Source organism: Pleurodeles waltl, chromosome 6, assembly GCF_031143425.1.
Source record: "Pleurodeles waltl isolate 20211129_DDA chromosome 6, aPleWal1.hap1.20221129, whole genome shotgun sequence".
NCBI lineage: Eukaryota > Metazoa > Chordata > Amphibia > Caudata > Salamandridae > Pleurodeles > Pleurodeles waltl.
In genome coordinates, this window is record NC_090445.1 from 621,458,935 (window position 1) to 621,747,292 (window position 288,358).

Sequence of the window (288,358 nt, forward strand, 5' to 3'; positions counted from 1 at the left end):
CAGGGCTTTGTACATGTTGCATACGGGGGGTGTGGCACCCTGGGGACCACCATCTCCCTGGGCAAAATGCCTTAACTAATATTGTGGGGGGGGGGGAGGGAGAGAAGGGAGTCCTGTGGACCCCCCCCCCTCCAGGCCCTGGAGACCGCTACAACAGCGGGGCTTTGCAGAAGTACAGTGCGGGTGGGCCGTGCCCTCCCCCTGCAGCCCCAGGGACCACCACCTCCCCGACTAAAATAGAAGGAAAGGGGTTCTGTTACAGACCCCTGGCCCCAGGTACCACTGCCTACCGGGGGTAAATTCCTAGGTGGAAGGTAGTTATGCAGCCCCTCTTGAGGAGCCATTGATGACCCTGGAGACCGCCATCCCTCAGGGCAGCTCCTGCTATGTCCTGGAGTGCCCACCCCGGGACATAGCTGTTTGCTTTTCGTTGGTGGGAGCTCACGGCCCCCACTAGGCAAAAGCAAACAAAGTCCACTTTCTGATAGCAGGAGCTGTCTAACAGCTCCAACTGTCAGAAAGTGAAGTTTTCATCTGTTTGTGTGCATGCAAATATGCGTGCAGGGAAACAGATGAAAACATTGCTCCCACAAGCAGGGAGCTGCTATTCAAAGCAGCTGCAAGCTTCTGGGAGCAATGCCGGCTCCTGCAGGACACAGGGAGCGGGCTAGGACCTCAGGAGCCTTCAGGCTCCCTCCACAGTCCTGTCACTTTCTCTCTCTCTCTCTTCTATTCCATAATGGGATGAAAGAGAGATTATCATTGCAATGGTCTCTCCATGCAATGACTTCAAAGAGTAAGACTAGCAAAATGTTTGGTATAAATGTAATCTTCTGTTTGGATGCAGAGTGGAACAGTGTCACTCATGGCCCAATGGTCAAGGTTTTGTGCTATCAATCAGTAGGCTGAATGTTCAAATCCTAGTATCACTTGGCAGTGAGTTTGTTTATTTACTAGTATCTTGACTTATACCTTCCTAGTGATGGAACATTCATGTTTCTTTCCAATCAAATGTGTGGGTTGACTATCATGAGTAAGCCTGAAAGCATCACAGTAAGGAGTCACTTATGGCCTAAAGGTTAAGGTCACAGGCCCTCACACTGAAAGTTGAGGGTTCTACTCCAGGTGTGCCTGAAAGGTGATCTCACTTTTTTTTAACTGACAAATACATTTTTCTTTTCAATGTGTCCATCAAAGCCTAAAACCTCTATCTCTCACCCTCTCACTCTATCTCAATCTCTTTCTCCTACTCACACACCGACTCAGACCCTCTCGCACCCATTCACAGACCCACTCAGACCCTTGTGAACCGACTCACAGCCGCACTCAGACACGGACGCACCCACTAAGACACTAACACACTGACTCTCACACCCAGACAGACACTCTCACAGCCATTCACACCCAGATACAACCTGCCACACCTATTCTCGCACCCAGAGTGACAGGCCACGGGCAACTCCTGCTGTTCCAAAGGCCATGTGCAGTGTTGGGTGGGTGGTTATGGAGGTTGGATGCAGCATCTGGCACCAGGCTACAGCCAACCCCTGCTACGCACGGCCAAAGGTCACACACAGTGTGGGGTTGGGTTGTTATAGGGGTTAACTACAGGGCCAACCGGCTGTGCATGGCAAGCAGTGGTTGGATTAACATATAGTAATGAAAATTGCTTTATGTTAAAAAAACATAGAACTCCACTGAAAGAATCAAAGGTTACAGGGATGGTATCGTTAGGAAATAGAATTAAAGACAACATAAAAATTCACATAAAAAACAAAGGTCAGAGGAACGTTATGGTTTGGCTCACATTTTAAACGTACAAAACAAACTATAACCTCCCTGTAACCTTTGTTTTTTCCAGTGAAACATATATATTAATATATTTAATATATAAATAACAAAAGTGGCTTTGGTTACTGCTGCAAGCTGTCAGCGCACCTGAAACAGCATTTGTATCAAATAATGTTTTTTATTTCATGTTGCGCAGACTGCCCTTTTCAGTTTAAAAAGATAACGCGTTTTACTCAGTTCAAACTTAGTTGAACCGAAGGGCAGTGTGATTAGTGAACTAAAAATAGATAACGTCTCCCATAATCTGTACAGATATAAAAGAGTTCCTTTTGATTCAAGGGATACATGATCTCATCCTACTTCTCAAAGTCAATCAATGTTGATATTTACACTCTAAATTACTTCCTGCATTATAATAAGAAGTGTACCGCATAGTTGAACCTTATTCAAATCACAGACATAGAAAATTTATTTTCTATTCCTGACTTTCTGGCTCCGAACAGTAAATGATATGAAGTCATTTTTCTACTCATATATTCATTAAATCCAGACTAACTGGACTACATCATTCTTACATTTATTGGCTATATTTGTTCTATTTACTATATTGCTGACCTTTAATTATTAAATCATTTGCTTCCACTTGTTCTGTAGACTAATCCTGTTCACATACAAAGTGACTTCTCACATAAACACTACAACGTATTGTGTATATTAACTATGACTCTGCCTGCTTATAATGAATGCTATATTGAAAAACATACGCAACAATGAGTTATTCCTTCTTTCTTGACAGGAGGCATGTTCTTTGATCATTTACAGATCAGGCATTTCATAATTTCCTTACTTGTCATGTTTCTCACATTCTTTGTATATCAATGGTTTGGAATACAAATGTAATCACATCACTTCCTTATTTAACACTGTTATCCATAATATTTTCAAATATGTCATGTAAAGCTTGCAATTTGATGTTTGTGATTTGAAAACTTATCCTTAATTTTTTAATTCTGATAGCTACTCAGTTCTTCCTATTAAGCCCCTTTGGGTGTTTCGCCTCCAATGATACTATGTATTTTGACTCAAATTTCCTCAAGAGTGAGGCCTCCTCTGGCCTTTTCTTTCACAGTATCAATGCCAAAGTATTTTAGTTCTTCTGCATTGCTTTGATGTCTTAATGCTAAATGTCTTGTCAAAAAATACATGTTGATGTGTGTTCCTGGATTTCCATTCATCTTCGAGCTGAGGGTTTTTGAAGGTTGAACAAAGAGTTCAGAATGTTCCAAAGACTCAATGCCCTCTCCATGGGCAGGATAATTTTACCTGCATCCTTTTTCAACCTTTCTCCAATGAAGATCAGATCTGTAGAAGGACTCAAAAGGCATTTAAAGGTATTCAAAAGGAATCAATGTTGGTTTAAACAGTCATATCTAAGTGCTGCGTCAATTGGTCCTTCAATATGGATATAAACAGCCATTCATGTGGATAAAGGAAGATTTGAGCGCCCTATAAACTGAGATGAGCGGTAAAAGTGGCTGCCACCTTTGTAAGCATCAATGGGGCAGAAATAGATACGAAGGGAGGACCTTGAATTGCTAATGGCAATCATGAATGCAAACCAAGACACCTTTGATGTCCCTTCCACATTGGAACAAGCAGCTATACATCCAATAAATTGATTGTTGCCATGAATTGGTACTTCTGACTTAGTAGAATAATCCATTGGAGGGTCTTGATTTTGAAAGGAATGCTTTTCACACACTGGTTCAGGCTCTTTAAATTGCTGTACAATCGGTTAACTTTTTTTCGTCTTAGGAACGTGGAATACAGTTGAGTAAAGATTGTTGTCCCTCACACTAGAATGCTTGATCTTTTCCTCAATAGTCTGTACTCCTCTTTCCAAGGCTGATATCTTCTGTTGGCACCTAAAGTAGGATGTAGGAATGAACCCAGATATATTAGAAAGGAGATGACCTCAAGCTGATAACCCTTCTTTAAAATGTTTAGTGCCCACACATCTGAGGTAGGCTATTCCTAGATGTCGAGGAAGTAATGAATCCTCACACTGACCTGAAATTCCTTATCACTGACTACCTAAGACTGCAGACAGTGAGAAGTGTTGCTCGTTATTTCCAGCATCTTGTTTCTGTTTCTTTGGAGCTTCCCAGAAATAGATTTTGAGAACCTCCTGGACAAATTATCCCACTTTTGTTGCTTCCCAGAATATTGTATGAAAGTAGACTTTTGCCTGAAGGTATTAGATGATTTTGACTGTTTGTTCCATGTCCTTAACCCCTTCGCTGCCAGGCCTTTCCCCTCCTGTGCCGAGCCTTTTTTTGGCTATTTGGGGCAGTTTGCGCTTAGGCCCTCATAACTTTTTGTCCACATACCCTATCCGCTCCAAATTTGCGCCCTTTTTTTCCCCCAACATCCTAGGCATTCTAGCGGTACCCAGAGTTTGGGGGTTCCCCTGGAGGAGACCAAATTAGCCAAAACACAGCAAAAATGTCATTAAAAAAAAATATATATATTGGAAACAAGGGCTGCAGAAGGCTTGTGGTTTTCCCCCTGAAAATTGCATCAACAAAGGGTTTGTGGTGCTAAAATCACGATCTTCCCTGCTTTCAGGAACAGGCAGACTTGAATCAGAAAACCTAATTTTTCAACACAATGTGGCATTTTACTGGGACATTTACGCCACTTTTACTATTTTTTGTGCTTTCAGCCTCCTTCCAGTTAGTGACAGAAATGGGTGTGAAACCAATGCTGGATCCCAGAAAGCTAAACATTTCTGAAAAGTAGACAAAATTCTGAATTCAGCGAGGGGTCATTTGTGTAGATCCTACAAGTGTTTCCTACAGAAAATAACAGCTGAAATAAAGAAATATTGAAATTGAGGTGAAAAAAAGAGACATTTTTCTCCACGTTTTACTCTAACTTTTGCCTGCGATGTCAGATTTTCAAAAGCAATATACCGTTACGTGTGCTAGACTCTTCTGGTTGTGGGGATATATAGGGCCAGAGCCAATAAAGGAGATGTACCTTGCAATGGGTTTTCATTGTATGCTAGGCAAACAGCAATTTAGTCGGTGAAATATAAAAAGTGAGAAATAGGTATCAAGAAAATCTTTGTATTTCCAAAATGGGCACAAAATAAGGTGTTGAGAAGCAGTGGTTATCTGCACATCTCTGAATTTCAGGGTGCCCATACTAGCATGTGAATTACAGGGCATTTCTCAAATAGAAGTCTTTTTTACACACGGACTCACATTTGGAAGGAAACTATGTAGAGAAAGACAAGGGGCAATAACACTTGTTCTGCTGTTCTGTGTTCCCCTAAGTCTCCTGATAAAAATGGTACCTCACTTGCGTGGGTAGGCCTAATGCTCGCGACAGGAAACACAACATGGACACGTCACATTTTTACATTCAAATCTGAAATGTTTTTTGCAAAGTGCCTAGCTGTAGATTTTGGCCTCTAGCTCACTTGGCACCTAGGAAAACCTAGAAAACCTTCGCATTTTTAAAACTAGACACCTTGGGGAATCTAAGATGGGGTGACTTGTGGGGCTCTCACAAGGTTCTGTTACCCAGAATCCTTTGCAAACCTCAAAATATGGCCCCAAAACACTTTTTCAGCACATTTCAGTGACAGAAAGTTCTGGAATCTGAGAGGAGCCCCAAATTTCTGTCCACCCAGCGTTCCCCCAAGTCTCCCGATAAAAATGGTACCTCACCTTTGTGGGTAGGCCTACTGCCCGCGAAAGGAAATGTCCCAAAACACTATCTGGACACATCAAAATTGTCAAATACAAAACTACCTGTTTTTGTGGGGGGAACCTGCGTTTTATGTCCTGGGCTCAACAGCCATCTAGGGAAACCTACCAAACCCAGACATTTCTGAAAACGAGACAACCGAGGGAGTCCAGGGAGGTGTGACTTGCGTGGATCCCCAATGTTTTCTTACCCAGAATCCACAGCAAACCTCAAATTTAGCTAAAACAAATATCACATTTTTCCCACATTTCTGTGTGTGATCACCGCACTGGGACAAATATCATACCACCCAATGTTCCCCTCAGACTCCCAGCAAAAATGATCCTCACTTGTGCAGGTGGGCCAAGTGCTTGTGAAAGGGAAGAGACAAAAACATGTTGAAATTGAAGGGGAACCAAAGTGGGTCCAAAAGGGCAGTTTGAAAAAAAACAAACATTTTTAGGCTGACAAGTGCAGCAGAATTTTTATCGGTATAGATGAGACAATGCTGGGTGGTAAGAATTTTGTGGATTCCTGCAGATTCTGGAAGGTTTCATCACAAAAATGTGGAAAAAATGTGTGATTTCCAGCAAAGTTAGAGGTTTGCAGTGCATTGTGGGTAAGAAAATGGTGTGGGATGCATGTGTAAAACACACCACCCTGGAATCACCCAGATGTTTAGTTTTCAGATGTGTCTAGGTCTTGTCGATTTTTCTACATGGCAGCGTGCCAAAGTCCATAAAGTTCAGCCCTCACCATTCCAAGTGGGTCGTTTTTGAGACTTAGCCAAGCTCTCATGGCCCAAATGTAAAACCAAAACCCCAAATAATCAAATGTCCTCTTGCTTGCCGTGGGATAAGATGTTTTAGTGTCCGAGGGAGAGCTGAAAGACTGTTACCCCCTTCAGGTGGGAAGGGGGCAAAACCAGGCCTGTACTGGTTAGTAGCCACCACCCCACTATTTTTTGTTTTTTTTAATTCCCTGGCATCTAGTAGACTTTCTGCCCCCCCCCTCCCCGGGATGTGGATCAGGGGTAATTGCCCCATCTGCCCCCCTAAAGAAAACACTCACCAATCCCTGGTGCCTAATATAAATTTGCCCTCCCTCTAAGGGGAACAACCCTTGCCTAAGGGGTCGCTCCCCTTGCGTGAAATTGACACAAAAAAATAAAGATCCCTGGTGTCTAGTGGTTTCTGCCACCCTTGGGGGCACATTGGCGTAAAAAAATCAGCCGATCTGCCCCCAAGGGGGCAGAAATGGTCTAAATACAATTTGTCCCCCAGGGGAGCGACCCTTGCCTAAGGGATCACTCCCCATATATAAAAAACAAAAGTAAACAAAAATATATCCCTGGTGTGTAGGGGTTTCTGCCCCACCTGGGGGGGATTGGCCTAATTATAATGGGGGGGGGGGGGGGGGCAGACACGGCCTAAAAATATTTTGCCTCCCTGCTGTGCGGCCCTTGCCCAGGGGGCCGCTTCCCTTATGCGCAAGTATATATATAAAAAGAAAATCCCTGGTGTCTAGTAGTGCCTAATAATAATAATAATAGGCTGATCTGCCTCCAAGGGGGGAAGAAATGGCCTAAAATAAATTTGCCCTTGCCCTCCAACCCCCCCCCCCCTGCAGGGAGCGACCCTTGCCTAAGGGGTCGCTCCCCTTGCGTGAATTCACCTTAAAAAAAAAAAAAACATCCCTGGTGTCTAGTGGTTTCTCACAAAATAGGCCGATCTGCCCCCCTAGGGGGGGCAGAAATGGCCTAAACATAATTTGACCCCTGGGGAGCAACCCTTGCCTGAGTGGTCGCTCCCCACCTCTAAAAAAAAAAAATGAAAACAAAAATTGCCCTGGTGCCTAGAGGTTTCTTCCCCCCCGGGGGCAGATCAGCCTAATAACAATAGGCAGATCTTCCCCCAGGGGGGGAGAGAAAAGGCCTTGAAAAAATTGCCCCCCTGGGGAGCGACCCTTGCCCAAGGGGTTACTCCCCTTATGCCAATTTCCTTATTTTAAAAAATCCCTTGTGTCTAGTGGGCATTTCAGCAGCCGGATCACTTCACGATCCGCCTTCTGAAATGCTCTGAGAGACGTCAAAGGGAAGGAAATTCCTTTCCTTCCCTTTGAAGCCTCTCAGGCCCCCATTACATGATTGGAAGAGAAATGCTTTACATTTCTCTTCCGATCCCACTGGGGAGGTGACCTCTGATGAGGTCAGATCAGACATCATGCGGTGGGCGGGGTCAGGGGTTGGAAGGGGAAGGGCACTCCCTCCGAGCTCATGTGCGAAGACGTAATGGTTACGTCCTAGGCACAGGAGCACTGTGCTGGTGGATGTAACTATTACGTCCCACGGCACAGAAGGGGTTAAATAGCTTGTGCAGCTTGTCCTCTAGTTCAGATACAAACATTGTCATTCCATAAATAGCATTCTGACCCGTTTGATATATTTGCAGTCCATTCCTAAGGAAAAAGGTTATGTTGTGCAGAGGCACCACAGACGCATGCTGAAGCTCTAACAACATCAAAACAGATGTCAGAAAGTAATGTTGTGTGGTGGTCCATGATTTACAGCGACTGTGAATATTCTTGGCTTTAAGCCTCTTGAACAGATTTCTTAAAGTCAGTCAAACTTTTTGGGAAATATGAGCCCCGTTAACAGCTGCCCTTAGAGCCAAAATAACCTTTTGTAAGGGCTGTATCTACTTTTTTCACAGCTTAGTTTTATAGAATTTATCATGTACCATAAAACACCTCCCAACCAGGAAGGCAACCGCAGAATCCACATGAAAAGAATCTGGTACTTTATCTTCCAGTTCATCAAAAGGATACCACCTAGACCTAACTCAGTGGGGATTTGTCCAATCCGAGCTTTTTCATTAGTTTAAAATCACATCCATCACAAATGATGAATCCCCATTCATCATTTGTAATGGACGTGATTTTAAATTAATGAAACAACATTGAAAGATTTATTAATGGTCTCAATATAGGATTCCTTGATGGAACAATGAGCCTATTGTGGCAGAAACTCCACAGTGTCCTTGACAAGATTACATAAATCCAGTAACAGGTCCTTAGAAATATACTTGTCTTTCTGATGAGGCAGAGGAAAAGAACATTCACAGTACTTCAAGCCTGACAAATCAAAATACTGATTACTTTGATCCATTGAGTGTTTACCCACTCCTTTCTTCCTTATTAGGGATGTTAGACTGTGCAAAATAATCCTTTTGATTCTGTCTACTTAGATTGTTCTACCCCTCTTGCTGATTTTGTTTTAGAAAGGGGAAGGAGACCTTGAGGGGGTAGGAGGCAACCCTCTTGCTAGAATGCTTGCCCGTTATGATCAATATTCTCCACCATCAAACTCCAATTACAATAAAATGCCCTCAAAAACCCTCACAATAAATAACAGGAAAAAGGCTCAAATGCAAGAAAAAAGGTCTACTTGAGCACATCAGAAAACTGACAGAATATGCCTTTAATTGTACATCCCCGTGTACAGAGAAAATGCACATGGCTGATCTGGAGGACACTACAACTGGCGACGAGTAGGGGATCTGTGCTCCGAAGAAACCCAGCTGCTATCCCTGAGAGTATGCAAAGATAAAGCAAACTCCTTGTGCGTGCCGTGTGCACCGCCAAAGCGATGCAAAGAGGTCTGCAGTTGCCGTATGTGGAGTACAAGTCCTACTCCAGCCCATACACAGCCGTTGAAGAAGCTGAAGACCCTCCAGGGGGGCACATTCGAAAATATGAAGCAAACACTAGTTTATATAAGATTCATCAATGTGCATGACAACAAGACTCTTTTAAATATGAAAGATATATTTTCATACACAAGTGGCATCACCCCTGTTGGATTCCCCTATCATGAACTCTCTATCAACCCCAGCACGTAGGTATATGGTCAGGCAGGCTCTGTGACCCAGGCCTGAAGGTTAATGACTGACAGGTCACAGGTGGGGTAACACTTAGCCCACAGTCAAAAACACAAGCTTACATCAGATCCCACAGATAGGCATCATAAACACAATGGTCCCTGGAGATTGGCACCAATATAGCACAAATGGCCAGAAGGACGCATGCATTCCCAAAGCACTATAACGTTAGATGCCACATTTAGTTAGGCACACTTAGCCAATCGGGACACAGCATGCACAGCACACACAGTGACCACGCGCCCCTCAGCCTGGACATCTGGACACGTACTCGCTGGCCCCCACAGTGTCCACATCAGGTCGGGGCCCACCTGCATTTCCTATCTGTAAATTGTATCTATGTCAGCTCCTACCAAGAAAAAGCAAAGTCTGGTTTCCATAACAGAGAGCTGTCAAAAAGCAAAGTTTTAATTTGAGAGAGAGAGAGAGAGAGAGATTGATTTTGTTATTCCAATGGTCATTCCATAAAATGACTCCAAGGTTTCAGACTATTAAGATGTTTGGTTCGAATGTTATAGTTGCTTCTGGATACAGTGCAGAACAGAGTCACTTCTAACTTACTGGTCAAGGTCTTGGACTGTCACTCAGTAGGCTGAAGGTTGACATCCTAGTATCGCATGGCAGTGTGTTTGTTTATTTACTAGTTTTTAATTGTTAAACCTTCCTAATGATGGACCATTCACATGTGTGCTATAAAAATCCTTGGGTTGAATGTCTGAGGTGTGTCTGGACATACAGCACTGAGCAGTCACCTAGTTACGGTCCCAGGCCCTTAACCTGAAAATTGAGGGTTGTATTCCAGCTGTGCCCATGGCTGTTTTCTTTCTTTAACCCCTCGGGTGCCGTGGACAAGCTGGGCTCAGCCACGGTTGCCGTGTGCCGAGGAGGCGCCTAGCTAGTTCTGCACCTGGCCCACACCCCCATCAGGGATGGAAGGGGAATCGCTTCCCCTTCTACCCGCGAAAATCTCCCCCGTGACGTCTGATGGGGTCAGCACCCGATCGCGTGCTGAACTCATCAGAGGTCACCTCCCATCGAGCTGGAAGCATGCATCCAGCGCGATGTGAAAATGCTCAGCATTTATCTTCCGCCCGGGAGGAAGGGGCAGGCAGAGGCATGAAAGGAAAGGCCTTTCCTTTCATGTCTCTGCAACCATTTCTGCTGCCCGATCGCAATGTGATCGGGCAGAAGAAATGCCCACTAGACACCAGGGAATCATTTTTGTCATAATTACATATAAGGGTAGCGGCCCGCTGGGCAAGGACTGCTCTCCAGGCGGACAAAATATTTTTAGGCCTTTTCTGCACCCCCGGGAGCAGATCAACCTATTATAATTAGGCTGATCTGCCCTGGGTTAGGGGGAGGGGGCAGAAACCCCTAGACACCAGGGATATATATATATTTTTTTATTGACTATGTTTTTATGTATGGGGAGCAACCCCTTAGGCAAGGGTCCTTCCTCTGGGGGGCAAATTGTATTTAGGCCATTTCTGCCCCCCTCAGCCTATTTTTATTAGGCTGATCTGCCCCCAAGAACGGCAGAAACCACTAGACCCCAGGGATTTTTTTTTTTTTATACTTGCGCATAAGGGGAACAGCCCCTTGGGCAGGGGCTGCTCCCCAGGGGGGCAAAGTATGTTTAGGCCTTTTCTACCCCCCCTGGGGGCAGAAACCCCTAGACAACAGGGATATGGAAAATGTCACTTACCAGTGTACATCTGTTTGTGGCATGTTCCGGTGCAGATTCTCATGCTATGCATATTCTGCCATCTAGTGTTGGCCTCGGAGTGTTACAAGTTGTTTTTCTTCAAATAAGTATTTTTGAGTCATGGGATCGAGTGACTCCTCCTCTTCAACTCCATTGCGCATGGGCATCAACTCCATGTTAGATTGCTTTCCAGCAGAGGGTAAGGTAGGAGTGATAGAGTATAAAGAAAAGAGATGTCCATACAAATGGAATAAATATATATATATATATATATATATATATATATATATCTACACACGTATGTACAAGCGAATGTTGAACGTAAACGGCTACAGGCTCCCGAGGAGGTGGGAGGGTGCATGTGAATCTGCAGCGGAACATGCCACGAACAGATGTACTGGGTAAGTGCCATTTTCCGTTCGATGGCATGTGTAGCTGCAGATACACATGCTATGCATAGATTACAAAGCAGTTTTACCTCCCATAAGCGGTGGTCAGCATGTAGGAGTTGAAGTTGTTTGAAATAATGTTCTTAGTACAGCCTGTCCTACTGTGGCCTGCTGTGTTGCTAACACACCTACACAGTAATGCTTGGTAAATGTATGCGGTATTGACCAATTGGCTGCTTTACAAATTTCGGCCATTGGAATGTTTCCTAAGAAAGCCATTGTAGCACCTTTTTTCCGTGTAGAATGTGCTTTAGGTGTAACTAAAATCTTCCTTTTAGCTTTTAGGTAGCATGTTTGGATACATTTTGGATACATTTTACTATCCATCCAGCTAACCCTTGCTTTGAAATCGGGTTACCAGTATGTGGTTTTTGGAACACCACAAATAACTGTTTGGTTTTCCTAAATGATTTAGTTCTATCTATGTAATACATTAGAGCTCTTTTAATATTTAATGTATGCAGGGCTCTTTCTGCTACAGAGTCTGGTTGTGGGAAGAAGACTTGTATTTCCATTGTTTGATTGATATGAAACGGTGATATAACTTTTGGGAGAAATTTTGGGTTTGTTCGAAGTACAACTTAATGAAGTAATTGCAACTAGGAAGGCAACTTTCCATGTTAGGTATTGAATCTGACATGAGTGCATAGGTTCAAATGGTGGACCCATGAGTCGTGTGAGCACTATGTTTAGATTCCACAAAGGCACTGGAGGTGTTCTAGGTGGAATGATGCGTTTTAATCCTTCCATGAAGGCTTTGATAACAGGGACTCTAAATAAAGAGCTGTGTTGTATATTTTGCAAATACGCAGAGATTGCAGTGAGATGTATTTTAATGGACGAAAAGGCTAAATTTGCCTTTTGTAAATGAAGCAAATAACTTAATGTCTTGTACTGACGCTGAAAGAGGGGTAATTTATTTAGATTGACAGCAATACACAAACCTTTTCCATTTGTTTGCATAACACTGCCTGGTAGTGGGTTTTCTTGCTTGTTTAATTACTTCCATACACTCAGTTGGTGTTGTAGATATCCAAACTCTGACTTCAGGAGCCAAATCGCTAGATTGAGTATTTTGGGATCTGGATGCCTGATCAGTTGTTTGTTTCGTGTTAACAGATCTGGTCTGTTGGGGAGTTTGATATGTGATACAACTGACAGATCTAAGTGTTGTGTACCAGGGTTGATGTGCCCACGTTGGTGCTATAAGTATGAGTTTGAGTTTGTTTTGACACAGTTTGTTGACTAGAAATGAGTGGGAGAGGGGGGGGGAAAAGCGTAAGCAAATATCCCTGACCAATTTATCCATAGAGCATTGCCTTTGGATAGAGGATGTGGGTACCTGGATGCGAAGTTTTGGCATTTTGCGTTTTCGCAGGTGGCGAATAGGTCTATGTCTGGTGTTCTCCAGTGGTGAAAGCACGTTTGAAGCACTTGGGGATGAATTTCCCACTCGTGTGTTTGTTGATGATCTCGGCTGAGAACATCTGCCAATTGGTTGTGTATCCCTGGAATGTATTGTGCTACCAGGTGAATGTTGTTGAGGATTGCCCAATGCCAAATCATTTGGGTTAGGAGGGACAGTTGAGATGAATGGGTCCCTCCTTGTTTGTTTAGGTAATACATTGCTGCCATGTTGTCTGTTTTGGTAATATGTTCTTGAGAGTGAGAAGAAGCTGAAAAGCTCTGAGTGCTAGGAAAGCGGCTAGCAATTCTAGGTGATTTATGTGAAACTGTTTGTGTTGGCATTCCCATTGTCCTTGAATGTTGTGATTGTTGAGGTGTGCCCCCCCATCCAATCATTGATGCATCCGTTGTAAGTACGGTGTGAGGCACAGGGTCTTGGAAAGGCCGCCCTTTGTTTAGATTTGTGGAATTCCACCACTGAAGTGATATGCGTGTTTGGCGGTCTATCAACACTAGATTGTGAAGTTGACCCTGTGACCATTGCTGCGCAAGTCACTGTTATAAAGGCTGTATGTTTAGTCTTGCATGTGGGACAATGGCAATGCATGATGCCGTCATGCACAACAGTTTTATTACGAATTTGACAGTGGGCCGTTGGCCTGGCTAAATTTGTGCCAATACTTTGTGAAATGCTTGTACTCTTTGTGGACTTGGGCTTGCAAGTGTTGTTTGTGTATTTAGTACGGCTCCTAATATACTGTTGAATTTGCACAGGTTGTAGGTGGGATTTTTGGTAGTTTATGGAAAACCCTAGGGTGTGTAGGGTTTGTATTACATAATGTGTATGGTTTTGACACTGTGTATGACTGTTGGATTTTATTAGCCAATCGTCAAGATATGGGAAGACATGAATGTGTTGTTTTCTTAGGTGGACAGCTACTACTGTCAGGCATTTTGTGAATACTCTGTGAGCTGTTGTTATCCCGAAGTGTAACACTTTGAACTGGTAATGTTTTCCCTGAATTACAAACCTGAGGTATTTTCTGTGCGCTGGATGGATGTGTATGTGAAAATATGCATCCTTGAGGTCTAATGTTCCCATGAAATCTTGCTGCTGTAGGAGTGAGACTACATGTTGTAGTGTTACCATGTGAAAGTGTTCTGACAGGATGTAAAGATTGAGAGTTCTGAGATCTAATATTGGTCTTAAGTTTCCGTCTTTCTTGGGAATAAGGAAGTACAGTGAGTAAACCCCTGCTCCTATTTGATCTTGTGGCACAAGCTCTATAGCTTGTTTGAGTAATAGAGATTGTGTGGTTTGGTGGAATATTTGGGGGAATTTGTGCCAATTCTATGCAATAGCCATTGTGGATAATAAATAATACCCAGTTGTCTGTTGTAATGGGTAGCCAATTGTTGTGGAACATTTGCAGTCTCCCCCCCACAGGTGGAGATGTGAGTTGGGAAGAGAGGAAGTAAGTCACTGTTTTGGCTGCTGTGGGACTTGTTTGGTTGATTGGTATTTTCCCCTACCTCTGGGGTATTGTCCTTTGTAATTACCTTTAAACCCACCTCGTTGGAATTGAGGTTGGTAGGTGGACTTTGATTCTGAGGTGGATGCCTCAGGTGTTTGTGTTCTAAATCCTCCTCTGTATTGAGGTTTCCGAAAGGACCCCCTATATTGTGTTGTATACAAAGCACCCATGGCTTTAGTGGTGTCTTAGTCTTTTTTTTATTTTCTCAAAAGCCTGGTCTTCTTCAGGGCCAAAAAGCTGTTTTTGATTAAACGGCATATTAAGGACTGCCTGTTGAATTTCAGGCTTAAACCCTGAAGACCTAAGCCAGGCGTGTCTCTGTATAGTAACAGCAGTATTAATTGTTCTAGCTGCTGTGTCTGCAGAATCTAGGGCTGACCTGATTTGGTTATTGGTAATAACCTGCCCTTCCTCGCTATTTGTTGTGCCCTTTCTTGTTGGTCTTTGGGGAGATGTTGTATGATATCCTTATCTCATCCCAGTGGGCCCTATCATATCTAGCCAATAGTGCTTGTGAGTTGGCTATCCTCCATTGGTTGGCGGCTTGTGATGCTACCCTTTTGCCCGCAGCATCACATTTTCTGCTCTCCTTGTCTGGTGGGGGTGCATCCCCAGAAGACTGGGAGTTGGCTCTCTTTCTGGCTGTGCTTACAACTGCAGAATCAGGAGGCAGTTGTTGTGTAATGAATGTTGGATCAGAGGGAGGTGGTTTATACTTTTTCTCCACTCTGGGAGTAATTATCCAGGCCTTGACTGGCTCTTGAAATATCTGGTGTGCATGCTTTAACTTGCCTGTAAGCATGGGAAGGGACTGATAGGTAGCGTGTGTAGAGGATAATGTGTTAAAAAGAAAATCATCCTCTAAGGGCTCAGTGTGCATGGCGACATTGTGGTAGGATGCCACCCTAGCTAAAACCTGAGTATATCCGGTGCTATCCTCCGGTGGTGATGGTATGGAGGGATAGCAGTCTGGGCTGTTTTCGGGAATGGGATCTGGATCATACAGATACCATGGATCCACATTGTCTTCTTGTGAACAAAAGAATGCACAGGAGATTGTACAGGTGTGGGAGTACTAGGTGGAGAGACAAGCAGGTGAGGAGAATGAGGAAGAGACTGAGGAGGAGAAAATTGTGTAAGTGAAGATTTTTGTTTAGTCTTTGGCACTTTAGCTGGTGGCTGAGAAGTGTCCAATTGTTCTTGAAAGGCCAGCTTCCTCTTAGGCTTCAGAGAAGGTGCAGTTATTATTTTGCCACTGTCCTTGTGAATATGAATTTGGGCTTGCCTTTCATCTATATCCTCCATCTGTGTGTGTTCCTCCAAAATTCTATGGCTTTAAGTACTTTTGAAAGTCCATGTTCCTCCGTATAAACTGGCTTTTTCAGCTCCGAAGCTGTTTTTTTCGGGATCGAAAGGCTGGGAGTGGATGTTGGCCTCAGCTCTGAAAGCGAATTTTGAGGTTTCAACTCAAAGGATCGATGTTTGATAGTTACGGAGCCAGTGCTTCGGCTCGAGTCCGAAGGCTTTGGTGGCGTGGCTTTTTTCAGTCCCGAAGTTATTGGTTGGTCACCGAAGGTCTTTTTACAGGTAAAGCCATGGCCTTCCAGCAGTTGCGTTCCCAAGGACTTATGTTTAGGCTTGGCTGGGACAGGGGCAGGCGTACTCACGTGCTGTCCTGCCATGACCGGTCTTGTCCTCCTCAGAATCCTGCTCAGAGTCAGACCCTCGGACGGAGACTGAGGTGTGCATAATCTCCTCTTCCTCAACGCCATCTCCAGTCTTTGTGCTCTTCTGTCTCGGAGAGTTTTCTTCAAACGGAAGGATCTGCAGGCCTCGCAATTTTCCTCTTGATGGTCTGGGGAGAGACAGAGATTTCAGACGAGATGTTGGTCTGTGTAGGGAAATTTGCCATGGCACTGAGGACAAAAGCGGAATGGGGTCCGATCCATGAGGTTTCCACGCGGTCGGCCCGACCAGGCCAGAGTTGGGCGCGGGCGCCCCAAAGGGCGAGTAAGATGTTTGACCTGACGGTACCAAAGTGTCGATGAGAGATGGTATGCGATCGAAACAATGCAGACGAGAACTCACGAGTTATAGAACTTCTCCGACTCGAACTATCGGAGCGAAAAGAAACACGTCTGAACCCGATGGCGGAAAGAAAACAATCTAACATGGAGTCGATGCCCAATGCGCAATGGAGCCGTAGAGGAGGAGTCACTCGATCCCGTGACTCGAAAATACTTCTTCGAAGAAAAACAACCTGTAACACTCAGAGCCCAACACTAGATGGCAGAATATGCATAGCATGTGCATCTGCAGCTACACATGCCATTGAACATATATGTATATATTTGTATTTACTTTAAGTTTTTATGTATGGGAGCGACCCCTTAGGCAAGGGCCGCTCCCCTGGGGGGCAAATTGTATATAGGCCATTTCTGCCCCCCCCGGGGGCAGATCAGCCTATTTTTATTAGGCCAATCTGCCCCCAAGGGGGGCAGAAACCACTAGACACCAGGGATTTTTATTTTTTGGCGTTCATTTCACCAAGGGGGGGGGGGGGGATTTATTTTAGGCCATTTCTGCTCCCCTTGGGAGCAGATCAGCCTATTTCTATTAGGCCGATCTGCCCCCGGGGGGCAGAAACCACTTAGGCACCAGGGATTGGTGTGTGTGTTTGTTTTGTTTGGGGTGCCAGTCCCTTGGGCAAGGGTCGTTCCGCATAGGGGCACATTACTTTTGGCGATATCGGCCTATTTGTGGAAGGAAAGCCACCCAAAGACCAGGGAAGATTTATTTTGTTTTTCAAAATAAGAGGGTGGGGGTATGGCCATACCCCCACCCCAAATAAATGGGGCCAAAGTTGTTCTGTCCACCAGTGGGCAGATGAGGGAATTACCCCCGATCCACACCCTGGGGGTGGGGGGATAGAAAGTCTACTAGATGCCAGGGAATTAAAAAAAAAAAAAAAAAAGAAAGTGTGGCGGTGGCTACCAACCAGTATGGTTATGCCCCCACCCCAACTGAAGGGGGTAACAGTCTTTCAGCTCTCCCCCGGCCCACTAAAACATCTTATCCCACTGCAAGCAGGAAGACATTTGATTATTTTAGGTTTTGGTTTTACATTTGGGCCATGAGAGCTTGGCTAACTCTCAAAATCGTGCCACTTGGAATGGTGAGGGCTGCACTTTTTGGACTTTGGGACACGGGCAAGTAGAAAAATCCACAAGACCTAGACACATCTGAAAACTAAACATCTGGGTAAGTCCAGGTTGGTGTGCTTCACATGCACCTCACACCGTTTTCTTACCCACAATGCCCTGCAAACCTCCAACTTTGCTGGAAATCACACATTTTCTCCACATTTTTGTGATGGAACCTTCCGGAATCTGCAGAAATTTACAAAATTCCTACCGCCCAGCACTGTCTCATCTATACAGATAAAAAATGTGCCCCACTTGTCAGCCTAAAAATGTTTTTTTTTCCCCAAACTGCCCCTTTGGCTCCCCCTTAATTTTGACATGTTTTTGGCTCTTCCCTGTCACAGGCACTTGGCCCACCTACACAAGTCAGGTATCATTGTTACTGGGAGACTGCGGGGAACATTGGGTGGTAGGAAATTTGACCCAGTGCGGTGATCCCACACAGAAATGTGGGACACATTTGATTTTTTAGCTATATTTGAGGTTTGCTGAGGATTCTGGGTAAGAAAACATTGGGGGATCCACCCAAGTAACACCTCCCTGGATTCCCTCAGGTGTCCAGTTTTCAGAAATGTTTGGGATTGGTAGGTTTCCCTATAGGGCTGCTGAGCCCAGGATCAAAAATGCAGGCCCCTCCCCCGCTGAAACAGGTAGTTTAGCATTTGATAATTTTGAAGTGTCCACTTACTGTTTTGGTGCATTTCCTTTCGCGGGCACTAGGCCTACCCAAACAAATGAGGTACTATTTTTATTGGGAGACTTGGGGGAATGCTGGGTGGAAGGAAATTTATGGCTCCTCTCAGATTCCAGAACTTTCTGCCACCGAAATGTGAGGGAAAAAGTGTTTTTTGGCCAAATGTTGAGGTTTGCAAAGGATTCTGGGTAACAGACCCTGGTGAGATCCCTAGGAGTCACCCAATCTTGGATTCCCCTAGGTGTCTAGTTTAAAAAAATGCACAGGTTTGGTAGGTTTCCCTAAGTGCTGGCTGAGCTAGAGGCCAAAATCCACAGCTAGGCACTTTGCAAAAAACAGCTTTGTTTTCTTTGGGAACATGTGATGTGCCCACATTGTGCTTTGGGTCATTTCCTGTCACTGGAGCTAGGCCTACCCACAAAAGTGAGGTACCATTTTTATCGGGAGACTTGGGGGAACGATGGGTGGGAGGACATTTGTGGCTCCTCTCAGATTCCAAAACTTTCTGACACCAAAAAGTGAGGAAAAGGTGCGTTTGTGGCCAACATTTGAGGTTTGCAAAGGATTCTGGGTAACAGAACATGGTGAGAGCCCCATAAGTCACCGCATCTTGGATTCCCCTTAGGTGTCTAGTTTTAAAAAATGCACAGGTTTGGTAGGGTCCCCTGGTGCCGGCTGAGCTAAAGGCCAAAATCTACAGCTTGGCACTTCGCAAAAAACACATCAGATTTCTATGTAAAAATGTGATGTGTCCATGTTTCGTTTCCTGTCGCGAGCATTAGGCCTACACACGCAAGTAAGGTACCGTTTATATCGGGAGACTTGGGGGAACACAGAATAGCAAAACAAGTGTTATTGCCCCTTGTCTTTCTCTACATTTTTTCCTTCCAAATATAAGACATTGTGTAAAAAAAGAAGTCTATTTGAGAAATTCCCTGTAATTCACATGCTAGTAAGAGCACCACGGAATTCAGAGATGTGCAATAACCACTGCTTCTCAATACCTTATCTTGTGCCCATTTTGGAAATACAAAGGTTTTCGTGATACCTATTTTTGACTCTTCATATTTCAGCAAATACATTGCTGTATACCTGGTACAGAATGAAAACCCACTGCAAGGTGCAGCTCATTTATTGGCTCTGGGTACCTTGGGTTCTTGATGAACCTACAAGCCCTATGTATCCCTGCAAACAGAAGAGTCTAGCAGAGGTAACAGTATATTGCTTTCAAACATCTGACATCGCAGGAAAAAATTACAGAGTAAAACGTGAAGGAAAATGGCTGTTTTTTTCACCTCAATTTCAATATTTATTTATTTCAGCTGTTGTTTTCTGCAGGAAAACCTTGTATGATCTACACAAATTACCCCTTGCTGAATCCAGAACTTTGTCTACGTTTCAGAAATGTTTAGCTTTCTGGGATCCAGCACTGGTTTCACACCCATTTCTGTCTCTAACTGGAAGGAGGTTGAAAGCACAAAAAATAGTAAAAATGGGGTATGTCCCAGTAAAATGCCAAAATTGTGTTGAAAAATTGGGTTTTCTGATTCAAGTCTGCCTGTTCCTGAAAGCTGGTAAAATGGTGATTTAGCATCGCAAACCCTTTGTTGATGCCATGTTCAGGGAAAACACCACAAGCCTTCTTCTGCGGCCCTTTTTTACCATTTTATTGAGAAAAAAACCCAAACGTTTTGCATTATTTTGGCTAATTTCTTGGTCTCCTTCAGGGGAACCCACAAACTCTCTGTACCTCTAGAATCCCTAGGATGTTGGGAAAAAAAGGACGCAAATTTAGCGTGGGTAACTTATGTGGACAAAAAGTTATGAGGTCCTAAGCGCGAACTGACTCAAATAGCCAAAAATAGGCCTGGCACCTAAGGGGGAAAAGGCTTGGCAGCGAAGGGGTACATTTTTCATTAACCTTCAAAGGTTCAAGGTTCATACTGAAAGGTGATTTAACTATTTTTAATTAACAAATACATTTTTCTTTTCAATGTATCCAGAAATGTCTCATTCTAAGTTTATCATCCATCAAAGCGTAAAAAGCTCTCTATCGCTCCCCCTCTCACTATGTTTCTCTCTCTCAATTTCTCTTTTTCAATCTTTCTCCCACTCACGCACCCACTCAGACCCTTATGCACCAACTCAGAAATGTACCCAATCACAGACTGAGACCCTAGTGCACCCACTCAGACCCACCCACACACACACACACACACACACACACTCAGAGACCCCCTTAGACACTGGTGTACCCACTCACAGATGCACTGAAACCCTTGTGCATCCACTCACAAACCCGCACACACACTAATGCACCCAATAAAACACTGACATGTGCACTCTGAAACCCAGACACTCTTACAGCTACATTGAGCCCCAAATACACCTTCCCACACCTAGAGACAGGCTGGGGCCAACCCCCGCTGCGCACTGCTAATGGGCCGTGTGTATTGTTGGGTTGGGTGGGTTGGCTGCAGGGTCTGGCTGCAGGCCAGGCCTGTGCGGGCAACCTATGCTGTTCATTGGCAAAGGCCATGCACAGTGCAAGGATAGGTATATATAGGGGGCTGGCCTCGACGTAGGCCAGGCCCTATGGCCAAAGGCTGTGCACGGTGGTGGTTAGATTAATGTGTAGTAATAAAAATACCATATATTACAAAAACACAGAAATGCACTGAAAAAAAACAAAGGTTACAGGGACTTTACAGTTAAAAAATAGCATTACAAAAATAAAATAAATTAATTTTAAAAACCATAGATTGCAGGAACATTATAGCTAGGCTCACATTTTAAACGTACAAAACCATAGAAATTCACCTGTTATATCTGGAGTTAACTCAAGTAACAATAACTCGTGCCCTAAGGTAACTATAACTCGCGCACTCGCCATGCACTGCTAATAACACCACAAATTACAGCACACAACATCTTTGATAGCATTGTTGATAATATCAATGTAATATTTGCAGTAACATTTTTGACAAAATATCAGTGCGCAAGTTTTAGTTATCTTAGGGCACGAGTTATAGTTACTTGAGTTAACTCGAACTGTAACAGGTAAATTTCCATTCTTTTGTATGTTTAAAAAAAAAAAAAAGACAAAAACAAAGAGGAAGAAGGAGGTTGTGGAGCTGGGTCTGTCCTCCTTATTGCCTATATAACATTACAAAAGAGGCCCAGCTAAAAGAACTACCACAGGATGGACAAGGGGGATGGGGTACGCAGGGCCTAATAAGACTTGGGGATCAGGACCACTTGGTCCCCGCCCCTTGAACATACATTGAGCCCTGGTGGATGGGGCCCCAAGAGACTAATAGGGCTCTAGGAGGAAGGATACTTGCCCCCCCCCCCCATCCTTTAAATAAACACAGCCGTGGGGTTGAGGTCCCCAAGGCTTTTTAAAGGCTCAGGGGTGGGGATCACGTGGCCCCCTTACCCTTAGAAAAAACAGCCCTGGGGAGATGGGGTTTCACTCCCCTTTAAAAAGTGCCCTAGGAAATGGGGTCCCCAGGCAAATATAAGGCTTGTCAAGGGAGGCTGCTTGGTCCCCTCCCTCCCTTTTAAAAAAAACAAACAAAAAAAACCTGAGGGAATGGGCCCTCAGGGCCTAATATGTTTAAAATAAATAAATAAATAAGGTCCTGGGATCCCCAAGGCCTAATGATCTTAATGAGGCTTGGGGAGGAGGCCACTTGGCCATTCACCTCTAAAAAAAAAAACCTTAAGGTCCTGTGGGGTGGTGGAGGAGGAGGGGGGTTGGCTTTATGTATGGTAGTCAAATATCACGTTATGTTAAAAAAAAATGTAGAAATTCCCAGAAAAAAACAAAGGTTAAAGTATCTGCAGCCCTCATACTGTCATGAAAACTGCTCCTGTCTCATCTCCCTCCCTCACTCGCCTCCCCCTCTCTATCACCCCTATCTACCCCGTTCACTATCTGCCTCCCTCACTCCTCCTATCTACCTATCTCTCTATCTCACTATCTATCTCCCTCACTCACCACCTCCTCCTATCTACCTATTTCTCTATCTCTCCCCCCTTCCCGCCACCCCGTTACCTATTTTCCTATCCTCTCACTCTACCTCTCACCCTCACCCACCTCTACAACCCCCCTCCCCTATCTTCCCAACCCTACTCCTATCTCTCTCCCTAATCTCCTAAACTTCCTAACACTCACCCCCCTCCACCCTTAAACCCCCCTCCCCCAGCTCTTCTCACTCTACCTGTCCCCCCTCCCTCCCGCTTTCCCGCCGCGACCTCCTGCACGCCCCCGCCCCCAGCTCCCATTCGCCCCCAGCTGACCCCTTCCCCCCCCCCCTCCTCCCTCTTATGGCGGCCGCTGCGCGACAGTGGTTGCGACCCTTGACCCAAGGGTAGGTCGCTCCCCCTGCCGCTGCAGCTCCTCCAGGTTCCTGAGACCTACCTCGCAGTAAGTACCCCCCACCTCCCAGCCCCTCGCCCTTCCCCGCGCTACTCACCCTCTCTCCTGCTTCTTTTCTTCCTCTCTGTTCTTCCTCCTCGCTCCTCTTCTGTAATCTTCTGTACTCTTCTTTTCCCCGTCTTCTCTCTTCATCTGTGTGCTTCTCAGCCTCTCCTGTCGCGTCTCTTCTCCTTCATCTTCTTCTGTGATCTTCTGCTTCTTCGTCCTCTGTCTTCTGTTCTTCTGCTTTCTTCGTCCTCCGTCTTCTGTTCTTCCCGCGCCTGCCCTCCTGCTCCCGTCTCATCTCCCTCCCTCACTCGCCTCCCCCTCTCTATCACCCCTATCTACCCCGTTCGCTATATGCCTCCCTCACTCCTCCTATCTACCTATCTCTCTATCTCACTATCTATCTCCCTCACTCACCACCTCCTCCTATCTACCTATTTCTCTATCTCGCCACCTATTTCTCTATCTCTCCCCCCTTCCCGCCACCCCCTCTGTTACCTATCTTCCTATCCTCTCACTCTACCTCTCACCCTCACCCACCTCTACAACCCCCCTCCCCTATCTTCCCAACCCTACTCCTATCTCTCTCCCTAATCTCCTAAACTTCCTAACACTCACCCCCCTCCACCCTTAAACCCCCCTCCAACCAGCTCTTCTCACTCTACATGTCCCCCCCTCCCTCCCGCTTTCCCGCCGCGACCTCTTGCACGCCCCGCCCCCCAGCTCCCATTCGTCCCCAGCTGACCCCTCCCCCCCCTCCCTCTTATGGCGACCACGCAGCGGGCGCGCCGGTGGCGCGCCAGAGGCAAGCCTGTCTGCGCCCGTCCGCGCCTGGCACGCGCCCAGCGCCACGACCCCTGGTCCCCAGCTCTCCCAAACCCCGCTGCTCTGCTACGACCCCACCACCCTCCACGCCCTCAACCCAGGGCGCTCCAACACCTGCTTCCGAGCTCACCCCAAACGCACCCATGGACCCTTCACCTGCAACTCCTGCAAACACATCTTCCACCACGCAACTACCACGACAACCAGCCCACGCGCCATTAACCACCTCAAGTGCATCCTGGTCAACGCTCGATCTGTCCACAAGCACGCCGTTGAACTCTGGGACCTCCTGGACTCCACAGCACCGGATGTCGCCTTCATCACGGAGACCTGGATGAACACCTCTTCGGCCCCAGACATCGCCACTGCCATCCCCGAAGGCTACAAGATTTCCAGAAAAGACTGCACCAACCAAGTAGGAGGAGGTATCGCCATCGTCTTCAAAGACTCTATCAGCGTCACCACCTCCACCGAAGACACCCCCCTCGCCGCTGAACACCTGCATTTCCAGATTCGCACCGACCCCAGGACCACCCTCAGAGGATCCCTCGTCTACCGTCCCCCCGGACCGCGCACCCCTTTCAGCGACTCCATCGCCGACTTCGTCTCCCCGCACGCCCTCGCCTCACCGGACTACATCCTCCTAGGCGACCTCAACTTCCATCTGGAACAAAACAACGACCCCAACACCACCGCCCTGCTCGACAACCTCGGCCTCAAACAACTGGTGAACACCGCCACCCACATCGCCGGACACACGCTTGACCCTATCTTCTCCGCCAGCAAACACGTCTTCTTCAGCCACACCTCCGCTCTACACTGGACCGACCACAGCTGTGTACATTTCACATTCCGACGCGAGACCCGCCACCTCCGCACTCAACCCATCCCTCGTCGACAGTGGAACAAAATCCCTGAAGAGCAACTCTTCTCCGCACTCGCCGTCAACCAACCTACCCTCACCATCGACCCCAACATCGCAGCCCTCAGCCTCTCGAACTGGATCTCCAACTGCGCAGACAACCTTGCTCCCCTCAGACGCACGCATCAACAGGCCACCACCAAAAAACCTCTCTGGTTCTCTGACACCCTCAAAGAATCGAAGAAAACATGTTGCGCCCTCGAGGAGGCCTGGCGCAAGGACCACACCGCCGACAACATGACCGCCCTCAAAAACGCAACCCGCGAACACCACCACCTGATCCGCGCAGCCAAAAGGAACTTTTTCACCGACAGACTGGACAAAAACAGCCACAACAGCAGAGAACTTTTCAGCATCGTCAAAGAGATCTCCAACCCCAACACGCCCTCACAAGACTTGTGCAACTCACTCGCCACCTTCTTCCATCGCAAGATCAGCGACCTCCACGACAGCTTCGGACACCAGACTCAACCAAGCATCACCGAACCCACACCCCCGGCCATCACCCTCAACGACTGGGTCCACATCAACACTGAAGAAATCAAAACCACCATGAACTCTATCCACTCCGGCGCCCCATCGGACCCCTGCCCTCACTTCATCTTCAATAAAGCCGACTACATCATCGCCCCGCACCTCCAGGCCGTCATCAACTCTTCTTTTTCTTCTGCTACCTTCCCCGAAAGCTGGAAACACGCCGAAGTCAACGCCCTACTAAAGAAACCTACGGCTGACCCTAGCGACCTGAAAAACTTCCGCCCCATCTCGCTCCTCCCCTTCCCTGCCAAGGTAATAGAGAAGACAGTCAACAAACAGCTTACCACCTTCCTGGAAGACAACAACCTGCTCGACCCTTCACAAACCGGATTCCGAACCAACCACAGCACTGAAACCGCCCTCATCTCAGTCACAGACGACATCAGAACCCTGATGGACAACGGTGAAACAGTCGCCCTCATCCTCCTCGACCTCTCAGCTGCCTTTGACACCGTCTGTCACCTCACCCTAATAACCCGCCTCCGTTCCACTGGGATCCAAGGCCATGCCCTGGACTGGATTGCCTCCTTCCTCTCAAACCGATCTCAAAGAGTTTACCTCCCACCGTTTCGCTCAGACCCCACCGAGATCATCTGCGGCGTACCTCAAGGCTCATCGCTCAGCCCGACACTCTTCAATGTCTACATGAGCCCCCTCGCCGACATCGTACGCAAGCACGACATCATCATCACCTCCTACGCCGACGACACCCAACTTATACTCTCCCTCACCAAGGACCCCGACAGCGCCAAGACCAACCTACAAGAGGGCATGAAGGACGTCGCAGATTGGATGAGGCTCAGCCGCCTAAAGCTGAACTCGGACATTACGGTAGTCCTCATCTTTGGCAACACCCCGTCCGCTTGGGACGACTCCTGGTGGCCCACGGCCCTTGGCACCGCACCGACCCCCTCAGACCACGCCCGCAACCTCGGCTTCATATTGGACCCTCTTCTCACCATGACCAAGCAAGTCAACGCCGTGTCCTCCGCCTGCTTGCTCACCCTCCGCAAGATCTTCCGCTGGATCCCCGCCGACACTAGAAAAACCGTGACCCAAGCCCTCGTCACGAGCCGCCTGGACTACGGCAACACCCTCTATGCTGGGACCACCGCTAAACTCCAAAAACACCTGCAACGTATTCAAAACGCCTCGGCCCGCCTCATCCTCGACGTACCCCGCAACAGCCACATCTCCGCACACCTGAGACACCTGCATTGGCTCCCAGTCAGCAAAAGGATCACCTTCCGACTTCTCACCCACGCACACAAAGCCCTCCACAACAAGGGACCGGAATACCTCAACCGTTGCCTCAGCTTCTACGCCCCCACCCGTCTCCTCCGTTCCTCTGGCCTCGCGCTCGCTGCCGTCCCTCGCATCCGCCGCTCCACGGCGGGTGGGAGGTCCTTCTCCTTCCTGGCAGCCAAGACCCGGAACACCCTCCCCACCAGCCTCAGGACCACCCAGGACCACTCCGCATTCCGGAGACTCCTCAAAACCTGGCTTTTCGAGCAGCAGTAACCCCCCCTTCCCCCTAGCGCCTTGAGACCCGCATGGGTGAGTAGCACGCTTTATAAATGTTAATGATTTGATTTGACAGGTAAACCATCTTCTGAAGCAAAATAAGCACATGTATTTAGCATATTACCTTGTGCACAGTCTCCTTTGTTGCACAGAAATTGTCATCCTGAGACGGTTCTGTATAATAACTCAAGGTTGCTTACAATACTTAGTATGTTTTATGTAGAATCTTTACCCAGTTGTAAACTATGTCTACAGAGCCTAGAGTGTTTCGAACACGCTGAACATAAGCGGTCATCAGTCACTTGTACACAAGGTTACTCTTCAATCATATATAATGTGTTCAATATCTGTACACAGTTATGATGGAATCGGAACACATTCGTTTATAAACACTTACACCGATTCAATTAACACAGGCTGTACAAAATTAGATACAGAAGTACTATAGAAGGAACATAACAAACACTAAGTAAACCATAAACACACTTACTGAAAGATCTACTCAATGATGTCATTTGAGATGTCAAGTGTTTTCATAAATTATACCACAGGACGTCATGAGTGATGTTATACTTGAGGTCATAAGCAGTGCATGACGAGTTATAGTTAGCTCTGCTAACTATAAGAACAAGTTACTTACCTTCAGCCTTGCCTTACTGGTAGAGACAATATCTAGCCACAGATTCCTTACCTTTGAATTTCCCAGGCGTCAAAGTGGATCCAGAAGATTTTTCATGAACAGTACCCCTGTGCGCAAGTAAGTGGCGTCGAGCAGCTCTGCACGCCATAGTCTGCATCGGATGTGACATCCGCTTCTCCTATCTAAACACCACCTCGGCGAGCTGACGTCAGTTACTTTTTCACGACTTTCCATGCCAGGACAGCAGAGCCATAAAGTGCACTGACACTGGTGTGTCCTAACTAGGGCCCTGAAAGGCAATATCCCTAACTCTAGAAATCTGTTCACAAAGCAGGGAGGATAGGTGGGTTGGAAAGGAATCTGCAGCTTGATATTGTCTCTACCAGAAAAGGCATTGCCGAAGATAAGTAAATTGTTCATCTGATAACGACTTCTAGCCGCAGATTCCTTCTCCTTGAATAGATACCCAACCAATACCATTCCCAGTGGCGGGCTGCAGACAAATTAGTTAACATAGGAAGCCCTGCAGGACTGAATGGGTGAAATGCCCATCCCGCGCACCTGGCTGTCCAGGCAGTAGTGTTTAGTAAACAAATGCAGGGATGTCCATGCTGCTGCTTGGGAGATGTCCACGACTGGGACTCCATGTGCTAATGCAGTGGTCACAGCTTGCGCTTTCTCACTAGACTTCAAGTTGTTGAAAGGGACTGAGTCCTGCTTGGATTTCTTGCACTTCTGACTAGACATACTGAAAGGCTTTGACCAGTTAGTGCACTTTTCGCGGAAGCACCCTAGACATCGGGACCATTGACAAGATCTGCAGCTTTGAGCTAGATCTATGCTTCAACTGTGACCACTTCTTGAGCTCGGCAACAAAGTTTTACCTTCCAGTCCAGAATCTCCTTGGGATGCATGAGGGTGTGTCTCTGAAGCCCAATCCCAAGCACATGGAGTCCCAGAAGTGGTATTTGATCCCTATCAGTTACCAGCTGCCAAGCCCCTCTACATCTATGCTGCACTGCAATAACAATGTCTTTGTTACCCACTTGATCAGTTCAACCTTCCATGTTGATATTTGTGCTGCATGATTAGATTTCCAGTTCTTTGCTATTAGGCAGAGAGATGAGTATGGTCTATCATTCTATATGTCAGTGTAGTCTTTTTGGATCTTTTAATCCAACCACCCTCTTTCCTGCTAAGTGTTTTGTATAATTAGGATTCCCCTCCCAGAAGGGACACACCCAAAACATAAGCATACATTCGGCCTCGCCTGCTTGACAACTGGGTATGAGTCTGGCAAGGGTGGTAAAATTTTATGAACGCAAAACGGACGTAACATTTCTAGAGATCACACGAGGGTATCCCATCACTTGCAACCACTCACTAGAACGCATATCCTCACTCAGGTCAGCAACCCACCTCTTGCACAGAGTTACTACCGAGATCCTAGTCAATCCTAACAGGACATTATCCCTTTGTATGACTGCTTTCTAAAGGCTTCACAATGTTATTATGGTCCGTAGGGCAACATGTGTTTGTGGCATATTCCCACTAGTCCCCAAAACGAGTAGTCCACCAAACAGTAGGAACTGACCTTCTGGTATGCCTCTTTATAATCTCAGTGTTAATGTGTGTAGCTGATCTCCATTTGGTAAGTCTCCAAACATACTGACCCCTTATCCTGCCCAGATGTTTAAGTCCACTAACTCAACCAGGTTGACTCCTTTTCAGGCTTTAGTGGCTAACCATACAAGAAAACTCAGTTTGGAAATAAGGGGAAATTAGTCCCAAAGCAACTATCACACAACTGGAGAGTTTGATAATTCGTACCCAAGGACATTTCAAATACATAAGTCATACATTTTTTAATCTACTACGTATTAATTCTTATGAACTGCATACCTCAGACCAAAGGCCAAGCCTTTGATGTGCATTTTAATAATAAACATGTTATTTAAAAATACAATGACATAAACATAAATTGTAGCAGTTTATTGATGTAATAAATACCAAAATTCTGGTGAAATGCAAAGCAGCAAGATGTAAGAATATATCTTAGTCATCAAAAAAGTAAACCTGTTTCCATCATATGTAAAAGAAGAAGAAATCGATTTACAAAATGATTGGTTTTAAAAATCAATTGCTTGCAGATGGCAGTCCAGCCCTGGTAGTTATAATTCCAATACCATAGCAAAACCTCTTTCCCACAAACAGATGGGAGATTCCACTGTGCCTGCAACCTTGGGCACCGTTACTCAAGATTCGGGCGCTAATATCTTCTTGACATACTTTTGCACGTTTTCATGTAACTGAGAACAAGTGGCCGAAAAGGTTTCCACTGCAAGTCCCTTCGCCGCTTCCGAGCCATTCTTCATAGCACGATAGATGGGCAGAGTGTACTTCTGTTTTCCCTGCAATATTTAAACACAGGTCTATACTCATGAATACACAACATACATGAAAATACGATGAAAGGTTGGGAGGTGAAATACTGTCGTTTCATAGGAGATTACAATTTCACTTCCATTGACGAAGAACACATGAACCTACATTTTCATGTTCTATGTCCCACCAAAAATGAATAGCAATTGGCGTTCAAACTGATAGACTTGGGTATGTATTTTGGCATCAGTAAACTCTGCCACCTACAAATACCTCGCAACATTTGAAACACAAGTCAAGTTGGCAACATAGGAATTACAGGGAAATTGTTGTTTGGTTAATGGGGTGACTTCATGGGTCTCGACTTCAAATTTTGAAGAGTAAAATGAGGTCAAATGACTTCAGAAATTTCTAAAAGAAAATAACTGAAGATAAATAGCCCATGATATTTTAAACTCAAATTCACTTGTACTGACTTCCTAATACTAATGGGTGGCTATCTGTATTACCTCAATTCAGTATTTCATGCCCACAACATAGTTAGTGGTTAAGTATTTTAGACAGGAAGGTCAAATGGAATGCCCATAGGTTAAAGTTGATGGTAAACGGGTTATTAAGATATATCCATTGAAAGTGCGGTTAAAGTATACAACGATGCAAAAAGGATAATTGTCTCTTGATGTTTCATAAGGAGTGCAGCCTGAATATCCATCAGTTTGTAAAACTGCATCACTTTTTCATCAAAGCCCGGTGTAAGGCCAACTGATTTAATTAATGGCACATGGAATGCTGCCTTAAATGACTATTTTGACTACGTGTCTCTTCTGTAATAAAATCTGCTTAGGTGCTTGAGGGTTTTGCATTGCATAAAGGGAAATATAATAAGTAACCACAATAAGAAGAGATTACAAAACAAGCTACGCCTCATAACCTCACGTCACAAACATTAGCATAATAGTTTCGAAAATATAACTGCATTGCTTTTTGTAGCCTAGTAAGTTCGCTGGCAAAAAACAAAAAGCCATTCATTCACTAATCATTTCAAGACTAGATTTCGGAAACTCCGTAGTAGCAGGTTGCCTGTCAAACATCTACTGGTCCTGTAAAAGTTGTGCTACGCTTGGCAGCCAGGAAGGATCAGCTGCAAGCAAATGTGGTTGTATCACACCCGTTCACTGTGACATCCACTGGCTCCCCATCTTGGTCAGAATCCAATTCAAAATGTGTAGTATTGGTCCTAATGCCACCCATAGCTAGCTCACATATCTCGGGTGGCTCAAGGAGTGTCAGAAGTCATACTACCCTTCTGCTTCAAATACGAAATTCTGAACTTCCAGTGCACGAACTCATTCGTCTGGGACAGTAATCTCAACCTAGAACTCTTTGCCCAGCATTTTCGAACCTTGCCCTCAATAACTTCACCCACTAGTTCACAGAAATAACTCATGCCTACCTGCTCAGACAATTCCTCCGCTACGTTAGCAAATTATCTTTGGTTGTCCAGCAAGTATGTAACTTCTGAAATGTCTCGTTTTAATTTTACCCACCTTCCTAAAAATGATGCGGTGCTGTCTGAAATATCTCAATTTAAAGTACTCTCACAATGATAGGTCCAGGCATGCTCACACCTATAGATCCAGGAACGCCAAATAAATTGTTAAAATAAATACATTAAATGTATACATGTCAGCCATCAACACCAGCACGCCTGCTTCTCTTGCAGACAAGCTTACCATCTCTAGGGGCTCCCTTCACACTCGCAGCCAGGTCACCATCAGGCTGCAGACTAAGAAGGGTACAGAAGGCCTTTTCTATTTATGCATCCAGGACTCGGAAGAAGAAGCATGAATCAATCAGGGATAACCAAACACGGTTTCAATTTAGGAAAGAGATGATGACTAACATTTTAAAGAACTTTACATCACAATACATTAACAGTCAAACCAGCTACCTCTTCTATCACTCACTGAATTAAAGCGTGTTTTTGACCCTGTACATCGGTCAGCTGCCTTTTTAGTTAGATTTGTGCTATAGAAATAATGCATGCATACATACATATTTATGTTACCGATACAACTCAGGCTAAATTCGTAATTCAGGCGACCAATACAGTTATTTTAAACTCCCTCAAAGGAAGAGAGGGACTAGAGGAGCTTGGGATTCAGTAGAGGCTGGGTTTAAAGCGTCTGGCTTGCATGGTAGAAAAGGAATTCATTAGCAAAAGAACCTCGGAGTCAAATGGAAGGAAACAGTGTTTAACAGATCGAAGTTTTATGTGGTGTAGCTAAAGCCTAAGTTTGTGATGTAGAACGATGCATACCTCTTCTGGTAGGCATCTGAAGGTAACCCAAATGATATAGAACTTTTTATCGGGACAGCTGGCAGAAGCCTTTCCGTTGAGGACCTTTTTCAGACATAGTTCAGCTTAACCCTGCATTTGGCGCCCACTAAAGGCAGCCGAAAAGGTATTTAGGGATGCCAGAGTACAAATTAATATAATGCAGCTCGTTCTTAACCATGGCACGGACTACAACAAAGTGTAAACGGCGTAGGATACAAGAAAGAACTCAACAGTCTTATTTGGAGCAAGAAAACGTATTTTATATAGTAAGTCACAGTTAAACCGTACTCAAAAACAATCCAGGGTTTTGCAAATATTTTTAACGTAATAGGTGAGAAAAGTGAAACTGAGGGTTGGGGGTTGACCATGTAAAGGTTGACATATAAGCATAACACCTAAGCCCAAAAAACCTCTTCTGCTTTGGAGGTATACCATGCCCAATTGTAGAACTCATTCAGACGTCTCAAGCTTCTGAACCATTCAGAGAAAGTTCAGAAATACCCTGGAAGGTCTGGGTGTTGTAAACATGGTCAACATCGTAGCAGATGGAAGTCAAGGACCTGTATCCATCCAATGAGACAGCATGTATGTGGTACAGTGGCAGATGAGAAGGCCAAACATGTCTATTGTGGCCCCAGGCCAAAAGGTCTTAAGCCTGGCTTGTGAAAGCATACAGCAAGATGCAGTACAAAACTTATGTAAAGGTACAGTTCTTCTCTCCAAAAGTTCAATCAGTCAATCAATCAATCAGGATTTATAAATCACGGCTAATCACCCAATAGGGTATCATGGCACTTGCAGGTCGTAGAGTCCTATTCAAACAACCAGGTCTTAAGGGCCATTCAGAATTCCTGAAGTGAGGTGATGGTCCAGTGGTGCATGGGGAGGCTGCTCCAGGTTTTTGCTGTGATGTGAGAGAAGCGTCCTCCACTTCTGCTTTAGTAGATGTGGGTCGTATGGACAAGGGAAAGGGAGTCAGAGCGTAGTCTTCTCAACGGCTGGTGGAACTTCAGGTGGTAGTTAATGTACACAGGTCCTTTGTTGTGTAGAGCCTTGTGTGCGAGGGTCAGCGGCTTGAACTGGCATCTCTTCCTTATGGAGAGTCAGTAGAGTTGCCTGAGGTGGAGTGTGATGTGGGTTCATCAGGGAAGGCAGAGGAGGAGTCTGGCTGCAGCGTTCTGTATGGTCTGAAGTCTCTGTAGGAGGTGTGTGGTGATTCGTAGGTAGAGGACATTGCCGTAATCCAGTCGGCTGGTGATGAGGGCCTGTGTCACAGTGCATCTCGTGTGTAGGGGTAGCCACTAGAAGAAGTTACTTGGCATGTGCAAAGTGAGGAAACGGGCATAGAAGACGCTGGTGAGCTTGTTGTCAATGATGATTCCTAAGTTTCTGACAAGGTCAGAGGGAGTGAGTGCGGGTCCTAGGCCTGGGGGCCACCATATGTTGCCACTTTTGCCAAACATCAATACTTCCATCTTGTTAGTGTTCAGCAGCAGGGAGTTGTTCTTTATCCAGTCAGCGATGCTTGTCATGCATCTGTAGAATTTGGTTCTGGTGGTGGAGGGATTGTTGGTGAGTGAGAGGATGAGTTGGGTGTCTTCTGTATAGGAAATTATGTTGAGACCGTGACATCTGACGATGTTGGCCTGCGGGGTCATATATCCGTTGAAGAGCGTGGGGCTGAGGGATGAGCCCTGGGGGACACCGCAGGTGATCTCCTTGGGTTCAGAGGTGAAAGGTGGGCGGTGTATCCTTTGGGTTCTTCCGGTGAGGAAGGAGGTGATCCATCTCTGCGCATTCCCTTGGATGCTGATGTGGTGGAGTCTTTCGATCAGCATGTGGTGGAATACGGTGTTGAAGACTGCTGAGAGGTCGAGGAGGATCAAGGGTTCGGTTTCTCCTCAGTCGAGGAGGGTTCGGACGTTATCAGTGGCTGTGATCAGGGCAGTTTCGGTGCTGTGATTGGTATGGAAGCCGGACTGGGAGGCGTTGAGTAGCTCCAGCTATGTCATGAGTTGCTTGTTGATGATCTTTTTTTTTGTACCTTTGCTGGGAATGGGAGCAGGGAGATTGGCTGGTAGTTTTTGGGTTTGCTGGGGTCGGAAAGGTTTTTTGAGTAGTGGTCTGACTTCAGCATATTTACAGGTGTCAGGAAATGTTGCAGTGGTGAGTTCCTGGCCAATCCTTTGGTTTCCAGTGTTGAAGATATGGTGCCGGCATGGGTCTGTGGGAGCTCCCGAGTGGATGGATTGCATGGTGGAGGTGATGGCCTGGTTGGGGAGGATGTTCCAGGTGGTCAGTGTGTGGTTTGTGTCGGTTACGGTGATGGTGTATCTATCAAGGAAGTACATAGCTGTGGGTTGGATTTCAAAGTTGCTGTATATGGTGGCGATATTGTTGTGGAAGAAGTGGGAGAGGGTGTCGAACAGCTCCTGTGAGGGTGTGATGTTGTTTTCACTGGCAGCAGGGTTAGAGAATTCCTTAACGATGTTGAAGAGTTCACTGGTGTTGTTGGTGCTGGTTTCTATGCATGCAGCAAGGGCTGTCTTCTTTGTTCCCCTCAGTAGGGGTGGTAGAGATTGAGGAAGGTCTTGAAAGCTGCTCTGTCGGAGGCTTTCTTGCTGGTGCACTTTCTCCTTTCCAGATGCAGTTTACTGTTAAATGTGTCTTGTCCAGAATGAAAAAAAAAAATTACGCTTTTAGGGTGTGCTTGACTTCAATAGGGTGTGTTACTGATGCAGGAAAGCCATAATATTCAACAATTTTGAACCACCCAAAGTAGCAAGCAAAATCAGGTTTAACAACTAGGTAATAGTGCAGTGGTGTATAAAGGTTGCCAAGGGCCCATACACAAGCAGGGAAAACTGGCCCCATATCCCTAGATTTGGTAGTACAACAGTTAAACCTGAGGCGCCATGCACCCCTTGCACCATTGGGACCTGCTGCACTATTGATATCCACTATCCTGATCGAGGGAATTTCTTTAGAAGGTGTCAGCACATGTAATGGCTTGCATCAAGGCCCAAGGAGAGTGAATTGTTAATGATAAAAGCAATAGGTCTGCCAAACAATGTATGCACAGTCTTTTTTTCAGTTTGAGGCCAGCTCTGTATGCAGCAGAGGACTAGGTGAAACAGACCAATCCTTGGAACAAGTAGTGCTTGTTAAATTCCAGGAACTATAACTACTGTGAGTGTAGAGATACCAGAACCGGCACCTTGGATTTTGTGCTCCTTTCAAGCCCGGGTGTAGCTTTAGAAACGTACGTACAGTAAATACGCAAATAACACAATAAATGATGAGTGTAATCAGTGCAGTTACTTAATAAGAAGAATAGCAGGTCTTTTAAACACTGAAAGTTTCAATAGTCTAGTAAAATGTGATAGGTATCATTTAAATGAGGCTTCTTTGTTGAAACTATAGGGCAGGGGGCGAAGAGTGAGAGTCATGCCAGGGGTAGTGTACCCACTGCAGTCAAGATGGAGTTCACTGTTTGGCATCAGGGCAAGATGGGAATGCTTGTGTACACGTTAGGTGAAGACCAGAACATAAAGGTCGGTGGCAATCTTTGGGACCACTTGCACTGCTTACACAATCCTTACTGAGGGAGGACTAAAGAAACGTGTGGTATTTGGGCCAGCCAATAAAATTAGAGCAGTTTACGTTTTATTAGTTTTTTTTTTATTTGTATTCCTATTTTTCCAATTTGTAAATATTAACTGAATGCATGACCAATGAATGTCTTGGTCTGTATGTGCAATTTCAGAACACCTCAGTCTGCACCATACACAGCCAAGTGGATTTGACAAAAGCCTTGGTGATGTTCCAGCATGGTTCTCGCAATGCAATCTACAAGGGGCTCCAAAAAACTAACCAATACATTTTAAGAGTACAGAAATAAGCTTCCAGAATACATTTAAACTTACAGAAAAGAGATCGTGTAAACCCAGCTTTAGAGGCAATCTTCTGGCTCCTAGTGGATTCTAATGGTAAGGTACTGTGGTACTGGCCACTATTCAGGGTGGAAAGACTGACCCAGACAGGATACAAGCAAGATGCCTTAAAGTAATCCTGCACTAATCCATACTTAACCTTTGTCATTGGACACAAAAGATAAATACCAATGGAATACTTGTTTACTTGGAAACAAGATAAAATATGCCAATTTTTTACTCTTTTTTTTTTACCTGATGAAGTGGATGTGAAAAGCGTTAGCATATGTGGCCTTCACAAAAAGGATGGTAATATTTACAATCTGCACTTAATGTACTGTACACTTCGATTTTTATTGGAACATACTAATAAAAAGAAGTTTATACACAGCCATCTGAGGTGTAAGTGGTTTAGGCCTGGGTGTAGGACCCTACCCTTCTATTGAGACAGAAGGCCCTCCCAAAGAAGCAGCCTGACTGGAGAACAGACGCTCAAGGTCACAAGTTGAAAGTACCACACTCTCTGGCTGAACACGGCAGCAGTAGGATGACCTGAGCCAAGTAGTTCTTGATCTTCTTCAGAACTTTGGGCAGCAGATGTAGGAAGGGAAGGCATAAAGGAGTTCTGAGGTCAAGTCGCACCAAAAGACATCTGAGTGAGAAAAAGTTTGGACATGGTACATTCTCTACAGTGGCAAAAAGCTCAAGCCAGGGTTCTCCCCACTGCTGGAAGACACCCTGCGCCGCCTCTGAGCATAGCCACTATTCGTGATCTGCTAGGCAATGCCGGCTGAGTTCATCCACCCTGGAGTTCAAAGGTCTTGCCATGTTGTACAACTAGGAAGATGCCCTGTCGACTCAACCAGCTCAGAGGCACAGACCCTCTTTGCACAGGGCCAATTACCCTATTTAGCCCTGCTTTGTTGCAGTACCACGTTCGATGGAGGTGTCCATGACAACCTGTACCCGCTTGTCCTTGATGAATAGGACTGCCTTTAGTGCCAACAGAATCACTCAGAACGCCAACAGATTGATGTGGAAGGAGGTTTCTGCTGGAAACGAATCATCTGATCACAACCTCTCCCAGATTACTTCCTCAACCCAGCAATGTTGCATGTGTCACAATAGTTAGCTCTGCGTAAGATACTGGGCTGTCTACCAATGGACGATTGCAGTCCAGTAGTCAACACTGCAGGTCTTTTGCCGTCTCCTCTGGCATAAGGATGAAATCTGAAAGATTTCCTTGGTGTTGCTACCACTGAGACTTCAGATCTCACAGTACGGGCTGCAACTGCCATCTAGCACGGTCCACAAGCAGGATTCACGGGGCCAAGTACATCTACCTTGAAAGACTTAGGTGGTCTGCTGTTGCAGAGGTAGGGCCTGGTGTAGCAACTGCTGGATACCCCTTTCAAAAGCTTTGAAGGAAGCAATACAGTTGGGGAACCTGCAGTATGGGAGGTACGAGGTCTAGAGTGTACCCTGTTGCCTTGCTTTTTTTAAGCACTCTAGTGTGAGTCTGCCTGGTCTCCGAAGCGACGGGTGATGTCAAATGACATGTCCATCAATGGTGTCTGGGCATCCTTTCAGAAGCCCTTAAATCATATCCATGCTGGGCACTGAAGCACAACACTGGTACCAGCTGCTCTTAAACAGTCTCTAATGTCCAGGCCCGATTGTATCAAGTACTGTGCCCTGTCCTAGCTATTCTGAATTACCTGTAACTGCGGGCACAATATTGCTTAAAATGTCCTACAAAGCATGTGACTGTGGTGCATAGGTGTATTCAAAAGGTGAGGAATCTACGGTTAGAACTACCCACCAGAACTTGCTAATTCTCACCTGCATGTCTTGCCACAGAATGTAAAATTTCCTAGCTACTGTTAGTGAAAGATTCAATTCTATAAATGTTACGGAGGCGAGGATTACCCCACCCTGTGATTTTATTGCAGTCATCCCACCAAAGGTCAAGGACTTCACTGTATGCTTAAATTAATGAGTCATTTGGAACTGAGATATGTTGACTTAAATATTTTTAATGATGGCCTCAGTCAATCACTGTGGGTCTTGTTGGTCGTTTCGTTAGATGATGCAATAGTGCATCTGACTAGAATGACACCCGATTTATTTTTATCAGATGGGGAAAAGAAACAAGAGAAAAGAACGGGACTTTCTAATTAGGGGCTAAGGCTTCACACAAATGAAGAGATCTTTCTTTTTCTGAGGGTTTATGTAGAGGAAGTTCAATGTTTGATTTCACACTGTATCTACATGGGTATGTAATGGTTCTTTAGATTTTCCTGATGACACTGTAAAGCTGTAAAGGTTCAGTAAAGTTCTATTTTGGTGGTTAATGTTTATTTAGCTGCTGATGAAAATAAAAGAAGAACATTTAATCTTCGCCTTCGTGCCCTTAAAAGAACTGAAAAGTTCCTTCACAGTAGATTGGAAATTTTAAATAGAGCTTTACTATATCAAAAGAAAGGAGAGAGAGTAGAAAAACTACAATCTCCAGGGTGATGCCACAAAACAGCACTACATTTGAAAAGCTGATTCCATGAATCCAGAAAATCAAGTTAAAGATTATCAATAGTATTAAAGAAGAAAAGGAAATAAATGTATGAAAAAAAAAATGAAAAAAATATATCAGAACAACAACAGAATGAATGTTACATAAAAAAGGATTTGTGTTACAAAACTGACTTGTGTCCAGACAAACTGCTCTCACCGTCACACTCCAAACATGGACAGAAAACAGTTTTATTTTCCATCGTTTTAGGTGACTAGAACTGGACTATAACTTCTGATTCAGCCACAAGTTTGTTATTCCCTTGCAACCAGAATCCTTTCCTATTATTTTCTTGCCAGTAGCTGTAAAAAACCTTCACAAACCTGGCTGTGCAGAAAGTCCTTCACTTGGCCGAAATGTGGCTCGTGGTTGTTCTTCAGGACGAGCTGGCACCATCTGAGACGAAGTTCAGCATTCTTGGCTTTTGAAATCATTGGGTACTCTTCACCTAGTTGCACTATATTACCTTTAAATAAAAAAACAACAGTTTTGCTGACATTCATTCACTTTAATTTTGAAACAATTTTCTTTATCCCCTCTAGTACCTAGGTCGACCCGCTTACATCATCCAGACAACATCTGCAATGTAGAGGCCCTCAACGGGTCGTCGTGGGAGGGGCTGATCCCACACATCCCACCAGAGTGCACTAAGAGTAATAGAAGAGTCAGTTCTACACATGTCCATCCTCAGAGGGCATCACCAAGTTTGAGGGAGGCACTGCTGTAAGATACAGGTAAATTATCAAATTATCAGCAAGGTATGTGCAGCAATAAAAAGTAGTGATGATGAAAACGGGATCGGTCAGCTTGCCACATCCCACTGAGGCAAAGTATTTCATGACTTGGGGAAACAAGAGATAAAGGGGTAGGTGAGAGGTAACTAGGATGGTCTAGTACTAGGTCTTGACATAAGATCCCCATATATTCTTAGAGGTCGATGCTTGGTGGTTCAACTTGTAGATTAGGCCAATGTGCCATTTGTATTGGGTTCTTCTGAACATTCCACAAAAGTCAGGGTAGCAAATGATTACCAGTCTAAAAATAAATATTTTACCCACTGCGAAAGCTGAATCTAGCCGACACTCTTTGTGATCCCAAATATGCCACCAGTATTGGGCAAGAGGGCCAGCTCTGGGGAAGGAAGGAATTGTAGTTGCTTGATGAGCGTAGCGTGGCCCAAATAAAGTCCCAGAAAGGCTGCAGTGATGAGCAGGTCCAAAGAATAGGGACCATGCCCGTGTTCTGATATCTCCTGCATGAGGATGTGTGAGATAATTTTGCTCCGTACAGTTTCTCAGGCCACCACTGCCAGTCATGTATGACTTTAATGTAGCTAAACTTCAGAATAAATTCTCTGAGGATCCTGTCATGGTCATACAGACATTTTACCCAGTCGTCTTTCGAATACTGATTTGCGTGTTTTCTATTCCATTTGTATGCTAGGGATTTGCCAGTGAGCTTAGAGTAGAGGCTGTCTATTAATGTTTCATATAAGCCAGAAATTAGCTTCCTGTAGTAACCTCACTTGTGGAGATATCAATGCAGAGTAGATGCTTGTAGATCAAATATTTCCAGGCCAAGGCGTTGGTCAGGTGAGAACACAAGTGTATGCAAGACCACTGCTAGTCCCTATGTCTGGGTAGTCAAGAACGATTTTAGGGCGGTTCCAGAGTATCTACACCTATTTTTTAACATTTAGTAAATCTGAATGACTGGCGGTCTGGGTTTTCAAGTCTGGGGCTGAAATGATGTAGTGTATGACTAAGTGCTGAGCAATTCTGTAGATTTCAATTTTTGGTAAGCGAAGACCACCCAACATGGTGGAAGTATTAGCTAAGAAAGAGTCTTGGGGGTTGCCCTTGGCAGACGAAAGTTTTGATTCTATTGTCGAGGGATCTTAGAGAGGAGAGGAGAGAGGGAGCATACCCAGAACAAAGCTATAAATCGAAGTGACTACCATTTTGATGATTTGCATTCTGTCCCAAAGGGAAAGTTGAAGCTTGTCACATCATTGGAAGTCACTGTATTTGATCTGCAAGGTCGAGTTCACTGACAGAACATTTTGGATTACGAGGATTACTCTTTCCCCTAGAAGCTGTCCTCTCTGGTGCTGTCAAATGAAGCTTCCAATGTTTAGAGGGAGACGAAGCACTCTGCAAATTCCATTGCTATGTCCGGGGCAGTGTTAGTTGGGCTTTGTCACGGCTGTTGATCTCATGAATGACCAAGAGAACCTCCCTCTGAGTAGGAATGACAAGAGCCCACCAGCTTGTTCTCCATGTTTGAATTGTCTACACCTCAGATATTGAAAAGCCTTTTCCACTAGGAATGTAAAAGGTTTATTAAGTTTGTATTTCTTGGAGAGTACATGTTGGAGAGCAGCACTGCTCAAAGAAGCACGATTGATGCTGCAGTCTCGTGATCTCTGCCTCAAAGTATGTTCACTGTATTGTCATTTGTTTGTATGCAGTAGACGTATCTTTAAACATGCCAATTTTGAGGCCTTATAGTGGAAGGAGTTATATCCCTCGGACACCACTAAAGTGTATTTAGACATTTGGAAGTGCCTCGTTTTATTCCAGTTTTATATCCTGATAATACCGAGGAGGCCATCTTAAGACATAGGGGCAGGGATAGACTACCTCAGTCAAGAGTAGGAGGTCTTCATATAGCATCAACTTCAGTTGGCCTGCAAATGTGGCAGTGCCTTGTATCTCAGGTGTTTAATGTACATCTATTGTGATAGGTTCCAACGCAATTAAAAATGGTAATGGGGAGACGGGGGAAGCCTTGGTGGGTGCCCCTGAAGGTATTTATTGTGTTGAATAGAAAGTCATTAGATACGTTCGACAATGGGGCTTTTGTAGAGCCACTTTGTCATCATTATGAATTTAGGGACAATGCCTATGCAAGACATAGTCTAAATGTTTACCCCAACACTTGACCGAAGGCCTTCTTGGCGTCAAGGGAGAGGGCCACTTTCTCCTCTTTACATTCCTCGAATGCCATAGGAGATGCATAAGAGTAAAAGGTGGTTGCAGGAGGAATGTCCATGCACAAAGCCTACTTGGTTCCTGTGAATCGGCATGGGAATTACTTTGGTGAGACGCAACATGAAGGGACCAATATTTTCACATCATTGTCAAGCTATATAGGGTAGGAATTCCTGAATTCTAGGGACTCTTTCCCCAGTTTGGCGATGAAGAAGATCACTGCTCTGTTAAGATCTGTTGGCAGAACACCTAGCTCCATTGCATCTCTGAATACCCTACAAAGTAGAAGGATCGAGAAAAGAGCCATGAATTTTAAAAAATGAAGGCAAATTAGTCTTCCTTTTGGGCTTTACTGGCTGGCATCGTTTTGATGGTTTCTGCAATAGGAGCTAATTGCGCACAGAAGTACAGAATCTAGCAACTGGGAGGTGCATATAAAAGCTGTCTTTCTGATGCTGTCAAATGAAGTTTTCAATGTTTTGAGGGAGGCGAAGAACTCAGCAAAGTCCATTGTTATGTCAGTATTAGTAGGGATTTGTCACGGCTGTTGATCTCATGAATGACCAAGTGAGCCTCCCTCTGAGTTGTAATGAGAAGAACTCACCGACTTGTACTCCATGTCTGTTGTGACGCGCGAACACCGGCAGCTGACATCCAGGGACTTCGAGTTCCAGCAGGAGCAGGAGAAGAAGAGGGGGTGGAGCCTAGCCCCAGTGAGCACTATTAAGCGCCAGACAGCTTTCCGTTGCGTGAACACCAGCAGCTGACATCCGGCTGACATCCAGGGACTTCAAATCCCAGCAGAAGGAGAAGGAGCAGGAGCGGAGCCTAGTCCCAGTGAGCGCTATTAAGCGTCAGACAGCTTTCCGTCGCGTGGAAAGGAGGCTTTCCTTGGAGATGGGTGATTGGCGCCAAGTTTGTGTAGTAAATGATGCCTTGGGGGCTTTGGAAGTTGAGGTGGTTCATACAGGAAGAGAGCAAAGTGCTGCTTTAGAAACCCCTCCACCTGTAGAAATGGGAGCTTATGGTGGGCCTGGACCCTCGAGGAAAAGTAAGAGGCTCCTGATGGCCTCTTCCACGGCCTGTTCTTTGGTAGCTGTATTCGCCCCCCCTCGCCAAAAGAAAAAGGCTCTGAAGAAAGCCGGGAATAAAGTGAAATCATTTTTACCTGAAAGTACTATGGGCCTGATAGATGGCTTTGATTTCTGCCAGCCCTTGGGATGTGGAGTAAATAACCTATTGACAAAATTCAAGGAGATAATGGAGATCCGTTTGTCTCCAGTTCTGGCGAAATTATTGACCTTTGAGAAAGCAGTTCTCCGGCTGTGTGAGCGGGAGAGGCATAGTCAACCCACAGGTGGACCTTTGGATTTCAGCTGTTACCACCAATCAAGGGCATTTGAAGGTTCTCCTAGGGCACTGGAGAGAGTAACACAGCAACCAGCTAACTTTGCAAAGCCAGGGGCATTGGGCTCCTGTGTAGAGACTGTTTTGGCCCCACTAACTGCTCCATCAACAGGTGTGAGGGTGTATAATAGCCCTAGTGATGGTAGGCAACTGGACTGTGGTGAATGGGGGGTTGGAGGGGAATCTCAACAAAGCAGCAGGAAACAAAATCGGCATCTATTGAAGAAAAGTTCTCCACTGGCCTGTTTGGAGCTTCCTCCGGCTTGTGCCCCTTATGTGGTGGTGCTGACAAATGTCCCTGTTCTCGCCCCAGGCTTTAGTGAATCCACAGACCAATTTAAAAATAAGACTGGCCACTGGCTGAGGAAAAACTGTGACTTTGCATGCAAGGAGCTTAGGGATATTCTGTTTGTTAGAAGAATTGACTGGGTGGGGCCCCAAGAAAAAGAGGGAATCAGGGATTGTATTTTCATAAACTGTCGATATCCCAGCCTGGCACAACGGCTCCTTTCCACACAAAGTATGGGTTCTCTGAGAGAGGGAAAGATTAGGATGGTCCCTTTGGGCTATTTTTTTGATCGTATGCGGCAGGGTGTTGAGTTTCTAGCTGGTTCGGGCAGGAGTTTCCATTGAGATCAGAGTGCTCGGCAGTTAACTAGCAGGAGATTTGATATTATTAAAACCCCTCATTTGGAGGGGGTGGATTGGCACTGTGAAAAGAGAGATACAGCAAGCCTGGTAGTTCCCCCCCAACGCTGATATGCCAAGGGAGGTCCAGTGCAGGAAGATTACTAAGTGTTGCCTTATCTCATGGAATGTTGCAGGGTATGATTCAAACTTTCTGATTGGGCATGGGTCAGGTGTCTGGCTCATTATGACTTTATTATGCTCCAAGAAACTTGGTCGTATGGGCAGGTAGCTTGGGATGGTTATTATAGGTTTGCAGTCCCGGTATTTCAGTCCCACAGAGGTCGCCCCAAAGGTGGTTTGGTTACCCTAATCCGATTTTACAAAATAGTGAGATCATTTCAAATTAACTGTAACCATCAGGGCATATTGATTGTTTGGGTAATTCTCCCTGACAACTCTAATGTTCTCTTGGTCAATTTCTATAATGCTGTCTGGGATGTGGGGTGCCAAAGGAGGGTCCTTTTCTCAGTTCTTTAGGTATTGAAGTGTAGAATGGAGGAGGTGGGGATGGAATTCCGTGCTGTTGTGTCAGGAGATTTTAATGCCAAGATAGGACGATATAGCACAGTGGTAAACCCATTTGAGTGCGAAGATTACTCAGCTGAGGGTGCTCTGGATCCTAGGGGCATGGCCTTGATTAAAGGTTTAAGGAACATGGGCCTCTTGAATATTTGTGATTTTAAAATGGTGGGCTCTGATCAGCTCCCTACTTTTGTAGGTAGAGGGGCTGGTTCTACTATTGATTATATTTTTGTGTCCCCATCATTAAAAGATCTGGTGTTAGGAGGAGAAGTGTTAGAGAATCACCTTAGTGATCATAACCCCCTCGCAGTCTGTTTCAATTTCTCAGAGACCCTATGCAAACTAGGATGGGGTGGGCCTGCGCTGGTGAGGATAAAAGACCAGGGCAGGAGAGCTGGGTGGGAACAAGCAAACATCCAGCAAGTAGTAGTAAGGGTAGTGGGTGACCATTTAAATCTGATCACTGGTACACTTCTGGCAGAGACTTCCAGTCCGAAGGAAGTAAAGGCTACAATGTTGAGAGTGAACAAAGCTTTTAAGGACTGTTTGTTGTCAGCTGTCCAGTCCCCCAGTAAGTATGTGGGTGGTTGGTTCAGAAAAGCCTGCTACGATGCCAAATAAATCCTGAAAAAGACTCTTAAAGCCCACCCCAGAGATATGGACTATATTAGAGATGCAAGAGCTAAGTAAAAAAGTGTTCTGAGGGCAAGAAAGCTCAAGCTCAAGGAAATAGCCTGGGAGAAATTGGAACATGCACTAGAGCACAAGGATCCTGGCCTGTTTTGGAAGGTTGTAAACAGGGGTCTCTTTGAAACTAAAACTTCAGAGAGTCTGGGCTGTAATATCGCCTCTGATGTTTGGGTGAATCATTTTTGAGGGGAGTCCCTTAAGAGACAATTGGGATAGACAATTTTATGATTCACCCAATTTAGCGATCAGGCTCACACTCCATGAGGTTAGGGAGGCGCTCTGTGGTAGCGCTAGCAACAAAGCCCGGGGCCCAGACTAAAAAAAGCCCATTGATCTTTATAAATCTTGTCCCCAGTTATGGGCACCTATTCTGTTGAATGTTCTTAATGCAGCAGTTACTGTGGGAATTCCTGCCACTTAGAGATCGGCCTGCATTATTACTGTGTTCAAAAAGGGGGATCGAAATGACCCCAAGTCCTATCATCCCATTACCCTTCTTGATTTCTCTGCTAAAATCTTGCGACGGATTATCCTCAGGCTCATTGAGGCTTGGATGGCTGAAATGAAATTTTGTGCTCGGCACAGTATGGCTTTAGGGAAGGGCTTGGTACCCAGGAACAGTGCCTAACCTGTTGATGGGGATTGGAAAATATACACTAGCCAGGAAAGGGACTTTATATTTTGCCTTTATGGATCTTAGCTGTGCCTTTGATAAGGTAAATCGGGCTAAGCTGTGGGAGAGGCTAAACCAGTTAGGCATGGATCCCCATGTTGTGGAGTTGCTTCAGTACCTCCACTTAGGAACAAATGCTAATGTAAAGGTGGGGGATAAATGGGGAATGTTCGGATACTTTTGAGTTAAATAGGGGGGGTGCGCCAAGGTTGTGTCCTGGCTCCTACTCTTTTCCTTCTGTATACCAATGGATTGTTTGACTTTTTAGTGGAACGTTGTAGGGATGCTCCTAAAATCAATGGCAATAGTGTCCCTGCATTGATCTATGCGGACGATGCGGTGCTTATGGCCCACACTATGAATGGCCAACGAGAAGCAGTTGGAGCCTATGATTCTTTTATGTCAGCCCCTGATCTAGAGATTAATTGTAAAACATCACATTTTATGGTCTTTGGGAAGCCTCTTAGCAGGGTGGGGGTGCTGAAGATTAAAGGACAAGTAATCAGCAAGGTTCAGGATTCCCCCTATTTGGGGGTTGTTTTTGATGACAAAGGTACCTGGAAACCCTGTCTTTCTAGAAGAGGGGTTCTCCTTAATGCTACAGTTAGTGTCACGTTTGACATTGCTGCAAGGGTGGGGAATAAACCTATCAATCCCCTCCTCGAAGTCTATAGGCGTAAATGCCTTCCAGTCCTCCTGTATGGCGCTGCTCTCTTGGGGTATGCGGACATCAGGGCCGCTGCAGTAGAGAAAAAACGTTTTTGCAGATGGCTATAGGGAGTTGGCCAAAACACTTCTGTTTTTTGCTTGCACACTGAATTAGCTCTTGAGTTTGTACAAGACATCATCCAGCTTGCTCCCTTCTTGTTATGGATCTCTATTTGGACTAATGAATGTGCCTCATTTAACAGAGAGATCCTGCGGGACTGCTTGGCCTGTGATCATGTGAAGGATATTCCTTGGCTGATGTACATAAGAAAGGTAGCCTATCTGTTGGGGCGTCCGGATATGTTTGAGGCTCCTGAGGGTCTGACCAGTCGTGGTAAACATTGGGCTAAGGTAAATTTCCTGAAAATCCTGGGGGGCCAAAAGAGAGGAGGAAGACCTAAGGAAAAAATCTGTAAGGGATTTTATTACGTTAAAGATGGGGGTGGACCCTGAGCCCTATCTCTTAGAGATAAGAAATGTGAGGGAAAGGTATCTCATCACACAATTCCGTCTGGGGCTGTCAGAAGTAACCTATGCCCTCCGCTAGGTCAGTATGATGAAAAATCTATCAGACTTTGCCCCTGTGATGGTGTGTTTTAGCAGACTTTGATTCATTTGACTTTGTACTGTGATTCCTATGCGCCTTTTAGGCGCAGTTTTTTACTCCCCTGCTGAGGCCTAAGGGTTTTGTGCAATATCGCCCAGATTTTTTGTGGCTGTGTATGGCTCCTGATGCATTGGTGTGGCGTGGGCTGGGGTCTCTTCTGAAGGGTGCTATTACCTGGCGGAATAATTTTGAGTATTTTTTTTAAAGTTCCTACATTTTTTAACTTGATTGTTCTATTATTTTAACGAATTCCATGGTATTTATATACTGGTTTAATTAAATCAGGTTTTATGTCTTGTATTGCTTATTTATCTTTATGGTTGATTATTTCATACCGAATAAAGTGTTTTGACGATGATGTCTGTATTGTCTACACCTTAGATATTGAAAAACATTTTCCTCTAGTAATGTAAAAGGTTTATTAAGTTTGTACTTCTTGGACAGAACATGTTGGAGGGCAGCACTACTCAGAGGCCTGATATTGGTGCTGGAGTCTCCTGATCTCTGCCTCAAATTATGTTCTCTGTATTGTCATTTGTTCACATGGAGTAGACGTTATCTTTAAACATGCCATTTTTGATGACTGAAGCTGTAGGTCTAGTTGGAGCAGGACCTGTGCAAGGTATGAAATTCCAGCTGTTTCCATGTTCCGTGAAAGAACAGAGGAGAGCAAGTTAAAGTTGACAGAAAATAATCAATCAGAGTTCAGTGGTGTGCAGGCATGACAGGAAGATGCTCTCTTGTCAGCAAGATAGAGGTGCCTCCATGGTTCAGTTAAGGAGTGATTTTGCAGTAAGTCTTTGGGAAGGCATCTGTCCAAGTTATTTCAGAGGTCTGGGGGCTCAGAGCAATAAATCATCTGGTCAGGTGCCAGATTCCAGTATCCTTCTATTACAACTTGATGGAGGCCAAACTCTGACATCAATCAGGTCTACAGAAAAAGGAAGATTTGGCATCGTTGAGGGCATATACTGTGCCAATTATAACGTGGCAATCAGGGATCCTTACCTAGGCAAATGTGTATCTACCAAAAGGGTCTGCTCAGCTCGTTCTTATCTTCACAGGGAGTGGCTTATGACAAAGGATTGCAACTCTGCATTTCCTATGCAGTTTGGACGGTGAGAGAGTTGTACGTGTATATTATTGAGAATGTAAGGCTGACAATACCTTGCAACCCAGTCCAGTTGAAATTTATCAAGCGTCAGATATAGTAGGTCATGCTATTGGGAGTTTTAAAATCAGATAGACGGCGGTTTAGTTGCGGGCATGATGTCAAGTAAGTTAAAGTGATGGTGATCAGAAATCAGAGTAAGGTGATGAGATGCAAAGATCGAGTACAAGGCCCTATGGAGGGAACTGACAAGTTGGAACAAGAGAGTACTCAAGCCAGTACACTATAGTTAGCAAGAAAATTTGCATAAGCGGGCTGTCTGTTTTAGGTGGCTTAGCAGAGGCCTTAGATCATACCTTAATGTGTAAGGTCCAAAGTTCCGTTATTTGGGTATCATAAGCTCCCAGCAAGGTGATTAGAATGTAATCTGATGCAAGGCTTAAAGGGGGGGATCTCGATTTATCTCTGCCTCTTGCCGCAGTTTCAGCCTGGGTCAATTGTCTACCATGTGATCAGTGTTTCAAACATGGCGTATTATTGGACACGCCAGCTGGTGCTGTTCTTACCAGCGAGTAAGTTTGCGGTGGCACTGGGGCAGGGCTAGGTATTAGCTTGGTATCATTAGCGCGTGGTTCAGGGTTTCGAGGAAAGTTTCTAGTTCTTGGGGATCTGAGAGTTCCATTAGTCTGCACTTTCAGTTGCAAGCATCTGGGATGGGCTGAGCAGACTACATCTCAGATTATCATGTCCCAGTATTTGCAAGGCATGGAATTTACTTTGGACTATGCTGCTTTCGAATTAATATTCTGCTGCCACTAGGACAGTGTGTCCTTTGAAGGTGCATGGGCCATGCCACTTGATGAATGATCTGAAATATCTACTGGTGTCTAAGTAGGCAGAGTATAACGGGTCTGGGTAAATACTTTTTAGCGTTACACGATATGCATAGACAGCGGGCCCTCTGTAATTCCAATGGGGGTAGAACTCAATATCCCCGCTGAGGGAGTAAGGTGGGCAGGAAACACTGCATACTGTCTTTTTGCTCTGTTTCTGGAACTTCGAACAGTCTGATATTGCTGCGCCTACTCCTGTCCTCCCATTCTGTGACCAGTTTGTGAAAGCTCCCCTTTCAATCTCCCTCCAACCCACCAATTGCATTTTCAGCTCTTTTTGGACTATAATAGAGTATGTTAAGGGGGTCGTCCAGGTCATGGTTCAGATCTACACCATTCAACAAAATCTTCAGATGTGCAAACCATGGAACTTTATCTCGATACTCGAGGACTAAACAATCTCTTATAATATCTTTAGTGAACCCTAGTCCTGATCTAGACCAAAATCCATGGCAGGTTAATAATGCCCTTATGTGAATCGAATCTTCAATGAAAGGGAATACTACTTCCTTGTCTACAATATATGATGATGTCGAACCAGGAACAGCAAGTAATCTACATAAAAATGTATTCCCATTACTTGCAAAAGGTGGATATTGATTACCATAGTGCAGAGCCATACCAAACTTTACTAATTGTTTTACTTTTATAAATTTGTAACATTTCGCTAATAGGTTTGTTACCAATTTTGGATGAGAACCTAAAGATGGCCTCTTTAGATCTTACAAATTTTGTCATCATAATTTCCAAGTGACTGTTCATGGAACCAAATTAGAGAAATGTAAACCCAAATAGGTGAAGCTATTTGCCTCTACAATTTTTTGGCCTTTGGCTTTATAAATTTTCTTCTTGGCCTTACCTATTCCACAGGTTATTTCAAAAGTTTTGTACAAATTTCGATGCATGTCTCTTTCCTCCATAGATTCTACAAAACCATCAATCAACCGTTGAAGGCCATTAGGGGTTCGGGATACCAGACATGTGATTCCCTGCTGAATTCAATTTTTTTTATTGTGCATGCTTATCATAATCAGTAACCCAGCATAACGGGTGGATTCATTAACCAGACATTTTCACAGCAAAAGGATCGACAGAGCTCAGGTGCAATATAATTTAGTACAGAAGAAACTTTTCAACTTGAAGCTAAAAGTGCTAAGTGCTATGGTACTTTCCAGATAATGGACCCATTTATCACTATAATATGGTGCATTAGACCAGATCCTACAACTTAGCTAAGGTGCATACATTCTAGAGTGCTTTTGTGCCTTGCCATAAGCACCTTTTAAAATAAATAAATAAATAAATAAAAAAGACTGATTCTTTATGCATTTCAATTCAATACTAAAAATTGCTTAACCCCTTCGCTGCCAGGCCTTTTCCCCCTCAGGTGGCAAGCCTTTTTTTTGGCTATTTGGGGCAGTTCACGCTTAGGCCCTCATAACTTTTTGTTCACATAAGCTACCCACACCAAATTTGAGTCCCTTTTTTCCAAAATCCTAGGGATTCTAGAGCTACCCAGACTTTGTGGGTTCCCCAGAAGGAGGCCAAGAAATTAGCCAAAATACAGTGAAAATTTCGTTTTTAAAAAAAAAAAAAAAATGGGAAAAAGGGGCTGCAGAAGAAGGCTTGTGGTTTTTTCCCCTGAAAATGGCATCAACAAAGGGGTTGCGGTGCTAAAATCACCAGCTTCCTAACTTTCAGGAACAGGCAGACTTGAATCAGAAAACCCAATTTTTCAACACAATTTTGGCATTTTACTGGGACATACCCCATTTTTACGATTTATTGTGCTTTCAGCCTCCTTCCAGTCAGTGACTGAAATGGGCATGAAACCAATGCTGGGTCCCAGACACCGCAACATTTCTGAAAAGTAGACAAAATTCTGAATTCAGCAAGGGGTAATTTGTGTAGATCCTACAAGGGTTACCTACAAAAAATAACAACTGAAAAGAAGAAAAAAAATATTGAAATTGAGGTGAAAAAAATCTGCAATTTTTCTCTACGTTGTACTCTAACTTTTTCCTGCAATGTCAGATTTTTTAAAGCAATATACCGTTACGTCTGCTGGACTCTTCTGGTTGCGGGGATATATAGGGCGTGTAGGTTCATCAAGAACCCTAGGTACCCAGAGCCAATAAATGAGCTGCACCCTGCAGTGGGTTTTCATTCTATATTGGGTATACAGCAATTCATTTGCTGAAATATAAAGAGTGAAAAATAGCTATCAAGAAAACCTTTGTATTTCCAAAAAGGGCACAAGATAAGGTGTTGAGGATCAGTGGTTATTTGCACATCTCTGAATTCCGGGGTGACCATACTAGCATGTGAATTACAGGGCATTTCTCAAATAGATGTCTTTTTTACACACTCTCTTATATTTGGAAGGAAAAAATGTAGAGAAAGACAAGGGGCAATAACACTTGTTTTGCTAATCTATGTTCCCCCAAGTCTCCTGATAAAAATGATACCTCACTTGTGTGGGTAGGCCTAGCGCCCGTGACAGGAAATGCCCCAAAACACAACGTGGACACATCACATTTTTTGAAAGAAAACAGAGGTGTTTTTTGCAAAGTGCCTACCTGTAGATTTTGGCCTCTAGCTCAGCCAGCACCTAGGGAAACCTACCAAACCTGTGCATTGTTGAAAACTAGAGACCTAGGGGAATCCAAGATGGGGTGACTTGTGGGGCTCTGACCAGGTTCTGTTACCCAGAATCCTTTGCAAACCTCCAATTTTGGCAAAAAAGAAAAACCATATTTTCCTCACATTTCGGTGACAGAAAGTTCTGGAATCAGAGGAGACACAAATTTCCTTCCACCCAGCGTTCCCCCAAGTCTCCTGGTAAAAATGATACCTCACTTGTGTGGGTAGGCCTAGCGCCCGCGACAGGAGATGGCCAAAAACACAACGTGGACACATCACATTTTTTCATAGAAAACAGTGCCTACCTGTGGATTTTGGTCTCTAGCTCAGCCGGCACCTGGGGAAACCTAGCAAACCAGCGCATTTTTGAAAACTAGAAACCCAGGGGAATCCAAGATGGGGTGACTTGTGGGGCTCTGACCAGGTTCTGTTACCCAGAATCCTTCGCAAACCTCAAAATTTGGTTAAAAAAAACAAGTTTTCCTCACATTTCGGTGACAGAACGTTCTGGAATCAGAGGAGCCACAAATTTCCTTCCACCCAGCATTCCCCCAAGTCTCCCGATACAAATGATACCTCACTTGTGTGGGTAGGCCTAGCGCCCGCGACAGGAGATGGCCAAAAACACAACGTGGACACATCACATTTTTTCATAGAAAACAGTGCCTACCTGTGGATTTTGGTCTCTAGCTCAGCCGGCACCTGGGGAAACCTAGCAAACCAGCGCATTTTTGAAAACTAGAAACCCAGGGGAATCCAAGATGGGGTGACTTGTGGGGCTCTGACCAGGTTCTGTTACCCAGAATCCTTTGCAAACCTCAAATTTTGGCTAAAAAAAACACATTTTCCTCACATTTCGGTGAAAGTTCTGGAATCAGAGGAGCCACAAATTTCCTTCCACCCAGCGTTCCCCCAAGTCTCCCGATACAATGATACCTCACTTACCTCCCCCCCCCCAGGGAGCGACCCTTGCCTAATGGGTCGCTCCCCATCTCTAAAAAAAAATAAAAAAAAAAAAAAAAAAAAAAAACACAAAATAACATTTGCCCTGGCGCCTAGAGGTTTCTGCCTAATAACAATAGACCGATCTGCCCCCAGGGGAGGGCAGAAATGGCCTAAAATAAATTTCCCCCCCCCCCTACACCCCCCCCCCACTCCCCCAGAGCGACCCTTGCGTGGCATTGGCGGCAAAAAAAATAAATCCCCGGTGCCAATCTGCCCCAGTCTAAATACAATTTGCCCCCCTGGGGAGCGACCCTTGCCTAATGGGTCGCACCCATCTCTAAAAAAAAACAAACAAACAAACAAACAAAAAACACACAAAAAAAACATTGCTGAGCATTTCTCTTTCGATCGTGCTGGAAGTGGGGGAGGCTCTGTGATTGTCAGCGCGCACAGACATCACAGTGGGGAGGTTGGGGGGGGTGGGGGTCGGGGTTTGAAGGGGAAGGGATTCCCCTTTCAGCCCTGACCTGGTGGGTGGGGCGGCCCTCGGAGGGAGCGCTAGCGTTTCTCCCGAGGGCAGTATGCAGGACGTAATGGTTATGTCCATGGCGCCACACGGGCGCTGCCATGGACGTAACCATTACGTCCATGGCGGGGAAGGGGTTAAAGTGCCAAATACTATCAACATAACAAGACTTCTTAACACTGCAATAGAGTGCGATAAGCCAAGACATACAGTTAACTTTAAAGTGCATACATTCAAAGTGCTTTTGTGCTTCACAGTACTACGGTTTTAAAATGGAAATGCTGGACCTGGCCCTTTTCTGCAGGGTCATCCCCAAACTTTTTGCCTCCTCCTTATTTTTTCTGACCAGTTTTTGTTGGCTTTAGGACTCTGGGCATTTTACCACTGTTAAACAGTGTTAAAGTGCACATGCTCTCTGTGTAAATATATAAATGGCATGTGAAATTGGCTTTCCCATGATTGGCATATTTGATTTACTAGTAAGTCCCTAGTAAAGTGCACCAGAGGTGCCCAGGGACTGTAAATCAAATGCTACCAGTGGGCCTACAGCATTAGTTGTGTGCCCCCCCCCCCCACCCTGTGCTTTGTTGGGCTATCCTGCTGTTGCTGCTTCTGCCTGAAAGAGGACAAAGACTGGACTTTGTGGAATATTCCTGCTTGTGAAGTGTCTCAAAGGACTGAGCTTGCCTCATGTTTTGAAGTCTCAGGGCTATCAACAACTTCCTCTGCCAGCACCCGGACTCTCTGCTGAGACTCCTGCCCTGCCAAGAGGTGACCTATACAGTCGCTGGGCACTTGAGAGGTGAAGCTGGTCGAAAAAGGACTGAAATCCATGCACACAAAGCTGTGCGTGGGAAATTTTGACACACACCTGCAATGAGGGTGTCAAAACGACGCGCCACCGGCCTCGTGACTGAAATCATAACACCACCTGCATTGCAGCTGGGAAATCAAAGCATCACCTGCCTCGCGGCTGGAGAGTGACGCAATACCCACTGGCAGCTGCTGAAAACTACGCAAATCCCACGCAGCGCAGTCTTTCCATCACTGTGCGGCCTAATTTCTCATGCATCATTGCTGGGTGTCAAAAATCAACACAAATCTGCGCGGACCCAAGGTGCCTCATCTGGAAAATGACGCACGGCCTTTGAGAAAACAACGCATTGCTGACTTTTTTGAAGCACGTTCGCCCGGGCAGCTTTATTTTTTACGCAAACCAGGTACTTTGTGTATCAACAACGTTTCCATAGTTTCCATTGTTTTCTATGGAGTAAGACTCTATTTTTAAAATTCATATCTTGACTTGTGTATGTTGGACTTGTGTCATTTTGGTCTTGTTTGGTTTAGATGAATATTGCCTATTTTTCTAAACTGGTGTGGTGTCCATTTTGTAGTGTTTCCACTGTATTACTGTGTGTTTTGGTACAAATACTTTACACATTGCCTTTGAGGTAAGCCTGACTGCTTGTTCTAAGCTTCCAAGGGGGTGAGAAGGGGTTATCTTAAGTGAGTATCTCCCTTGCCCCGACAAGAATGAGGGTCCCCTGCTTGGACCGAGTGCACACTGAATGCCAACCAGAGACCCCATTTCTAACATTGGTGATCAGCGGCTGGGATTGAACTTGTATTTGTACTTGACCTACAGTGATTAATTGTACAGTACTATTTTCAGTGCAGACCATTACATGACCACATACCACTTGATTTTTCTTTTTCTCTTTTTAGACTTTTTCTCCTTCCATGTTTTTATGATTTTGAAGTTCTTGTGGGAACTCTCTGAACCACTTTGGAACTTTGCATTTTTTTGAGTGCTCACCAACATGTCTCAATCTGGGGATGCAGCAGCTGTGGCTGCAAAAGCTGTTTTTAAGTTGGAGAAGATGGAGGAATATACAGTGGCCTAACTGAAACAGTTTTGAAAGGATCTTGCCTGCTCCATCAGGAGCATTGCCAGGAAGGAGGAGATGCAAAAGGCATCAAGGGACTGGGCGGCAGTCAAGGAGGCTAGGGGGCACATTGAGGAGGAGAGTGAGGGTGAGGAGGTGCAGAGTAAGCCGGGTGGTGTACCTGTTCTGCCTGGAGGGAGGGTCTCCAGGACAGGTAGTAGTGTATCATCTAAGGACTGACTCCTGTGGAGTTGCAGGACAGACAGGCAGAGAGAGTGCACCAGTTTGAGCTAGAGAAGCTTAGGATGAAGATGGAGGAGAGAAAGCTGGCCTTAGAGGAGAAAAAGATGCTCTTGAATCACGAGCAAAGATTGCGTAGGCTGGAAGCCAATGAGGACTGAGTCCAGTTCAGATGGTGGCAGCAAAAGTCTTATTTCCAGTATGGAAGAAGAGACTTGGTGCCCAACGTGAAGGAGGGGGCTAACATACACCAGGAGGTTCAGGGGTATGAGGCAGCTCCAGTGGTGCACAGGGTCCCTGAGCTGGATTGGGGAACTTGCATGGGGAGTCATATTCCTTGTGGTGGGAGGGACACTCTACTGGGTCTGGGTGAAAGTGACGGGGAGAGGGGTCAACCTACCCAAAGGGAGGAGGTCCTGGCTGTGAGCTATGGAGACACCCCAGAAGAGTGTGGGGTGAGTTTTGGGGACAGTCAGGTACTGTCTCACCTGTCTCAGGAGGGTGATGTGGAGTACTTGTTCAAGGATGAGGCACTGGATGGTTGGGTGAAGGGTAGTTTGGTTTACTCATGTAAGTGGCTGTGTAATGTGATTGCTGGAGAGGATATGTCCAGTCCTTGTTTTCCAGAGCTACACCAACACCAGATGGAGGGTGAGTTCTTTGACCCCAGGGAACTTGGTCTGGAGGCAGACCTCTGGGTGAGTACCAGAGGGTCAGAAGAGGCTTTTGGGGTTCCTCCTGAAGGGAGTTGCTTAGGAATTTCCCAACCAGGTGGGGTGGGGAAGGCTTGCAGTGTCCCAGGTAGGTCCCAGTGTAGTGGGATGGGTGAGGGATTTCATGTCCAGTCTCTGAGGAGAGGGAAAGGGGGAGGGCTGAGGAACATCTTAACCAAACATGCCTTCTAATCACCACACTAGCGTTGATCCCTTTTGCTGCTATATCAGCTGCGTCTGTAGCACATCTAATTACATTATTAGATATAGCTTGTCCCTCTGTTACTATTTGTTGCCCTCTTATTTTATGTTCAGTTGGAAGATGCTGTAAAAGCTCTTCCATCTCGTCCCAGTGGGCCTTATCATACCGTGCTAGGAGTGCTTCGGAATTTGCAATCCCCCAGTGGTTTGCAGCCTGGGAAGCCACCCTTTTGCCTGCTGCATATCATTTTTTGCTTTCTTTGTCTGGAGGAGGAGCATCTCCTGTAGACTGACTATTAGCCCATTTTCTTGCCATACTGAACCCAAGAGTCACGTGGTAACTGAGTCCTGATAAAGAATGCATCAGAGGGTGCAGGTTTGTACTTTTTATCCATCCTAGGTGTAATGATCCTAGACTTAACTGAGGCTTAAAAAATGTCAGACATATGTCTAAGCTTGCCTGGAAGCATAGGGCGGCATTGTTACTCTGTTTAGATGTTAATGTATTGAACAAGAAATCCTCTTCAATAGGATCTGTGTGCAGCTGAACATTATGGTACGCAGCTTCCCTAGCTATCACCTGGTTATAGGCAGTGGCATCTTCAGGCGAATATGTTCTGCCTGGGTATAGGTCTTATCATTGGAAAAAATAGGATAAAGATCATACAGATCCCATAGACCTGTATCTTACTAAACATCACTTAGGTCATCCCTATGAGGTGATGCTGACGATGTCTGTGGAGAAAACTGTGTAGAATATGTAGGTGAGGGTGGTGGTGGTGGGTTAGAAAGAAGGAGAGGAGAATGTGGTGGCGAAGGCTGAGGTTGTTGTGTAGCCTACTCCTTCTCCTTTTCTTTTGAGACTTTCTTTAGTGGAGGCCCAGCATCCAAACTCTGCTGAAAAGGCAGTTTTCTTTTAATGTTTTAATGTTTCCTTCTGTACATGAAGTTTGTAATGTTTAGCTTACATAACCTCTAAAATAGGCTCTAAAGTAGATGACTCCCCCGTAGCTGTGTTATGCTTGCTACTGATGGTTTTCGATTCCGAAGGTTTCACTACAGAATGTTTGACTCAGACTCAAAGATTTGGCTCCGAAAATGAAAACTTTTTTTTCAGCTCCGAAATGGAAATTTCCGTTTTACAGTTCGATACGTAACAGATGTAGTAGTCCGTTTGGTCAATGACAAATGCACATTGGTCTTGGATGTTCTCGGTGACAAACCCGAAGGTTGGTCATCCATTCAGCTCCGACCATGGCCCGAAGGTAGTGTAGGATCGATGCCCAGTACAGGAGTCTTTTTAACTGTCTTTGGTTGGTGTGATGGGGCTGATGTACTCACATACTGCTCCAGTGGTATGGACTGGCTGTCTACGTCGGAATCTCAATTTGAGTCCGAAACTCTAATGGACATGGCTGTGCGCTGCCCCCCTCTTCCTGCGTGTGCTCCTCTCCAAAGAGTTCGGGGTGTTGCCTGTAGAGTTGGATGCCATCTCTAACCGACACACTCTTCGGTCCCAGAGAGTCTCTTGGATCGAAACAATCTACAGGGGTCGCAGGTCTCTTCTGTCATCTGGACACGGGCAGACTGCACACCAAATGCTGGTTGGTGTATGGAAAATTGGCATGACACCGAGGACAGAATCAAAACTGAGTTTGTTCCATCAGCCTGACATCAAAGTAGTCCCATGAAGGGCTAGGTCGCCTCTAAGGGCATAAAACTGGCCCAGACGATTTAAATTGGATCAACTATAAGAGTAGAAATGCGATCGAAACTATACCGACGTTTATAGAAAAGGTAGAATAAAGTTCAGAAGTACCAAACCAAGATCCACCGGAGCGAGAGGAAACACGCCTGAACCCGACGATGGAGAAAAAACATTCTAACAAAAGGACTCGATGCCCATGAGCAGTATCACTGAGAAGAGTCACTCTATCTCATGTAACACTCCGAGCCCAACACTAGATGGTGGACTTTTGCAAAGCATGTGTCTCTACAGCTACATATGCCATAGAACAATATGTACCCAATCCCCTTCTTCCTCTTGAAGACACCTAAAGCATGTATTAATAACAACTGTATATATACTATGAATAGCTTTAGGTGTATAATATGCATACCAGCGAGATAAAAATCTCAATCTCTTAAAATTAGCTGCCCAAAGGTCTCTAATAGTCAGAGTACATCCTGTCTCCTGCTCTATCTTACTTAGATGTCTTTCTATTAATAACGAATCTGAATATTTCCGTAGAGACCTGTACCAATTTCCCATTCCCACTAATTGACTTTTATACCACAGTTTGATAATTACTTCTTAAAGATGTTGCATCCCTTGAAGACTGCTATTTAACATTTGAATTGGAAGAAGCTACACCAAAGCTTGGCCACCTCAGCCCTGACTCGAAATTTTATCTCTGCCTGATTAGCAAGTTGTGTACCTAGAACAAAATCGGCCAATGACAAATACCCTTCAGATTTCCAGATCCTACAAACAGTTTCGGTGATTGCCAGATCAAACCCTTGGCAATCCTGCAACCTTACCAGCCGATTACAAGGCAGAATATGCCTTGCCCTGAAAATGTTTGTACAAACCAAAGAATATCACCTAGCACCTTATATCTTGCTCTTTTTGGCAGTTTCACCATTTTTAGAAAAACGGGCAAGCTGCCTCCACTCTCCTGTACCATTTTCCTTATAAAAAGAAAAACAAAAAAAAATACCCCCCACTTGAGCCCCTTTCCACCATGCTCATTTTAACCATTATATCCAACCATGCAGCCTGGTAATATAAAAATAAATCCAGTAGAGCCAATCCTCCCTATTCTTTATCTAACTGCAGATTGGAATATTTCACTCTGGGATGTTTTCCTTTCCATAAAAACTTGATTATAAGAGTCTATTTCTTTAAAAAAGCCTTTATGAGGAGACTTCCAAAAAGAAATAAAAACAATGTTAACACTGACATTTTGATTAATGACACTTTACCTATTAACGTGAGTGGCAGCAAGAACCATTTTTCAAGCAGTCCTTTCACCTTAATCATTTGTTTCTCTTAATTTAGTCTAAATAAATCCATATCATTACTGGTCAGCATGATCCTGAGATATCGTATGGGTCGGTTGTTACAAAAATTCTGAATTAGTGTTGGGGGTAACACTGAGGGACAGGCGTTAAAGAGCAATATCTCTGTCTTATCTTGATTAACATTATACCTGCAGATTAGTATAATCTTGGATAATGTCAAGTGCTCCCTCTATATTACGCCGGTCGACCTTCAAGTAAAGTACCAAGTTGTCCACAAATATCTTGAGTTTGGACATTCCTTGCAGGGGGTGAAAACATTACAGGTACTACGTATGCGTTCTGCTCATGTCTTAAACAGTGTGAAAAGTAGAGGAGACATTGAGGACCCCTGTCGTGTACTGCATTGAATCTTCACAGGTCTGGCTAGCTTTTTATTAATCATAACACGTGCTTCTGCCCCTTGATCTAGTCATTTCAGCATTGAAATCATTTGATTTGGAAAACCAAATTTCTCTAAGGCGAAAAGAAGGGGCATCTTACTTCACAAGGTCAAACACCTTCTCAGCATCATTGCAATAACAGCCCCATCTCGGGTACGGGAAAAACAGTCAACAGCCTAAACCAGATACTGCGTATTAGCACCCAATGTTTGCTTCGCTAAAAACACACATTGATCTTTAGAAACCAGGGATTGCCCAAACTCAATTATAGGGGATGCCCATATCTTAGCTAATAGTTTATAGTTGCCACTGAGTAAGCTAATTGGACGATACAAATTTACACTAAGAGGCTTTCTGCTTTTTTCCAAAAGCTTACAGCTACTAACTCTTTAAATGTCGAAGAAACGTTCATACCATCACTAATTTGGTTAACTAAACGTACAAGCTGTGGCAATAGCTCTTTCTGAAATATCTTGTACACTTCGGTTAGAATACCACTTATACTAGTCGCTTTAGCATTGAGCATCCGTTGATGCACGCTAACCGCCTCCTCCAATGTAATATCTGCTAGCATAAACTCTACCTGCTCCCCCACTAGAATCGGAAGCCTAAATAGGCTACAAAACTCTTTAAGGCTAGATCAATAAATAGCCTTATTATAGCCATAGATGTTGCTATAATGATGCAGGAAAATCTGAGCAATTTTAATATCATCTTTTTGATTTAAATTGGAACCAGGATATTTAGTCTCCCTAATAGGCAGTGCCTCCTGTTTCACGCGCACAGACAAGGCTAACAATTAGCACACAAGCTGACTCCTCATACTTTGTTGAAGAATGTTTTTAACTATCAATTCCTTCACAAACATAGAAATCATGCAGCCCCTGTCTGGCCTGATCGTTCTTATGTTTGCAATCTATTCTGCACCCAAACTCACTCAACTTCTTCTGGAGCTTGCCAAGCTTGATGTCCCATACCAAGGAGTGGTCTTCCACATCCAATACTCCCTGTTGAAGTTCCTGGAAACACAGTGGAATCTGCCCCATTGCTTCCTCAATTGTATCTAACCTTTGATTAATCACAGATGTCTCCTTTCATTACATATCCTTGAGCTCTTGTAATTCCTTCAAAATAGTTTTAAGCAGAATACGTGAATGCACCTGGGCTTGTTCTACTTTATCCTTCCCATGCCCATTCTTTAATTGCTCAGTTTGGCAGCTTGGCGTCACAGTCTGCGTGGAAATCTGGTCAACACTGCTCTCTTGACAGCTGGCTTGATGCCTGGTACCCCTCTGCTGGCAGATCTCCTGATGATTGGTCCTGACTTATTGCCTGGTTTGGTTGTTCATGATTCAGTCCCTCTAATGCCAAGTCCGTTATTAACTGAGATACTTGCGCTTGGTCTGACCCACAGCTCCCCTCTTGAACCACATTGCCTTCTACCACTGATGGCGTGGCATTTACTGGATACTGAAAGTTGGTAGTCTTACTATAGAGAGTAGTGTTGCCTGCCATCAGAAACACCAGCGCTCTCCCCTAAAATTGCGACAGTCATCGGCACAAGTGCCTGGGAGGCTCATTAGAGGGGAGTGGCAATACCTGCCCGTTATCCTGTATCGCAGCCCCTTAATTATTTTCCCCAATCAAAGTTCTCCGTACGTCTGTCCGTGGGGACCTCCGAGTTAGGGTCCGCTGACACTTGGGCAGCTACCCCCAGCGGAAGTGCAGCTTTGGCCATTGCCATCGCGCAGGTTTTGCCAGATAATTTACCCTTACATACAGCTGGAGGGGGAATAAGAAGATTTCTGCCCCTTTTTATATGCAAAGGTGAATCAGTAATCACAGGGCTGGACTCAGAACCCCTGTTAAACGGATGCTGAATCTCTTAATAGTCAGTCAAAAATCAGATCTTAGCAAATTATCTGCAGTTCTGTTAAGAAATCAAATTGCCCACCACCATGCTGTCATTGTTCTTGTTTTTTAGGGCCAGAGCAGAGCATTGCATTTGCCCAAAATAAATAAAGGGGGTAGTTTTAATAGATTTTCCCCAGCTTCCGAGGCGGTTTCTTTGAGCAGTAAATTATTTGCTGTGTTGTGTGCCTGGATGGCCAGGAGCCGTCTGATGCACACAAGCACCGCGATGTCCGGCGGATCCAGGTCATCTGACGCACCTAAGGGGGTAAAAAAAAAAAAAAAAAAAAAAAAAAAAGATCACATGACCAGACCAATGCCATCACTCCCAGGCAAAGAGAGCCAACAGCAAAAGTGGGCTGACCCTTCACCCCTTACTGTGTACTACTCTGGTGGATACAGGGATGTTGTTCCATATCTTCTGTGCATAAATCAAGGCTGGTTGCCTTGTTTTTTCTTTTTTTGAACTTTGTCTCCACTCTGATCATGCCACGGCTGCAGGTGTGCTGAGATCTATCGCAGGTGGTGCAGTGCCATAAGTGAGGTGGGGCTGCTGGTTGTGACAGCTTTATAGATAATGTGGTTGGTTTTGAAGATTGTGTGGTCTGGAAAAAGGAGCCAGTGGAGTTTCATAAGTTTTGGAGTGATGTGGTCAAGTTTCTTTGGGTTTTTGATGAGGCATGTAAGACACTCTTAAAAGGTGTGGGCATTGAGTCTTTGAACCCGCGAAGCAGGGCCTTGCCACCATCCACATGCATGAGTCCAAGAGATAGGACAACAATTCTTAAGTCACTTTCTGGAATGAATGGTTTCACTTTCTTTAGTGGAGGGAGCTGGTAACAGCCATCGTCTTTTTCTTGGCAATGTGTTCCTTGAAGGTGACTTTAGGGTCCAAGTGATTGGCATTTGATGAAAGTTGGGTTTCTAATTTGTCCGCTTTCATATCATTGTACCAGATCTGGCTTGTTGTTGCTTGCTGTTCTTGGAGAACTGTAGGAATTATTTACTGGTGTGGCTGAGCTTCAGGAAGGTGCAGGGGAGGTCAAGCTCTGGATGAGGTTCAGGCAGTGTTTGAGGCATTAGGTGTCTAAAGTGGAGGAGACTATCAAGCAGGGTTGTGTGTCATCAGCGTACTGGTGAATTTCGATGCTGTTGTTGGTAACCATAAACATGAATCATACTATAGCCATCCTGCAGACTGATATGAAGCTGGATTGGTAGCCATGCAGGACATGATTGGCCCTAATGTTATCTTGGAGTTCTGTATAGAGTTTTTTTTTTCAATAAGCCTGCTGATGAATGTTAGGTGAGTGACAATCCAGTAGTTGGCAAGGTCTTCTAGGTCTAACGTGAGTTCCTCCAGGAGAGGGTTACATTGGAGGTTCATGAGAGCTTCTGGGGACATGCCTTGATTAATAGAATCAATAGAATAGTAGGGGTGATAGAGCGTCTCTTACTAGGACTTTGATGAATGACAAGGGTAAGACATCTTCATAGTAGGTGACTTTAATGAAGTAAATGATGTTGGTGACAGAAGCATCTGAAGGATTCAGAATGGAGAGAAGGTTGTCAGAGGATAAGGAGACAATGCTGTCACTATGCTTTCGGTTCTGTATTTTCAATGAAGAAGAGGATGATGGCACTCCACTTTAAGATGGAATTTGGGACAGAAAGGTCAGGCAGAGACCGAATTCAGTGCTCTATTATCTTGAAGAAAATTCAGCTTTTGTTGATGGTTTTATTGATGGTGTCGGTATAGTATTTGGCTTTTGTAGACATGATGTGATATGCTGTCTGTGGGTTACAAGAAAATACTTCATTAGTGTGGTCATCAGAGGCCCTGCCTTCCTTCCATTTGGATTCTTGTCTGCTGAAGGAGAATTTGTTGTCCGCTAATACTTTGAAGTAATTGTGGCGATACAACAGGAGGAGACTCCCCTGGAGTGTTACTTATATTTGACACCAATCTCCCTTTTCCCATCAATTACACGCACAAAAAATGAACAAGTCTGGCGCTACACAAGCATCACTGGCATACCCTAAGATTGGTCTGAAGTGTTATTTTTGTAGTACTCATCCAGCCCAGGTGAACAGAGCAGAAAATGTCTTTGTACATAAAATTAAGATCAACAGCCCTCTGCCCATACCAATGTATATTAAAGTTGCCCAAAAACAAAGACTGGTGGAGTCAAAGGCCTGAGTAAAGTCTAAAAAGGAGAATTTGCCTTCTCTGATTTGCCTGAAGTATCTTTCAATCAAGATTTTCAAAGTCAGTCAGTCGATATTCCACGCTTTCAAAACTGTTCTAAATATCTGGTTGGTTCAAAATATTCTTTACAAAACACTGTTTACAAAATCAACAGGTAAATGCTTTCACTTCTCGGTCAAACTGATAGGAACACGTATCTACAATTTCTACTCAATTTAAAATTTTCCCAGCAATCAGTTTCAACAAATGAAATCACAAAGCTAAAACTAAGAGAGAACTTTTTAACAGTGCATAGAAGCCATGTAATGTTTTAAAAACCATTTTACTATTATTTTAACTCACTCATTCTGTGCAAATATTTCTTTTCTCACTTCCTCTTCTTCTACTGGGAGAAACATGTCCAGCAAAGGAGAAATTAAAAACTATACTGATAACCACTGTATTACTCTGCAAAAAAAAGCTCAGATTTGGCATACCCTTGAGGCCCAACTGTACACGGTATGTACAGCTTTCTCGAGGAAGTGCACATGTGGTTGTATACACCAATCATGTGGTGATATACACTACTTATGCTATGAACAAGTTCACCGGATTACTAATTTTGCAATGTCTGGAATGGGCATGGGTGCATTGCATTTTGGTTGAAATGTAGATCTGTATGCAGTAAATTGGGGTTACCTGCAGGAAGTGGGGATTTCTCCAGTACTCTGTCCAGGAAGTAGACAAGTTGATAGGTTTTCCAAGTGGATATATCTACTGATTTGATGGCTTCCATGTTCAGAGTGGATGCAGCCCAAAGCACTGTCAGCTCATCTGCGGGTTTCATGAGTGAGTCACCAGCGGAAAGGTCTGGAACAAAGGGAGGCCAGCCAGGTGTATTCAACCACCTATCAAATTCAAGCCCTGAACAAAGAGGAATTCTGTCAGTAAAGTTAATTTATTTCCATTTTTCATGCCCCTATATATTAATTGTATCCAGCCTAAAGCAGCTTACACACTTACCGTCATGAAAATTCCAAAGCTGTGATACAAACATTTAAAACACAGTATATCACATAACTGAACACAAAGAAGTTGTGGTTTTTCAAATACAAATTCATCATTTCTCTTACTGTGCCTGCTGATCAGAAGTAAATATGCAGCTAGTACTCCTGCTAAGTGCCACACAGTTTATCTCTTTTAAGTAGCTTTACAACAAAAACAACACTTATAATCAGAGCAGCAGAGACGGCTGTTTGGAACTGGATTACTTCCTTTCTCCTTTATCAGGAATCAGAAGTGCGCACACGATCAACGGATCAAGGATAGAGGATGTGTGATGGCAATAGGACAAGCAAGGACAACAGAGGTTTCTTACTCTATTCCCCTACTCTTTTCCGATAACCAACCGGGGGGAGTGAGGTATTTCAAAGCAACAAAGTCAGTAAGAAACATGTACTGGCATAGCCAAGAGGTCTTATCTATAGTATGCAGTTGAAGACGAACTGGCTTTGTCAGTACGTGATTAGAACAGAAATGCCCACGTCCAGCCGCACTCTTGCAGTTATTTTTGTTATAGACAAAAACGATTTCAGAGTGGTGCCATATTGTGGCTACATGCACGCACGCACACAGACAGGAAGAATTCTTGTCCAACATAATTTCTTAAAACTAGACTGTAAGCTACATTATTAAGTATGTGTGGGATGATACACAAACGAGCAGGGCTAGCGCCCTAAATAGCTAAATGAAAAATAAAATATTAAAAAAATAAGAAAGCCAGTACCAGGATACGGTAGCAAGGTCAGAAATAAAATGAAGAGAAGCAGGGGAAAAAATATGACTAAAAACACAGGGTTTGAGATTACAGGAGTAGTGGGCCTCGAGATGGTTGCAAGCAGAAATATACGCACCTAAGCGAGAGAGCAAAAGTGATACAATCAATGGAGCGCTAAAAAACAAAGGGAGGGTAAAACTTATCAAATCACAGACTGTGTAAAGAAAAACATGGGAGGGATGGACAACCACGAGCATCGGAAGGAAAGCACTCAAATAAAGAGCAGGCAACTGAGTTAGCATGGAAAGCCATCTAATCAAACACAGCGGTGACCTGCAGCCTCATCTATGTAGGCTGCATTGTAAACGGAGGGTAATTTGCAAGATATAGCCACAGTCTTTACAACGGGTTTAAAATGAACGAAGTTCTAGATATTCTTAATCAAATGTTAGATCAGAAGATCATTCTGGAAGAATTCCCTCGACTCCTCACATGAGTTGTTCACAGATTCATACCCAGCACCTGTGTACCCTTCATTTTTTTCGGTTACCTTTGAGCCTGTGTTCATAAAAAAAAAAAAAAAATTGGACAAACTTCTCTCAATTTCACAGTTTCAGACATTTTTCTGGATTATAAGAGGTTATTCTTCATTTCCTCTCATTAACAAACTTTAAAAGGGTCTTCCAAATTATACAGTAAAAAAAAAAAAATTGCCACTATAGTCGCTCAGGTGCTTGTCCGTACACTCTTTTTGTAATATCTGCTTTATTTTAACCATCAATTTTTTTAATGCTAATGATCTGTATTTGCACACTGATTCTCTCTTCCCCAGGTCCACCACTGTTCTATAGAGCCGACTGTTGTGGGCGGAAAGGTTCTGTTGCCGCCCACTTGCTGGGCAAATTGAGTGGGCCATCTTGAGAAGTCAGTGCTCTAGTTTGGACTAAGAGACGTTATTCAAGGGGAATGAGAGCACGGACAAGCTAATAGTCGCTCTGGTGCTGGTTTGTATACTCATTTTTAAATACCTGCTTTATTTTAACTGTCATTAGGTAGAGTGTAGCATGTATTGTATACTTTTAAGTATACTTATACTATGGGTTCAGGCAATTTTATTTGTTGGTTCTAGTGTCCTTTAAAAATCCTTGCCTGCTAGTGGTCAGCTCTGCCTCTTTGTCCTTTTTCTCTTTGGGATCCGCACCAACTGCTATATAATTACGCTATATCCTGTTTATCTCTTTTGGAGGGGACTTTTTTGTTTGTCTTAGTATTTGCCTGTTAGTCTTATACCGTGGGTGTGTGTTCAGTCCCTCCTCCACAACAGCTCCCTCTGCAAACGTAAAACCAACATCAGAGGGAGACTTTTCCAGTTCCCCTCGTTTATCTTAGCACCCAGTTTGGCTTGGAATGGAGAGTTTTAATTTCCTCGTTGCCTATGACATAGCAATAAAAGACCAGCTGCTGTGCTCCGATCGGAGCTGCTTCAAGAGTGTGCACTGCTGATTAGTGACTGAAAGCGCAATGCTTGTATGGACATGATCCCACAAGCCTGCATTTAAATACAGCGAAAATGCAACTTACAATTTATTACACAAACTAAGTACACTGTAAAAAATGAGAAACAGGCACAAGAACGTACAGAAAACACTGCAAGGGCATCTCTGGGCCCCACAAGGCTATAACTGGCATGGCCTTTTTAAGGGATCCCCTGAAACAGCTCTTGCTCTCTACGTGTTGTTCTTTCTGCCCTCTCTTCCCTGCATCAATAATTTCTGTCACCTTTTAGCTTGTTTGTCAACTTTTTTAATCCTAGGCAGCAGTCGAACGCTGTGCATGACCCTGTTACATGGATAATTGCACTTTTGCCAATATGTTTCAGTACAGGTGAACTTCTGTTTCCCTTTCTGAAATTGCATTTTTTTCTGCAATTCTGAAGGAGTACTGAATGAGAAACGTTTTAACAAAAAGCACGCGTAAACAAATGAAAACTTGTGAGCAGTGTCACAGAACGGTGCCTCGAAGTACATCACATCGAACCGTACTAGCGCTAATGAAAGAAAGGCTGCAAGGAGTCTCCAAAGCCCACAAGAGAAAATTCCTCTTTATCCTTTGAATGGGCTACACAGATTTTGTTGACTAATTGAGTTCAATCCCAGCTGTAAATGGTTGAGCCATCCAGCAGCTTTAATTAGGCTACCAGAGGGAGCTGGTTATCAATTAACACTTGTTTTTTCAGTTGATTTCACTACATCAAAGTATCCAACCATGAAAGTGCTTGATGTATATTTTTCTATGGTATTACTTAGCTGTGTTGATTCTTTAAACATTCACACCTAATTAGTTCTCATTCCATTCAAATGTCGAAATAACAAATGTGCCAATGACATCCGTATTCATCTGTGAATTAATAATGTGAATCACACTCGAACCTTTTCAGAGGAAAGTTCCATCCCAATTTCTAAACAGATGCTTTTGCCGGAAAATTAAATAAAACAAAGAAACAAATAAGATGAGCACTTGTATCCTCAAATACACACTTTGTGATATGCGGTGGCTTTGGTAACTCCTTACTTAAGACAGGCGTGCTCGCCACAGGGCCTGTTACACTTGCACTACAACGATATCACGTGGGCATGTGTGCCACCACTTCTGACGTGCGCTGGACAGTGCTGATTTTTAATCCCAAACATTATTGAATTTTCACTTTTTTCACCCCTAACAACATCTACTTCAAAGCAAGTTATGGTAAAATATTGTTCTGTTTCATTTTGATTGTCCCTATGCTGCAACACATATGCTGAGTACATTTCACGTAGCTAACTCCAAGAGTATAGCTGGAATAAATGGCGCCCATTTTCATTAGCTAAAAAGTGGCTTCCTTTCACATTACTTCCGGCAGTGACATGCTGCATGATGTCAATGTTTCGTGAGCGTTTCGAGAGAAACTGTGACAATTTATATGTGTGACAAACACAGATTCAGAACAACTGCTCATCTCTACTGACCCTGTACATGCACTACGTTGTTGTAGTTTTTTCCAAAACATCTACCCCTTTTACATAAATGTTGTGTTATAACATTACGACCACATGTCAATAAAAATGTCCCACGTTGCTTTTAACATGGAGCATGACTTCTTCATGTCATGCTTTTGTATATGGGCATGTTCACAATATGAGACAACCCTTTCTGGATCTATCGCATACCACTTTCAGGTAAGAAAGCTATGTGGAATGAAGTGGTCAATAAACTGAATGCAGAGGGAGCAGCAAAATGAGATGGAAAAGACTGTAGGAGACAATCACTGGCAAAGGCATCACATCTGTCAAAAAGTGCTATGACGTGGCTGCATTACAGGGTTTTTAGGTCAAGCATAGCAACACGCAAATGCAGCTTTTCCAACGTGTTGGTATGTATCTGGGTTTTTAACCACGCCCACCTCCGGCCCATCACTACCACTTGCTCCTGGGCTTGCCCTTCAAAAATCCTTTGATGACACTGGTAAATGGTAAACTTTTGTCCCTCCTTAGGGAGGTTTTGTTACCGCCTTGGCCATCGCCCATGTTACATGGTTAATTGCACTTCTGCCGATAAGTTTGACAGCAAAGGAACTTCTTTTTGCTTTTGTGAGTCTTTACGCTGATGCTCATGGCGGCCAGGGCGCGGAGCATCAGCTCACTTATGTGAAACTGTTTTACTTTTAATTTTAAATTTATGGGGCAAGAAAAGTTGGATTAGGAGTTTACAACGCTAATAGCTCTAACTCGAGCAAATGCAAGACCCACTGCATTACAAATGTTTGTTCTGGTATGTGGTGTGATCAAAGACTAGTCATAACACATGGAAATGATGTGAGTCCTTAAAATCCAGGGCACATTCTTTTGCAGACAATGCCATATTTATTTATAAATGCATCATGTTAAAGGCAGCCCAAAAATATTGAGAAAAAAAAGACCATGGGAAGCCAAGAGATATGTAGCTTTTGGCCAGCACTGTTTTTATTGTTTATAAGGTAATCATGACTCAGAACCCAGTGTGTTTGGCTCCACTTGGCCCGGAATGTCCAGCAGATTTTATTGATCCTCCACCTGCAGCCCTTTGTAGCGCTTCTCTGTAAAGTGAGAAATAAGAAAACATTTGCAAGCATGATACAACATCTCTATCTTGCACTGTGAAATCGTCTTGAAAATGCGTTCAAGGCAGAGTTTTGTTCTTAGGGTTCATTAAAAATATGCTAAAAATTAACGCTTAGCCAACCAGTATGTATCTGCTCAAGGTGACTCACTGAGTTAATTGCTTGCTGCTGGCATCCGATATGATCTGCATATCTCAAGATTTGTTTCCACTAATGGCAGCTCCACCTTCCCACCTTTTAAGGTTGGTTCATCGAGTTCAATTAAACTGGTTAACTCTACCACCTGTAATTTACAGTGCATAGGAATGGCCATATGAAACACTATATTAAAGCAAGTTATTGTATTAAACCTTAATTTTCATTTCATGTCGATATGACAGCTGGCAAGTATGATATACGATATGATTATGCAAGTATGATATATGACATGATTAAGTTGTCTAAATTTGTCCTGTTTCATAGTCATGACATGACCAAAGGCACTCTTCATGTCTGGCAAAGCTTCATGTATCCCCTCTCACCGAAGTAATTAAAGAATGTCAGCTTCCTTTCACTACTAACCTGCAGGTCAAGTCAAGATTATTGATGCATTGGGTAGGTGTGGTTTCGCCTGCTACTTTTAGAGATCCCAGCCTGTCTTGTGCTTCAGCGCATCGCAGATGCAGCAGATTCCCTGAAGGCACACAAATGTTGATCAGTTTCCATGCATGTTTGGCCAGTTCTGATTCATTTTTTTTTTTTTCTCAGAAAAACCGCTGTGATGCACAGGTAATTCTCTCCATCTGGGCCACCTTTTTAGGTCAAGCCTAGACAGCGCGCATGCGCTGTCTGGAAGATCTGCTGGATGGAATATAGGCATTTGTTCCCACCTGCCACTTCCAATAGGTTGAAGGCAGTGTCGCTCTTGTTGTTCTGTCACTTCCTGTACTTGGCTGAGGAGCACCGGCCAAGTACAGTTTACATACGCCTGGAATGTTTTTCTGTTGTTTAGACAGACTATTCTGCTTTGTTTCCGATCTCTCGTGTTTGTCAGTGAGCACTCGTGTTCATGCACGCAGTTCGTTTTCCACGTTTGCCCCTCACTTGGTCCTTATTTTACATAATCAGTAATTACAAGTAGTTGTGTCGTGCGTGTGTTTTGCACATTTTATTTTGATGCAATATATAGCATGAAATCGACCCAGGAATGAATCCTCAACAGAGGCTCTCCCGGCACAGCGGGAGAGCCGTTACTACAATATTCACTGCACTTGGAGAAACTCACCCCATAATGCTTTGCAGGCAGTCCTTTTACAACACATTTTTGCCCATAATTCAGCCTGTGGTGGCCCTAGGGCAATGGAACCATCACTGGAACATAAAGAATGATGTACTCTTTCTGTTCAGGCCATGGCTTAACGCCACCTTGTAAATATGGCCCCTTCACATGCAGCCCTTTGCGTGGAAGGGGCGTGCAATGGGTGTTGCTGTGGGCATACCACAGCAACACTCATTGCATTTTGATGCTGTCTCAGATTTACGAGTTTTGGTTATTTCAGCTAAGTATGGGCCTTAACGTGCTGCATGGCTAAATATTTATAAGGTCCAAAATGCAAGGTTGTCATTATCATTTAGAACGCCAACAGCTCTAACTCTCACTAATGTTAGACCTACTGCATTGCAAATGATTGTTTTTGTTTTCTGATAATCTGTACTTACTCTTTGATTCTACCTTTTCCCTGGTCCGCACAGTTCTATAGAACCGATTGTTACAGAGGGAAAGTCTCTGTTGCTGCCCACTTTCTTGTTGAACTGAGGGGAGGCCACCTTGGGAAGTTAGCGCTCTAGTCGTTTGGACTTGGAAATTCTATTTAAGGGGAATGAGAGTGTGGATGTGCACAGCGGGTGCACCGCTGCTGAGCTGATGGCGTGCCAAAGGCAAGTTCATCTGCACCCGTTTTCGTTTGCGAATGTGCCCGGGCATTTGGTCAGCTTGGCCCAGAAAAGCCTCTACCTGTGGTATATTCCGGAGAACAGCTACTGAATTTGTGGTAAGAGGGTAAGCCTAACCCATGGACATCATTTGGCTTAGATGAAATGTATGACTCTAGGTCCAGCTTGTGCAACATCTGTAGTTTTAATGCATCTCACCTGCTTACTGGCCCACCTGGGAATTTCTAGAACACCATAAAATTAGCTATGCTATCTGAAGAAACAGAGAGGTCGGTATGTAAACTTAAAGGGCTCCTTATTAATGCTAGGTCTATGTTAAACATGAAGTAGAATTAGGAGGCTTGTTGTCGGCACACAATCCTGACTGTGTGTGTATATTACAGAATCCTGGGCCAACAAAGCTTCGGCCCCTATTTAGTGGATATTATTTCTCCAAACTTCCTAATCCTCAGACTGGCTAGAGTAGGTAGCCCAGGAGGAGGTCTGCTGGTGAATTACAAAGCACAATACCAATGCCACTTAGAGACTAATGTCTGTAGCAACTCCTGTGAATTTCTTTGCTTTAAGAATAAAACCTCTTCTACAAGCTCCTCATCTGGCATGCTAATTTACAGACCTCCTGGACCTAGGACATCTTTCCTGATTGGAATGGCCAACCTCATAGAACCCCAAATAGGAAAGGGCAATATATCCATTTTGGAAGACTTTAACTTTCATCTTGAAGAAAGTGCTAATAGAGATACCATAGCTCTTAATGAGATCTTGGCCTGCCTTAGGCTGCCATAGTTGGTCACTGTCTCCACCCACGTGGCCGGACATACTCTTGATGGTATATTTTCTATTGACTCCGAGTGTCATTTCAGTCTGTGTTTCCCCTTAGCTGGTCAGACCATTCAGCAGTCTCCTTTTCACTTGAACTGCCTCTTTTCTATGTGAGGGACACCCCTTTGCACTCCAAGACCGGCAGCATAGATTAGTAGGGGGTATCAGCCAAATGCTTCATAAATGCGCTGGGTGGCATGCCCTTTGTTATTTACGAAGATGCGGACAAGGGGGCGGTGCATCTCTACCCAACTTTGTGAGGAAGCAGATAAGGTAGATTCCACACAGGAAATCGAACTGGGGTAAAAAGTACCCTCGGCTCCCTGGTTCACAGACAGACTGAGGGTGCACAGGCAGGTCTGCCGTCACCAGGAAAGTGTCTGGAGAAAGAATTAAGGGACGCAGGAAAGGTTTGCTTATAAAAGACTATTATCAGAGAATAAAAAAAAAATATTCTAAAGAACTCTTTAAAATAGTTGAGCAACTATCCACATCTCTGGTCCCTGCATTACCTGCAGGCTCACAAGAGCTATGCTTGCAGAGTTCTTTCAATCAATACAGAACTAACTGCAACGAGGCCCACAGCATTCCTTCCCTAACACCAGAACTTGTGGAACAGCACCTTCTCAAAACTAAGGAAGTCTCTCCTCTTGAACCATGTGATCCTAAACTCCTCCACATGGTGGCTAGTTTGATAGTGCACCCCCTTTCATCCATAATGAATTAAGCTATCTCTTCTGGGTATTACCCTTGGTCTTGGAAGGAAGCAGTAATGAAGCCTCTTCCCAAGAAGCCTAACCTGGACCCCAACAACCTGAAAATAAAAACATCCAACCTATCTCTCTACTCCCAGTTCCAGCTAAGATCTTGGAAGAACATATCTATAGCCACTTGATGGTGGATGGGGAAGAGCAGAGCTGGTTGGATATGTCACAGCATTGGTTACGGAAAGATCACAGAACCGAAAGAACACCAACAGTGTTAGACAGCTTGTGGATGCAGGGTGCCTGCAGCCTTTGACATTATTTCCTCAGCCCTGCTGGCTGACCGCTGCAGGAATTGGGTGTCTCTGGCAGAGCTTTGAAACTATGGTCTTCTTTTGTTATTTACATATCTCAGAGGGTGGCTGTGAACCAGTGAACTTCTTTCTACTGAACCCGTTCTCTTTGCCATGTGGGGTGCTGAGGTAGTCCTCCTATGCCTATACAGAAGGCTAAAAATCTGGGGTGATGCTGGACTGTAAGCTATCTCTAGATCTTCAGGTCAATCGCATTGTGTCAACGTGTTTCTGGGTGATCAGGATGTTGGGGAAAATCTTTCCTTTCCTTCCCCTCTCGGACTGGAAACAAGTGGCCCTGGCATTAGTTATGTCAAGAGAGTTGACTACTGTAATGCCTTTTATTTGGACAACAGCAATAGCACATCCGTCAAACTGGAGTGCAGAATGCGATGGCCAGGCTTACCCTGGACATTCCTGAAAGGCAGTCGGTGACCAAGGGACTACATGAGCTTCACTGACTCTCAATAAGAAAAAGTATTATGTTCAAGACTATCTGTATAGTGCAAAGGGCCCTTTACCAGATCTACCCGGCGGGAATTAAGGCAATGTTTCAGATTAATACCCCTGGGAGAAATCTGCATTGAGCCCACCTTATTCGGGTGGCAGTGCCTAGATTTCAGAACAAGAAATTGGGAGGTAGAGCTTGCTCGGTCACAGCACCAAGACTGTAGAACTTGCTGCAAGTCACATGACTAGTATCAGATTACACTCTCCCTATAGAAAAGCTTGAAAGATCTGGTTTTTCGCAATATAGGGCAATTCTTATGCTACTGTTTGTTTTAATCCATGCTCGCAGACTCACACCACTGAAACTATAGGACATTGATGCCTTCAGGCATTTGCTGTGCTTTATAAATTTCCCTCAATTTCAATTTCACTTTGTAGCTGCAACTCATGATCAAGGACCAGAAAAAATAATCAATATTGTGCTCTAGTAAACCGTATTCACAAGTCATTTTGGGGTTTTAATGATGAAAAACCAAGATCATTAACTAAAGGAATATCCGTGGCCTGAAGGAGCAACTAAGAACATAAAAGAACAAGTTACTTACCTTCATTAACATCTTATAGCTGCACATTTCTTACCTAATTATCCCCAGACGTCACACTGGATCTGGAAAATTATTGTGAGCAGTACGCCTGTTCGCCGGTAAGTGGCACTGTTTGGCTTCACGTGGCGTCATCAGCGACAAAAGTGATGTGCATAATGCCTATATAGGCTCCACACCAGTGTGCAGACATCAGTTTCTTTTCACAACTTTCCAAGCCAGGAGCGCGTAGCCATGAAGAACATTGACCACTGGTGTGGAAAACTATTGCCCTTGAAGGGAAGCAGTCTTGACAGTACAAACTTGTTCACAGAACGAAGAGGATAGGTGGGTCAGTAAGAAATCTGCAACTAAACGAGTGTCCCTACCAGGTAAGGCATTACTGAAAGTAATAACCTGTGTACCTGATAGAAACATCTAGCCACAGATTCCTTACCTTAGGATAGATACCCAAACAATACCTCTCTGGAGGTGGGTCTGCAAAACCGCTTCACACTAAAACGTCCTGGAGAACCAAACAGGGAATGTGCCCCTCCTTATGGACCTGCCTGTCAAGGGAGTAGTGCTTTATGACCATGTGCAGGGAAGCCACGTTGCTGCTTGGCAGATGTCTAGGTCCGGAACATCGCATGCTAATGCAGTAGTGGCAGCCTTAACTCTGGTGAAATGAGCACACAAACCCTCAGGAGGTTGCTTCTTGGCCAGCGCACAGCAAATATTAATGCAGATAATGATCCATCAGGAGATGGTCCATTTCTGCAGATCCTTTCTCTTCTTGGATCCAACACACCACAAGAGGAGTTGGTCATCCACCCGGAACTCTTTCGAGCAGTCAAGGTAGGATTACAGCCCTCTTTTTGGGTCTAATCAATGGGGTCACTGCTCTTTCTTAGAGGGATGCGGCAGAGCATAAAAGGTAGGTTGGGTGAAGGACTGGCCTACATAAACGGGAGTGACCACTTTCAGCAGAAAGGAATCTCTGGTGCAAAGTACCAGTATGTATAGGAAGATGGTGAGATACGCAGGCTTAGATACCTTTAGACCGCATGGGTAATAAGCCACGATTTATAAATGTTGATTGATTGATTGACTGAGATGACAAAGCCTGGAGCTCAATAACCCTCTCCAGGCAGATGTTATCACCACCAGGAATTCCCCACTGATGGTAAGGAGCCTAGGAGCGCAGTGATGTAGAGGCTCAAAGGAAGCACACCTCAGAAATGTGAGTACGGGACTGAGGTCCCACTGTGGCATGACAAGGGTAAAGGCAGAAACATACGATGGAGACCTTTCAACCTGTTTACAAGAGGGATGGCTCATCTGGCAACCACAGTAAGGCTGAGTTGGCAGAAGGAAAGCCCTTTAAGGTGCCCAAAGCAGAGCCTTGCTGGGCAAGAGACAGAATGAATAGGACTTGAGAAAAGGGGGAGAGAAAGAGGGTCAACATTTTTCTGTACACCATGCCACAAACTTGCCCCAATGGCAGGCGTTTACTGCCTTAGTGGAGGGATGACTGGCTGCTAAGGTAACACTGCAAACTTTGGGCAGAAGGTCAAAAGCTGTCAATTGCTGTAACCCAATCTCCAAGCATCAAGGTGGAGCCGGCTGCTGTGACAAAAGGTCCTTCCATAGGGGCAGCCTAATCACAGGACTCATGGCCATGCTCAACAGCTCAGGATCCCAAACTCTTCAAACCCAGTCTGGCGCCACAAGGATGGCTTGGGCCCGGTCGTTCCTGAGCTTCTTGAGAACTCTGGGCAGGAGTAGCATGGACGGAAAGGTATACAGGAGGCCTGAGCTTCAGTTGAGATGAAAAGCATCTTCGAGAGGGAGCTGCCTTGGAATCTCCAGACCACAGAGGTGCTGACATTGCAGTTCTCGGTGGTGGTGAACAGAACTAACCAATACTCTCACCACCGCTGAAAGAGGCCCTGCACCACTTCCAAATGAAGACTCCAATCGTGATACACTAGGCATCTTTGGCTGAGTTTCTCCACCTTCCCGTTCCAAGAGCTTGCCAAGTGTTGAACCACCAGGTATATGCCCTGCCATTCCATGCATGTCCAGAGATGCAGGGAGTCTTGAGAAAGGGTCTACGAGCCCACCCCATGGGCAGTTTGTTGCAGTAACACATGGCGGTGGTGTTATCCGTGAACACCTACACTAGTCTTCAATGGCAAACGATCGCCTGGAGCACCAGTAGGTTGATGTGGAGTCCGGATTCTGCCAGAGACCAGAGGCCTCTGATCTCCACCTCCCCCAGATGGCTGACCCATCCCAGGAGTGACGTATCTGTCATTACTGTGATATGTGGTTGGGTACAGGAGAGGGGTCTGTTACTGACACAATCACAGTTCATTAAAATACACTGCAGATCGTTTGCAGTCCCCGTCAAGATCTAGACTATATGGGAGAGATTACCCTGATGCTGCGCCCACTGGAAATTCAGGTCACACTGCAGAGCCCGTATATGGCAGTAGGCATGTGTTGCAAGCAAAATGCAAGAGGACATGAGGCAAAACAAACACTGAGTCAGTTTCACTGAAACCCAGGATAGAGGCTGAAACATCGGTATTGCAAACTGAATATACTTTGACTCGCCATTCTGGAGAATAGGCCAAAAATGGCACTCTGTCCAGAACAATTCTGATGAAAGGAAGCATCTAAATGGGTGACAGGTGTGACTTTGGCACAACGATAGTTAACCTTAGCGATCGCAAGTGTTCTGCCATAGCCTGGTGGCAGGATATGACAGCCTGGGAGGAAGCCGCCTTCAGCAGCCACTTGCTGAGGCAGAGGAAAACTGGTACCCCTGATCTCTGATAAACTGCAACCACATCCACGACCTGTGTAAACCCCCCCAGGGGCACTGGTAAGGCCAAACGGGAACATTGTGAACTGAAAGTGCTCGTGGCCCACCATGAAGTGCAGGTAACACCTGGGGGCAGGCAAGATGGGAATGTGGAAATATGCGTCCTGCAAATTGGGCGCGTTGACCCTGCAAAACCAACCCGACCAACCAGTCTCCCAGGTCGAGGGCAGACAAAACTTAAGCGAGGGTAAGCATTCTGAATGTCTTGTTTTTCAGGAAGAAATTGAGAGAGCGCACATCTAGGATAGGACGAAGGCCTCTTTTTAGGCACCATAAAGTTTCAGGAATAACAACCACAACCTACTTCTGCCATCTGGACCCTCTCTATGGATCCCTTGGCCAAGAGATCCTTCACTATTTGGCAGAGTCAGGAGAGATGGCCCTCCATCAGGGAGGCATGGATGGAGGATTAGTCAGGAAGGGGCAGGCGTAGCCCCTTTGGACAATCTGGAGAGCCTAGTGGTCTGATGTTATCAACCTCCAGTTGTGCAGGTGATGGTGTATCCTGCCTCCCTACTGGTTTCCCATGATGGTTGGAGGGTGAACTAAAGACATTTGAGGCTGTGAGGGGATGGTGGACTGGCCTGGCCTCTGGCAATCTGACCCAAGGGGTCTGGAGGTACTGCATCATCAGTCACACAGAGGACAGAGATCATGCGTGCCATGATGACTGGGCAGTTAAAGACATGGTTGGAAGCTCCTTACATGGCCACAAAAGAAACGGAAGGCAGACTAGTGCTGGCGAGGGATATGGAAAGGCCCAAGAATCCGAGCACTCTAGCGCCGAGCCTGGCTTGTCTTTGAAGAGACAGGAACCATTAAAAGGCAAGTCTATAAATGAAGTTTGGACATCCCCTGAAAAGACAGTTGTCCTCAGCCAGGCGTGGTTCTGTAAGGCCACATCTGATCGTGACATGGCTGCATCTCTCCAGTCTGCCATACCTTGGGAGAGAATGGCCCAGACCTCCTTCGGGACCATGGGTAGCAACTGCGCAACCGAATCCTACAGTGCACAGCAGTAACAGCCCAAAAGGGATGCAGTGTTCACAGACCTCAGTGCCAGACTGGGGTGAAAAAACATTTTCTTACCTAAGGTGCCGAGTCTCTTGGTTTCTCTATAAGGTTGGGTGGTAGGGAATGCTTCAGGATTTATATGGGAAGCAGAGGCTTGGACCAACAAGCTCTCCAGCGTAGAGTGTTATGTGAGAGCTTCGTAAAATGGGAAAAGTGGTTCTGCGGATGTAGCACCTCTGTCAAGACATTAGTCTGGACTCCCACTGAGCGTAGGCTAAGTTCTAGGACCTTTGCCACCCCTCTTGCCATCACAGCAAGAGAGGCTTCCTTCTCTGTAACTACAGAAGGATGAGAGACCATGTCAGCATCCGGTGTGGTGTCTAATCCTCTGGCATCCGCCAATTCCTTAAACCAGTCCATGCAGGGCTCCAGGAGCTGGCATTCTTCAGGGTACACTGGCTTCTTCAAAGTCCTAGCCCTTAAGACTAGGGCCAAGGCTCCAATCTGGAGGGCAAGGCTCAAGTCAGTGCCGGAATAGGTGTTGGGTGAAGCCACTTTGGCTCTGTTTCAGAGATGAGGATGAAAAAAGGGATGACCCTGGCAGCGCCTGGAGGGTCGGCGTCGGGACCAGCACCAGGGAAGGCCGAGGTGGTACAACCAGTGACTGTCCGCATCCATCCATGGATACAAGCAACCTGACTGGACCTGCCGGTCGGGAACCAGTTGGGGCCACTACCAAACCCACAGGGCTCCTAGATGTGCCACCTAAGTATGAGGTGAATTTGTGGAGTTGGGCAGGGGTCGCTCCGGCTCCCGGAAACTCAGGGAGGCGAAGAGCTGGCCCAGGCTAAACTACAGAGCCAGGCCTTGAATGACAACGATCCCTTGTCTCGTTTGATGGCTTTGACAGACATGGCGAATTCCAAGACCTCTTCAATTTCTTACTCTTTATCTTCTTCTTCTTGTGGGACAGACCTGCACGCCTGGACAACTTCGACGTAATCGGTGGCTCCGCGACCAATCTAAGGACCTTACACTCGACAGGGATAAAGACAGTGGCAGAGTTGGATGCTGAGCAGCAAGGAGCTTGAGGAACAAATCTCTCAAGGACTTGGGCTGCATGGCCTGGCAGTCAATGCAGGTCTTTGCATCGTGGTCGAGCTCAAGACACTAGGGGCACACAAGATGTGAGTCTGTCACCAACATCTGTCGAGGAAATGCGCTGCAGGTCATGAAGCCAACTTGCCTAGTGGCAATCCTTGCCACATCAGGAGAAAGATCTAAAAAAAAAAAACTAAAAAAAAATAAAAAATTTATACAAATTCGAAAAAGTTCAGTCAAAATAATGACTGGGAGTAGCTCTTTCTATCTGCATTGACTGGAAAAGAACTGACGTCAGCATACTGGGGAGGAGCCGATATAGGCACCGTGCACGTCACTTTGGGCGCGGACAATGCCACAAAGAGCCGAATGACACCACCTACCAGAGTGCAAGTGTGCAGCTCCCTAAATATTCCTGGATCCAATCTGACACATGGAGATAATCCTAAAGTAAGGATTCTGTGGCTAGAAGTCTTTATCAGATCAGAGATTGGACAACCCTTTACAACCAGTGGCTACTAAGGTTCAGCTGGCTTTAATCACAATATTTCACAGATGTGGATTGCTTAAAAAATAGTAGTAGCCTTTTAAAACTCCCACCAAACAGGCACAAACACAAGTATGCTCCCAGCGGGCAGGAGCTTTGAGACGCTGCTGCCAGCTGTTAGCAGACTTTTGATCTGTTAAACGGATCAACAGATCACTACAACCCACATGGAGCAGTATAAATAGTTACTTCCTGCAGGTGGGAACAACGCTGACTCCTGTGGTATGCAGGGACCCGGCTGGTGCCGAGCAGGCCCTGGGGCTCACACTGCAGCCCCCAGTGTGTGTATGGTGGGAGTCCTAGGTAGGTACCAGGTCACCCACTAATCTAAAATAGAAATCCCGGGAGATGGGGCCTACAGGGCCGAAATAGGCTCAGGAAGGGGGCTTCATGGACCCTTTCCAAAAATAATAATAAGCTCCACCTGTCTGGCCTCACCCCTTCCACATATATAGCATGCAAGCACATTGTACATCAGCCTGGAAAATGGGTCTTCCTGCCATTTTCCAGGCTGATGTACAATGTGTTGTCTCTACAACTGCACAGTGGAAAAGAATCTGAAATCCTTGATGGAGGTAAATGTACTGTTGATTTTTTGGAATGCAATCTCTTCTGTAGTGACTGTCCAAGATGTGTGGGTTCCTTCTAGTCCTCACCTGGTCTGAGGGCACAGTCCACAATTCTCCCTTTTAATTACTGCTGAGTATGCAAAGGAGCCCTATGTGCTCTACCTGTCTGACCCCACCTCTTCTATGTTAGTAGCATGCAACAGTGCTGATCTCAAGTGGCTTGGTCACATGGCTGGCCTGGCCCTGCTGCCAACTACCTGTTGTGCACAGCCAAAGGCTGTGCACTGTGTGGTGTTGGCTGCCTGTGGGAGCAACCCCCGCAGCACAGTGGCGAGTTGTTGTTTATATGTATGGTAATAAAATTACTTTACATTGAAAAAAAACTAGAAATTCACTGAAAAAAAATGATGTTAAAGTAACGTTATAGTTAGATGAAAATTTATGTTATTGTTTTGAACTTAAAATACTAAACAAAACAAATAACCAGAAATTCACTTGTGTCCCCGCCAGGCACTGCTTACGACCGCACATATTATATCACTCATGACATGTTCTATGACTTCATTTATGACATTAGTTGTGACATTTTAAACTACACCTCATCAAAGCTACTTTTGCACAAATTACTCTATAAACTAATATGGCATTAGAGGCCTGAAAGAATATACGAAATAGCTCAGAAAAATACAAAGCAACATTAATGCCATCAAAGATAGGACTTCCTTTGTTGTAGAAAGCATGTTTATGAGCAACACTGGCTCTATAACATACACTTCATGCGTAGCCTCTCTCACATTAATAATCAACCACAGCTATATTGGAAACTCTCATTGCACATTGTTCAATATGTATACAACTGTTCAGAAAAAGGCAAGTCAACGTCTGTTACAAACCTTATGCCCTACTACAGACAGTTTTTACCTGTATCAAACTCCTCCCAGTCACAAACCCACATAGAGAAATTAAGTTGACATGAATGAAGAGTGAGTACTGTAAAAGTGCTTTCTCTATGGAGAGAGTTCACTCTGTGCCACACTCTGTGGTATATTTCTCATGAAAGTTTCACTGTCTGCATATAGTATTATAAATTATCTACTAAGAGTGTACACTCTCGGCAACACTTGTCAAAAAAAGACACTATTCGTTTAAAATAAACAAGAACTGAAGGTGCTAAAGAATATAGTACCTGCAGCCTTCGTACTGTGGTGAAAACTTTACAGATAGCCTATTTTCTGAAGCACAACAGTATTCTATGTTATGTAGAAGTTGTCATGGTGTGATGATTTGGTATAATAACTCAAAGCTGCTTACAGCACTCAGTATGTAGTATGCAAACTTCTATGGAACATCATGAACACAAAATGTAAACTGTCGCCTGCACACAGAGTTACTTTTCAATGCAAAGATTTACAATGTGTCCAATATCTAAACACCTATGATGCATTAGGAGCACACGTTTTGTAAACACTTACACACAATAGCTGAAAGAGGCTGTACAAAATTAGTTAGAAAAGTAATATGAGAGCTACCCGCAATTATGCAAACTAAAACAAACTAACACTCTCGATGGATAACGTCATCAGTGATGTTATTAATGATGTTATCAGTGATGTCATAAATGCTGTCATACAGCACGTAATGAGTGATTTAATATGTGGGGTCATAAGCATTGCTTATGCAATATTTGGCTCTGATAACTATAACTGGTAAATTTCTGCATTCGTTTTTAACCTTTATTTTTTCAGTGAAATAATAAATGCTCCTGCCTGGACCAAAACATAAGGGGCTTCACAAGCACAGTGGGGTATATAAGGGGAGCTAAGTAAGTTAATAAGACTACCAGGGTACAAAGTGGATGAAACGCAGAGCATCTTGGAAGATGAGCTATTTGTAGTTAACAAGATGTAAGCTAGTTAAGGAATCCCCAAAAATATGTTTTGAGATGCTTCCTTAATGTGAAAGAAAGATTTATGACCCCAATTCCAAAGGCAAAAAACTCAGTCAAGCACCTTTGCCCCCTCTAGCTGGCAAGTAGATACAACACCTTGGTTGTATTACCTGTGCCTAAATGTAGGAAAACAATAGGAAGGAGCCAGGCCAATTTTCCAGGGCCAGTGCACCTTAAAGACATCTACACAATCCTTATAATTTGCATAACTGTGGTCTCTGAACCAACAGAAGCCAGCTACTACTAGGAAATCAATGAATTGCCAAGTATCCCATTTATAGGCTTCGACTTTCAAGGTGGTAGCAAGGTCGAAAAAACAAGCTAGGTAATGTGTTTTTTTAAAGTGGATACTCTATACAACCACAAATTCCTCGCCTTAGACTATTCCCAGGCTCTAGAATGGGTTCAAATAATGTTGTAGCAGTGCTCTCATGTGCTGTGGGAGAGCTGTTCAGCACCACGCTGACTCCATACCACCCTGGAAGTGGCAGAGTGGAGTTGCATATATGCACTAACCCTGCACATGGACATGGACGTCACTTTCTTGTTTTTTGCATGTCTGTGCCCTCAAACGCAGAGTGTGAACAACTGTTATTACAGTGTACTGAGTACTAACTTGGAACCTTGTTTAGATGGTAAAAAGAGACAAGGAGATGGGAGAGCAGTAAGGAATCTGCAGTCAGAGTATATCCACCAGATGGAAAATGTCACTTACCCAGTGTACATCTGTTCGTGGCATTAGTCGCTGCAGATTCACATGCTATGCATAGTCCGCCGTCTGGTGTTGGGTCGGAGTGTTACAAGTTGTTTTTCTTCAAAGAAGTCTTTTCGAGTCACGAGACCGAGGGACTCCTCCTACTTTGGTTCCATTGCGCATGGGCGTCGACTCCATGTTAGATTGTTTTCCCCGCAGAGGGTGAGGTAGGAGTTGTGTATGTTAGTAATAGTGCCCATGCAATGGAATGAATAAGTATGTACAAAATGAAGGTTAAAGTAATATATTTACAAATGTACAAATGTTGAAGATTACTTCCAAACGGCTACAGGCTCCCAGGGAGGCGGGTGGGCGCATGTGAACCTGCAGCGACTAATGCCACGAACAGATGTACACTGGGTAAGTGACATTTTCCGTTCGGTGGCATGTGTAGCTGCAGATACACATGCTGTGCATAGACTAGTAAGCAGTTATCTCCCCAAAAGCGGTGGTTCCGCCTGTAGGAGTGGAAGTAGTTTGAAATAAAGTTCTTAGTACAGCTTGACCTACTGTGGCTTGTTGTGCAGATAACACGTCTACACAGTAGTGCTTAGTAAATGTGTGAGGCGTAAGACCATGTTGCTGCCTTACATATTTCGTTCATTGGAATATTTCCTAGAAAGGCCATGGTAGCACCTTTCTTTCTGGTTGAGTGTGCCTTTGGTGTAATAGGCAGCTCTCTCTTTGCTTTAAGATAGCAGGTTTGGATGCACCTAACTATCCGTCTGGCTATACCTTGTTTTGATATTGGATTTCCTGTATGAGGTTTTTGAAATGCAATAAATAGTTGTTTTGTTTTCCTAATTAGTTTTGTTCTGTCAATGTAGTACATTAGTGCTCTTTTGACGTCTAATGTATGTAGTGCTCTTTCAGCTATTGAGTCTGGCTGTGGGAAGAACACTGGTAATTCTACTGTTTGATTTAAGTGGAACGGTGAGATAACCTTTGGTAAGAATTTTGGGTTGGTTCTTAGAACTACCTTATTCTTGTGTATTTGAATAAATGGTTCTTGTATAGTAAACGCCTGAATTTCACTTACTCTTCTTAGAGATGTAATGGCAACGAGAAATGCAACTTTCCACGTTAAGTATTGCATTTCGCAAGAATGCATGGGTTCGAAAGGTGGACCCATGAGTCTTGTTAAGACAATATTGAGGTTCCATGAAGGAACAGGTGGTGTCCTTGGTGGTATAATTCTCTTTAGTCCTTCCATAAACGCTTTTATGACAGGTATTCTAAATAGGGAAGTTGAATGAGTAATTTGCAGGTATGCAGATATTGCTGCGAGATGTATCTTTATGGAAGAGAAAGCTAGATTTGACTTTTGCAAATGTAGTAAATACCCTACTACATCTTTTGGAGATGCATGCAATGGTTGAACTGGATTATTATGGCAGTAGCAAACAAATCTTTTCCATTTACTTGCATAGCAGTGTCTAGTGGATGGTCTTCTAGCCTGTTTTATGACCTCCATACATTCTTGTGTGAGGTTTAAGTGTCCAAATTCTAGGATTTCAGGAGCCAAATTGCTAGATTCAGCGATGCTGGGTTTGGATGCCTGATCTGTTGCTTGTGTTGTGTTAACAGATCTGGCCTGTTGGGTAGTTTGACATGAGGTACTACTGACAGGTCTAGTAGTGTTGTATACCAAGGTTGTCTTGCCCATGTTGGTGCTATTAGTATGAGTTTGAGTTTGTTTTGACTCAATCTGTTTACTAGATATGGAAGGAGAGGGAGAGGGGGAAAAGCGTATGCAAATATCCCTGACCAATTCATCCATAGAGCATTGCCTTGAGATTGCCGGTGTGGGTACCTGGATGCGAAGTTTTGGCATTTTGCGTTTTCTTTTGTTGCAAATAGATCTATTTGAGGTGTTCCCCAAATTCTGAAGTAAGTGTTCAGGATTTGGGGGTGAATCTCCCATTCGTGGACCTGTTGGTGATCCCGAGAGAGACTGTCTGCTAGCTGGTTCTGGATCCCTGGAATAAACTGTGCTATTAGGCGAATGTGGTTGTGAATTGCCCAATGCCATATTTTTGGTGTTAGGAGACACAACTGTGTTGAGTGTGTCCCCCACTGTTTGTTTAAATAATACATTGTTGTCATGTTGTCTGTTTTGACCAGAATGTATTTGTGGGTTATTATGGGTTGGAATGCTTTCAACGCTAGAAATACTGCTAACAATTCGAGGTGATTGATATGAAACTTTCTTTGATGTACGTCCCATTGTCCTTGTATGCTTCGTTGATTGAGGTGTGCCCCCCACCCTGTCATGGAAGCATCTGTTGTTATCACGTATTGTGGCACTGGGTCTTGGAAAGGCCCCCCTTTGTTTAAATTTGTACTGTTCCACCATAGAAGCGAGATATATGTTTGGCGGTCTATCAACACCAGATCTAGAAGTTGACCCTGTGCGTGTGACCATTGTGATGCTAGGCACTGTTGTAAAGGCCTCATGTGCAATCTTGCGTTTGGGACAATGGCTATGCATGAGGACATCATGCCTAGGAGTTTTAATACCATCTTTGCATGTACTTTTTGTGTTGGATACATAGCTTGTATCACCTTGTGAAAATTGTGAACCCTTTGTGGACTTGGAGTGGCTATCCCCTTTGTTGTGTTGATTGTCGCTCCTAAGTATTGCTGTGTTTGACACGGCAGAATGTGTGACTTTGCATAGTTGATGGAGAAACCCAGTTTGCAAAGGGTTTGTATAACATAATCTGTGTGGTGTGAACACTTTGTTAGCGAGTTGGTTTTTATTAACCAATCGTCTAGGTACGGGAACACGTGTATTTGCTGCCTTCTGATATGTGCAGCTACTACTGCTAGACATTTTGTAAAGACTCTTGGCGCGGTTGTTATTCCGAATGGCAACACTTTGAATTGGTAGTGTATTCCTTTGAATACGAACCGTAGGTATTTCCTGTGCGAGGGAGATCTAAGGTTGTCATGTAGTCCTGCTGTTTCAGTAGTGGTATTACGTCTTGTAACGTGACCATGTGAAAGTGTTCTAATTTGATGAAGGTGTTTAATGTTCTGAGATCTAATATTGGTCTCGGAGTTTTGTCCTTTTTTGGTATTAGAAAGTACAGCGAGTAAACTCCTGTGTTCTTTTGTGGACCTGGTACTAATTCTATTGCGTCTTTTTGCAGTAATGCTTGAACTTCTAGTTGTAGAAGGTCTAAATGCTGTTTTGACATATTTTGTGTTTTCGGTGGGACGTTTGGAGGGAGTTGGAGAAATTCTATGCAATAACTATGTTGGATAATTGCTAAGACCCAAGTGTCTGTTGTTATCTCCTCCCAAGATTTGTAGAACTGGCTTAGTCTTCCCCCCACTGGTGTTGTGTGAAGGGGTTGAGTGACTTGTGAGTCACTGCTTGTTTTGAGGGGTTTTGGGCCCTTGAAATTTTCCCCGGTTTCTTGGGAATTGGCCCCCTCTGTATTGGCCCCGAAAGCCTCCCCTTTGATACTGTCCCTGGTAGGTAGACGGCGTTGTTTGTGAGGTGCTGGCTTGTGTGGCTTGACCTCGAAACCCTCCTCTGAAAGTAGTTTTGCGAAATGTGCCAAATGTGCCTCTGCCCTGCGGGGAATAGAGTGCGCCCATGGCTTTAGCTGTGTCAGTGTCTTTCTTTAATTTTTCAATTGCAGTGTCCACTTCTGGTCCAAACAATTGTTGTTCATTGAACGGCATATTGAGCACTGCCTGTTGTATCTCAGGTTTGAAGCCGGATGTGCGCAGCCATGCTTGCCTCCTTATCGTTACAGCAGTATTTATAGTTCTTGCAGCTGTATCTGCTGCATCCATAGAAGAACGGATTTGGTTGTTGGATATGTTTTGTCCCTCTTCAACCACTTGTTTTGCCCGTTTTTGGAATTCTTTGGGGAGGTGCTCGATGAGATGCTGCATCTCGTCCCAATGGGCTCTGTCATATCGCGCTAGGAGTGCCTGCAAGTTGGCGATGCGCCACTGATTTGCAGCTTGTACTGCAACCCTTTTCCCAGCTGCATCAAACTTTCGGCTCTCCTTGTCTGGAGGTGGTGCGTCGCCTGATGTGTGCGAGTTGGCTCTTTTACGAGCTGCTCCTACGACAACTGAATCTGGTGTCAGTTGTGATGTAATAAAAGCAGGGTCTGTGGGTGGTGCCTTGTATTTCTTCTCCACCCTTGGGGTTATTGCTCTGCTTTTAACTGGCTCCTTAAAGATTTGTTTAGCGTGCCTTAGCATTCCCGGGAGCACAGGAAGGCTTTGATAATTGCTATGGGTGGAGGACAGGGTGTTAAAAAGTAAGTCATCCTCGATAGGCTCTGAATGTAGCGATACGTTATGAAACTCTGCTGCCCTAGCTACCACCTGAGCATATGCTGTACTGTCCACAGGTGGTGAGGGCTTAGTGGGGTACGACTCAGGGCTATTGTCCGATACTGGGGCGTCATAGAGATCCCATGCGTCCTGGTCATTTTGGCTCATGGTGGTATGAGCTGGTGATTGTGACAGAGTCTGTGCCGGTGATATATGAGTTGCCGGTGGTGGAGAGGGTGGTGGAGTTACCTTCTTTACCACTTTTGCTTGTGGTGTTTTTTCTTGTTGTTGGAAATCTAGTTTCCTTTTTCGGTGTCGTACCTTCTTGACGTCGACCATCTTCGGTGCCGCTATCTCTGTGCCGAGCAGCTTCGGTGCCGCTGTCTCGGTGTCGACCCTTTTCTGCAGCACTTTCTCAGTCCCGAGATTGCTGCGTGCCTGTGTCTCGACCTGAGTCGGACGACCTCGGCACCAGTTCGCCCTTTTTCGGTGCCGATAGACAGTCACCTAATTTATGGGTTGAGACATGGCCTGTTGGCAGTGGCGTTCCCTGGGCTTTGTCTGTTTTTCCGTGTGATGTTTGTTTCGACGTCTTACTCACGGTTTGTTCGACGTCGAATTCTTCGGAGTCCGATTTGTGGATGGAGAAAGTTTCTTCTTCTTCTCCCTCTTCCTCGAACCGTCGTTGTCCTGTCGGCGTGGACGCCATCTGCAACCTTCTGGCTCTTCGGTCTCGGAGCGTTTTCCTCGACCGAAACGCTCGACAGGCCTCATACGTCTCTTCTTTGTGCTCGGGTGACAGGCACAAGTTACAGACCAAATGTTGGTCTGTATAAGGATATTTACTGTGGCATTTAGGACAGAATCTCAGTCTCGATGTTGCACGCGGTCGGGCCGACCAGGCCCCGACGGGGGATCGAAATGACCCCGAAGGGCTACCGGAGCTCTTCAAGATTCGGTGTAGATTCTAATCTAACCCGATACCGAACGAAACAATACCGACGAATTTTCCGTTGATTCTGACTAACTTTCCGACCCGAAACACGGAGCGAAAAGGAACACGTCCGAACCCGATGGCGGAAAAAAAACAATCTAACATGGAGTCGACGCCCATGCTCAATGGAACCAAAGTAGGAGGAGTCCCTCGGTCTCGTGACTCGAAAAGACTTCTTCGAAGAAAAACAACTTGTAACACTCCGACCCAACACCAGACGGCGGACTATGCACAGCATGTGTATCTGCAGCTACACATGCCACCGAACATAGCGTTACTGAAACTAAGTAACTTGTTCTTCTAATGGATATTTCTAAACACAAATTACTTACTTTAGAATAGATGCCAAAGCAATATTTCCCTAGGGTGTAGTCTGTGGAGTTTAGGCTCTATTCGGGGCTTGGTTGGAAATTCATTAGGGTTCACTTACTTGTCGAGGCTTGTACAATAAGAATTTCCATAATAGAGTGCTTGGTAAGAAAATATGGGTCACTGGGGCTGACCTTTGTTGCCAGGCCACCTGCCAGGTGACATGTGGGCAAGAACATGGTTTCAAACAAGTAGCTATCAAAGTATCTGTGGGGGTGTCATCAAACGGAACTAAGGGCTCAGGTGTTGCTTCCCCAGGCTGTAGAATTTCGGTCAAAACATATGAGGGTGTCATAAGATGGGAGCAAGGGTTTAGATGTTGCTGTCCCAGGCTGCAGAATGCCTGTCAAAACATTTGATTTAGTCTCAATGGAGGGCAGACCTAATTCTAGGACCCGAGCTGTAAATGATGCACTTTATGTCATTACTACCCTATGCAGCAAGTCAATCTCTGTCTTAGGTGAGGTACACAGCCCACTGGCACTTTGCAAATCAAGTTATAAGACATCCCATCATCATCGGTATCCTCAGGTACACAGTGCTCTGGCATAGTTTCCGAATCCAATCCAAAATAAAAAGAAAGTGAAGCCTCTGTTGGTAGTGCAACATGGTAAAGGCACTAGATAGAGTCAAGCTGCACAAGAACAGGCTGCAGTTTTGTAAATTATTAACATGGTATCAGTAAAGCTTGTGTCAGTGTTAGTTCTGAATCCAACATGAGTGCTAGAGCTGGATCATTCACAAGTGTTGGCACTGGCATGGATTTGAGAAACATGAGTCGGTATGGGCCAGTAACAGATGCCAAGAGGTGAGACAGCAGTAATCCAATTGGAGACCCCTACAGTTCTGTGCGACTTGAAGGCACACCAGAGGCAGCCCGAAATGTACTGAAAATCTGCCCCATGGCCTCCTTGCACCTTCTATTTGGAATCTGAGAGATGGGACAATGTCAAGTACATATTCATTTTCTTATGCTTGTAGTTGGACTTTGACTTTCCTGAAGGTTTTGATCCTGAAATGAAGTGGTCACAGGTACGACCCCCCCCACCCCCCAACCCCTCCCCGGATGGGGACTGGGAATTGGGGCACGAAAACCTTAACTACTTCTTGTGTTCATCAACCTCCAACCCTGAGTCTAGAATTGCATTTGGGTGTCCAGAGCCCATGCACCAAAAAAGCATCTCATGGGAATCTGTGACTGACATTTACTTCCTCTAATCAAGGTACGTCTTGGAAGTCTTTCGTTTTAGGCAGGGACATCGAGCCATAGCACACGGTGGAAAGTTTTGAAGTGATCAGAAAATTGATAAGGTTGGGAGTCAACACAAGGATCCATGTTAGCAGGTGTGGAACGAAAGGAGCAGACATCAGTGTGCAAAGGTGGCACTTATATGTGGCTTTGCTCCATAGCGTCCGATGCAGTATGGAATCAGTCTGGAGCCACACAGTGCCACCTGTCAGTGCACAGAAGAACTACTACACAATTCTACAAATGCAGTCTGGCACCTGGCGGATATTTTAAGGGAAGAAACATGCACTTAGAAGTATCCATCAGAAGTCCAGGCTTACTCATTCATACTGATTTTCGGTTCGAATGTTAACTTTAACTACCACTTGTATGATTAGTGTTTTTTTTTTTAAAGAGAACACTTCCTTGCAATAAGTATGAACTAATTAGTACTAAAATATGTAGTCCAGACATTATGAAACTTACCGTAAGGGCCTATGGATACCATGAATCTCCTGAGTAAATGAAACTATATAGGTTCAGAATTTGCTTTATGTGAGCATTACAAGCAGGAAAGTAGCCCAAGCATAAAGCCAAGTTTAAAGCTAATCGAAGATTTCATCTTGGTGACTAGCTTGTTTGTCAGTTCCCTTTCTGACTCATGAATGAGTCCCGTGGGACCTTGCTGCTGAGCAGCCCTGGGCAACACCAAGCAGACAGAAAACAGCAACTTGTGCATTACTCAGAAGAGGCGGCAGTGCCGAGCCTGGCCCAGTCAATGCACATACTGTTGCTGCTGTTTTGGGGCCCATGAAGGTTCTGCAAAACTAGGCCAGGTGCAAGTATTCTGGCACCCTGATTGGAATGCAGGCACTGGGGCCATCCAGCAGGCATTAGAGACCAGAGTGTTATGTGGTTCCTGTTTTGGTACTAGGGCTGCATGTTTAGGATGGCAGCACCACAAAGTTTGGGAGTCTGAGTCCACCCCACACTGCTTGGCAGCTGTGGGCATAACTCCTGGCTAGCTCGCAGTGACTCACCCTCACCACCAAAGCTGTCGGGCAAAAGGTGATTACACAAACTTAAACATGACACTCCGACACCTCAGGAAAGTTGTTGAAACATACCCTTTTGCTCAGAGACATGGGCACGCTAAGGTGAGACACAGAACGCAAAATGGATTTTAATACACTATACTGGTATTCAAGTATAAAAAGCATGTGCTGTGATAATTAGTCAGATGAAACAGAGCACAGTAACCAACATGAAAGCAAGAGTGAAAAAGATAAACAACCTCACCATATTGTGTGTTTTTAGACAGTCTACATGTTTCTACCAAAATCCTATGTCTAAATCTGAGAGCATAGTGGTTTATCACGCTCTGCCTGACCTAAAAGATGCGCCCAACTCCACATCTGAATAGAACAGCAGGGGTCTGCCTGTGATGCAGCTGGCAATCTCCTCCAGAGGTTGAGATATCAGCGTCAGCATCGGAGAAGCTATTGGTCGAAAGGAAAGCATCCTACAATGGTCATGTCCATTGTCAGGGGTGGAGGCCTTTTGTGTCTAAAGGTAGTTTATATAATGACCCATGCCTCATTTGGTCACCAGCTCTGATGTAATGCTGTGCCTCAGATATAGAAACTGACTCCTGGGCTAGTAAATACGAGTTTGCATATGATATCCTGTGTGTCCTAGCCTTGGACATAAAATACAGTACAAGGCTGATTAGGTGGGCAGCGTGGACTCTGCCTTCCTAGAAGAAGCAGTGGATAAAATATAAAAGCAATAGCTAAAAGCAGACTTTTTCTAAAATATGCTAAAATATATGTAAATATAAAATATGTCATGAGCCGTAAAAAACTAACCTAGGACGGGTTGCCCGACTTGGGATCTAAAAGGCCCTTACGGTAAGAATGGACTGTGAAGATACAAACTGAGTGGCAGTGAGGGTTACCAAAAGCTGATAACAATATCCTCACAACTAAAATAACAGAGCCTCCGCTGTAAATATAAGCCCACACAGGAACACTGACTAACACACAGGACTAAGATAAGGGGGAAAACAAGGTAATCAAGTGAACTGGAGATAAATAACTACTCACGGATTAAATAAATGAAAAAAAGTCCCAAGCCAGGGTTTGAAAAAGTAACTAGATTCAAATTAGAAAGTATTTTTCATTAGTATATGTAACAGATGAGTGTGGGGGAAATTCTGGCATGGATGATACCCACAAGACAGTCTTCATCTCCTTTCAGTTTTCAGCAGAAATTAGTCTCCTCAGTCCAAATTGAGGTGGCATGGTGTGCAAAATAACAATGGATTGGAATGTGGCCCCCAAGTGACTACCATTGGCGGAGATTAATTTAATCTTTGTAATCCATCACTTTTTGTATACTGTAGCATGCTACTTTAAGTGGGATGGGTATACCCAGGTATGGTTCCTATGCACACTGTGCCTCTGGAACCAAGTTATACCTGGCGGATAAGCCGAAATAAAAGCAAAACCGGTGCTGGTTGTGTTGTAGTTAAGAGAGAAACCGATCTGGCAGTATGGGTTGGTCTCTTCCCACTGGAGCAGGGTCAAGACTGATTTGATTATGGCTGGGTCCAAACTGATGTGGATTGATATACAACATAACAATGGATTGGGATGCAGCCTGAGTGATTACCAGTTGCTGGGATTAATTCGAGCTTTCCATCCAACACGTTTATGCATACTACAGTCTTCAACAGCATGCAGCAGAGAGGAATGCTACCTGCTTTTATTTACTTTCATTTGGAATTCTGAAAAGTAATAATCAACCACGTCTGGATGGTAAAAACGAAAAAAAACACAACAGTCAAAAAAGGTGGAGCACAAGGTTGTGCTTCCTGCTAGTTGGAATAAATAACTTGAACTGAGCTACATCTCTTTATGATGCAAGAGGCTGGTGGTTGGGTTTGAGGAGTTAAAAGTCCTATGGCTCAGGCATTCGCAACCCGCAGAAAAGAAGAGAATAACTAAAGTGAAAAATGTACTATCTTGTCCATCCAGAGATCAAGTTGGTGCTGGAAGAGGATTTACCTCTGATCCCTTTTGCCTCCCAGACTACTCCTGTAATTCTGTCAGTGACTCTTAACTTAGGTCTTGCTCACAACAGGAGTCACTGCAAAGAAAGTGCTCCATATCTTCTCAATTCGACCCACCCATTGTCACACTTGTACATTGTTACATTTTAATTGTTTAGTAAGGTTTTGAAGTAGGAACAAGAATGGGAAGTCTATCTTCTCTACCCTGGCAACAATTGCATAAAGAATCTTTCAGGGAAAGGACTGCTTCATATGCCTGTTATTCCTCCCAGACATACAAATGTGTACCAGCAATTTGCATTTTTGGATGTGAAAATAGGTCCATCCACACCATAAGATGACAGCTGCCTACATTTAAACAGTTAAACCACTGAGATTAAGAAAGGAACAAAACTGGAGGGCCAGGTAATGGATTACTGCAAGTATCACCATATCAGTCTGTAAAACAAGGAAATGGAGACCATTCATAGAAGGTTACTACTGTTTTTTTTTATTTTTTTTTTAGAAGAGCTATCCTGCCTTGGTACACCACCAAACAGACAGAACTTACCTGGGAGTTCATTAGGCTCACCAGGCCAAACCATCCAGAAGGCAGAGGCCACATAGAGATTATAAATCGCCTGAACCCTCGCTTTCTTTTATCCTCACTGGTTTTAGCTATCCCTCTGTACATGCACCTCCCCATTTCCCTCTCCCCTTACTTCTACTGTTATTGGAGTCTGTACGAAGACCATATATGTGCCATTACTATATTCTCTCCCTGTACTGCAACATGGTCTGTGTGTGATCGCTGATGTGTTTCCTGTTTTACATGAAAATATAATAACAATATTTAAATATAAGAATCATCTGAAAATGCTTTGGTGAGCTGCTGCACCTATCATGGCTGTTCGGAATGTTGTGTGACTCGTGAGGAGGGATTACCTTTCCAAATGGAAAATGAGCAGGGCAAAAATTACAGTCTATGATTGCATAACAATTTTAAGGAGAGGTAGGTCCTGGTGGATATAATGTCAGTACACCCTTCTCAATTCACATTAATAGTGCTATTTATAAACACACACATCAAGCCCTGCAATACTACTTGTCAGGTAATGGCTGGAATTCTCCTTTCAACAACAGCAATTTAGCCATCAGAGAGTAAAATCATACCTGGAATAGTCTCAACTTTTTTTGCCTTCAATTCCGGAAAATATTCCAAGTAGAATTCTAAAGCATCGTCTGCCATTATACTTTGAAACTTGAATTCATTCACATAAGCCTGTAAGACAAGAATTGGCCCGGTTAAAGCCGGGAGGTAATAAAGCAGTACAGGGTTCTTGGGTATATGGCTAAGCAGCATATGTATGCTATCAGCTTGCATTATGCAGAACAAAACACTGGGAAAGCCCCCTTTCCATCAAAGGAAATGTATTCCACACATTTTAAAATCCAATTATCTCCGACATGTTGTCCTAACTAAAACTTCAAAGGAAGATTCTCATTAACGTCTAAGCATCAGTTTGACCCATGAAGTGCTGCGGATGAACACATTACTTAGCTTCTGTAATGCTTTGTCTGGTACAGACAATATCTAGCTGCAGATTCCTTACCTGTGAATTCTGCCCAGGCGTCAGAATGGATCCAGAAGATTCTCCAGGGCAGCATCCCTGCGTGCTGTTAAGTGGCGTTGATCAGCTCCACATAAATCATCAGCCTCGTCCGCGTCAGATATGACTTTAAGGGTTCCATGTAGGCACCACCCCGTCACGCTGATGTCAGTTTCTTTTCACAACTTTCCATACCATAATTGCAGAGCCATGAAGAAACAGACTACTGGTGCTCAAAGCTAAGGCCCTGAAAGGGGAGTTCCTGCCAGTAGAAATCAGTTCGCAGAGCGGATAGAATGGGTGGTTCAGTAAGGAAACTACAGCTAGATACTGTCTCTACCAGATAAGGTGTTACTCAAGGTAAGTAACTTGTTCCTCTTAAAGAAGCCTGTAGATGTAGATTCCATACCAGTGAATAGATACCCAAGCATTACCTTCCCAGGAGGTCAGTCTGCCAAACATGTTCATACCAGAAAGTCCTCCTGGACCGAACAAGCAAAATGCCCATCCCTACGGACCTGGCTGTCCTGGCAGTAGTGTTTAGTAAACGTTTGCAGAGATGCCCACACTGCTGCCTGACAGAAGTCAAGGACTGGAACTCTGTGTGCTAATGCAGTGGTCGAAGCTTTAGCTCGGGTAGAATGAGCATACAAACCATAAGGGGACTGCTTTTTGGCCAGAACATAGCAGAGCCTAATGCAGAGTACAACCCATACAGAGATGGTCCGATTCTGCACTGTCCAACCTTTCCTCGCACCCACATACACTACAAAGAGTTGATCATGCACCTGGAACTTTTTCGTACAATCATGTTAGAATGTCAATGTTCTGTGTGGGTCCAGGCGGTGGAATCTCTCCTCTTCCTTAGAAGGATGTGGGGGTGGATAATAAAGTAGGCAAGGAGATGGACTGGCCTACATGAAAGGGCATACCCACTTTTAGCAGAAAAGAGGCCCTAGTGCTAAGCACTACTTTGTCAAGTTAGACAGAAAGGTAGGGAGGCTTAGATGACAATGCCCGCAGCTCACTTGCTCTGAGGGCAGATGTGATGGCATAAGGAAGGCTGTTTTCAACATAAGAATCCTGAGAGGACAGTTGTGGAGAGGCTTGAAAGGAGCGTACATCAGAAAGGCCAGAACCAAATTCAGATCCCAGTAGGCCATGATGAATGGAATGGAGAAAAAAGATGAGCAAGGCCTTTAAGGAACATATGTACAACAGGAAACTTAAACAAAGAAGGTTGATCAGGCAAACTCAGAAAAGAAGAAATAGCAGACAAATATCCTTTAAGTGGTCCCATAGCAGAGCCCTGCTGAGCCAGGGAAAGAATTAACAGGACCTCAGAGAGAGGGGCAGAAAGGGCATCAACAGAGTTGTCTGTGTACCATGCCACACATTTCTTCAAACAACAGGCGTAAACTGTTTTGGTGAAGGGCCGCCTGGCTGCCAAGAGAACGTTTACAGACCTTGGGAGGAAGGTCAAAGGCTGTCAACTTCACCGCTCTATCTCCAGGTAAGAAGGCAGAGAGTGGACAGGTTTGGGTGCAGAAACTTCTCCTGCTGCTGTGACAGAAGATACTTCCAAAGGGGCAGTCTGATAGGAGGACTGATGGACACGCTCAGCAAATCAGGATATCAGACTCTCCGTGCCCAGTCCGGTCTAGGATAGGGTGGAGACCCTTGTCTTTTTTGGGGACCAGAAAGCAGCAGGAATAGGCACTATAGCCTATTTTCACTCTTTATGGCTCCCTTGGCCAAGAGAGCTGTAACTTCCTCACATAGAAGGGACAAATGATCCTCCACATTCGATCATAGGTCGGCGGCATGGATGGAGGAGTAGTCTCCAAGGGCATGGAGTATCCGCTTCAGACTATCTGCAAAACCCACCTGTCTGGCGTGATTGACTGCCAGCAGAGCAGGTCATGGAAAATCCTACTGCCAACTGGCCCCTGGTGGGGGAAAGTCAGACTAGGAAGGTATAGATGCAGCTGCAGAGGTGGGGAGAGGGGGGCTGTCAGACTAGCCAGACCGCTGGCCATCTGATCCACAAGGTCAGTGGATCCCGTGACCTCCGTCACATAGAGGCTGGGCACCATACGCAGCACAGTGGCTGGCCAGGAATGAACGATGTTGGAGGCCCCTTCCATAACCACAAAAGGGGAAATACACAGGCTAATGAGGGATGTGTGGCTGCAGCGAGGCCTAAGGGCCAGGCCATAGCCCGAAAATTCTTGAAGTACTCTATCGCAATGTCTGCCTTGTCTCAGAGGTCACGGGTGCCATCAAAGAAACTTGGACATCCCCTGAAAAGTCAGATGTCATCAGCCAGGCGTTGCACCTCAGGGCCACTGTCAATGAAACTGTTCTGCCTAGCGCAAGTGAGTCTTGTCCAGTCCATAACGGATTGTGAACTTCACTGCCTCTCACCCATCGGCAACAGCCTGAGAAAGTACAGCCTGGTACTTTTCATCACCTAAGCAGCATTGTCAAGCAACTTAAAGGGTAATTGGAAACTGTGCTAGGCCCTCAATGCCTTGAAGCATCAACAGCAGTCTTTGGTGTTGTCAAAGACTGTGCGCATAGGTAAGAGGACAATGTCGAAGCTCAGTGAAACTCGATGCACTGAGATGCAAGAATAACTGAACAGGCCTGACAAAAAATGTGTTAGGAACACGACAACCTAGGAGCCCACTCAGTAAACATGTGAGCCAGATGGTGGAAAAACATTCTAAAATGGGGTTAGCATGCGCAATGTACACTAATAGAAAGAGTCAAACCGTATCTTGTGACTCAAAATACTTTTTTAAACAAAAGTAACTTGCAAACATCAGCTTCCAACACAAGATAGTAGGGGTATGCCAAACGTGTATCTACAGTCACACACACACTACAAACTTTCTGAGAAATAACATTTTACCATAATTTGCTTTTTGTTATGAACACTAGGATGAGACTAATCATTTTCTCTAATGTAAGTCTGGCACTTTTACATATAACTGAAGTGTTGCTGACCACTTTTGCAACACTGTAATGGATAATTTGTAGAACATGACTGTGTACTTTCTTTGCCAGGCCGATTTCTCTCCTGTCGCTCTTCTTTTTAAAGCACATTTATTTAAAGGTCTTGTAAGAACATGCAACAAGAACAGCAATGAAAGCATACTATAACTCTACTACAGCCAATACACATTCCAACCTTGTCCGCCCCACAACTCCATCCACTGCCCACTTGACTACAAGGAAATTCCATCACCATACACCTCTACAAGGAGAGCCCAGATATAAAGGGGACAGAGGTATTGATTGTTTCCCTTCCCTTATTCTCATACACCAGCTACCTCTCTTTACTCGGAGTAATCAATTTAGCAGTATCAGTGATGGGTATTACTTTGTACTACTCAGAGCCTCATGCAGTGTTGCGCTCCAACTGAATAACCCGGGTATTCCCTTTTTTTCCCTTTTTCTCCGGAAGTTATGGAGTCAAGCTGCAAAGACTTACATAGGAGGCGGTTAACAGTGCAGCATGACACAGTGAACAACACAAACTCTAGGTCAAGCCAGATCTAGCATTTTTTTTTACAACAAATAACTCTTTATTGACAGGAAGGTAATATAGGGCAGGTCAAATAAAGCATTAATCAAAAAAACATGAAGCATCTTCTGGAGCTGATTTTATTTGTGTGTGTTTATTTACTTAGGATTAGGAAAGAGGACAATTTCTGCATGAAATGTAGTGCATGAAGCCAAATAAGTAGTTAAGAGACAGGTAGCAAAACATACAGATGACAAACAAGAGATAAAAATCAAAACGCTTTTAACGCATGGGCACACAAAGGAACAGATTGTTGTTAACATAGTGCACCAGGGCCAAAATTATTCTATAGGGAAAGGGAAATATTTGTCGTAAGAAGCTTTTGTGTGTTCTCAGTTCACACAAGTCTGTTTCTTATACCCATTCAGGGGGGTTGAGGTGACAGATGCAACAATGTAATAAATATTCTACGATGTTCCTGTCCTTTGCCAAAGCTCTTATGACACATACGGATTCTAAGGCTGTTGATCGGTTCTGGCTGGAATTCATTTTTGAGGACTTCAGAGTGAATCTGACAAAAAGAGTTACGTAATTTTGGTTAAGCTCTAAAAGCATCAGAAGCCAGCACGTCTTTTGCCACTTGTACATTTCTTAATGTTGCTTTATCAGGGCCCTAAGCAGTATTTTAAGGAACATAAACAATAATATATTTGAAATATACGTACATAATAACGCAAATTAAAACCACCGGAAATTATTAGAGATGGGGTTATTAGGAAAATGTAACATGTACACAAGAGACATACAAGAGAAAATAAGTTATACTTGAAATTACCTATGTGAAGAAGAAAACAATATTCCAAACATTTCTTGTATAAAGAACATTTAACAGTACATATGCTAATCTTCCTTTGAAATGATTAGAGATTTCAAGGGTGTGGCACGTGTCTAATGAGGTGAAAGTGAAATGAGGCTTGTTTTTTTAAAGAATCAAATAGATCCCCCAAATGTCACACCTAATTATAGAGGGGCAGGAAATGAGTTCCAATAATTGAGGAATTAAGTTAATTATTTAGAAGAGTCCCATATGAAAAAGTCAAATGGCAGAAACTAGAATGGAAAATAATAGTACGGTTGTATTATCAGAATATGATGAAGCAGTAAGTCAACCAACTATCAGAAAGGCTAATAAGCTGTGAGAAAAGGAACGATCCAGTTACACATGCAAACTGGTGGTGTGTGGTGCTTTCTGTTGTGCGCACTTAGAGTATAAATCATATGGAAACATTTGAAATATGAGATATTGTCAAAGATTAATTTCTGTTTGCAGTAATGAAAGTCAGGCTTGTGTATGTGGAATGGGTTATCACATACATTAAAAAAGAAGGTAAGATAAGAAGAGATGGTGGATACAAACAAAAATGTGAAAATGCAAATAGAACAGTTCACTTGAATCAACAAAATGCATGCAAACAACTGTGATAAAGTGATTATTGTTCATACTGTGAAACAGACATTAAGACATGCTCAAATAATAGTTACTGGCCAACTTGGGAATTGTATTATTCAACAGAGCATATGGGTACTTTTGTATTTGGATCAACAGTCTAACAATCAAGATTTAAAATCTGAATACTGGCTAAAAGAAAAAGAGACCAATAAATGTTGTTACACTACAACACTAAGAGGTGTATATATGATAAAAGAAGTAACAGCTTTTGGAAAGAAGTGAAGAGTAAACAATACAAAAGTTACAACTTTTACCAATGTGTTTATGGTCTACAGGTAAGACAGCATATATGTGAATTGAATGTACAGACGCAGAGTCTGGGATGATTACTCTGATTTAAATCAATAAGTGTAAGGAGAATGAAGAGAACTTATATGCGTTTGAACTTGGTGGTGGTGAAGCTCTTTTAAACGGCCCGTAAAGAACAAAATCTAAAGGGCTCTAAAGAAATGTGTGCCACAAATGGAAATAAATGTGCAGCATAGTGTGAGGGAGTTTACCTCAACGAGAAGCAAAGAGCAGTTCGAAGAGTATAAACTTGCTTGAATGTTCATTCTGTGTGCAGAAAGATAACCAACAGTCTAGCAATATATATAGCCAAATCGCCCCTTACGTATGATGATACCAGGAATGTTTTAAACCCAGGACCATCTTATGTATGTGCGTGGTGATCTCTCTGTGTAGAGTGCTCTATGATCCTCTTACCACAGTGCATCATGTTATTTGATTGGGCATGCATATAAAGGTCATGGTTGAGCAATTGCATCAGGGAAAAAATGAGTAATTTGATTTAAGTTCAAATGTGAGCAAACGAGGTGTTTGCACACAGATATTTGATGTGAAAAGACAAAAAAAGAAGAAAGTGAGAAGTACATAAATAAATAAAAAATCTGAGCAAACATATGAGTTTTTTTTTTAGCCAGGTCGGGTTTTGAATCCTAAAGGCCAAGTTGGTGAGGGTTGCCTCTCAGGGTGGTGATCCTATGTAGTTTTCAAAAGCTGGCTAACTGGCAGGTTAATCCTTGTGTATTTACAGACAGAAAAAAGAAGAGCTGGCTAATCTGTGAAGTGAATATTTAGCCGACTGTTCAATATTGCTGGTGTTGATGCAAAAAGCTTCTTTTCGCTCAGGTGATGGGGAAAAAACTGTCCCCTCCCCCCCCCCCCCCCCCAGAACAAAATTTCATAGCAATCCTGGGACTAGATAGAGACCTGTGCCCCGTTGTATGCCTAGTTGACTTTTAAAAAGCTATGCAGTTCATCTATGTTAAAGCCATAGACAAATAATTTAAATTTGTAAAACCAAAATAGTTCTGTATTTCTAAGGTGTTGTTCCCAGTCACCCCAGTATATGTTCTTTTTAGCAGTAGAACAAGCCAACAATTTAATCTGGTCAATCTTGTGTTTGCATTCTGGACTGTGCATATGTAGGTCAAGGGATAACTGTTGTCTATTTTTTCCAAAAACTGAAGTGTTCTTGCCAAATTGTTTTTTTTATTTTTTTAACTCCACTTCTGGCTGAGTGTACATAAACCTTGGCACATGCACATGTAACAATATAGATACAATAAGGGGTTTAACAAATCAGAAAATCACTAATCTGCTACTTGTGTTCTTTCAATACATTCCAGAACGAGTGCTGCTTGTCAAGTGTAGCGACAGCAAATGGAACTACTACACTTGTAAAATCTTTGAAGTCTGCCAGAGTTCCACTTTCGTTTGGAGATTTACAAAATGTAAAAATGCACTGGGGTATTAAGCGGCTTTCAATGTAGACACCCTTCTAAAGGTAATCACTGGTTTGTTGGTGGTGTTTTAATGTGTCCTGGTATAAATGTAAAAGATGCCAATGAATATTAAAGATTTTAAAATGTGCTTGTTCTCTTGCAAACGGTTGGTTGTGACTCGCTTTCTGTTCAGAGAAATTCATAGTTTTCATATAGTCATGGGTGTAAGGCCAGACATCTCAGTGGGTTTTAGTTCCTGCATCTGAGCTGACAGCTGCAGTTCAAAAACTAGTAACAAGTAATCATCCAAACTGGTTTCAAACCAAAACCTACAGTATAGTTCTAAGTTCCAAACACCTAGTTGATCAACAACAACAAAATCAGTGTTCACTTAAAGAGCTGCCAGGAATGTGTTGGAGTCAAGCACACTGGGGTAGTCTTCGAAGAAAGATACCAGCTAGGGTATCAAATCCTGTCAGGTGACCCCAGGTGGCCTGGAGGGAAATGATTTGTATCTTAGATCTGATCAGGTATCAAGATATTAAGTTTAACTGAGCATACACTCAACCCATAACTCAAACTGTTTCACACACCAACTACGGGGGAGAAGATAAAAAATGGTGTGGGTGGTATGAAAGAAAGGTGAGGGAAGGGGCCCGAGGCAGCAGAACATTGTATATAGTGGATACACCAATTCAGCTCCCAGTGATAGGTGGTGTCTCTTACAGCATGCTAGGAGTATGCCAGTCAAAATAAGGGTGAAGGTAATGGAAGCAAGGGCCTTTGCATGCAACCACTGCTTGTTTTTCAGAAAGGGAAATAAGAACAAACAAAAGTATACATTTAAACATAAGGTTGTTTCTTGCTTTTAATACCCTTTTTGAAAACATGATACAAGAAAGGTGGGTACCTATGTCCAAATTAATAAGTTTGAGAAGGGTAAAGAAGGGTAAGTGATGTTAAAGAGGCAAATATTCATGATGACCACAGATTGTTCTGGTTTGAGTATTGTAAAACGGAGAGGTCTGAAAGTTTTCTTGTCCAACATTGGAGTGGATTTTTCTGGACTAGCTACTTTTATTTGAAAACCAGTATGCTGTGTGAATGTTGGCCATACAGACGAAGGGGCAGATCCCTAACGCTATGTAAATTAGTATGACTTACATAGTGCACTGGAAACATTAGCTACAGTTTGTAAGGTTTGATGAATTTAGATGATAGCAATGTGTTACTCTATCGATTTAGGAGTTTAAATAAGAATGATGATCCACTGCAGAGTTGTTTGCAGCAGCATGGCATGGCATAGTGGAGAAGTGTTGTGCTATTCTAAGAGTGCTCCTGGGGCTATCTGCCCAGCTTGACTTGCCAGAATTTGGAACTGGTTGTGGATTTTGATAATGTAGTGTTTGAAGCTTATGTAGCATATCACCAAAATTAACAAAAGCAAGTTTACGTTGTTTCTTTTTACCCTGAGGTGCAGAGAAGTCTGCAAGTAGTGTTTTTGTGAGACTAGTTTACCTACATTTAATTATTTATGACAACCCTTATTATTTTCCCCAGTAGACTCAACAATCTGCAATGCAATTTGAAGGTGCTGCATGTGCCTTGATGACCTTAAAAAGAACGGTGATACAAATCTCTTGCCTGCAACTTCAACAGACACACCCCTCAGCTACTTCTCCCAATATCTGGTGTTACCTTCATCAAGGTATGTGTAGTGTGTGGAGTTAAATGTGTTTGTGATAGGGACTAAGAAACTGTAGTGTACATGGGACTCTAAAAAGGCAGAGTATTTAGAGCTGCACAAAATGTTAAGTTGATTGCAGACTGCTTTCAGCTTCAGTCGAATTGACAACCTGCCTCTTCGTTGCTATATGGGGTTCTGCCATCAACTGTACTCGATAACAACCCTCCACCCATTTCTGGTTTTGGCCATAGCCTAGTGTGAAGGAAATCTTCAGAGAAACTGTCTGGAGACAAGGTACAGATGCAGGATGCAGATACGCCTCCAACACAAGTATCAGAAAGAGAAAGAAAATTAAGGGAACAGACAAAATTCTGATTGCATGAGTGCTTGCACGTGATTGGCTCTGATCTCAAGCAAGTGCCTCCAAAGAAGGGTAAATAAGTCTGCCTACAGCTAGTGCTTTGCAACAGTCTGTTCACTGAATGTTTTTTCAAAGTTCAGACAAAGGGCCAACTTACATATTGGCAATAAGGATACACCATCACAAGTGTCGTGGATGTCCCATCCACCAAATTACTAGTGCATTATAGTCTATATCCCTTGTAAAACACTGGCTAGGATATCCTCATATTTTGATAGACTATCCCATCCATCAAACTCTAAATAAGACCCTATGTTTGTCAGTAAAAAGACACTGCTGGTAGCAGTTCAGTCATTCAATCCCAGGAGCATGCTTAGATGGTGGAGAAACGGTCCTACTGTAACATTCTTGAACATATGAGAAGATGAACCCTCTAGCAACATAATAAGAGCATGCCCCTGATCAAAGCAAAGGCTACAACAAGCCCAAAAGACAAAGGAACTGCATCTAGGATGTTGCCATACTGTACGTCTCAGTATAGCTACTGGACTGTGAGTGAGGCAAACATGCAGCATTCGCTACCTGTACAGAACTCTAGAGGAGCTTCCCCACACCTCCCCCACCCCAATCTGACCAGCTCCAATCTGAGAGGAATATAAAGGTTTTCCTCAACCAGATCAAGCCTTTCAGTAGTGCACCGTTGGTCTCAGTTGGCCACTTTCATTTCAGAACCATTAAGTCCAATTCTAGGCCATGCCTTTCCAAGGTTATGTACAATTAAAGTCTCAGTTTGCAGCGGATGCCAAACCATACTTTCAGCATGAGGAACATGAGATCCCAGTGCGTGTCCCAGCTTAATCCCTACACATTACTTCTGAGATATGGATGCCTGAAGTTTGGCATTTAGGGGGACGTGGATATGGGAGGACTACATCTAGCACCCAGTTCCTCTAGCATTAAGTTTTGACCAGTTGTAGCCCTCACTGATTGTCCTGTTCTCTGACTGATACGTGGACTTGAAAACAATTACCAGATACCCATACTAGCTACATACCTTCCTGTTTGAACTTCGTGATATGCTGTTCCAGTTTTTAAGAAAGGAATGTGGGTTTCTCTCTTGTGGGACACTCACCAACATGGGTTCAGAGCTAATCAGCAGTCCTACAATGCTCTGAGAGCTACCTTTGTATGGGGGTGATCTACTTTATTGTTTTTCAAATGGAAGTTTATTCTTGATAAGAAAAAAGCCTGCAAATGTGGTGGGTGCCCTTCTGTCTGGAGGATGGAGTAAAAAGCCTCAACAGACCTGGTGGACTGTCCCTCCTGTTGTAATGACCTTATAGGTCTTTTAAAAGTAATAACTATGTCTGAACAATACATTTACTGTCTGTTGCTGCATCTGAGTTTCTAGTCTATTAATACTTTCAAAGATATAGAGCAAATCTAGTGGAAGAACACATGGAGGGTGTTGGGACGGTCTATAAGCTTGTGGCATCAAGTAAAAATGTAAAGCTGCGAATTACACAATTATAATACATCTCATATGTTTAGAATCACATTTCATGTGTCTACAGAACATTAACTGGTTTGTCCAGAATCACAGGCTTTGCAGTCAAGTTTTGAGGCTTTGTTTCAAAATTCCTTCTCCAGTTTCCAAAGTCAGCAGCTGTGTTATTAGAAAACATCCTCTCTGCTCATCTCCACTAACACTCTACAGGTAAGGGCAAAGAGAGTAACTGGGCTATCTACAACAGTGCAAGTGCACTTGTGCAGGGACAAATAACTGCATTATTGAAATTGCTACATGAAGTCAACATTAAAAAAGACACACATACCTGCAAGAATGCATCAAATTTGCTCTGATCTCCCACAAGGTGGGCAAGGTAGGAAACAAAGCAATAGCCCTTCTCATATGGGGTTTCGTTGTAGGTGTCATCTGGATCAACTCCTAGAAGAGGAGAAAAGTACTATATGTAGCTAGAAATTGGCAACTCCAGCAGGCAGATGTAAGATGCAACACAAATACATGAGAAACAAGCAAATATACATTCAAGGTGAATTTGGTTCTTGCTCTCTCTCCTTTCAAAATGTTTGAGACATGCTTGCAAAGACAAACAGGTAACAATAAAAGTTATTTTTGACTTTAAGGACTTTAACCATGCTGCAGCATGAGTGCCAGCCTGACATCCAATCATCATAAACCTTTTGAGGACTGTCTGTTACTAACCATATTTGGTGAAATAAAATGCTGGAACATGGTAAACTGGTAAAAAGGCGAAATGTAAGTGCAAATTTTAAAAGATGGAGAGCAAGGAGATTTTTCACCTGCTCTATTGTATTGCTGCCCCTCCTTGTCTGGCTGGAATATCAGATTTCAAGGTAAAACAAATCCTAGGTATGTAAGACAACGTATGTGACCAGGTTTTAGTCAAGGTTACACAAAAGTTCCTGACCAAACATTTCAACTTTAAGACTTTTTGCATTACTATCTGGAACGATATTCTGTTAAAGGCATCACAAATTGAGGACCTACAAATGCAGGGATGGTCAGGGATCTTTCAAAAGCCAAGACAGTGTCTCTGCAAGAAGAGGATATGAGTCGTTGTATTAAGAAATGCAAGACTACTAAACGAGAGAAAGCAAACTTTATTGTTTTACTGCCTGGGTTAGAACCACCGTATATAAAAAATATATCATGTTCCTGAGGCAGAATTACAAGACTTGGAACGCCATCTAGAAGTGATCTCTTTGACGTGGTATTTTATAATGTTAACTGTTATATTTCTTGTCATTATTTGCATTTGTTATTGTAATGCTTTATTTCTCCTTTTTACTCTTGCGCAAAGCATTTGATTTCCACTGCTGTGATTCCTGCTTGTGCTTTTGGCACTGGTAGATCTGTAGTTTGTGTAGCTGCATGCGTCTGGAAAGAAACCATTTTTGTACTGTTTAACCGGTTGTGTGCCTTGGACGAGGTGATCTCGTCCAAGGCGCCTTGGACGAGATCACCTCGTCCTGCAACCGGCCCACACACCCCGGTCGTGGAGGGAAGGGGAATCCCTTCCCTTTCCATCCCCGACCCCCGCATCGGCAATCTGATGACATCAGCGCGCTCACAGCGCACCGACGTCATCAAGTATTGCAGAGGACGCGCTGGAAGCCATTTGCTTCTAGCGCATCGAGGGAAAGGATCTCAAACAGGTGAGTCCTTCCCTTTTTTTTGGGGGGGGGGGGGGATTTGGTGGGAAAACAGACATGGGGGAAAGGAAAGGGTTTTTCCTTCCCCCCGTGCCTGTTTTCAGTGGATTCCTGGTCAGTGGATTCCTGGTCCACGATCGCGGGCTGGGCCCGCAATCGTGGACCAGCAATCCCCATTAGACACTAGACTAGACTAGACATTTTTTTGGCTGATTATTTTTAGGAGCGACCCCTTGGGCAAAGGTCGCTCCCATGGGGGGCTATTTTCTTTTTCATATTTCGGCCCCCCCTGGGGGCAGATCGGCCATTTTTTCGCCCGATCTGCCCCCAGGGGGGGTCGAATCCCCACTAGACACCAGGGATTCTTTGGCTGATTTATTTTTGGGAGCGACCCCTTGGGCAAGGGTCGTTCCCATGGGGGGCTATTTTTTTTTCTCCACATTTTGCCCCCCATCCCCCCCGGGGGGCAGATCGGCCGTTTTTTCCAGCTGATCTGCCCGGGGGGTCGAATCCCCACTAGACAACAGGGATTTAGTTTGCACTAGGATTTTTTGGGGAATGACCCTTTGGGCAAGGGTAGCTCCCCTTAGGGGCATAAGCAATCCTTTCCCCCCCGCCCCCCAATGGGGGGCAGATCAGCCGTTTTTTCAGCCGATCTGCCCCCAGAGGGGAGGTCGAAAACCACTAGACCACCAGGGATTATGTTTACCTTATGTTTTTGGCCAGCGACCCCTTAGGCAAGGGTCGCTGCCCCAGAGGCAATCATACTTTATATGTTTCAGCCCCCCCTGGGGCTAGATCAGCCATGTTTTTGGCCGATCTCACCCCCGGGGGGGTCGAAACCCACTAGGCACCAGGGATTGTGTGTGTGTTTTGTGTGCACCCCTTGGGCAAGGGTCACCCCCCCCAAAGGGGGGAAAATTAGTATTGGCTATTTCTGCCCCCCTTGGGGCAGATGGGCCAATTTTTTTAGGCCCATCTGCCCCCAAGGAGGGCAGAAACCACCAATACGCCAGGGATTTTTTTTTTTCCCCTTTTTTTTTTGTTTTGTGCTGGGGGTGCCCCTTTTCCAAGGGTCGCCCCCTAAAGGAGGCACAGAGCTGTAGGCAGATTCCCCTATTTTTTTAGGCCCATCTGCCCCCAAAGGGGGGGCGGGGGGGATAGAATCCCTTAGGCACCAGGGATCTTGTGTGTGTGTGTGTGTTTTGTTTGGGTGGGGGGGCAGCCCCTTTTGCAAGCTTCGCTCCCCAAAGGGGGACACATTACTGATGACCATTTCTGCTCCCCTTTGGGGCAGATCGGGCTATTATTTTAGGCCTATCTGCCCCCAAGAAGGCGGAAGCCACCAAGACATGAGGGGAATTTTTTTTTTAAATTTTTTTTTGCTCCCCTTAGTTTTTTTGTGCTGGGGACACCCCTATTCGCCCCCCACCAAACAGGGTACAGAGCTGTTGGCCATTTCTGCCTCCTAGGGGGCAGATTGCCTATTTTTTTGTAGACCCATAAGTTCTTGGTGGCGGGGTGCTTGTCAACTGGTGAAGTATTTGAGATTATAACAGTTTATTTCTTCTTTTTGTTATAGTTCAAAGCTTTTGCTTCCTTTGCTGTGGATCCTTGCGGTTTTGGCAGTAGTTGTCCTGCGGTTTGCATAGTTGCATGTTTTAGGTAAGTGAAAGCAATGTACTCTAAAGGAGTATTGTTGACATGCATGAATGACATGTTTGTAGGTGGTGTACTAAATGTAGTATTGTGTGTGAAATTATTCTTCGATTTGGGCACAATGATATTTGTGTTGTCATATGTCTAATTTGCTTTTTTCTTTTTAGTGGTATTTCATTGGTGATTGCTGTGTCTGTGCAGAGTAGTTGCTGGTGAGTAGCTTTTTCAGGCGTGTGAGTGGTATAGTTTTTTAGTACATAACTCTTTGTGATAAAGCTACAATTTGTTTATTACTTATTTTAGTGATTGTGGTTGTTGGCACTCCATTTGTTAGTGAGGATCATGGCTAGCCGCAGAGTGACCGCTCAGCAGGTTGTTGGCATGCTTTTTGAGTCGCCTTCAGACCATGATTACGAGACTGACTCTGCATCTGAGGCAGAGGAGGAAGTGAGAGATTCTGGCAGTGAGTTTTCTGTCCGAGACGATTCTTCTGATGAGGAAGCCGCTCTTAGTGCAGATGAAGGGCCTGTTTTAGAGGATGGCATTGATGTGCCAAGAGTGCAGCAGCCTGGGGCTGAAGGGTTTCCCATTAGAAGACCTGACACCTGAATTGCCCCAAACATGGAGCAGCCACAGTTACCTGCATTTACTGGTCTCCCAGGGTGTAGAGTCAATACGGAAAACTTTTTGCCTGTCAATTTCTTTCACTAGTTCATGGACAATGTATTTTTGGAAGAGATTGTGGAGCAGACTAATGTGTATGCTGAGCAATATTTGAGGGACAACGCTGCCAGACTTAGGCCTCAGTCTAGAGCTACCCAGTGGGTTCCCACATATCTTGAAGAGATGAAAAAGTTTTTAGGTTTGACTATTTTGATGGGGTTGATAAGGAAGCCGTCACTGGCTTCTTATTGGTCTACTAGTATTTGATGGCAACGGCTATCTTTCCTGTAACTATGACTCATAGTCGCTATTTGCTGCTTCTTCGTATGCTGCATTTTGTAGACAATGCTTTAGCCTTGCCACAATAGATCACCCTGATTGTGACCGTCTTTTTAAGATTAGGCCTGTCCTTGATCATTTTGTAGATCGGTTTTCAGAGGTCTATGTTCCAGGCAAAGAGATAAGTGTGGACGAGTCTTTGGTCCTTTTCAAGGAGCGTTTAGTTTTTAAGCAGTACATTCCTAGTAAGACGGCACGGTATGGGATTAAATTGTATTTGCTGTCTGAAGGCAGTACAAAATACTTGTATAATTTCCGGGTCTACACTGGTAGGGATTCCAGTATTGACCCTCCTGGTTGTCCGGCCACTTTTGGAGTTAGCGAAATAATTGTGTGGGAACTTGGTAGACGACTGTTTAACAAAGGTCACCATTTGTACGTAGATAATTTCTACACTGGAGTGCAGTTGTTCAAGGAGTTGTTTAGAGTGGACACTGTTGCTTGTGGCACAATCCGTTCTAACTGGAAAGGCTATCCAAGGGAGCTTGTCTGTAAAAAAACTTGAGGGGACAGTGCAGTGCCTTGTGGAATAATGAGCTGCTAGCTCTGAAATTTTCAGACAGGAGGGATGTGTACATGCTATCTACTATACATGATGAGAGTACTTCCCCTGTGACTGTTTGGGGCATGGTTGCGGAAGCGCACAAACCTGCGTGCATTTTGGACTACAATAGGCACATGGGTGGTGTTGATAGAGTAGATTAGAGGTTGAAACCTTACACTGCTCTGCATAAGTCTTACGTGTGGTATAAAAAGTTGGCCCTACATTTATTTCATCTGGCAACTTTTAATGCCTTTATTGTGTTCAAGGATTGTTCACCTGAATCAAGAATGGCATTTGCTAAATTTTAGGAGTCGGTGATAGAGAGCCTTTTTATGGTGGAACAGGCAAGAGTTCCTAGAGTAGCAGTGGTGGAGGATGTGGCTAGATTGAAAGATCGCCACTTTCCAGATCACATTCCTCCCACTCTCAAGAAAGACTTACCCACTAAGAAATGTAGAGTATGTGCCCGAAGAGGTATCTGGAGGGAGAGCCGGATGTACTGCCCCGATTGCCCTTCAAAGTCTGGGCTGTGTGTGCCCGCATGTTTCAGAAATTACCACACCAAGAAAACTTTGGAGGAAATACAGTGAGCGTAAACTGCGTATTTTATATTTTCGTATGTTCAGTTTCGCGGTTGGCATTACTGTCATGTATTTAGGTAGAGCTGTTGTGTTTGTAGTTTTGTACTTGTTTTATAATTAGTTAGTGGTTTCTTTGTTGTTTATAAACGGGGAAAAAAGTGATGGCTGTGTGTGTGTGGGGTGGCGCTTGGCTGGTGGTGTGTGTGGGGTGGCACTTGGCTGGCAGTGTGCATGGGGTGGCTCTTGGCTGGCAGTGTGCATGGGGTGGCTCTTGGCTGGCAGTGTGAGTGGGGTGGCGCTTGGCTGGCAGTGTGCGTGGGGTGGCGCTTGGCTGGTGGTGAGAGCCAAACACCAGTCCACACACTCCCATCAGCTAGTGTGACTGCTGTATCAGGTATGTGGGCGTATGTAAGTGATGGGCCCTTGAGTGGCACAGTATGTCGATGCGAGTGTTGTAAGTTGCTGGGCCCGTGGCTGACAGCGTGAATGGTCTTGTGCATGTCATGTATGAAAGGTGTGTGGATGGACTGTAAAACAGTTGGTGCCTTGACACAGCTTTACAGCTCACAAGCTGTGAGTCACTGGTTCAGTTTTTGGCCTTTCAGTTATTAACAGTGCATTTCATATTTGTGAAATCTCTTGTTAATAAAATTTGATCTACTTAACCATCACTCACCCTCGTGCCAAATCCAACCAGTATGTGTGGTACAAATGACAAAACCTGCTCCGCTGTAATCAGGCGTCACTGCACACTTACGACACGCTAGGTGTCTCAGGTGGGACCCCGATGATGAAGCACGCCACCAACTTGGTTGGTGGGTGAGGGGTCTTTTTCACATAACCCAAGTGTGTTTCTTTTCACAACTTTAGTGTTTGGCACATCACGGACGTACGTGGACACATCAAAATGATATATTGCAAAACTACCTATGTTTTTGGTCGTGGGTGCGGCCTTCATCTAGGGAAACTTACCAAACCAAGACATTTTTTAAAACTAGACACCACAAGGAGCCCAGGGAGGTGTGGCTTGCGTGGATCCAACATTTTCTTACCCAGACTCCTCTGCAAACCTCAAAATTTGCTTAAAAAAGCATATTTTCCTGACTTTTCTTAGTAGGATCGCCGGTCCATCACAAACTTCCTACTCCCCAGCTTTAGCCTCAGTCTCCCGAGTAAAATGACACCTCACTTGTGTGGGTCCCCAAAGCAGAGTCAGCCTAAAGATGTATAAAAGAAGAATATGTCCTTATCAACTCGCTGTGCTATCACCTGTATCTCTCCAAGTTTTTGGCCTTATTCTGTTGCAGGCACCTGGCCCACCCACACAAGTGAGGTATTTTTATCGGGAGACTTGGGGGAACGCTGGGTCGAAGGAAATTTGTGGCTCCTCTCAGATTCCAAAACTCTGTCACCGAAATGTGAGGAATAAGTGTTTTTTAGCCAAACTTTGAGGTTTGCAAAGGATTCTGGGTAACAGAACCTGGTGAGAGCCCCACAAGTCACCCCGTCCTGGATTCCCCTAGTTCTCTAGTTTAAAAACAAAAATGCACAGGTTTGGTAGGTTTCCCTAGGTGCCGGCTGAGCTAGAGGCCAAAATCCACTGGTAGGCATTTTGCAAAAAACATCTCTGTTTTCTGTAGAAAAATGTGATGTGTCCACGTTGGGTTTTGGAGCATTTCCTGTCGCAGGCACTATGCCTACCCACACAAGTGAGGTACCATTTTTATCGGGAGACTTGGGGGAACATAGAATAGCAAAACAAGTGTTATTGCCCCTTGTCTTTCTCTACATTTTTTCCTTCCAAATATAAGACAGTGTGTACAAAAGCCGTCTATTTGAGAAATGCCCTGTAATTCACATGCTATTATGGGCACCCCAGAATTCAGAGATGTGCAAATAACCACTGCTGCTCAACATCTCATCTTGTGCCCATTTTAGAAATTCAAAGGTTTTCTTGATACCTATTTTTGACTCTTTATATTTCAGCAAATTAATTGCTGTATACCCGGTATAGAATTAAACCCCACTGCAAGGTGCAGCTCATTTATTGGTTCTGGGTGCCAAGGGTTCTTGATGAACCTACAAACCCTATATATCCCCGCAACCAGAAGAATCCAGCAGACGTTCAGTCTATTGCGTTCAAAAATCTGGCATTGCAGGAAAAAGTTACAGAGTAAAACGTAGAGAAAATGGCTGTTTTTTTCACCTCAATTTCAATACTTTTCAGTTGTTATTTTCTGCAGGAAACCCTTGTAGGATCTACACAAATTACCCATTGCTGAATTCAGAATTTTGTCTACTTTTCAGAAATGTTTGGTTTCTGGGATCGAGCATTGGTTTCACAAACATTTCTGTCACTGACTGGAAGGAGGCTGATAGCACAAAACAAATCGTAAAAATGGGGTATGTCCCAGTAAAATGCCAAAATTGTGTTGAGAAATTGGTTTTTCTGATTCATGTCTGTCTGTTCCTGAAAGCTGGTGATTTTAGCACCGCAAACCCTTTGTCGATGCCATTTTTAGGGAAAAACACAAGCCTTCTTCTGCAGCCGTTTTCTCCCATTTAAAAAAAAAATGAAATTTTCACTGTATTTTGGCTAATTTCTTGGCCACCTTCAGGGGAACCCACAAAGTCTGGGTACCTCTAGAATCCCTAGGATGTTGGAAAAAAAAAGGATGCAAATTTGGCGTGGGTAGCTTATGTGGACAAAAAGTCATGAGGACCTAAGCGAGAACTATTCCAAATAGGCAAAAAAAGGCCTGCAACAGGAGGGGGAAAAGGCCTGGAAGCAAAGGGGTTAAATGAGTAACATTCCCCCGCATGAATGCATTTTTTGAAAAAGGTGTAAAAGGTAGAAGCGTACTTAGTTTAGGTTTTATCTTGTGTGAAATTCTCCTTGAATTTGTGCACAATGTGTACTGTGTTGTCTTGTGACTAATTTTCTTTTGTTCTTCCTTTATAGTGGGTTATCATTGGTGCTTGCTGTGTCTGTGCAGACTAGGTGCTGGTGAGTCCAGCTGTCTTTGGAAAGTAAGTGGTAATGTTTTGGAGTGTATAGGTCTTTGTGATAAAGCCAATCTTTATTACTTATTTTACATAGTGTTGGTTTTTGTTGGCTTATCTGTCAAGTTACGTTTATTAGTAAGGATTATGGCTAGCTGCAAGATGACCACTCAGCAGGTTATTGGTATGCTTTTTTAATCTTCCTCTGATCATGGTTATGAAACTGACACTGCATCTGAGGCAGACGAGAAGTGCAAGATTCTGGCAGTGAATTTTCTGACAGAGAGGCATTGTCTGATGCTGATGATGAATGCCACTCTCAGTGCAGATGATGTGCCTGTTTTAGAGGTGTTCACTGATGTGCCAATAGTGAAACAAGAGGCATTCTGTATTTCAGCCTAGGGCTGAAAGGCTTCTCATTGGAAGCATTGGGCTCTGGGTTGCCCTAAACATGGTTCAGCCAGCATTGCCTGCCTTTACTGCTGTCGCAGGGTGTAGAGTGATAACTGAAAACTTGCTCCCAATAACGTTGTTTATGAACAATGTATTTTTGGATGAGATTGTTGAACAGACTAATTTGTATGCTGAACAGTATTTGAGGGAAAACAGTGTCAGACTTAGGCCCTGCTCTAGAGCTACCAAGTGGACTCAAATCTGGATGATATGAAGTTTTTAGGTTTCACTTTTTTGATGGGATTGATAACAAAGCAGTCTCTGTCTTCATATTGGTCTACTAGTCCCTTGATGGCAAAGGCTATATTTCCTGCAACCATGACTCGTAATCGGTATTTACTTTGTAGATCGTTCTTCAGAAATCTATGTTCCAGGGAAAGAAATAACTGTTGATAAGTCTTTAGTCCTGTTCAAGAGCCATTTGGTTTTTAGGCAGTACATTCCTAGCAAGAAAGCACATTAAGGAATTAAGATGTTTATGCTATCTGAGACTAGGACTAGCTATGTCTATAATTTCTGGGTGTACACTGGTAGAAATTCCAGTATTGACCCCCCCCTCCCTGGTTGTCCATCCACTTTTGGGGTTAGTTAGAAGATTGTGTGGGAACTTGGTGGAGGACGTATTAGTGAAGGTCACCATTTATTTGTAGATAACTTCTACACTTGTGTGCAATTGTTCAGGGAATTGGTCACGAAGTGGATACTGTTGCTTGAAGCACAATCCGTTCTAACTGTAAAAGTTACCCAAAAGGGGACAGTGCAGTATTTGAGTAGTGATGAATTTCTAGCTGTGAAATTTGCAGACAGGAGAGATGTCTACATGCTGACTAACATCCATGATGAAAGTCAAGGGTGTGGAATTCCTAAGCCTGACGCCAGGGACATATTGTTTGATGTCAAGGACAACAAGTTTTCATATTTATTTTGTCCTTGGGACAAGTAGGACAACCCCCTGCAGCACACACCCTTTGACTGCCATTTTATCGTACCACATTATGGATCAGGGAAGTTCACTGTCTACAGTAAAGTTAACATCTCTGTCCATATGGTAATGCTGTTCGAACTTGTATTTATGGTTCATTAATGCAAAGCTTATATCATTAGGGTTAGCGTTCTAAGGAAATGTTGTAAGCTCAGACAACACTATCGATAGTAGTTCCAGTATAAAAATGTGTACACACGTTTGCAAAGCTGAACAGTATGAGGGTACGTACAATACTCCTAGAATGCTCTCTGATTAGATGCAAATATTTGCAGAAGCTTGAGAGCCAAACCGAGTATTCTATGATTTCAAAATCAAAACTTTCATTAACCCCTTCGCTGCCAGGCCTTTTCCCCCTCCTGTGCCAGGCCTTTTTTTGCCTATTTGGGGCAGTTCGCGCTTAGGCCCTCATAACTTTTTGTCCACATAAGCTAACCAAGCCAAATTTGCGTCCTTTTTTTCCAAAATCCTAGGGATTCTAGAGGTACCCAGACTTTGTGGGTTCCCTTGAAGGAGGCCAAGAAATTGGCCAAAATACAGTGAAAATTTCGTTTTTTTTCAAAAAAATTGGAAAAAGTGGCTGCAGAAGAAGGCTTGTGGATTTCCCCCTGAAAATGGCATCAACAAAGGGTTTGCAGTGCTAAACTCAGCAGCTTCCTAGCTCTCAGGAACAGGCAGACTTGAATCAGAAAACCCAATTTTTCAACACAATTTTGGCATTTTACTTGGGCATACCCCATTTTTGCAATTTTTTGTGCTTTCAGCCTCCTTCCAGTCAGTGACAGGAATGGGCATGAAACCAATGCTGGATCCCAGAAACCTAACCATTTCTGAAAAGTAGACAAAATTCTGAATTCAGCAAGGGGTCATTTGTGTAGATCCTACAAGGGTTTCCTACAGAAAATAACAGCTGAAAAAGAAAAATATTGAAATTGAGGTGAAAAAAACATCAATTTTTCTCTACGTTTTACTCTGTAACTTTTCCCTGCAATGTCAGATTATGGAAAGCAATATACTGTTATGTCTGCTGGACTCCTCTGGTTGCGGGGATATATAGGGCTTGTAGGTTCATCAAGAACCCGAGGAACCCAGAGCCAATAAATGAGCTGCACCCTGCAGTGCGTTTTCATACTATACCGGGTATACAGCAATTCATTTGCTGAAATATAAAGAGTAAAAAATTACTATCAAGAAAACCTTTGCATTTCCAAAAAGGGCACAAGATAAGGTGCTGAGGAGCAGTGGTTATTTGCACATCTCTGAATTCCGGGGTGACCATACAAGCAGGTGAATTATAGGGAATTTCTCAAATAGATGTCTTTTTTACACACTCTCCTATATTTGGAAGGAAGAAATGTAGAGAAAGACAAGGGGCAATAGCACTTGTTTTGCTAATCTATGTTCCCCCAAGTCTCCCGATAAAAATGATACCACACTTGTGTGGGTAGGCCTAGCGCCCGCGACAGGAAACGCCCCAAAGCGCAACGTGGACACATCCAAAATTTTGGGAGAAAACAGAGGTGTTTTTTGCGAAGTGCCTACCTGTAGATTTTGGCCTCTAGCTCAGCCGGCACCTAGGGAAACCTACCAAACCTGTGCATTTCTGAAAACTAGAGACCTAGAGGAATCCAAGGAGGGGTGACTTGCGGGGCTTGGGCCAGGTTCTGTTACCCAGAATCCTTTGCAAACCTCAAAATTTGGCTAAAAAAACACATGTTCCTCACATTTCTGTGGCAGAAAGTTCTGGAATCTGAGAGGAGCTACAAATTTCCTTCCACCCAGCGTTCCCCCAAGTCTCCCGATAAAAATGATACCTCACTTGCGTGGGTAGGCCTAGCGCCAGCGACAGGAAACACCCCAAAGCGCAACGTGGACACATCCTAAATTTTGGAAAAAAACAGGTGTTTTTTGCGAAGTGCCTACCTGTAGATTTTGGCCTCTAGCTCAGCCGGCACCTAGGGAAACCTACCAAACCTGTGCATTTCTGAAAACTAGAGACCTAGGGAAATCCCAGGAGGGGTGACTTGCGGGGCTCGGACCAGGTTCTGTTACCCAGAATCCTTTGCAAACCTCAAAATGTGGCTAAAAAAACACATGTTCCTCACATTTCTGTGGCAGAAAGTTCTGGAATCTGAGAGGAGCTACAAATTTCCTTCCACCCAGCGTTCCCCCAAGTCTCCCGATAAAAATGATACCTCACTTGCGTGGGTAGGCCTAGCGCCGGCGACAGGAAACACCCCAAAGCGCAACGTGGACACATCCTAAATTTTGGGAAAAAACAGAGGTGTTTTTTGCAAAGTGCCTACCTGTAGATTTTGGCCTCTAGCTCAGCCGGCACCTAGGGAAACCTACCAAACCTGTGCATTTCTGAAAACTAGAGACCTAGGGGAATCCAAGGAGGGGTGACTTGCGGGGCTCGGACCAGGTTCTGTTACCCAGAATCCTTTGCAAACCTCAAAATTTGGCTAAAAAAACACATGTTCCTCACATTTCTGTGGCAGAAAGTTCTGGAATCTGAGAGGAGCTACAAATTTCCTTCCACCCAGCGTTCCCCCAAGTCTCCCGATAAAAATGATACCTCACTTGCGTGGGTAGGCCTAGCGCTGGCGACAGGAAACACCCCAAAGCGCAACGTGGACACATCATAAATTTTGGAAAAAAACAGAGGTGTTTTTTGCGAAGTGCCTACCTGTAGATTTTGGCCTCTAGCTCAGCCGGCACCTAGGGAAACCTACCAAACCTGTGCATTTCTGAAAACTAGAGACCTAGGGGAATCCAAGGAGGGGTGACTTGCGGGGCTCGGACCAGGTTCTGTTACCCAGAATCCTTTGCAAACCTCAAAATTTGGCTAAAAAAACACATGTTCCTCACATTTCTGTGGCAGAAAGTTCTGGAATCTGAGAGGAGCTACAAATTTCCTTCCACCCAGCGTTCCCCCAAGTCTCCCGATAAAAATGATACCTCACTTGCGTGGGTAGGCCTAGCGCCGGCGACAGGAAACACCCCAAAGCGCAACGTGGACACATCCTAAATTTTGGAAAAAAACAGAGGTGTTTTTTGCGAAGTGCCTACCTGTATATTTTGGCCTCTAGCTCAGCCGGCACCTAGGGAAACCTACCAAACCTGTGCATTTCTGAAAACTAGAGACCTAGGGGAATCCAAGGAGGGGTGACTTGCGGGGCTCGGACCAGGTTCTGTTACCCAGAATCCTTTGCAAACCTCAAAATTTGGCTAAAAAAAACACATGTCCCTCACATTTTTGTGGCAGAAAGTTCTGGAATCTGAGAGGAGCTACAAATTTCCTTCCACCCAGCGTTCCCCCAAGTCTCCCGATAAAAATGATACCTCACTTGCGTGGGTAGGCCTAGCGCTGGCGACAGGAAACACCCCAAAGCGCAACGTGGACACATCCTAAATTTTGGAAAAAAACAGAGGTGTTTTTTGCGAAGTGCCTACCTGTAGATTTTGGCCTCTAGCTCAGCCGGCACCTAGGGAAACCTACCAAACCTGTGCATTTCTGAAAACTAGAGACCTAGGGGAATCCAAGGTGGGGTGACTTGCGGGGCTCGGACCAGGTTCTGTTACCCAGAATCCTTTGCAAACCTCAAAATTTGGCTAAAAAAAAAAACACATGCTCCTCACATTTTTGTGGCAGAAAGTTCTGGAATCTGAGAGGAGCCACAAATTTCCTTCCACCCAGCGTTCCCCTAAGTCTCTCAATAAAAATGGTACCTCACTTCTGTGGGTAGGCCTAGCGCCCACGAAAGGAAATGGCCCAAAACACAACGTGGACAGAACATATTTTTTCACAGAAAACAGAGGTGTTTTTTGCAAAGTGCCTACCTGTGGAGTTTGGCCTCTAGCTCAGCCGGCCCCGGGAGGGGGGGCGGGCAGAAATGCCCTAAAATAAATTTGCCCCCCCCCCCCCCCCCCCCCCGGGAGCGACCCTTGCCTAAGGGGTCGCTCCCCCTGCGTGACATTGGCGGCAAAAAACAAATCCCAGGTGCCTAGTGGTTTCTGCCCCCTTGGGGGCAGATTGACCTAAAATCTGCCAATCTGCCCCCAAGGGGGGGCAGAAAGGGCCTAAATACAATTTGCCCCCCAGGGGAGCGACCCTTGCCTGATGGGTCGCTCCCCATCTCGAAAAAAACAAACAAACAAAAAAAAAAACACAACAAAATTTTTTTCCCTGGGGGCAGTTCGGCCTAATAATAGGCCGATCTGCCCCCAGGGGGGGCAGAAATGGCCTAAAATAAATTTCCCCCTCTCCCCCGGAGCGACCCTTGCCTACGGGGTCGCTCCCCCGCGTGACATTGGCGCCAAAAATCAAATCCCAGGTGCCTAGTGGTTTCTGCCCCCTTGGGGGCAGATTGACCTAAAATCTGCCAATCTGCCAATCTGCCCCCAAGGGGGGGCAGAAATGGCCTAAATACAATTTGCCCCCCAGGGGAGCGACCCTTGCCTGATGGGTCGCTCCCCATCTCGAAAAAAACAAACAAACAAAAAAAAAACACAACAAAGAAATTTGCCCTGGTGCCCTGAGGGTTCTGCCCCCCCCTGGGGGCAGTTCGGCCTAATAATAGGCCGATCTGCCCCCAGGGGGGGCAGAAATGGCCTAAAATAAATTCCCCCCCCAACCCCCCCCCCCCCGGGACGGGGTCGCTCCCCATCTCGAAAAAAAAAAAAAAAAACAACAAAAAAAATTGCCCTGGTGCCCTGAGGGTTCTGCGCCCCCCTGGGGGCAGAAATGGCCTAAAATAAATTATCCCGCCCCCAGCCCCCCCCCCCCCCCCGGAGCGACCCTTGCGTACGGGGTCGCTCCCCCTGCGTGACATTGGCGCCAAACAACAAATCCCCGGTGCCTAGTGGTTTCTGCCCCTTTGGGGGCAGATTGACCTAAAATTGGCCAATCTGCCCCCAGGGGGGCAGAAATGGTCTAAATACAATTTGCCCCCCAGGGGAGCGACCCTTGCCTGATGGGTCGCTCCCCATCTCTAAAAAAAGAAAAAGAAAAAAAAAAAAAAAAAACACACAAAAAAAAATTGCCCTGGCGCCTAGAGGGTTCTGCCCCCTCCCTGGGGGCAGTTCGGCCTAATAATAGGCCGATCTGCCCCCCGGGGGGGGCCGAAATGGCCTAAAATAAATTTCCCCCCCCAACCCCCCCCCCCCCCCCCCCCCGGGACGGGGTCGCTCCCCCTGCGTGACACTGGCGCCAAAAAACAAATCCCAGGTGCCTAGTGGTTTCTGCCCCCTTGGGGGCAGATTGACCTAAAATCGGCCAATCTGCCCCCAAGGGGGCAGAAATGGCCTAAATACAATTTGCCCCCCAGGGGAGTGACCCTTGCCTGATGGGTCGCTCCCCATCTCGAAAAAAACAAACAAACAAAAAAAAAAAACACTACAAAAAAATTTGCCCTGGTGCCCTGAGGGTTCTGCCCCCCCCCCCTGGGGGCAGTTCGGCCTAAAATAAATTTGTCCCCCCCCAGCCCCCACCCCCCCCCCGGGAGCGACCCTTGCCTACGGGGTCGCTCCCCCTGCGTGACATTGGCGCCACAAAACAAATCCCCGGTGCCTAGTGGTTTCTGCCCCCTTGGGGGCAGATTGACCTAAAATCGGCCAATCTGCCCCCAGGGGGGCAGAAATGGTCTAAATACAATTTGCCCCCCAGGGGAGCGACCCTTGCCTGATGGGTCGCTCCCCATCTCTAAAAAAAGAAAAAACAAAAAAAAAAAACACACACAAAAAAATTGCCCTGGCGCCTAGAGGTTTCTGCCCCCCCTGGGGGCAGATCGGCCTAATAATAGGCCGATCTGCCCCTGGGGGGGCAGAAATGGCCTAAAATAAATTGCCCTCCCCCCCCAGGGAGCGACCCTTTCCTAAGGGGTCGCTCCCTTTGCGTGAAATTCACGCAAAGAAAAAATTCCCTGGTGTCTAGTGGTTTCTACCCCCCTTGGGGGCAGATTGGCCTCATCAAAATAGGCCAATCTGCCCCCAAGGGGGGCAGAAATGGCCAAAATATAATTTTCCCCCAAGGGGAGCGACCCTTGCCTAAGGGGTCGCTCCCCACCAAAAAAAAAAAGAAATGAAACATAAAAAAAGGGGGGGGGGGGCAGAAAAGGCCTTCTCAAAAAAATGCCCCCCCTGGGAGCGACCCTTGCCCAAGGGGTCGCTCCCTTTTGTCAGTTTCAATAAAAAAAAAAAAATCCCTGGTGTCTAGTGGGGTTTCAAAAGCCGGATTGCAAGCAATCCGGCTTTTGAAACCCTCGGAGGGACTTCAAAGGGAAGGAAATACTTTTCCTTCCCTTTGAAGCCCCTCCGGGCCTCCCAAGTGATTGAAAAAGAAATGCTTTTGCATTTCTTTTTCAATCGCGCTGGAAGCAGAGCTTCCAGCGCGACTAGGGAGGCCCCTGTGACAAATCAGCGCGCGCTGACGTCACGGGGGGGGTGGGGGGGTCAGGGGTGGAAGGGGAAGGTCTTCCCCTTCCATCCCGACTTTGAGGGGGGAAGGGGGGTGCACGGGGGGCGCGCTAGGGCGCCCCCAAGTTCCCCTGTGCCATGGACGAGATGATCTCGTCCAAGGCACAGGGGAACTGTAGCCTTGGACGAGATCATCTCGTCCAAGGCACAGAACCGGTTAAAAAATGCTAAGCTTCTGTGAAATTTTAGGTACCACTTCTTTGAAGCATCATTTAGTAAAATGTGTTGATACATGCTAGTTTTTCTAAAAAATATACCCACATTGAAAGAAATCTGTGTAACCAGTTTCAACAAGATTATTGGAACCATGAAATAAACATGTATTGTCAAAGTCAGTACGTTCGACATTGGTTGCCAGCCTTTTTATTTTGTCAATACGTGTCTTCTTTTGACATGATTTTTGTAAAACTTTATTGTTGTGGGAGCTGCCGGGTCCTCACTATTGTAACAAACATTGGCAAAAGCAAAAATATGTTTTGGTCTCAAAAAGCACACATTGCCACAGTAGTTCCTGGCATTGAACAAAACTACTTTGTGTGCCGATATGCTCCTTGTGAAAGAGCACAATGCTGTCACTCATAGTGAAGCCAGCCAATAGACAAAGAGAGAGAAATAATTGGAATAAAAACAGAAGGTCAAGGTTAACTCCAGACCTAATTAGGAGCCCAATTCTTAACTGGTTCTGTGCCGAGGACGTAGTGGTTACGTCCTGCGGCACAGTGCTGCTGTGCTGAGGACGTAACCATTACGTCCTCGGCACACAGCGCAGAGGGAGCACTCTCGCTCCCTCTGTGTACTTCCCCCCACCCCCCCAAAGGCAGGGATGGAAGGGGAAGCCCTTCCCCTTCCACCCCCGACGCCCCCACCCCCCCCCCTGTGACGTCAGCGCGCGCATTTCTTTTTCGATCACGTGGGGGAGGCCCGGAGAGGCTTCAAAGGGAAGGAAATGTATTTCCTTCCCTTTGAAGTCTCTCCAAGCGTTTCAAAAGCCGGATTGCTTGCAATTTGCTTGGGGCAAATTTATTTTAGGCCATTTCTGCCCCCCTCCCCCGTGGGCAGATCGGCCTATGGTTATTAGGCCGATCTACCCCCAGGGGGGGCAGAAACCTCTACGCGCCAGGGCAATTATTATTTTATTTTTTTGGTTTTGTTTGTTTTTTTAGAGATGGGGAGCGCCCTTTCCTTTCGTGGGCGCTAGGCCCACCCACACAAGTGAGGTATCATTTTTATCGGGAGACTTGGGGGAACGCTGGGTGGAAGGAAATTTGTGGCTTCTCTCTGATTCCAGAACTTTCTGTCACCGAAATGAGAGGAAAAAGTGTTTTTTTGGCCACATTTTGAGGTTTGCAAAGGATTCTGGGTAACAGAACCTGGTCAGAGCCCCACAAGTCACCCCATTTTGGATTCCCCTAGGTCTCTAGTTTTTAAAAATGCACAGGTTTGGTAGGTTTCCCTAGGTGCCGCCTGAGCTAGGGGACAAAATCTACAGGTAGGCACTTTGCAAAAAACACCTCTGTTTTCTGTAAAAAAATGGGATGTGTCCACGTTGTGTTTTGGGGCATTTCCTGTCGCGGGCTCTAGGCCTACCCACGCAAGTGAGGTATCATTTTTATCAAGAGACTTGGGGGAACATAGAATAGCAAAACAAGTGTTATTGCCCCTTGTCTTTCTCAACATTTTTTCCTTCCAAATATAAGAGAGTGTGTAAAAAAGACGACTATTTGAGAAATGCCCTGTAATTCACATGCTAGTATGGGCACCCCGGAATTCAGAGATGTGCAAATAACCACTGCTCCTCAAGACCTTATCTTGTGCCCATTTTGGAAATACGAAGGTTTTCTTGATAGCTATTTTTTACTCTTTATATTTCAGCAAATGAATTGCTGTATACCCGGTATAGAATGAAAACCCACTGCAGGGTGCAGGTCATTTATTGGCTCAGGGTACCTAGAGTTCCTGATGAACCTACAAGCCCTTTATATCCCCGCAACCAGAAGAGTCCAGCAGACTTAACGGTATATTGCTTTAAAAAATCTGACATTGCAGGAAAAAGTTACAGAGTAAAACGTAGAGAAAAATTGCCGATTTTTTCACCTCAACTTCAATATTTTGTTTTTTAAGTTGTTATTTTCTGTAGGAAACCCTGGTAGGATCTACACAAATTACCCCTTGCTGAATTCAGAATTGTGTCTACTTTTCAGAAATGGTGCGGTTTCTGGGATCCAGCATTAGTTTCATGCCCATTTCTGTCACTGACTGGAAGGAGGCTGAAAGCACAAAAAAATCGTAAAAATGGGGTATGTCCCAGTAAAATGCCAAAATTGTGTTGAGAAAATTGGGTTTTCTGATTCAAGTCTGCCTGTTCCTGAAAGCTGGGAAGCTGGTGATGTTAGCACCGCAAACCCTTTGTTGATGCCATTTTCAGGGAAAAAACCACAAGCCTTCTTCTGCAGCCCCTTTTTCCCCATTTTGTTTGAAAAAAACGAAATTTTCACTGTATTTTGGCTAATTTCTTGGCCTCCTTCTGGGGAACCCACAAAGTCTGGGTACCTCTAGAATCCCTAGGATATTGGAAAAAAATGACGCAAATTTGGCGTGGGTAGCTTATGTGAACAAAAAGTTATGAGGGCCTAAGCGCGAACTGCCCCAAATAGCCAAAAAAAGGCTTGGCACAGGAGGGGGAAAAGGCCTGGCAGCGAAGGGGTTAAAAGAAGTCACAAAAGTGCATCCATGGTATATGTCCTTGCATTAGTGCAGATTTATGACCCATGCATTACCAAGAATTTACAGGAGTAGGACAGGAAATGGTACTCCTAGAAAATATCTGTGAACTACATTTTAGCTGAAGCAAATATGTATGTCTAGATGTGCACATGCGAAAATCAGTTGAGCATTTACAAGTTCAATTTCCCTCCAATTATGTTTTTCCCCAACCATCAGGAATACATTTCTAAGCTTTCTCAGTATGGAAAAACAATTAGGGAAGAGGTAGTAAAGACCCCAAAAACATGCAAGTTTGTAGGTTTGCACGGACTCAAAAAGGCATTTGAAACCGGGAACTACTGCTTATGGCTACTTACAGCCTCAGTAAGTACATCTGTGTAAAGGTGGTAAAACAAGGGACTCACTAGTATTCAAATCTACTATAGTATGAGCCCTGGCATAATAACAGCCCTTATATAATGACATTGCTGCCATAATTTGTCACCACACTACGTGGTACCAAAGTGACAAATGGACTACAAAAGGCACATGGGTGGTGTTGATAGAGTAGATCAGAGGTTGGAACCTTACACTGCCGTTCGTAAGGCTTACATTTGGTATAATAAGTTGGCTATCCATCTATTCCACTTAGCAACCTTTAATGCTTTTGTTGTATTCAAGGACTGTTCTCCAGGTTTCAAGATGACATTTGTTCAGTTTCAGCAGTCTGTGATAGGCAGCCTTGTTGTAGTGGACCAGGCAAGTGTTCTTAGAGTTGGAGTGGTGGAGGATGAAGCTAGAGAAAAATCACCACTTTGCTGATCACATTTCTCCCACGCCCAAAAAAGACTTTCCCAGTAGGAGATGCAGACTCTGTATGTAAAGAGGTGTGCAGAGGAGAGTTGTATGTACTGCCCCGACTGTCCTAAACCTTGGCTGTGTGTGCCTACTTATTTCAGAATGTACCACACCCAAAATAATTTTTGGGAGCTACTGTGAGTGTTAAAGTGAAATTTGTGTTCAGTTTAATGGTTTGCATTAGTATCATGTATTTAGTTAGAGCTTTTGTTTGAATCTTCTTTTTTGTTAAAAAGAAAAAATGTGATTCCAGTTTGCTGGGACTGGCACCTGGCTGTCTGTGTGCGTGCGTGCAGTGGAGCTTGACCGGCGGTGCGCACGGAGTGGCGTGGCACGTGGCTGGTGGTGTGTGTATGTGTCGACTGGAGCTTGGCTGGCAGTGTGTGTGAGCTGGCGCCTGGCTGGCAGTGTGTGTGAGCTGGCGCCTGGCTGGCAGTGTGTGGGTAGTGACTTGCTGCTGGTCACTACACAAACTGCTAGCCAAACTACAGTCCACACACTCCTTCAGCCGGTGTGATTGCTTTGTCATGCATGTGGGCGTATTAAAGTGATGGGCCCTTAAATGGCACTCTCTGTTGATGTGAATGTTGTAATGTGTTGGGCCCGGGGTTAGCAGCGTGAATGGACTTGTGTGTGTCACGTATGGAGGTGTGTGAATACACTGTAAAGCGGTTGTTGCCTTGACACAGCTTTGTAGCTCATGAGCTGTGAGTAACTGCTTCAGTTCTTTGACCTTTCAATTACTAACAGTGAATTTCATTTTCGTGAAATCACAACTGTCAATAAAATTTTATACCTTAAACCATAACTCACGCTCCAGCCAAATTCAACCAGTATGTGTGTGTACTTGATGAATATATGGTTGTGCAGTACTAATTGCCAGGGAGTACATTGTCTCTTGTGAGTGTTGTAAAGTGCTGGGCCCCCTGCTGATGGTGTGAATGGTCTTGTGTGTGTCACAGATGAAAGGAGTGTGAATGGCCTGTAATGCGGTTAATGCCTTGTCGTAGCTTTACAGCTCACAAGCTACGAGTCATTGGCTCAGTTTTTGACCTTTAAATAATTAACAGTGCATTTAATTTTTGTGAAATCTCTTGTTAATAAAATATTATATATTGAACCATCACCCACCCTCGTACCAAATCCAACCAGTATGTGTGTGTAAAAATAATGGTGGGTAGCCACAAGACGTATTTATTACACTTCGTCACTCAGTTGTAATGTCAACTTACAAAAAAACACTCCGCTGTAATCAGGTTTCGAAGCACACCCCTGACAAGCTTGGAGCATTGGGTTGGACCCCAATAATGAAGCATGTCACCAACTAGGTTGGTGGGTGAGGGATCTTTTTAACAAAACCTAAGGTCGTTTTTTCACAATTTGCGGTTTTGGGACATCACAGAAGGAAGAGACTTGGTAGCAGGCTCGCTCCTTGTCGTGAAAATCTACCAACTCTAGATATGTTAAAAAAGTAGACACCCAGGGTAGTAGAGGGTGGTGCACCAGTTGCGGATCCCAACACGTTTTCTTAACTACAATGCCCTGCAAACCTCAAAACGTGACTAAATGACACATTTTCCTTGCATTTGTGTGCCATGTTCTTCCAGAAACAGAAATAAAACAGACATTTCCTACCACTCAGTGTTTCCCTCAGTCTCCGGCTAAAAATGCTACCTCACCTGTGTGGGTTGGCCAAGTGCCCACAATAGGGAAGGGTCCAATACGAGTTGTGGATTAAAATTATCTAGTTTTTACAAGGGAGCACCTGGGATTTTGGTCCAGGGCTCAGCAGCCATCAACGAAACCTACCAAACCGAGACATTTCTGAAAAATAGACACCCGGGGGAGTCCAGGGATGTGTGACTCGCGTGGATCCCCCAATGTTTTCTTACCCAGAATCCCATGCAAACATAAAATTTAGCTTACAGAAAATCCCATTTTCCTCACATGTTTGTGTGGGATCACAGTATCGGCACAAAATTCCTTCCACCTAGCGTTCTCCTCGGCCTCCCAATAAAAATGATACCTCACTTGTGTGGGTGGGCCAAAAACGTGTAGGGTTTGAGTGTGCACCAAAGTGTGTTCATAAGCTAAGTTTTTTTTTTAATACGTACTTATGCTGATTTAGCTTTGGGCACCCTTAAAAGTGAGGTATTATTTTTATCAGGAGACCAAGGGAAATAATGGGTAGTAGGAAATCTATGGAAGATGGTGATTTTAGCACCGCAAACCCTCCGTTGATACCATTTGCAGAGGGAAAAAAAGACGCTTTCTTCAGCAGCACTTCTTTACCAAAAAACAAAATATGGCTGCATTTTGGCTAATTACTCAAATAGGATAGAGAGTCTCCTCAGGAGGTAAAACACAACATGTCAGAAGCAAACTAGCTTAACTAAAATGGATAGAATCTTACTCAAAGTCGTACGTTTTTGGGTTAAAGTTACCACAATTAGTGGGTAATGCAGGACGGGGAGCAACCTTCAGCACTGGAGAACATATTTCAGAAACGTTCAGGCTTGGAACCAAGGGGAATGAGCAATACACAGACTACTGCACCTTTGGATGGCAAAATAATGATGCACTGGTCATTTGTTCAGCAACGTGTCTGGTACCACTTTGCTTATAGTTCTCTGTGAACGCTTGGACATTTTCTTTTTTATAATAACACTTTTTACAGCACATAATACTGTTTTCAACCACAGAAGGATGAACAGTTCACTTGGCTTGGACACATGATGTGCCTCATTAGTACCAGCACGCAGGATGGACTTATTAGGGTTCATTTGAGCAGCAGCACCACATATTAGTAGTGGGACTCTGAAGGGAGGCTAGCTCAGTCTCTTAAGATATGGATTATAGCTACAGGACAAGCCGCCTTCTTGTGGGATTTTATATGTATAACCCCGACACACCCCAATTGGATCTGACTAGCAGGGGAGGGGCAGAAGCAGGGTCACACAACCTTTCCTTGGGGGGAGTGGGGTATAAATGCCTATATGTTACACAGAAGGCCAGGTAGCACTCTTCACTACCTTCCTACCAAACGATACTTCCAAGTGCATATGCATGGAGAGTGCTTCTCCAGAATCAGTAGCCACTTCCGTCCCACTTTTTCTTAGACATAAGGAGACTACTGTGCAGTTACCTTGTTTGAATACCAGAGAAGAAAATGCAAGTTCGCACTGGTTTATGTTCCACAGACTAAACCAGTGTGCCTTCTGAGAACCAACTGTCAGCCACCGTTGATGCATCGTTTAAGCGAGTCCCAAACAGCATATCTGGCAGAGTGTAGAAACATTTTTCCAGTAGAAATTGCTAACGCCTTAAGAGTAAATGCTCTTTCAGGGATGGGATGTCTGGGGAAAAAGGCACATACTGACCAAAAGAGAAGTGCAGCAAAAAGCAGCTTCCTACATCTTATGAATCAACACATACAAAAAAGAAATTGGCAGTGAAAAACGAGGTAGAGAACAGCACATCTGCACCAGAATCCTGTTTGAGTTCCTATTATGACACAGGTCTGGAAAAGCTTTTCTGTGGTCGTAGCCTCCACCGGTAGAAAATTTCCATGTAATGCAGAAGGAATCTGAGCAGAATGGCAGTATAGGAGAATGCTAAAAAACTGATTATTTCAATGCAAGTTCTCCTATTATTAATAATCAATAGCGGTGATCAACAGACTGTATAAAGAACAAGCAAGACAGTGTCTTAGCAGGTTACTCCTTGCTCGACATTCTTTATATCCTTTGGAGCCTGTCAATAAATTAGCAAATCGGTTAGGTTAAATCAAGTAAGGGTTCAATAAGCAATGGATAGTTTCAGGAATAGCTTTATCATACAGTTTCTTCCCTGGTTAAAGAAGTCTTTTTAGTCGTACCGTCAGTAACCAACTAGACTTCGTTTGTAGCCATTGGCCCAGAAATAACATGTGCAACATTATTCACTGTCCCTTACTTAAACTAGTTAACTCACAGTCGTCCACACCCTAAATTGGCAAGCTGCATGAAACTCTTGTGGTATAATTCAAGTGCTGAACATTGCGAAGGCTATAGATGCAAGAATGGATACAAGCGCTGTTGGCAAACTGACCTGGTTCAATCTTCACTCTCAGCTTGTTTAGAGGGTGATCCTCTCCAGATGTGTCCATATGTTGGCGGAGCAGAGCCCTCCCGGTAGCTGCCTCAAGGCAGGTATATGCAGGACCTATTGAAGCAACACTTTGGTTTACTTAGTTTACAAAAAAACAGCCAACATCCTGCACTTTCCTTTTTATAAATACTGAAGAACTAGTCACTTACCTTCTGTACTGCCTTATCTGGCAGACTAGCTGCAGATTACTTACCTTAGATTTATCCACTTGTGTCAGACTGGATCCAAAAATGTTTTCATGAGTAGTACCACTGCATGCTGGTAGGTTGTGTTGTTTGGCTCCACGTGGTGTTTGTATTGTCACCACCCCTGTATGCTGATGTCAGTTTCTTTTCGTGACTTTCTTTACCAGGAGCGCAGTGCCACGAAGAACACTGACCACTGGTGTGGAAAAATAAGGCCCTGAAAGGGGAACAGCCCTATCTATAGAAATCCGTTCGCAAAGCGGGGAGGATGGGTGGGCCATAAAGGAATCTGCGGCTAGATAGTCTCTACCAGAAAAGGGGTTACCAGAGGTAAGTATCTTGTTAATCTGATAAAGTGTTATAGCTGCAGATTCTTTACCTTAGGATAACCAAACAATACTTCCCCAGAGGTGGGTCTGCCAAAAGGTTTCACACAAAAAAGTCCTGCAGGACCGAACAAGTAAAGTCCCCGTCCCAACAAATTTGACTGTCAAGGCAGTAAAGCATGTGAACATGTGTAGAGAAGCCCACGTTGCTGCCTGGCAGATATCCAGGAGGGAAACTCTTTATGCTAATGCAGGGTCACAGTCTTAGCTCCGGTGGAATGAGCACGCAAACCAGAGTTTGCTTCATGGCCAATGCATAGCAAAGCTTAACGATGAGCACAATCTATCAAGAGATGGTATATTTCGGCGCAGCTTTTCTCTTCTTCGCAACAACATGAAGTGTTGGTTGGTCACCTGGAACTCTTGTGTGGTCAAGGTAGAACAACAATGCTCTTTCTGGGTCCAGTCGAGGGATGCAGCAGTGCATAAAAGGTAGGCAGGGTGATGGACTGGCCTGCATGAAAAGGAGTGACAATATTTAGCAAAAAGGAAGCACTAGTTGAAAGAATCAGCTTGTCTTGGTACATTTTTAGGTAAGGAGGCTTGGATGACAAAGTCTAAAGCTCACCAACGCTCCGGCACATGTTATTGCCACCAGAAATGCAACCTTGATAATAAGGAGAATGAGAAGACAGTTGTGTAATTTCTCAAAAGGAGCACACATTAGGAACACTAAGACTAGATTAAGCTCCCACTGAGGCATGATAAAGGGTGATAAGTGGAAACATGTTGCAAACCTTTCAAGAACCTATTTACAACAGGGGATTTGAAGGGGTATGGCTGATCTGGTACCTAAAGAAAGGTTGGGGGGATATAAGGATAGCCCTTCAAGGTGCCCAGAACAGAATCCTGCTGAGCAAAAGAAAGGATAAAGAGAAGGACTTGCGAGAGAGAAGCAGAAAGAGGGTCAACCTGTTTCTCTGCACACAATGCCACAAAGTAGCCCCAAGGGCAGACTTATACAGACTTGGTGGAGGGACGCCTGGCTTCCACGATAACACTGCAGACTTCGGGCAGGAGGTAGAAAGCTGTCAACTGCTGCTGCTAAATCTCCACACAGGAAGGCTGAGTGTTCACAGGTTTAGTTGGACAACACTTCCCTGCTGCTGTGACAACAAATCCTCATAAAGGGGCAGTCGAATTGCAGGACCAATGGCCATGCTCAGCAGTTCAGGATACCGAACATTCTGAGTCCACCAGTCCAAAGCCATAAGGATGACTTTGGCCTGGTTGCTTCTAATCTTTTTGACAATACTGGGCAGAAAGGCGTACAGGAAGCCTGTGCTCCATTCAGGACTAAAAGAGTCTCAGAGAGAGCCGCCTTGGAAACTCCAGCGCGCAGAGTTGCTGACAGAATGCATTCCAAGCTATGGCAAACAGACCTAGCCAAGGCTCTCCACCAAAACTGAAACAAAACTTGCACCACCTCTGGGTGGAGATGCTATTTGTGATCTGCAAGGCATCTTCAGTTACGTTTGTCTGCCCTGGGGTTCATAGCCCATCAGGTTTTAAACCACTAGGGATATACCCTGATGTTCCAGCCAGGTCCAGAGAAGCTGGGCCTCTAGACATAGGGTCCATAACACCACCCACTCTATTTGTTGCAGTACCACATGGTGGTGGTGCTGTCCATGAACACCTGTACTAGCCTTCCCTTGATGAAGTTTAGAAAGGCCTTTGATGCTAGCCGGATCACCCAGAGCGCCAGAAGATTAATGTGGAGTGCAAATTCCCTTCGAGACCAGAGGCCTCTGATTTCCACTTCTCCCAGACGGCTGTCCCATCCCAGCAGTGATGCGTCGGTCACCACTGTTACATCTGGTTGGGGGAAGGGAAAGAAGGTCTGACTCTGACCCAACCACAGTTCGTTACCACTACTGCAGATGTTTTGCAGTTCTCTCTGATATCTGGACATGTCTGAGAGATCCCCGTGATGCTGCCCCCAATGGAACTTTAAGTCCCACTGCAGAGCCCACAAATGCCAGCAGGCATGTGTCACAAGCAGGATGCAGGAGGCCATGAGTCCAGCAGCCTCAGAGTCAGCCAGGGAAATCCAGGATAGGGATACTGAAACATAGGTATCATAGCCCGAATATCCTGGACCCACAGTTCGGGAGGATAGGGCGGAAACTGCACCATGTCCAGAATAGCTCTGATGAAAGGGAGCAACTGAGAGGAATCAGGTGTGACTTCGGCAAAGTGATAGTAAACGCCAGCGAGTGCAAGAAGTCTGCTGTATTCTGGAGGTGGGAGAGGACAGCTTGGGGCGAGTCTACCTTTAAAAGCCAGCTGTCGAGACAGCTACCCCTGAACTCCACATGAGCTGCAACAACCTCCATCGCGTTGGTGAACACCTGAGGGGCATTGGTAAGGCGAAAAGGAAGCAAAGTGACCTGAAAGCGCCTGTGGCCTACCGTGAACTGTACATAACGCTTGTGGGCAGGTGGACACAAATCTGGAAGTATGCGTCGTCTGAGTCCAAAGTTACCATCCAGTCTCCTGGTCTAGGACTTGAGCAAGCATGAGAATTTTGAACTTCTCTTTTTTGAGGAAGAAATTGAGAGGGGGCAGGTCTAGGATAGGACAAAGGCCTCTGGCCTTCTTGGGCACCAGAAACTAGCAGGACTAACAACCCCAACTTACTTTTGGTATCAACAACCTCTCTAGAGCACCCTTGGGCAAGAAAGCTGTAATTTCCTGGCAGAGCAAGGAGAGATGGCCCTTTGTAAGCCTGTTGCAACTGGTTGGCGTGGCTGCAGGTGAGGTCACGAAGGGGAGGGAGTAATCCTTCGAACAATCCTAAGAACCCAGCTGTCTGAGGTCATTGACCTCCAGTGGGGCAGGAGATGGTGTATCCTGCCTCCCACTGGGTGTCCATGATGGTAAGAGGAGAAACTAAAGGGGTTTGGAGCTTCAGCTGCCACAGGGTCGACCTCTGGCTGTCTGGGGTACTGCATCCTCAGCCACCTAGCGGCTGGGAAGTTTGTGTGCCGTGATGGCTGGATGGGTAAAGATGTCGCTGGAAGCCCCCTGCCATGGCCACGAAAGGAGCAAAAGGCAGACTAGTGTTGACGAGGGGCCATAGAAAGGCCTAAGGACAAGATGTAACCCTGCTGTCCTTGAAGCGCTCCAGCGCTGAGTACACCTTGTCTCCGAAGAGACAGGAGCCATCAAAGGCATGTCCAAAAGTAACTTTTGGACATCCTCAGAAAAGCCAGTTGTTTTCAGCCAGGAGTGGCGTCGTAGGGCCACAGACGCAGAAACCGCTCTGCCTAGCGAGCGCGCATGTCCTGACCACATTGGATTGTGAACTTGGCTGTACCAGCTTGGGAAAGTAGGGCCCAGGCATCCTTCGGGACCATGGACAGCACCATGGGCAGCACCTGCACAACTGAATCACAGTGAATGGGAGTAAGGGATATGGACCGCATTGCCAGGCTGGTGAAAGACAATATTTTCTTTCCTAAGGCACTCAGCATGTTGGATTCCCTATCCGGTGGAGTGGTAAGGAATGCACCAGGATTTAAATGAGAGGTAGATGCTTGAATCACCCAGCTCTCTGGGGTAGGGTGTTGCATGAGGAAATTGAGGTCCTTTGCAGGTTTTGGACCAAGTTCTAAACAAGACATCAGAGAGGGCTACAATAAATGGGAGAAGCAGTTCTGAGAGGGGTCACGCCGGGCCAAAGCGCCTCTGCCAAGACATTAGTCTGGACTGACACTGAGGGTAGGCTAAGGTCCACGACCTCAGCCATCGTTCTCGCCATCAACAGCAAAAAGGCTCCCTCCTCCATTGCCACGGTAGGAGGAAAGACCATGCCAGTATCTGGAGAGGTGTCCAGTCCAGTGGCGTCTGCCAATTTTTCATACCAGCCTATGTTGAGGTCTAGGGGCTGGTATACTTCAGGGTCCAGTGACCCTTTCCAATCCTCCTTGAGTCCCATCATAAAGGAATAGGTCTGGAAAGCATTGCTCCAGCCAGCGCCAAAGCTGCGGTCAGACGACATCCCTCTGGCTCCCTGTTGGAATAGGAGGTGATAATGGGGATGCGCCACCAGATGGCACCAGGAACATCCACATCCGGGCCGATGCCAGGGAAGGTCGAGGTGGTTTGTCCGCCACTGGTCTGGATCCATGGGCTCAGGATGGAGCTGGGGATGGAACTACTGTCAGAGAACCAGGACTGCTTCCAACCCCACAGGGCCCGAAGGACCCCCAGCAGGAACGGGCCACAGAAATAGGAGGTGCATGGCCTTAAAGGAACTCATGAAGTTGGGAAGGGGTCGCTCCAACTCCCAGAAAGTCTGGGCGGTGCGGGCCGGCCTTTGGCGCAGGCTCAACTACGGAGCCAGGCCTCGAATGACAACGCTCCCTCATCTCATCAGATGACTTCAATGAATAGGGCGAAGTCAAAGACCACTTTGTTTTCTTACTTTTCTTATGGGACTTACCTGATGACGACTTCGAAATCGACGAGGGTCTTGGGCTCTGTGACCAATCAAGAGACTTTCCTCCCAACTGGGATCGAGGCCAGCATGGTGTCGGATATCAAGCCGCAAGGAGCTTGAGGGTGCATGGCATGGTAGCCGATGAAGGTCTTCACGTCATGGTCACGCATGAGGCACCAGAGGCAAACAAGATGCAGGTCCGCCACTGACATCTGTCAGTGACAGGCGCTACAGGACTTGAAGTCAGCCTTCCTAGTTGACATCCTGACACACCAGAAGATCTAAAAAAATAAATTTAAAAAAAGACGACACTGGCAAACAGTCAAGAAAGGTCAGTCAAAAAATGCGTACAAAGAAAAGAACCAACAGCGCACTGGGGTGTTGCCTATATAAGCACTGCACACCTCACTTCTGGGGCAGATGCCGCAGACGTCGCCACACAGAGCTGAACGCCGCCACCTACTGACATGCAGGGGTACTGCTCACAAAACATTTCCGGATCCAGTCTGACGTCTGGGGATAATCTGAGGCTACAAGTCTTTATCAGTTAATAAGGGAGCATAGAACAATACTGTCTTTGCTTTGCAAAAGCTAAAACTGTAGTATATATTTCTGTACTACTATGACTCCTCCATCAACAGATTGTGGCAAAGAAAATTATTGTATCAATATAGAAGCAGAGTGGCCCTTGGGTCCGCTTTATACCTGGCTGATGCAAATGCTTGAAGAAGAGGTGTGAGGAGGATAGGCAGTGCTCTGAGAAGCAATGACTGAGAGGCAAGGCCGGACAGCATACGAATGTGCTCATTGTGATCTAGTATGCTGACTACCTGCTGGTATCTTTCCTTGCAGGGACATATGAAGATGTGTGTGAGCTGTAGGGTGCAGCAGTAATAGAGAGCTGCTGTGGTTGTGTGTGCTCACTGCCAGTGTGGCTTCTGCTACTCTAAACAGACAGATCAACACTGCTTAAAACACCTGGAGTCTGGATAGAGAAGTATAGGAGAGGGAATCGGGCCACTATTACTCCATCTGCAGGGCATCAAGTGATCACAACCACGATGGACCCTTTGCAACAAAGAAGGTGGCTCCCTGTCCATTAATCAAGACTTTTGTTTGCAAAGATGAACGCTGACTCCCGTAAATCGAATGAACACAAGACACTGCAAAAATGACCCAATAAGTAGATATGATTCCACTAGATACTGGGCAATAAAATAATGTTCAAACAAGTGAATATTATGTCAGAGCATGTGCGCTATTTTTGGGTGACTGTGGATACACAACTAAAAATACAGGCTGTACCATTTGAGAGGTCCTCTGCTTTGAAACAGCCAGAATGATATAATGGGAAAACAGAATTCACTTAGGCTACACAAACTAAACCACACATCCCCAAACAATAAAGCACTTGTAAAATCAGATCAGCAAGATTTAAAGCAATGTCAGTACTCATAATACAGAAAAGGTTAAATGTCTTGAGACACTTGAGGATCTTGTAGCAGTAATCAAGGACACAACAGAGATAAAAAGATCAAAATGCTAACTTAACAAAACGGGGACATTTGTTGAAATACAGAGATGAAGATACTAAAGGGTAGTTGAGAAGAAATGAAATTTGCATTGTAGGCCGACTTGAAAGAGCACCAGGACAAAGTACAGAACCCTACTTGGAGAAATGGTTGATCAGTGAATTGGCAACTAAAGGCCTTTCCAAATTTCTCCTTAAATTGAGCACTTCAACAAGACTTCCTCAACCAGTCTCAGTACTCAAACCAGTGGCAGCAAATTACATATGAGGCCGATTGCCTGCATCACAGGGGTAAACAGCAAAGACCTTTTTCTTTACCAACAACAAGCATCAGGAGACTGGGTGGAACAAGGTACAGTGTCCAACGAAGGTCACACTAGCAGGTTCCAATTCACCAAAAATAACATCTGAGATGCGCATAATAAACAGGCTACCTAGGTGACCACTGGGAAGAGTAGACAAAAATAAAAACGTTATCTACAATAGCAGCAGCCACAGTGCTTTGCACAGTCAAGAAGAGGGCTACATTCTTAAAAAGGTGATGAAATAGCAGGATATAAGACTCAGACTCTGTGTAATGTGCAGATTCAGACTGTGTAATCTACAGAAGAATAAAAGTGGCCACTTATAATTCCCATCAATGTGGACTAAACTATTTGACTAATTTTGGGGTTGTGGTAGATTAAGTAGATATCACCAAGCACGGAGCAGTGTTGTGGGTGTGACTGGCAGAGTGTAAGGAAATCAATATCTATACTAACCCACCTTCTTCCTGATTTTCAGACATGTTCAGGATACCACTCATACATAAGCTGTGTTTGGGTGGACTGTTGTTCGACTTCCTGGGTCAGAGGGGTTTTCGGGACAATTCCAGGTGGGGGACCTCAGATAATGGAATCATTTGAGTACACTCACAAATAAAGAACACTGATGCTTACTTTGATTTGAAGAGGTCTCGTCTATATAGACAGACTGTGGCAAAGAAAACTACTGTATCAAATAGAGTTACGATGTGCATTGGGCCCAACTCTCGTTAATGTTTCAATGGCTGACTATCAATGTTTCAATGGCTGACTATCCATGTTTCGAATAAGATGGTTTTCTGTGCTATTATCATTTCCTGTCAATGGAGTATTTTGGGCCCCTGCGTTTTCACTAGATGAGTGGTATTCTTCCGTTGCTGAAAGGAGGGGTGTATTTTTGTAATTTACTTCACTGTTTTTCTTACTTTCTCTGCTTCCCCTCTATTATTTATTTTTCAGTTTTTACGTGAACCCAGCAGCTGCGCACTGCTGTCAATAAGTCATTTATATGTATAAGTAAAGTCCACGTATTTACAAAGGGGGGGTTGATTTGAAGGACAGTACGAATGCGGGTGCTGGGACTAGAATCTGGAGGACCTAGATACCCTTATAAACATGAAGAAAATATTGCATGAAGCAGAATATGAAATACAAGATGCTCAAGTGGAACATCGGAGACAAGGACATGGTCACTAAAAGATAAGGGATATAATTAGAAGCAGGAAACACACCTTTTCTACAGTAAACTCATCTTGATGGAGCTAAAATTGAGAAATTCAAGTGGCAATTGGGTGGCCAATTATTCTCTACTAAATACTCTACGTATGCCAGAGGAACTGTTAAATGGGTATTACTATGGAGCAATATGTACCAGTAATGGGTAGTTTAGATGGAAATCATATAATGTTGGTCAGCATAAACAGCTACCACACATCAAGTAAGTTCACAATACGGTGAAGGGGCAATTGGTAGATAATGCAAACATGCCAGCAATCTAGGAAGGAGACTTTAATTGTACAGTAGACGCTCTGAAGGACAGAAACACTCACCTGCTGCTGGGTCTCTCACTAGTACAACTTAAAACTATTTTAGAATACGGTCCAGAAACTGGAGCCTGATGGACATATGGGGAGTGTCCACCCCAATAGATGCAGCACTGGTTTTACTTGTATCTCTATGGCTTGTGCACAAATGTGGGCAGAATCTTCTGTTCAGAACAAATATTAATCATAGGCACTTAAGACGTGAGCAAGACACTACAGAAACACAATCCTCTACTTGTTATTTCGATTGGAGAAAATACCCAGTCATACATTTGTGGCGTCTAAAGCCATCAGCAGAGGATGACTGCTTCGGTAGATGCTTTCAGAAATGAGATTTAGAATTACTTTACTGAAAATGAAGGCTGGGAACATAGTGATGGGATGGCAGTCTGCTAAAGTGGCACCGAGGGGGTCACTACACTCGAATAGTTTAAGGGGCAAAAGAGACATTAAGTAGCCTATTCATAAACTGCACTTTGTAGTACGTTTAGTAGTGCTAAAATAGTTCTACTCATGTACTACAAAATGCTATTTACTAATGCAAATGCAGAGGTCTTTGCCTCAATCACCTTTTAGCAGTCATATATGTGGGGTGTGGGCGTGGCTGGAAAATGGGGAATATTTACTACATAATGTGAGGGGTTTAGAGTGAACTGAGGAGACAGCTAGGGAGGGAATGCATTCACACAAAATCTCATTCCTATTCACAAATTGCACTTCTACAGTTAGGGCAGTCAAAAAAATAAAAATAAAAAAATAAAAAATAAAACGACAAAAGTTGTAAATGTACTCCCTAAAGTAAGTCCAGTACCATGCATACTCAACCATTGGCATTGAAGCACGTTTTCATAAAAGATAAGGGCCACTGGGAATTATAAAAGAACTTTATAGAAAATAATGTTAAATTAATTTGTTTTGACTATCAAAATAATATATAAAATGTAAAGTTAAAAATATTAGCTGAACATTAAATAAATATTGTGCTATAATATAAATAAAATGAAATGTAAACTTAATCAATTTAAATAATTCAAAGTAATTTGTTACATAATGTAGTATTTTTACTACGTAATAAATTAATTTTACTTCAGATGCGATTTTTTAATACATATCTAAAAAAGAAATCATTTAATATTCACATTAAATATTAAATGTAAAAATTCCAGTAATAGTGCTGTAGCATTTTATTGTGCTCTACAACATATCATTAATGTTGAACATTATTTTAAAATAAATATATAACATGCAGATTCACATGCTATGCATGTAGATTCCGAAATCTAGTGTTGGGCTTGGAGGGTTACAAGTTGTTTTTCTTCGAAGAACTCATTTAGAGTCACGGGATCGAGTGACTCCTCCTCTTCGGCTCCATTGCGCATGGGCATCGACTCCATTGTTCAATTGTTTTCCCGCAGAGGGTAAATAAAGGAGTGATAGAGTATATAAGTGAAAAAAGAGATGTCCATACAAATGTAAATGTACATACTTATGTACAGATGTGTTAACTTAAATGACTACAGGCTTCCGGGGAGGAGGGTGGGTGCGTGTGAATCTGCAGCAGAACATGCCACGAACAGATGTACACAGGGTAAATGACATTTCCCGTTCAATGGCATGTGTAGCTGCAGATAACACATACTATGCATAGACTACAAAGCAGTTTGTCCTCCCAAAATAGCGGTGGCTAGCCTGTAGGAGTTGAAGTTGTTTGAAATAATGTTCTTAGAACAGCTTGTCCTGCTGTGGCTTGTTGTTGTGATAATACGTCTACACAGTAGTGTTTAGTAAATGTATGAGGTGTTGATCATGTAGCTGCTTTACATATTTCAGCCATTGGTATATTTCCTAAAAAAAACATTGTTGCACCTTTCTTTCGTGCAGAACGTGCTTTAGGGGTGATTACAAGTTGTCTTTCTGCTTTGATATAGCATGTTTGTATGCACCTTACAGGCCATCTTGCTAAACCTAGTGTTGATATAGGATTGCCTGTATGTGGTTGTTGGAAAGCCATAAAAAGTTGTTTCGTCTTGATGCGTTTTAAGCCTTCCATGAAAGCTTTAATGACAGGAACTCTAAATAAAGAGCTATGTTGAATATTTTGTAAATATGCAGATATTGCAGTAAGGTGTATTTTTATTGAGGAAAAAGCTCAATTAGATTTTTTTTTAAATTAATTAAATAGCATACAATATCTTGTAATGATGCTGTAAGAGGGTCTATATTTTTAGATTGATAGTAATAGACAAATCTTTTCCATCTGTTTGTGTAGCGCTGTCTAGGATTGGGTTTCTAGCTTGTTCAATAACTTCCATACATTCTGATGGGAGTTGTAAATATCCAATTTCTATGACTTCAGGAGCCAAATTGCTAGATAGAGAGCATTAGGGTTTGGATGTCTGATTTGACCTTTGTTTCGTGTTAGCAGGTCCGGTCTGCTTGGGAGTTTGGAGTGCGGTACTACAGATAGATCTAGTAGTGTTGTGTACCATGGTTGATGTGCCCATGTTGGTGCTATGAGTATCATGTTGAGTGATATCATGTTGAGTGAAGTTTGACACAACTTGTTGACCAGAAATGGAAGGAGTGGGAGAGGGGGAAAAGCGTAAGCAAATATCCCTGACCAACTGATCCATAGAGCATTGCCCTTGGATAGGGGATGTGGGTGTCTGGATGCAAAGTTTTGGCATTTTGTGCTTTCGCTTGTTGTGAATAGATCTATGTTTGGTGTTCCCCACTTTAAGTACTTTTGAAGTACCCAAGGATGAATCTCCCATTTATGTGTTTGTTGGTGATTTCTGCTGAGGATATCTGCCAACTGATTGTCTATCCCTGGAATGTACTGCGCTAACAGATGAATTTGATTGTGAATTGCCCATTTCCAATTTTTTGGGGGGCTAGAAGGGACAGTTGAGATGAATGTGTCCCTCCTTGTTTGTTGAGATAATACATGGTTGTCATGTTGTCTGTGTTTATAAGAACATTCTTCTGTGTGAGAAGAGGTTGAAAGGCTTTGAGGGCTAGAAACACAGCTAATAGCTCTAAGTGGTTTATGTGTAGCTGTTTCTGTTTGACATCCCATTGTCCTTGAATACTGTGATTGTTTAGGTGAGCTCCCCAACCAATCATTGATGCATCGGTTGTAATTATGCTTTGAGACACAGGGTCTTGAAACGACCGCCCTTTGCTTAAATTGCTGCAATTCCACCACTGAAGGGACATATGTGTTTGGTGATCTATTAACATTAGATCTTGGAGTTCACTGTGTGCCTGTGACCATTGTTGTGCAAGGCAATGTTGTAAGTGCCTCATGTTTAATCTTGCGTGTGGAAATATTGCAATGCAAGATGCCATCATTCCTAGGATTTTCATGACAAATCTTATTGTTGATTTGTTTGTATAAGTGGAATTAGATTTTGGAAAGCTTGTATCCTTAATGTATTTGGATACGCTAGAGCTAGTTGAGTATTTAGGAGAGCACCTAAATATGGTTGTACTTGTGCTGGTTGAAGGTGTGACTTTTGGTAGCTTATAGAAAAAACTAGGGTGTGCAGGGTTTCTATTACACAAAGTGTATGATTTTGGCATTGTGTACGACTGCTTGATTTTATTAGCCAATCATCTAGATATGGAAAGATATGGATATGTTGTCTTCTTGGGTAGGCTGCTACTACTGCTAAGCACTTTGTGAATACCTTTGGAACAGTTGTTATGCCGAAAGGCAACACTTTGAATTGGTAGTGTTTTCCTTGAATGACAAACCTGAGGTATTTTCTGTGAGCTGGATGGATGGGTATGTGAAAAAAGGCATCTTTAAGATCCAAGGCCGTCATAAAATCTTGTTTTTGTAGCAGTGGGATAACACCTTGTAGAGTTACCATGTGAAAATGTTCTGATAGGATGTATAAATTGAGGGGCCTGAGGTCTAATATTGGCCTGAGAGTGCCATCTTTTTGGGGAATTAGAAAGTATAGTGAATAAACTCCTGTTCCTAGTTCAGACTGTGGAACTAACTCTATTGCTTGTTTGAGCAGTAGAGACTGAACTTCTTTTTGTATCAGAATTGTATGTTCTGGGGTTAACTTGCGATACCTTTGTGTAATATTTGGAGGAGTGTTTATCAATTCTAGGCAATAGGCAGGAGATTTGTGGAGTGGAAGGGAGTGAGTGAAGTCACAGTTTTGTCTGGGTAAAGGCTGTTTAGAGGTTTGGAATTGACCTCTATTTCTAGAGTATTGCCCTCTATATGTGCCTCCAAACCCACCTTGCTGGTACTGGGTTTGGTAAGTTGTTTTTGTTTGGGAAGTTGATGCCCCTGAAGGTTGTGGTCTGAAACTTCCTTGAAACTGAGGCTTACGAAATGACCCTCTATATGACCTCTATAGGGTGTGGAATAGAGTGCACCCATTGCCTTAGCTGTGTCTGAGTCTTTTCGTAGTTTCTCTATTGCTGTATCTACCTCTGGCCCAAAAAGATGTTTCTAATCTAAGGGCATGTTTAACACAGCCTGTTAATTTTCTGGTTTAAAACCAGAGGAGCGCAGCCATGCATGTTGCAAGAATAGTGACTGCTGTGTTCACACTCCTTGCAGCGGTATCAGCTGCATCAAGGGCAGCTCTTATTAGGTTGTTAGTAATAGCTTGCTCTTCCTCTACTACCTGTTGCGCCCTTTTCTGGTTCTCATTTGGGAGATGCTGTACGATATCCTGCATCTCATCCCAATGGGCTCTACTGGAACGAGCTAGCAGTGCCTGGGAATTAGCTATCCTCCATTGGTTTGCTGCTTGGTACGCAACTCTCTTTCCTGCAGCACCAAATTTTCTCCTTTCCTTATCAGGAGGGGGTGCATCTCCTGAGGACTGACTATTCACTCTTTTTCTTGCAGCACTAACCACTACTGAATCAGCGGCACCTGATGGGTGATGTAATCAGGGTCAGAAGGTACGGGTTTATACTTTTTCTCTACTCTAGGCGTTATTATTCTTGCTTTCACAAGCTCATTAAAAATGTGTTCTGCGTGTTTTACCATGCCTGGTGGCACTGGGAGACATTGGTACCTAGAATGGGTTAAGGATATTGTATTAAACAAAAAGTCTTCCTCTAGTGGTTCTGTGTGCATTGTGACCCCATGATAGGCTGCAGCCTTGGCTATCACCTGATTATATACTGTAGTATCCTTAGGTGAAGATGGTTTAGAGGGGTAGGTGTCTGGGTCATTGCTTGGGATGGGATCAGGATCGTAAAGGTCCCACGGATCAACAGTGTCTTGTTGTGAGTCAAAAGAATGCATTGGAGAATGCACTGGTGTAGGACTTATTTGAGGAGAGGTAGGTAGGTGTGGAGAATGAGGAGAAGACTGAGGAGGTGCTGGCTTCTGTTTTTGTTTTGGCACTTTAGCTGGGGGCTGTGCAGTGTCCAATTACTCCTGAAATGCCAGCTTTCTCTTTGTTTTTAAAGGAGGTGCTGTGATGATTCTCCCTGTTTCTTTATGGATGTGTATCCTAGACGGTCTCTCATCCATAATTTGAAGGAATGGTTCAATCTCTGTCTCTTCCTCAGATATTTTGTGGCTTTCTCGCAGTCCTTTGGAAAGTCCTTGTTCCTAAGTATAACCTGCCTTTTTCGGTTCCGAAGTGTGATGTTTTTTCGGGATCGAAAATGATGAGGAAGGTCTCGGCTCCGAAACAGTTTTTCTCATTTTCGACCCTGATAATTGTTGTTGTCTATTGGAGTCTGAAATGGAGCTTTTATTAGTCTTTGTCGACTCCGAAGTCGTCAGAGGCGTGGCCTTTTTTGGTGCCGAACCAGAGGGTCGGTAACAGACTGTTTTTCAGGCCGAGCCATGGCCCTCCGGCAGTGGCGTACCAAAGGCCTTTTGTTGTTTCTTATGTGGGGGTGCAGGGGCAGACGTACTCACATGCTGGCCGGCTGTGACAGGTCTGTCTTCCTCAGATTCCTGCTCTGACTCTGTCTCAAATAGAGACTGCTGTCTGCATTTGTTTCTCCTCTGTAACGTCGAAATGTTCTCTGCTCTTCGATGCCATTTCCAGCCTTCTTGCTCTTCAGTCCATCAGAGTCTTTTTCGATCAGAACGATCGACAGGCCTTGCAGTTTTCCACCCGATGGTCTGGAGAAAGGCAGAGGTTGCAAACCAGATGTTGGTCTGTACATGGGTACTTAGCGTGGCACTGAGGGCAGAATCGGAATGGAGTCCGATCCATGAGGCTCTCCACGCGGTCGGCCCAAATAGGCCCAAGTTGGGCGCGAGCACCCCAAAGGGCGAACAAAGTTGTTTTCCGACGGTGCTGCTGTTTAGATGGAAGATGAATAACGCAATCAATACAATTCCGACGGAAAGGAAGATTTTTGAAAGTGTTCCGAATCAAAATCTTGTAGCGAGAGAAAACACGTCCGAACCAGACGGCGGAAAGAAAACAATCTAACAATGGAGTCGATGCTCATGCGCAATGGAGCCGAAGGAGGAGGAGTCACTCGATCCCGTGACTCTAAAAGACTTCTTTGAAGAAAAACAACTGGTAACACTCCGAGCCCAATACTAGATGTCGGAATCTATATGCATAGCATGTGTATCTGCAGCTACACATGCCATCGAACATATGTATATAGAAGTGAGGGAAATCCAAGGATGTTGTTCATGGGAGGGGCAGCACCAAAAATAATTGTCGTACTGGGCGTCACCAGCACTGAAGGATGTGATGATAGGTATGTGGCAAGTTGAAGTAATAGTGTGTCTTTTTTGTTTTTTTCCCAGTGCCTTTAGAGAACCTGCTGCACACATCACACACACCCACCAGCAATTTTGCGAACAACACATCTGCCTTCTACGTATGCTAGTGTTTTGGAGGGACAGCTTAGCCAGTAGCAGAGAAGGCTTCTTGATGGACGACTGCTGCTCAAACCCTAACTCGGGTTATGGAGGACAGCTCTGAGGCAGGATCAGAGACTGAGAAGGCAGATACAGAGACAGCAACTGAGGGAGAGGACAATGGAGCAGAATCTGGGAGTGCTTGTCTCCCTCAGAATCACTGAAAAAGGAGAACAATGAGGACAGTTGTGCTGTCCCTTCACAAGCATAGTCTGTGCAGTGTGACAACAGGGGGTTGCAAATTGATTATGTCCATCTCTTTTTGGATATTGACTACCTTCAGCAAATTGTGCAGCAAACACATTTGTATGCCAAACAATTTCTGAGGGAGCATGTAGGCACTTTAGGGCACCGTTCTAGGGCATGCCAGTGGACTCCCACTTTGCTGGAGGAGCTGAAGATATTTTTGGGCATTACACTCAAAATGGGGTTAGTACACAAACCCACCTTGCAGTCCTACTCGTCGACTCGCATGGTTTGGTTAACCGCCATCTTCGCACCATACATGAGCAGGGATATTTTTCTGCTGCATTGCTCCAGGTCCATCAAGACCTTGACAGGTTGTTCAAAATTCAGCCTGTCGTGGGACATTAGTCTGCCAGATTTCCAGAGATTTATACTTCTGGAAAGAATATGGCAGTCAATGACTCCTTGGTCTAGTACAAAAGGGCAGCTGCTGTTCAGGCAGTACATTGCAGGCAAACGGGCTTGCTATGGCATCAAGCTGTACATGCTGTGTGAGAGGTCTGCTGGCTAAAGCTTAAGAGTGTATACAGGGAAGAACGCCAGGCCAAACCCTGTAGGTTGCCCTCCCATGTTGGGGTTCACAAGAACGTTTGAGATGGAGCTTGTACAGCCACTACTTCACAAAGGTTATAACCTTAATGTGGAAAATGTCTATACATGAGTAGAGCTGATCAGTGAGCTCTACAAAGTTGGTATTGTGGCCTGGTGTACAGTTTGTTGTCACCCAAATGAATCCCACAGGAGCTTGTTTGCAAGAAGCCCCAGAAATCCCAGAATACTCTATTGCGTTCCAACAAACTGCTCACAGTCAAGTTCTCAGATAGGCGTGATGTGTACGTGCTCAATATAATTCATGATGAGAGCACCTCACCCATGACGGTTTGGAATCAGATGGACAAAGTCCACAAGCTCACCTCTATACTTGATTACAATTAGTATTTCGGCGGAGTGGGTAAGAACGACCAGGTTCTTCAACCATACAATGCAAGTCACGAAACCTGTACCTGGTACAAGAGACAGTTTGCCCACATGATCCAGATGGCAACATACAATGTGTATGTTTATCGTCAGACAACCACAGTAAGACTCAAGTCTTTCCTTGACTTTCAGTTGTCTGTGATTGAAAGCCTCACTGCTGTTACAGAAGCAGCAGCCTCCACTTCATATGTTCTGATGGATGTGGCAAGGCTGCAGGAGCGACAATTTGCTGATCGTATTCCTAAAACACCCAAAAAGGATCAACCATGTCGTAGGTGTAAAGTGTGCTCGAAGCAGGGAAAGAAGCAGGAGAGTTGTGTTTGCTGTCCCCAGTGCCCATCTCAGCCAAGCCTGTGTTTTCCTACTTGCGTTATGTTGCATCATACTAAATTGAACTTCTGGGAAATTGACTGAAATGGAGCTGTTGTTGGGCAAACCTTTCAATGACTGTGCATGGATACCAGACATTCATGGGCCACTACTTTGTTAGGCAAGTAGGCACAGAATTTTAATTCATCTACTTCAGAAAATCATGGACTTCCTTATGGCCTGCTCTGCACCTTTATCTGCCATCAGAACATGGTAGGTGTTATGTTCGATGATTAACGTGCGTTATAGTCCCCACACTGCACATACTAGTAGACAGAACATATGCCACGGAGTACACTGTGTGGCAAAATGTTAAAGGCATGTCTGAATTTTAAAGTGCTTGCGTATACCTCACAAGGACCTCCCTGATTGCCAACGAGAACCAGAGTGAGTGTAATAAATCAAACAAATGTCCTGTGGGACATTTCCACCAACACTTTTACTTGCACTGAAAGTGTGCAAACTCACTTTGCAGCTTCACGTTCAAAGCAAAAGTAGAAGTGTTGTTGATTGAGTCCCACAGGATATTTGCTTGGCTTTTTACTTTAGAGACCTTAGACAGTATTTATCAGCATGGCTGCCTTAGTTAGGAATAGGCCTCACAAGGCATACTCGGACACCCCCAGCTTGCATCCACAAACTAGAAGGAGTTGGATTTGGCACAGTAAGTGCGCTGATGGGGCATGAAAGATATGTTTTCTTGAGCTTCAAGTAGTTAGGGACGGAAGGCATTAGTATAGGTTCACTTGGCAATTATACAGGATTAGTTAGGTCTCTGATGAGGACAGATATATGAAGGGGAAAGAAAAGCTTGCGGTAGGTAGACAGCAAAGGTAGTACAGATACACATCCATGACATACATTATCTACACCTATGGATTCATCACACTCGCACTGAATTACTATGACTAGTATGTGTCAATGTTTGACCTGCTTTCCATGTTCATCGTCCATCAGAACTTAGTAGATGTTTAGTTTGCTGTATGATAAGTGCATTACAGTCACAGCACTGCGATTAACGGTGAATGGGGCATATGCTAGGTTCACACGGACTATCCTGTGTGCCAAAAACGTCCCTTCTTCATAGTTTATGACTTTCTCTTCAGGGAACTTCACAAAAATTCTCCAGCATGCCTGCCTTAGTTTCAAAGGTAGATATGCTCACTCAGTTTGAGGAATAGGCCTCGCAAGGCATCTTTGGACACCCCCAGCGTGCATCCACAAACTGGAAGGAGTTGGATTTAGCACAGTGAATGCGCAAAAGGAGTATGAAAGACATGTCTTCCTGAGCCTCACATGGCTGTGATGGGAGCCATTAGTGAAGGTTCACTACGCATGTGTTCTGTAATGTTCAGGCAGAAGGAAGTGGTTACTTGACAGGTGGTAAAATGTAGTTAAACTTATTCTATCCTGTGTGCGGTGTATGAATGTGATGGGCCATGTCTGGCCAACTCCAACCCAAGGGAGATGAAAAACTACAGACCCATCTCTCTGCTCCCTTTCTCAGCCAAAGTAACAGAAAAGACAGTCAACCAGCAACTCACTGAATACCTTGAGACATACCAAATCCTAGACCCATCCCAATCTGGATTCAGAAGCAACCACCGCACTGAAACTGCTGTCCTAGCAGCCACCTATGGCATACGCATCATACTTGACCACAGAGGCACGGCTGCACTCATCCTCCTCGACCTCTCCGCTACTCTCTGCGCCAGACTACAAGACGCCGGCATCCGAGACAAAGCACTGGATTGGGTCAAGTCCTTCCTCATCAGAAGAACAGAGTGTCAGACTATCGCCGTTCACACCAGAACCCAAAGACACATGGATCTTCACTCAGCCCAACACTTTTCAACATCTACATGGCGCCGCTCGGCAAGATCATCAAGCAACACAGGCTGAACAGTCTCCAACGCCGATGATACCCAGCTGATCCTCTCCCTGTCCGAGGACTCTGCAAAAGCCAAGAGAATTTTCCACAATGGGAAGAGAGCAGTCGCCGCCTGGATGGAAGCCAGCTGCCTTAAATTCAGCTTGGACCAGACAGAGATCCTCGTAATCGGCTCCACCCTTTCTACCTGGAACAACTCCTGGTAGCCCACTGCACTGGGAACCACCCCACCACGCACGCAATCTGGGCATCGTCCTGGAATCCTCGCTATCCATGAGCCGCAGAGGAAAACAGTCATCCACGCACTTGTCACTAGCAAACTGAACTACAGCAACGCACTCCATGCCGGCATCACCAAAAAACTACAATCAAGACTTCAAAGGACCCAGAATGCAGCAGCCAGACTCAGCCTTGACATTCCCCGACAGAGCCACAACTCCCACCTCAGACACCTACACTGGCTCCCACTCAAAAAAACGCATCACATACAAACTCTTGATCCATACCTACAAGGCACTGCACAACATAGGATCGGCATAACTCAACCACCGCCTTTTATGTACACAACAAACATCTTCTTTCTTACCAGCTCGTCCTTGAAGCCGTTCCCAAGATCCATAAAAGCCTAGCAGGAGGAAGATCCTTCTCCTACCTATCAGCCCCGACGTGGAACATGCTACCTTCCAAGCTCAGGCAGAATGCATCACTGAAGCAGTTCAAGAAGGACTTCAAGACCTGGTTTTTCGACTGAGCAGCACGCCCAAAAACAGCACCTTGAGAGCCTATGGGTGAATATCAGCGCCTTACAAATCACTGACTGATTGATTGATTGATTGATTCCCGAGTGTAGACTGAGGCAGGGTCCAAAATCTCGACCTACCCACTTTAGAAAAAAGGTTCAGTTTTCGGTGGAAACACCCGATGTGTCCATACTGCATTTTGGACCGTTTCCTAACGCAGGCTCTTGGCCCACAGACACAAGTGAGGTACCATTTTTATTGGGAGACCTGGGGGAATGCCGGGTGGGAGAAAGTTTGTGGCTCCTCCCAGACTTCAGAACTTTCCATCACAAAATGTGTGTTTTTTAGTTAAAGTTTGCAAGAGATTCTGGGTAAAAAACATGGTGAAAGCAAGTCAGCCCACCCTGCACAGCCTTAGGAATCTAATTTACAAAAATGTACAGGTTGGCTAAGTTTCCTTAAGTGCCAGCTGAACTAGGGTCCAAAATCTCGAGCTACCCGCTTTGGAAAAAAGGTTCCGTTTTCAGTGGAAAATGCACTGTGCCCATGTTGCATTTTCGGTCGTTTCCTGTTGCAGGCAATAGGCCTATGTACACAAGTGAGGTTCCATTTTTATCATGAGATTTGTGGGAGCACAGAATAGTAGAACACTTGTGATTACCTATTGGTTTTCACTGCATTTGTGCCTTTCAAATGTAAGCCAGTGTATAAGAAAGATAACATTTAAAAAACAAACCTCCAAATCGTACGCTAAGGGTACCCACAAATTCAGAGCTGTAGAAAGAACCACTGCTCCTAAACTCTACAACTTGTGCCCATTTCTACAATATATAAGCTTCCTTGCTTACCATTTGTCACTCTCCCTATTTCGCTGTAAGAATTGGCCTATACTCTGTATTCAATAAAAACCAATTTACGGTGCAGCTCAGTTGTTGGCCTTTGGTACTCTGGGTAGTGTAATTATGTGGCCTGGTGTGCAGTGGAATGAGTGTGGAGTGTAATTATGTGGACTAGTATTTTTGTGTTGTCAGGCACTATGTAATGGATTTTAATTATGTGGTGTGCTGTTGAATTGTGTGGCATGATTTGGAATTCTTTGGTGCGGTTTGGATGTAAGTGGTGTTTAATTGTGTTGTTGAGTTGAATTATGTGGTTTGTTGTTGAATTACGTGGTGTTGTTAGAAATGGGGTCTCTAGTTGGCAGTTTACACACTGTCCAAGTAGGGACCCTCACTCTAGTCAGACTTTCGTACATGTATTACAGACATGAAAACACGCTTTAACCAACGTGGATATGACCCACAAATTGTTAACCATGCACATGATAAGATTATGAGAATTTCTAGAGTGGACACATTAAGATATAAGCATAAGACTAAGAATGATAAAATAAAATGCATTGTGAATTATACACAGATATCAAGTCTTTTACTTAAGTGTATCTGCAAATACTGGGATGTGTTATATGCGGACAATAGTCTTAAGCAACATATCTCGGGAAGTCCACAATTTACTAACCGAAAAGGTAGAACTCAGAAGAATATTCTATGTCCAAGCTATCCCACTAAAGGACCTATCACTAATTGGTTGACGATTCAAATGCAAAGCTTTTATAAATGTGGGCATTGTAGGATGTGCAAATGGGCTCGTAATGGAACATCCACTTTGACAAACAGTATTGGGGATCAATTTCAGATACTTACGAATATTATATGTAAAAGTAACTTTGTGGTCTATGCTACTGTATGCAAATGTAAACGTATGTATGTGGGGAGCACCATTAGATCCTTAAGGATTAGGATCAGTGAACATTATAGAGCTTTGAAACAAGATGATACTAGATATCCCATTGTTGTACACATGAGAATGCTCGGAGCAAGGATCTGTCAAATACTTTGAATTTTTTGACTTAGAACAAGTTTGCAAGGACCCCGGAGGGAGGCAATAGAGAACTATTTTTAAGAAGGAGAGAATGTATTTGGATTCTTAGACAGAGCGGTTAAAGAGGGTCTCAACACTAATCATGAACTAGAATTCTTCTTGGGTTAACCGACAATTGCTGTTGGATATATTTGAATTATGACTGTTTCATTTTGGGAATAATACACGCTAAAATTAACAATTCTAAAAGGGGGAAAATATTTTTTTTACAGCTATTTATTCTTTAAGTTGCCCAATTTAGCAACATACTATTGCACTGGCAAGGCAATACACAAGTCGAAATTTCTGCCCCTCTATATATAATTTTATATTCTATCACATAAATCAAGGAGGAACTCCAGGATGTGCTGCTTTCACATTAGTTGAAGATATATTTATGTGCAAATTATTGACAAATCTGTTTTAGTCATTCATGAATAGTCTTTCTTTATTTAATTTGGTGTTTCTTGTGATACACTTTCAGGATGATATGATTTACTCGAATACAGAATTTCAGACTTTGGCGACGAAATAGATCGGTTTAGTGATACGTATTTCTGCTGATTACAAGCGAGTACTTAATTTTTAGAATTGCTATTTTTTCTTTAATTAGCCTAGACTAAGGAATAATCACAACTGAATTAACATATTGTAAAATGCAAAGTTAACATGTTGTTCACCAGATAAATAGTATAATATCGGAATACACGTCTCCTATATTTATACTTTCAAGATGGCGAACGTCTCTGAAGGTTGGCGTGTCCATCGTTTATGTTGATATATGGGGTTTTAAGAGCACGGTTAAGATGGATTTGGGTTTAATTTCATGCAGACACGCCGTTCGGAACACTTGCCGATTACAGACTTCGTGACCGGATACTTGTGAGCTTTGTATGGGTGCTCTATACTTCTATGGCTACAACCGTTGTTCATCGTGAATTATTTACCCCTTTTGCTTCGGATGGTTAGTAAGCTTGGCGTAATTATGGGCATTTACTAGATATTAAAACCCAATATATTTGTAACTAAGGGGCTTTTCTAGCAGATAACAATGATACGCACATTTCACTTAAATACATTAATTGATGTTACAAAGATTCAGATTTGTTTTTTTTTTTATTACTTATTTGATAGATAATGATACGGAACGGAATACTACCAAGGAGTGCTTAGGATTTAATTTACAAGGATACAATTTTCAGTTGGTAGGAGAGCAACGATGGACACTATATTCATTATTTGCAAATTCCATGCGGCTGTTTCATTAATGTTTTTGATTCTGTTTATATCTGATTCTGCAGGAGATAATTGAGGAGATGGTGTGAATTAAATCAATAAATAAGTTATGGAAACCCTTTAATAGGCAAGTCGTGGTGTGGTGAACACTAGGTATTTTAATGTTTGATCACGGGCCTATATTTGTACTTTAGGGTGTTGGAAGCCTATACCTTGCTTTTGTGGATGCAGCACATGTTTTCTGGAATTCCTCATTTGATTTAATAACACCAGTATTTCGTACACAGTGGTATCATGACAGTGGTACACTGGACAACACCTCGGGTTCACTTTAGTGTCCTTTCTCACTTATACTGCTCACGTTTGATAGATGATCATAGCTCCTCTTTTTTTTTTTTTTTTTTATAAATAGTTTTTTTAAATGTTATTTTACACGGGCTCTTGTGCTTCCTTTTTATATATCTTTTCAGATTGGTTATGGGTGTTATTTAATACGAAATTAACTATGGTTTGTGTCATAATTATACTGAATTATGTCAATTTTCAGCCTTGAAAAAGTCAAAGCGAGTATTGTTTGCATGACGAAACACGAGTTGGCTGGATGAACTGAATTGATTGAAACTGATGAAGACTTCCAATAAAAACAAGTGGTTTGAACGGACACTGAGATAGAAACTATTTTCTCTTTTTTTTATTTAACACGAGTGCCTTGGACTGCTTAAGGGAGATACACAGCTCGGCATAACCAATGGTCATCCCCTTGGTAGCTTGGCACAAGCAGTCAGGCTTATCTCAGAGGCAATGTGTAAAGTATTTGCACAATCACATACAGTAGCAGTGAAAACACCACAAAAGGACTCCACACCAGTTTAGAAAAAATAGCCATTAATATCTAAAGAAAACAAGGCCAAAACAAAAAAAATTCAATACACACAAAAAGATATAAAATTTTAAAGTAAAAAGTCTTAATTCATAAGAATCAATAGATGCGTTGGTATGCATCAAAAATAAAGCCGCTGGGGCGAGGGTTGACTTAGAAAGGCAAGCCATGCATCAATTTCTTACGCACAAGTGAGGCCGTGCATACATTCTTTTCTCCGGCGAGTAAGCGATGCATTGATCCTTTCCGCGCAGGGAAGGGATGCATCAGTTTCCAAACAGGCAGCCTTGGGTCTGTGCGGTAATGTTGAAGTTTTGGCGCCCAGGGACGATGCATGGAAAATCCAGACGCATTGTAACGACGAAGCAGTGCTTAGCTGGCGATGCGTCGATTTCTGCAGCCGTGAGGCAGGTGCTGCGTCGATTTTACAGCTGTGAGGAGGGTGCAGCATCAATTGTTCTGGCACTCGGCTCCGGTACATGGATTTTCACTACGTTTCTTCCAGCTTCTCTTTCCAAGGGCCCAGAGACTGGGAGTGGCACCACTTGGCAAGTTGGGGGTCTCTGCAGAAGAGCCCAGGTGCAGGCAGATGAAGTAGTTGATGTCCCTGAGGCTTTTTAACAGGATGCAAGCTCAGACCAAGCCCTTGGAGAAACTTCACAAGCTGAATACACAACTAAGTCCAGTCTTTGTCCTCTCTAAGGCAGAAGCAGAAACTGCAGGCCACCCAGCAAAGCACACACAAAAAGGGGCAGTACTCCTCTTCACAGCTCTTCTCCTTCGCAGAGGTTCCTCTTGATCCAGAAGTGCTCTAAAAGTCTGGGGTTTTGGGTCTACTACTTCTACTAATTTCTGCCTTTGAAGTAGGCAGACTTCAAAGGAAAGTCTTTGTAGTGCACAAGACACTGCCTCCTCATTGCCCTGCCCCAGCCACACTCTACGGGGTTGGAGACTGTATTGTGAAGGGTCAGGCACAGCCCTTTCAAGTGCAGGTGTCAGCTCCTCCCTCCCACTCTAGCCCAGGAAGACTGGACACTGGTCAGCAGCCAAGCAGAGGCACAGGATGGTTAAGCAGGAAAATGCCCAGTTTCTAAAAGTAGCATTTTCAAACAGACTAGCAATCTAAAAAAACAACTTTACTAAAAGATGAATTTTTAAATTGTGATTTCAAGGACCCCAAACCTCAGATTTTTATCTGCTACCAATAGGAATCTGGGTTTAAAGGCAATCATCATGTTAAATTATGGGAGAGATAGGCCTTGCAATACTGAAAAACATGTTTGGCAGTATTTCACTATCAGGACATGTGAAACACACCACTACATGTACTACCTTTTAAACACACTGCACCCTGCCCATGGGGCTACCGAGGGCCTACCTTAGGGGTGCCTTACATGAACTAAAAGGGACCTTTTCGGCATGACAAGTGGGGGCACTTGCCAGGTCGACATGGCAGTCTAAAACTGCATACATTGACACTGCAATGGGAGGTCTGAGACATGCGTATGAGGCTACTCGTGTGGGTAGCACAATCAGTGGTGCAAGCCTACTAGTATCATTTGATTTACAGGCCCTGGGCACACATGGGGCACTCTACTAGGGACTTACTTGTAAATCAAATATACCAATCATGGAAAAACAATCATAATCACAATTTACACAGGGAGCACATGCACATTAGCACTGGTCAGAAGTGGTAAAGTGCCCAGAGTACCAAAAACCAGAAAAACAAAATCCAGCACACAGTCAAAAATACAGGAAGCAGAGGCAAAATGACAGGGAAAACCATGCAAAGGATGCCAAGTCTAAGGGTGTGGAATGTAAATGGGAGGAGTTGAATTGTATGGCGTGGACCTGTGTGGCGAGGAGTGAAATTATGTTGATTGGAATTATGTGGCATGATGTGGAGTGCATTTATGTGGGTTGGTGCTTTGTGGCATAGAGTGTTTTTTAATGTGGGGTGTATTTATCTGGTATTGAGTAGATTTTGTGGAGCCAAATCATGTTGCATTCAGTAGTATTATGTGAAGTGTGATTATGTTGGGTGTTGGTGAATTGTGTGTGGTGAGGAATTGTGTGTGGTTGCATGTCACACTAAAATCCAGGTATGGCACAAGGTACCCTGGCAAGTGGAGCGATTAGGTTTATTTCACATCTTCAGACTATTCGGATAGGATTCACATTAATGAAGATTACCAGATTTGACCAAGATTACACACTGTAGTTAAGTGAGAGTCTGGATTAAAAGCTAAGCCTACGGGTTTCAGAGTCAACAATTTAAGCTCCATATATTTTCCAAGAAACAAATGTATATATGATTGATGATGTGTGTGCCTTTGTGAGCACCTACATTGTTATGTAGTAGCTGCTATTTTGGCATATTATTTGAAAACTTGTATTTATATTTCAAGGTGAATGATTGGTACTTAATTTTATTTATTTTTAATGTTTTTTTTTTTTTTTTTTTTTTTTTAAGTTTGCACAATGCCGCTTGCATAAGAAGCCTCTGGAAAGCTTGCAGGGCTGAGACACAGTGCGTAGCTGGGCAATCTGCAGTTGTAACAACTTTGAACTCACTAAAGAGCATTCCAGAGCCAAGGAAAGCAAGTATTGGCATAGCCAAAAGGTCTCGCATATGGCTTTGCCAATGTTTTAGTGTGGCTGCTATTCCGTATGGCTAAAAGGTTTTGGTGTAAAGGGGAGTGGAGTGCATTGTTCTAAAGTTGAGTACAGTGTAGTGTTATGGAATGGCATGAAGTAGAGTGGTGTAGAGATGAGTGGTATGGTGTGTTTTGGAGTGGAATGTAGTCTTGTGCAGTGTAATGTAGGGAGGAGTATAGAGTCGTACAATGAAGGGGCATAGAGTTGAGTGGAGTAGATTGTTAGAGTGGAGTAGTTGTTTTACAGTGGAGTAAAATATTGTGGAGTGTGACAGAGTGTTGTGGAATGGTGTAGAGCAGATTTGAGTGGTGTAAATGGTGTTGTGTATATTGGAGTAGCATTGTAGAGTAGAGGAGCCCTAGATTGGAGCAGATTGTGAGAGTGGAGTCGCACAGAGTAGAGTGCCATGGCATAGAGTTATGAGGCGTAGAGTGGAGTGGAGTGCGCTTGCATGGAGTGGTGCTGTGTAGAGTGGAGTGAACTGGTGTTGAGTGCAGTGGTTTAATGTAGAGTGGCACCACGTACAGTGTAGTGGTGTTGAGTTGAGTGGCGTTACATAGATTGGCACTACATAAGGTGGACTGATGCTGCGTGTAGTCGCGTTGCGTAGCATTGAGTGGAATGGAGCAGCATAGAGTGGATTGTATGCAGTGACATGGCATAGAGTGGAGTTGTGTGGCGTACAGTGGAGTTCCGTGGCGCAGAGTGAAGTGCAGCTGTTTAGAGAGGAGTGGCATTGCGTGGAGTGATGTGGAGTGAAGTGGCATTAGTGGCGCTGAGAAGCATGGAGTGAAACTGCATGGAGTGGTGTTTCATAGAGCAGATTGTCATTGCGTGGAGTATTGTACGGTCTAATTAGTGCCACTGTGAGACTATATGTCACCAAAGACACAGTGCTACAATTTAGGGTGTTTATTTACAAACCACAGTAATCTGGGGTTTCCGTAGTACTGATGAGATATAAGGCTACACTTCTGAATGCATTCAGTTGTTAAATGGAAGCGGAGGTTTACAACACTGTCACTGGCACATGGAGTTTACTTCTATTCCTACGACTTGTACATTTTGGTTCAAATTGTTTTCTGCTGTCTTTCTACATAAACCATGCGTAAAACTGTATAAAAAGCAGTAAATGCAAATATCATAGAATTCATTTTTCTTATAATATGTTCACAAGTGTATTATTGTGATGACTCATTAAGTGGAAAGTAGGATACTATTGGAAAGTAGCTCAGATGATGCTAATGGATAGGCTTCAAACCTTGACCACTTTCATAATATTCTCAGTTATCAATCTGCACTGATTATATGGTGGAAAAAACAGTTGGCATGCTGAAGGTATAAGCAAGATTTGTTTAGTGGAAAAGTAAACGAGCTCTCAAGTTGTAGAAAAATAGCTCTTCTAAATGCCACGCAAGTCTGAGTAATGCATAATATTACATTTTTGCATCACTGCATTGATGGAGGTTAATCGCACGAGTTTGCTGAGTTCAGCTTAAAGAGTGCTTTCAGGGATTTCACAAACTTTGAAACTCAGAAAAGGATGTCAATCATTAGGTACAGCATGCCAATCAGGATACAAATAAAGACAGCCAGGCTTGAGTTCCACTTTAAACGGCAGCCTCTCATTCATGGAATTCTCTTTTCACCCTGATCGTTCAGGCAAGGACGGCACACATGCAGCCAAGTAGGTCTGCCTAGCCAGCATTTCCTTTACATGTTTTCGCCCAACTGCTCACATGCCTTTAGACAGACAGCTGACATCACAGTCCCCCAAACAATAGACTGGTAGTGTTACAAATACAAATTGTGCCCCAGCAAAGTCAGGAACTGCAGTTCCAGGACCCAGAGAGGAAGCACACTGTGTTGAGTGTATTCATCTGTCTGCTGCAGATTGCATACTGTGAGCAGCGATGCTATGCCAGTAAGCAGCAAGTAATTTATTAATTTTGAAGACAGACTGTCTGATGGGTGGTGAATGTGGCAAGCCTAATAAAGCATTAATTAACAGTTTAGTAAGTAATTATCACATGAAGCCCATACACTTACTGAATGTCGGGATGTACCTGGTATCTTCCTTATGGTACATGTTCTCCAAAGAAGCAGCTGAAAGTATGCTACTTTTTGTTGGAGGTTAGACAAAATATTACAAATGTGCACAACGTTTTTGGAGAGTACTTTGCTCGATGAGACAATGTGCATCTCCTATATAAAACAAATCTTACGGTACCCATGTTGCATATGAATACAGGAAATGGATGATGGACATGTTCAGGATGCTGCTGACTGTCGATCAGCACTACTGGTTTACAACTGACTTGGTAGCCCCTCCCTTCCATGTAGTTAAAATAATTTCTACACTGTTGAAGTTCAAGTGCCACAGTCCTTATGGCATCCCCTCGACTTACGACTTATCCCACCCCAATGCAGACATGAGGGTATATTTATTATGAAGCCATAAACGGTTTGAGGAAATGGTAAACTTGCGCAAGCAATTTATTTAATCAAGAACGTTGCAATTGTTTTTTGGCAGTTTCCAGAATTTTGTATTGCAAAGAAGGAGGTAATAGGTCACATCTACCAGTATGGAGTGTCTCAGGACTTCTTGCTCTCACCACTAAATATCACTCTTCTGTATAATAACTGGATCAGGAAATCAGGTTTTATCAGCTGTGCATATTATCAAAAGTATACCTCCAATTGAAAAATAGAGAGACGCTCACACCTAGCAGTGCACAGCAAATCTACTATTGCCAGATGAGAATTCATAAATAGATGAGGCTCAAATGCGTCACCCACCGCAGAAGTACTTAGTTATCTTCAAGGTTTAGGAGAAGTACTAGGAATAGGGTTACAAATGGAGTATTCTTTGTGAATTAACTCTTGATTCCAAGTCAAGTGCTGTTGAAGGCCGATGTGTTGTTCGCCTCTGTTATTTCTGCCTCATACTGATGAGAAGGAAGCTACGAAATCTGAACAAAAAAACAAGGGAGCGTGGCACATATCCTGTTCAGAATAGAATACTGCAAATCAGAAAACAAAGGAGTAAAGGGAAAAACATTCAGAAATTGCCAGATAATGTATGCAACGCTGCTACGATCATTCTAAAAGTAAGGCATATACAGCCAGTTCTGAGATGCTTTCTTCGGTTCCAGGATAGAGGAACATTTGAATCTAGTTTCCTTTCATGGTCTCAGCAGCACACCACGAGTGTGGGCGCACCCACGTGTGAGCCGTTATCGGGAACGAGTGTCCTACAGATTTGTGAGTAAAAATACATTTAAAGTATTAAATAATACCCACGGTTCCACTGGGACAGAAAATATGCCCAAATTCTAAAATAATGGTGGCCCGCATTAGCAAATCAATTTGTTAAAAAGTGGCCCACATTCTCCAAATCAGGGCCGTTTTCAACTTGTACAGACATGCTGTATTGGTGTTTTTTAAGGTCCGTGAGACTGCATGAGTTTGAGCTTGATGCAGGCAACGTCTGTGGTAATATTAGGGAAGTCAATCGTAAATTGGCCCACCAGACCATAAAGCAGGCCCATAAACCACCTAAAGAACAGCCCACACACTGACCTTTCAGGAAATGTCAGATTGGTCTACAGCCAGCCGGACCCTGATAATACCCCAAAACAGCTGAGAGAAAGAGCTGATCAAAAAAACTTTCTGGCTCTAGACCCTGTATTTTAGAATGGTCTAGCACGCGAACTAAGTTTGATCAAGAAAACTTTCCCATGCAGAAGAATCAAACACTGGCAAAGCCAATAGGTCTTGCCATGTTGCTGGCTAAGAAAACTTACTGGTTTTGCCTATGTTGTCTTTCTTTGCAGTTTGAATATTTGTCTGTCTTGTTATGTTTCTTTTGAATTTGAGTGCATACGGTCTATGTGTGTCTTTGTTTGTCTACATATTTGTATTATTTATATGGTGTGTGTATGTCTGCTTTAGTTTCTCTGAGCCCAAAGTGTATCTTTATGTTCTTGTATCTGTGTGTACGTGTACTTTCAGTCTGCATGTGCCACTGAGAATGTCCATGGGTATCTATCAGCATGACGGTGTGTATATGTGTCTGGGAGTTATTGGTGCCTGTGTCTATACAGAGCTATGTGTCTGTCAGTGTCCTTTCTGCGTGTGTTTAAGTGTGAGCGCATCCAGTCTGTGCCTGGGTCTCTATGTATGAATCTGTGTGGAGGTGTCTATGTGAGGATGTGTTCAACTGTACTGTAGCATTTCTACAGCAGTTGGCTCTTCGTATACCTGTGGGTGCCTAATTTGTGTTCCTGTATCTATGTGTTTGTATGTATATTGGTGTATTACTTTTACTGTGTCTGTATGCATCAGTGTGTGTGGGTGTGTGTATTGGTGTCTGTCTTTAAGTGAGCTGGTCTATTATGAGTTAAATCTGGATGCGTGTCTATCCATGTGTGCAGTGCGTGCAACCATGTGCATTCTGAAGTGTGATGACGTGTGTTTGCAGATCCTGTGTCTGTATAGGTCTGTGCATGTTTGTGCGTGCCTCTGTGCATCTCTATACGGTTGTGTCGGTAAAATATTTGTTGGTCTGTGCATGCCTATGTTTATCTGTGTGTAAAGCCACCATGTACCTATATATGTCGGTCCCTCTCGTAGTGTGAATATGTAAATATCTGCATCCCTCTGTGCCCGGTTTATAAAGTTCAAGAAGTTATAGTACCTGCTGCAGCTAGATATGGAAACGGTGATAGAAGTTTCAATGTACGCAGGGATAATTGTTCATCAAGCTACACATATGCAGAGGTAAAATGCAGAACCCGTGCTAGAATTTCTTCCATCTTAGGTGAAGCAACATTTTACTAGCACTCTCCCCATCGTAATTTGTCCCTAGTTCAATATTCAGCAGGCTCTCTGGCGGGCCCGTAGCTGACAGCACCATATTCAGCTGCTTGATATTGCACACCTCTGGGGAAAGGCCAGACGGAAAAACTGTAATATTTACAACAATGAGGTAACCAGTAGATTGGGCGCCTCCTGTAGACATCTGTGCATTGCAGATCACGGGATGGAAATCCCGTTGGTGAAATAACTTCAGCTGAACTGAACAACAGTAACACCATCCTAGGTACAATTTTGTGAGTGGCATGTGCTATATTATTACAATTTGTTATTCTACCGCACTGAGAAAAACAATTAAAGCGCTAATAGTTGGCGTGTTGAAATCTAGCCCACAGTAGACTTGATTGCCTGAAGGAGCTTACTCAGTAGGTGTTACCACATGCTTCTTGTGATCATCCTTCACGGAGCACTCAAGTGCCTGAAGAATACGATGCATTAAACTGTCCGCCTGCTATAAAGTACATACACAAGTTGAATTTTACACGTTTCTCCTACAAGCTGCACATAAGCACATTTTCAGTGCTTCAGGGAAGAAGTATATTTATCCTAGGTACTTCCGTTGAGATGTGGGTGTAAGCATGTAACTTAGGAATCTGTTGAATGCACAACTCTACTAAAATGCCTACAGATGCCAGTATACATGCCCCTCGCCCCATAGAAGGGGGCAGATAGCACAGGCAGTTAGGGCAGAGGAGGACAGAGGTTCCTTGCCTCAGAGCAGGGTACCCTGTACACTGAGATCGGGGATTGCTCGCTCGCCAAGGCATGGCTGAAAGAGCTGTGCGGCCTCGGTTCTCAGGCCGGGTTCAGGTGTCTGCACTGGTATTTACAGGAGCCCATGCTGCCCTCTTGAGGGGCTGGATCATTAATGTTCCTGTAGGGGAGCGTCTCTTGAGGGAAGGCACAGTTCTTTCTGGCCAGGATACGCCGGGAGCAGAGGAGGCAGCAAAGGCCTGTGAGGGCATTCACTCGCAGACTGTAAACTCTGCCTTAAATCCACCAGAGCGGAGCAGAGGCATTTATCGGACTGGTCCCCCGACACTGAAAGAAAGCGCCGCCGAGCACCTACACATGCAAAGCTGATGGCTGTAAAACATACAGACGGCCGCTGTGCCAGTGACAAACAGCAACGGCCCAGCCCTGCAGTGTAAACATCCAGGCACAGCACTTCACATAACAGGGAATGTGACTGCGGCACCGACCGCTGGGAGCAAATAGAAATAGTGCTTGTGAAAAGCACTCTGAAACCAAATTAAACAAGCATTTGCAGTGCAATGGGTCTCGCGTTTGCTCGAGTTAGAGCTATTTGTGTTGAAAATTACTAACTGGACTTTTCTTGCCACACAAACTGAAAATAAAAAGTGTAACAGTTGACATAAGCAAGCCAATTCAAAGCACCACTGTGAGCGTGAAGGAGACCCACAAAAGGAAAAAGAAGTTCGCTTGCAGTCAAAGTTATCGGCAAAAGTGCAATAATCCATGTAACAGGGTCGATGGCCAAGGCGGTAGCAAAACCGCCCTAAGGCGGGACAAACGTAAAGCAGTTACGAACGAAAAGAAAGGATTTTTGAAAGGCAAGTCTACTAACGAGTGGTAGTGAGGGGCGTGAGGTGGGCGTGGTTAAAAGCCCAGATACATACCAACAGGTTGGAAAAGCAGCACCTGTGCGATGCTATGCTCGACTTAACAAGGTAGCTGCATCATGTGCGTACGATGTATATGCATGGATCTGCACTTATGCATCATGTTACACCATCCCAGCGTAATTATGCGAACATAGATATGCATCACTACTCAGGCGCGCACATGCGTCATGAAGATGTCCTCCTTAATCATCATGATGCATAAGTATACATGCACGTATAGTTTTTTTGTTGCCTATGCTGACCAGCCATTTTTTTTGTTTTTCAGAACAGCATCAGCAAAAAAACACCTGCAAAGCTAATAGGTCTGAATTAGCAAAGCAAGTCCTATTCATTTGGCAAATCCTTTGCTCTGCTAGCAACTGTGGAAATTCCAAATGCCTGGCAGATTTTCCACAGTTTTAAGTGCAATATGTGCTAGTGAGTAGCTTCAGACCTCGATTCCGTGAATCTCAAACTCACTGTTTGCATATTTAACGAACCCTAGCCTCTTACAATACTCCAAGACAGTGTTCCAGGGAATCAGAAATGTACCTGAACGAGTCATGGACACCGCACCACACATTTCATAAGATGAGTAAAGATCCTTACAGGTATATCACTAAAATACTCCAATAGACATGGTCTGCCTTTCCTTCTTTACCTGCCGTCCCACAATGCCTTCTCTTGCGTCATGTCATGTGTGGGTCTGATCTCTTGTACGTGGCCATGTGCGTCATTTAGAGAAAGCAAATGTTAATTTTCTGCATTTCCTTTGGTAGAAGACCCCAAAGTAAAACCCAGCTCGCACTGGCCTCCAATCATTCTCATTCAGGAGCCAAAAGAAGGCTGCTGAAGGGCTAAGTGTGAAGCAAGTGTCAATACTATGAAGTAATCAGGAGTAAAAAGGCACGTGCTCTCCCTTCCACGCCGAGCGGCCTACCATGATGCGCCTTGAAGCGCACACTCTTCACAGCAGATGCACTAGGCAGAGTACTATTTTTTATGTCTACATAACCCTATATAAACTAGCAGAAATCAGCAGTTCGTCCTCGGGCTGAGCGCTCTGGTAAACAAAAAAGCCTCTCTAATCGATCCGACGCGGACAGCGACCCCAGGACAGCGGCCACTATGGCAAGGCAATGCCCATATATCCCTCTGAGTGCGCAGCGGTGTCCTGACAGATATTAGCAATAAGCAATGCACAATTTAGGCTGCGCCTTTCACCCAAGAAAAATGTTTACGAGGTCAGCGGCGCTGCAGAGGTTCGCTGTGCATGCTGAGGAGCTGCAATGAAAACAAGCTAGATCGCGCTGGGAACATAGAGAAAAAGTAGTCCACGAGCCGGATGGAAAACAGTGAGTCTCGTATGTTTTCTGTACTTGGTCGCTGCGCTCGAGGAGGGCTAACCACCGGAAAAGGCATGACGCATGCGTGCCGTCTACTAATGAAAGCAAGCAGATTCTAACAGGCAAGCCCACGAACCAATGACAGACACTGACGTGACGTGGACGGGGCTCCGAGCCCTTTTGTAATTACTAAAGCGTCTCGCTTAGCGAAACGCATGCGCAAGCGCATGTGACACAGGCTCGAACCTAAAAAGTAGCCCAGAAATCGTCACTTAAATGGCTGCTGTGTATGGAGAATAGTACTTGGCCGGTGCTCTCGGGGAGGGCTCAACAGAGGAAGAGACATGACGTATGCATGCCATGGACAAATGGGGAATAAGGAATTGAAGAGTGACAGTTGTGCCAGGAAAGGAGAAGTCTCTGGGCGGCTGAAGGCCGACCCCCCAAAACTAAAATACAACAGGTCTCAAAGCTAGATCTAAAAAAAGAAAGAGTGAATAGTCTTCTGTCAGGCATGCTATTAAAGGAAGGCCCCCAAAAAACACATACATTTAAATTTAAAAAGAGGATACAAATCTCAGCAGATCAATGACTAGAACCCTTTAATACTGCACATGCTGAGTGCTAATATTGATATCCAATTTGTTGCTCATAATTCAACTGCTGTTGCTCGGTATGTGACTTCATATCTTATTAAACTTGAGAAAACCTATATAAAGAAAGCATAGAAAGAAAATTCTGCTGAGCAGTTTTTAACAAAAAGGCTGTATCAATTTAGGCTTTTAATGATCTCTCACAGAGGTGTTAGCAGTTGAGACATGTGACCATTTAAGCTCTTCCGGTTTATACGCTGAATCTCGCACCATTACATGGTTTAGTTTAGGATAAGCGTCCTCACGAAGAAGAGTTTCAAAAACTTTTCCAGAAATTGAATATTTTGCTCACTTTGATCCTGTAAACAAGGACATTGTGAAAACAAATGTAATAGACACATACTATCCTAACATGAGCCCTTTATTGTAAAACCTGTCACTTCATGAAGTTGTTCAATTTCATATTTGCAGAAATAATGTTGTTAGGATGTTAATAGTGGAAAGTTCACCAGTAAATAGACGGGTGCTTAATACCTCATTCCAAACCTACACTAATTAATTACCAGAAACTTACATATGATAATCTTGCAAACAAAGAATTTTATTTTTTAGCACTGCTACAGCTTTTCAAACCACGGCGAAAGAGGAAGAATTGACTGGAATATTTACATCTCATGAGAAATCTTTTTATGACTACAAATCCAATATTATAATACCAGAATTCAAGATTTGTGTTGAAATGTTGGACTAAGAAATTTTAATGAAAGAAAAATTCAATTGGAAATATTATGGGATGCCTCAAGTACAAATAAACTTTCTGATACAAGTCATGCAACCCATTTGGGGTACCAAATATTGTAAATGAAGGAATAGTTGCTATGGGTGAGGTAGAATTTGCTACTTAAGAAAGGAGTTAGAAAAGTGAAAACTTTGAGCACATTATCACATTTAAATTGTGATAAAGGTGCAATATTTGAGGAAATTAAAACAAGTGTTAAGCATGGACTGCGAAATGAACAGGACTTACGTATAATTTCTGAATATCAGCCTACATTAAAATATAGAATCATGCTTAGCTGGTACTATGAAACGTTTTCTTCTAAAAGTTAAAACAGCTTACATATTTTTTTTTACCAATTCAATCTTATTTGTGCAGTTAATGTTCCAACTTGATTAGCCACACATAGTATTAATGAATAACATTTCACCAACTACTATTACTACCACTGGAGCACACCAACAGACTGGAATACTTGAAACTAAATAGCAATACCCCCAGAAGAACTTAGACGTTTTCCCAAACAAAATACACATTTTGATTATTATAGAAGACTTTAGTATGGTGTCCAACTTGAAGATGGCATTTGTTCATTTACGTATGACAGAAATATTTGGGACTGCACATGATAATCTATTTGGTGGAATCATTGCTTTTGGTGATCTACTTCAACTTACTCCAGGTAAGGGGGACCCAATTTTTAAAACTGTGACAGCTAAAGAAAAAAAGAAACTCCTGAGAGAAAAACCCTATAGGTTTTGGGAAGGACAGATGAGCAATAACAAGTTCCTGATGAATGTTTAACTCACTCTCCTTTGCCACGAACACTCTAACAGGAGAGACAGTAGGTTGCAGTCGCTGCACATGGCTCTCCCAAAAAGTAAGAGAGTGTGTGAGAGAGAGAGAGAGAGAGAGAGAGAGAGAGAGAGAGAGAGAGAGAGAGAGAGAGAGAGAGAGAGAGAGAGAGAGAGAGAGAGAGAATGAATCTTACTGGACATATATACTTCTGCACACCTTCAACAATGCATGGCTATACATTTTCATAGCAGGACACATCAAAAAATAAAGTCTGTTTAACCACAGGGTTTATAAAGAGGACTTTGACATCTCAGTGTGTGTGGGTGTGACGCAAGGTTTGTAGTTGACAAGGATTTTACTAGAACTTACTATTAAGTATTACTTCATGGTTGGTACACAAAGCGCAAGCCCACTCATGAGTATGGGTTATGGAAGAGAATCTCTAGCAAATCATACAGTAAAAATGCTGAGCTCTTCAGTTCTTATCTATCATTGGAGACAGGCTGGTTGTTAGCAATGGTCACCTTTGGTCAAGCTGAGTAGCAGCCATGCTATCCATTTAATCCTTTTATGCTTCTGTAGTCCATCCTCATGGCAGCATACTGGCAGTAGAGTCTGAATTGTTAAGGCTGGTAAGAGCAGGGCCAGTGGGCATCCTCGGAAACTGGGTTCAAGTAGTTCAACAGATGCTACCAACCATTAGTGGTATCCTGGCCTTTGCTCGGCTACAGAAGTCAACCATGTTAAAAGGAGTGTCATTTTAGATGGGGCCTAATGCCAGCATTCCAGTACTTTTCAGGTGTGCATCTATGTTAGCCAGAATCATGCAGAGCACCTGTCAGGAAACTCAGCATCTAAGTCTCCTAAATAGGTAACAGTAGCACAATGTGATACTAGAATGGCTTTAAGCCCTAAAAGGTGCTTCAGAAATCACCAGCAAATACAATAAATAACAACAATTCAGTGCTCTGGTGCACTTATTATAGAAAGAAGGAGATGATATGGTGATAAAATGTAGAAAATACATGGTATGACAGCTTTTTTATACAAAAAAGTAATCCAGCCCCTTAAAAACTCACCATACAAAGCGGTTGAGATCCTCCGCTGAGCATACATCGTGAAGCCTTCATTTAACCAAAATTCACCCCAGTTGGCATTCGTGACCAGGTTCCCAAACCAGCTATGCGAGATTTCATGGATGATGACATCAGCCAAAGAGCGGTCGCCAGCCAATAAGCAAGGAGTAACAAAAGTGATGCATGGGTTCTCCATTCCCCCAAAAGGGAATGAAGGGGGCATAAAAAGCACATCGTACCTTCAGAAGACATAATAAAAACAACCTTCAATGTGAGGATCTGGTTTATTTATTTGGATCATTAACTAAATGATTTTTCACAATGTGAGGGTAAACATTTAAAGTCATGGATTAAGGAGATTGTAGACTTGAAGGGGACTGTAGGATGGGGCTATTTCTAAAGCCTTTGTTAAAATATTTCACTTTAGATTTACCCAGATCAAACCCCAAATTGCCAAAAAGCAACCCCGCTACCTTTTAAAACGCTGGTTGATTGCTCATACAAAGTGAAATAGTAACATTAGTGGAAACAAACAGAAGGAAAAGGAAGCATTTGGTGAATTTGCAAAAGACAGCCTGTTTCTTAAACACTGATCTCAAAGAAATAAGACAGTGCTGACATATGTCAAAACATTTTAAACATTTTACATTCTTACCTTCCCCAGAGATAAGGGCCAAAAAGCTTCTCCCCTGTACTCAAGAATTCCTCAATAACACCATCAAATTCCTGCTTGGCAGCCTGAATGAGGCAGGGCTCTGCCCACACCCTAGTCCTGGAAAACAAGTATCAAAAATGATTCAGTCAGGAATTCGGATAACTTATCCAATTACACACATAAAAGTTATAGATCACTAATTTGAAAGCAGATCTTGAGCTTTTCATCCCCATCCTGCTTGTTTAAAGGGAGCATGGAATGCCTAATATTCACTGCCGCAGCTTAATCTAGAAGAACACAATCTGGGAATGATGATAGCTGTATCATCAAAAGCATTGAGAAAAAAACAACAGAGAATCATAAACAATTACTTGCTATACTCAACCTAATACAAGTAAGACTATCTCTCTGATAAACAGTAGAAATATATCCAAAATGGTATTCCATTTATCTGGGGTGGCTACAGTCTCCTTGGCTAAGACACAAATGACTAGTGGTTGTTGCAGCCGATCTACTGCCGTGGTTTATAGGCCTCCTTAATCCACACCCCAATGGGGGGATGGCCTCCTGGTTCTCCTTATACAATCCTGTGCAGTCTGACATGAATGGTCCTCCAAGACCCCTGAATTTAAGAGTATGAGTGTGTAGTCAGAGGTCTACTGTTATCACCTTCTCTGCAAGTCACCCGTGCTGCTTCTCTTCCTACCCTGCTGGATACAATCCACGCTGAATGTAGCAAACAGGTTTCATTATGCCAAAATCTTCTGCAAGTGCCCTGATTCAGGGTGATTCCAGAAGTTTAGCCTGTTCACTGAGATGAGGCACCTGAATGAAATAGTGTGGCTGAGGAATTGGCTGCTGCAAACACACCTACATAAAGGAGTAAAGCTGACAATCCCCTGCACCTTGTCTAGTGAACTGTTCAAGACGTAAATGCCCAGAACAGCCCCTGGCTGATTAAAAGGTGCCTGTCACCCCCATGAAAAAAGTGACAGTGCCTCCTGGGTAGCTAGTTGTCATGGAACTGAACAACACCTGTAGGTAAAACGCACTTCACAACAACTGGATCCATCCAAATGTTTGGACACAATATTGCTCGTAGATGGCCAAATAGCCTTCAATCAAATGGCACCTTTGCTGAATTTAAGCTGGCCCCATCAGCCACCATTTCACTTAAAGAAGCTCTATTCACATGTGCATAGAATGGTCTGATCCACAAGTAGGGTTATTTGCCCTTTAAGGAGGAATATATTTCAGAACTAGGGAAACTACCTGCATCAACCTGAAAGGATGGGTGCTAGATTGCATGGTATTTTAGAACCTGCCTCAATTCAAATGTCATCTCCAGTCCCACCTGCTACATGTCATGATCTGAGGAACTTTAATTCACTAAGTGCCGCAGAGATTAAAGACTTATTAAATCTGGATAGTCCAATCCAAAATCAGAGAGCAGTGCTGTCAATAGGTTCTCTCTGTTTTCCTGAGAGTAGCTGCAGCTACGTGACCCTGCGATAAAGTGAATGGAAAAAAAGTCAGGAAGACTGTAAGTGAACAGCAGCAGGAAGCCATGGCCTGTCCTTGGCCTCTCACTCCTCGTATCACTTTAGCCACCTTCTACTACCCACCAGAGTGCAGTGGATCCCATAGCTTGTCCAACTGGCTCCCAACCACTAACCTGTAGTGGCTTCCACCTAAGTACCTGATCTGTGGTTGTCGGCTTTGTGAGAGTGCCTTGTAAAGCTTCAAGAGTTTCAAGACCTCTCAGACACTGCCCAGTCACCACTGTTTTATGACTGATCCCCTTAAGATGCAGGAATATTAAGACTATCATAATACCTTGGAAAGGCTGCAACCTATTGAGAGACTGTGTGATGTCTGCCTCCTGCATAGACCAGTATGCTGAAGACAGACACACAGTTCCTGTCCTTTAGCACCAGGTGCATTATCAAGTTGCTAAAGGCTAATGCATGTCTAATCATGTTGTAATCCAATCCAATAACCAAACAACCCAATAATCTGGCATCAGATTCCACAAATGATCAAAAAGAACTTATCTTTTTGATGAATCGTGGGAGCAGATGCCAGATTGTTGGCGACAGGCACCGATTCCAGTGTCTACAGTGGGGTGAAATCCCCGCACACGTGCTTTTGCCGTTTGGAAAAAAATCAACCCATTTGGCCAGGATGTATGTGACAAATGGGTTGTTGGATTTGATTACAATATGATAATACACATGTTTTTATATTGAGATCCCTGAGGAAGTTCAAGTGTATTGAACAAACGTGTTGGCTGTTGTTGTGCTGTTATGATGGAATAAAGGAAGTTAACAAATTGAAACACATACTGGACACTTTGAAGACTTATTGGTGCACTATTCCACATTCTATACTTTTAGCCTGTAAAAACATGTTTAACCCAAACAATGTCGGCAATAAACTTATCATTGTCAATGTGAGGGCTGAGCTTGTTTCCAGCCTCTTTTTAAGGGTAGCTGTGCTTATTTTCAAGACATCTGACTCTTGCTTTTTGGAGACTGATCTTGAATGGAGGTCAATATGTGATTGTGGAGAGGTGGGACACAAGCAGTTTGCTGTAAAGCTATTGTGATAAAGGTGTAGTATGTTTACTGAGAAGGACAAAGGCAAATGTGGGGGGTAATCACTACCCAAGAAGGCCAATAGATTTAATTACTGATTCTAGACCAACTGTCTTCCAACTCTACTGACATTTCAGACATACCAGTAAATGGGCTGTGAACAGGGATCTGTGATAGGGAAGAGGGAATGATGGAGAGCAATAGCACAGATGGTTTGGCAGGTAAGAGTAGCTGTGATGGGCAGTGACAAGATAGTGAAGAGGGAGAAAGGCTTCAGAATTTGAGATAGGTTAAGATTGTCACCTGGCCAGTTTTCTACTGGCTTGACCAGTAATTTGTTTGCCCCACCCATACAAAAATAAGAAAGATTCCCCAAAGCCATTTCCCCCCTTTATCAGTACATACTTCAAACAGACAACATAAGAAGGAAGCACAATGTGCTCTAGAACTGCCTTATTGATCCCTGACTGGTAAGTACAGTAAGAAAAACAGAAAAGTCATGTTATAAAGGAACACAGACGGTTTTATATGAAGAACTATATTAAGTATCACATCTACGCCTTTGCTGACACTTAGCGCATGAACAAGTTACCAGTTTTCTGGTTTCGGAATGGTGGCAACTCTAGATAGAAAAGGAAAAGTGAAATGGTCAGGTGATCTTTGACAAGTGACACTAGCAATAGTAGGAGGGCACTAGCAGGAGAGGTAACCATCGACAAGAGGCATAAGCAGTAAAGGAATAGGTGGGCCGCAATGAAGCAGTGACAGCGACAGTAAAGGTGGATACTGATGGAAGAGGGAGGAAGTGGTGAAGGGGCACACATAAAAGATGTGGACACAGACAGAAGAAGTGGAAACTGTTGCACAGGGCAGTGATGGCGGAGAGGGGTGGGAACAGGAGAGGTAGTCTGTCGAGGGGAGGTGGTCATTGAAGGGAGAGGTGTATATAGGAGAGAGAGGCAAGGACAGGAGAGAGGTGCATACTGATGGGAAGAGTGGATACTATCAAGAGAGGGGTAAGAGATTAAAGGGGTGGTCTTTGGCAGGAGTTCTGGACAGTAATGGGAGAGGCATGGAGTGGAACAAATGGACTGAGATGGCCAGATAGACACTTAAAGGAGATGTTAACGCACATGAGAGGTGGACAGCGACTGAACAGAGGGTCGGTGTTGGCAATTTGGGGGGGGGGGGGGGAGGGGTAGGGGTGTGAATGTAGGAAGTGACAGAAGAGGTGTGCTATGACTTAAGACTGTGACTCAAGATGGAGCCGTGAGCAAAGAGGGGGCCATGAGTACTATCTAACAAGAGTGTGAGGAACCAATGAGAAAAGATGATCCAGAAGGTAAGAGGCGAGTGAGATGAGGGGGAAGGGTTTAGTATTGTTTCCTTATTGGCCCAGTATATTTTCTACTGGTCCAGCACTTTAGTTTGCTGCGTCACTGCATCACCATCAGCCAAATTTTGAGGGGCGTGGGGCGGCTAATAGAAAAATATTTTGTTTAGGAGGGCACAGCGTTCCAAAGTTTGAAGACCACTGTTCTATGGGCATGGCCTCCTGGTGGTTCTATTTTCATGGTTGTCTAGCACCACTGCACCATGATGCAAACCTCTGGCATTAGTTAGTTTCTCATTCCTTGCCTTTTAAAACATTCAAAGTATGAGGCACAAGCCTGTCTCCGACTGTTCATTAGACAAAGAAATATTTGACCCTCCTGAGAACGGGGCCACAACTCAATGGATGCCTCTTCTGCTATATCGACAATATCAACAGTGCAATCCAGCCACTGAGAAGTTCCTCATGAGTTTAAGGATCAATGCTTCTTGATATAGGGGCTCCCTCGACGGTGATGTGCGTGTAAAATTGAGGCAAGAACATCTGAGGACCTGTGCTGTGCTATCTGGAGTAGCGCAGTGGGCTTGGGTAGTAGCATAATTCACTTCATGAGCCCTTTACTTCTTGTCCAAGAAACAGATGGTAACACCAGTTAAGCTTTAAAAGGTCATGTACTGTCAGCAGAACACTGCCTGTTTTTTTCCCTACATAGAGATACCATGTTTCTAAACCAACTCCTTTCCCCCCTGCAGAAAATGCCCAAAACAAGAAAACTCTGGCATGGACCATTGTTAACACCACATAGTCAAACTGCAGACATAGATTTGCGATAAGATGAGATGAGTGAGTGAGATCAGAGAAATACAGAACTACATTATAAGCCTACCACTAGGAAAAAAACTCAAAGTAGAAGGCAAGAAATGTTGAGTTAGATGCAAAATACACCTTCAATAATTATATTTTAGCAGGAACAGACTCTGGTTAGTGCTGGCTTTCATAATACACAGACATTTTTTTCCAGAGTAATTACTTATGCTGAACTCAGTATTATACTGATCATTAGTATGAGCCAACTATACAACATCAGTAAATCACTTATGTACTGTACCAATGACGTGTTGTTATGAACATGAATGTATATGATTCCTCCGGGAACATATTTTTTCTGTAAATTACATTACCCAGTTCCTTGGGGGAAGACTGAGTTGCCCTGTGGTATAAAGAAGACATTTGTAATGCAACAGTGCATTTTTAAGCCTTGTCTACCAGATAATGCAAGTATTCTGTGGGCCAAAAAACTTATAGTGGGCTTGGAGACCATTTAGTCGTTACAATGAGTTGGATGTATTGCCACTACATTTTTTTGTTTGGAGAGAAAATCCTGGTCAACAGTTGCCAGTCTGTGATGTTTACCCACCTACTAATACACTGATGATCAAGAACAAGGCTTTGACCAAGTAGCTATCAAAGTATCAGTGAGAGCACTGTTAAAGGGAAGCAAGGGCGAATAAGTAACTGGGCTAGACTGCAGGCCCCTATGAGGAGATTAATTTTTGTCCCAGACAGTAATCAAAATTCAAATGCCTCAGGTGACTTCCAGACCACCACGGAAATCTTGGTAGTCTCTTCCACTGGTGGCCCAAGTGGTGGGACCAAGGTCTGTGTCCAGTGAGGTGTCAAGCCCATTGTCATTCTTAAAACAATGTATTGAGACATCATCAATAAAATAAAGGGGGCAAGCCATCCCAATCATCAGCAACATCTTGGCATGCCCTCTGCAGAGTGCATAGGATCAGAGGTCAGACCAGAAAGACAATGGAGCCTCTACTCATAGGTGTGATGTGGCAGAGGTACTGGCTTGAGTCAGGTTTAGCATGACAAGCAGCTGCTCTTTTGTATTTTTATTGCATGAAGTCAGTTGGGCGCAAGCCAGTGGAGATCAAGGAGCACTGTCTTAGATGCAAAGTATTACCTAACACAGGCCCAGATTTTTTTTTAACTAATTTTTTCAACCATACACAAACTTGTTTAACATAACTGCAGTCTCTAGCTGAAGGCATGTGTCTGCAGGCCTGGTGGCACTATGACACTCCCTTTCCACCATTCACAACATTAGGAATGACTGCAAGACCTTTTGATACTTCTGCATGATGTCTTTAACCTACTTGCACAAGTCTGGTGTGTTTTCAAAGTCTGTTCAGGGATCGGTATTAGCATTGCATTCTCTTCCGTTGTCATCAATACCGGCACTGGTTTCTCAGGGAATGGAATGGATTTTGTGGTAGAGTACAAGTCTGTGCTGGATTCAGTTTGGGCTAGGAAACCGGTCCGGGGGGAGCACATGGCTCTGAGGTTGGACGTGCCTGTGTTAAACTGTTCAAATATATAATAGAAAAACAAAACATGTCCCCCTTGGGAAGTGTGATCCGTCCCGGATTCACAAACACCACTTTTAGAAATTTGCAGTCGCGCGGGAACTACTCTGGAGGCTGGCCTGAGTTTTCCAACTTCTTTATTTGAAAAGCGATCCTAATAAGATGTTTTTGCCCCAGCCACTAATGAAGTTCTTGTGCTAAAGTGTTTTTCCCACATTTATTCACTGACGGCCATATATATGGAATAGGTTCGGTGCTACAGACAGTTACGACAGACAGCATATTAAAGCAACTACACAACAAAGTGTTGATTTGCACTATAATTGATTTCTACATAAGAAGACAGAAGAACAACCTGTTCCCTCCCCATCGTTCTCCCCTTTATATTGCTGTTTTGATTCTTCAATACTTAAGTGTGAAAAAAAAAAAAAAAACTCTCTGCAGACAAGCAACCATATGCAAGAAAAACAGAAATTCTAATGACCTCATGATACTGAAGTCCGTCTGTGCAATAAGCACACAGATCATCACATCAGTCAAAGCAAAGTCTCATACCAACATAATAAACCAAGCCAGCGACAGAAGCAGAAGCAGAATGCTTTTCAAGACAATCAAGTCCTGCTTCAACCACAGCAGTACCCACCTATTCCTCACTCTACATGGGCGTGCAATGCCATCAACCTCTTCTTCAGTGAAAAAAATACACACGATTAGACAGTACATCACCAAAACAAAGCCTGCTTCATCTCTTGCGCCCACCAGCTTCTGTAAAAATCCTTAATGGTCATCTTTCAAAACCCCATTTTCTGAAGATCTCGCTGACATACTAATTCCCTCAAAGCCCCTACACATGAGGATGATGTCCTACTCCACAGAGCTAGGCTCTGTTGGCTCTTCTACATCTACTTAAAGAAATAACAGGGCTGGGAGATCAACTTTTCATTGCAGACCAAGTACCTAGTGTCATAGTTGGCAGGGAACATCAAAACTAATTTTTGACAGTGTTTGCTTGTCATTCATACTACAAGTACCAGGAAAAAAGCTGGACAATTGAGTTCAGGAGGCTGGTCGAGAACCTGTGTTGGAAAATGGTCCTCTCTGAAGGGTCACCCCAAACTTTTTGCCTTCCTCCTCCTCTTTTTCTGACCTCACTTTTATTGGCTTTAGGACTCTGAACACTTTCCCACTGCTAACCAGTGCTAAAGTGTGTGTGCTCTCTCCCTAGAAATATGGTAACATTGGCTCAAACCCACTTGGCATATTTAATTTATGTGCAAGTCCCTAGTAAAGTGCACTACATGTGCCCAGGGTAAATTAAATGCTACTAATGGACACTAAGCACTAACTTTGCCATCCACATAAGTAGCCCCTTAACCATGTCTCAGGTCAGCCATTGCAAGGCCTGTGTGTGCAGTTTCACTACCACTTCGACTTGGCATCTAAAACTACCCTCCAAGCCTTAAACGTCCCTTTATCTGCATAGGTCATCCCTAAAGTAGGCCCTAGGTAACCCACAGGGCAGGGTGCTATGTATGTAAAAGGCAGGACATGCACATGTATGTTTTACATGTCACGGTAGTGAAAAACTCACATATTTGTTTCTCACTACTGTAAGGCCTTCTCCTCTTATAGACCAGCATTAATGCTTCATTTATATACTTTTAAGTGGTGGATTCTGATCTGAAAGGAGTAGCCCTGTCATGTTCAGTATAGCCAGAATGGTAATATAAAAATCCTGCTTACAGGTGAAGTTGGATTTAATACGACTATTTTAGAAATGCCACTTTTAGAAAGTGGGCATTTCACTACACTCACTGCCATCTGTGCCTAACAGCGTATCTCCAGTCCACGTCTGGGTTGTGCTGGTTGATAGCTCCCCTTGTGCATTCCACCCAGACAGCTATAAACACAGGTCACATCTGCATTCATCTGCCTAAGGAATAGGTTTACCTGTACAGGAAGGGTGGAGGGACTTCCCATTACACTTCAAAGGCCAGTGGCCTGCCCTCACACAAAGGACTGATAACCTCCCACAGGGATCCTGGCAGACAGGACTGGGCTGAAAGGGGAACTGGTGCACTGCAAGGTTCCCCCAACTTCAAAGGCATTTTGGGGTATATAAACTGGGTCTCTGACCCCACCAAAAGAGACACTTCTGGATCTACAACTGGACTCTGCCAGAGGGACTGCCTGGCTGCCCAAAGGACTCATCTGGACTGCTTTGCTGAGAAGGATTGCTGCCCTGCTTGTTGTCCTGCTGCCTGCTGGCCCCTGACTCTGCTGGAAGGACTTTGCCTTCCCGATAAGTGCTCTCCAAGGGCTTGGATTGAGCTTGCCTTCTGTTCTAAAGTCTCAGGACCACAAAGACTTCACTAAAGAGAAGAAAATCCCAGTGTGTCGGAAAATCGACGCAATAGCTGCAGAAATGGACGCAGCACTTGCATCAAGGCTGAAAAATCAGCGCATCACCTAATGGATCAACAAAGCGCCTGCTCCTTCTAACCAGCACAACAAGGATTTTCAAAGCAATGGGTGTCAAAATATCCTCTCCAAGGCTGCGCTCCTGAAAATTGATGCATCCCCTTGCAGCGTGCTAAGAAACAACGCATGGTCTGACGCACCAGAAAATCCAACACAGCACCTTATTTTTCAACGTATCTCCTTGAAACCAAATCTGTGCTCCTGTAAATCAACGCATCACCATGTATCATGGAAAGAAACAACACATTGTCTGTGCCACGCCGGAAAATCCGATGCAACACCTTATTTTTCAACGCATCTCCTCCTGTGTGACCTCGTGCGTCGTTATTTTTTTTACACGTCCCAGGTACTGTGTGCTACCATATACAACCATTGATTCTAAAGGATTGAGACTCATTTAATCCTTTAAAACGTGATACCTTGACTTCTGCATATGGATTTTTGTTATCTTGGTCTTATTTTAGTCAGATAAATATTATTTATTTTCCTAAACTGGTGGAGTGCTTTTGTGGTGTTTTCACTATGTTATTGTATGAGTAACTGCACAAATGTTGTAGATCTTGACTTCTAAGTTAAGCCTACCTGCCCTGTGCCATCTACCGAAGGCTGAGCACAGGATAATTTGGATTGTGTTGGGAGTTACCCTGAATAGGATTGTAGTCCCTACTTGGACAAGGGTGTATACCTCTGCCAACTAGAGACCCAATTTCTATCAACCTGCCTTAACCACCCTCAGTACCAACACCGAGTTGGTCATGTGCTTGCTGTAAGAACCACTGTGGAGTGCTGCTAAGCCCATAGCCTCTGCCTCAGTTCAAGCACTCCAAACAACACAACTGCAATTAGTAGGTTTTATAGCGCTATTGTTCAGTCTATCTTTCATTGTGACAACCAACTGTGTGTGGCATCCATAAAAAGCTGCTGTTTTTGGAGAGATCCAGTCCTTTTCACTCAGGCAGCACAGAAGCAGGCCTTCCTGCAGAACACCACAGCAGTCCTTCCGAGTCTTCCACAGATCCAGAGGTGTACTAAAGAGTTGGGTCTGAGGGTCCACTATTTATACCTGGTACCACTTTGAAGTAGGGGGGAGGCTAGCACCCTCAGAGCTGTTTCGAATTTGGTGCCTCCCTACCCTGGTCCCAGCTTGTTAGGGGACACACCTTTTGAGGGTGTGACATGCAGAGCCTCTGTAATGTGCAAGTGTGGTTGATGGTAGCTCCTCCCCCTCATCAAGTCAGAGATGCCTCATCCTGCCAACACCTATTCCATCTTTGTTGTCACTTTCTGGGAGCGATACACAAGGATCGACTGCCAGCTATATACCTAGTTATGACCCAGGATACATGCTGCAGACACCAAATGGTTGGGAAAAGAAAATGGCAACTGTCTCAAAGTGGCATTTTCAGAATTGTGCCTTAAAATTGTGACTTTTCCATTAAAGAGGATTTAAATTACAATTCTTCAGACACCAAACCCAACATTACTATCAGTTCCCAATGGAAAGTTATCACTTATGAAACATAATAAGTTGAGCTAATGTTATCCTATGAGAGAGACAGGCCTTGTAGTACGGAAATGTAAGAGCTTTTCACTACCAGAACACGGAAAAGTTAAAACTATATGTCCAACTTTTTAAATGCACTGCCCATGCCCTATGGGCTGCCAGGGACTAACTTAGGGGTGGCTTATATGTATTAAAAAGGAAGGTTTAGGCCAGGCAAAAGGTTTATTTTGCCAGGTCAAAATGGCAGGTTAAAAATGCGAACACATGCTGCAATTGCGGGCCTGACATGTTTAAAAGGCTACTTAAGTAGCTGGAACAATGAATGCTGCAGGCTCACTAGTAGCATTTAAATTTACAGGCCCTCAGCACAGGTAGTACGGCTTTACAAGGGACTTACAAGTAATTTAAATAAGCCTATTGGGTGTAAGATCTAACATGTTTAAAGGAGAGAGCACAAGCATGTTAGCACTGGTTAGCTGTGGTAAAGCGTGCAAAGATCAGCAAATATTGAGGAGTAAGGCAAACATTTTGGGGGAGGAGCACCACAAGGCTGACAAGTCTAACAATGGTAATCATAAAACAGCATATTTCTGTGTCCATACATGTCCCCCGTCTGTCTCTAGCATGTGTAGTGGTGGTGGTGAAGTCCCAGCCCATTCAGGCCCAATGAGTAGAGCTTACAAACAAATCTACCAGCTATTCCTATAGCTCAGCAATGGAGTAGCGAGGTATTTTGCTAAACAAAATCTTACAGATTACCATAGTAGGCAAGGGTTGTGGTGTTGGTGACCTACTAAAACAAACCCTGGGGAAAAAAGAAATAAATACGGTAATTTTGGACATACGTCATTTTATTACTGTGTACTTGATATGGAAATCCTTTGCTCAGTACAATAAGTCTGAGTTTGTTATAAAAAACCCAGTGGTAAGAACTATAGGCCTGATTTTTTAATTGGGAAAACTTATGCCAGATGCGATAGCTCTGATCCATTTTCATAAAGGCACAATAAAGTTATTAGGCCTCATTATTTATAACAAAAAAACATATGCTGAAGCCAATAAGCCTTTAAGGGCAGATTGATAATGATCCAACAGGATTATCAGGTTGTCAAAGTAGGGCTGTGACTTATACCTCTCAGTAGGGAGAGAAGTCTTTGAGTTTTGTATGCGACCGTACCCTTTTGTGTTTGCTTAATACAGGGAGGACATAAGGTGGCTTTCTACCTCTCCATCTCTAGTTTGTGATGGGATTGGCTGCAGGGCCCATGTGGGCAGCCAACCCCTGTCACCTACTGCTATTCACACCAACCCGCAGACACTCAGGTTCGGCTCCTTTTTCTTTTTTTTTCTTTTTTAATTCTGATCCCACACAGCTCTCGGGAGACTGCTCAGTCCCTGTGCTTCCGTGGGACTCCTAATTGTCCAGGGGGGAAGCTGGCTCTTACAAGATCGCAGAAACCAAAACAATATATATATTTAAAATTCAGGACCCCACAGGCCCCCCTCCACCCCCAACAAGTTTCATGTTGCAGCCAGCCAGTCAGAAAGTAAGCTTCTGCAGTACTCACAGGAGCATTTTGCACCTGCATGTAGTTGACAGTCAGGGGAAAAAAAGGCCTCTTAACCAATCATATCACTAGTTTTTAAATTTTTTACGTAACCATAACACTCTCACGAACCAGAATTTCCAGCTATATAAGTATTTTGAACCTTAAATTTCTCAAAAACTATTGCCCGGGTTTATGCCAAATCAGAATAAGCATACCTTCTGGGTAAAGGTTTCTGCCAAATTTGGGGTAATTGTGTTCAGCTGTTTTGGCTGTAGCACTATTCACTATGGAAACTGCATGGGGAAATTAAGGCTTAGGAAACTCTTTTCACAGATCACCCCGAAACATTCTAAGCGGGGGTTGAAGTAGATGATTTTTTGTATTAAAAAGGTTTTGTGAAGATTCCTCAAATGGTGCCAAAGTTATTGGCAAACCAAAAAAACGCTCTACCTATAATAACTAGATCTTAACTATAACTACACAGTCAAGACCACTTCTGTGAGGCAGACAGCAAGACAGATAAAAAGAGAAGCAGAAAAATGCTGTCACTCACAAGGCAACAGAGGCAATTCAACAGAGTCAGTGGATTAAGCAGTCAGCTTGCGTCTATAACACTATTCACCATGGGGCAGCGGGACAGCCACTTTAGATACTGGTTCTACTGCCTCGTGAGTGGCAGCATTTTTCTGATCAGATCCACCTGTAAATGAGTGAAATCCAGTGCCAGGGCTGGTGAGTAAGTCATTCAAGTTTCTATTTCTTCACTCTCATTTCTTCCCATCCTTTTACTTTCTTTACTTTTAGGGCTTCCTACATCTCCCTAGACTGTACTAACAAGCTGCTTGATTGTCATTCATTTTACCTACAGTGCAACGCATCAAGTGAAGCCACAGTCTCTAGGCCAGGCCAAAATGATAGAACAGTATTATCTGTAGTTTCACTGTACTATCATTCAAAGATGGCCATAACACTGGTTCTAAACCTGGTAGTCATGCTGGAACTTGAAAACAATGAAACAACATGTGCCATACCCCCTACAAGATGGCCAGCCACTACTATGGTTATTTTTGTTGGCTATTGTAAGTATACGCCTGCTGCATTTAGGTGGCAGCATTTTTTATTTTCCTACTTTTATTCTTCTAATTTATCCTGCATTTATTGACGTATTTGTGTGAGTTTATAGTGGTTGTGTAAGTGGATGCATGCAAGAATGAGTCAGTGTTTTGATCAAAAGCATATCGCCAGTCTTGTGATGAAGATTAGTCTGATGTGTGAGGAAACAAACCAATGCTAATGCTGAATTAGCAACTTCACAATGACCTGCAATAAAGGCAGTTTATGAGCCACGTATAAACATGAGTTAATAAGTTCTGTTTATCAATAAAGCAAAGTCAGCTATTGTACAGGTAGAAAATAAAACTAAGGCCGCAGAGATTAAAAAGAGGCTGTGATGCAGATAAAGGGAGCAAGGTTCATACTTGAAAACTATTAAGTAGTAAAAAAAAAAAAAAAGCTGACATAGGGAAAGAAAGGAAAAATTATGATTAAACGATTGCTCTTTCGGAGGTTCTTATTTTTACGAACGCAGCTTCCTCAATCTGGAGTCAGAGAATAAAAATGGGAGGCCTCCCTAAGAGAAATGATTATACCCCATCCCGACACAACAAATAATCATGATCACCATGTTGCAGATGAAACTTTTGACATGGAGGGTATTAAACTGCTTATTCATTACTTTAAAAGGGCTATTTTGAACATTCACTACCACTTCATTATAGCAAAAAAAGCTAGATCAGTTGACTTGCATTATCACTATCAATAAATAACTGCCAGGTGGATTTGTCATTGATGATTTCCTAAGACTTCGACTCACCTCGGGCCCACCTCTGCAGACGTAATATCGCCAACAGCCAAAGCCACAAGGTATGATGGAATAGGTTGGTCCATTCTGAAAGCATAAGTGTTGTTTTCTTTTTTCTCCCAGGTGGTTGCGCTCATCACTGCAGTAAAGCCTTCTGGAACCTAGAAGATAAACCCCACCACAGTAAAACAAGGTGCTCAAGCCAAGCTTGCCTTCATTCTCCATGTAATATATATTTATTTAGTTTGCTTAACTCAAATGCCCACGCGTACCAGTGCTCTGACCGGCCTACAAAATTAGCAGTTGTGATGGAAAAATACGGTAGAGTGGTGTGGTAGAGTTTAGGACAAGCAAGAAATGCAGTAGTCTTAGGCTTACTATTCATGATGCAAGGGTGTTTTTTATTTCTCTTCTGAAGCGTTTGCAGTGTTGATGAGTAAACACACAAAGAATAACAAATGGCTGTGACACAACCAGGGGGTGAATAAGAAGGCAAACCAAGGAATTTTCATTAACCCAAAACTGCATTCGAAACGCATACGGTCTACCTAATAATTTAAGACGTAGTCAGAGCCACGTTTTCAGGACGCACGAGTGCCATTTCTATACTTGTAGTATCCCTTTGAGAAATATTTGCATGCAGCTTTTGTGAAACGTTGAGGAGAGAAGTTGTACAATACTGACATTCTTAGTCTTCTTCTTCGTCTGCACTAAAACTGCTAAATACAGTGGAAACAATTACAGTATGAACCATCGCTGAAGTGTCTGAACTGAGGCCCCATTCTACATTGTTCTTTCTTGCTTAGAAGTGCTTTTCTATGTAACAGTGGAAAATATGTATTTCAGGTAAACACGCATCCTTGTATTTTCCCACAGCATACATAATCGAATATTTCAGCATTCTGATAATTACTTACCTGTTAGATGTAATGACATTATTTACACTCTGCAACCCGTATGAACCTCTAGGAACAAGGGTTGTGAAATGCGTGTTCGCCACTCCACAATTCATAATGGAATGCAACAATTGTTTTTTAACACAACTGTGGTCGCAAACCATATAGTAACCAACCCCTAAAGTTGTCGGTAGGGCCGTTTTGTAAAGGCGTAGCCGTCTTGGAGTGTCAGCTTCCGCTTTAAGACTAGGGAGAGAAAGCAAGACTGCTGGATCCTCTCTCCCGCAATAAGCCTTTGCGTGCAACAATTTTTATTCTGATTGAAGCCATTGCATCTTTAACGGATAGGAGGCTAACTAAAAAAGATGAGATTTTTGGATTCGGATTGCACGAATTGAGGTGCACTGTCCATCACTGACCTCCATCTCTGAATTCCATGCCCTTTTGGTAGGATTTGCAAAAATAATTCAGCCCCATTAATCTTCACAGGGAAATATTCTAAAAAGCTCACAAAAGTCCATTTTACACAGTAACATCAGTACATCGGTCATAGTGCAAAATATCCCACACGTAGCGAACTTGTCACTGTACTGAATTCCATACTATACTCCCTGACCCCAACCTACATCTTGCACTTCTGTATATGTGCCACACACGCCCATCACGGAGCTTAGCTGAATTAAGAAAAGTATATTTAACTAGTAACAGATCCGAAAATGCCATCTCAGCCTTCCTAATGCATCTTGTTTTTTTCCACAAACTCTCCAGCATCTAAATAGGTTCTCTTTGAAACCATGTTTTTTGTCATGAGCTTATTTACAAATCCCTTGTGCTTTCTCACTACACTGGGTGACAATTCTCTCAACCTTGATCCAGATAACCAACTCCGGTTGTCCTTGGTAAATGGAACTCTTCCTCTCATAATTGTAAAGGGGCTATATACCATCACAGTGGGAGTAATTCTGTACATCCACACCAGTTTTTAATATTTCTATTTTCCATTTTTCCTGCTCTATTCTAGATACAAAAGTATCTTAATCACAAGATTAAACCTCTCCACTTTTGTATTGCCTTTGGGATGATAAACTGAGTTGTATTTATTCTGAATACCACGTCGGAAAAATTACTGTATTTCCTCCGCCTTAAATTAAGCACCACTGTAAGTAAAGACTTTCTTATGTAACCCTTCTCTTGGGAAAACACCATCCATAAACCCAACCACAGCAAGAGAATCTGCACGTTCCACAAATGTATTCTCCAGACACTTGGAAAAAGAATCCATTGCATACAGAAGGCATGTACATGTACCATTCTCGCCGCCCCTCTACTCTCCATACAAATCACATCTAAACCATGTAAGGATTGGCAACAGGATACAAAGAAGGTGTAAGTAAGACCTGAGATTTATCAGCATTCCTACACTCAAACCACTCATCATTCTCTCAATCTCAACTTTCATACCTGGTCGCCAATAACATTCCATCACTCGTATTTTGCTTGCAACAATCTCCAAATGACCTCCATGACAAATTCACAAATCTTGTCTCTTAAACATTTAGAAGCACAAATCTGGCTCACCTTGTCAACACATCTACAACAATAAACAACTCATCCTATACTTAAAAACCTTATTTAATAAGCTCTTTCAGGACAACCATTCACTACCTATTCCTTAACCAACTTCAGATCCTTATCAGCATCCACAGTAACTCACTCTTAATCCTCCATGATTACCTACTTACTTTCAATACCTTTCCGTGCAAGAATAAAAAAAAACTCTTCCCAGTCATCTTTAGGAACTTCAAACATTGGAAATGGAAGCTTACTAAGGCAACGTGCCACCTTATTTTAACTCCAGGTACAGACTGTACTGTGTAATTATAATCAAACAATCTCATAGATATTCAGGCAATCGTTAGAGTAGCATTCAACAATGCACCATTGCTTAAACACTTAAGAATGGTTTGTGATCATACCTTGTCAAAACGTCATAAGCCCACACAAGTGTCAGAAGTGTTCTAAACCCCAGCCTCAAGAAATTCCGTCTGAACTATCGGATACCGTTCTTCTGCAGAAGACAAAGCTCTAGAAGCATAAGCTATTGCTACTCCTTTTCCTTCATGCCTCATCTGAGATAAACAGCTCCTAGTCCTTTGCAGCTTACACCTGTAGTGATGAAACATTTCAAAGAGGGATCAAACCACTGTAGACTTTCTGTTGAGCATATTTCCTGATTAATTTATTCAAACTCAGTTTGTGTAGGTTTATTTTATGAAAACTGTACTTTATCCTTTAAAAACTGTCTTAGGTTACATGTTTTTCAGAAAAGTTCCAAATACCCTTTAAATAAAACTCCACTAGCCCTAAAAAGGAACTCAACTCACCCTGGTTTGTTGGTGCTGATGCATGCTTAACCACTCGGCAATTCCTCCTTGGGCTTGTTTCCTTCCTTAGTAACATCATGACCCCGATAATTTAATAAAAATGACTGCATAGCTACTTTACGTTTTGTAATATCGTTTGTTAACCCAAATTTGCTCCAACTTCTTTAAAAAAAACCTCTCTCAAATACCTCACCATGCTGTTTGGTGGCACTCATCACCAAGATGTCATCAGGGAAAAATATTGTACCATTGAATTTGTTAATTCCCTTAAACATTAGTTTTTGAAAAACAGAAACAAATGGCATTCTTATAAATCTAGAACATCCCACAGGTGTCATAAATGTAGTTAACTCTTTTAGGTCAGGATGTAAGCATACCTGATTGGTAGAAATGGGGTCTCTAGTTGGCAGCCGGTTTGCACCCTGTCCAAGAAGGGACCCTCACACTAGTCAGGATAAGGGAGATACCCGCTCAGATAATCCCTGCTCACCCACTTGGTAGCTTGGCATGAACAGTCAGGCTTATCTCAGAAGTAATGTGTAAAGCATTTGCACATAACACACAGTAATAGAGTAAAACACTACAAAAGGGCACCACACCAGTTTTAGAAAGATAGCTAGTATTTACCTATGTAAAACAAGACCAAAACAAGAAAAATCCAACATACAATAATAAGGATCTCAAATTTGCAAGAATTACTTAAAAAGACAGTTCCTTTAAGTGTACAGCTCCACCTGGGGCTATCACAGCGTCATGATCAAGAAAACTAACAGTTAAGGCCGGACTCGGCGTCACGGCCAGCTACGGTGTTGAGAAGACCCGTAAACAGTACTTTTGGAATTGCAGGGCGTTGTGATTGTCGCAATGAGATCCGGAGAGTGGCATCACAGTGCCTGCTTCGAAAGTCAGTGCGGGGATCGTAGGGCCCTTGAAGTCACATGCGTTGCGGATCGAACTCCGGGCTGATTAAGTCAGTACTGGAGTAGATGGCTTTGGGGCTCGATGCGAAGCGGGATGATGCGATGTGCAGTGCCCACAGGTCACAGTGCAGGCAGCGGCTCAGTGACTGCGTCCAGCGGTGTCGGTGAGACCAGGGCTGCGGTGTGAACCAAGGCGGTGCGAGGTGCGGTATCAGCAGGTCACGGTGCAGGCAATGTCGTTGTTGCTGAAGTGCTGTCGTTGGTAGGCCCAAGTCGGCGGCGCGGGACGGGCTCTGTGCGGCATCCACGGGTCACGGTGAAGGCAAGGATGCCTGGTTATGACACTGGAATCAATGGTGCTGGTGTTGGTGGACCGGGGCTGCGGTGCAGGACGGGACAGTGCTTTGTGTTATTTACGACTGGTGTCCACAGGCCACGGTTGAGGCAACAGCGCCGGTGTCAGCAGGAGCGTCGTCAGGAATGCCCAGGCTGCGGTGTGAGTAAGGCGATGCCGGAGTGCGGAGCCCAGAGGTCACAGTGCAAGCAACGGCTCCGTGGCAGCATCAGATGGAGACAGCGGTGAGACCAGGGTTGCGGGGTGAAGCAGGCAGTGCGCGTCGGCAAGTCAGTGCAGGCCAGCGGCATCGTTGGCGGCGTGGCAGTGGTTTTTCTTCCATAACAGCACAAAACACACTGTTCCCAGTGCTGTAGGCAGATGAAACTGAAGTCTTTGGTATCCCTGAAATTTCCAACAGGAGGCAAGTTCTACTCCAAGCCCTTGGAGGACTCTCTCACGCAGGATGCACAGCAAAGCTCACCCTTGCTCTCTTTTAAGGCAGAAGCAGCAACTGCAGGCCAACCCAGCAAAGCACACACAACAAAGGGCAGTACTCCTCCAACTCTTCAGCCCTTCTCCTTGACAGTGGTTCCTCCTGATCCAGAAAGATTCTAAAAGTCTGGGGTTTTGGGTACACTACTTATACCCCTTTCTGCCTTTGACCTATTGTAAATCACTTCTTTTTGTCATCACCATACTGTGGCACTACAGAATTTTCATGTTTAGAACTTTTCCTTTGCTTGATCTTATTAACAACTTCAGGTTGTCAGGTCTGGCACACATAGTAGACCGCTCAGCCTTACGTACAACAGCTATAACACCACTGTGCTATGAGTCACCACGTGCCTATGTTTCTTGTACATACTCATTATCAAAGTGCATTATTCCTTGATCCCTAATAAATTTGTCATGGAGGGCCATCAAACCTACATGTCATTGCTAATTTTTAAGTGATGGGACACTCTCATCAACAGGGTAATTTTCCCCTTGTTTCCTACTAAAAAATTAAGCCTGTCAATGGCTATGCCCACACATGGTGAATAATAATCATCTAAATCTACTAGGGTGTTTGTTAAAAACATCCTCTTGAGAAGGCAACCTGGGCTTCTTTTAAATTATTTTGTACACTTTCAGCTTCTGTGAACCCAACAAATGTAAATGTATTTTCTTTTTGCTCTCTTGCACAAGCTCCCTTATTTTCAATAGTTTCTATGTAATTTAAAAACATTATTTTCACTTGTGCTATTTGATTGGTGGTTCTCTTGTTGTCACAAGAAAAGGTTGAGGAGATGTTAAAGAAAAAGTCTGTGAGGCTGACATACTTCCTACTGTGCCCCTGGTGCAAATTTGTTTTTTTATTCACAAAAAAAAAATGCAATAGTCTATATTTTACTTGTATAGTATTCCAGTCTGCAATCAGATGAAATTGCAAAGTAAAGTTTGCAAATTGTGAAAAAAGCTCAGCGATCTGGCAGGTTGGCAGAAAACTTCAATAAATAGTTAATATGTATTGAACAGCAGAGAATAAAATGTTGGCAGAGCAAAACCTACCTTAGTAAATGCCATTCAAGCACACAATGCTCTGCAGTAATTGCCACATTTACCAGGATAAACAGACTTGGTGCGTGAAACTTAAAAAGATCCTGTAATTGCTTGCAAGATGGCCTCCTGCAGAGGTGACTCTTTGTGACTTTGCATGATGGCAATATGGAAAACAGTGGCTTTCTCGAGCAGGAAAGGGCACGGTAACTGCTGTCACCAACCGAGATGCTTCCCTCATGCACAACAGCACTCATGTTTGTTAAATTACAGGTCTAAAACCAAGCTAAATGTCCACACAGTACATACAACAGCATCAACCACCACACAGCAACAATCGCCACCATTTGGCTTCGGCAACTCACATGCTGCAGAGCCAGAAATCCTCCGACAAAGGTCATCCACAGCTAACGGAGGCCAGATGAAACAGATTCTAACTGGTTCAGATTATTGCAAATTTCTTTAAGTGTAAGCAGAAGGAAAAACGGGTTAAGTAAAACAGTCCACTCTTTACTGAATACTGGAGTAATAAAACACATGATCAGAACTGCCCTCAGCTCTCCTCGTACTGCCCCAGCATTCCATTACACAGTATTTACACAGAAGCATTTACATTCCAAAGTCGACAAAGTCAACATCACAGATGAGATGTGTTAGACCGGACAGCCTTAGGGTGGTCATCAGACACTGCTGGACGTGGAACCTTGAACCGGTCAAGAGGAACTGCCTAACTTGCCAAATGACTCATCTGGACTGATTTGCTGAGAAAGACTGCTGCCCTGTTGTTGCTCTGCTGCTTAAAAATAAAGAGTTCTCAAAAGGCCCCCAAAATAATTTCCAAGGGGATAGTGGTAACCAGTCACAAACTGATTCTAAAAAGAAACCGGGGTTCTTTCATCAAAAGAAAAGGAGGTTTGTGCCCCAATGCACAGAGTGCATGAAGTATGGTCACTCTAAGGGCAATTCCAAGTGTTCGTAGAGGGCACAGTGCCCCCCCGCCCCGCCTGGAGGGCAGACACCTGGGTTGGCTAGTGTAGCGCTCAGGTAGGAGATAGTCCCAGATAGCTTTGGGGAACAGATAGAGGTAACCTTGAGCCCCTAGGGGATGCAGAGAATGTGCCAAAAGCCCACATGCCTCCAAATACTTCCAAGTATAGGCAGTGGGTCTCCATCAACAGGCAACGGGTGGGGGCTCCGTGTGACACAGAAGCCAGCATAACTACTGTCAAGGGTCAGCACAGCAGGTCCTCCCAAATACATTCCACCAAGTCATAGTCGCTGACAATCGCAAGAGTCACCTACTGGTAGCTGTTTTCCTTTGACTTTTGGGGGTGGGGGGGGGGGGCTGTCTCTGGTACTCTGAAAGTAACTGAGCCCTGCCATGCCGGTGGATTGTCCGTTAGGCAACAACCTTGAGCACACTCCCTGGAGGGAGGTAGAGCTAAGGTCTTACTTGGAAATGTTGGGATTGCCTGAGTGGGTCTGCATGACCACAAGGTCCATGGCTGCCTGGGAGGGGAGTCGAGGGCATCTGCAGCCTGGAAGAATGGCCCAGACAGCTGCCAAGGAGAGGGGCAATAGGCACAGGAAACCAGTCCCAGAAGTTCCTGCGGTGGTTGACGGGACTCCTGAGGAGGAGGCCCCTGATACAACTGGGGAGGATATTGCTACCCTAGGCGACCTGCCTGAACTAGCTGGCAAGTTGAGGGTGGGCCCCCCAGGGAAGAATTCTGCAAAGCTCAGAGACCGTGCCCCACTCTTGAGGGTCTGATGCAACAGGCTTCAGCTCAAGCAGCAGGTGAAGCCTCTGGTGATCACCTTATCTATTGGGAGAATGATCTCCTTTACAATGAGCCAGAGGTACCAGAGGCTGGGGCAACACGTGTGCTGGTGGTCTCCCAGTGTTAATGGGCCTTCCTACTGGGCCTGGCTCACTGCATTCCCCTGGCAGGACATTTAGGGCAAGACAAGACCTTTGCCAGGCTTGCCACCCACTTTTATAGGCTCTGAATGCAGACGGCCTCACATGCATTCTGTAGGTCCTGTCTCACCTGCCAGGCCAGTGGGAAGACAGAGAAAAGGCTCAAGGACCCCCTGATCCCACTCCCCGTCATTGGTACCCCCTTTCAAAGGGTGGGCATCAAATCATTCATTGGACCCCAAAACTGCCCTAGGCAACAGGTGTTCCTGGTCTTGGTGGACAATGCCTCCAGCTACCCAGAGGCAATCCCTCTGAGGCCGGTGACTGCACTGGTGGTGACCAGAGCTCTGATGGGGATATTTACCTGTGTGGGACACCACAGGACATTGTGTCCGACAGAGGCACAAACTTCATGTCTGCATGCGTGTAGGGTGACCTGCAAGTTCACCAAACCCTATCATCCTCAATCCAATGGTCTTGTGGAGAAATTCAACTAGACCTTGAAAGGCATGATCACAGGCCTCTCTGAGGCCATGAGATGTAAGTGGGACATCCTCTTGCCATGCCTTCTCTTTGCTTACAGTGAGGTACCCAAGAAGGGGGTAGGGTTCATTTCCTTTGAGCTTCTCTACGGCAACCCAGTCAGGGGACCCTTAAGCATTGTAAAAGAGGGGTAGATGCAATGCTTCTGGGAGAAGGCCAAAAACAACCTTGAGGCCAGTCAAGAGGTCATTAAATGCTGGAATGACCAGAAGGCCACCCTGGTGGAGTTTCAGCCTGGCCAAAAAGTGTGGGTAATGGAGCCAGTAGAGCCTAGGGCTCTCCAGTAATGATGGACTGACCCATTTGATATAAGGAGTGCAAGGGGGAGGCCACTTACTTAGAGGACCTACAGTCCCCTAGGAACCCTCTAAGGGTGCTCCATGTAAACAGACTGAAGCCTCATTTTGAGAGGACTGAGATCAACATGCTTCTGGTGACAGATGAAGGTGTGGAGGAGGAGAGTGAAACTCTCCCAGACCTCCTCTCTGCCAAGAAAGGTGATGGGTTGGTGGAGGGTGTCAATCTCTCTGACTCCCTGACTCTGGACAAATGAGGGAACTGCAACCAGATACCAGAGCAGTACTCCTCCCTGTTTTGCCTCACCCCTGGACTCACACACTAGTGTGTCCATGAAACTGACAAGGAAGACAGTCCCCCTGTAAAGAACAAAATTTACAGGTTGTCAGACACGGTGAAGGCCAGCCTCAAGGAGGAAGTGGTCATGGTGCTGGCTCTTGGGGTAATTGAGAAGTCCAACAGTACATGGTCCAGCTCTGTGGTGCTGGTTTCCAAGGCTGCCCCACCCGGTGCTAAGCCAGAACTTCTGCATGGACTACCGGAGTCTCAATTCTGTCACAAAGAAAGACGTGCATCCCATCCCCCGAGCTGATGAGCTCATAGACACACTAGGCGCTGACAAATTACTCAGTACTTTTGATCTCACATCAAGATACTGGCAGATCGTCTTGACTGAGGGAGCTATAGCGGAATCTGGTTTTTCAACTCGTGAGGGACATTACCAGTTCTGACTGATACCCTTTGGACTGAAGAATGCCCCGCTACCTTCCAACGATTGGTTAACGGAATCCTAGCTAGCAAGGATGCATTCTGAGAAGCCTACCTAGACGACACTGGCGTCTACAGCTCCAGCTGGGAGGAACATCTGTTCCACCTCTAAGAGGTGCTACAGGCCCTGCAACAGGCGGGTCTGACAATCAAGGCCAATAAGTGCCAGATTGAGCCTGGTTCCATGGTGTACTTGGGACACCTAGAAGGTGGTGGCAAGGTGCAGCCCCTCCATGCCAAAATTGAGAAAATCACGGCCGGCAACCCAAACAGAAGTGAGAGCATTTGTAGGCCTCACTGGGTACTACGGTAGGTTTCTCAAGGGTTACCGCTCCATATCGAACCCCTTGACAGAACTAATATCCAAAAAACAACCTAGGTTGGTGAATTGGACAGAGGCTTGTCAGAAAGCCGTTGACTGTCTAAAGGAAGCCATGTTCACGACACCCATGCACAGGGCCCCTGACTACTCCAAGGAGTTGATCATGCAGACAGACGCTTATGAGCATGGCATAGGGGCGGTTCTAGCACAGCTGAATGAGGAGGGCCTAGACCAACCAATAGCCTCTATTACCACGGGAACAGAGATGGAGTGTCATAGAAAAAGAAGCATTTGCTGTGGTCTGGGCAGTGAAGAAGCAGAGACCCTACCTGTTTGAGACTCACTTCCAAGTTCAGACAGACTATGGGCACCTCAGATGGCTCATGTAGATGAGGGGTGAAAATCCTAAACTCTTGAAGTGGTCCATTTCCCTACAGGGATTGGACTTTACGGTGGCGCATCGTCCGGGGACTGACCACGCCAATGCTGATGGTCTCTCCAGTTACTTCCGACCTAGCCATGAGAGCTCCCAAGGGGTTGGGTAACTCTCCCCACTTTCAGCTGGGTGGGGGCACCGGTTGGACCTGACAGCCTTATGGTGGTCATCCCCCAAATTTTTGCTTGCCACCCTCCACTTTTTCTGACACTGTTTTTGCTGGTTCTAGGATTCTGCGCACTTTACCACTGCTAACCAGGGCCAAAGTCCATATGCTCTCTCCTCACAAACATGCTAACATTGGCTCATACCCAATTAGCATATTTAATTTGCTTGCTAGTCCATAGTAAAGTGTACTGTATGTGCCCAGGGCCTGTAAATTGAATGCTACTAGTGGCCCTGCAGCACTCGTTGTGCCACCACATAAGTAGCCCCTTAACCATGTCTCAGGGCTGCCATTGTAAGGCCTGTGGCGGCAGTTTCACTGCCACTTCGACTTGGCAATTAAAAGCACTTGCCAAGCCCTAAACTCCCCTTTTTCTACATATAGGTCACCCCTAAGGTAGGCCCTAGGTAACTCATATGGCAGGGTGCTATGTAGGTAAAAGGTAGGACATATACATGTGTGGGTTATATGTCCTGGTAGTGGAAAACTCTTAAATTGGTTTTTGCACTACTGTGAGGCCTGCTCCTTTCAAAGGATAGAATTAGGGCTACCCTCATAAACTGTTTGAGTGGTAGATTCTGATCAGAAAGGGGTAACCAGGTCATATTTAGTATTGCCAGAATGGTAATAGAAAATCCTGCTTATTGATGAGATTTGATTTTATATTACTATTTTAGAAATGCCACCTTTAGAAAGTGAGTATTTCTCTGCACTTAAAATCCATCTGTGCCTTACATCCTGTCTCCAATCCACATCTAGGCTGGGCTGGTTGACAGCTACCTCGTGCATTTCACCCAGACAACTACAAACACAGGATACTTAGTCAAACCTGCACTCATCTTCATGCTGAGTGGGTCTTCCTGGACTGGGAGGGTAGAGAGCCCCGACACTTACATTTCAAAGGCTAGTGGCCTGCCCTCATACAATGGATTGCCAAACCCTCTACTGGGACTCTGGCAGACAGACCTGTACTGAAAGGGGTCCTTGTGCCCTTCAAAACCACTCTTTGAAGTCTCCCCCACTTCAAAGGCATTTTTGAGTTCATAAAGTGGTTCCTGCCCCTACTAAATCAGACAATTCTGGACTTGAACCTGCAGCCTATCAAGAGGAACTGCCTGGCTGCCCAAATAACTCATCTGGACTGCTTTGCTGAGAAGGACTGCTGCCCTGCTGTCCTCTGACTTTGCAGACAAGTGCTCTCCAAGGGCTTAGATTGAGCTTGCCTCCTGTTTTCTGAAGTCTCAGGGCCGCGAAGACTTCATCTCCTCAAGGAACTCCTTGTGCGCCAAAAATCGACCCACAGCCTACCAGAAACGATGCACAGCTGTGGCGCGACCGAGAAATCACCACACAGCTGAGCCGGAACGACACATCCCGACTTCCCGAGTGAAGAATCGATGCAGCACCTGCCTTGCGACCGGAAATTAGATGCATCGCCTACCAGATCGACGCAGTGCCTGTGACTTCGTCCCGCACGCCCGGGATTTGCACTTAACATCCCTGGGCGTCAAAAAGATCCCCGCATCGCAGTGAGGAACCAAGACTGTGCGCCTGTAAGCAATACAAAGCCCCTTGAAGCATGGAAAGAAACAACACATTGCCTATTTTTCAACGCATCTCCTCCGCGGTCTCTGTGCGTGTTATTTTTTATGCAAACCAGGTACTTTGTGCAAACAAGAGACAATTTCTAAGATTTAAGACTCTTTTTAATCTTGCAAAAGTGATATCTCAACTAGTGCTTATTGAATCTTTATTGTTTTGACCTTAAATTAACCAGATAAATATCATATATTGTTCTAAACCTGTGTGGTGTATGTTTGTGGTGTTTTCACTGTGTTACTGTATGATTTATTGCACAAATACTTTACACATTGCCTTCTAAGTTAAGCCTGACTGCTCAGTGCCAAGCTGCCTGAGGGTGGGCACAGGATAATTTGGATTGTATGTGATTTACCCTGACTAGGATTGTGGCCCCTATTTGGACAAGGGTGAATCTACATTCCAAAGTCGAAATCACAGATGAGACTGATAACAGACAACCACTAGGAACGGACATAACACACAACCCAATCCAAACACCATGAGCACGCAATAGTGTAAATTTTCCACAATTTGCTACCAAAAAAACAGAAACTAAAAAAATGTTTATACTGACTCTGGGGTAGTGAAGAAGTGCTTGAAGCATTAGTGTAATGATCCTTCAGGTGGCGTGGTCACAAAGTTGTCCTTCGCGCTCAACACATTCATATAAGATGAGCTAATCCCTAATGTCCCCATTTCCACTCTCAGGATTGAGCTTGCCATCAACCCAAGGAAGGGCAGCTACAGGGAAGGTGGAACCTGACAGTTACGCCCCCCCCTTACATCTCTCCTACAATATTAATCTGCTGTACATCACAAAATCTATAAACTAAATGCGTCCTTTCAAACAGAGAATAGTCAAGCACTTTTCTCGGGGATCTGTAACTTAATTGGCATCACTTTAGGTCAATACACTATGCATGACAACTTCCCAAGATCTGCTCAGAAGCCAGCTGTGATTCACGCGTCAATTGCTCTGCCACCTTCTCCCACTGCACCTTATTCCCACCCACTGTCCATTCTTCCATAAATTGCCCTTCCAACACACTGCAACATCCCTATCACACACTGCCTCTGGCTGCCTAAACATGGCCTTCACACACCCTACTCTACCCTTGCTGCAGTGCACTGCTCTTATTCTTTTTTATTTATTCCCACTCATTTTCAGGCCTTCTATCCAGGCACTCAGTCTTCCATCCATTAATCTACTCACTCATTCATCTAAATGTTATTCATTCACCCTCTCACCTATCCAGCATCATGTACACCAAATCGCCAATTAAATAAGAATTTTCAAATGCAAAAACGAACTACACCAACTACATTGATCAATGCTCATTAAAACTTAAACAGGGCTATTGTTCATCTGAATACCTGATGCATCCTCTGGGACCATTTTACAGTTTTTCACTCAAGCAGAGCAGCAAATGATCAGTGTCCCTGATCATATTAATTGCTGACAGTATTAGACAGAATAACCTGTGGTATTCATGAACCCCATACAGCCCCACACAGTAAATAAAACAATTGTCAACGGGACGGCACTGCTTTATCTACTCTGTTTGCAGAACGCCACAGAGACATTGGGAAAATACGCCAGAGACCCTGGGACACTGGCTCTTGGAGCAGAGCCTTTCCATACCACAGCAACATAGGGGAGCCCTCCCCCACTACAGCCCTTTCCTACAATGTGCTGGCTCTCTCTTGGCTACGCTACTTAGACTTTGCAGAACTGCCTTTGTGTCGGACACCCCAAATTCCTTGAGGAGGCAGAGCTAGATAAGAATATACAGCACTTTACACAGGTGAGTGGTACCTACAGACTTCTGCATTCACATGTACAATGGCTGGTATGGGACCTAGCACCTAAAAACTTCCATACTGAGGTCCTCAATTGCAAACAATGCCCTCACACCTCCTACACAACAGTGTGCCCAAGCCTCCCCCCTGGCTCCCCCCACTCCCTCCCCCCTTGTGTACAGTGCTGTGTCCAGAAGGCTTTGCACCATCTGCCGGGGCACAAGAGGGAATACTCCATGAACGGACATGAGTAAGTCCGGCCCAGTCTCCGATTGCTGGTGCCATCAAGTACACTTGTATGCTGCACAACTAATGGACTCACTTACCTTTCAAGATCACTACTGGCAAATCATCTAGATGTCAACTGTCTACAAGAGTAGTGAGTGGAGGAAAGTCAACCCCCCACTTTAGAAACTACAAACTCTTAAGGCACTACTTTGGAAACCACAGTAAGAGAAATCACAACAGTGAGATCAACAGTATCCAGCCTGGAATCCGAACTGGGGGATATGTCCAACATCTTACGCTTCATGAGAGCAGACATTGTGAACTTCCAGACCAGACTGTTGTAAATCAGAACAGTACGTAGAAAGCATCAAATCCACACAGGGCAACATCCATGACTGGGGCCAAGAGGTACGGCAGCTACACCAGAAATTCACTGGTTTTGAAGACAGAGCTCGGAGAGACAATGTACGTTTCCAATGCATCTCGTAAAGACAATCAGCATGATTACAACTTTGGCAGAGGGGATTACTCCGTCCCAAATGGGACGGATACCCCGCCCACGAAATTATGAGTTCCACAGGATATAATGGACTCGTAATTCGGCGGGTAGGATATCCGTCACATTTGGGACGGAGTAATCCCCTACGCCGAAGTCATAATCAGGCCCAATGTATTTACCTGAGCTCCTAAGAGTAGAATTTTCTCCGGTTCTTGACTTGTGTATTAGACCTCGTCAACTGGGCAACTCTAATAGACACAATCCAATAATTACATGCTTTGTCAGACACCAGCAAAGCAACACAGGTCATTCAGGAGACCATGAAACATGGCCCATACACTTTCAAGGAACAAAAGATAATACATCTCAGCAGGCTACTCTTTTGATACCAACCAGGAATTGAAAATAAATCTGACAATGGCCATCCTAATCATCACAGTAGGCAAGAGAGATGTTGCAAATCAGATGAACTAGAACGATTTCAGGACTCCCTAAAACTCTCAGATATGGAAGTGCAACAACTGACTACATGCACAGCTCCAGACGACAGATAAAGAAAGCCACATTCTTCTCATCAATGCAATAAGCACCACTAGATGGCATTTCAGCCCTGAAAGTAGTAAGTAGTAGAGACACTAGAGACAGTGAGCGGAAACAAGGATAAATGCAGATGTTCACTGAAGACCTACGCTGTGGAAGGGATGTCATAGCAGGGACATAAAGTCAGGTTAAATGCAGGCTTCAGACTATAGAATACTCATCATAACAGTGCACACCATAGAATATACAGATATGAAAATGTCACTTACCCAGTGTACATCTGTTCGTGGCATCAGTCGCTGAGATTCACATGGTATGCATGAGCTCGCCATCTGGTGTTGGGTCGGAGTGTTACAAGTTGTTTTTCTTCGAAGAAGTGTTTTCGAGTCACGGGACCGAGTGACTCCTCCTTCTGTGCTCATTGCGCATGGGCGTCGACTCCATCTTCGATTGTTTTCCCCGCAGAGGGTGAGGTAGGAGTTGTACTATAGTAATAGTGCCCGCGCAATGAAAAATGTAAGTATGTACCTATTAAAGGATTAAGTAATATATATACAAATGTACAAAATTGAAGGTAACTTCTGAACTGCTACAGGCTTCCGGGGAGGTGGGTGGGTCCATGTGAATCTCAGCGACTGATGCCACGAACAGATGTACACTGGGTAAGTGACATTTTCAGTTCGATGGCATCTGTCGCTGTAGATACACATGGTATGCATAGACTAGTAAGCAGTTAGTTCCCCATAAGCGGTGGTTTAGCCTGTAGGAGTAGAAGTTGTCTGAAATAGAGTTCTTAATACAGCTTGACCTACTGTAGCTTGTTGTGCGGATAGCACATCTATACAGTAGTGTTTGGTGAATGTGTGAGGCGTAGACCAAGTGGCTGCCTTACATATTTCCTGCATTGGGACGTTTCCTAAAAAGGCCATTGAAGCACCTTTTTTTCTTGTTGAATGTGCCCTGGGAGTAATGGGCAGTTGTCTTTTTGCTTTAAGGTAGCAGATTTGGATGCATTTAACTATCCATCTGGCTATACCTTGTTTTGATATTGGGTTACCTGCATGAGGTTTTTGGAATGCAATAAATAGCTGTTTCGTTTTTCTGATGTTCTTTGTTCTGTCAATGTAGTACATTAATGCTCTTTTGACATCTAATGTATGTAGTGCTCTTTCAGCCACAGAATCTGGCTGTGGGAAAAAAACTGGTAGTTCTACCGTTTGATTTAGATGGAATGGTGAAATAACTTTTGGTAAAAATTTTGGATTAGGTCGTAGGACGACCTTATTTTTATGTATTTGTATAAAAGGCTCTTGTGTTGTGAACGCTTGAATTTCACTTACTCTTCTTAGAGATGTAATGGCGATGAGAAAGGCAACTTTCCAGGTTAGGAATTGTATTCCGCAAGAGTGCATGGGTTCGAAAGGTGGGCCCATGAGTCTTGTTAGAACCACGTTTAGGTTCCATGAAGGAACAGGTGGTGTTCTTGGTGGTATAATTCTTTTAAGCCCTTCTATGAATGCTTTGATAACTGGTATCCTATACAAGGAAGTTGAATAGGTAGTTTGCAGGTATGCAGATATTGCTGCAAGGTGTATTTTAATAGAAGAGAAGGCTAGCTTTGCTTTTTGTAAATGGAGCAAGTAATTTACTATATGTTTTGGAGTTGCGTCTAGTGGTTGTATCTGATTATGATGGCAGTACCAAACAAATCTTTTCCACTTACTTGCGTAGCAGTGTCTAGTGGATGGCCTTCTGGCCTGCTTTATGACTTCCATACACTCTTGGCTAAGTTGTAAGTGTCCGAATTCTAGGATTTCAGGAGCCAGATTGCTAGATTCAGCGATGCTGGGTCCGGGTGTCTGATCTGTTGGTTATGTTGCGTTAACAGATCTGGTTTGTTGGGCAGTTTGATGTGTGGTACTACAGACAGATCTATCAGTGTTGTGTACCAGGGTTGTCTTGCCCACGTTGGTGATATTAAAATGAGTTTGAGTTTGTTTTGACTCAACTTGTTTACTAGGTAAGGAAGGAGAGGGAGAGGAGGAAAAGCGTAAGCAAATATTCCTGACCAGTTCATCCATAGGGCATTGCCTTGGGATTGCTTGTGTGGGTATCTGGACGCGAAGTTTTGGCATTTTGCGTTCTCTTTTGTTGCAAATAAGTCTATTTGTGGTGTTCCCCAGAGTGTGAAGTAGGTGTTCAGAATCTGTGGGTGGATTTCCCATTCGTGGACTTGCTGGTGATCTCGAGAGAGATTGTCTGCCAGCTGATTCTGGATCCCCGGAATAAACTGTGCTATTAGACCAATTTGATGGTGGATTGCCCACTTCCATATTTTTTGAGCTAACAAGCTTAACTGCGTTGAATGTGTTCCTCCTTGTTTGTTTAGATAATACATCGTTGTCATGTTGTCTGTTTTGACAAGGATGTATTTGTGGGTTATGATTGGTTGGAAAGCTTTTAGTGCTTGAAAAACTGCTAATAATTCTAGATGATTTATATGCAGTTTTGTTTGATGTATGTTCCATTGTCCTCTTATGTTGTGTTGATTGAGATGTGCTCCCCACCCTGTCATGGAAGCATCTGTTGTTATTACGTACTGTGGCACTGGGTCTTGGAAAGGTCGCCCTATGTTTAAATTTATACTGTTCCACCATAGAAGCGAGAGGTAAGTTTGGCGGTCTAGCAACACCAGATCTAGAAGGTGACCTTCTGCTTGAGACCACTGTGAGGCTAGGCACTGTTGTAAGGGCCTCATGTGCAGTCTTGCGTTTGGGACAATGGCTATGCATGAGGACATCATGCCTAGGAGCTGTAGTATTGTTCTTGCTTGTATTGTTTGGTTTGGAGACATGTGTTGAATGACTCTGTTGAAATTGTGGATCCTTTGTGGAGTTGGCGTTGCTACTCCTTTTGTCGTGTCTATTATGGCTCCTAGATATTGCTGTACTTTGCTTGGCAGTATGTTTGATATTGCAAAGTTGACGGTGAACCCTAGTTTGTAGAGGGTTTGTATGACTTGATTTGTGTGGTTTGAGCATTGTGTGAGCGAACTGGTTTTGATTAACCAGTCGTCTAGATACGGGAACACATGTATTTGCTGCCTTCTGATGTGTGCAGCGACTACTGCTAGGCATTTTGTGAATACTCTTGGAGCGGTTGTTAAACCAAAAGGCAATACTTTGAATTGGTAATGTATTCCTTTGAATACAAACCTTAGATATTTCCTGTGTGATTGATGTATTGGTATATGGAAATATGCGTCCTTGAGGTCTAGGGTTGTCATGTAGTTGTGTTTTTTGAGCAATGGTAACACTTCTTGTAGTGTGACCATGTGAAAGTGGTCTGATTTGATGAATGTGTTTACTACTCTGAGGTCTAGAATTGGTCTCAGTGTTTCGTCCTTTTTTGGTATCAAGAAGTACAGTGAATAAACTCCTGTGTTTATTTGTGTGCTTGGTACTAATTCTATTGCATTTTTTTGCAGTAGTGCTTGAACTTCTATCTCTAGAAGCTGTGAATGGTATTTTGATAAATTTTGTGATTTTGGTGGTATGTCTGGGGGGAATTGCAGGAATTCTATGCAATAACCATGTTGGATAATTGCTAGGACCCATGTGTCTGTAGTTATTTTGTCCCATGCTTCGTAATATTGACGTATCCTCCCCCCCACTGGTGTTGTGTGGGAGGGGTGAGTGACGTGTGAGTCACTGCTTGTTGGTAGTGGTTTTGGGGCTTTGAAATCTTCCTCTATTCCTAGGGAATTGCCCCCCTCTATACTGGCCCCGAAAACCTCCCCTGTACTGTCCCTGGTAGGTGGGCGGTGCGGACTGTGAGGTGCTAGCTTGTGTGGCCTGACCCCGAAACCCTCCTCTAAAAGGTGTTTTGCGGAAGGTGTTATAAGATCCTCTGCTCTGCGGGGAGTAGAGTGCGCCCATGGCCTTGGCAGTGTCAGTGTCCTTCTTGAGCTTTTCTATGGCTGTGTCGACCTCCGGACCGAACAGAAGTTTTTCGTTGACTGGCATGTTAAGCACTGCCTGCTGAATTTCTGGCTTGAATCCAGACGTTCTGAGCCATGCGTGCCTACGGATGGTAACCGACGTATTAATGGTCCTTGCGGCTGTGTCTGCTGCATCCATGGAGGAGCGTATTTGATTGTTGGAAATGTTTTGACCCTCCTCAACAACCTGTTTTGCTCTTTTTTGCAGATCTTTTGGGAGATGTTCAATGAGATGCTGCATCTCATCCCAGTGGGCTCTGTCGTATCGCGCTAGCAGCGCTTGTGAATTTGCGATGCGCCACTGGTTTGCTGCTTGGACAGCAACCCTCTTCCCGGCTGCATCGAACTTCCTGCTTTCTTTATCTGGGGGAGGTGCATCCCCAGAAGTGTGTGAATTTGCCCGTTTTCTGGCAGCCCCTACCACCACAGAATCTGGTGGCAGCTGAGAGGTGATGAATACAGGGTCCGTAGGAGGCGCCTTATACTTTTTGTCCACCCTAGGCGTCACTGCCCTACTTTTAACTGGCTCCTTGAAAATGTCCTTTGCATGGCGTAGCATGCCTGGGAGCATCGGCAGGCTTTGGTAGGAGCTGTGGGTTGAAGAGAGGGTGTTAAATAAAAAATCATCCTCTACTTGTTCCGAGTGTAGTTCCACATTATGGAATAGTGCTGCTCTAGCCACCACTTGTGAGTAGGCTGTGCTGTCTTCCGGTGGTGATGGCCTAGTTGGGTATGTGTCTGGGCTGTTATCAGACACTGGTGCGTCGTACAAGTCCCACGCATCCTGATCTTGGTCATCGTGGCTCATGGCGGTGTGAGCTGGCGAATGGGACGGGGTGTAAGTTGGCGAAGCCGGAGTTACAGGTGGAGGCGAGGGAGGAGGTGTTACCTTTTGTGCTGTTTGTTGCTGAGGAGTAAACTGAAGCGTTCTCTTTCGTTTGACAGGTGGAAGGGTACTGATCTTCCCAGTCCCCTGCTGAATAAAGATACGCTTTTGCGTGTGATCCACGTCAGTGGATTGCAGTTCTTGTTCAAATCTATGTTTCTTCATTTGTGAAGACATAGAATGCTCTTCAGTATAGGAGCCTGAAACAGGGTCTGATGTCGCTTTTTTCGGCTCCGAAAACCCTGTTGATTGTTTTTTCGGCTCCGAGGTAACCTTCCTCTTTTTCTGTGCCGAAAATTCTTGGCCTCTATGGTCTTCGGCGCCACTGTCTCGGCGTAGATCCGTGTCGACACCGAACTCTCGGTGTCGATGCTTCTGTTTAGCACTCTCTCGGTCCCGAGGAGGCTGCGTGCCGGTGTCTCGACCGAAGTCGGACGATCTCGACACTGAATGGGCCTTTTTCGGTGCCGATTGTTGGTCACCGAGAATTTGGGTGGAGCCATGGCCGGTTGGCAGTGGCGTCCCCTGGGCCTTCTTTCCTTTTTTAAGTTCTGATCTCGACGTCTTACTCACAGTTTTTGTAGAGTCTAGCTCGTCGGAGTCTGAATCCTGGATGGAAAAGGATTCCTCCTGTTCCTCTTCTGTCTCGAACTGTCGACGCTCCTTTGGCGTGGACGCCATCTGCAGTCTTCTCGCTCGACGGTCGCGCAGAGTTTTTCGGGACCGGAACGCCCGACAGGCCTCACAGGATTCTTCGCTGTGCTCGGGTGACAGGCACAGGTTACAGACCGAGTGTAGGTCCGTATAAGGATATTTGTTGTGGCATTCGGGGCAGAATCGAAACGGGGTCCGTTCCATCGGCGTTGTTCTCCACGCGGTCGGGCCGACTAGGCCCCGACGGGGTGCCGAAATCTACCCCGAAGGGCACCGAAGCGCTTCGATGTTCAACGCGTCGTCGTATGTGTCTATCTCGAACCGGATCGCAACGATACCGTCGAAAATCTTCCGTTTTCAGCTATCTTTCCGTTCCGAAACTCGGAGCGACAGGAACACGTCCGAACCCGATGGCGGAAAGAAAACAATCGAAGATGGAGTCGACGCCCATGCGCAATGAGCACAGAAGGAGGAGTCACTCGGTCCCGTGACTCGAAAACACTTCTTCGAAGAAAAACAACTTGTAACACTCCGACCCAACACCAGATGGCGAGCTCATGCATACCATGTGTATCTACAGCGACAGATGCCATCGAACATATAGCTTTTTATTGGTGTGGCTTTCCAGGAGACGAATAGTCTTTGCTTATATATTGCATGAATGTCTTTTAACTCTTCCCAATTTCTTCAACAACATTAACACCCTTCTAACTCCATATGATAAATCCAACCCCATAAATGCCTATAGATAGAAAACGTCTACTGGATTTTAAAGTCTCCTAGGTTTAGTGACAAACAAATTTGGAATGGTTGCCCACTTTAGGAATAATACAATGATGCCCATCATTATAGGTACCATTACAGGTACATGTTGTTGCCTCTGGCGAGGATATGATATCAATATCCTATGGTCAACTGACTTTCTCTAAAGTTAAGGATAAAAGGCATTGCAACTGGCTCCTGTGATGGGCAGAGAGTATGTATCTAGTCCGCCAGATAAGGTTCTTACAGATTTACTAAGAGACTCTTTCTGTTAGCAAAGTCCAAATGCCTCAGTTTGACTTGAATGTCTCTTTCACAAAGTTACCCATATCCCCACTACAAATGGGTCTGAATTTCGCCCTCCCACCCCCCTTCTTTGGCCTGTCATTTATAATATAGCGAGTACTACACAGAGTGAGCTCTAACTATATTCCCTTATGCCTCACAGTGTCACCGGCAAACAAACTACTCCCCTAAAAAATATCTTGTTGAATGTGAAAGACGTTTGACACTTTATTAAAAAGGAAAAAGATGTTGCAATATTTGACGAACGAAAGAGAGGACATTGCACTTTTGCAAAAGACATACCCACCACCGACAGAAACAGAAACAAAAACGGGAATGGCTCAGCCTGGTCCCAGCAGTAGCTATGCTAAACGAGTTGTCATTTACAGTCTTCCACTGCCTAAACATCCCGGGGAGAGGCTGTTCTTTGAAGGCAACCCCATGAAACAGGTCACATGGGTTATAAATGACCCTTTACCAATTCCCCATTTTTATTGTCTCTCACGCCTTTGGACCACTGAAATAAGACACACCCCAACTTTTTGGGGGGATTATTACCCCAACCTGAAAAATAAAAGCTCTACTGTATGGGGATTATATCATTCTAACTGTCAAAGACCCTCTTATCTATATCTGCCCTCATGCCAATAAACCTGTTCTTTCAGGTTACAAGATTAACTGGTCAAAATGTTAAGCACTCATGATATCAGGCATGATTACTAAAACAACCCTTGAAGGATATTACTTTCAATGGGTGAATCAAAATTCCTAAGTATCTTGGGGTCCTGCTAAACACAGGAATCACAGACATGGGTGCTAACAATCTTTTGTTTGATACAAACATTTTATTAAGGTTTTGTCAGAAAAATTTCAGTCAATGCATGTGTTGCGGGTTCTCGCAGGTACCCATGCCCAAAGACTCCTCAAATTCCCCTATAGCATAGGTCTCTCAACCCCTGGTTACGAACAACTGTAAACCCCTAATACAACAAATGTCTCTAGATGTTAAGTGTTGGGATGAGTTATAGCTATCCTTTTGGCAGAAGATGCAGACAATCACAAGGGGGGACCGTCCCACGGCTTAGCTACACACTGGGAACCCTCCCCGTACTGGTGCTCTGGTACTCTTGTTGTTTTGAACAAAGTGTGACCCTCAAAAAAGTACACACACACTTAAATCAGGAAAATTTAGGCTTTTGAACATAGAAAACTACAAGCCAGCCTTTAACCTATCTCAGATAGCATATTTAATATGCAATGACACAGACGGCTGACTGAGCTGAGCCAAATTGAAAATGAAGATTCTGACTACTTGTTTTCGGGTCAGTCGATATCCATGCAATTGATATACAAAAGTTGGGTCAAATAGATCCTGTCACTGAATCATTAATATTAACCTTGATGTCCATACATTAACAACTGAAACTGTACACCTATCTTCATGCAAACGCCACAATCTGGCACAATACAAGCATCAAAACTTGTGGCCATCAAATCTCATGGTTGCACTAGGTAGGCAAATTTATATGGACGATCCAGCATTTATTTTGTTAAGAAACATTTCTTGATTTCGATTAGTTATCACATCTTTATGGTCTGGAGGTGGAAGAGCAGTTGCACTTTCAACAATTAAAAAACTGCCTCACTTGCGCCACAAAATCCCACCGAAGCTGCCCACTTCCTTCACCCATACATGATTATGTGACACAAGATTTTTGAGATTGGTTATACAGATGATGACTGGGCATCGGTATTGGAAATGTATGACTGCAGTCCACAGGAGGCCTGACTTAAGTTTAGTACACACTAAATACTCCACATTTGGTATTGGTCCCCATCCAATCCAGTATAAGTGAGCATGGGCCATGAAACATCCTACTAGAGATGTGGACATTCTATTGGTATGCTCCGTCAGATACTATGGCACTACTCAGCCATTGTTTCTTACTGGACAGAGGTATGGTCCACTCTAACGACCCACAGTGTGGTTTCGTTCCAAATATCATTGAAACTAGCACTCATTCTTGACCTCTCTGATATACCTATAGTCCACACCTCCAGGCATCCATAGATACAACAACTTTAGAAGTAGCCAAGATCTGTATCCTTCACCAATGGAAATCCATCCACCCCCTACTTATGGCAAATGGCTGATTGAGGGCATCAGATTAGCTTCATACAAGAAAATCATATCCACGACACAAGATGCTGTAGACATATTTAACAGAATTTGGGATCCATTAGTGAACAGCAGTTGAAAGACTTAAGCTATTTCCCCACACACTGTATACACTAACCGCTAAGTATCCTATCTCAAAAAAGCTCAGCTTCCTTTTTCACCATCAATAGCTACTCATATGCTACACCAGGGTTGGGTATACAGGAAATAGTTCCTGCTGGTTGAAAGGAGCTCTTATTTATTCCACTGACAAAGATACCAACTACCTGCTCGTAAAAGGCAGTTGTCTTGTGGCCTGCACTGTATTCCCTTTCCTTCAGCCTACACAGGTTACGCTTCCTTCTGACCAGCAGTGCACTTTTGAGTGCTTACACATTAGGTGGAATGGCTTTGTTGAGCTGTCGTAACTGTTTTTCCCTCCTTTTCTTTTAGCCTCTTTATTGTTCTTGTTTGCTTGTAAACAACACGTATAGCTGTTCTAAGCAATGAGTAGTCCTACTGAAGCTATATAGTGGTTTGTGAGAAACGTCAATGAATATATATTTTGCACCTCTTTTTAACTATGCCAAATGGTAAAGCACAAATAAAGAACTGTTTCGAAAAAACAGAAAGTGAAGGTTAGCCTGTTTCTTCACCCGTGTAGCTTACAAACTTTGCATTATCAGTGCGATCCACTTGGGGGTCTCCACACTGCAGTTGAGGAATGCTGTGGAAACAGATACTAGTTGTACTTGGCATGTGATCTGAGGGGTGGATTCCAGCCCCCAAACTCACAAAACTGGTTGGGACGACGATTACCAGGCTTCATGCACCTGGGCACAGTCTGTGTCACTGATGAACGAGTTACTTACCTTCGGTAGCGACTTTTCTGGTGGATACATTAGCTACCTGTGGATTCCTCACCTCATGAATACTCCCATGGCGCCAGCATTCGACGGAAATCTTCTTACTAGTCTCTGCACGTCGACGAGGACGTCACTGTCTCGCACGTGATGCCGTCTGACATCATACAGGCAATAAGAGGTCCTCGACGACGTGCAGACGTCAGTACCAATCATTTTTTACGTGCATGAGAACAACCAGGCAATGCAATGAAAGAGCAAGGCAACATCCATTATATTGTAAAATACACCACATTGTATGAATAACTGTAAATCTTTTTATGTACATATATAAATATATATATATAAAACTCTCTCTTTTAAAATATATACACACACCAAGTATATACATAAAGATATATACACATATACATATATATATATATATTATATATACATCTATTGCACCCTCAAAGACCAAGAGGAGCGCACTCAAGGATTACTTGGCAAGACCATAAAGGCAACGGGGAGGCGGGTGGGACCGTGAGGAATCCACAGGTAGCTAATGTATCCACCAGAAAAGTCGCTACCGAAGGTAAGTAACTCGTTCTTCTGATGGATACAACTACCTGTGGATTCCTCACCTCATGAATAGAGTCCCAAAGCAGTACCACGCCCGGCGGTGGGTGCCTAAATGGTCAAACCAAGAAATCCTGCAGCACTGACCGTGCAAAATGGCCGTCCCTTCTAACCTCAGAATCTAAACAGTAATGTTTTGCAAAAGTGTGAAGGGACGACCAAGTTGCGGCCTTGCAGATGTCGACCACAGGAACACCTCTGGCTAAGGCCGAAGTGGCCGACTTAGCTCTGGTGGAATGAGCTCTAATGCCCTCAGGAGGATCCTTCTTTGCCAAAGAGTAACATATTTTAATGCAAAGAACAACCCACCTGGATAGTGTTCTCTTGTGGACTGCCTTTCCTCTCCTCTTGCCCACGTATCCAATAAACAGCTGATCCTCCAGCCTGAAATCCCTTGTTCTATCGATAAAGAAGCTCAACGCTCTCTTTGGGTCCAGACGGTGCAGTCTTTCTTCCTCTTTGGAAGGATGAGGCGGAGGATAGAACGTGGACAAAGTAATTGCCTGAGCCAAATGGAAGGGTGAAACAACCTTCGGGAGGAAAGCAGCCTTGGTCCTCAACACCACCTTATCCCCATAAAAAGTTGTATAAGGGGGTTTTACTGATAAGGCCTGCAACTCACTCACTCTCCTTGCTGATGTTATAGCTATCAGGAAGACTGTTTTTAAAACCAAATACCTCAAGGGGCAAGAATGCATAGGTTCAAAAGGGGACCACATAAGGAAAGTCAGGACTAAGGACAAATCCCATTGCGGCATAACGAATGGCTTTGGAGGATATTGATTTAGAAGACCTTTCAAGAATCTGATAACAATAGGGGATTTAAATAAAGATGGTTGGTCTGGAAGACATATGAAGGCTGACAAGGCCGATAAATAACCTTTAATGGTAGCCACTGCACAACCTTTCTGCGCCAGAGATAGAGCAAAAGACAAAACGTCCGATAGATGAGCATGTAAGGGATCAATCTGCCTCTCTCCACACCACGCAACAAATTTAGACCACCTATTAGCGTAGATAGATTTAGTGGAGTGTCGCCTGGCCGCTAATATAACATCCACTACCTCAGGCGGGAGAGAGAAGGAACTCAGGTTGCCCCGTTCAATCTCCAGGCATGTAGGTGCAGACTCTGGAGGTTGGGGTGTAGAACCTGCCCCTGCGACTGTGAGAGGAGGTCTGCCCTGAAAGGGAGATGGAGCGGCGGGCACGTTGAGAGTTGGAGAAGGTCGGAGTACCACACCCTCCTTGGCCAATCCGGAGCTATTAAGATTACTAGAGCCCGGTCTTGGCGAATCTTCCTCAATACTCGAGGAATCAAGGGTATGGGAGGAAACGCGTAAAGCAACTGGCCGCACCAGGTCATTTGAAACGCGTCCCCCAACGCTTCCTGCATCGGATACTGAAGGCTGCAGAACAACGGACAATGCGCGTTCTCTCGAGTGGCGAACAGATCTACCCGAGGAAACCCCCACTTCTGGAAGATTAAACGGACTTGATCTGGATGGAGACGCCACTCGTGGTCTGCCGAGAAGTGGCGACTGAGACTGTCCGCACGCACGTTCAAAACTCCGGCCAGATGGTTTGCTATCAAGCAAATCCGATGGTCCTTTGCCCAGGACCATAGTCGAAGAGCTTCTCTGCAGAGAAGGTACGACCCCACTCCTCCCTGCTTGTTTATGTACCACATCGTGGTAGTATTGTCCGTTAGGACCTGTACCGACTGACCACGAAAGGAAGGGAGGAAGGCCTTGAGAGCCAGACGTACAGCCCGTAACTCTAACAGATTGATGTGAAAAATCTGTTCCTCTGGAGACCAAAGACCTTTGATCTCCAGATCCCCCAGATGAGCTCCCCACCCTAGAGTGGAAGCATCCGTTATGACTGTGGCCACTGGTGGCGACTGCTGGAACGGCTTTCCTTGTGAAAGATTGTTGCTTGCAATCCACCACTTCAAATCCACAGCAGCATCTCTGGAGATCTTGACAGTACCCTCGAGATCCCCTCTGTGTTGAGACCACTGCCTTCGGAGGCACCACTGAAGAGCCCTCATGTGCCAGCGAGCATGCGTGACCAACAGAATGCAGGAGGCAAAAAGACTGAGCAGACGAAGGACCTTGAGGACTGGAACTACCGCTCCATTTCGAAACATTGGAACCAAATCCTGAATATCTTGAATCCGCTGAGGCGGAGGAAAGGCCCGACCCAATGTTGTATCCAGTACTGCCCCTATGAACAGGAGGCGCTGAGAGGGCTCTAGGTGAGATTTGGGCTCGTTCACCGAAAAGCCCAGGTCGAACAACAACTGGGTTGTTGACTGCAGATGACGCAACACAAGCTCCGGGGACTTGGCTTTGATCAACCAATCGTCCAAGTAAGGGAATACTGCTATCCCCTTCCTTCTGAGCTCTGCCGCAACCACCGACATCACCTTCGTGAAGACTCGAGGTGCTGAAGTAAGACCAAACGGAAGGACCGCAAACTGGTAGTGTTGCGATCCCACCACAAACCGGAGATACTTCCTGTGTGACTTGAGTATCGGGATATGAAAGTAAGCATCCTGCAAGTCGACAGACACCATCCAGTCTTCCATATTCAACGCCAAAAGCACCTGTGCTAGGGTCAGCATCTTGAACTTTTCCTGCTTGAGGAACCAATTCAAGATCCTCAGGTCCAGAATTGGTCTCAAACGACCATCCTTCTTGGGAATCAGGAAATACCTTGAGTAAACTCCTTGACCCCTTTCCTGCTCCGGGACCAACTCCACCGCGCCCTTTAAAAGGAGGACTTCTACCTCCTGTTCTAGCAACAGGAGGTGTTCTTGTGAACAATACGAAGGGCGGGGCGGGATGAGGGGCGGAAACTCCCGAAAGGGAAGGGTGTAGCCTTTTCCCACAACACTGAGAACCCAAGTGTCCGACGTAACAGTCTCCCATTTGGTGAGAAAATGCTGTAATCTTCCCCCTACAGGAGAGGAGTGAGTGGGAAATGGTGGAAGCCTAAGGCTGCTTCCCCTGCTGCACCCCGCCAGAGGATGAGGAAGAGGCAGAGTGCTGCTGAGAAGCTCCCCTGGTGCGGACCCTACCCCTCCCCCTAAAAGATCTATAGGGATGGGAAGAGGCAGGTTGCTGATATCTTCCCCGAAAGGAAGAGGAGGAAGAGCCACGCCCAAATCCACGAAACCTCCTGAAGAATCTGGAAGAGGCCGTGGAAGAAGGAGCTTGGAGTCCCAACGACTTAGCCGTGGCCCTGCTCTCCTTAAACCGTTCCAAGGCCGAATCAGCCTTAGCCCCAAACAGTTTGTCCCCATCAAACGGGAGATCCAACAATGTGGACTGTACATCTGCCGAAAAGCCCGAGTTACGGAGCCAGGCCTGTCTCCTTTCCACCACAGTTGTGCCCATTGCTCTGGCTACCGAGTCGGTGGTATCCAGTCCCGTCTGGATAATTTGGGTCGCAGCAGCCTGGGCATCAGAGACAAGATCCAAAAGACCCTGGGGAAGCTCTGTAAACGAAGAGGAGATGTCATCCATCAGAGCATGAATATACCTCCCCAGGATACAGGTTGCATTGGTGGCTTTTAATGCCAGACTGCAGGACGAAAAAATCTTCTTCGACTGCGCCTCCAGCTTTTTTGAATCTCTGTCCCCAGGCACCGTCGGAAAAGAACCAGGCGCTGACTTGGACGAACAGGAGGCCTGCACAACCAAGCTCTCCGGCGTAGGGTGCCTAGATAGGAAACCAGGATCAGTTGGAGCCGTCCGATACCTCCTGGCCACGGCTCTGTGAACTGCTGGGGAAGATGCCGGCTTCTTCCACACCTCTAAAACCGGATCCAGCAGAGCGTCATTAAAAGGTAATAGAGGCTCCGCCGCGGCTGAGGCCGGATGCAACACCTCTGTCAAAAGGTTTTGTTTCGCCTCCACCACCGGCAAAGGCAGGTCCAAAAAACTAGCTGCCTTCCGTACCACTGTATGAAAGGAAGCAGCTTCCTCGGTATATTCCCCCGGGGACGAAAGGTCCCACTCAGGGGAAGTGTCCAGCCCACTGGCCGACTCCAGTCCACGCAGCCCATCACCCGAGTCCTCTAGCTCTCCTTCCTCTAGGGCTCGTTGGTACTCCTGCTCTTCTAGTACCCGGAGAGCACGCCTCCTTGAATGCAGTCGTTGCTCAATCCGCGGAGTCGACAATACCTCCGCCGAAGTCGGAGATCGGCGCCGATCTTCCGAAGCCACCGACGCCGCATCCGGCGCCACAGGTAACTTCGGCGCCGACTGAAGAGCAGTTGAAACGGATGGACCCACCGGAGTCACAGGCCGAAATCTCGACGTCGACGGGATGGAAATCCCTGGGGCCAATCCCTCCGAAGCCACCGGAGCGGCCACCGGCGCCGACACTGGCGCCGAGCCCACGTTCCCAAACGGGAGAAAGGGCATAAAGGGTGCCGGCCGAAGAGGCGCAGGATCACCCAAAGAAAAGGCCAAAGGCCCAGCCGGAGCACCCCCTGGAGCCATCTGTTGGAAGATGGCATACATCGCATTCAAGAATGCGGAACTATCGGCTCCAGGGGTGGGAAAAGCCGGATACTGGGGTGCCTGACTCGGAGGCGACCCCGACGCCGGCCTCGGCGTCTGCGCCGGAGAAAACACTTGAGGCTCCAATACCTCAATCACCGACGCCTGTCCAGGCGAAGTTGGAGACGCCGAAGAGGGCAACGGCGTCGAAGGATGCGGCGTCACCGTGGGGCTGACCTCCCATGTCCTTCGGCGCCGATCCGGAGACCTGGAACGAGCCTCCCTTGAATGACGCCGAGATTCTCTACGGCGCCGGGAGTCTCGATGACGCCGATGTCTTGGAGAAGACTTTTTCTTGTGATGCTTCTCCTTTGACTTGGCCATAAACAGCTTCGCCTCGCGTTCTTTAAGGGCCTTCGGATTCATGTGCTGACATGAATCACAAGTCGAGACGTCGTGGTCGGAGCTCAAACACCAAAGGCAATCGGAATGAGGATCCGTCACCGACATCTTGCCTCCACACTCACGACAAGGCTTAAATCCAGACTTTCTCTGCGACATTATTTCCACAGAGAAAGAGTACGCAGCAAGATATACACTGTAACCGCAAGAGTAACAGTTGCTCCCTCGAAGATAACCGTTTCGAATGCACGGAAAAAAGGGAACTGACGTCTGCACGTCGTCGAGGACCTCTTATTGCCTGTATGACGTCAGACGGCGTCGCGTGCGAGACAGTGACGTCCTCGTCGACGTGCAGAGACTAGTAAGAAGATTTCCGTCGAATGCTGGCGCCATGGGAGTATCCATGAGGTGAGGAATCCACAGGTAGTTGTATCCATCAGAAAGGAGGGAACGATGGAGCAACATTCAAGATCAGTCTTTCAGTCAGTGGGAGGTTGAACAAGGCAGGCAGGCCCGCAACACCAGAGCTGCTTTTTTTTTTTTTTTAAACCCAGGGGGCACCAGATGCAGGGAAGGAAAAGTGCTACAGGCAATCTGGACCCGAGAAAACATTATGCAATATATGTGACTATTGCTGGGTTCACAGTCCTTCCCAAAGCTGAAGACAGGGTGCCAGGTATGGTCCAGGAACACATGAGCTTCACGGAAGTATTTAGCATTGGTAGTAAGTAGTCTTTTGTTCAGGTCTTCCTTCTCACATACTCAGCTGCAGGGCCTGGCTTTATCCAGGGAAGATGAACACAAGCTATGCTTCCTGCTTTACTGACATGGATAAGGATTCAGAGGCACCCATACAAAACCTGGCATAGAATGGCTAATACTAGGAGGGGTAGAGAAAAGCACAACGTGGGTAAGAGGAAGACAGTCCTCAGGTATATCCCCTCTTCGCAGTACTCTATACACCTATAAGACATGGAACTACAAACATACTCATACGAAAGTACCCCTTCACATCTACACAAACATTTCTCCCATACACCTCTCACAATCAAGGAACAGGTGAGGCCCAGACATGCCAAATATTTCAGATTTAACCAGTAAGGCAGTTGCCCCACTTGGTGTGGTAGAGAGCAAACGTACCCAACAATTACCAAAAAGCTGCCACCAGCCCTTACTCTAATCAAGACCTACATATGGAGAATCACATTAAAGGGAACTTCACATTGGGTGGAACCCGACAGCTTCTACACCCTTGATCTGGGGAGCAACAAAAAAAAACAACAACAAAAAAGCACAGAGTGCATGTTATGTTGCTCAACTTTCCTGGAAAATCTACTGGGTATCTAAAAAGAATGAAATGAGGAGCAGCACTGCGTACAATTACAGTGCCAAGTACGTTTGGCCCTAAAAAAGAAAAAAAACATATTTTAAGACTTCATCCACGAAGAAATGAGATCTAGAAGAGAACGTTTATTCACAAGCAGTACAACTTCGCATCCTTTGCGTCCACGGCACAAGCTTGCCCTCAAATATTGAGCAGAGCACTGTCAGACAACAAATAGATTCCATCTAAGTACATTTTAATGGTTACCTTAATTGTAGCACAGTAGGTGCTTTTAACGGCAGGAGTATCAAAGCACGGAAAAAAACATCTGTTCAGAACTGCCTGGCCTTGTGTGTAAACATATGGCTTCTGCTTTCCTGCAGTCTGTTCTGGATCCAGCCAACAAACCTGACAAGATAAAAGACAGGAGGATGAGCACAGTCGACAGGCATACCTGAATTCGAGCTGAGAATGTGTTATTTTTCAGAGGAGTATGAAACCCAGGAAAGAAGGATCTGTTGTGGATAGGAAAACCGCAGGTATAAAGGAAGGGTCGGTCCTTCTGGGCAGTTTGACATGGGTTCAACCACATTATCTACAGAAGTAGACAGGTGAAGAAACAATGTTAAGAAAAACAGATGCCTTGTGCAAACAGGGCATAATTGGTTCATTTTAATAGAACGGATTAAATTGGAAAAGTAACAAGCATTTTAACTGTCATAACCTGAACAGTATAAACGGGTACTACGCACAATATACTATAATGTGTAGTATTAAACTAAATAAAAGTGCTAAAAAAATAAAATAAAATAAAAAAAGACACTTAAAATTGAATTATATTGGAAAGGTGCAATGAGTGTGCCAGCCTGGCCACAAAATAACAGAATAAAAATCAGCAATAATCAGCATCTTAGCAATGAAAGAAACATCAGAAAAATCACATGTTCGACAGGCATTTCAAAATATAAAAAAGTAGCTTTCTAGAAAATGTCATCGTAGCCAAAGCTAACTACTTCAGTAACCAGGAGATTGAAGCCAATCGTGGTCGGAGAATGCGATGTCATGCACTCCAGCAACATGACTTTCTTTGGGGCAGAGAATTTTCAAGCGTTTGCTAAGTTTTTCCACAATACATTTAACCCAATCAGTCAGAAATTCTGCTTCTTCACAATAAATTCTTTTCAATTAACCATCACTGAGAAAACTAATATGTCACATTCTAATTTAACACTAATTACAGAGAAATTTCTCAAAGACATTGCAAACTGAACAAAGCCCTCGAACTATGCAGCTGATTCAATACGGCTAAACTAAAGCAGCCATGCCTCAGTAACAAACCGGTTAGAAGCTGTTGGTTAATCAATAGAATGCAGTTATGTTTCTGACCTGCTGGACATGCGACTACATAACTTCAAACCTCTGCTGCCTTAAAGAGCCTTGAGAATTTTCGCTCCAACACATGACTACTTTGTCTTCTAAAAGGTGTATTGCAGCTCATCTTACGGACTATTCGAAAGAAAACAAACTTACCCGCAACTTTCAAGCACACTTCCATCCATAATACAATAGTGAAACATCAATGGTGAATGAGGTAGGTGACATCCTGTAACATATTGATGTAAATGACAATTGTCTTATACTTCCATTGAAACAGCTTTAAAATCTGATATAGTGGACATAAAATCCTCATACACACTTAAAGCACAGAAAAAGTGGCTTGTTGCTAAAGTGATCTGAACTTTATCTTCAAACTCCTGATGCTTCTAAATCAGTTGTCTACTACTTGCAGTATTGGACGATTGCACATTAGCAATTCATCACTATTTAGTTTGACAGGTCTCTCTACGCTAACAGCCATCAAACACATTTACAGCAACTTACACCACCAGAGCAGGTCCACGAAAGATCAGAACATTTTACCAAAAGCCTCATTTATATTTAACTTACAATGTGGCTTGGGCCCTCTTTACCTTTCTGCAACGTGCAAGTAATCCTAGATGGTAGAATAGATTAAGGTATCAAAAAAATGCCATTTTACCACCTGCGTGTCCTCGGAGAAATGCTACATCTACTATTTCGCGATGAAAGAACATCAGGAGTTAAAGTCATTGTCATCTCCAAGATCAACCACTGCTAAAATGAAAAATCAAGCTCAGCCAGTGCCAACCCAGTTCCACCCAACCTCACTTCCGGAAGCACACTGATGTGAGTACTTCGGCTCCAGACCAGCAAAGGGTTGAATTCTATAGCTGCAAACACTCCTATTTTGTCAATACACGAATCTCTATGACCCCCCCCTCAATCTCTCTCACTTCTGGAACCATCACTCACTAACCTGCACAGACACTCCCATTCTCCTAACAACGTCAGAACTAAATAGCTTAAAAACTGCTACTTGTCAATTTAAAAAAACTGGGGGGAAAAAAAAAAGAAAAAAACTGCATCAAATGTAACATTTAGTCCATCAGCTTACTTGGAAAGTTTCCAGAAGAGGTTTAACTCCTGGTATTGCATAATAGAAACAAATAATTAACCCCAATTAAATGCACAAAGTGACATTCTTATTTTTGCCTACTATTCCAAGCAGAAAACATCTCTTGGCCTGCTTTTTGCCCTAAGGAGAAACAGCCAAAACCGCGTTTGATCAATAGAAATATTTTTGTTGCATTTGCTTGGTGTAGCACCTTTGCCTCACATTTTATCTTTATCACAGCGGCTGCCTTCGTGCACACAGTCTGCCCCAACTGCTGGGCGGCTGTGCACGTCGCCCATCCCAACTCATAAGCAATACGTGCTGTGAATATGACAATAAAAGTAGGGTACGGTTAAATAGCATGCCTACCCTTCATGGCTTCATCTATTACAATGAACATTTCAAGCACAAAGAGCAAAATCGGACGTAAACTCTGCTTCTCAAAAAAGAAGGCCTTTTGTTTAAATAGTCTGAAGAAGAAAATAGCCTTATGGAACTTGTACACAACACATTTTGAATATTGCAAAATATGTGCTATTTCTGCTGTATGACAGAAGAGCGGCCTGGGTTAGTCATTGTGTTCATAAAGTTCCCCTTTTTTTTAACATTTAATATAGAAACTGCCGATCCCAGCAAAGCATGCAACCACCCCGCAAGGGAGATTGAGTACCAGTCTGGCTACTGCGTTCTGGACAGCCTGGGGTCTTCTGCGAGTTGGTTGGTGATCCCAGCGTAGACCGTGTTTCTGAAGTGCAGTCTGCTTGTGACAAGGGCTTGGGTAACGGTTTTCCTGGTGCTGTTGGGCAACCACTTGAAAAAAAAAATCAGCATCTTTATGGTGTGAAGCAGACCATGGTGAATGCGCTGATAATGATCCAGAGGTTTTGCGCTCCTGTGCTGGGGGTCAGTCCAAGGTCTGCAGGCCACCAGGAGGAGTTCCACAGCAAGGTCATCACTTTAGTCTGGTCTGTGTTCAGCTTGAGGCAGATGGATTTCTTCCAGCGGCCTGCTTTGGTCATGCAAGAGTTGCAGCTGCTTGTGGTGGGTGTGCTGTCTGAGAGGGTCAGTATGAGTTGCATGTTGTCGGCATAGGTGATTATGTTGATGTTGTATGTGCAATGACGTTTGCCAGTGGTGTCATGAAGATGTTGAAGAGGGTCAGGTTGAGCGAGGACTCTGCAGATAAGTTCCCCAGATTCTGGGGAGTACAGTGGCAAACTGACTGTTTTGGTTCTTCCAGTAAGGAAGGTGTAAAAGTGAAGAGTGGGTCCTTGGATGCTCTCCTTGTGTAGTCGTTTTATCAGGGTGAGATGAAAGTCTGTGTTGAAGGCGGCTGAAAGGTCAAATGGGATGAGATCTGTTGTTTCTCCTCAGTCGAGGATCGCTCATATTAATTCTTGATGTTGTAAATAATGCGGTCTCTGTACTGTGGTTTGGTATGAAAGAAGCTTGTGTGGTGTCAAGGTTACAGTGAGTTGGTCTATGAGGCGTCAGCTGATGGCTTTTTCTACGACCTGGCCTGGGGGAATGGTAATGAGGTATTGGTCAGTAGTTCGCAAGCTTGGTTGGGTCATTTGAGGGCTTTTTCATGAAGGCGTTGATGGCTGTGTGTTTCCAGGCAGTCTGGAGGTTGGCCATGTTGATGGATGTATTGAGGATGGGGTGAGTGTTCGCTGATGTGAGATAAACCTTTGCTGAAAGCGTGGTGGGGGCAAGGGTCAGACAGTGCCCTGAAGTGGACGGTCTTCTTGATTGCGGTGGTTTCCTCAAGAGTGATGGAGTTCAATGTTGTCAGGGTGTTTCCTTTGTCCGGACTAGGAAGGCCTTACGCAAAGATGATGGCAGAGCTCATTGCAACGTTTTTGAGGAGGGGTGATGTTGCTGGTGGTTGCTGCTATTGTGGTGAAGTCCTTGTTGAGTGCAAAATTTTTTTTGCAGTTGTTCTAACAGTTGTTGATATGTTGAGCTATAGCCTCCCTTTTTGGCTCCCAGATTTGTTGGTCATAGTATCTCTGGGTGGATTTGAACACATTTCTTGTTTGCTTCTTCCGGACTCGTCCTCCACTTTCATTCTAGTTGTCTGCTTTGTTGTGTGGTCATTCTCAGTTTTTCTCTGTGTACTACCTGACTTGCATTTGTGTTCTTCATAGTTGGCTTCTTTTCCAAGAGGCCAAGGTATTTACGCAGGTAGTGATACACTTGTTAAAGCTGTTGATGTCACTAGTTAGTTGGCCAGTGTGCACTTGTTGGTGGTTGTGGACAGCAGAATCCCAATCTGCCTCAGATGTTGCTCCATTGTCGGGTGTCTTGGCAGTTGGTGGTGAGAAATGTCGATTGACAATGGTGTGATTGGTCTAGGCAGCTGGAGTGGGTGCGTGGATTGTGATACTGATGAAAGAGGAGAAAACGGAGTTCAGGACAGGCCCTGCAGCATGGGTGACGATTGAGTCGTGTTGGGGGAGTATGAGGTTTTCAAAGCTTTCAAGAACTGTGGTACAAGGTCAGTCAGATCTTCCAGGCGGAATCTGAGGTCTAATAGGAGTATGTAGGCACTGGATTGTACAAACACTAGCTCAGCTAATTTGTCGCACTCTTGTCCGAGCCAAAGACTGAGCTCGCACCTGCCCAGGCACATCCGAGCATATGCATGGAGATGGGGAGGCTGTAAATCGTCATCCAGTTCAGAAAGCAACATTTCTCATATAGAAGAATGTAACATTTCCTAGCTATGAAGGAAAGTTTCAATTCTATTAGGGACATGCAGGTGAGAATTGTGTTGTACTTCTTTACTTTCCACTCAGCAGCCTTATAAACATTGAAACTATAGGAAACCAATCAAGGACTAATATGCCATGAGTCCGAACAAAAGAATACACTGTGCAATATCGACAGAGCAAGGCACATATAACAGTCCAAAAGAAAACAGTACTTCCTCATTCTTTGTGTATGGATGCACAACCGCACACTCTTCTTTTTTCTTCACTGAAAGTCTTCTTTCTGTTCCACCACTAAGAAGGAAATCTGAAATGTGATACTCCTCATACATTAATGTACCTATTTAGACAACATTACAGGGAAGAACCAACAACATTAATACCCATATTAATACAATGAGTGGGTTTTTCAGATATCTGGAGAACATGGTTAGGGTGGGATAATCCAAACCTGTATGTCCTTAACACAACTACAATTTTGCTAAGAAATGTTACGTTCTATATAAGGACCAGAGGCTTAGATTTAGCTGTCTGAAGCTTACTTGCAACCAGGGATGTCACCCCCATGATGTAGACATGACAAATGTTGATTCTGTAGATGAATCGACCCTTTTCATATATCTTCCGGTTGTACATCTAAAGAGAAGAACACCAATGTCATTGCCCCTCCTACTAAGTGAGTCCAAATCAAGATTTATCTATATCTGCTTCACTGATTATCTACTGAGCCCATCTCACAACTGTCGGAAATGAGACTAGGTCAAAAGTTGTCTTTTTTCAAAATTAACAGAGGACTTGTTCCCGGGGTCCTAAATTCTTCTGTCACAGCTTCATAGGTCATTATGCATTGGATTATATATAGTTTCGGTTTATCTGCAAAAGCTGAATACGATCCAATTCTGATTTTGGGCCTGGTCATCTTTCAAACAGTAAATGTGACTCTTCTGGAATAAACACTCTGGCTGAAATGTCAAAGGCCCACACATCTGGCACCCTTTTGCACGATCTCAGCTACAATAACATGACCGGTTTTGCTGCTATCTCCCTTCTAGACAGGTACTTTCTGTCCTCCCATGCCTCTAAAATATTCAAAACCACATTTACATCACACAACTGGTAGCACTTTGGTTATGGAGGAAGAAATTGTAGCTTTCACACTAACGGGTGCTCTCCCACAGAACCCCATTGAAAAGCATAGGGCCAGTTGAAATTGTTGACTGCCATTTTCTTGAGGAATTTCACAATATTGACAATATTTGTGCCCAAGGGATTTAGATTAGTTTCCAAACAGCAACAGGATTACATCCTCCATGCCAAACTGCTTTTTTACGGGTGAGCGCAAAGCGCTCCGTCCCGTGTTGTAATCTCTCTTTGGGCTTCAAAACACGCACACGTTATGTCAGTGTCTTTCATTGGTTCGTGAGCTTGCTTTTTAAAATCTGATTGCTTTCCTTAGTAAAAGGCATGCATAAGTAATGCCTTTTCGGGTGTTTAGCCCTCCTCAAGCGCAGCGACCAAGCACTGAAAACATACGAGGCTCCACGTTTTCCGTCCGGTTTCTGAACTACTTTTCCTCTTTTTTTCACAGCGCAATCTTTTCCGTCCGGTTTCTGAACTACTTTTTCTCTTTTTTTTCACAACGCAATCTCGCTGCGCAGAAGTCAAGTGCTTTGCATGACATCGACCCTGTTACATAGTTAATTGCACTTTTGCCAGTTACATAGATAATTGCACTTTTGCCGATAGGTTTCACTACGAGTAAACTTTTATTTCCCTTTGTGTCTCTGCTTTGATATGATGGAGGCCGTCAGCTCGCTTATGTGAAACTTTTATTTTTCAGTTCATATGGAAAGAAAAGTCCAGTTAATTATGTGAAACTGTTTTATTTTCATTTTCAATTTATGTGGCAAGAAAAACCCTAAGTCCTGGGTTTCCCAGTATGTTCAATGTGCTTCCACGTCAACCAGGGGAGAAGGTTCTCCCAGAACCAGGTAGTGTGATTCACCTCAATGAATTTTCAAAATATTTGGATGTTGAAGAAATAAGGTTGTACAATCCCAAGAAGATTCCTGCAGAGCTAGAAACCAAATTTGCAATTTCTACATTGGCGATACTAGGATTATATCCTCCTTCCTCGCTCCTCCCCTATACGGAGTCTTGCGATCACCGATATTGTAGAAAAGACACAATTGAGGGTTTCATTCCAACCCTGAGTGAAGGCCTCCATGGTTTTTGCCAAAGGATCTATCCTCCAACTGCACCAACTGATGCAGGTGAGACGCATCCAAATGTAACTCACAAGGCCCTCACTTGTTCAGTATCCATTTGAACACATTCAAATCCAGTTTCCTGGCGTTGTAATCAATGTCTGTTTCCCTGGCAGGTGCTCCTCTGAGAGAGGTATCTTTTAGTCTAGGCAGACATGCCAAACCTCCATGGCCCATTTCCTCCAGTGCTTTAGATTTTGTGCCCATGAGTCTGCTTATGCATCAAACTGTTGATATGTTGTCTAATTTTAGAAACAGTTAGCAGGATAAATTGTCCTTAGTCATTCACTTGACTACAATGGACCCAATCAGGAGTTCCAGGAAAACTGGTGTACATTCCCCGTTTTTGCTTGAACCACAACCCTCCTGTGGTAGCAACCCCGTCCTGTGTGACTCACATCCAACTCTTATTTGGTCCAGAGTACTTACAAACATGGCCCTGCCATTCCAGACTTTCATGTGGCCCAGTCACCACTCAAACTCTATCTTCACCTCTTCTGAGTGGTTGACTTCCTTCACATACGAATCCTTTCAGGAGATGGATGCCCTCCAAGGCTAAAGATCTCAGTAGTGAAGTAGCCCAGAGCAGATAACCTAAATTGATGATGCTAATAACCCAGTCAATCTAGCTTTATATGTGACATGCTGTTGTCCAAAAGCAGGACTCCCAATTCACTCTTAAAGTGCCCCAACATTTTCGGAGGAAGTCTCAAAGTCGGTTAGGCCAAGTCTATCACAAACCTGAGGAATGTAATGCTCTGAGATGGTACTATCGCTGATTCTTCCTCGTTAACAAAGAAGCCTCGCCTCTACAAAAGTAATCATTTGTTGGAAGCCAGGAAGAACAGTAGAACTCGGATTCATCAGGGGTTTGGCGTCTAGATAAATGTTTAAACAAATGTCTCTGGAATGTTGCAAATCTATCACAGGTTTCAGAACCTTGGTGAAGGACCAAGGTGGTGACAAAAGGATGAACGGCAAGGCTATTACTTCATACATTTGTTCCTTCCATCTAAACTGGAGGCCCCTTCTGTGAGGTACAAACATTTGAACTCTGGGATGGATGCCTTTCAAATCTAGTCTTGCAAGTAAATCAATAGTTAGCAGGATGACTGTGAGAAGGTGAATCCCCTTTATCTTGAAATTGTGGTACACCACCCGCTTGCTGAATTTTCAGAGGTTTATCACAAGATCTTTGGCTTTTTCTTTACTAAAAAAACAAATACTTACAAAACCCTTTAGATACAAAGATGTGGGAACAACTGCTCCTTTGCAAAGCAAAGACTAAAACTCCTGGATTAGAAGGACTTTCTCTGTTTGTGTACAGAGATGAGATCTGTTTTTTGCCTGCTATAGATTCCTTTAAAATTATATTTGAAAGTCCATGACTGGATGTACAACCTAGGTGTCCCCTTCACTCTCTTACCACATATGGAAAAAAATGATACCAGCCTTCCTCATGCATTTGGTTAAGACAAATACATAATTCTTACCTGAGATTCCACTGAAACATTAGCAGCATGACAGAATAGCCCTATGCCACCTCGACCATGGACATTAAAACATGTGGAGAAGAATACCCCAACCTTCTTTTGATCACTTTCCTAGCAATTGCACTCTCTTAGAGGCTGGGGAAAAAGGTGCAGCTACTACAACACCCTCTGTCTCACTGAAACACATCTGCCCAAAGGCTTTTCTCATTAATTCTTGGCTTTGTCAGAAGACAAAATGGCATTGGCGAACCTTCTCAACTGGGCCGAATGGGCCTACCTCTTAAGGTGCTAACTCTCCTAATTTGTGATCAATTAGGAGAGAGCAACATCTTTTGGATTATAATGCACAGTTAGCATCCATCCAGATAGCATTTCTAGTAAAACCAGGTTGCCAGTTTCTTTGGCCTCTTCAGCCCTGTCGAAGATCTTTGTGAAGGGGCCTGAAATTTTAAGCAATTTGTCTTGGCATGCTCTGCAAGACCGGTCACTCCTATTTCTGGTACCCCTTGCAATCTTTGTGATGAAGGGGGCTATTCTATCAATATGGGGGAGCTTCACAACTCAAGGGATGCTCCTGGGTAATCTGCCCTAAGGTACAATAACTTCTTTATCAAGGGGTTTCCTGAATCTGTTGCTCACATAATGAGCCACTTTTTCTGCTGGAGTTCATTCTGAAGACTGGGAGATATATATCCTCTAGGCCTAGTATGTCCAAATATTATTTGACAGCTAACCTTACAGAGGATTTGACTTATAGCCTGCGCACTTTCCTCCTTGCAGGTGATGAGTATAAAGTATGATCATTGACAACTGAAGGAATATATATATATATATATATATATATATATATATACACTTTGTTGATTGAGAAATTTGGAATGTATGCCTTCTGGGACACTGGGCAAGCAAGTTTACTTGACTTTGATTTGTAGGTCTGAGATTGAGAGTCAATTTAATGGCATTGGACACTTTTAGATATTTAAACGAGTGATTGGAATATATGGTAAGTTATGAGGATAATATTGGGTGACTAAAGATAATAATATAATCACTTCTAATTACCATATCATATCCATTGTTTTCATATACACCATTATCATGGGATAAGAGATAGGCCTCACATGTGGTGGGCAGATTATGGGTGAAGAAGAGGGGAAAAAAAGAATAAAGAGACAATGGGGACTTGTAGAATAATATGGTCCCAGGGACATGACTAACTGCCTATTAATTTGCTTCACCCATATAGAAGTGATCCGTTCTAGAGCGGAAGAGAAGTAAAAAAAGTCTCTGAATGAGAATACACTTTGGTGACGATTAGTGAGTTTGTGCTTGTTTGATTTTATTGAATGCAGGTAAGTGGTGTGGTTCAGTGATGCCGAGATGATTGTGTGGGCCTATTGGAGTAAGCACTGGTATGACTGATTGCTCACTCTGGGTATTTTTATGTGATGTTTTAATAAAGGAATAAGAGTGAACTCCTCATGGAGTTATGAGTAGATTAGGGAGGCTATATTTAAAAAAAAAAAAAAAAAGGGTTTTAGACCCATGGGAAGTGTAGAAAAATTGGAAATTTATGATTTTTTTTGTTTACTTTTATTCTTGTACATATATGGAATGATTGTGTTGGAAAACATATAATCGTCCTGAAGAAAGTGGTAAAAGGACTGTGAAAGGCCACTGAAGCGCATTGACAAAAGCTGGATTGCTGGACCCATTGGAACTGGCCTAAAATAGATTAAAGACTTACTGCACAAATCAGTTGGCCAGTTTATACCAAGTTTGGGACAGTGTTGGATGATAGACTAAGAGGATGTCTTGTGTTTTTGTCTCTCAAATTATTTGTTTTAGCTTAGATTCCTTCTAGTGGTCCTGTGTAGAGCTGGTAGTTTTTTTTTTTTTTTTTAATAGTGGGTTTATGGTTTTGTTCTATATGGGATTATTTATTAAATATTTTTCCAGATATTCTTTTATTAAGATTGATCATTGGAGTGTATGAGTGTCTTAGTAATGTGTTGAGTGGTGGAGAGTTTTGCGTTCCCCATGGGGTCTTACTTTTCAAATTACTGTGTTTCGGTGCCCTGTCCCCTTGGGATGATAGGTTTAGTGGGGCCTTCTCTTACGTGGTTTTCGGAAGGTACATTCTCTCCAGGGGTAGTCCCATGCTGAAATTCATAGAAAGAAGCATCTTGTGTGGCAAAGCACTGTATCAGAAATGACTGTCTATGGCATTCAAATGCTTCTGAAAGGGGGAGGAGAGACGCAAGCACCCTTCTGGGGTAGAACATTGTGTGTGCCCTGGGGTTTAGTGGGCTTAATATGATCCAGACCTTTCTCCATGGTGGGTGCAAACTCTGTTCTTCAATAATTATGAAGATCTGCCTTCCAGGATCCAATGTTGAGGAAACTGCCCTTTGTAAGGATGAATCTATTGCCGCCACTAAATTATCTCAAGTGGGAAGGTAATATTGTTCCTCAGTCCCCCTCCTCCTCCTGTAACCTTATGATAGTGATCGGGTCTTAATATGACTGCTTATACTGGCACCTTAGGCTGTGTACGTAGATACAACCAACCTAGTGCAACTAGATAATAGATTATAAGCCATCAACTTAGGAACCTCAGGAGTTAGTAGCAGGGGTGTGGAACTTAATAAAATATCTACTTGATCATGGGACAGGTGGCTTCTTATTCTACTTATCCTGTAAAAATCTGCTGGAAAATAAACCCACACAAGCATGGTTTCCCAAGCTTGTTGCTATTAGCCCCCTGGTTGACCCAGGTCCCAGGGAGAATTGTTTATATCTTTAGAAGGGGGAACCCACAGCCCCCACCCCAAGGCTGCTTTCGGACACCCCACCCATAGCAAAAGTAGGGAAGAGGGACCCCTACCAGGGCCATTTATGTAATGGTGAAGGGGGGTGTGCGGCCACCTTCCCAACCTATTTATGGTCCTGGGAAACCTATCCTCCAGGGCTGGCTTTAGCTATGTCCAGGTGGTGCCCACCTCCTGAACATAGGGGTTTCCCTGCCTGCACTGGTGTGGGCAGGGAAACCTGTTTTTGCTCTTGCTTGGCAGGAGAAATTTCAAAGCTACGCCAAGGAAGAGCAAACATTAAAAAAATGCTCCCGCCTGATGAGAACAGATTTTTCATTTGTTTCCCTGCCCCCACTGAAGCTGGCAGGGAAACGGATGAAAAAAAATGCTCCCACCCACAGGGAGCAGCTTTTTTAGCTGTGCCCTGTGGACGGGAGCATTGCTGTCTCCTGCTGGAGGTGTAGAGCTGGCTGGGGCCGCGGGAGCATTGGAGCCCCCGCTGCAGCCTTTAACAATGATGTAGTGAAAGCCCTGGGTGGGCTACATGGCCTGGCACCGAGGAATGAGGTGCCCTGGGCTGAAATCAGCCCCCAGGGTGGGGGGGGCAACACAACCCCTCTTCAGTAATTAGCCAGGCCGCATGGGATTGCGTCCCTGGGCCCAAAATCAGTCTGGTGAGGGGGCCGCGAGCCCCACTCCACCACAAACTGGGTGAAATGTGGCAGCTGGATTAAATGTATGGTAATGAAGTAGTACTTTACATAAATAAATAAAAAACTAAACATTCACTGAAAAAAGCCCAAGGGTGCAGGGACATTATACTAAGGATACAGAATTATAAAAACCTTAGAAATTCACTAAAAACAAAAACACAAACAAAAAAAGGTTTGCAGGGAAATTATAGTTAGGTTCAGATTTTACACACACAACACCATAGAAAGTCAGCAGTTATAGTTATCTCAAGTAACTGTTGCTTGTGCTGAAAGCTATTTATAACTAGCATCCATGCCATGAGTGCTAATTACCCCTCATATTACATCATACATGACATTGTCCATGAAATTATTGATAATATCACTGCAACATCTGCAGTGCGTGCATCTGAGGCCAACTCCTCGCAGACTCCCAACCTAGCTATATGCATGCCTTTGGCCCGCCAAGCGAAAGCAAACATCTATGTCCAGAGCGTGGGCAAGTCAGATCATAAGAATCCTGGGGAATGGCTCCACAAGAGGGGCCATTCCGCCCTTCCTTACTATTTGTATGGGCTGGGCCCAGGGAGGTGGTGGTCACTGGGGCCAAAAAGGGATGGGGGGGGGGGGGGTCGTACCAACCCCTTCTTTTTCTTCAAATGTTTGCCCTGAGAGGTGGTTATCTCCGGGGCCAAAGATGGCCTAGGAAGGGGGCATGCCCCCCTTCCTTTTTCTTCAAATCAGTCTGCCCAGACAGGTGGTGATCCCCGGGGCCAGAAAGGGGCCTTGTAGCACCCCTAGCCATGTTAAACAATCATTTGCAATGCAATGGGTCTTGCATTTTCTTGAGTTAGAGCTACTGACGTTGTAAATTCATAACTGGACTATTCTTGCCACGTAAATTGGTCAACCCTGTCTCATAATTTGGTCTTTTCCTGCCACATAATTCCAGAGACCCTGCATATAACTGAAGCACTTCCATTTACCTTCTTTCTCTACCTGCAGACAAAAATGAAAATGTTGCCATTTAGCATCATAATTTAAATCTACCATGCTAATTCCAATAGAATACCACTTTCATCATCCCACCATCAGAGTTGCTGGCTGCCTAACACAATTCCCAAAATAAAACAGCCATGGAGGAGTAATAAGAGAAATAAACTAAAGAGGTCACCCAGCCATATCAAGAGGGTTCAAACAGTCATAGTGTAATAAGGATAAGTTGGCCTAAATCATGGTCATAACAGCAATAAGGAGAGAGTACTAAAACATATACAATTATCATATAAACCCAATAAAAACCTTTACTAGAAATAAACGTTTGGCATTAGATTATAATGCTCAGAACAGCCCCCAGAGAACACCACAAAGAAAACAGCATTTGTAAGAAACATGGTCATGTAACCATATACTTAGCCCCTAGAGGGCATAACAACATGAAAAAAAAATGTCTGAAAGTATTGCAGTGCAACCATATATTCAGCTCCTAGAGGGCATAGTGCATTACACAGTTTCAGGGCTAGCATGTCGACTGTAATGACAGGGATGTAAAATTCCTATCGCCCAACACCCGGGACATATTGTTTGGTTTCAAGGGCAACAAGTTTTCATGTTTTTTTGTCCTTGGGCTGCCAGTTTACAGAGAAGGGAACCGTCTGCAGTTGACATGTGTCGGCATGTTAATGGTGTTCAAACTTTTATTCATGGCTCATTAATGAGAATATTTTTAGTGTGAGTGCTACAAATAAATGTTTTAAGGTCCCACTGTACTGACAGTGGTTCCAGTAAAAAAAATAAAAAACATAGTGTTCACACGTTTAAAAAGATTAATAATATGAGGCTAAGTATAATGCTCCCAGAACGCTCTCGGATTAGATGCAAATGTTTGCTTTCAAAATAAAAATGTTCCGAAAAAAATTAAAGTAGGAAAAAAACATTTTGATACTATCAAATTTTAGGTACATTTCTTTGAAGCGTCATTTAGTAAAATGTGTTGATGCATGCTAGTATTTCCCAAAAATATTCCTAAGGGAAAATCAGTGTAATAGTTTTCAACACGATTATGGGAAGCATGAAAATAAACAAACACTGGCAAAGCCAAATAATCCAACATTTTTTGAGAGACTTTTGGTTTTGTCAATGCAGGTCTTGTTTTGACATTGCATTTGTAACACTATTGTTGTGGGAGCTGCCAGGCTCTCACGATTGTAACAAACACTGGGAAAAAGAAAAACACTTTTTTTGGTCTTAAAAACCACACATTGCCACCAGTGGTGCAACAAAGGCCCTGCAACCCTCCTCCATGGCCCCCCCTTGCACAACACCTGCCCTGAGTGAGTATGGAAGGTGGGCCCTCCATGTTTTTTGAGGGGGGGGAATCCCCTCCAGTTTCGTTACGCCACTGACTGCCACAGTAGTTTCTGGCACTGAACAAAACTACTATGTGTGCCAATATGCTCCTTCTGGAAGAGCAGAATGAGATCATTCACAGTAAAGCCAGCCGATATATGGAGCGAGAAATAAAAGTTTCATAAAAATGAAATGGCTTTGTTAACACCAGACCTAATTAGGGACCCAATTCTTAAAGAAAGTCACAAAAGTGCACCCATGGTACATGTATTTGAATTAGTAGCTTGCAGGAATTCAAAAGAGTTTACAGAAGTAGACCAGGAAATCATACTCTTAGAAAATATTTGTGAGTTGTATTTTAGCACGAACAAATATGCATTTGTAGATTTGATCAAGTGAAAATCTACTGAGCATTTACAAGTTCACTTTTCCACCTACCACTTTTTTCCCCCAACCCCGGAAGAACTTCTACTTATGCTATTATCAGAAATACATTTCCAACCTTTATCTTTATGGGAAAAGATTAGAGGAGAGCTGGTTAACATCCTGAAAACTTGCAAGTTAGTAGCTTTGCAGGCTCAAAGGCATTCCAGCCCTGGAACTGTTGCTTACTACTTCCTCCAACCCCAGTATGTACATCTACGGTATGTTGGCAAAATAAGAAAATTGCTATAGTAGGGAATGGATTTGCAAGTATTCAAGCCCTACTATAGTAGTAGCCCTGGCATAATCAGAGAGGCTATTATTAAAGCTCTTACATAATGAGATTGCTGCTATAATTTGTTGCAGCACTACATGGCACCAAAGGGACAAGTAGATTTTTTTGTTTTTTTTAACAGGACAAGCAGATTTAAGAAGCAACATCCATGGACAAGTAGATATTGTATTAAATTCCACAACCCTGAATGATATTACAAACAATAACCCTTAAAACACAAACTTCTCTCCGCTGTAACACATAAGCTCCAGCCATGAGAGAGATTAAGAAGACACTGAACGCAGGGAGGGGTTTATCATTTTGGGGTCTCATACTAACCTAATGTAGGGACCCAGAGATGATTTAGACAGAAAGGGCAGGTTGGGGTGAATGTTTTGAAGGTAGCCCATTGTCCTAGAACCACAACAGGCTGTCTTACGGGCAAACATGTTTTGTAAAACAATGCCCTGCAAAGCATTATGGGATGACTGAGTGCAGCAAATATTGTAGTATGATGAATATAATGCTCACAACAGCCCCTGGAGGACACCACAATAAAAATATAATCTATAAGAAATGTGGTCAAGTAACCACATAATTAGCCCCTAGAGGACATAACCAGATGAAAATAGAATGGCACACAGTAATGTAGCACAACCATATATTCGGCCCCTAGAGAGCATAATACCTTACATATTTTCAGGCTTACTGCAATACTAAGGCCCTTAAAACACAAACTACTCCAAGCTGTAAAACAAAATTTCCTATCCCTAAAAAGGGACTAAATGGTGGGGGGTTATTATTTTGGGGCCCCCTCTAAAACGAGTGTGGGGACCCCTATATGACCTAAACAGAAAGTGTGTGTCATGCTGAAAGTTTTGGTGGTGGTGGTCCCATTGTCCTAGGACAAGAAAAATAATGCTTGCAAAACATTATGGGGTGACTTTTCCCCAAGTGCAGTGATCATTGTAGTATCAGCTCTCCCGCTGTGCCGGGAGAGCAGCATTGCAGATTTCTGTGTTTTTTTATGTAAAGCATTTATCAATTATAAGTGTTTTTTTGGAAAGCTATGGAGAATGAAGGGGAGAGCCAAAAGAAATGGTTTGATTAGGTAACAGTGTGAACAATGTGACCAGCGCTCCAATACCACCAATGGAGCTTGCACTGTTGGTGCGGTTTGTTCTGTGAGGGCCATAGCTTTCATGGAGCACGAAGGGGAGAGACAAAAGAAGAAAAAAATAGTTCACCCACGCTGAAGTATATCCGTAAACATTCAATTATCTGTGTAACAGGGTCACTCTTCAAGGCGGTATCAAAACCACCCCAAGGCAGGACAAACGTAAAGCATTTACCAATTACATTGAGGGATTTTTAATAGGCAAGCCCACAACCAAGTGAAAGTGATGGGTATGAGGTGGGCGTGGTTAAAAGCCCATAATACTTACAACAGCTCAAAGCGCTTGTGAGCTCGACCTAAAAATGACCCTCCTCTGGGGAAGGTGGTAGTCCCCTGGGCCACAGGCCCAGGCGGGCCCCCCCTCCCCTTGGAAAGGATTGCCCTTGATCCAGGGAGGAGGTGGTTCCCATGGCTATAATCGGATATATACTAATTTAATGTTGCCCCCAGACTTGAGAGGGAGCTCAACTGGGGATAACTGGGATGCACGATACTTCTTACAGTGTTCCATTATGCTACCAGAAGCCAATAAACTGTAAATTTAGATAATACTTAGAGGTTGAAGACCAACAAGTATGTGATTGATAAATTGATTTATTGAAAAAGCTCATGAGCAATGCTAAAATTGGCCACTCCAAGCCTAAAAAAACTATTATCGATCTCCATGCCTGCCGGTTTCCGAAAGTGAAACAATTTGAATAGTGTCAAGCAACAAAGAGACGGATTGTAGCAATGTGGGGAAATTAATACTTTGTAACAATAAAAAAATGTATTTGCATGGGAAATGCATGAGATATTTTGTGTGAAAAGTATCTCTTCACCACCCTTGACGCAATCACGCCAATATAAAGCTGTTGGTAACGGCCAGCAACTGCATCTATCGATCACATCTGCCCTATACCCATGAGTAAGCACAGCTACCTGACAGTTTTAGTAGTTTCAGCCAAATCCACAGAACAAAACACTTAAAACACAGGCCAGACTTCACTCACACACACTTCAAGTGAAGCTAATGCTTAAACAAACTATCTCTCACTCAGTTTTTCTTCAAGGTACGCAGAGGAATAGCAACAAAGCCCATTAGGAGTAAACCTGTGGCTCCGTCACATGACATCAAAAAACTCCCCATACAGGGCGCATGACAAACAACACTGGTCCATCTATGGTATTCCACAGAGTAGCTTGCTATCCCTCAGCAAATGTGCTTTGGTGCCTCGTTAGGAGTAAGAAACGCAGTACAAACATAACTATAGTACGGTACAACACACTCAACACTATAACACTGTGCTGCCACAGTGATGGCAAATCTCGATTGACACAACCTTTCCCCGCCTTCTACAAATGTACAGACTTTGCTTAAAACCCGATTTTAAGTTTTTTTTTTTTTTTATTCTGACCCATGCACAAAAGGATGTTTCACACAGATATGAATTTTACGCCATACATCAATTACCACATTGGGCAATATACACCTGACAGATTTCACCAGGAAACAATATGAGGGAATCTATCAGGATAAAAAGCTAAGCCTAAAATAGAAAACAATAAGAAATAGGTGTGGTAAACACTAATGACATGTTAGGCTTTACTCTGAGCTGGGGAACTCAGAGGAAGCTAATTACGTTACCCATTAAACATCCCTCACACCAGAGCATGGGTAATTACTATGTGCACTAATTGTCCCCCAAATGCTACACAATTTGGACCCATGGCAGGAGTCTCCAAATCTGCTTTTTATACTTCTATTGTGATGCTATCCAGACACCCAAATATATAGTTTATAACATATTGGCCTCAGTCTGGGGTCACCAAGCCCACTTAGCCTATTTTGACACCTGATATTACTTCAAAGCCCCTAATAAATCTCCACCAATGGCCTTTCCTGACATTGCAATTACATATTATAAGCAGAAAATAAGAGGGGGTTGGGGGAGAGAGAAAGAAAGAAAAAAAGTGAGTGAAAGAGAAAAAAAGAGAGAAAGAGGAAAAAGAGGAGTATGTGTGTGGTGAGAGGACCCATCTAGCCTTACCATTTTTCTGCAGTCACAAGCTACGTCTGCTCTTGCACTATAACATCATAGACAATAGCTAAATAGGCAGCAGATATAATGCGTAAGTACTGATGATACACTAAGACCTTCAGCCTCACCAGTGTCAAATCTCCTGCCTACTATATCCTTATAGGCAATGCTTAGAGGGCCCATTTACAACCAGGCAGGCAGTCAGCAGATATGCTAAGGAGCCTATGGCCTCCACCAATCAGGCAGAGGACGGTCCACCCTATTTAGAGATTCCCACTCACCTGCAGTGAAGGGTTTCTGTATTGTGAGGGTAGCTGTCGAGATAGCACACCTATTGCTAAGGTACTATTCTTAAAGCATCCACTGAGCCAATCTCATGTTATTGAACAAAAAAAGGACCTCAAATAAAAGAGTTTCCTCCCAATGAGTGGAGGCCCTTCTACATTTTCTCAGCCTGTATCCTCCATGCTATGGCGTCAATATCTTCCTTCCCTTTCGCTGCTCCCTTCATTTAGAATGCACTTTGACTTGGCCTGTACAAAATAGTGGACCATGCTATGTTTTGGAAAGGTCTTAAAATTAATCTATTTCAGGGGCTCTATTTATATCTTTTCTGATATTGCTAGTTTACTGCCAACAGGCCTTGGAGTGATCACTGCACTTTAAAAGTAACAATTCAACTCTTGCATATGTAAGTATTCAATATATTTATTGGGTGCCCTCTGGCACTAGACATAGAAACTATATGGGCGTGGCTTTTGTCGTTTGATGATGAAGCATTGCCACCCGATAGTTCAAGTGTCTGTTGTCTGACCTACTGGTAAACTGAGATGTTTCAAAGCTATCTGACTCAAGAACAAATAATTGATGCCTAACCAGAGGTTTACTTCTGCCAGATAATTCAAACACCTCTATGATCAGTTTGTGAGAGTACATTATAAGGCAAATGTGGAATTTTCTTCAACGCATCCCTTGTGTGTTTTTTCTCTGGGATGGTGTCTATTAGGAGGCAGTACGCCGGCACCAGCAATTTGTAGGCCAAGGCTGTGTCCTGCCTCTTCAAACTAATGCAGTTTGTCAGCAAAATGCTTAGGAAACAGGATTGAGAAATCTACTGGCCCACTCTCATGATGAGTCAGAGTGAGTCAGATTTTACAAGGGCGAGCTACTTTTAAGGTCTAATGGCCCGTTCTGGCAAGCATAAAAAGACTAGGTGTTCTGTTCACTCAGAAAGTTTAATGAGCAATCAAGAAGCATTTATCTTATTTGTATATTGTCATATGTGTGCTGCATTCAGAGACAGAGGTCAAAAGTCAGTTTGTGTATTCCTACATTTACATTTCTTTCTCTGACTGCAAAGTTAAAGGAATTTGTGTAAAGTGAACTGTCTGACATGGGAGCTGTGCAAAGAGTGTAAGATGACAGGCTGCAGGATATCAGATTTTTTCTAACACATTTAAATAGCTAATAAGTAAACTGTCCAAACATTACAAAAAATATTCCATTAGTTATGAAACCATAATGTTTGTAATTCTGTGTGACGAAAAACAAGAGTTTTATAGGATGAAAATAAATCAGAACACTATCCTTGGTGATGCACAAATGATTAGGAATTTTAGCTCAAACCCAAATTCAACACATTATGTTTATGTGATACATGCTACTGCATGCTAGTTGGAAGTTTTGTGGCAATTTCATTAGTGAGGTGCTGTCTGTAAATGGTACTGCACCACCACATCATGCTTTAGTAATATCTTTATTAAAAGTGAGTTTTTAAATATGAATACAGAAACATTCCTGCCCCTGCCCTGATGTCAATGCTACTAGTAAAATAAGAGGAAGGTCAGGGGTCACGTGTACCCTATATGTGAGCTACATTCTTATTATACACAGAGCAAAAAAAAAATTGTATTAAATACAACAAAATAGTTTTTGCACAGCAGAAATGCTAAACTTACATATTTGAAGGTGTTCTCATATGTGATAATGAAGAAAAAGGCAGCTCTGTAAAAATAAATGTTTGGCTAAAGGTCACACAATTTTATAACAGTTCACAGGTCAAGTAGATATTAAAGTTAGTAAATCTGCAGGTCTAGTAACATTTTCATGATTTTCCGAGGCCTGTGAAACCTTATTCTGCTGGCAAAGTAAGCTCGGCGCTGTCAAAAACAACATAACTATGATACTTGATATAATAGATGCAATGCAAAATGACTGCACAATGAAGACACTACTTTGTGCACTGCTCTACGTGTTCTGGAACTCAAAGGAATGCTTGTATCCACTGCAAGTTAAAACACCATTATTTTGAGGGAACTAACTACCCTTTTGCCAGTTCCTTAATCCTAGTGGCTTCCTGCATGAATATAACTCATTAATTTCGTAGAACTGCTCAATGTGAGGCACTTACAACTATTTTCTTTTTATTACAATAGCACAGATTACTGGAAGAATTATTAACAGACGGTAATATTACCAACTGATCAGTACTCAGTCAATTACAGAAGGAATGGAAGATGCATTAGGAATAAAATCCATGACTTGCCAGCCACACATCCACACAAGTTGTGTTAACCCACTGAAATCGATATTGTGAGATCTGTCTGTACTTGTGCAGCCTCAAACAAGCATAGGTTGCAATATTACGATAAGCAGACAGAAAATGTACTTTTGGTTAACAGTGAGACAGAAGAGTCTCTCTGAAGATCAAATGATACAAACTCACTGTCAATGCACATTTTTTAAATGCCTAGTTTTCTGATGACTGAATGTTCTGGACACTGTCATTAGTCAGTTTACGTGAATAGCTTTTTTGCACAAGGCAGTGACTAAATTTGCTCTAATTATATATTTTTTCTGTTTTATTGTATGGCTTACTTTTCTAAAGGTGAAACAATAAAGGATTGATTGAAAAGAAATTGGCAAAATGTGCCATTGCAATGAAATCACTTCTATAGTGCTTTGTATTGAAATCTGTAAAAGTTGCTTCTTGTCAACTCTCTCACTCTCCTTTTTAGGGTCGATCGAGCAAGCGCTCCAACCTGCTGTAATCTCTCTGTGGGCTTATAACCACAACCACGTCACGTCTGTCACTTTCATTGGTTCGTGGCCTTGCCTTTCAAAAATCGCTTGATTTAATTTGTGAAAGGCATGTGACGGCACTTAGCATCAGAACCAGGCATGAATCTGCCCCACCTGGACCTATGATGGACATCCCTGATTTAGAGGACAGCTGGTAAATTAAAACTGGGGAGTAAATAACTTGAGGGCGCGTTACTACAGCCATTCATAGCTGCATCCTCGCTCGAGCAGTTGCGAGGTGCAGGAGACATTTGTGCTAATTACCGAAGGGTGAGCTAATGTTTCTTTCATGCCTTCTGGTAAAGACCCCAAGTGTGTGAAATGCTTCAGAAAAGGAAATTTATAGCGACGTGATTATCTGTCATATCTTCCACTCAAGCACCAACATGTCCATTTCCACATAAGGCACCTACCTGGTGCATATTTTTCAGATTCAGGTTATAATGGACGTTTAGGCATGAGCACACAAGGACCGGAGGTGCAGTTGGTATGGTGTCAAGGCAGGCCTCAACTGTGACTATCTATCAGTAATCTCCATAGCGGTCTCATCAGGTCCTTGTATCTGGAGGTGAAACATGGGAGTGTTTGTTTAGTCTCTACTGCTTCTGACATGGACTAATACAGAGTAGGGGCTTTGTTGATAGAAGGCTCCCGTTTGCAGCTTTTGACAAGGAAGGGAAGCAGCATGCATCGTCATAAATAAACACCTGTCCTTGAGCATAAATCTAGGATACTTGCAACAAATCATAAGCTTGCAGTACGCAGCGGTGTAGAAAAAGTTCCATAGGCCTTATTGCAAGCAGGGAAAAATACTCCCCTGACCACTGACTGGAAAGTGAATTGCAGCAATAAGCAAAATTAAGTGCTCCTCACCCAAAAAAAAAGAGCACTGGTCTCTGGTGCCACTGCGACTTCTAAACCATTGATAGCCACAACCCTGGAGGTGCATCTCACACAGACAAAGAACTATCAGAAGCACACAACATCATACTGGGCCATGTTTCTGCCCCCAAGCCAACCAAAGGGGCAGGCACATGCCATTTAACTGTTATGACAAACTGGCTCCACAAAGGCACGTGTGGTAGAATCTTAAATTCTCTGAGCCAGTTCACCTCTGCACTACAGGAAAAGTAAGAGATGAATTGAGAGCCCTCCTCGTTGAAAGTCGTGTGTGCCCTCACTCCTGATATCGGTGGAAGACGTATTTAATCTAGGGATGAAGATATTTAGGCAGATGTATAATCCTAATATTATGAACAAATATACAACCCTGCACTTCAATTTAACAGCTTGATGCAGTGCTGGACTGGAACTACTGACACACAGTCTGGGAAGTGACATTGTACTAGGGGTGTCGTGAAAGGGGGAGCAGGAGAGGACAGGTGGCTAGTGTCTCATCTACAAATGTCCACCTCCAATCCCATGTGCCTCACCACTGGTGACAATTCAGCCACGATAAAAAAAGGCACTGCCCTCTCAGCCAGGAAATAGCGATGCTCTTCTTGTTTAACATTTCACGTGTTATATACAAAAGTGGAGGTACACAGCTGTCAAAATACAAACAGGGCCAAAGTTAAAGAAAATACTGTGCTTGTGAGTGGGTGTGTTCTAAGAAAAAGATGGTGCTGAAGAGGAAAGAGAGAAAGTGTAAAATATAAAAAAAAAAAAAATTTAAAAAGATATGAGGCAGAAGTGAGTGCAAGTGTCTAGCCGAGAGACTGCAAAGGAGTTATGTGACGAGAACAGGAGAGACAGACACTCTGAACACCACTACCTTTTCCAGAGGCCATACTAAGGTTTACCTCAGTCTGCTTAAAACGTTTAAATTACTGCTTAAGGAGAAGATTGAATCTTTTGAATCGTCTCCGGCAGAAACAGAGATGTAAACTTCTAATTGGTGACAATCTCATGGTGAGCAGTGCACCTGCTCAAGCACCTTTGAAATAAGCCAACATTATTTTGAATCCTATATATTTTTTAATCTCTTTCTCTTTGCTATCACGCACTGCGTGCTTGTAATACAATTTCAAAATTTGGGAATGCTTCTTGACTCTACACCTCAGACAGCGACCAATCCTGAAAGAAAACATATTTCTCAGTTTGTGGTAGAGGGCTTGTTAGGTCAGCCATAGCAGCGCACAAACGCTGCTTGTCAGACCTGTTGGTATGTATTTGGGCTTTTAACCAGGCCCTCTTCGCCCATCACTGTCACTGGTCCGTGGGCTTGCCCTTCAAAAATCCTTTGTTATCATTGGTAAATGCTTTACGTTTGTCCCTCCTTGGGGCAGTTTGGTTACTGCATTGGACATCGACCCTCTTACATAGCTAATTGCACTTTTGCGGATACATTTGACTGCGAGCTAACTTATTTTTCCTTTTGTGTCTCCTTCACGCTCTTGCCATGGCACTTTGAATCACCTCGCTTATGTGAAACTGTTTTACTTTTCATTTTCAATGTGGCAAGAAAAGTCTGGTTAGGAGTTAACAACGCTAATAGCTCTAACTCTAGCAAATGCGAAACTTATTGCATTGCAAATGCTTGTTAAAGATTTGTCAGTATCCTATAATCGTTGTCAAATCCACTAAAACATGCTTGTTGTGATCATTGTGGGTTTGACCTTTATGTTTAAAGTGCATAATTTGTCACTGTATTTTCTTGTAGTCGCTTTAATATCTCTGTCTTACTGTTTGAGGTCGTAGCCCTACCTCCATTGGCTGACCGGTTAGCCCTCATCATCCTCAACCCCCTCTCCTCTAAGTGTGGGTCTAGGTGGCGTCCCTGGCTTCTGACTTACCTGCAATACTTATTATTGCAGCACCCGCCGAAATTTGTAAAAGAGGAAATTTACTAAGTAACAGAAACAGATCCCTTGATTAATCTCTCTCTCGGTCCTTATGTATGCTGTACAAAGTGGGCCCTGGTGAGTCCAGGATACTACAATTGCCAGTCATCGGTCCTAGCCACTCATATCGTGAAGTTACACTACCTTCATCCCTTCAAATTTGCTCTTTTACACATCCCACTTCCCTCTTACCCCAGGCCCCTGTCCAGCCGTGTACTCTATTTCCAGTTGGAGGTCCTCTCCGCCGCGACAGGGCTCAGCCAGGTTGACTTCCAGCTGCTCCCCATAGCGGGTGAAGGGCTGCACGGTGTGCTTCAGCACCCGGGACTCCAGGCCAGAGGATCCAAGGGTCCGCACAGTTCCAACGCGGAGGCTGGGGTGCACGTCCAAGTTCAGAATGGTTTCACCATCCTGGAGACAGCGCAGCTCCCACTTTGCCGAACCTCTCAGCTCCCGCTGCCCAAAATCTACCTCGAGGCTCAGGGTCAGTTTCAGCGGCTTGAAGGCACGGAAGCTGGAAGCCGATGCAACGTCTGTCGCACGGTTCGAGTGCAGGGGCCGCGGAGACATGGTATGAGAGACGGGAGATTTGAAGACAGCACTCCCTGAATGAAGGGAAGCGAAACCTCAAGACAAGAAGGGAGCGAGGAGGCGGAGACAAGCACCTCCCCAGCAGGACCATTGTGACTTACGTACATACGCCCCCCCCTAGCACGTGCACTACGGAGTGTCACTAGTTTCACTTTCAGTTGTTGTGCCGGGCGGAGAGAGGGGAGGGGCGGTGACGGACGTGATTGGTCAATATTATGCAGATTACCATTGGTTTGCTGTTGTGCCAGGCTACAGGGCAGACTTGGATTTGCTGAAAGTATAACAGCTTCAACTGCTGCCCAGACAGCATGCAGATTTTCCAGCAAATTGGTAAAGTTTTTTTTTTTTTTTTTTTTTTATACATTGGTTTCCCGAACTTAAAAGTGCCTTCAGAACAGTTGCCAAGAATTAATTAATTATACATAGGAGTTTAGTTTCTGTCTTTAGAGTGCCTTCATGTGTCACGTTTCCACGCATCTTACATAAACTATTGGCATATCCGTTAAGCCTAGTGGGTTCCCATTCAAGGTGAAGTCAGACTTTTGAAAAGGTGACTCTACTTAAGTGAATTTAGAATTAACAGTTTTTCAAGTGTAGATTCAAGCGCAAAACGAGAGTGACCTGCTAAAGCAGGTGTTTAATAAAATATTAATGAATATTCATGTATTTTGAATAATGAATGCGCATAGAAAATGTATTAATACAGAGAAAAATAATGCACGCATTTGAAAATGTGTCCACGTGAGTGGCCACTAACGTTCACAAAGTGTTCTTAATAATAGCTTATTAATATTAAATATGGAGCTTATGTTTGATTAATGTAGTAAAATGTCATATTAATTATGTATTAGCTTTATTAATTGTAGGCCTTAACTTAGCGGAGGTCTTTGCCTAGTTGCACGGCCTCTTTTCAAGCTGTATTTCTAAACCGATTAATACAATTTTTGCTTACAGAATTAAATTGTAATATTCCACTGTGCTCACCAAATGTACTCGTAGCTAAAAGTCTTTCTCATGAGAACCGCTGTAGAAGATGTTGTTCTTGTAAAATGTAACAGATGTGTAAAATGTGTAAGACTGACTTTCTCAGGAGGAGAACAATAGAGACACTGACTGGAGTACAAGCTGCAACAATATTATTACCCGACGAACCGGATGATGAGGACATTACATGAGAAGCCAATCAGCGACGTGAACTGTGTACTAGTAGAAACTGTAAACTTGATATTTTAGTTTTATTGGACAAAGTGTGAACATGCAATCCTTTGACCAATAGGGACTTGGGAAGTAATTTTAGGAAATCTAACTTAGCTGAACTGCACCAAGAGGAGATGCGTCATTCTCCCCATTCTTCTCGTGGGTTTACCTCTATTCTTTCGAATTTCTTAACCTTTTCGGTGCAGTGGCCGACGCCCACACACCCTCCCTGGTGCGGGTCACGACCAGTGGCTGACACCAGGAAGGGTATTAATAAATCCTCGGGTGCGTCGCACCCGAGGATTTATTTATTTTTTTAACCTTTCCCCGGGAGACATGGAAGCTTCCGTGTCTCCCCCCTTACCCCCACCTGCCCCTTGCAGCCGCTTCCTGCTTCGATGGGGAAAATGGCCTTCCCCACGTTCGGGAAGGCCTCGTAAGAAAGGGGAGAGTCTCCCCTTTCTTACGAGGCCTTCTGAAAGTGTTTCCTGGCCCCCGATCGCAGCACAGCTGCGATCGGGGGCCAGGAAACACCACTAGACGCCAGGGATTTCACTTTGGGGTGGTTGCCCCCTCGGAAAATGGGCCGCCCCCCCCCCCGGGCATATTTTTTATTTAAAAAAAAGGTAGGTGCCCCCTGGGGGATTTTTTTTTTTCTTTCCCCCCCCCCCCAAAAAAAAAAAAAATATATAAAATAAAATGCCAGTTGGCAGGGTGACCCCCTGAGGGGGCAATATTTTTTTTTAGATGTTGTAGGGTTTCCCTGGGGGCCATTTTGGCCCCCAAGGAAACCATACAACAACTAAAAAAAATAAATCTATATATATATATGTATATATATATATATCTATGTAGATAGATATATCTATGTACATGGATATATCTATAGATATATCTATGTAGATAGATATATATATATATAGAGAGAGGTAGATCTATATATATCAATCAAAGATTTATAAAGCGCGCTACTCATCCGTGAGGGTCTCAAGGCGCTGGAGGGGGGGTGGGGGGAGGGAAAGGGGCTGGGAGGTTCACTGTTCGAAAAGCCAGGTTTTGAGGCCCTTCCTGAAAAGAAGTAGGTTTTGGGTCTTGTGAAGGTGGGTTGTGAGGGCGTTCCAGGTTTTGGGTGCAAGGTAGGAGAAGGATCTGCCCCCGGTGGTGGTGTGTGTGATGCGGGGGACAGAGGCGAGAGAGAGGTCAGCTGAGCGGACGTTTCGTGTGGGGGTGTGGAAGGTGACTCTCGTTGAGGTAGGCAGGGCCTGTGTTGTGGAGTGATTTGTGTGTGAGGATGAGGATCTTGAAGGTGACCCTTTTGTCAGTGGGGAGCCAGTGGAGGGATTTGAGGTGTGGAGAGATGTGTTCGTGTCGGGGGAGGACGAGGATGAGTCGTGCTGCTGAGTTCTGGATGCGCGTAGTTTGCGCTTGAGTTTTAGAGTGGTGCCGGCGTAGAGGGCGTTTCCGTAATCAAGCCTGCTGCTGATGAGTGCGTGAGTGACAGTTTTTCTGGTCTCTGTGGGGATCCATTTGAATGTTTTTCAGTATACGGAGTGTGTTGAAGCATGAGGAGGTGAGAGTGTTGATTTGTTGGGTCATCGAGAGGGAGGAGTCTAGGATGATGCTGAGGTTGCGTGCGTGGTTGGCGGGGGTGGGTGCAGGGCCTAGCGTGGTGGGCCACCGTGAGGGGTCCCAGGTGTTTTTGTGTGGGCCAAAGAGGATTTTTTCGGTTTTGCTTGAGTTGAGTTTCAGGTGGTTGGCTGTCATATATATATCACTTTTGTCAATATGTGTGTGGTTTCCCTGGGGGGAAAAGGGTCCGACTTGTCTAGTGGCAGTTTTAGTGCCATAAAGAAGCGCAGAAGGTTTATATGCCTACTGCAAAGAGAAAATCTGTATTTTATGTAAATAGCTGAGTACATTAGTAAAGTCAGCCATTACCTGCGCTATAATACCAATGAAATGTATGTGCGGGGTGGAGGGCAGCTATGGAGAGATGAAGGGCACTTTTGCTGGGTGGTAATGAGGGAATCCGAGGAGGAGGGAGTGGGAGCACAATAATGATTGTTGGACTGGGCGCAGGAGGTGCTAAAGACTGTGACGAATGGTATGTGACAAGGTGTTTTTTGAGTGTCTTGAAAGTACGTGCTGATTGAGGGAAGAAGCGCAGGTAAGGTGGCCTCTACTGTTGCACGTATCTCACACACACCATCGATTTTGTGACTGTCTACGTAGGCTAGTGTTTTAGAGCAACAGTTTAGGCAATAGCAGAGATGGCATCTTGATGGATGACTGCTGCCTGCACTCGGGTTATAGAGGACCGCTCTGACATAGGATCAGAGACTGAGACATCAGATACTGTCAGTTCCATTCGATAACTCCTCTTCCAGTACATTATGAGGGAGGTGATGAGGACAGTCCTGCTGTCCCTTCGCAAGCTGTTCGTGCAACTGGGTAATAGTGGGTTAGGCCAACCCAGAGAGCAGGTGAATGCGGCGGCAAGCAGAGAGAGAGAGAGAGAGTGCTCTCTTGGGAGCTCCCCAATTTAGTTCAGCCCCAAATTCCACCACCCAAATCATATTGTGGAGACATCAAAATTATCTATGGCAAAACAAACTGGTTTTGTAAGGCAGGCACCTGTGTTTTTGGTCCTGGAATCGGCGGCCATATAGAGAAACACACTAAACCCAAACATTTCTGGAAACTAGACATTCGGGGGAGTCCACAGAGGTGTGACTTGTGTGGATTCCCCAAAGTTTTCTTACCCAGAATACCCTGCAAAGCTGAAATGTTGGAAAAAACCCTCAATTTTTCTTGCATTTCTGTCACACAAACTACAGGAATATGCTGGGATCCACAACATTCCTACCACCCAGTGACTCCTCACCTGTCCTAATAAAAACACTACCCCACTTGAGTGCCTACACCTAGTGCCTGTGTCAGGAATGGATCACCCCAGGGTCAACAGCTGCCTCACGTAAGGACCAACATTGACCGTTGTGTGATCTATTCCTGTCGCGGGCCTAACCACACAAGTGAGGTATCATATTTATCGGGAGATTTGGGGGAACGCTGCGTGGAAGGAAATTTGTGGCTCCTCTCAGATTCCAGAACTTTCTGTCACCGAAATGTGAGGAAAACTTGTTTTTTTAGCCACTTTTTGAGGTTTGCAAAGGATTCTGGGTAATAAAACCTGGTCAGAGCCCCACGAGTCACCCCATCTTGGATTCCCCTAGGTCTCTAGTTTTAAAAAATGCACAGGTTTGGTAGGTTTCCCTATGTGCCGGCTGAGCTAGAGGCCAAAATCTACAGGTAGGCACTTTGCAAAAAACAGCTCTGTATTTTGTCAAAAAATGGGATGTGTCCATGTTGTGTTTTGGGGCATTTCCTGTGGCGGGCGCTAGGCCTACCCACACAAGTGAGGTATCATTTTTATCGGGAGACGTGGGGGAACGCTGGGTGGAAGGAAATTTGTGGCTCCTCTCAGATTCCAGAACTTTCTGTCACCGAAATGTGAGGAAAACTTGTTTTTTTAGCCACTTTTTGAGGTTTGCAAAGGATTCTGGGTAACAGAACCTGGTCAGAGCCCCACGAGTCACCCCATCTTGGATTCCCCTAGGTCTCTAGTTTTCAAAAATGCACAGGTTTGGTAGGTTTCCCTATGTGCCGGCTGAGCTAGAGGCCAAAATCTACAGGTAGGCACTTTGCAAAAACAGCTCTGTATTTTGTCAAAAAATGGGATGTGTCCACGTTGTGTTTTGGGGCATTTCCTGTGGCGGGCGCTAGGCCTACCCACACAAGTGAGGTATCATTTTTATCTGGAGACTTGGGGGAATGCTGGGTGGAAGGAAATTTGTGGCTCCTCTCAGATTCCACAACTTTCTGTCACCGAAATGTGAGGAAAACATGTTTTTTTAGCCATTTTTTGAGGTTTGCAAAGGATTCTGGGTAACAGAACCTGATCAGAGCCCCACGAGTCACCCCATCTTGGATTCCCCTAGGTCTCCAGATTTAAAAAATGCACAGGTTTGGTAGGTTTCCCTATGTGCCGGCTGAGCTAGAGACCAAAATCTACAGGAAGGCACTTTGCAAAAAACAGCTCTGTATTTTGTCAAAAAATGTGATGTGTCCACGTTGTGTTTTGGGGCATTTCCTGTCGCGGGCGCTAGGCCTACCCACACAAGTGAGGTATCATTTTTATCGGGAGACTTATGGGAACATAGAATAGCAAAACAAGTGTTATTGCCCCTTATCTTTCTCTACATTTTTCCCTTCCAAATATAAGAGAGTGTGTAAAAAAGACGTCTATTTGAGAAATGCCCTGCAATTCACATGCTAGTATGGGCACCTCGGAATTCAGAAATGTGCAAATAACCACTGCTCCTCAAAACCTTATCTTGATCCCATTTTGGAAATGCAAAGGTTTTCTTGATACCTCTTTTTCACTCTTCATATTTCAGCAAATGAATTGCTGTATTCCCAGTATAGAATGAAAACCAACTGCAGGGTGCAGCTCATTTATTGGCTCTGGGTACCTAGGGTTCTTGATGAACCTACAAGCCCTTTATATCCCCACAACCAGAAGAGTCCAGCAGACAAAACGGTATATTGCTTTCAGAAATCTGACATCGCAGGAAAAAGTTACAGAGTAAAACATAAAGAAAAATGGCTGTTGTTTTCAGCTCAATTTCAATATTTTTTTATTTCAGCTGTTATTTTCTGTAGGAAAACCTTGTAGGATCTACACAAATGACCCCTTGCTGAATTCAGAATTTTGTCTAGTTTTCAGAAATGTTTAGCTTTCCAGGATCCAGCATTGGTTTCACACCCATTCCTGTCACTAACTGGAAGGAGGTTGAAAGCACCAAAAATAGTAAAAATGGGGTATGTCCCAGTAAAATGCCAAATTTGTGTTGGAAAATGTGGTTTTCTGATTCAAGTCTGCCCATTCCTGAAAGGTGGGAAGATAGTGATTTCAGCACCAGAAACCCTTTGTTGATGGCATTTTCAGGGGAAAAACCACAAGCCTTCTTCGGCAGCCCTTTTTTCCAATTTTTTGGGAAAAAACAAAATTTTCATCGTATTTTGGCTATTTTCCTGGTCTCCTCCAGTGGAAACCACAAACCCTGGGTACCATTAGAATCCCTAGGATGTTGGAAAAAAAGGAGGCAAATATGGCGTGGATAGCTTATGTGGACAAAAAGTTATGAAGGTCTAAGCGCGAACTACCCCAAATAGCCAAAAAAGGGCTCAGCACTGGGGGGGAAACGACCCAGCAGCTAAGGGGTTAAAGACTTTGGCCCTCATTACAACTCTGGCTGTCGGTGTTAAAGCGGCGGTAATACTGCCAACAGGCTGGAGGTTAAAAAAAAAGGGAATCACAACCATGGCGGAAACCGCCAACACAGGCAGCCACTTTAACACTCCGACCGCCACGGCTGTTGAAACAAACACCGCAGTGGTAACCGACAACAGCCAGGTGGAAGACAATGTACCGCCCACTGTATTACAAGGCACCAATCCGCCAGCTTTTCCGGGGCGGTACCAATGCCATCAAAAGCACTGCAGAACCAGTACACAGAAGGGAAACTACTCATCTCTCGACACCCAACGAGGAACCAGGACACCATGGAGCCCGAGTTACAGGTGCTAGCAATGTTGGTTTATCTCCTCTTCTACCAGGTTCATCAAAGATGGCTGCGACCACGGTCAGTACTGCACCTAGTACACAGGGGGGGGGGGGAGTGACACACACGCAACACACAACACCCCCACCTTCACCCCCAACACCATACACACAAAAACATGCAGCAACATTACATATATACCCCGTAACCCTCTGGAAGAACGCAAGGACAAAATGAAATGAGTTTAACAAGTGTAATCATCGAAAATACAGCTAGGGAAACAGGTCTGTAACAGATCATTATATACAAATATGTATAGCAACTACACAAGTCCGGATACTGTTCCATTCAGTGTCCGTGGACCAGTGGTCCCAAAATGCATGGGCAAAGCCCACACATGATACCTGCCTCAAAACGGAGAGAACACTGTAGGGGCATCAGGTCGATAAAAAACATAGGCACCTCAGGGGTAAGAAGAGGGGGGGCACCTCAGCCGGATGATGGGACGACGCCACTGCTCCACGAGGGGGCTCCATGACCACTGCTTGCTCCTGGGGAGTGCAAAGCCACAGTCTCACAAGTCTCTCAAGTGTGTGGGTTACCCACTGATTGGTCCTGGGGAGTGCAAAGCCACAGTCTCTCAAGTCTCTCAAGTCTCTCAAGTGGGTGGTTTGCCCACCGCTTGCCCCTGGGGAGTGCAAAGCCACAGTCTCACAAGTCTCTCAAGTGGGTGGTTTGCCCACTGATTGGTCCTGGGAAGTGCAAGGCCACAGTCTCTCAAGTGGGTGGTTTACACACTGCTTGTTCCTGGGGAGTGCAAAGCCACAGTCTCACAAGTCTCTCAAGTGGGTGGTTTGCCCACTGATTGGTCCTGGGGAGTGCAAGGCCACAGTCTCTCCAGTGAATGTATCTCCCCACTGGTTCTGGAGGGGGCTTTGTGCCCAGAGTGCTTCATCCTGCCAAGGACTGGGGTAGTGGGTGCATCTCTCCACTGGTTCTGGAGGGGGCTTAGTGCCCAGAGTGCTTCATCCTGCCAAGGACTGGGGTAGTGGATGCTGTTCTCCACTGGTTCTGGACGGGGCTTAGTGCCCAGAGTGCTTCATCCGGCCAAGGACTGGGGCAGTGGATGCTGTTGTCCACTGGTTCTGGAGGGGGCTTTGTGCCCAGAGTGCTACACATGGTGTGTGGCAGTTCCCATTCAGCACCTGGGTGTCAGCATCCACTATGCTTTTCTCCACTGGTTCTGGAGGGGGCTTAGTGCCCAGAGTGCTAGTGCCCAGAGTGCTTCATCCTGCAAACGACTGGGGTATTGGATGCTGTTCTCCACTGGTTCTGGAGGGGGCTTAGTGCCCAGAGTGCTTCATCCTGCCAAGGACTGGGATAGTGGATGTATCTCTCCACTGGTTCTGGAGGGGGCTTAGTGCCCAGAGTGCTTCATCCTGCAAAGGACTGGGGTAGTGGATGCTGTTCTCCACTGGTTCTGGACGGGGCTTAGTGCCCAGAGTGCTTCATCCGGCCAAGGACTGGGGCAGTGGATGCTGTTGTCCACTAGTTCTGGAGGGGGCTTTGTGCCCACAGTGCTGCACATGGTGTGTGGCAGTTCCCATTCCAGCACCTGGGTGTCAGAGCCACGAGATATCCTGGGAACAGGTAGCATGATACTCCTTGGAGGCAGAGGCACACTCTACCCTGCAGCCACATAGCCTGCCAACTGCTGGTACTGCCAGTGCTGGTTGTGGTGCCTCATGTACTCTGTGCAGGGTCCAGGACGTCTCCTCGGACGACTACCCACTGGGGATGATGGTCATGACGGCTGTGGTGGCACTGTCTGAGCACGTCGTGGGGCAGGTGGCGGTGGTTGCTGCGGTGTCAGCGGCGGAGATGCTGGTGGTGGTGCATGTGTCAGCACCTGTGGAGGGAGACACCAGGACGTCTCCTGCAGCCTCTGACGGCTGCCCACTGGGGATGATGCTGGGGACTGTAGAAGAGGCAGCAGTCATGCAGGTGGCGGTGCAGGTGGCAGTGGTTGCGGCGGTGGCCACCGCTGTACAGTTTGCTGTTCTGTCTTGCAGAAGGGGTGTCACCAGTCCCTCACCCGGAGGCTCGATGCCCTGAGCTGCCTTCCCTTTAGCCTTGTGTCCCTTCCCCACCTTGGAAGTCACTGCTGGGACCTTGGCACTGTCGTCTTTTGTCTTGGAGGAGGCCTTGCTGGCTGCTTTTCCCTACGGCATGTTGTCCCCTTCTTCAACTTGGCAGGTGGCGGAATAGGGTGATCCTTGGCCTCACTAGGTGGCACAGTGGTGGCCCTGATGGGTGCGGCCCGCGATGTTACTGGACTTTCAGGGACCACAGTGCTCGAGGATTTCATGGATGAGGTGCTGGGCTGGGATCTGGACATCCTGGCCCTAGGGGAAGGACGAGGGGGGAGGTGTAGGGAAGAGGTCAATATTAGCCAGGAAAAGTTTTTTAAACACACTGGGACGGGAAGACGGAGGGGGTTTGGGAGTGTAGGAAGAGGTAGTGCTTGTAGGAGGTGTGCGTCTGCTGAGTTTGGATGAGGGTGCATGGGCTGGAGGCTGTTGTGAGGTGGATGGCTGTTGAGTGAGTGTGTGCCGGCGTTTGTGTACTTAGGGAGGAGGGCTCACAGACACACTGGGAGAGGACACAGGGGACGTGTGCATGGTAGTGGGGTGGTGATTGCACGTGAGCGGTGTGTGGTAATGGGCGTGCTGATGATGGAGGTAGTGGCTGAGGATGTAGTGCATGCAGGTGTGAGTGGAGACAAGACTGGGAGGGAGGAGGAGGACGTGGAGGAGGGGGACACAGTGGAAGCAGTGGATGTTGGTGTGTCTGCATGGGGATGGTGCTTGTGTGAGTGCCTGTGGGAAGTGTGGTGCTTATGTTTGCCACGTCCACTCTTGTGTGTTGATGAGTGTGCATGCTGGTCTGATGGTGTACTTGGGATAGGCTGAGGTACAGGGGATTGGGTCTGGATAGTGGAAGTTTAAGGGGGGAGGCTGGAGACAATGGCTGCCATCAGTGCTGAGGCCAGAGCCTGAAATGCCCTCTGTTGGGCTGCCACACCAGAATGAATGCCCTCCAGGTATGCATTTGTTTGCTGTAAATGCCTCTCAACACCCTGGATGGCATTCCAAATGGTTGATTGCCCAACAGTGAGGGATCTCAGGAGGTCAATAGCCTCCTCACTGAGGGTAGCAGGGCTGACTCAGGCAGGGCCTGAGGTGCCTGGGGCGAAGGAGAGGCCCACTCTCCTGAGTGAGCGGGCAAGGGACACTCGATCAGGGGCTGCTGGGAGGGTGGTGCTGGTAGGGGGGGTGGCGGCTGTACCTGTTGATGGGGTGGGCAGAGAGGTGCTCACCACCGCAAGGGAGCTCCCATGAGAGGAGGAGTCGCTGTCGCTGGTGTCTCCTCCTGTCCCCTTCAAGGAGCTCTCCTCGCCCTCCATCCCACTGGTGCCTTCAGACTCCGTACATTCACCCTCTCGGGCCATGTGGGTTGCAGCTCCCTCCTGCTCCGGTGCCACTGCTTCTCCGAAGGATGATGCTAATGCACACAAGGACAGGGTGACAAAACAAAAAGGGGGGAAAGACAGAGGAGACAGATGGTCAATGCCTGCAACAACACCACCATTGGCGGACACAACACACAGGGAGCAGCCCTATGCACTAGGCCATGCACTAACAGTTCAGGGGAAAATCACATGCCCATGGGGGACTGAGCCTAGACCCTTTTGATGCACACCTGGAACCCACAGGAGCCTGACTAGGTGTAGAGGGCCACTACCACTTTTTTGGGTTGGACTGGCACTGAGCCTGCCTAACAATGGATCTACCCTGACGCGTTTGCCCTGGCCTAGGGGAATCCACAGCCCACTTCCCATGCCCAGAAACCTCCTAAAGCGTGCAGAGTCAGCTGCATGAGACTGTACTCACCCCCTTGTGGCTCCTGTGATGCCCTCAAGCGCCCATCCAACTCCAGATATGCCACCGCCTGGATCTACTACATCAGGGGGGTCATGGTGCAACGGGCACCCCTTCCACGTTGGGAGGCCATCCATAGCTGGGCATCTGCTGTCTTCTTGCTCCAGTGGCGCAGATCCTCCCATCTTTTGCGGCAGTGGGTGGTCCGTCTATGGTAGACCCCCAGGGTCCGCACTTCCTTGCCAATGGCACGCCAAATACCCTTCTTCTGGTGGGCGCTGACCTAGAGGAAATGTAAAGTAAGAATGGATTTTACTCCCCCGTCCGGTTATTGGTACTCGTTGGCCACAACCTCCCTCCCTGGCCCACAAACACATACACTGACCATCCTCACATGCTGGCCTTTGCCCACCCCCCACCTCTATCTTCCATCGATGCCACTCCATACATTAATGTCCCATCCATCATGCTCACAGTGTACTCACCTGTTTGTCTGGTGGACCGTAGAGTTGCGTGTACTGGGGGAGCACCCCATCCACCAGTTTCTCCAACTCCTCAGCAGAGAAGGTAGAGGCCCTTTCCCCAGGCACTGCAGCCATTGTCGCTTCCAGACTTAGGTCACAGTGGCACTTTCAGTGTAGGTCCTCTCCTGTTGAAGGTCAGGTATCAAGTGAGTGAACAGATAGAAAATGGCGGTCACGTCCGTGACGGTGTACGGTCACCGCCGGCGTACATCGTCATTGGCTCCTGGAACCCATAGGGCCCAATAATAACCAATGCTGGATTGTGCAGCCCTCTTTGTCTGCCTACCGCGAGGCTGCACAACGTTAGCACAGTTACCTCATTTCCCCATGTTCCTCCTTACAGGTCAGGCAGCCGCCATTTCAGGGGGCCACATGGCAGGGCAACTAACTGCGTCACAGCACTTTTGAGCAGAAATACAGACATACAGTGCAAAACACCGATTACATCACATTTGTTCAAAACACCCTTGTGCAAGCTATGTGGTGTATGACCCTCTGCTCACCCTTCTCCTCCATAGGGCACATCCGCTGGCGCAGATGATGAGATGGCGTCATCCTCCAGTATACAGACCCCTGGTGGACCTGTCGACAATAGAAGATAGACACGTCATTATCACCTACAGACTTGATCGTGCCACAATCCATGAACTGTGTGCCCAATTGGAGCCAGACCTGATGTCAGCTTTATGTCATCCCACAGGAATCCCTGCTCTAGTGCAGGTCCTTTCAGTACTCCATTTCCTGGCCAGTGGGTCCTCTCAAACAACAGTGGCCATGGCATCAGTGATGGCACAGCCAATGTTCTCTAACGTGTTGTCCAGAGTGTTGTCTGCCCTGCTGAAATACATGCGCAGCTACATCATTGTCCCCCAGGTGGAGGATTTGCCCACAGTGAAAGGTGACTTCTATGCCCTGGGACATATCCCCAACATCATTGGGGAAATTGATGGTACACATGTGGCATTTGTCCCCCCCCTCCCGCAGGAATGAATAGGTGTACAGAAACCACAAAAGCTACCATTCTATGAATGTGCAGATGGTGTGTTTGGCAGACCAGTACATCTCCCATGTGAATGCTAAGTATCCTGGCTCTGTGCCTGACGCTTACATTTTGTGGAATAGCAGCATGCCTTATGTGATGGGGCAACTCCAGAGGCACCGTGTGTGGCTAATAGATGAGCCCAAGGTCCCAACACAGTTTACATAGGTGTCTGGGTATGGTAGAGTCCCTAAGGGTTGGTGCATGTCTCACAGTTGTCCTTCGATATTTGCAGGTGACTCTGGTTACCCCAACCTGTCCTGGCTACTGACCCCAGTGAGGAATCCCAGGACAAGGGCAGAGGAACGCTACAATGAGGCACATGGGCAAACTAGGAGGATAATTGAGCGTACTTTTGGCCTCCTGAAGGCCAGGTTGCGGTGCCTCCATCTGACAGGTGTCTCCCTATACTACTCACAGAAGAAGGTGTGCCAGATAATCGTGGCATGCTGTATGTTGCACAACCTGGCTTTGCAACGCTAGGTGCCTTTTCTGCTGGAGGATGGGCCTGATGTTGGTCTTGTGGCAGCTGTGAAGCCTGTGAACAGTGAAGAAGAGGAGGCAGAAGGAGAAGATAGACAACCAAAACATCATCATCTTGCAATACTTCCAGTGAGACACAGGTAAGATACTGGCACTGCTCCTCTCATATCACACTACTGTAGGACATTGCATGATTCTGCCTTTTTACCTCTGTGTATGGATCCTGACAGTTCACTTTGACTTTCCATTTTACAGATCTGTGTACTCTGCTATGTTTACTGCTGCCCAACAACTGTCTAACATTGGTATGTGAAAATTAACATTGACATTGCTATTTTTCAGATAGGTTGCAATTACACTTTTGTGAAAGTACAGACTGACTCCAGATTGATTTGTGATTCAAGGGTGTTTATTTCTGTGCTAATAAGTGGAGTGATGGTGGAGGAATGTCCATGGTGTAGTCCAGTCTATTGGTATCACTGGTGCATTGTCCAAGGGGGCATAGGAAGTGGAGTAATGGCAGTTCAAGGTGGACAGGGTAACAGAGTGGGACAGAAGGGTGACAATCAGGAGAGTCTTATTTCCTGGTGGGGGTCTTGGCAATGTTCTCTGTCTTGTTCCTGGATCTCAGGGACCGTTTGCTTGGTGGTTCTCCTTCTGCAGGAGGTGGGTGCTGGTGGCCTGTTGGTCATGTGGCGGGACCTCCTGTCCACTAGCGCCAGCGGAGGTGCAGGGGTGTTCATCGTTCAGGCTAGTGTCAGGGGCCCGTTGGTGTGCCACTGTGTCCCTCTTGATGTTGACCATGTCTGTCAGCACCCCTGCAATGGTGACCAGGGTGTTGTTAGTGGACTTCAAGTCCTCCCTGATCCCCAGGTAGTGCTCCCCCTGCAGCCGCTGGGTCTCCTGAAACTTGGCCAGTACCGTGCCCATGGTCTCCTGGGAATGATGGTCTGCTCCCATGATGTTGGAGAGTGCTTCGTGAAGAGTGGGTTCCCTGGGCCTGTCCTCCCCCTGTCTCACAGCAGTCCTCCCAGCTTCTCTGTTATCCTGTGCCTCTGTCCCCTGAACCGTGTGCCCACTGCCACTGACCCCAGATCCCTGATTGTCTTGGATTGGTGGATTTGCCTGGGGTCCCTGTAGTGGTGGTGGACACACTGCTGATTGACGTGTCCTGGGGACAGAGGGATGGGCCCGCTGGGTGGGTGGGATGGTGGTGTTCCCTGAGGGGGGAGGTTCAGTGTTTGTTTGTGACAGTGGCAGGGGAACCGACTGTCCCAAGGTCCCTGATGGGCCGGGCTGGTCATCTTGATCCAGGCGTGCAGAGCGGTTGTCGTCACTGTGGGCCTCTTATGTGGGGGGACTGGATATGTCTGGTACCTCCTGTCCTGTGACGTTGGGTAGGGGTCCTGTTGGGGGGTAAATGCATAGTTATTGTATCTGTGTGCGCCATCTTGTCCAATGTGTGAGTTACCCTCTACTCATGTGCTTGGCTTATTGTCTTTGGCCTTGTGTGATTGTTAATTTTGGGGCCTGGGTGAGTATCTGTACTGGACATGCTTTTGTGATGGGGTCCATGCATTGGTGTAACATGCAGGGCTTGGTATTGGGATGTATGGATTGTGATAGTGGGGTAACTGTGGGGTGTTGGGGTGATGGGTGTGAGGGCTGGGCTAGGAGTTTGTGATAGCATACAGGTAGGGTGGGGGTGATTTAGTAGTAAATATTTGCCTTACCAGAGTCCAGTCCTCCTGCTACTCCTGCGAAGCCCTCAGGATGCATGATCGCCAAGACTTGCTCCTCCCATGTTGTTAGTTCTGGGGGAGGAGGTGGAGGTCCCCCGCCAGTCCTCTGAACTGCTACCTGGTGTCTGGATACCACGGAACGCACCTTCCCCCGTAGGTCGTTCCACCTCTTCCTGATGTCATCCCGTGTTCTTGGATGCTGTCCCACTGCGTTGACCCTGTTGACAATTATCCGCCATAGCTCCATCTTCCTTGCAATGGATGTCTGCTGCACCTGTGATCCGAATAGCTGTGGCTCTACCCGGATGATTTCCTCCACCATAACCCTGAGTTCCTCCTCAGAAAACCTGGGGTGTCTTTGAGGTGCCATAATGTGGTGTGGGTGATGTGTGAGGTGCTGTTTGTTGTGCTGTGTGATGTGTTCTGCTGGTGTGTGTTGTATGAGGTGTGTGGATGTTGTATAAGTGATGGTGTTCTGTGCTTGTGGTTGCTGGGGTTGTGTTTCCCATCTCTCTCTCTCTCTGCTTCTTCCAAGAAAATCGTTGTAAGGCGTTGTGGGTAATGTGGGTGTGTGTTTTATAGTGTTGTGGGTATGTGGATGTGGTGTGTGTATGTGTATCAGGCATGTGTATTTTGAATTGTCCAATGTGGTTGTGTATTGTAAATGTGTGTGTATTTTGAGTGCGGCGATGTGTACCGCCGAATGGATTTGTGGGTCGTGATAGTGTAGGCGTAGTTCTGTTGGCGTGACAGTGTAGGTTTTCCTAATGCCAGTTTATCACTGCCCTTTGATGTGGCGGACTTGTGTTGGTGTCTGTATTGTGGCGGGTTACGAGATGTGGGTCGTAATACCTGTAGCGGATTTCTCCCACGGTATCTTGACGGCCGTCAGCACGGCGGTAAGTTGGATTTACCGCCAGGGTTGTAATGAGGGCCTTTGTGTTTCCTGAACTTTAATGCTGAATCCTGATGCCGAGCTGACCAAACTGATGTCCTGATGACGAAGTCTATCTTAGCTTGCCGATCCAATTGAGGAGAGGTATACTGTTACGCATGTGTTTTGTTATGCCTATTTGCTTTTTCTTTCTAGGTACCAACCGCACTATTTGAGAGAGCCATAGTTAGATGTTTTCTAAATTTGCGTGACTAAAATGTTTTGCATGAAGCCCAAAATGCTAATGACAATCTGGTGTTTGATAAGGATCCTCACTAATGAAAGTCTGCTAAAGGGAGTAATAGTCGATGTCTTTCCTTTGCTGTATGTAAATGTATGTGATATCGTTTGCGCAATTGTTCTTGTTATTACTTTGCACCGTTACCTTAGAATGTGTAATTATTCAAGCCTTGATTAGATTACGTTTCTTTCGTCACTTTGAGCAGCCAGTGATGTTTCTGTATGTTTATCATTTGATTTTGAGATTAGCTTATGTGACATTAGAATTGTTAATATAGGGAAATAAATATTCTATCTTTTACTAAAAGGTCTGGTTATTCATGACCTTTCAGTCATGGTGTGTGATAATTACTGACTATTGATTATAGAAGTTGTTGATTAATTATTGATTATTGATCTGCATGTACTGATTGAGGTCTTATGCGCTAACAGACCCCACTAAAATCTGTGGAAAGGTCTTTCATTTTGTGAGAAGGGTGAAAAGAGGGAGCCACAGACATACCTGTCAAAGTTTCAGCTTGCTTATGTGAGAAAGTTTCATAGTGTATTTATAAGCGACATTCAACAACCAATTGTGTGACACTTAGAGTGACACTTCTTGCGAACAACATCAATCAATGAAGTCCATGGAAAGAGATAATTATAAGAATTTATAAACATTTGAGCAACAAGAAACATTAAGATCTTGAAACTGCTGCAAAGCACCAGAAACAGAAGGGCACCAACCTAGTGCTCTTGTAAGCTGATCGTACTGTAAAACAATAGTATAACTATGATACTACACAATAAACACAACTTTCGTGGCAGTACTTTTTATGTTCTGCGCACATATGCAGACACATATGCAGTTAAATAGAAAAAAATATAAACACAGATGCAGTATACACAATGACTTCCTTCTACATGGATTCCCTCACTACCACCTTCCAGTAGTGCCCCTCATCTGTACATAACCCTCTCTTATAGCAGCGGCTGCAGGGCTGCAGCAAATCTCCAGTGGAGGGGTGGGCAGTGGGGTGCGGGGGCTGAATGGGGATGGGGACGAATAAAAACAAAATATTATTTTAAGAAACATACCTTCATGGATGCTGACAAACACCTTGCACTCCCCATCAATCATGGAGCTGCTTTCATGCTAAACCTATCATTAAAGCTGCAACAGGATTGGTCTGAGTGGCTTGGACTGCTGCTCAGACTCAACCCTGGGGTCTGTGCAGCCTAAGACTGCCGGCTGAAAAGAGATGCACACTTAGATGCATTCTCTCCTCCTCCCTCTGCCCTCTCCCCTTTCCCCACTCCTATGGCCCAGCCCCACCCCTCCCTGCACATGGCTAATGTAAAATAAAACGATGTTTTTTCTGAAATTGATTTTTTTTGCATGGTAATGGACTTTGTCCAGGAGTAAGTGTTGTTACATGTTGCACTTCTCTTTTTCTTTTTTTTTTCAATAGCTATTTGACTTTGGGATTTAGTTATAGTTCACACTGGGTGATACATTGAGTTGTATGTTGTAGATAATACTTTCTCTGATGGTGACCTATCACACTAGGCAACTGTGTTTTTGGTCCTTTTCACTTCTAGTGGTTGTTTTCCAATTTGGGTGTCCAGGGTTTCGCCAGTTTGCTGCTTCTGTTTTTTCAGTACGGATGATAATTTATAATGTACTATTTTAGCATTTTGTTTCCCAGCTGAAGTGCTTTGATTGATAAAATTTCAGCCCTGAAGAAGTCGCTGGGGTATTTTCCCTGAGACGAAACACGTGTTGGCATTGTGTTCAGGGTATTTTGTTCAAGATTTGGCTGATCGCCCGAGAATTCTGATCAACTGAACACCAGCAAATGTTCAACAATAAACTATAAGACTGTTAAATGCATCAAGAACTGATCTTTTATCGATTATTCGGACTGTGAAATTTCTTATTGAAGTGATTACATTCTTATGAACCTTACTATTGTATTTTGTTAAATGGTACATTTGGTTTGAGTGCCTCACATAAGTTATATCAGAGAGGAGTGTTGAGCACTTGTTGTACACACAGGGTCAATAAATGAGACACACACTCAAGAAGAGATCCAAGACCAATTTAGAAAAATAACACAGATTTGTATACATATGTAGACAACAAGATCATTGATACTGGGTAAGTACTTTTGATGTTATTGATTTTTACACTAAAACAGTGAAAATATCAATGTTGTCAGATTTGAGGCATGACCCTCGAAGCAGTATTGTTATCCGATGGGAGAAACATACTGTAGTGAATCCTAGTTTGTTTTATGGGAAACAGAAGTTAGCTTTGCCCCTGGCTTGCAGACTTGTGCCTCCATCACCTAGCGACTTTTACCCTACTTAGCTTGCTCTGTTTTAGCACATTTATTTAATTAAATCTTTTAAGAAGGCTGCCTTGTTTTTAGATAGGCCTATGTTTTAGTTTTGCGTTTTCAGTGCCACCACGCTAAGATGTCAATATCAAGCGACAAAGATAAACAAACTGTAGGTTTTCACATTAGATACTTTCCCTCTATCTCCTGATGACGAAGTCTATCTTAGCTTGCCGATCCAATTGAGGAGAGGTATACTGTTACGCATGTGTTTTGTTATGCCTATTTGCTTTTTCTTTCTAGGTACCAACCGCACTATTTGAGAGAGCCATAGTTAAATGTTTTCTAAATTTGCGTGACTAAAATGTTTTGCATGAAGCCCAAAATGCTAATGACAATCTGGTGTTTGATAAGGATCCTCACTAATGAAAGTCTGCTAAAGGGAGTAATAGTCGATGTCTTTCCTTTGCTGTATGTAAATGTATGTGATATCGTTTGCGCAATTGTTCTTGTTATTACTTTGCACCGTTACCTTAGAATGTGTAATTATTCAAGCCTTGATTAGATTACGTTTCTTTCGTCACTTTGAGCAGCCAGTGATGTTTCTGTATGTTTATCATTTGATTTTGAGATTAGCTTATGTGACATTAGAATTGTTAATATAGGGAAATAAATATTCTATCTTTTACTAAAAGGTCTGGTTATTCATGACCTTTCAGTCATGGTGTGTGATAATTACTGACTATTGATTATAGAAGTTGTTGATTAATTATTGATTATTGATCTGCATGTACTGATTGAGGTCTTATGCGCTAACAGACCCCACTAAAATCTGTGGAAAGGTCTTTCATTTTGTGAGAAGGGTGAAAAGAGGGAGCCACAGACATACCTGTCAAAGTTTCAGCTTGCTTATGTGAGAAAGTTTCATAGTGTATTTATAAGCGACATTCAACAACCAATTGTGTGACACTTAGAGTGACACTTCTTGCGAACAACATCAATCAATGAAGTCCATGGAAAGAGATAATTATAAGAATTTATAAACATTTGAGCAACAAGAAACATTAAGATCCTGAAACTGCTGCAAAGCACCAGAAACAGAAGGGCACCAACCTAGTGCTCTTGTAAGCTGATTGTACTGTAAAACAATAGTATAACTATGATACTACACAATAAACACAACTTTCGTGGCAGTACTTTTTATGTTCTGCGCACGTATGCAGACACATATGCAGTTAAATAGAAAAAAATATAAACACAGATGCAGTATACACAATGACTTCCTTCTACATGGATTCCCTCACTACCACCTTCCAGTAGTGCCCCTCATCTGTACATAACCCTCTCTTATAGCAGCGGCTGCAGGGCTGCAGCAAATCTCCAGTGGAGGGGTGGGCAGTGGGGTGCGGGGGCTGAATGGGGATGGGGACGAATAAAAACAAAATATTATTTTAAGAAACATACCTTCATGGATGCTGACAAACACCTTGCACTCCCCATCAATCATGGAGCTGCTTTCATGCTAAACCTATCATTAAAGCAGCAACAGGATTGGTCTGAGTGGCTTGGACTGCTGCTCAGACACAACCCTGGGGTCTGTGCAGCCTAAGACTGCCGGCTGAAAAGAGATGCACACTTAGATGCATTCTCTCCTCCTCCCTCTGCCCTCTCCCCTTTCCCCACTCCTATGGCCCAGCCCCACCCCTCCCTGCACATGGCTAATGTAAAATAAAACGATGTTTTTTCTGAAATTGATTTTTTTTGCATGGTAATGGACTTTGTCCAGGAGTAAGTGTTGTTACATGTTGCACTTCTCTTTTTCTTTTTTTTTTCAATAGCTATTTGACTTTGGGATTTAGTTATAGTTCACACTGGGTGATACATTGAGTTGTATGTTGTAGATAATACTTTCTCTGATGGTGACCTATCACACTAGGCAACTGTGTTTTTGGTCCTTTTCACTTCTAGTGGTTGTTTTCCAATTTGGGTGTCCAGGGTTTCACCAGTTTGCTGCTTCTGTTTTTTCAGTACGGATGATAATTTATAATGTACTATTTTAGCATTTTGTTTCCCAGCTGAAGTGCTTTGATTGATAAAATTTCAGCCCTGAAGAAGTCGCTGGGGTATTTTCCCTGAGACGAAACACGTGTTGGCATTGTGTTCAGGGTATTTTGTTCAAGATTTGGCTGATCGCCCGAGAATTCTGATCAACTGAACACCAGCAAATGTTCAACAATAAACTATAAGACTGTTAAATGCATCAAGAACTGATCTTTTATCGATTATTCGGACTGTGAAATTTCTTATTGAAGTGATTACATTCTTATGAACCTTACTATTGTATTTTGTTAAATGGTACATTTGGTTTGAGTGCCTCACATAAGTTATATCAGAGAGGAGTGTTGAGCACTTGTTGTACACACAGGGTCAATAAATGAGACACACACTCAAGAAGAGATCCAAGACCAATTTTGAAAAATAACACAGATTTGTATACATATGTAGACAACAAGATCATTGATACTGGGTAAGTACTTTTGATGTTATTGATTTTTACACTAAAACAGTGAAAATATCAATGTTGTCAGATTTGAGGCATGACCCTCGAAGCAGTATTGTTATCCGATGGGAGAAACATACTGTAGTGAATCCTAGTTTGTTTTATGGGAAACAGAAGTTAGCTTTGCCCCTGGCTTGCAGACTTGTGCACCCATCACCTAGCGACTTTTACCCTACTTAGCTTGCTCTGTTTTAGCACATTTATTTAATTAAATCTTTTAAGAAGGCTGCCTTGTTTTTAGATAGGCCTATGTTTTAGTTTTGCGTTTTCAGTGCCACCGCGCTAAGATGTCAATATCAAGCGACAAAGATAAACAAACTGTAGGTTTTCACATTAGATACTTTCCCTCTTCACGCCTTCGAGAGAATTGTTTAAATAAATTACCGTCCCAAGCATGTCTTGTTATCGTTTGGGAACAGACCTACGTCAGGGGTCCAAGCAGATCTGTATAAATACTCCTCACTTAAACAGATAGTCAGAGGGATTTCAACCAGATGCCATTGCTGCTATCGATGCTGCACGTCGCCTTGATGCTGACCCAGTATTCCTGTCGAGTTTGAGCTAGAGACCTCATTCCAAGGTAACAAGGGTTGGGGGGGCTCTTCTCATGGACATGACATTGGCAGATGTGGTTTATTACACCTAGCTCTCTTTTATGTTAGAGATTAGGTACATGACATTAGGGTATTAGGACATATTTCATATCTCATGTCATTTCATGTCATTGCATGATGGTGGGAGTGTTTGTATTATTGACTCTTGTCTTTACCATTCTGTTTCTTGCATTATTCATTATCCTAATCATTGCAGCCCATTCAACTTATCGCAGATTGCAGTTTTGTTAAATAAAACCTATTAAAAGCTTACTGCATCTTCTTCATTGCCTGTGTTTGATTGAGACATGCTGTTCATGTGAGAAAGGTATAATCTCTGTTTAACCACAACACTCCATGAGATGTCACACTCTTGAGTCCATGCGTAAAGGCTGCCACAAATCACCTTTTATTGTTTTGGGTTTTTGGTGAGGTGCTGCTTGTGAGCTGGAAATGTTGGAACGACAGTTGCGACTTGTTGTAGGACTGGCATAGTTGCCTACAAACATACTAGTACTGTCATCCTTAAACCAGCAGTCTTGCCTGGAACAAGAGTCAAACTACAACATGGCGCCACCAACGATGGTGTTTAGGCACTAATTTACAAATAGCCCTGACTATCACTGTCTCAGATACTACAGGTACCCTAAGTACTATTATACAGAGACATCCGTGGTCTTGGGGAAGATCCTCCTTAGATGAACAGGAACCACCTAATTAGGCTGATCGAGCTCAAACTCATAAAAGGACTTTTTTCCCCATTTGGTGTTGTTAGCGCATCTGACCTTAATAAGTAAACTTACAAGGGGAAGCGAATAGGTCAATGAGCCTTTTGACTCGTAATTAAGATGTTCTTACCATAGCTCCAGTACATAATCAATAACCAATACACAATAGTCAATAATCATTGGCAATCAATAACATCAATAATCGATGAAGTCAGTAATTGTCACGCACCATGACCTTTCAGTCATGAGTACCCACACCTTTAGTCAAAGTTACAATATTTATTTCCTTATATTAACAATGCTAAGATCATGTAGATTAATCTTAAAATCAAATGAAACACATACAGAAACAAGACTGGCTGTCCAAAGCGGCGGAAAAAATATAATCTACCACTCAAACAGTATATGAGGGTAGCCCTGATGCTAACCTATGGACTACAACACATTCTAAGGTTATGGTGCAAATCAGTAACAAAGTCAACTGTATCAATGTAATCACGTACATTAAGTTTAGCAGAGAAATTAATCAAGCATTAATCTCTATTAGCATGATTTCATTAGTGAGGATCCTTAACTAACACCAGATTAGCATCAGCATGTTGGGCTTCATGCAAAAAGTTTTAGTAACACAAATTTGGAAAAACACCTAACTATGGCTCTATCAAACAATGCAGTTGGTACCTAGAAAGAAAAACAAATATGGACAATGATCAACAGTTTCTTTAAACTACCTAGCCTCAGTGGGGATCAGCAAGCAGAGTCAGTCTTCATCCTCAGGACATCAGTTGCTCAGCAAGGCATCAGGATTCAGCATAAAAATTCAGAAAACGCATAGGCCCTCATTCCGACCCTGGCGGGCGGCGGTAGCCGGCCGCCAGACGGGAACAGGCATTTGGCCGCCATGCGGCCAAAATACCGCTTCCCGCATTCGGACATTCCCGCTGGGCTTGCCGGCGCTAACCAAGTTAGCGCCGGCCGGCCCAGTGGGAATGGGGGCCGCAACACAGGAGCCGGCTCCGAATGGAGCCGGCGGTGTTGCGGCGGTGCGACGGGTGCAGTTGCACCCGTCGCGCTTTTCACTGTCTGCTAGGCAGACAGTGAAAAGCATCATGGGGCCCTGTTAGGGGGCCCCTGCACTGCCCATGCAACTGGCATGGGCAGTGCAGGGGCCCCCAGGGGCCCCAGGACACCCGTTCCCTCCAGCCTCTTCCTGGCGGTGAAAACCGCCAGAAACATTCTGGCGGGAAGGGGGTCAGAATCCCCAAGGCGGCGCTGCTTGCAGCGCTGCCCTGGAGGATTCTCCCAGCCGGGGGAAATCCGGCGGAAAACCACCGGACCCGGCTGGGCGACCGCAGCTTTACCGCCGCGGTCAGAATGACGAAAGAAGCACCGCCAGCCTGTTGGCGGTGCTTCCGTCATTCGCGACCCTGGCGGTCTATGACCGCCAGGGTCGGAATGAGGGCCATAGTCTTTAAGCATTAAAGATTTGCATGCCTCTTGTCAAGACGCACGTTGAACAAGAATAAGCCTGTCTTCTGTCTGTGTAGTCCCGTTATGTCAAAACTACTAAAACTACTTCCCAAATCCCTATTGGTCAGTTAATCGCATGTTCACACTTTGTCCAATAAAACTAAAACTCCAAATCTATGAATTCTACTATTACTCCGTTCACATGTCGTTGATTGGTTTGTCTTGCAATATCCTCATCATCCGGCTTGTCAGGTAACAATATTGTTGCAGCTTCCATTCCAGTCAGTATCTCCATTGTTCTCCTCCTGTGAATGTCAGTCTCACACACATTACACATAAAATGTCACATTAGCAGGAACAGCATCTTCTAACAGTTGGTTCTCATGAGAAAACAAGTCTCAGTTACAAGTACATAATGCAAAATAGAAAAGCACAGTTTAACTCTCTAGGACAGCCATTTTATTAAATGTTGAGAAATAAAGCTTTGACATGAGGCCTGGCAAACTAGGCCATGACACTCGCTAAGTTAAGGCCTACAATTAATAAAGCAAGAGCAAAATGCATAACCCTTAATATGACACGCACTGTTTGTCGCTGGGACATTTGTTTGGCCTCACTACCTGGGGTGCGACCATATCCCCAAGGCTCCTTTGCTCCTCCACGCACTCTTAAGCATATTTGACTCGCGCAGTGTGGGACAAGCTGTTTGTCACTGGGACCTTTGTATGGCCGCATTGCCTGGGGTGGGACCACATCCCCCAGGCTCCTTTGCTCCTCCAGGCACTCATAAGCCCATTCGACTCGCGCAGCGCGGGATGTGCCCGGGTGAAGACTGGGCCAAGACCGGCCCGTCTACTGCCATCATCACCCGATAGAGGATGGGCTGGGTGCATTTCCCCAACCTCTGGGAAGGAAGTTTTTCGTTCCTGGAAGTTTACTTCTGGTTTTTCTCATTGTTTTGTTTATACCATCTATTGAACAGAGATGGGGAAAAGCAAAGCTGTGGACGTACCCGCACACACCTGTGGAATAAAAAAAAAAAATGGACAAGCAATAAAACGAGCTGCCTGTCTAACAAAGGAAGTAACCCCTTAGAAGACATTGATATATTATTTGAAGAGGTGGAAGCCATTTTGAGAAGTAATTCCAACTTACCATCCACAAAACGCGGTACTTCTGCTACTTCTGTTAAAAAGATTCCTGAAATATTCAAGAAAAAGTCACAGCTGCCAATCCCCCCATAGAGGATGAACCAAACATGGCATCTCAAGCTTTAAGACCTAATTCTCCACCTGTGTTGAGCACCACCTTGTGCAGTGATTTGATCATTACATCCTGTGCCTCCATTAAGTCCTGAGGTCTTGGTGATTCCCAGTATTCCATGTTTTAATCAGTATGGACCTCTGGCGGAGAATGGGTGGTCCTAAGACTGCGACACATATTTACATTCTGGAGCTTGTGTTGATGATAATGTTGTGGCCAATTCGCCCCTGGACATGGGCAGACTGTCACTGACATGTGGGAGACCTGATTTGACCTCCATTCTTCAGAAATTGGACGAAGTTAAGAGCTTGGTGCTGCTGATGATGAACAATCTTACGGGGGCATTGGCAGAGAAGTGTGCGTGCAAATGTATGAGGGTAAACAGGGGTGGGATTTTGCCTGTAAGCCGGAAGTATAATACTGTTATCAAGGACAGGAATACATGTGGGCCAGAGAGGCCCGAAAAAGTCCAGTATGCTGACCATATTAAGGGCTTTTGGGGGGTTGCTGGTACCCAGGTGCCTGCTGGAACAGCTACCTCCACAACTCATTTCATGAAGTCCTCTGATGATGCTTTACATCTGGTTGGAATGAGTCGACCAGCTTTCAAGAACCAGGGTCGAGGTTTGTGGAGTGAAGGAGGCACTATTTATATGGTTGAGGTGCCCAAGTTGCCCTATGGCTCTCTGGAAACCCAGGATTCTTTGATAAATAAGGTTATCTATTGGTTACGAGCCCAGCAAAATTGCCTTTCTGTTATTCGTGCAGATATTTTTGCGGTGGGCAGACACAATCAGTTTGGTTCAAACTTTGATTTACTTTCTGTTTGTTTTGTAGATAGGTCGCTGGTGGAGAATCTTATTGATTTTGAACTATGCACTTGCTATCTCAGGAATCCCAGAGGGGCAGGTATTAGACTCAAACTCTCCCCGCCCACTGGTAGTCCACCTATATTATGTGATGGTCCAGTGGGCGGGAAGTGTGACCCTAGCCAAAAGTGTGTTCTGGTTCCGACAGCAAATTACCTCTACTCACTATCAGAAGTCGGCTGACTACATACTGATCCTCACTTAATATCCCCAACTGTGATTTCGGAGGCCAAATTTGGAATGTTAAATGGGACTGAAAATCATAGGGAAGATCAGTGCTCCAGGCCTAGCGTTTTTATTAACTAGTTCGGAACTCTCTATTATGTTTTGGAATTTGGCTGGGCTAGGCAGGAAGCTGGGAGATCCCCAGTGGGTAAACTATATAAATAAGCAAGACATATGCCTATTCTAGGAGGCTTGGGTTGAGGACCTGGTTTTGCTTGATGGGTTTCTGTCATATTATGTCGCAGCCCAGCCAGCAAAGGGGGGTACCGGCCGCGCCAAAGGGGGTTTACTAATATTGCTAAACAAAAAATTACAGTGTGATCATTTTGTATCAAAAATAGACTCCCCTGATATATTGGGTGTCCAGCTTGTAACTGACCACGATTTTATGGTGATTATAATCAACGTATATGCCAGGTCTGTCTCATGGGGATTAGCGTCTCAGACTCTGGCTCAACTGTCTGAATATATGGACGCCCTGCACTCTTCGACAAAAGTAGTGGTTGCAGGGGATATGAATTGCACTTTTGAACCTCTCTGTTTAAGTAGTGATTTGACGGCCGAAGAGGATGAATTTTGGAGCATTCCACAACTGATGAACAAGCCACAGTGTACTCGCTCATGTTCTGCTTTACAGTTGACATCCCTGTGTTTTAAATATGGACTTAGGACTTGTAATGGCTGCACATGTTCCGACCCGAACATCGCACCAACTTTTAAGCGAAGTCTGTCCTCCATTGTTATTGACTATTTCTTAGTGGATGTCAGGCTATGGCCATTATTAAAAGACATGAAGGTGGATTTTCGTCACAAGAGTGATCATAATCCCCTGCTTCTCACCTTATATAGTGACGTATTCAGGAGATCGCAGAATATCCATCTCACTGTGATTCCAGAGCCACTTTTGGATAATAGCTATGTCTAACCCTTATTTGATTAAGAAAATTTACCAACTGTTTATTGATGTCATGGCTGATTATGAGGTGTGTGAGGTCGGTGACATTCCAATCCTCAGCATTCATGAAGAAATGATAAGGGAATTACAGGATTATTTTTATAGGAAGACTACTACCAAGCAACTTGTTGAAAATTATAAAACCAGGGAGTGGTTCAATAAGGACTGTTCTACTGCCAAATCAGTTCTAAAATCAGCTATTACGTCTCGCTCACAGGGGGCAATTAGAACATCTAGACTTGCCTATAATAACACCTTAACAAAGGGAAAGAAAAGTTGGGAAGACATAACCTGGCAGAGATTGCTTGATGCAGCTAAACATAATGACAGCGTGACATTTTGGAAACTATTGTCCAATAGACATAGAGAGGGTAAGGGCATAGTCTGCGCATATATTCAACCAGAAAGTTGGGTGGAATATTTTTCTAAACTTTATGGTCTACCTAGTAACGTCATGATACATGGAACCGCCCCCCCCCCTCCCCGCTGGCCAAAACTTACTTTCTGCCTGATGATCAAGGAATGGACTCTTCCAGCCATGACGATCTTATTGTTTTCACGTTGGGGGAAACCACAGCTACTATTAACTCCTTGAAATCTGCTAAAGCACCAAGCCCTGATAAGATACCGGGGGATCTTTTTAAATCTGAACCAGTAATTTGGTCCTGGTATATATAAACATGATCTCAAATGCCATAGCAGCAGGAGGCCCAATTCCCAGTACTTGGAAAGGGGCCGAAATAATCCCCATTCACAAAAAAGGTGATGTGAGCTCTCCTGTTAGCTACAGACCAATTAGTCTTATTGACAACCTCCAGAATGTTTTTGCCATACATCTTTTGGATAGGCTATTGGACTGGGCACAAGATCACCAGATGCTATCCCCACTCCAGGCGGGCTTTCGCCTGAAAACCAGTATGGTGGATCAGGTTTTTAGGCTGACCCTCCTATACTGGAAATATGTAGTCCTTGCAAAGCAAAACTTATATGTTGTTTTTGTGGATCTTCGGTCTGCCTTTGACATGGTCCCCAGAGAAAAGTTATGGGATGTCCTGCACAGAATGGGTACTCCTGCCAACATAATTTATTTACTGCAACGGCTACACGAGAACACATATGTCCAGGTGAGATGGGGTAATCAGGAGAACTAAATGATCATATAGCCATTTAGTGGAGGGTTCGTCAAGGAAATGTTCTGGCACCAACTCGTTTCACCTTATTTATAAATGAGGTTGTGCAAGCCCCCTCCCTAAATGTGCAGAAAATTCCTATATTACTTTTTGCAGACGACTCCCTCCTCATCTCTAAGACCCCAATGGGTCTCTAGATTCTTGTTGACAGGTTTAAAGCTTTCTGTGTAGACTATGGCTTGGAACTAAATGCTAGTAAAACCAAATTGATGGTGCTTAGTTCAGGACCAGTTAGGAGATGTACCATTACTTTAGATGGGGGCCCCTTAAGCAATGTTAGCTCAATAGACTATTTGTGAGTGAGGATTGCAAATAACTTACATTGGGAGGGCCAGATCAGTAAAAGTGTATCACTTCTTCAACATAGGTCAGGCACCATTCTGCGCTTTTATAAAAGTATTGCCACGAAAGCCGTTTCTCCGGCAATTAAGATCTATTTGACAAAAGCACAGAGAGCTGCTGCCTATGGTGCTGAGGTGTGGGGATTTTGTAATACTAACAAATTGTCTGTGGAAGAAAATTATTTCGCCAGAGCTTTACTCGCATGTCCGCGTAGTAAACCCCTGATTCAGTCTTTTTGGACCTTGGGCTTAATCGCATTTCTGATGTGATAGCTTTGAAACCCTTACTCTTCTGGGTGAGGATCTGGACCACACCAGAGCTCACCACTTACAGGGACTCTCTTCTTGACATTCTAAAAAGACCTAATGCAGCTTCCATTCCATGGCTCAAGTATGTGTCAAAATGGTTTTGCACCCTGGGACTTGGGAATTATTGGGAGAAACCACAGAATTTAGGAAAGTCCCAGAAGCAACTTCGGAAATCTGCCTACTGGTCCTATGTTAGAAAAACTATCTCCTTTGTACATCATATGGACGATTGACTATTCATTTCCTTAATTTTAAGTGGTATCCCCAGTTTGAATCTTACTTAGATCTTATCCCTGATTTACTGGGTAAGAGCTAGTACGCCCGTTTTCATTTCGGGTGTTTACAGTTAATGTCCTTAACCGGTAGCTGGAGACCACTATTAAGATCTGATTCATGTCCTGGCTGTAATGATGTTCCTGAATCTATCGAATAGTTTATGTATTTTTGTTCAGCGTATGCCCTTCCCCGGCTTAAATGGATTTGTTCAGTTTGCCGGAATATGGGCATAAAACAATGTGGTATCGCCTTAAGGATTTTGAAGGGTGACATTTCACCTGTCTTAATTTATGCTGTTAGCAAGTTCCTTGTGGCCGCATGGCATACACGTACTCGCCTTTTAAAAATATAGGGGGTCATTACAACATTGGCGGTAAAAGGCGCTTACCGCCGTGCAGAAGACCGCCAATACACCGCTGCGGCGACGGTATTCCGCCACAGCTATTATGACCCACATCTTGGAATCCGCCAAAATTCAGACACCCACACAACACCGCCACACCAAAGGTCAGTGATAAACTGGCGGAAACAAATCCGCCACCTCCACGCCAACAGAAACACGCCCATGCTATTACGACCCACAAATCCACGCGGCGGTCTTTCAACCGCGGTATTCCATTGGCGGTACACACCGCCGCGCTCAAAATACACACACATCTCCAAAACACCGCCACATTGGACAATTCAAAATACACACACCTGATACACATACAAACACCACTCCCACACACCCAACACAATATAAAACACACACCCACATCACCCACAAACCCCTATGACCAAAAAATCACGAACGAAGGCCAGAGAGAGAGAAAAGAATAGACAACTCCATCACACAGAGGCACACAACACCATCACCCACACAACATCCACGCACAAAACACCACACACCACTACACTCACCACACTCATCACCACATACACCACCCCACACATCACCTACACCACCCCATGTCACGCCAAAGACACCCCCGCTTCTCCGAGGAGGAGCTGAGGGTCATGGTGGGAGGAAATCGTCCGGGTAGAGCCACAGCTATTTGGCTCACAGGTACAGCACACATCCATAGCCAGGAAGATGGAGCTATGGCACAGAATAGTGGACAGGGTCAACGCAGTGGGACAGCACCCAAGAAATAGGGAGGACATCAGGAAGAGGTGGAACGACCTACAGGGGAAGGTGCGTTCAACGGTCTCCAGGCACAACATCGCGGTACAGCGGACTGGCGGCGGACCCCCACCTCCTCCCCCACAACTACCAACATGGGAGGAGCAAGTCTTGACCATCATGCATCCTGAGGGCCTCGGAGGAGTCGGTGGAGGATGGGACACTGGTAAGTCAAATCTTAACTATCATATCCCCCACCCTACCTGCATGCTATCACACACCCCCACCTTACCTCCCCTATCACTCCAAATCCTCACTAATCTACCCATAACACAAACCACCCATCCCAACACCAAGCCCTGCATGACACAACAAAGCATGGACACCCCTCACTAAAGCATGCCCACTGCACATACCCAGAACACACCCCCAACCATCATCACACAAACCCACACACAGGAATGCTTGCACTGGGGTACACAAACACCCACCCATTGCACACCATGACACGCACACCTGCAATAATCATGCACTTATGCCCCTGCAGGAACCCGAAGGACCGTCACCACACCAGAGGGACCAGACAACACCACTCCACCCCACAGAAGAGGCCCACAGTGACGAGAGCAGCTGTATCCTGATGACCAGCCCGGACCATCGTGGGCCTCGGGACAGTCGGTTCCCCTTGCACAGGCACAGCCCAACACCGACCTTCCACCCTCTGGTAACACCAGCACAGCACTTACCCAGCAGGCCCAAACCTCCCTACCCAGGACATGTCAATCAGCGGTGTGTCCACCACTACAGGGAACCCAGGCTAACCCGCCACCCCAACAACAACAGGGACCTGGGGGCAGTGGTAGTGGGCACACAGTCCAGGGGACGGAGGCACAGGAACACAGGGGAACTGGGAGTGCTGGTATGCGACAGGGGGCGGACAGGCCAAGGGAATCCACTCTCCACGAGGCCCTATCCTCCATCATGGGAGCATACTACCACTCCCAGGAGACGATGGCGACGGTCCTGGACAAGTTGCAGGAGACCCTGCGCCTGCAGGACGAACTGTATTTGGGGTTCAGGGAGGAGCTCAGGACCATCAGCTCCGCCCTGGGCACCATCGTAGGGGTGCTAAAGGACATACAGCAGACCTTGAGGGACACCATGGCACTCCAAGGGGCCCCTGGCACTAGCCAGGACGATGAAATGCCCACCACCTCCGCCGGCGCTAGTGGACAGGACACCCCGCCACAGGACCAACACACCAGCACCCCACCCCCTGCAGACGGACAACCACCATGCAAGCGGTCCCTGAGATCCAGGAACAGGACAGAGCAAGATGGCAAGACCCCCACCAGGAAATGAGACCACGCTCTTTGTCCTCCCACTGTCCCACTTTGTTACCCTGTCCATACTTAAACTGCACCAGCTCCACTTCCTATGCCCAAATGGGCAGTGCACCTGTGAGACTAATAGACTGGACTCTGCCATGGACATTCCTCCATCATCACCCATCCTCATTTTAAAAAAACCCTCACATTTCAGAGCACTTCAATAAACACCCTTGAAATACAAAACAATCTGGAGTCAGACTGTGATTTAGTAAATATGTATTATCAATGACAGTGTCATAATGGGTTTACCATTGTAATGCTAACATACCTATGTCACACATCACAAGCCCTTGAAGGATGCAAGCAGTTGACACGTAGGTAACCACACCTGTGAAACCGTAATGGAAGGGTACAACTCAGTTACCAAATAGTGATTTATATCAAGAAACAGGATAGAGGTAGACGTGTAAAAGTTAATGTAATGGTAAAAATGAAAATGTTCTCACCTGTGTCTCACTGGAAATATTGCTGTATGACTGACTCCCTGTTGTCGTTGTCTTCTACCTCAGCTTCATCCTCATCACTGTCCATAGGCTCCACAGACTCCACAGCTGCTACAACACCGTCATCTGGATCATCCTCCTGCAGAAAAGGCACCTGGCGTCGCAAAGCCAAATGATGGAACATGGAGCAGGCGATGATAATGTCGCACACCTTCTTCGGTGAGTAGAATAGGGATCCACCTGTCATATGGAGGCACCTGAACCTGGCCTTCAGGAGGCCGAAGGTGCGTTCGATCACCCTCCTAGTCCGCCCATGGGCCTCATTGTACCATTCCTCTGCCCTGGTCCTGGGATTCCTCACTGGGGTCAATAGCCAGGAAAGGTTGGGGTAACCAGAGTCCCCCAATAGCCATACACGGTGCCTGTGGAGTTGACCCATCATATCAGGGAAGCTGCTATTCCGCAGGATGTAGGCGTCATGCACTGAGCCAGGGAACATAGCATTTACCTGCGAGATGTACTGGTCTGCCAAACAGACCATCTGGACATTCATTGAATGATAACTCTTCCTGTTCCTGTACACCTGTTCACTCCTGTGGGGGGGGGACCAGAGCTACATGGGTCCCATCAATGGCACCTATGACGTTGGGGATTTGTCCAAGGGCATAGAAGTCACCTTTCACTGTAGGCAAATACTCCACCTCAGGGAAAATGATGTATCTCCTTACGTGTTTCAGCAGGGCAGACAACACTCTGGACAACACGTTGGAAAACATAGGCTGGGACATCCCTGATGCCATGGCCACTGTTGTCTGAAAAGACCCACTTGCAAGGAAATGGAGCACTGACAGCACCTGCACGTCAGGGGGGATTCCAGTCAGATGGCGGATTGGTGACATCAGGTCTGGCTCCAACTGGGTACATAGTTCCTGAATTGTGGCACGGTCAAACCGGTAGGTGACGATGACATGTCTTTCTGCCATTGTCAACAGGTCCACCAGCGGTCGGTACACCGGCGGGTTCCGCCATCTTCTCATATGTCCCAGCTGACGGTGCCTACGAAGGACAACAGCGAAGAACCAGTCATTATTCCTCCAGGTATGTACCCACAGGTACACACAAGACTACACCACTCACAAAACCCTTCCTGTATGTGTGTTGAGTGTAGGCCTAGCTATGTGTGACGCAGTAGTAAATGATGCCATGTGGGCCCCTGAAATGGCAGCTGCCTGACCTCTAAACGGGGACAATGGGATTGTGGGGTAACTGCGCTGGCGTTGCACACCATCGCGGTAGGCGGTCGCAGACCGCAGCGCAATTCTGCATTGGTTAACATTGGACCCTATGGGTCCCAGGAGCCAATGAACAGGTGCGCTGGCGGTGATGATGCGCACCGCTGCGGACGTCACCGCCGCGGACGTCACCGCCATTTTCTATCTGTTCAATCATTAGATACCTGACCTTCGACAGGAGAGGACCTACACTGCTAGTGCTGCTGTGAGCTCGGTCTGGAACCGACGATGGCTGCTGCGTCTGGGGAAAGGACCCCTGCCTTCACTGCACAGGAGTTGTAGAAACTGGTAGACGGGGTCCTCCCCCAGTACACGCTACTCTACGGTCCTCCAGACCAACAGGTTAGTACACAGGGAGCACGTTGTATCGGCTAGCCCTGGGTGGAGAGGGCTGGTTGGAAGAGGGAAGGGGGCAGAGTTCATAGAACTACAATGCATGGGAATGAATGGGCCACATGGCCAGAGTAGGAAGGGGGCCACTCACAACGACGGTGCAGTTGTTAATGACTGTTCCTCTTCCCTTGTGCATGTCATGTAGGTCACCGCCCACCAGAAGAGGGACATTTGGCGTGCCATCGCCAAGGAGGTCCGGACCCTGGGGGCCCACCAGAGACGGGGCACCCACTGCCGTAAGAGATGGGAGGACATTCGCCGCTGCACCAAGAAGACGGCGGAGGCTCAGCTGGGGGTGGCCTCCCAACGTGGGAGGGGTGCCCATCGCACCATGACCCCCCTGATGTTCCGGATCCTGGCTGTGGCCTACCTGGAGTTGGATGGGCGCTTGAGGGCATCACAGCAGACACAAGGGGGTGAGTACAACCTCATTCTGCTGACTTTGCGTGCAGTGGAGGTGTCTGGGTGGGGGAGGTGGGCTGTGGGTGTCCCTAGGCCAGGGCGAGTTAGGGAGGCAAGGCCCCTCCGTAATGTAGGCCATGTGGCACTCTACCCCACCTCAGCAGAGTGCCAAGTCGAGGTACAGTTGTCCCTGTGGCATACATGTGCGCAGATGTCCACCATTGCCATGTAGGCCATATCCCAGAATTTGCATGTGTAGAGGGCAGGAGCACGGTGTAATGCGTCTGTCTTGTCCGCCAACGGTAGCGGTAATCCATGCACTAAAACTCTCTTTCTTCTGTCTAGCCCCCTTTTTCTGCTCTCCCTGTCCTTTTGTACATCAGCATCAACAGGCGGAAGTACAGTGGCACTGGAGCACGAGGGAGCTGCATCCCTCATGGCCATGGAGGGCCACACCACGGACTCTGAATGCACCAGTAGGACGGAGGGCGAGGGGAGCTTCACGTCGGCCACCGGATCACCAAGCAGCGACACGGACTCGTACACCGATGGGGGCTCCCTTGTGGTGGCGGCACCATCTGTGCCCCCCACCTCTACAGGTACAGCCGCCACCTCCCCTACCAGCCCCGCCCTCCCAGCAGCCCCTCAGCGTTCACCCCGTGCCCGCTCACCCAGGAGGGTGGGCATCACCTTCGCCCCAGGCACCTCAGGCCCTGCCCCAGTCACCCCTGCTGCCCTCAGTGAGGAGGCCATTGACCTCCTCAGTCTACCATTGTGAATGCCATCCAGGGTGTGGAACGAGAGTTGCAACACGGTAATGCATTCCTGGAGGGCATTCATTCTGGTCAGGCTGTCCTTCAGCGAACCCTGCAATCTCTGGCCTCAGCACTGATGGCAGCCATTGTCCCTGTGTCTAGCCTCCACCCTCCAACTTCCTCCACCCAGACCCAATCTCCTGTACCCCAGCCCATCCCAAGCACACCTACAGGCCAGCATGCACACAAGTAAACACACACAAGTAGCTCAAGCAAACATAGGCACCACTCACACCACAGGCACTCATGCAAGCCTCACCCACGTACAGACACAGCAACATCCACTGCCTCCACTGTGTCCCCCTCCTCCTCTTCTCCCTCCTCCCTCCCAGTCTCGTCTACACACACACCTGCATGCACCACATCTACAGGCACATTGAATCGCACAAGGACACCCAGCACCACACGCCGCTCACCTGCACTCACCACCTCCACTGCCATTTACACGTCCCCTGTGTCCTCTCCCAGTGTGTCTGTGACGCCCCCTCCCAAAGTACACAAACGCCGGCAATCACTCACCCAACATCCATCCACCTCACGACAGCCTCCAGTACCTGCACCTGCACCCAAAACACCTAAAGTGACACCTCCGACAACCACCTCCTCTTCCTCCACTCCCAGACCCCCTCCAGCTACCCATCCCAGTGTTCGTCAGAAACTGTCCCTCTGTAAAGTTGACCTTTTTGCCCCCACCCCACCCCTTCCAATTCATCAGTCCCGTCGTAGCGCCTCAGCCAAAAAGCCTCCAATACCAGTGGTGCCTGTTCAAGGTTTGTGGAGTGCACCGGCCACCAGGGCAGGCAGTAGGACCCGGAGCCAAGGCACTGGCAGCCCACCCCCTGTAAAGGCTCTGAAATTGGAGAGTGGACGACGGAACCGTGTTAAGACTCCTGGTGGGAAAACAACTGACATGGGTTCCAAGGGGATAGGAGAGTCAGCTGTGACTCCACCAAAGGTGGGGAAGGGCCTGAGGAAGTCTGCCCAGCCTGTTGTGAGTGTCACGGCGGAGAAGTGTACCATCATTTCCGGCGGTCGACACACAACCGCCAGCACCGTCGTCACTGGTCTAGAGACCACCGCCAGAGTCACAGCCCAGGAGGGCCCGAGTATCGTCACTGGTCCAGAGACCACCACCACTGCCGGAGTCAGAGCCCAGGAGGGCCCAAGTATCGTCACTGGTCAGGAGACCACCGCCGGAGTCACAGCCCAGGAGGGCCCAAGTATCGTCACTGGTCAGGAAACCACCGACGGAGTCAGAGCCCAGGAGGGCACAAGTATCGTCACTGGTCCAGAGACCACCGCCGGAGTCAGTGCCCTGGAGGGCCCCAGCTGCCACAGCCCCGCTGGGCAATGATGGAACACCAATGCCCAGTGTAGAGAACGTCATGCCACACACCAATGCCCAGTGTAGAGAACGTCATGCCACACAGCAATGTCCGTATCAGAACCGCCATGTCAAGGCACCGCTGAACAGTCCAGAACCACCATGTCAAGGCACCCCTGAACAGGGCAAAGACCACCATGGCAAAGCACCGCTGAACAGTCCAGAACCGCCATGGCAAAGCACCGCTGAACAGTCCAGAACCTCCATGGGAAAGCACTGCTGAACAGGGCAAAGACCGCCATGGCAAAGCACCGCTGAACAGGGTAAAGACCGCCACGGCAAAGCACCGCTGAACAGGGCAAAGACCGCCATGGCAAAGCACCGCTGAACAGGGCAAAGACCGCCATGGCAAAGCACCGCTGAACAGGGCAAAGACCGCCATGGCAAAGCACCGCTGAACAGGGTAAAGACCGCCACGGCAAAGCACCGCTGAACAGGGCAAAGACCGCCATGGCAAAGCACCACTGAACAGGGCAAAGACCGCCATGGCAAAGTACCGCTGAACAGGGCAAGCACTGGGTAGGAATGAATGGCCCGCCACATCAGGCATCCTTAACCCATGTGCAGCTGGGACAGTGACAGGACAGGAACTTTCACTGGGAGACTCATCCAGTCTGGGCACCAATCACCCCCAGTACCAGTAGAGCCCTGCATCTACTTGAGAGACGGTGGCTTTGCACTCCCCAGGATGGCACAGTGGGCAAGCCACCCACTGTAGAGACTTGAGAGACTGTGGCTTTGCACTCCCCAGGATTTAACAATTGGCAACCCACCCACTGTAGAGACTTGAGAGACTGTGGCTTTGCACTCCCCAGGATGGCACACTGGGCAACCCACCCACTGTAGAGACTTGAGAGACTGTGGCTTTGCACTCCCCAAGATGGCACAGTGGGCAAGCCACCCACTGTAGAGACTTGAGAGACTGTGGCTTTGCACTCCCCAGGATGGCACAGTGGGAAACCCACCCACTGTAGAGACTTGAGAGACTGTGGCTTTGCACTCCCCAGGATTTAACAGTGGGTAACCCACCCACTGTATAGACTTGAGAGACTGTGGCTTTGCACTCCCCAGGATGGCACAGTGGGCAACCCACCCACTGTAGAGACTTGAGAGACTGTGGCTTTGCACTCCCCAGGATACATCAAAGGGCATGGAGCCCCGTCGTGGATCTGGCTTTGCACTCATCCGGCTGAGGTGCCCCCCCCTTCCCTTCCCCCTGAGGTGCCTGTAGTATTTCAATGTGATGCCCCAGCAGTGTTCTCTCCGATTGTGGTCAGGTATCCTTTGTGGGCCTCGCCCATGCATTTTTGGACTGTTGGTGCACGGACATTGTAATTTACATATCTGCACCACTTCTCGTATTGTATATATTTATGACTGATTTTCAAATATATATCTGAATATTTTTTTATGATGTATATTGCCACATTACAATGTTTGACCGAATTTCGCATTGTCTTTTCATTCTTCCGGGGGGATTGTGGGTTGTTACTGTGATTTTTGTGAATGCATTGGTGTGTATGTTGTGATATGCGAGGATGGGGGTGTTTGGTGGGTGTCCCCCTAACTTTTGCCTCCCCCCTCCCCTGTGTCGTAGGTGCAGTACTCACCATTGTCTTCGGCGCCTACGTAGCTGTTGGTCGTAGAGGAGCAGAAAGACAAGGGCAGGGAGTATTTGGAGTTCCGGCTCCATGGAGTCTTCGTTCCTCGTGGGATGTGTTCAGGTGAGCGTTTTCGCATAGCAAAAGCTGTTTCCGCCGTGTTTTTATCCACGGTGAATCTGCCCCGGAAAAGGTGGCGGATTGGCGGGTTGTAATACTGTGGGCGGTACATTGTCTTCCGCCTGTCTGTTGTCGGTGACCGCCGCACTGCTTGTTTGCACCGCCGTGGCGGGCTGTGTGTTAAAGTGGCTGTCTTTGTTGGCGGTTTCCGCCAGGGTCATAATTCCCTTTTTTTGTCCGCCGGACTGTTTGCGGTATTTCCACAGCTTTAACACCGTCCGCCACAGTTGTAATGACCCCCCATAGTAATTTGCAAATATGTATGCTGTAAGGATATGAAATGAGAGTTTTATCTTTTTTTAAATGCTGATTGATGATTTTTAACTCTTCTAAATTTTTTTTTACTCAATCTGTAATTTTGGATTATCATGGCTTTTACGCTTTGATGGTTATTTATGACCGAATAAAGCTTGTGTTGATTGAATGGACATATTACTACATTAGTCAAACATATATTCAACATTTCATAATATTAATTCACTATTAAGTAAACTTTGTGAACATTGGCGGCTCCTCCTCGTAATCACATTTTCAAACGTGTGCATTATTTTTCTAAGTTATTATATTTTCGACATAAATCGCTTATTCAGAATACATAAACACTCATCAGTAATTTTTATTAAAACACCTGCGCTAGCAATCCCTCCTCTGATGACTAAATGTGTCATCACACTAACTACCACCCAAAAACATTTGAATCAGCTAACATTTTTTCAATTCAGTCCTTTTGTTCAATACTTTTGTTTCCCTTTTGTATTTTCTCTGAACAATTATTCCCTTTTCTTCCCTCCTCTGATTATTCTTTGACCTTTTCAATTTATTTCTTTTGCATAATTTACACAATCCCCATATTACAATTAGACAATGCACAACAATTAATATCCCTTGCACGATTTTCAATAGTATCCCACTCCAAATGTTGCTGAACCAATTTCCCACTGAAGCAAAACCTTTGCCAGCCTTTTCCCAAATAACTTGTTCTTTCAATTCTTTCAAATCAGCACTTTCAGTAGTCAGATTAGTAATTAAGCCTCTAATTTCTTTACTATTAGCAGGAATATACGAACAACAATGCCTAGAATTAATCATTCTACAGACTCCACCATCCTTCACTAAAAGAATGTCTAAAGCAAGACGATTTTGAAGAGTCATAGCTCTGTCAGCAGCTAACTCAGTATCTATCAGGAGTATAGCTCCTGAAAAATGTGTCAGAATGTTGTCCACAATAGTAGACAACTTTCAAATCTTTATCAAATTCAGAATGACTCCCACTGAAGGAATCACTGCTCCAAATATATCTCCCACTATACCAGAAGAGGACTCCTCTGTCTCTTATGATGTAATTCAGTCACTTTCGGAAACATTTTCAAATCCTCCATTTGATAAATCTTTGGGAAGACTATCCCCAAATAACATGTCCCATACCATCACCTTGGAAGAGGGTAATAAGCATTAAGACCACAGATGTAATAAATCCCAGGAATAGCAGGGTCAGTCCATTTAACATAAACACCCATTTACTCTGAAACAAAAACACATGCCTACATTCACTTGTTCCCACAAATAAAGTGTCAGTGATCGAATTAGGCCTATTTATACAAAGTTTCCCTATGTGGTGTGCATCTAAAGCTAATTGCCCTTGTGTTTTAATTGCACTATAAGCATAATCATTCCTGTAAGTCCTTTTCTCTAAGCCTTTTTCTGATTTCTCCTAATGCCTTTCTCCTGTCATCTGTGTGATCTAAGAAGCTTTTCTTTAAAGGTGTAAGCAAGCATGGCAGATTATTTCTATGTGCATAAGCTGTGCCAAATGGCCTTTCTGCAGGGTCACCCCCAAACATTTTGCCTTCCTCCTTCTCTTTTTTATGACCTCAATTTTGTTGGCATTAGGACTCTGCGCACTTTACCACTGCTAATCAGTGCTAAAGTGCATATGTTCTCTCATTAAAACATGGTGACATTGGCTCATACACAATTGGCTTATTTAATTTACTTGTAAGTCCCTAGTCAAGTGCACTACATGCACCTAGGGCCTGTAAATTGAATGCTACTAGTGGGCTGCAGCACTGGTTGTGCCACCCACAAAAGTAGCCCCCAACCATGTCTCCGGCCTGCCACTGCAGTGCCTGTGTGTGCAGTTTCACTGCCACTTCGAATTGGCATTTAAAAGTATTTGCCAAGCCTTAAACTCACTCTTTTCTACATATGTCACCCCTAATGTAGGCCCTATGTATCCCATAGGGCAGGGTGCTATGTAGGTAAAAGGCTGGACATGAACATGTGTGTTCTTTATGTCCTGGTAGTGTAAAACTCCTAAATGTGTTTTACACTGCTGTGAGGCCTGCCCCTTTCATAGGATAGCATTAGGGCTACCCTCATATACTGTTTGAGTGATAAATCCTGATCTGAAAGGAGTAGCCAGGTCATATTTAGAATGGCCAGAATGGTGATACAAAATCCTGCTTAATGGTGAAGTTGGATTTTATATTACTATTTCAGAAATTGTACTTTTAGAAAGTGAGCATTTCTCCTCACTTAAATCCTTCTGTGCCTTCCAATCCACGTCTGGCTAGGTTTGGTTGATAGCTCCCTTGTGCATGCACTCTGACAACCCCAAACACAGGATGCTCAGTCGCACTCTCACACATCTGCATATTGAATGTGTCCACTTGGGCAGGGAGGGTTGAGGGCCTGACACTTACACGCCAAAGGACAGTAGCCTGCCCTCACACAAAGGACTTCCACACCCCCTACTTGGACCCTGGAAGACAGGATGGAACTGAAAGGGGACCTTGTGCACTTCTAAGCCACTTGTTGAAGTCTCCCCCACTTCAAAGGGAATATGTGACAGAACAACTATGTCCTAAACAACTATAGCCTAAACCACTACTGCTTAACAACTAAAAAGTCTCTACAACTAAGTACTGAACAACTTCTGTCTAAACAACAATTGTGCCTCAATAACAACTGCCTGAACAACTAATATATATATATATTCTAAACAACTAATAAACCATAAAAAACAAAAAGAAAACCTTACCTTAAAATTAGTTGTTCAGGCACTTGTGATTCAGGCACAATTGTTGTTTAGACAGTAGTTGTTCAGTACTTAGTTGTAGAGACTTTTTAGTTGTTTAGTAGTAGTGGTTCAGGAAAGTAGTGTTTAGACCTAGTTGTTCAGGATGTTTCCCCTTCAAAGGTACATTTGTGTATTCAAGCAGGGTCTCTGACCGTACCTACTCAAACACTTCTGGACAAGATACCACTGGAGAAGAAACCCTGAACCAGAACCTGCAACCTGCCTAGAAGAACTGCCTTGCTGCCCAATGGACTCACCTGACTGCTTTTCTAAGAAGGACTGCTGCCTTGCTGTTGCCCTGCTGCCTTGCTGCTCTCTGGCTGTGCTGAGAAGTGCTCTCCAAGGGCTTGGATAGAGCTTGCCTCCTGTTCCCTGAAGCCTCAGGACCAAAAATACTTCATTCCTGCAAGAGAACTCACTGTGTGGCGAAAATCGCCGCACAGCCTGCAAGAAACGACGCACAGCCTGCATCGTAGTGAGAAAATCACTGCACGCCAAACCGGAACGACACAGCCCGACTTCGCAAGGAGTAGATCAAGCGTAGTGACCGGAAATTCGATGCACGGCCCACTGGATCGACGCAAAGCCGAGCTGGAATGACGCAGCCTGACTTCCTGAGAGGAATCGACGCAGCGCCTGCCGTGCGGTAGACATGTACACGCAACGGCCACTGGATCAACGCAGCCCCTGTGACTTCGTCTTGCAAGCGCCCGATTTCAACGCATCGTCCCTGGGGCATCCAAAAACCCCACAACCCGAAGAGGATCCCAGTCTATGTGCGGTAAATCAACACAAAGCCTGCCCTGTGTCAAAACGGAACGACGCATCGCCTGTGTGCGCTAGAAAAATTGACGCATACCTCCCCATTTTCCATGCATCTCCTCCTCTGCAGTCCCTTGCGGAGAATTTGAACGCAAAACAGGCTCTTTGTGCTTGCAAGAGATACTTGTTGCTTTTTAAGAGACTAAAGCCACTCTACATAATTTTTACAGTGATATCTCAACATATACTTATTGCATCTTAATCGTTTTGACCTGCATTTGACCCAGATAAATAATATATTTTTTTCTAAGCACTGTGTGGTTTATTTTTGTTGTGCTATACTGTGTTATTGCATGATTTATTGCACACATACTTTACATATTGCCTTTTAAGTTAAGCCTGACTGCTCAGTGCCAAGCTACCAGAGGGTGGGCACAGGATAATTTGGATTGTGTGTAACTTACCCTGACTAGAGTGAGGTTTCTTGCTTGGACAGGGGGTAACCTAACTGCCAACCAAAGACCCCATTTCTAACAGTAGGTAAGTGCTTCCTCGACTGATGAAAGAATCTGCGTGCACACATTGCAATCCTTCACATCCATGGTCTAAACATACTCACTCAACAAGCAATAGAAAACATTAGAAGAAAGTTCTCCTGGCGCATTAGTATCCTCATACAAATATTTCTCATCAAACCTAAACTTCTCTATTGGCGTTACTGCAGTAGTCAGCTCAAAAGCAGAAGTATGGTTGGCTTCACCCTTATCAAGAACAGACATACCCACAATCAACACCACAACAATATCCCACATATAATCGTCAAACCAATACTCACATATTTACAGCGACCATTATTCCTACCCTGTTGACTAATGTTACTCATGATCTGTAAAGAATCAGAAAGCAGGAGAAAATTTAGAAAAACTTGTAGCAAAAATAAAAAATGGACAATTCTTCTTTCAGCAGTTATTTGCAGCTCTCAGTCTCACTTCCAGGATCCCTTGTCAAAATCGGTTAGCAGCTTTGTCAAAATCAAGTTTCAAAAGTCAAATCAGGTTATCCATGTCTCTTCCGGTTACTTTCAACAGTCTCTTTCTCAAAAATTTCTCCCAGATTGTTTCAACATTTCAGTTCATCAGCTCCCTTCAAGTGCCAAAATACTAACCTGTAATGTCTCTATTAAAAAAAAAAAGACAAAAAATCTTGCTGCTATTCATTCATAGTTGCATACGCCCATTCAGGACCTGCGTATCTTCGACTTGCTATTCTCTTTCTTTTCAATCATGATTCAGTTCTCCTTCACTTAGTTCCTTTCTCCTTGTTGTATCTACTTCTTCGTCTATGGTTATCTCAGCAACCACTTCTTTTATTCTTTCTACTTGTGACTCCGGCCACTTATCTCCTTTCAGTGGACCTTTTGTCAGTGCTCTTTTCAGAGTCAAACTTGAACCTTCTCCTTCTTCTGCGGTGTTTTCTCTTGACCGACCTGCAATCTTTTCAGGAGGAGTCAGATCACAGTGACTTTGATCCACCTCAACTCTGTTCCCCTCTGGGTCGGGCAATTGCTCTGTTTGTCTCTCAAGGTCGTCTGCTTCTGAGAAAGTCCTCCTCTGACTAGGCTATTCTTTTGCCTCAATTGAGATAGGCTGTCCGTCACCCTCCTGGAAGTCTTCTCCTTCGTCTCTCACAGGAGTGACTGAACTGTCCTCAACGGGCTCAGATCCGGCCTCAGTTCCCCTTTGTTCTCTTTCGGGTCTGGGACTTGTCTCGCTGTTGTTGGTACTCTCAACAACTCTTCTTCATAATCCAGTGGACATCCTACTTTCTTCATGTGACTTGTATGAATCCAGTACACTTCACAGCTGTGGTAGTTGTCAAAACTACCTGATAAAGTCCCTTCCAACTAGGCTCCAAACACGTATTCCTCACTTGTTTCCAGACCACAACCCAGTCTCAAGCTCTCAGATTGTGTCTTGGGTCTTGGATCGGTGGCAGTGTGGTGGCTTCCACCTCCTGAGAGAAAGAGCGAACCACATCAGCCAGACCTTTGCAGTAATCCAACACCATATCATCTGTAATGCAAACTCTTTGCTCTGCCCATGAGGATCTCATGCGGCAACAATCCTGTCTTCCTGTCAGGTGTGTTTCTCATTGACATCAACACTAAAGGTCATTCTTTGCAACTCTTGACTTCAAGGTACCATTCATCTGTTCCACTAGTCCTGATGCTTCAGGGCGGTAACTACAATGCAACTTCTGCTCAATGTTCAATGCTACACACAGTAATTTAATTACTTCATTGCATTTGTGCACGTGACATTTGCACCTGTTGCCTGGGCTGAAAATTTTGCACTTGTTTCACATTATTCAGAAAATTTGGATTAGGACCTCTCACTCTTGGTCCCCTCACATTCTGAAATGAATTAATGTCATTACTCTGCTGAATGACACCTTCCTGCACCATCATTGGACACTCCGGTTTTCAATGTCCAACGGCTCAGTGAATGTGACATGGCAATAATTTTTTCATTCCCTGCACATCATTCTGAACCACTACAGTATTTAAGTCTGGACCACGATTCACATTTCCGCCACAACCTCTACATCCCATCTGGGGCCGAAACATCATGTTTCCCTGCTGCAGCTGTGGCAACTGCTGTGGGAAATTCCCTTGCACTCCTGTTTGAGCTGCTTTAGTCTGCATCATCATCGCCTTCTCTTTCAACTTTTTCTGCTTCAACTCTATCTCATCACCACAGTATTTCGCATACTGCAACACCTCATCAATTGGCTTTGCTTGCCAACAAATCAAATGACGCTTAATCATCTGGCTAATTTCAGGCCTCAATCCTTCCACAAATCTGAACACAAATGGAGCATGTCCTGTTTCTGTACCACTGTAGTGCTTGAACGCCTGCAACAATCTCTTATAGTACCCATATATATACTCCTTTGCTTCCTGAGATGTCTAGTCAATCCTTTGACAATCAATATTCTTAGGCGAGGTTCTCCTTTTCAAACATTCTATCGCCTTATAGTAATATTTCATTACCTCAAGAGATGGTGCACCTGTATTTTTGTCTCTGGCTCGCTTGTGGGCCAATCTACACTCCTCTTACACTTGATCCACAGATGAGCTGGAACCACTATCTTTAGCAATGTGTTCAAGTCCTCCCATAGGCACTTTGCAGGTTTCACAAACCTGTCTGTCTGCTGATTCCGCTCTACTGGCTTCTCTCTCAATTTTGGATAATCATTTGTAAATGATAGAATGTCACTTCTGCACCATGGAACATGAACAAAGTTCCCTCCTGGAATCTCTCTCATTGGTAAAATCTTTACTAGATCTGGGCTCTGCTGCACGTTTGCAGTCAGCTCCACAGAATCTCTTTTCCTTTTGTCTCTTTTCGTCACCCATCTGGCTTCCCATTTATCTAATGCTCCTCAGGTCTGAGCACTTTAAAGCAATTCCTTAAGATGTGCCTTCATTCCCACAGATCTCATGAGTTCAACATTTTTATACTCAAAATATAATCTGTAACTTCTTTTCAAATGCTTTGTTTTCTCTATTTCTATGCCATACGTCTTTGCCAAGTTAATTTCTGATGTACATTGCTCACCTCTCTCGTAATCTTCGGGCACAAATATCTCAACTCTGTCTCTGTGTAAGATTCTAACCTGTTCACACCCTTAGTTTCCTCAATGAGTTCACCCACTTCCATGCTTAGCCTAGCAGAATTTAAATACTCCTCTCCGTGAGGAGCACTCTGTGGGGTATTCAGCTTGTCTAACCATTCAGTCAACTGCTGAGCTGTCAATACTTGTGGAAAAATGTTATTTGCTTGGACCAGTGGCACCTGCTGTGCAACTACATCTGGGGTCTGCAGTGTCAATAATTTCATATTTGGCCCTGCCATAGTGTCTGAAAGTGTTTCAAATGGACTAAGGTCTGACAATGATCTTGATCCATCAAAGGTTTGTCCCACAGTAAAGACTACCTGAAGATTTTCATTATGTCCTCCCCTTATTATATTCTGGGACATTGCTCCCTGTTCACCTACCGTAGGTTTCTTTTGTGCAAATAATGGTATTGCAGGACCAACAGTAATACGTAGCAAAATATCATCTGGGGCTGTCCTGGCACTTATGCTCTGTGGGAGAGTAAGTCCCATATTTTGATTCATCGGAGTCATATCTGACTGTGTCCCTGTTACTGGGGTAAACCTTGGCATTGCCTGCGGCTGCTCTTGGGGCAGTAAAAGTGGAGTTGGTTCAGTCTGAACCAACATCGGTCTCGGGTAAACCTGTTCCATAGGCACCATTAAGTTCGAAGTCATTTCCATTATAAGTACATCAGAATAAATTCTCGAAACCTGTGGATGATGCACCTGATTTTGTACTACAGGGGTAGTAGGCACATTAGTTCCACTCTGCATCGCATTCTGCTAGCATTAACCTGCACCAGACTCATTGTCCCATTAACCTGTGTTGGGGCTGTCGGATCAGCACTGGTACGTGGACCAATCTCATGTACTGTAAACGGTGGTGGGCGATCTGTGTAATAAACTCACCATCATCTGATTCCTCCTCCACTGTTGAAGACTTCCTAGCCTCCCTACTCTCGGACAGACTTCTGTTAGTCTTCCTAGTAGCTTTCCTTCCTTACTTCTCATTCTCCTACGTAATTGAAGGAAACAACTTAGGGGGTCATTCTGACCCCGGCGGTCTTAGACCGCCGGGGCCAGGGTCGGCGGGAGCACCGCCGACAGACCGGCGGTGCCCCGCAGGGCATTCTGAACGCGGCGGTAAAGCCGCGGTCAGACCGGCAACACTGGCGGTCTCCCGCCAGTGTACCGCCGCCCCTTTGAATCCTCCAAGGCGGCGCAGCTCGCTGCGACGCCGAGGGGATACCGACCCCCCCTACCGCCATCCAGTTCCCGGCGGTCCGCCCGCCGGGAACCGGATGGCAGTAGGGGGGGTCGCGGGGCCCCTGGGGGCCCCTGCAGTGCCTATGCCACTGGCATGGGCACTGCAGGGGCCCCCGTAAGAGGGCCCCTACGAGTATTTCACTGTCTGCTTGGCAGACAGTGAAATACGCGACGGGTGCAACAGCACCCGTCGCACCTTCCCACTCCGCCGGCTCGATTACGAGCCGGCTTCATTGTGGGAAGGACGGTTTCCCCTGGGCTGGCGGGCGGCCTTTTGGAGGCCGCCCGCCAGCCCAGGGGAAACCTCAAAATACCCACCGCGGTCTTCCGACCGCGGTACGGTATTTTGGCGGCTCCCGCCGGGCGCGCGGTGACCGCGCCCGGCGGGAGTCAGAATGACCCCCTTAATTCTGTGCAAAGTCTCCATCCTCCAAAACTCTCTGAACACTTTCCCATATAGCCTGCGCTAGAGTCTTTTCTGCCTTTCTCATCCTCCTCTCTAATTTTTGTTGCTATGCTGTCTGGCTACTAACTCCCAAATCGCTAATGCCTCAAACTGTGCTGGTCTTGGAAGGGGCTTCGATTCATATAGCACCATCCTTAAATGCTCCAAGACCCTCAAATTTAACTTTCCATTTGTAGGAAATGCTAAGTTCCCGTCCTTCTTTGCCAATTTGCACCATTGCTTTAGCCAAAGACATGGCACAACACCCTTCTCTTCCATTACAATGTAAGCTGGTGTGCCTTCTGGCGGTTTAGCCTCACCTACACTCATTGTAATATACGTATCTCCCCTTAGGGCACTTTCTACAGCTGTGAAAAATGTCATCTTTTCAACCTTTTTGTTATTCAAAATGAAATCAGGAAGTGACCTTTAATCCCAAGAATCCTTTCACCTACCTTCTCAACCAATTGCCTCTCAGGGACAGCTGTCTATCTGTGTGCGACCCTTCTAACTAACCGACATATCCCAGCACGACTACAATGACGTCACACTCACACGTACTGTGTCTGACAAAGTCTTGCGGCTTGTCTTCCTTTACTTCGTTTCACACGAACTAGTGCAAAAAATGCAGGCACTAACCAAAAACAAATCTGCTGGTTTACTACAGGAAAGGTAACACAATCACTTCAGAAACCCTACAAATTTTTCACTGATGGCTCTTCTCGCACTATTCCTTCTTTCTTGGTCTCCCAGATTTGCAAGCAAAATTGGACCTGCAAATTTCATTCTCATCTGATCAATGGGTCTGTCCTGGTGCACATAGGACTCGCCAAATCCCAGTCAAAATTTTCTTTCGCTCACTTCAGTCACACTCTGACTTGTTGACCACGCCCGATCAACCTACTAATCCAAACAGATTACAACATAAAACCAAGTGTCTCATACACTCCGGAGTCTCAGACCACACAGGGTCCGTACATCAACAACCACGTGGACAATTTTTGAGCACAAAGCGGCACACACATGTGAAGTTCGGCGACTTCCCTACGTTCACACTGCGGAGTACGCACACTCCTTCTACAACTTAATTTGGAGTATGCCCTTACAAACCTCACAATTCACCCGTGATTTGCATAAGCTGTGCAAGCGCAACCTACTTCATTCACAATGTCACTAGAACGCCGAGAACATCCTCATACAACCATTAGCAGGATCCAGGATTCTGGGAAAGTCATTTCTGGACTTAAGGGAACATTTCCTCTCCAATTAGCATCATTGAAAAATAAAAAAATAAAATACATATCTCAATAATAATGAACTCTCAAAGGACCAACTCATCAAGCTGCTACCATCTCTGGGATCTTCATTCCTGCTACTATCTCTGTTATAAGCTCTTAAGGATATAAACCATCACCTCCCTTATCACCTCTATTCGCCTATTATTCTATGGTAAGCTCTTAAGGAGACTAACCATCAGTCTGCTACCACATCTGTTAGCGTGTCTGACCTTAATAAGTAAACTCACAAGGGGGAGCAAATAAGTTGATGAACCTTTTGATTCGTAATTAAGATGTTCTTACCATAGCTCCAGTACATAATCAATATCCAATAGTCAATAATCATTGGCAATCAATAATCAATGGAGTCAGTAATTGTTCCGCACCATGACCTATCAGTCATGAATAACCACACCTTTAGTAAAAGTTAGAATATTTATTTCCCTATATTAACAATGCTAAAGTCATGTAGATTAATCTCATCCTTGTCAGGCTCCAATTGGGCACACAGCTCTGTGATTGTGGCCCTGCCCAGTCTATAGGTGAGTATTATGTGCCTGTCCTCCAGGGTAGCCATGTCCACCAGGGGTCTCTACACTAGGGTATGTCTCCATCTCCTGTTCATCCGCAGTGGTAGGTATCTAAGGGACACAAGAGTGAGGAGGCTGTCACAAACTGAACAATGGAGCCACAACAACAGTCTGCAATGTGCAAATATGTTATGGGACAGTGTAATTTGTCAAGTATGTGCCTATTTATCCTGTGATCCAGCATTAATCCATAGGCCTGTTTCCCCCTCCCCCTGAAATGGCGTCCGCCTGTCCTGTGTGGAGGGACAGGTGGAAGTGAGGTAATGCCGCTGACGTTGTGTGCCGTGGCAGTAGGCGGTTGTGAAACGCCGTGCAACTCCTCATTGGTTATAATTGGGCCCTATGGGATACAGTGGCCAATGGTGATCTACGCCGGTGTTGACGGTGTGCACCGCCGCGGACATGACCGTCATTTTCTATCATATTCCTTACTTGTTTCCTGACCTTCCATAGGAGAGGACCTACACTGCATGTGCTGCTGTGACCTGTGTCTGGAACCTACCATGGCCCGTGTGACCGGGGAAAGGCCTCCAGCCTTCACTTCTGAGGAGTTGGAGCGACTGGTGGATGGGGTCCTACCCCAGTTCAGACTGCTGTAGGGGCCTCCAGACCAACAGGTGAGTACACTGTGGGCACAATGCATGTGGCATGAATGCATGGAGTTGTGTGTCAAGGCATCATGTAAGGGGGATTGGTGGATGTCCTCTTGGCGGTGTACACGTTGTGTGCTGGGCTATGTTTGTGCCAATGGTGATGGAAACGGGTTAGGTGGGCCATTTGTTTTACTGGCTGGACTGTTTGTCTAATGGTGTTGTCTTGTCTGTATTGCCTCTGCAGGTCAGCATCAAATCAAAAGGGTATATGGCAAGCCATCGCTAAGGAGGTGCGGACCCTGGGGGTCTATGGCTGGCGGAGCACCCACTTTGGTGGGAGGACCTGAGATGCTGGGAATGGAAGACCGTGGAGGTCCAGCTGGAGATGGCCTTCCAATGAGCAAGCGGTACCTGTTGGACCCTGACCCCCTGATGGCCCGCATACTGGCAGTGGCCTATCCTGAGCTGGATGGGCGCTTGAGGGCATCACAGCAGTCACAAGGGGTGAGTACAGTGGCCATCACTGAAGCTCACAGCTGGAGGGGTGGTATCTGGGTGGCGGTTGTGTGTCAGTGGGTGCCCCTAGGTCAGGCCAGACATAGCAGCGTAGGTTCTCTGGTGGCTAAGGGTCTGAAGGGGAAATACTGCTTACCTAGCTTGTTAGCATTAACTACTGGTCAGGGCTGCGTGGGTCCCAGGTGTGCTGCAGTTGGCGGTGTGTACCCCTCCTCATTCCTTTTTGAGTATCCATTTCACTGGTAGTGCAATGCATAGTGCGTAATCCTGTTCCCTGTGTGTGAGGGTGCTTTGTACGCCAACGGTGGTGTTGGTGCAGTCATTGACCCAGTGTCTCCTTTGTCTCTCTCCCCCCTTTTTTGTTTTGTCATCCTGTCCTTGTGTGCGTTAGCATCATCTGGCTGGGGAGGAGCAGAGCCACCTTTCGACAGAGTCCACCAACGCTGAGGGAACCAGTGGGATGGAGGTCTAGGGGAGCACCACGGCGGAGGCTGGAGGGGACAATACAGACTCTGATACCTTCTCCGATGGGAGCTCTCTGGTGGTGGCGGACACCTCTGTGATTACCCTAGCTGCAGGTACAGCCGCCACCCCCGTACCAGCACCGCCCTCCCAGTAGCCCCTCAGCGAGTTGCCCATGCCTGCTCATCCAGGAGGGTGGGTATCTCCTTCGCCCCAGGC

The 288,358-nt window shown here is 44.8% G+C and overlaps 1 protein-coding gene across 1 annotated transcript; it reads right to left on the reverse strand.

Annotated features, from left to right (window-relative positions):
• Positions 1-29,335: 29,335 nt before the first annotated feature.
• On the reverse strand, positions 29,336-237,822 carry RNPEP (arginyl aminopeptidase). Its single transcript, XM_069238946.1, has 11 exons — positions 237,259-237,822; positions 212,714-212,854; positions 180,819-180,967; positions 167,106-167,222; positions 166,454-166,689; positions 129,098-129,211; positions 105,384-105,496; positions 94,295-94,403; positions 64,293-64,517; positions 38,906-39,048; positions 29,336-29,769 (listed from the first exon to the last, which is right to left on the reverse strand). The coding sequence occupies exons 1-11, from the start codon at positions 237,634-237,636 to the stop codon at positions 29,614-29,616; spliced, it is 1,881 nt and encodes a 626-aa protein (XP_069095047.1). The 5' UTR covers positions 237,637-237,822; the 3' UTR covers positions 29,336-29,613.
• Between the last annotated feature and the right edge of the window lie 50,536 nt (positions 237,823-288,358).

Coding starts and splice junctions, on each gene's coding strand:
- RNPEP (XM_069238946.1), bottom strand. CDS start 237,636: ATGTCTCCGCGGCCCCTGCACTCGAACCGTGCGACAGACGTTGCATCG. Junction 167,223..180,818: donor TCTGCAGAGGTGGGCCCGAG/GTGAGTCGAAGT, acceptor CTTGTTTTCCAG/GACTAGGGTGTGGGCAGAGC. Junction 129,212..166,453: donor GATCTCAACCGCTTTGTATG/GTGAGTTTTTAA, acceptor TTGCTTCAATAG/GTCCTGCATATACCTGCCTT.